Source organism: Lemur catta, chromosome 1 (genome assembly GCF_020740605.2).
Source record: "Lemur catta isolate mLemCat1 chromosome 1, mLemCat1.pri, whole genome shotgun sequence".
Lineage (NCBI taxonomy): Eukaryota > Metazoa > Chordata > Mammalia > Primates > Lemuridae > Lemur > Lemur catta.
Window position 1 is genome coordinate 284,440,906 of NC_059128.1, and position 273,017 is coordinate 284,713,922.

At 60.3% G+C, this 273,017-nt stretch overlaps 12 protein-coding genes and 1 non-coding gene across 33 annotated transcripts in view; 7 read left to right on the plus strand and 6 right to left on the minus strand.

Moving 5' to 3' along the window:
* Nucleotides 1-3,454: 3,454 nt before the first annotated feature.
* Nucleotides 3,455-12,104, minus strand: ICOSLG (inducible T cell costimulator ligand). The gene is made up of 6 exons (XM_045540785.1): nucleotides 11,871-12,104; nucleotides 9,672-9,712; nucleotides 8,612-8,968; nucleotides 7,630-7,920; nucleotides 5,639-5,800; nucleotides 3,455-4,476 (listed from the first exon to the last, which is right to left on the minus strand). Exons 1-6 carry the CDS (start codon nucleotides 11,879-11,881, stop codon nucleotides 4,319-4,321), a joined length of 1,020 nt encoding a protein of 339 aa, XP_045396741.1. The 5' UTR covers nucleotides 11,882-12,104; the 3' UTR covers nucleotides 3,455-4,318.
* A 5,173-nt stretch (nucleotides 12,105-17,277) lies between these two features.
* DNMT3L (DNA methyltransferase 3 like) lies at nucleotides 17,278-29,828 on the minus strand. Its single transcript, XM_045526952.1, has 11 exons — nucleotides 29,333-29,828; nucleotides 28,989-29,033; nucleotides 28,295-28,374; nucleotides 28,096-28,208; nucleotides 27,186-27,357; nucleotides 26,105-26,192; nucleotides 25,103-25,191; nucleotides 23,655-23,730; nucleotides 22,982-23,121; nucleotides 19,549-19,634; nucleotides 17,278-17,700 (listed from the first exon to the last, which is right to left on the minus strand). Exons 1-11 carry the CDS (start codon nucleotides 29,826-29,828, stop codon nucleotides 17,535-17,537), a joined length of 1,551 nt encoding a protein of 516 aa, XP_045382908.1. The 3' UTR covers nucleotides 17,278-17,534.
* Nucleotides 29,829-44,546: 14,718 nt separating this feature from the next.
* Nucleotides 44,547-55,059, plus strand: AIRE (autoimmune regulator). Its single transcript, XM_045558370.1, has 14 exons — nucleotides 44,547-44,672; nucleotides 45,405-45,579; nucleotides 45,772-45,927; nucleotides 46,305-46,379; nucleotides 47,031-47,144; nucleotides 48,214-48,356; nucleotides 48,529-48,609; nucleotides 49,563-49,678; nucleotides 50,620-50,719; nucleotides 51,230-51,412; nucleotides 51,929-52,047; nucleotides 52,131-52,233; nucleotides 53,782-53,844; nucleotides 54,819-55,059. Exons 1-14 carry the CDS (start codon nucleotides 44,547-44,549, stop codon nucleotides 54,897-54,899), a joined length of 1,635 nt encoding a protein of 544 aa, XP_045414326.1. The 3' UTR covers nucleotides 54,900-55,059.
* Nucleotides 55,060-63,882: 8,823 nt separating this feature from the next.
* PFKL (phosphofructokinase, liver type) lies at nucleotides 63,883-89,395 on the plus strand. 4 transcript variants are annotated; one of them, XM_045540787.1, is made up of 22 exons: nucleotides 63,883-64,028; nucleotides 70,135-70,208; nucleotides 74,162-74,239; nucleotides 75,396-75,585; nucleotides 76,224-76,389; nucleotides 76,783-76,827; nucleotides 76,965-77,073; nucleotides 78,615-78,710; nucleotides 79,444-79,536; nucleotides 81,253-81,378; nucleotides 81,948-82,012; nucleotides 82,707-82,770; nucleotides 83,955-84,101; nucleotides 84,419-84,489; nucleotides 85,153-85,240; nucleotides 85,869-86,021; nucleotides 86,872-87,036; nucleotides 87,161-87,222; nucleotides 87,373-87,484; nucleotides 88,229-88,328; nucleotides 88,426-88,531; nucleotides 88,853-89,395. In XM_045540787.1, exons 1-22 carry the CDS (start codon nucleotides 63,944-63,946, stop codon nucleotides 88,998-89,000), a joined length of 2,343 nt encoding a protein of 780 aa, XP_045396743.1. In that variant the 5' UTR covers nucleotides 63,883-63,943; the 3' UTR covers nucleotides 89,001-89,395. The 4 variants fall into 4 exon arrangements, with proteins under 4 accessions (XP_045396743.1, XP_045396744.1, XP_045396746.1 ...); XM_045540788.1 differs by lacking the exon at nucleotides 74,162-74,239 and having other exon boundaries at nucleotides 63,891-64,028; XM_045540790.1 differs by lacking the exon at nucleotides 70,135-70,208 and having other exon boundaries at nucleotides 63,891-64,028.
* Nucleotides 89,396-93,102: 3,707 nt separating this feature from the next.
* Nucleotides 93,103-99,393, minus strand: CFAP410 (cilia and flagella associated protein 410). 3 transcript variants are annotated; one of them, XM_045540792.1, is made up of 8 exons: nucleotides 99,229-99,393; nucleotides 98,113-98,131; nucleotides 96,723-96,769; nucleotides 95,500-95,729; nucleotides 95,330-95,368; nucleotides 94,857-95,016; nucleotides 93,767-93,857; nucleotides 93,103-93,568 (listed from the first exon to the last, which is right to left on the minus strand). In XM_045540792.1, the coding sequence occupies exons 1-8, from the start codon at nucleotides 99,303-99,305 to the stop codon at nucleotides 93,440-93,442; spliced, it is 792 nt and encodes a 263-aa protein (XP_045396748.1). In that variant the 5' UTR covers nucleotides 99,306-99,393; the 3' UTR covers nucleotides 93,103-93,439. The 3 variants fall into 3 exon arrangements, with proteins under 3 accessions (XP_045396748.1, XP_045396747.1, XP_045396749.1); XM_045540791.1 differs by having other exon boundaries at nucleotides 93,767-93,860; XM_045540793.1 differs by lacking the exon at nucleotides 95,330-95,368 and having other exon boundaries at nucleotides 93,767-93,860.
* Nucleotides 99,394-104,203: 4,810 nt separating this feature from the next.
* Nucleotides 104,204-165,038, plus strand: TRPM2 (transient receptor potential cation channel subfamily M member 2). Of its 9 annotated transcripts, XM_045540798.1 has the most exons (34): nucleotides 104,204-104,751; nucleotides 107,100-107,197; nucleotides 108,274-108,511; nucleotides 109,284-109,372; nucleotides 113,372-113,540; nucleotides 115,851-116,031; nucleotides 117,700-117,887; nucleotides 120,868-121,048; nucleotides 121,965-122,026; nucleotides 123,087-123,287; nucleotides 125,987-126,089; nucleotides 126,851-126,972; nucleotides 127,215-127,550; nucleotides 129,614-129,751; nucleotides 130,312-130,441; nucleotides 130,644-130,789; nucleotides 131,442-131,554; nucleotides 132,265-132,478; nucleotides 135,721-135,839; nucleotides 136,422-136,554; nucleotides 137,054-137,225; nucleotides 142,593-142,776; nucleotides 146,916-147,097; nucleotides 147,366-147,498; nucleotides 150,399-150,486; nucleotides 152,313-152,400; nucleotides 153,114-153,271; nucleotides 154,406-154,482; nucleotides 154,668-154,769; nucleotides 160,708-160,794; nucleotides 161,041-161,146; nucleotides 162,124-162,225; nucleotides 163,717-163,833; nucleotides 164,173-165,038. In XM_045540798.1, exons 3-34 carry the CDS (start codon nucleotides 108,347-108,349, stop codon nucleotides 164,296-164,298), a joined length of 4,512 nt encoding a protein of 1,503 aa, XP_045396754.1. In that variant the 5' UTR covers nucleotides 104,204-104,751; nucleotides 107,100-107,197; nucleotides 108,274-108,346; the 3' UTR covers nucleotides 164,299-165,038. The 9 variants fall into 9 exon arrangements, with proteins under 9 accessions (XP_045396754.1, XP_045396752.1, XP_045396753.1 ...); XM_045540796.1 differs by lacking the exon at nucleotides 107,100-107,197; XM_045540797.1 differs by lacking the exon at nucleotides 107,100-107,197 and having other exon boundaries at nucleotides 108,277-108,511.
* Nucleotides 161,100-161,153, plus strand: LOC123630860. Its single transcript, XR_006732801.1, has one exon. It is a non-coding gene; the product is annotated as a Z6 small nucleolar RNA (small nucleolar RNA).
* Nucleotides 165,039-177,043: 12,005 nt separating the features above from the next.
* LRRC3 (leucine rich repeat containing 3) lies at nucleotides 177,044-178,997 on the plus strand. Its single transcript, XM_045558382.1, has one exon. The coding sequence runs from the start codon at nucleotides 177,044-177,046 to the stop codon at nucleotides 177,815-177,817; it is 774 nt and encodes a 257-aa protein (XP_045414338.1). The 3' UTR covers nucleotides 177,818-178,997.
* Nucleotides 178,998-191,990: 12,993 nt separating this feature from the next.
* Nucleotides 191,991-273,017, minus strand: part of TSPEAR (thrombospondin type laminin G domain and EAR repeats) — a 125,727-nt gene continuing 44,700 nt past the window's right edge. The window contains exons 2-12 of the mRNA XM_045540805.1: nucleotides 241,949-242,169; nucleotides 223,001-223,239; nucleotides 220,352-220,442; nucleotides 219,314-219,470; nucleotides 218,434-218,565; nucleotides 217,258-217,484; nucleotides 215,406-215,592; nucleotides 214,065-214,294; nucleotides 200,677-200,864; nucleotides 194,219-194,320; nucleotides 191,991-192,673 (exon numbers count right to left, since the gene is read on the minus strand). Coding sequence (XP_045396761.1) covers nucleotides 192,520-192,673; nucleotides 194,219-194,320; nucleotides 200,677-200,864; nucleotides 214,065-214,294; nucleotides 215,406-215,592; nucleotides 217,258-217,484; nucleotides 218,434-218,565; nucleotides 219,314-219,470; nucleotides 220,352-220,442; nucleotides 223,001-223,239; nucleotides 241,949-242,169 — 1,928 coding nt within the window. The 3' untranslated portion in view covers nucleotides 191,991-192,519. The remainder of the gene's footprint in view (nucleotides 192,674-194,218; nucleotides 194,321-200,676; nucleotides 200,865-214,064; nucleotides 214,295-215,405; nucleotides 215,593-217,257; nucleotides 217,485-218,433; nucleotides 218,566-219,313; nucleotides 219,471-220,351; nucleotides 220,443-223,000; nucleotides 223,240-241,948; nucleotides 242,170-273,017) is intronic.
* LOC123630807 (keratin-associated protein 10-4-like) lies at nucleotides 225,647-237,305 on the minus strand. Of its 5 annotated transcripts, XM_045540807.1 has the most exons (5): nucleotides 236,784-237,305; nucleotides 236,662-236,711; nucleotides 226,343-226,424; nucleotides 226,040-226,294; nucleotides 225,647-225,982 (listed from the first exon to the last, which is right to left on the minus strand). In XM_045540807.1, the coding sequence occupies exons 1-5, from the start codon at nucleotides 237,303-237,305 to the stop codon at nucleotides 225,647-225,649; spliced, it is 1,245 nt and encodes a 414-aa protein (XP_045396763.1). The 5 variants fall into 5 exon arrangements, with proteins under 5 accessions (XP_045396763.1, XP_045396762.1, XP_045396764.1 ...); XM_045540806.1 differs by having other exon boundaries at nucleotides 226,040-226,493; nucleotides 236,626-236,711; XM_045540808.1 differs by lacking the exons at nucleotides 225,647-225,982; nucleotides 226,040-226,294; nucleotides 226,343-226,424 and having other exon boundaries at nucleotides 236,433-236,741; nucleotides 236,799-237,305.
* On the plus strand, nucleotides 250,372-251,226 carry LOC123630812 (keratin-associated protein 10-12-like). Its single transcript, XM_045540821.1, has one exon. It carries the CDS (start codon nucleotides 250,372-250,374, stop codon nucleotides 251,224-251,226), a length of 855 nt encoding a protein of 284 aa, XP_045396777.1.
* LOC123630808 (keratin-associated protein 10-4-like) lies at nucleotides 259,879-261,030 on the minus strand. Its single transcript, XM_045540811.1, has one exon. It carries the CDS (start codon nucleotides 261,028-261,030, stop codon nucleotides 259,879-259,881), a length of 1,152 nt encoding a protein of 383 aa, XP_045396767.1.
* Nucleotides 264,066-264,953, plus strand: LOC123630811 (keratin-associated protein 10-3-like). Of its 4 annotated transcripts, XM_045540820.1 has the most exons (3): nucleotides 264,066-264,374; nucleotides 264,468-264,670; nucleotides 264,815-264,953. In XM_045540820.1, the coding sequence occupies exons 1-3, from the start codon at nucleotides 264,066-264,068 to the stop codon at nucleotides 264,951-264,953; spliced, it is 651 nt and encodes a 216-aa protein (XP_045396776.1). The 4 variants fall into 4 exon arrangements, with proteins under 4 accessions (XP_045396776.1, XP_045396775.1, XP_045396774.1 ...); XM_045540819.1 differs by having other exon boundaries at nucleotides 264,066-264,670; XM_045540818.1 differs by having other exon boundaries at nucleotides 264,066-264,668; nucleotides 264,744-264,953.

Sequence of the window (273,017 nt, forward strand, 5' to 3'; positions counted from 1 at the left end):
AGGGCTGCGAGGGCCAGGGATTAGTGGCCATGCCCCAGGCCTGGGCGGTGGGCAGGACAGTGGAATCACAGTATGGGGAGCAACAGGGTTGGCTGGGCCCGAGCTCCCTGGACTGGCCCCTCCTGCACCTGAACCTGTCATTCTCGTGGGCCCCCTGGGCGAACACTGGCCACTTTCTGTCACACCCTTGTGTTTGCAGCTGGCGTCCGGGGTCAGCTACTTCCTGATGGTCGGGCTCTCCTGTCCAGCCTTCTCCTCCACCCCATGGCTTCCCGGAACCCCGGCCCAGCCCGGCCACCCCGCCGAGAACAAAAGCTTCGTTTCCCACCGCCCTGGGCTGCAGCGGCTGCTACCAGAGTGCACGTCCTTGGTGAGGCCACTGGAGGCCCCGGAAGGGCTCTGACCCAGCGGGGAGGGGACAGGGGCCCAGCCCAGAGCAGGGGGCCCCATGTGGCCTGGAGCTGCCGCTCTCCAGGAAAGCCCTGCTGTCGCTCAGCGCCCTTGCTGGGCGCCAAGCCCGAGTCCTGCCCTGCGAGGCTGGTTCAGGGAGGAGGAAACATGGCCACTGCGTGCAGCTGTGTGGTGTGGGCGGTGCCGAGGCTCCGCGCTGCCTGTGACACGGAGAGGCTCCCACGTGGGAGGACTCCGGAGCCCCAGCGCGTGGATGCACAGCCCGGCAGGGACCCAGCACAGCCTTGGGCCAGGGTCTAACGTCCTGGGCACAGGAGGAGAGGAAGGACAGGGCCACAGACCTGTGTGGGTGACAGCGGGAGGGGGCGGGGGGCACTCCAGGTACCTGTTGGCAGGGGAGTTGGGGCAGGCAGGCCACCTTTGTGAAGAACACAGTGACAAGAAGGTGACCACACAGTGCCGGCCTGGGAAGAGGAGGGGCGGGGAGGGAGGCAGGACGCTGCTGTGTCCTAGGCTTGGCCACCCAGACTCACTCCCAAGGCCAAGCGCTGCCTGCTGGGTGCCAGGCGCTGGAGCCGGCTCCTCAGGGACCTTTGACCCTGGGCAGCGGCCCCTGGACCTGTCAGGGGCCAGCACAGCTGCAGGCACAGCCCAGGGTCGGGGCGGCTGGCGTTGCCCCTGCCGCTGAGCCACACTCCCACGGGACGAGTGTGCTGCACCCTCCCGGCAGGGTCTGTGGCAGGGCAAGTCCCCTCCCCAGCACTCAGGCCACGTCTCCGGCCACGGAAGGCGAGCTGACACGGAGAGGAGGCCCCTGGATTCTTGCTCCCCAAGCCTCGCATCCCCCAGGGTGCCGGGTCCTCCCCCACATCTGGGGGCCACCCTGACCCCCCCTCTCCTCACGAAACCCCCTGGCTTGTTGCTTCTGCTCCAGATTAAGGCAGGATGAACACGTTTTTGAGGAGAGCGTTGACAGTCTACTAGTCACCAGGACTGTCTTCTCACGGGAGTGGCGAGACTGGTGCTTTGGAGACGAAGGCTGCTGTCCGAGGCCCCCGAGTGTTCGGGGACACAGCCAGCAGCAGTGGGACTGGGCGGTGGGATGTCTAACCATCGCCAGGGACACCCAGGTGGGCTGTGGGACCACCGGAAGGCTGCACCCCCCTCCCCTAAAGGTGTCTGGGGTGTGGGAGGAGGGGGCGCCAAGGACAAAACGCCCCCAGTGAGAGCACTGAGAGTTAGAGACGTCCCCTTGAACGGCTGGGCTGGGGCACACGTAGACAGACGTGGCGCTGTTGGGCCACAGACTGGGACCCGCTCAGCCTCCTCCAGTGTCCCCTGGGGGGAAGCCGACGGCCACACGTCCAGGGCCACCCAGGCCCCCACCCCGGCAGGCAGTGGCAGGCTTGCCGGCCTGCTCTGAGGTGTGCAGGCCTGGACTCCTGTCCCAAAGCCACAATTGTCCTCCGAAGGCTGGGGGCCGTGGTCCTAGGAGCATCCAAGCTGCAGGGGTCAGTAGACAGAACCTGGCTCCAGCTGCCGCACTTACAGAGGGGAAACTGGGGCACAGAGCAAAGTGCTGACACGCTCAGGGTCACTCAGCCAACTGTTTCCTTTCTGTCCCCTGCCCTAGTGATGGGCCACCCCCTTTGCCAGCCTGGCTTGACTGTCCCTGACAGATGTTCACTGCACACCTACCAGGTACGGGACGGTGCCACCCTCACGCCCGGCGGAGAGGGAAACTCCCAAGGGCTCAGGGCGGTGGGGCCGGGGGCCTCTGCCCCACCAGGCCACGTGCCCTGGAGTCTTCCCGAGCACGATGAGCCCACCTGACCTGCCACATCACCTGGGCCTGCACCTGTCACCACGAGTCCCCTCTCCTGTGCCACAGACAGCTGAGGCCCAGGCACTGCACGCGAGCTCGCCCACAACCCCATGGGCAGTGGTTTCCCTGAGTCGCGGTATGGACGCAGCTGGGTGGGGGTGTGTAGGGCAGGATTCTTCCTCCGACTAAGGACCTTCAGGTGGGACCCTCTCTGTGGTGGGGCACCCCGGCTTCTACCGAGAGCCAGCGACACTCCCAACTGTGACAGCCCCAAATGTCTCCAGACCTTGCCCCGTGTCCCTGGGGGACAGACCCGCCCTGGGTGAGAACCACTGGTGTGGCGCAGGGTCCCCAGAGCAGCCGCGAGAACGGGGGGCTGTTCCTGTCCAGACCAGGGACAGCGAGCTGGCTGTGCCCAGGGCTCCCTGTGCTGACAAAAGCCACCAGACACGGGCACGGTGTGCACCTCGTGCTCTCTCAGGCTGGGATTCCGGACGTGGCCGCCGCCGCCGTGGGAGCAGCCCAGCTACAGCAGAGCAACCAGCACCGGGAGGCGTCTGCGCTGAGCGGGGCCAGTGCCACAGGGCAAGTCTCACGCATGCTCGGAGCTCGGGGGGCTCCAAGGGGAAGACACAGGTGAGGGGTCCCCGTAGGGACCAACAAGAGATGGTGACCTGCAGAGAGCATGGTGTTGGCCGCCCCCTTGAGCCCAGGGTCCGGACAAACCCTGGACGCTCAGTGCTGAGCGCGGCCGTCTGGGTCTTCCCAGGCCAGGAGCAGAAGCTGCCGCGGGTTTCTGGGGCAGCCGGGCCGTGGGGTCCCGCCTTTTCCCTCCTGAAGGAAAACCGGAGCCAGACTCGGTCTCCCTGCTGGGCTGTCACCATCCTGCCTCTGAGGTCCCTGGGCTGGAGCGTCTCTGGGGGGTGCTGAGGGTCCGCTGAGGACCTCATGGCAGGGGACTTGCATCCCGGTCCTCAGGACTCCTTGGGACACAGCTGCCTGAGCAAGTCCATCCTGGATCACTTCACAGTTGCTGCCAAGGGACACCCCACCCAACTCCCGCACCCCAACCCCCAGCCCCCAACTCCCGCACCCCAACTCCCGCATCCAACTGCCACGCCCAACTCCCGCACCCCAACCTCCACAGCCAGCTCCCACACCCCAAGCAGCTCCTCAAGCTTCCTCGCTCTAGATGACCAATGATGACAATTATTGCTCTTTTACAAACAGCACAAGTCTTCTAATGCTTTCATGTTAAAAGCTTGGGTGTGTCCTTCATCAAACTCATTTACAAGCCCATGGGGGCTTTCCTATAGAAAAACAATGTCTGGTGACAAGTGCTGGGACACTCGGTCTGCCCTCTGGGCCTCCTTCCTGGTTTCTGTTCTGGCTGCAGACACCCAGGGCGCCCCCAGCACCCGGGCCCTGGCAGACGGTGGGCGCTGCTGTCCTCCTCCTCAAACTGGACCTGCCGCCTTGGGCCTCGGGCATGTCCCACAGCGGGTGCGCGGTATCTGGAGGAGCCTGACGCTGAGTCACACGGGCTCTGGGGGCTTCGGGGGCTCTGGTGGGGGGGGCCCACCCCAGAGCCATTCCTGTGGGTGCTCGGCGGCAAAGGTGACGCCCACGCACTCGGGAGCACTGGTCTTCGGTGCTGCCACCGCGTGGCAGGGCCTCGCTCTGGGACTGGCGCGTTCCCCGGGGTCGGCCGTGGTCTCCCCTCTGGGCCGGGCGGCTCCTGCTCTTGCCGGTGGGACGCAGGTGTGCAGATGGCGCTTTGCCTGCCTTGACACCAGGCCGGGCGAGTCCATCTCAAGCTGCCGCCTGGCGTCCCCAGCTGGCTCCTCGCAGTAGCCCTGTCCTCGTCCTGGGCAGTGCACGCCTGTCAAGCGTGGTCTTGGAAGGAAAGTGGGGAGAGAGAGGACATGATACAGTCCTTTCGCCTTGGAGGCAAACAGACCGATGTTCTCAGGACGTGGGTGGTGACAACAAAGGGACAATCCCACACAGTGCTGGTGAGTGCACACAGCGGTGGTCACGTGTCGGGACGTGGGCGGAAACGCCGTGCGCACACTGAGGCTTTCACCGCGTCTCTGGAGACAACAGTGAGGGGAAACTTCTGCCTTCTGAAAGCCTTTTGCAAGTCTGAGGCAGGCAGCGGCCCGGCCCGCCTGGGCCCCGCTGCGCCCGGGAGGCAGACTCACCAGCCAGCTCCAGCACCGGCCGCGCAGCCCGGGCACCTGCGGGACAGACAGAGAGGTCAGGGCGGCAGTGCGGGTGGGGGGCTCTCAAAAGATCCTGGTGGTCTTGAGCTCTCAGCAGCCCCGAACCCCTCTGCCTGGGTGTCTCCCCGAGGCTCCTGCCTGGGGCAGGGAAGGGACTCCCAGATGAGGGGCTCCCAGGCCCCAGGCCGCCTGTTCTCAACACAGAGTCTCGCTCTGTTGCCCGGGCTAGAGTGCCGTGGCGTCAGCCTCGCTCACAGCAACCTCACAGTCCTGGGCTCAAGGGATCCTCTTGCCTCAGCCTCCCGAGTAGCTGGGACTACAGGCATGTGCCACCATGCCCAGCTAATTTTTTCTATTTTTAGTAGAGACGGGGTCTCCCTCTTGCTCAGGCTGGTGTTGAACTCCTGAGCTCAAACCATCCTCCCACCTCTGCCTCCCAGAGCACTGGGATTACAGGCGTCAGCCACTGCACCTGGCTGAGGAAAATGCTTTTTAAGGGATAAGCGTATGGGCTCCGTGTCCTGGCTCAGGGGCCCTTCCGCAGCCTGGTCGGATGGGCAGTGGGGAGTGTTTGGGGGTGACTGGTGTTGGCCACACACTGGAAACCCCAGGGTGGCACTCGGGGGCAGAGAGGAGACTCCGTCACGGGAAGCTCCAGCTGCGAGCTGGCACCTGTCCCGTGGCCACCAGGCTCATCGCACAGCTGTCCCCTGGCCCCTGCCTTCCTGGGGTGTCCAGGAAGAGCCCCACCGCGTCACCTGGACCACCACTGTGGCCGTGTTCAGAGCTCACCCATCCCCCACCATAAGTTCTGCCACTATGTCGTCCATGGCTAAGACACAGACCCCTGGGTCTGCCCCGAGCTGGCCAGATTCACGCCACCCCTGTGACTCCGCCACCCTATCGGCTTCCGCGGAAGCGAACTTCATCCTGACTCTAAATCCAGAATCCGCCACTCCCAGCCGAGCCTGGGGGTCTGGGCTGTGGTCAGGGAGCAGCCGGAGAGAGGCTGGGCATGACGTCCGCTCCTCAGAGTGTGAGCGGCTACTGCCCGTCAACGCTCGCGCCCTCAAAACCGAATTTCGGCAAAATCAACATCAGTTAGAGAAATTTAAAAGGCGAAATGCTCACACCAACAAAATCGGTGTTGAGCATTCACAATCGGGCCTTTTCCCACCTGTGTAGTGTCCGGGGAGACACCTTTTCTTCCTGCACATCCAGCCTACGGCCACTGCCGCCACCACCAGGCAGCCAGCCAGGACGCCGACAATGGCGACTGGTGCATCGTGGGCACGGCCTGGCTGCTCTATGATCTTGCCTCGGGTCCCCGTGAAAGTTTCTAGAAGAAAGAGGAAAATAACCCAAGATTCAAGGGTCTTGGAGGAAAAGGACCTTTTTTCTTCGTCCTGAAGAGGACAGTGTGCAGGGAAGTGTCTTTTCTGAAGAAGAGAGTTTCTCTTACGGGGAGGCCCCTTGTCCGGGGCTGCCACTGTGCCCATCCGGGGACAGGTGCCATCCCAGCCCCACCCAGGGTCAACACAGGAAGGGTGTGACAGGAAGCGCAGGTTCTTCCCAGATTTTTTTTAAATCGAGGTGAAATTCACGTAACATAAAATTAACCATTTTCAATTGAGCAGTTCAGTGGCATCTGGTATATCCACCGGGTGACGCCACCACGACCACTCTAATTCCTGACTCTGCCATCACCCCGAGTGGAGCCAGGTGCCCAGTGGCGTCACTCGCCACTCTTCTCTGCCCCCAGCCCCGGGAGCCTCGACGCTGCCGCTGGCTCTGGGGACTTACGATGCCGGAGACTGGGTGTGAGTGGAATCATACAACACATGGCATTTTCCGACTGGCTTCTGTCACTGAGCGTGACACCCTCAAGGCTCACCCAGGTCCTAGCGTGTCAGTGCAGACTGCTCATGCCTGTTTACGGCTAATGTTCCAGAGCATTCGGTGTGTGGCTGGACCATATCTCCTGCCCACCCCCAAAGGCCACCTGGGTGGTTCCACCCTTTGGCTGCTGTGAACATTCGCGCCCAGGTATTTGTTGGAGTCCCTGTTTTGAATCCTTCGGGTGTGTCCCCAGGTGTGGAACTGCTGGGTCACGTGGCAGTTCTACACGTAACTTTGAGGACCCGCCACTATTTGCCACGGCAGCTGCACCACCCGATGCCCACCTGCAAGGCACGACCTTTGCCTCTCAGAGGGAGGTTCTCTCGGGCCAACAAGCAACAACGTCCCCTGGGAGCTCGTCAAGGAACCACTGTGTCTCCAAGCACACCTGGAGAAACCAGCTGGCCGGCGGCTCAACCTTGAATGTGCCCTGGAGTCATCTGGAAGCTTTAAACACTGTCCTAACACCAGGTGCCAGCCCCGAGGTTCTGGTCCGACGGGTCTGGGCGTGAGGCTTTCGCAGGTGCCCGCTGTATTGCGGGGCTGAAGCTGCAGCCCCGGGAGAACCTTCCCCACACTGCTGGGCAGTGCTGGCCGCAAGGCGGTTGTCCCAGACCGCATCTGGGGATTGCCCTGCTGCAGGCTCAGGGACTGTGAACTCCGAGCTGCACCCTGATTTCAGGAAGGAGGGTGTCTGGCCCTGTGGGGGTCCTGGCAGTCAGGGTGGGCTTCACAAGTGTCCACCTGTGCAGGCTCAGAGGGCAGTGCTTGCTGTCCGTCTGGAATCCCCAGCCATTCCTGAGCAAGGAGCCTGCCTCCCGTCTGCTCCAGGCCCCCGAGATTACCCAGTGGGTCCCTTCCTGCAGCTGGGACACGGAGGGGGCAGGCCCGTGGCCTCTGCGAAGGAGTGTCCGCCTGCACCCCTTCCACAGGGAACGCCTGGGCCAGCACCCAGCTGTGCCCAGAGGCAGAGAGCACGGCGGGGGCTGCACAGTTTGGGCTTCCACCCTGACGGCCAGTCCTGCCTTTCAGAGCCTCAGCCCTCAGCCCTAAAATGGGTCCAGCAAAACAGACTCCACAGGTGGCGCTCCACAGGGGCTCCGATCACATGACACGTGCCTGACTGTCACCTCCTCTCCCTTTCAACCACCTTTCTGATGCTGCCGCTGGCTCACCTTGTAGGGTCTTTGTCCTCTGCCTGAGAGGTCCTCCCGAGCCACGCCCGGCCCCACCCCCGAGGGCTGGGCCAGCGTGCAGCCCGGGCCTTACCTGCCTGGCTGCTGACGGTCAGGTTCTGGTGCAGGAGCACGTTCTCTATGCAGCACCCGACGTTCACGTTGGGGGTCCACCCGATTCTCAGCACGCTGACCACATCGTACAGGCCCCTGGAGTTCAAGGAGATGGTGCTGTTCTGCAGGGCCACGTCCAGCAGGCTGTTGTCCGTCTTGTTGATCCAGTACACGTTTGGTCTGGGGTAGCCGTTCGTGGACGTGCACGTGAACATGAGCTCATCCTGGGAGGGGCTGCTGGGGGTGCTCACGACGGGCATGCTGTAGTTTGCTGCAGGGGAGGGGAGGGGTGAGGAACGCCAGGCTCCGCAGGGCGCACAGTGCCAAGGCCAGCTTGGACGGGAGGCGGCCAGGCGTGTCCTTGACGCTGGTGGAGGGACAGCCCCAGGGCTGAGGTCTGAGCAGCGGGCACAGCCCGCTTCTGGCCAGAGTCATCCCCCAGCTGGCCCCGATGCCAGGCGCCACTGAGCCTGGTCCTCACCAGCCCCCATGCCAGGAGGTCGCCCGCCCAGGCCCTCCCTCACTGGGACCTGGCACTTCTCGCGGGTGACATGGGGAGCTCGCAATTCACCCGAGTGGACGCGGCCTGTCTCCCACTGACCTCCCTGAGCTCCTTGGTGGCCTTAATGTTTTCCTTAAATTCTGATCTCATCCAGTGCTTTACAGCACTCCCTCCTAATTCCACTTAGCAAACCTAGTGTGAGCAGAGCTAGCGAGCTCAGGCACAGAGCAAGGTGAGGGCTCTGCGAAACCAGGAGCCTCCGGCTGCAGAAACTTCCTTCTGAGCTGAACGATTCTTCAACCGCTCGGCTTCACCCACAGTTAGACCGAAGCCCACTGCGCGAGATCACGACTCTCTTCAGGGGAAGAAACAGGTAAATGTGCCAGGAAGGGGGTTTCACTACCACTTCTCCCAGGACGCGCTAGGACGGACTCCGCCGCCTCCACTCCGCCGGGCTTACCTGCCACGTGCAGCGTGACCACGGCTTCCAGAACCTTTTTTAATTCTAAGGACTTCCTGAACACCAGGCAGTTAAACTTCTGCTCATCCTGGGGGGTGATGTTGAACAGATGCAGGGAGAAGTCGCCGCGCTTCATGCTGTCCGGCGACAGCCAGGCGCGGTCCCTGTAGTGGCTGTCCACGTGGGTCCTGGAGCTGTTCTGCGGGAGGTAGTACGTCACCACGGTGTTCCGCTCGCTGATTTGCCAGTAAACGAAAAGGTCGTTCAAGTCGAAACTGCTTTCCTCCGGGCTCACGCAGCCGAGCTCCACGCTGCTGCCCACCATGGCCCTGACTTCTTTTTCTTGAATATCTGCAACTGTCCAAAAAGTACAAAACTTATTTTCTGAGACTGGCGTCCCGCCCGTGAAGTGACTCTGTCGGGCAAACTTCTAGGTTCTTGGCTTTTTGGTCGGCACAAACACCAAGTTTGACTCATTTAAACAAAAAAGGAATTTATCAACATGGTATACACAGGAATGCGATTATACTTTGACAATTCAGACATTGAAAGGAAAACGATTTCTCAGCAAGAACATTATAATGCTGCTCACATCCATCAAGAACGTCACGTGACCTGCACAGGGTGGTTTTATCATGTGTACAACCACCTAAGTGCCCACAGGCAAAGTGGCCGTGTCCCCTGCCCCAGAGTCCTCTGGGCTGGAAGGCTGGGCAAGGCCTCGGGCGGCTGCGGGGCTGTGTCCCTGCAGCTGGTGCCTTCAGGGCTCCGCAGGGCCGCCTGGGGCACAGAGGCCAGGAGAGCCAGGGGCCCTGGCTCAGAGGAGCACATGCTGCCCGCACCAAACACAAAATCCAGCAAGAACCAGAGTCCGGAAAAGCGTTTCCCCTTCTGGACTTCAGTGCTGCACATCAGACTAGCCCTGGGGCGCAGCCTTCTCAGAGGGGCCGCAGCAAAGCGAGCAGGGCCGTGGTGAGGACACTGAGCTGCGGCCGGCGGTCGGTCGCAGGGCTTGGCAGCTGGCGGTGGGGGGGGGGGGGGAAGCGCCATCTGAACTTACCACTGGCTTGCAGGCCGCCGAGCAGCAGGAGGAGCCCGGGACTGGAAAACACAACCAGAAAGGCAGGTGAGATGGCTGCGCTTCCAAACAGTAGCCTGCCGGCTGCCAGGGGGCGGCCATGCCCGTCACAGAGATGTGAACACACCAGCGGGAGCCAGTCCATCCACCACTGTTCCCTACCCTGACTGTTCTCCACAGAATCTCAGGAGAGGAGCCAGGACCACCAGCCCTCTGCCCAGCACAGCAATCCCGAGGGGCGGAAAGCCCCTGGCAACCCGCCAGCCCCTAAGGTAACAAAATTCTCCGAAAACAAGGAGAGTGTGATGATAAAGTGTGGCAAGAGCCACCACCAAGGCCACAAAGGTGGCCTAGCTTCCCTGGGGATGGATGCCAAGAAACTGTATGAAGTCAGAGGGAAAAAAACTTCCAGGGTACGAAGGGCAGGAGCTGCATTTCAACTGCTGGGGAGACAGAGAACATCTGACAGGCCCCAGAGACGGGCAGCCACGTTTCACAACAGGGTTGCGGAGGGACAGGATCACTCTGGCACCAAACCTGGGGGACTCCTCCTGTTTCACACCCTGCAGCAGCCTGGGGCCGGCAAGTCCAAGGCTCCTGGGCACCCTGCATGCTCCCCCTGCAGGTCACCAGGTCACCTCTCGCTGGGCAGGGCCTCTCTGTCTTTGCTCTACAGGGGTCTGGGCCACTTCAGTCACAGCCCCCCAAACTGTCTGTTTCTGAGGCCAACACCCCATGAGCTGGGAGCCTCTTGGAGCAGGGCCCAGGGGCACCTACTTCTCTGATGTCCCTGCACCTACAATGTCTGGGAGACCCTACTGCCTCCTCTCTCGGGCCACTGCCTGGGAAACATCGGGGGTGTCCTAAGTGCAAAAACTTGTCTCATGGGAACCTCCCAGCTGGCGGCGACCATGAGCTCTGGAGACGCAGAGACGCTGCCCTGCCCAGGACGGCTGCCCTCCCAGGACGGCTGCACAGAGGCATGGCCCCGGCTAAGCCTTGCGGCACGTGCACCTCAGCCAGCCCCTGGGCCTCCAGGAACTCCCGGCACCTGCAGATGGTCCCGATCTCCCACTCTCCTGGTTGGGGCCACCATTCTTGGCTGCGGGACAGCTGTGGTGACCTCTGAGGGCCTCCCTGCCTCCAGGCTTGACCACTGGGGACATCTCCCCAGAGCCAGAGCCTCCTTCTCACTACACAGCTGTGGGAACCCCTCTGTGGCCCCCATTTCTCTCCCACGGTGCCCACGGGGGTCTCTCGAGGCCAACTCTGTCTGTCTGGGGTATTTCTGGGGGCTGAAGCGCATGTTCTGGGCTCTTTGGGGGGAGAGCGGTTTGCCCTCCCTGGGTGCTGCCGTGTAAGCTGCCCCCGCACCCTGCCCCAGATCCAGCACAGGCAGGGTCACCTGCCCCAGGCCGTGGGTAGTGGCCAGCTATGACATTGCTGGACTTAATTTTTTGTTTCTTGAGGGTTTGATCTTAACGACAGGTATCTCCAAGTGGGGGTGGACACCAGGCGGTGTGGCCCGGATATGGACAGACTTTTGGGCTGTATGAGTGGGACGCCTAGGGGTGGGGGACACAGGCTGCTGGCCCTACCACGTGCACGGAAGGGGGTTTGACAAAAGCCGGTGCAAAGCTGTCTTGCCCCCTCCGGCTGCCCCTCCTGCCCTTCCCCGGCTGCACCGCCCCCAGGGAATCCGCGTGCAGGGGAGGGCGCGGCAGAGGCGGCGCTCTGGCCTTCAGGTAGCGAAGCCCGGCCACATCCCTCCTTCTCCCGCCTTCTGAGAAGTCAGCCAGGGGCGGGGAAGGGGCGAGGCTGGGCCCGGACACGGGTGCGCGTCCCCTCGCTCCAGCGGCGCTCCTCCCCCGCCCGGCAGGGACCCGCCCCCCACACGCCCCCGCAATGCCGCCCGCGGTGCGCCGGTGCACAGCGTGTCGTCCCCGCGGGCCGTCCCCGCCCCCTGCCGTCCCCGCGCCCGCCGCCAGCGCCCCGAGCCGCTCTTTCCTCGCGAGCCCGGCGAGCCCCGCGTCGCAGCCGACCGGAGGCGGGACACGCGCGCCCGGGCCGCGGCGCCGCCCCCAGGGAGCTCTCGGGCCCCTCCGGGCCGGACACCCCGCTCCGGACTGCGGCGGCTCCTCCTTGTCCCGCATCCGCAGGGTTCGCCCGCAAGCCGCTCACCTCAGCCACATCGTGGGGGCGCGGGGACCGCGGGCCGCGGGACCTCGGGGCGCGGGAGAACTTGGCCCACGGAGACCTCGGGGCGCGGGGACCTCGGAGCGCGGGGACCTCGGGCGGCAGGCACCTTGAGGCGCGGGGACCTCGGGGCACGGTGACCTCGGGGCGCGGAGACCCGGAGCGCCGAGACCGGCTGTAAGTAGCTGTGCTCCCGACTGGAAGCGGTCGTGGTCCCGCCCCCGGCCGTGTCGTCTGCAGCGATCGTGACCGCCCCCGGGGCGGGGCTGGCGGAGCCGGAAGGCCGGACCCTCGCTCGGGAGGCCGCCGCGCTCCCCGGCCCGTGCGCACGTCGGGCGACGCGGGCGAGCCGGGGCTGCCTGTCCGCCTGGACACGGGCTTGGGCGCTGCAGGTGCCCCGGTAGTCGGGGCGGGGCGGGTACAGGACAGGAGGGCGTCTGGGGGCCGCGGGAGGCGAGTGCTGGCCCCGCGCCCGCGGAATGTGCCCGAGCCTCGCCGCTGAGCCCCTCCCGTGTTCCCTTCCCTGGAGGATGAGTCTAGGGCCCTGGCCTAGGCCAGAGGGCAGGTGTCAGCCGCCCCCATCCCCAACCCCTCTGAGGACTGGAGTCTGGAGGTCTCCCCAGGTGTTAGGTGGAAGGAAGGAAGGAGAGAAGGGAGGAAGGGAGGAAGGGGGAGGAAGGGAGGGAGGAGGGGAGGAAGGAGGGAAGGGAGGGAGGAAGGAGGGAAGGAAGGAGGGGAGGAAGGAGGGAAGGAAGGGAGGAAGGAGGGGAGGAAGGAGGGGAGGGAGGAGGGAAGGAGGGGAGGAAGGAGGGAAGGGAGGGAGGAAGGAAGGGAGGAGGTGAGGAAGGAGGGAAGGGAGGGAGGAAGGAGGGGAGGAAGGAGGGAAGGGAGGGAGGGGAGGAAGGAGGGAAGGGAGGGAGGAAGGGAGGGAGGAAGGAAGGGAGGGAGGAAGGGGGAAGGAGGAAATGTAAGAAGGAAGGCAGGCGTGTGAGCTCTACCCAGCCCTAGCCCACCCCCACCTAGCTTTGCTCCCCTGGCCTTACCGAGGTGAAGGGCCACTGGGCACAGCATATTTGCATGTGAAAGGCTCTGAGGAGCCACAGCTTGGAAGCAAGCTGGTCCCAGTGACTGGTCTGGGACCAGGGGGGGAAGGCTGCCCTGAGCAGTGCCCCTCCCACCCCGCACCCAGCCCCTCCACCCTGCGCTGCTGAGTCAGTGCCCCTCCCCTCTCCCTACCTGCCAGGTAGATGGGGTGAGGGGTGGGACCAGGAGGGGACGCCCAGGAAGGTCTGGGGTGAGGCCGATGAAGAGCACTGAGGTGGCAGGTGGCCAGCCTCCTCTGGGCACCACCTTCCCTGTCTAGGGGCTCTGGGCGCCACAGAGCAGGCAGCGTACCCCACGGCCCACCACCCAGCGGAGGGAGAGCAGGCCTGGCCTTGGGGAGCAGGAGGAGGCTGGGGGACCGGGCTCCCTGACCGCAGGCACCCTGAGGCTGTCATTCCTTCAACCAAGATTCAGAGAGCCCCAAGGACAGGAGCTTTGGAGGACATGGCGTCTGGCCGTGAAAGTCAGCGTGGGGCAGACAGACCCTGCAGGGCGAAAGTGAGCAGCAGGGATGGGGTCGGGCAGGGGGTTACCTCCACCCCATGTTCCGGCCAGGCTGGGGGATTGGGAGGGGGCAGCTTCGCCACTCAAGGAGGAGCCACCTTCCCTTCTAGCTGGGAAGCTGTCCAGAGCCAGCAACGTGTCCAGGCCTGAACACTTGCTCTTCCGCCCGATGCCTGGGGGCGGGGGGCAGGCTCAGACCCATCAGGGCCGGAGGGGCTCAGGATGCTGGTGGCCAAGGTTCTTCTCCCCCCTGGGTTGGCAGCAGCTGGCAGAGGACCGTGTCACCTCTGCTCTCTGGCTGGCAAGCAGCTCGGGCCCCACCTCTGGGCCTGTCACTGGGCCCTGGGCCTGTGCTGCACTGGCGCTGACACCTGGGTCACCAGCTCCAGCCTGCAGAGCCCAGCTGACACCCCCTCCATCGGCAGCGTTGGGCATCGAGGAGGGGCGGGTCCCAGATACAGCCTGGGGGTGCTGGAAGAATGGGGGACAGCTGCGGGCCTGGAGTGGAGAAGGGAGGTGCCGCGGCCCTCAGTGCCAGGCCCGGGCGCCGCCCGCGAGGTCGAGGGGCTAACGCAGCAGAGCTGGCTGGTGCTGTGGGTGGGACAGTTTCGATGCCCTCCTCACAGAGCAGTGACGAGGTGATCTGTGTAAGCGAATGCCTGGTTAGTACAAGTTACGAGGACCGAACTGTGATCTTTGCCCAAAAAATTCCTTTCTTAGGGGGCCTGGTGACTCACGCCTACCAATGATAAAATCTCAGTCAACAGGTGTTTATGACTTGGTTTACCCCCACCCTGACTCCGGTAGAGCATCCCATGAAGGACAGGAGACCCTTAGCTCAAGCATCCCTTTCCTCTGACCCCTGGTCTTCGGACAAAGCCTAGCTCTTTCAGCCGGTTGTCTACTAAAGAGTCCCTAAGCCCACCTGTGACCTGCAAGTCCCCGCTTCGAGATGGCCCACCTTTTCGGGCCAAACCAATGTACGCCTTCCACGTATTGATTTATGACTTCGCCTGTAACCCCTGTGTCCCTGAAATGTATAAAACCAGCTGGGACCCAGCCACAGCGAGTCCACTTGCTCAAGGCTTCTTGGGCGTGGCTCTGGGCCGTGGTCTTCAAATTTGGCTCAGAATAAACCTCCTTAAAATTATTTTACAGAGTTTGTCTTATTTCCCATTGACAGTGAATACACACCACCCCAGCACATGGGTTAGAGACACACGGTGGGTTTTAAGATAAATGAAGAAGCATTAATAGAAACCCCCTCGGGAGGTTTCCTGCAGTCGAGGGACAGCTTTAGCTTTCCCCCGTGAGGACGACTCTTTCTTAGGCAGCGGGCTGTGCTTTCGTCCTGGGGGTGTGGAGACAGAGGCCATCCGGGACTGTGTGGGGCCGACTGGGACCAGGTAGGAATTGTCTCTGTGCAAACTGGAGATTCAAAGCGCTCGGCATGAGACACGGACACTGGGAGACCCAGCCCGCCCTGCTCAGCGGTTTCAGAGACGCTGGGCCTTGTGACGGGGCGTCTTGCATCGTGGGACTCCATCTTCGTGCACCTGGAGGCCACAGGCCTCTCGGGGTTGTGCCTTTGATCTCAGGCTCAGTGGACGCTTGGAGCTAGATTCCTGGCCTGAGGAAGCAGATCTTGTCATTAGCGTGCGCAGTCACGCATCACCGAACGACAGGGATGCATTCTGAGAAACGTGCTCACCTCCACGCAGGTGGCGTGGCCAGCTGCGCACCCAGGCCGTGTGGGAGGGCCCATTGCTCCGAGGCTGCAAAGCTGTGATCCTGCTGAACACTGCAGGCGATTGTAACGCAACGGCAAGGATTTGTACGTAAACACGTCTAGTCACAGAAAAGCTAGAGGGACAATGCGGTATTATAATCTCACGGGATCACTGCCGTGTGCACTTGTTGACCAAAGCGATGCATGACTGTGTGTTTCCTGCTGCTGTAACTAACTACCACAAACGTGGTGCTTAAAGCAGCGGCACTCTGTTCTCTGACGGGCCTGGAGGCCGGGGCTGGGAACCTGTGCTTCCTCTGGAGGCTCCAGGGCAGGGTCCTACCTGCCACCTCCAGCTCCCGCGGCCCACGTGGCCCTGGGCCTGTGGCGGCATCTCTCCGGCCTCTGCCTCCCAGCCATGTGGCCTGCCTGTGGTCGCCTGGCTCTGCCTCCCTCTTCTGAGGCCCTTTGTGACGACAGGGCCCCCATAGGATCCAGGGTCCTCTCCCGTCTCTGTTTAATCCCATCAGCAAAGTCCTTTTATGTCCTATAAGGTGACATTCACGGGCTCTGGGGATCAGGACATGGGCACCTTTTGGGGGATCATTATTCCGCTGACCACAGAGGATCACTAAGTGAGGTATTGTGGGTAGCATTTAGATACTTGGAGACTCTCCGGGGACGTGGACCGTTCTGTCTGTACTCTGGTGAGAGCAGGGGAGAGGCAGGCGCAGCTGGGGTGGCGGGAAGCCCATCATGCGGGCCCTGGGCTCCCCTGAACAGACTGGTGCCCCGGGGTAGGGCAGCACACTCAGCCCGCCCGAGTGGAGCCTTTGCCCAGTGCTAGCCTGCACGGGACAGGCTGATGTACGCTGGATGCCCTATCTCTGCTTCCTGCTCTGGGTTTTCTGTGGCTTTTGTAAGCCCGGTGTCATTACAGAGCTTGCTACATTGGCCCCTGGACGTGAGACCCGTGTTGTCAGAGTGCAGCTCTGTTTTCTAAAGACAGACGAGGTCTCCAGTCATATTAACCCAAGTGGAGACTTCTATTCTACTTCCAGATATTTTTCAAAAATTCTTCAAAAGGTCCAATTTTTTTTTTTTTTTTTTTTGAGACAGAGTCTCACTCTGTTGCCAGGGCTAGAGTGCTGTGGCATCAGCCTTGCTCACAGCAACCTCAACCTCCTGGGCTCAAGTGATCCTCCTGCCTCAGCCTCCCAAGTAGCTGGGACTACAGGCATGCGCCACCATGCCTGGCTAATTTTTTCTACATATTTTTAGTTGTCCATATAATTTCTTTCTATTTTTAGTAGAGATGGGGTTTCGCTCTTGCTCAGGCTGGTCTCAAACTCCTGACCTCGAGCAATCCTCCCGCCTCGGCCTCCCAGAGTGCTAGGATTACAGGCGTGAGCCACTGCGCCCGGCCAAAAGGTCCAATTTTAACCCCATCTTGCTTCCACAAAGCATTTTACCTGATGGTCCCAGCACTGACCCCAAAGGTCCCTGGTTGCAGAGCCCAGGACGGTTGGCGTCTAGATCCCTGTGGGGCTGTGTGGCTGGGTGGGCAGCGCCCTGGAGGACACCCCACGTGGATCTGAAGCCCACGGGAGGCGGTGCTTTCTGGTGGGCTCACGCTCACTCAGCGCCATGGCGGGGGGCCGGCAGGACCCTGCTTCCCAGGAGCCACCCGTCAGGGTCAGGAGGGCCACGGGGTTCCGTGCTCTGCAAGCGAACCCGCCTGGGCCCCCGCACCGGCCGTGGCTCGCCAGGTTTCGTGTGCGCACTTTGAGCAGGTTCGGGCGTCTCACGGCGCTACGATCGGAGTGAGCGGTTAGCGTCCAAGCACACAGTGGCGGAGGCCCCAGCCACACGTGCACACGTGCACCACAGGCGCCTATAAAACGCCCCCCGGTCGTCATTCTCCCCACACCCCCAAGCCCTACGGCCTGAAGGAAAGGCCGAGCCCACCTATAAAAACACCAGAAAGTGACCAATAACCGTCTTATAACGAATATATTTTTCAATAACCGTCTTATAACGAATATATTTTTCACTTCTCCACTGGAGCACAGAAGTGTTTTCGGGAAGAACAACACGCACGAAACACGGCGCCTTGCCCGGCCCACGGGCCAGCGTGGCGGGGACCCGGCGGCTCAGAACCGAACAGGAGACAGGTCTGTAGTGACCACAAGACACCCAAAGTTAAGCAAGCAAATAAAATGATAATCCGAAGAGGAAAAGGCAGACAATGTAAGGAAAGTTGTCTTTGTTCTAGGAAAAGTCAGTCTCTTTTTCACAGCACAGTGACTCATTTATAAAGAGGAAGTGAGCTCTGCTGAAAAATACTTGAAATATTCTCTTAGGGGGAGAAAGCAGTTCTTCACCAGCTGGGCGGGCGTCCGGGGGGGCAGCCTTGCCCTCTGCCTGTCCTGAGCCAGCAGGGACAGTTCCTCTTCAGAGATGGGGCCCGAGTGCTTGCTGCCAAGGACAGAGGAGGCCCCTTACCCACCTCAGCGCCCACTGCGGGGCCGGAGGGCTCACGGCATGGGGGGGTGGAGGGAGCCGCCTGGACTCACCCGTCCCGGGGGGCCCAATGTCAACCCCCCAGGAGCTCAAGTGGAAGGACAGGCAGGTCCTGGGCAGCAGGGGACAGCCGGCCCCCACACCCCACACCCCTCAGGAGGCTGGGGTGACAGGCAGGGTCTCCCAGGACCAGACCCTGGGCCCCGCCTGGCGGGTCCCACATTCAGTGTGAGGTGCCAGACGCCGGGCCCTCCCGGGCAGCTCCCACAGAGGAAGGTCAGCCAAACCCTCCTCCCATGTCAAACGTCCCCAGGAAATCCCAGCACAACACAGAGCCGGGGGCTGAGGTCGTCCAGAGCGTGGACCCTGGTGGGGGAGGGCGGGGGACAGGGGCTTTGGGTGCCCGACACCCCTCGTGTTCCCAGGCGCCCACTGGCGTCCCGGAACGTCTGTCCATTTGCTTTAGGGTGAAGGCCACGAATGCAGTGCCAGACACGCAGTGCCCCGCTCCCCAGCACTGTCCCTGCACCCCGCGGGCAGTGTGGGGCTGTCCTTGACTGTCCCAGGGGTGACGGTGGCTGCCTGCCAATTATCTTGGCAAAATGATTTCTACTTTAGCGAGTGTGTCTGTGGCTCCCCTGTTAAGACACACACACACCTGGAAGGGAAAGCCGTGGGAAGGAGCTGCCAGCTTCCTCCTGGGACCCAGGTGACCCCAGGGTTGTGGTCCGGGTGCATCCAGCCCTCAGCACCCCGTGGGGAGCTCTCAGGGGACAGTGGGCAGGAGCCCCCTGGGGCCTGTGGGCCCCGCTCAGAAAGGGGCTGGGCCCAGGAGGAAGGAGCTGTCAGTCCCAGGCAAACCTGGCAGGTGCCCCAGGTGTGACCAACTCTAGGGTGACAGCCAGAGAGGAGGAGAGGTGCCTTTTACAGAGCAGCTCTCTGTGCCTGGCTTGGGCTGCGCCGCCACGTAACAACGTCTAAGTTGTGCTATTGTTACTACTTCTCTGCCAAGCAGCTGCCCCGAGGAGCCTGCCGGGGTCAGGGGCTGGTGAGGGGTGGGGCGGGCGAGGGAGGCCTTCGAGATTGCTGAAAGGCAGATGTTCTGGAAAAGCACTTTGCCTCAGCTCCACCCAAACGCAAATCTTGGGAGTCCAGGGCAGGGGACCCGGCTGGCAGCCTTTGCAGGTGCCAGGCTATAGGACCCTGCCATGGCTGCACACTGGGAAAATGCTGGAACTGGGGAGATGAGTGGGCAGAAGCTTCCAGAAACTCAGTGTCAGGCAGGAGACATGACTTGGCAGTCCCAGAAAGTGCACTCTGCCTTTGCTCACGAGTGCACGTGACCGGCGCCGCCCGGGTGGGTGCAGGAGTGAGGGGACAGGCCCACCTGCCCAGGGCTCAAGGTCTGGAGACAGCCGGTCCCCGAGACACGCTCGGTGAGCACACGCCTTCATGCGAACATGCCGGCAGGGGGAGGCTGTGGGCGGCCGGGGCGTGGTGGGTTTCAGGGACCTGAAGAAGGTTGGTGCAGCCTGGCGTGCACTGTGGGGCGTGTCAGTGTGAGTGAGCACGCGTGAGCCTGTGTGGCACATGTCCAGGACGAGGGACACTGCAGGGTCCTGAGAGGAGACCCCAGAAGCGCCAGGGCAGGGCCGGCGAGGGGCCCGGGGCAGAAAGGGGCCTTCCCGAGCTGCAATGTCTGCAGGGCTGTCGGCGGCCCGGCTGTGCCCCGGGTGGACAGCCCCCGCTTCCTGGGGACCCCGGTTCTGGGTCCGTGTCCCTCCAAGCCTGCCCAGGACATACCTCCTCACGGCCGGGATGTTGCTCCACACTCGCGTGGCATCCTGGAGGGCTCTGCCACACACGTCCTGGATGGTCACAGGCTCCATCTGAGGGGTGGGAGGTTTGGCTGTGGACACGGGGCCGGGACGGTAGCTGCCACCCTCGAGGCCCCTGGGCCTCAGCCCCCATCTGGCCCTGGGACGGCCAGCAGACCTTCTGGGCCACCACAGGGATTGCCCTCAGCAGCAGTGACTACACGCCATGCGCCTTTTTCTTATAAGTCACCTTAGGAGGAAAAAAGCTGATTTGCTACTTTAAACCTTTTGACTGACAGATTCTTCACCCCACAGGCCAAGCGGCCCCGAGACGGCCCAGCCCGCATCGGGGGTGCGTCCTGCCGAGGACACAGAAGCCCTTGGTTTTGGTCCAGGGGTGTGTGTCTCAGGTAGATGAAGCCCTCCCGGCAGAACAGGGCCTTCGAAAGTGGGACACGTCACCCTGCTGGTCAGGGGCCAGGCCACTGCCTCCAACCCTGGGTCGCCATCTCTCTAGAAGCCCCGGAAGGAAAGGAGGAGGGGGTGTGGGGGCAGGTGCCGAACCATCTGCTGCTGGACAAGGGGGCTGAGGAGAGAGGTCACTGGTCCCCAAACCTGCCATTAGGTGGCCTTGAGGCCACCTCCCTGGACACATCAGCCCCCTGCGCCCAGACACCTGGCAGGGGCAGCTGGAGAGGGAGAGACTCACCCTGTGGCCGTCCTGCCCAGAACCACGACACAGGCCCACCCTCGTCGGCCCCGTCTCTGTCAGCAGCCACAGGAGCCAGGCACCACGGCAGGCGAGTTTACAGAAAACGCGGGGAGTTTCCTTTTCTGCCCCTCCTGATTGGGGACCAGGCGATTCCGACCTAGCAGACTGCGCAGCGCCGTCGGAAGCCAGCATCGCTGCTGTCCCCTTGGTCGGTAACTGGAGCCGGGTTTGGAAACTACGCTTTTCGGTGGGCCCCACGATTACTTATCAGCAGGTTTTCGATACACACTGCCGCTCGCAAACCTGACCCCCACCGCCACGTGGCATCATGTCTGTGTTTTAAAAATTCCCAGGTTCCCTAGTAAGGTGACATAACCACCATAACAGAAGAAAATCATGAAAAGAATTTTTAAAGCTGTAAGTGGATCATATTCTGGGAAAACGTAATTTATCAAAACTAACCCCAGAAAAGACAGAAAATCTCAGTAGGTCAGTTTCTGGAGAAGAGCCACTTTGATTTTTAAAACAACAGCAACCACCACCAATCCAGACAGTTTCACAGGAGAAATCACGAATCTTTCAAATATTTTTCGGAAGCAACTGTAACATTGACACCGAAAGCGGACGAATTTCGCACGACGCAGCAGCTCCTTACTGGCCCTTCCGCACTGGGCGGGGGACGTCCCACGCCACGTGCGGCCCCGCAGAACCCAGCAGCAGCTTAGACACGATGCTCCACCACTGGGGACTCTTTCCAGGAATGCAGGGATGGGTTAGTACTAGGAAGTCTATTAGAAAATCCTATCTTAGTAATAGCTCTAAAGAGGAAAATTCTCTAATGTCTCCATAGATACTGAGAAGAACATTTGACAAAATCCAACAACCATCCTTGATAAAAATGCTCTGAAAACTAGGACTCAATGGAAACCTCCCGCCATGGTGAGACATACCGTGTGGTGACCCACGTCAGCCTCAGAGCCCACCTCGGCCTCGCCGGGGACCGCTGGCAACCCGGAGTCAGGGCCAGCCTGACGTCACCGTCACTGCCGGGACCCGACACCACCCTGGAGGTGCCCACCACACACAGACAAGGGAAGGGACTCCGGGCACAGAGCTGTCTGCCAGTTTCTGCTCAAATGCACAGAAAGTCTAGTTGAGTCAGCCGAGAACTCTTGCACCCAGGAGAGAACGCAGCAAGGCGGCGAGGGCCGGCTCCGCGTGCACAGACAGGGGTCTCGTGGACACGTCCCAGACCTGCTGGACAGCGAAACGCCCAGGCCACCTGGCGTACGAGGGCACACAGAAAGGTATATCTCGTGGAACGAACATCACAGGAAGGGCAGGTGAGAGTTCGCGCACGTCCCACGGGGAGGGGAGGGGAGGGGAGGGGCACCTCGTCCCCTCGTGCGGATGTGGACATGGACAACCCCGACAGAGGCCACTGGGGTATCTGTGAAACCCCAATACAGTCACCCTCAACCCGGAACCTCACTCTGGAATTTATCACACGGTGCCCCGTGCGGCTGCTTGTAAGAGCGAGGACAGGAGGCGACCCTGCTCCCCACCCAGAGGGGGGTTAAATGCATTTCCATGTCCCTGCAAAGGGAGACTCAGCAGAAAACAACAAAACACTCAGCAAATTACAAAAAAAAATGAGAAAAGCACTCTGTGCTGGAAGGATTTCCAAGGTGATTTAAGTGACAGACCAGCAGCTGCGATTTTCAGATTTTCAAAAAGATCCCGGCAGGAGGAGGGCGATACCAGGAGGCCAGGAGACTTTGTGCTGTTCATTTTAAAACATTCTTTAGAAGTTCGAGCGCGTGAACGTTGGGGGAGATATCCTGCAGGAGGGAGCAGCCGGCCCGGCCAGGGGCCGCCCTGTGAGGGGGGCTGGCAAGGTCCCGGGGGGTCTACAGCCCCTCAGAGCTCGTGCTTTGGTGCCCCGGCCCTTCTGCCCGCACCCGAGCAGCCGAATCTGCTCCGTGGCAAGCCCAGGCCCGACACTGCGCCCCTCCCGCCTGCGTGGCTCACTCTCCAGCCCTCAGGGGAACCCGGCACGCTCGAGCCCTGACCCTGCCTGGCCCCCAGCGGACGGTGCCAGCTCTCAGGTCCTCGCCCTCCCTGCGCCCGGTGGGCAGGCCCCGCTGGCTGTGACCCTCTCCGGGACCCGAGAGGGTGATGAACTTCCTCCTCCTGGGCCTCGTCCTGTGGCCAAGACTTTGCCACACCATGGACACGCGTGGAACAGCCCTGGGATCGGTCCCTGAGCCCACACGTGGCTGCTCTGACGATAAGGATTTGATGCGTGGAAAGCGAAGCAAGGCTGGGCCGCAGCGGGGGGGTGTGTGCATGTTCACACATGCAGGTGCGTGTGCTGTGAGCACGAGTGCGTGACGGGTGACTGGGCGTGCACGTGTGTGCATGTGTGCAGACTGCAAGGGCAGGGCGGGCGGAGGAGGGACTCCCCGTGGCCGTGTTCTGAGAGCACGGGAGTGCTGTGCAGTGGGCTCCTCCTCCGAGGCTGTCCTTGGGGGCCTGTGTCCCGGCAGGCCATGCTCCGTGCCTCAGTTGCACGGCGGCCCTCGTGGGCCCTGCACACGCCTGGCAGCCAGAGGCCTCAGGGAGCCAGAGCCTGGGGTGTCGGCGGAGCCCCATGCCAAGAGCTCCCGAGCGTGGGCTGGAGGGCCCCGCCCGGCCCCGCACGCACCTCCAGGAATCGAGTCGCCGCGGCCACGTCTTCCTGGGTCAGCACCAGGTTGTCCACGAACATCCAGAAGAAGGGCCTCGGGCTGCCCGGCGGGGGCCTGGCGTACTGCCGGAGCCGGCAGAACTGGAACAGGTACCACCCTGGGCAGGAGGGCAGGGCTGAGGACCTGGGGGTCCACCTGCCCAGCCCCCGTCTGCCCCCAGCAGCAATGGAGCCCCCAAGGGTGCTGGGCTCCCTGTGCCAGGGCCCCGGGGCGTGCACCCCCGGCCTGCCCCACGCAGCAGCGGGAGGGAAGGAGCCCACGGGCACAGCTGCAGCAGGAACGGCGCCTGCCTGGCAGAACCCCAGAGCACTGAGCCCACGACAGTGGCTCCTGCCGTCGGGCGCTGGCAGAGGTGGGAGGGAGGACTGGAGGGTGCAAGGAAGCCTTCGGGGCGATGGGCTCTGTGATGGGCACATGGTGCATGCTTACGCCAATTACACACTTCGAATGTGGACAATTTACGGCGTCAGTGGTGCCTCAGTAACGCTGCTTTTAACAACGCAAACAATTGTAGGTTCTGCTCTGGGAGGGGGCTCGGGTGGCAGGGGCAGGGAGAGAAGAGGGGACGGGCTGGGGACACACTGCTGAGTAACCGGAGCCCAGAGCAGCCCTTTCCTCCAAGCGTCTCACCGGGGGGATGGTAGCAGGTGTGGCCCAGGGGAGGCGTCGCGCCGTACAGGAGATCGAACGGGCCCCATTCTTCCACCTGTGGGACACGGGCATGCCGGGGACGTTTTCATCTTTGCGGGAGAGGCAAATGTCCCCTGCGATCAGGAGACCAGGGGCAGCTCACCTGGAGCTACCTGACGGGGTGGAGCCCGCCCAGCCCTTGGGGCCCCGGGGCCACTAGTCAGGGCCATCCTTACTGACCACCGGCCCTCGGGGACCCATGTGGAGCCCGCGGCTGGGGCTGCACACAGGGTCCCCAAGCACTGAGGTGACTGCGTGTTGTCGGGGAACATACAAGCTGTGGCAGCCTGCTGGCAGCTGGGAGCTACCGTGAGGGTGGGACATTCCCTGCTGGACCTAAATGACCCGACATAACATCAGTGACCAGTCGCTCTGTGGCCGAGCTGGGGGAAAACGAAACGCAGCTGCCCAAGGCCCTGCCTGAACACAGACAGCGGGGATGCTCACAACCACAGAAGTGACCCAGGCCTCCTCTCTGGGGCGACACGAGGGACACTGACTTCGTTAACAATGATGACTCAAGCCCTGTGTCGTCCTCCTTAAATAAAAACTAACCAGGGAACTCAAACATCAGGTGGCCGCCTTCTGCCAGCACCCGTCCAGGGCAGCCCCCTGCCTCCTGGGACCCTCCTCGAGCCCCTTAGTGACGGCCGATGCTACAGTCGGCCCCAGACCCCTGTGGTCCCTCTGGCACGTTGTCCCTGCTGCAGCGAGTGAACACGCCTGACTCTGGCTGCAGGTGGCCCCGGGCCTGGGCTTTCTCAGGGAAAGAGGGGGTGAGCATGGCCGGTGGTCCCAGCGCCTACTAAGGTTGTGCACGCGGGAGGCTGCTCCGGCTTATTCCCGGGCTATTCCCGGGCTCGAGCAGCCGCGGCCAGAGTGGCGGGGGCGGGGGGGGGGGGGGGAGGAGGAGGAGGAGGAGGAGTGGGATTCTAGCCCAAGGAAGGGAACGCAGGCCCAGAACTGCGTCACCTCCTTGCAGGGCGTGGGGATGTCTTTAAGCAACTAAGCTGCTCGGTTGAGGACGGCATCTTTGTTTCAGGGGGTGGAGCCGGTTCGAGCCCCGCTGGGCAGTGCCCATCACTGGGGAGCAAACTGGCCGCTGGGATTTCCAGACGGGGGGCGGGGCGTTTGGCCGGTCACCCTGCTCTGAGCTCTGGGCAGCACAGGCACCACCGACATCCGCTGCGGGGGTGCAGCAGCCTGCGCAGCTGGGGGCCCCCTGGCCTGGCCAGACCCCCGGAGCTGTGCAGTGTGCAGGCCGCCCCTCCCCGCCCACCGACACGCCCCTCCTCTCTTGCGCCTGCGCTGCGAGGCGTCTCCCCCACACCCAGGCACCCGTGGACACCCGCTGTCCCCCAGCGTCCGGCAGGCGCGGCAGTACTCACATCCCTCCTCACCACGTCCGTGACGTCGTCCAGGTACTTCAGCCCTCCGGGGCCAGCGCCGTCCTCCAAAAACCCCAGACTCGTCAGCTCTGGATGGGGCGAGAGGGCGCGGAGGGCCGATGTGGGCTGGCACTCCAGGGAACCCGGAGGACCGATGGCAGATCAGGAGGCTTTGCTGTCACTAACGAGCAACCTCCTCTTTCCAAGGACACGTGGGAGGATGAAGCTAAACAAACAAACCTCGCTGAATATTGTTTTTTGTTTTTGTTTTTTTTTTGAGACAGAGTCTCGCTCTGTTGCCCGGGCTAGCGTGCTGTGGGGTCAGCCTGGCTCACAGCAACCTCAAACTCCTGGGCTCAAGCCATCCTCCTGCCTCAGCCTCCCGAGTAGCTGGGACTACAGGCATGCGCCACCATGATCGGCTAATTTTTTATATATATTTTTTAGTTGTCCAGATAATTTCTTTCTATTTTTTTTTTTTTTTTTTTTTTGGTAGAGACGGGGTCTCGCTCTTGCTCAGGCTGGTCTCAAACTCCTGAGCTCAAACAATCCACCCGCCTCAGCCTCCCAGAGTCCTAGGATTGCAGGCGTGAGCCACCGCGCCCGGCCATGAATATTGTTTTAAGAAAGTCAAGCAGTTTGTTGCGAAACCAGGCATTTCTGGGTTGTGACGTCATCCGCCAAGTTAGGAAGTCTGCGGGCAGCGGGGTCCAGGCTGACGGAGCCCAGCGGGTGGGGCCGTGACAGAGGCCTCCGCTGTGCGTCTCAGCAGGGGCACGAGGTCCCATATGGCCGTTCTGAGGACACCATCGAGCACTAGGCAGGGTGCTCCAAGGGGACCAGAGACCAGACCAGTGTGTCCACGGACGGGTCTGTGTGTGCTGGGCCCAGGAGACGGGGTGTGAGCCCCAAAGGCACCCGCAGGTGTGGCCAGGCGGGCCCAGGGCTCAGGTGTGTGCAGGTGTCTTCCTATGTGAGTCTCCGAGGTATCACCACACTCACCTCTTTTAATGTCCCCGAAGAGGGACAGCACTCGCACTGGCTCTCTCTTCCACACGGGCACGGTTTGGTACATCTCAAGCGGACTCTCCTGTTTGTTTAAAGAAACAGAAGTTGTGCCAGCTACTTGGTTACAGAGCTCTTGAGCTAACACTAAAATTCTTCCTGATACAGCATTCTCCCGGATGAACAGAGGCTCACCTGAGGCTCACCTGAGACTCACCTGCAGAGGCCTGGTGGCCTGTCCTGACTAGTGCTGTGCCCCTCGAAGGCCAGCTCTACCTGACCCCGGCTGTGTGCAGCAAAAAGATGGTGGTGGGCAGGGGGGGAAGGTCCTAACTTTAAAGGAGGATGGTGCCATCCCGACAGGAGACACTCGCCCCTCGTCCCCATGTCCCCGCCCTCCAGCAGCCCCATCCACCCTTCGTGGGCTGGGAATGTCTGAAAGCTGCCTGGCATCCCTGGGAGGGACCCCGCTGCCCGCTGTTTGCCGCCAGTGACCTGGACGAGATGCCCCCAGAGCCCAGCACAGAGGGGCCCCACTGAGGACAAAGGACACGGAATATCTACATCCCATCCGTCGTGTGGGCCGGGGACACACCTGGCCCTCCCGTCCCTCGGGACTCCAGGCCAGACAGCCAGGGGCAGCTCATTTGTAGCATGAGCACCCAAGGTCCCCTGCCCCTGGGTGGTCGCACTCAGGGGTGCCCGGCTGACAGCAAACAGGGGCAGCCCTGGTGGCTCCTGGCCTTGGCCCCCGAGGGCCGGCGTCGGCCACGACGCTCGAGCATGTGCTCCCCAGCGCTGGACGGCGGGGCAGGCTGAGGACGCCCAGCCAGCCTTTCCGGGCCCTCTCCTACCCGCTACAAGTGCCTCGTTCCCAGGCGTGTAAGGAATAAACTGCCACGCCAAGGTGATCGTCTGGGCGCGTCTGCTATTAGAGTGGACAGTGAGGAAGTGCTGGCTCAGGAGCCTGGGACTTCAGGGCATCAGAGTGACAAGCGTTTTGCAGCTGGCCCCAGAGGAGAACCCCCGAGTGCAGGGCCCGCTGTGGCTGGGTGCCGCCCGCCTGGCCGGCCCCTACCGACTCGCGGTCGCAGAAGGCCTTCAGCCTGGCACGCCACTTGTGCCGGCGCTGCAGCAGCCCGCTGCGGGAGAAGGGCAGGCACAGGAAGCACACCCAGTTGCTCATGGCGTGAACTTTCTCCGACGTCCCCGGGCTGACCAGGTTGTCGACACACTCAAAACAGTAGCATCTGGAGTCAGACAGAAAACCATGGTGACGAAACGACAGTCCCCTGGCACGGCGGGACCAGCGGGGCAGAGGCACACCTGTGCCTTGCTCTGGAGTGATCAACAGAAGCCACCCGGCGCTCGTCTGAGACACGAATGGCCCTGTCCCTGTCCGCCTCTGCGAGGCATGGTCGGGGGGCAAGGCCGTGCCCTGGGCAACCGGGACACATCCTTCTTAGCGACCCAGAGGACAGGAGCTGAGGCAGAAGACAGCGACGTGGGTTTCTGGGCAACAATAGATTTCAAAGAAGCTCCTAAGCGCCTGAATTCTAGGCCCTGCACACACAGGTTAAGGATGCCAGCAAGACCAGCGCAGCCCAGCTGGGGAGAGAGTTTGAGGCGCGGGGAGCTGTAGGCACAAGGTGGCCCGGGGGACTGAGGGGGACCTATGGAGGGTGGTGAGCAAGGACAGAGGGACCAACACGCCCTTGGGCAGCCCCGCAGGGCAGGGTTTCCTTCACTCCAATACATGACGATCCTCAGGCAGCAGCAGCCTCTCAGCGACACTAACGCAGAAAACAGAAACCGCAGATGCAAATCTTGGCACTCCACCCCCACGGCAAGGCTCTACGCCAAAGGGAGTATCGGACAGCTTGGGAGGAAACCCCCACACTCCGCAGGAGCAGCCGGGAAGGACGGTGCTCCCTCGGCCAGCGGCTCCTTCCCCTCGGCCCCGTCCTCTGCAGGGCACCCAGCCTCACCGGGTGCAGTCGGGGTTTTCGCAGATGAGCAGCGTCTCCCCCGAGCAGCAGATGGAACAGTAGGACTGGTACCCGTCGTCATCGTACAGGAAGAGGGTGTCCAGGAACTTGTCCTTGGTAAGGAGCAGAGTGACAACGCTGTTTTGCGTCCTCCCTCCTCCGGGGCGGTGAGGACGTCACACCTCGCTTCCCTGCTTACCTTACACGGAGCACACATTCCCCCCTCAAACAGAGGGTGCTGCGTGTGAACCTGGAAGCTTCCACAGCAGAGGCAGATGTCTAAAGTGAACATCCAAGGTGCCATCAGACAGAGCAAAGGCTGAGGAGCACATTGAACAGAGGAGGGCAAGGACTGTGCATTGAAAACTGCAAAACATGGTTGAGGAAACTAAAGATCTAGTGAGATGGGAAGATATCCCATGTTCATGGATCGGAAGACTTAATAATGTTAGAATAGCCAGACTCCGCTGATGGACCTACAGATCCACCAACATTCCAGCTGGCTTTTTTTACAGGAGTGGACGAGCTGATCCTAAAATCCACACAGGATTTCCCGGCTTCCAGGACAGGCGAATCCAGGGGCAAAGAAAGTGGGTGGGTGGCTGCCCCGGGAAGGCAGAGGGAGGCAAGCAGGGAGGAATCCCCAACGACTGCTAAGGGATGTGGGTTTTCTTTCTGGGGTGATGAAATGTTCTAAAGCAAAATGGTGATGACTGTCACACAACTCTGTGAACATACGAGATGACGTTGAACTGCGGACTTTAAACCAAGCTGTGGGGGCCTGGGGTGGGGAGGGGACGCAGGTGGGCACCCGCAGCATCTGCTGCCTTCCTCCAGGACGACTGGGCCTTGCCGAAGCAGGCCTGGTGGCGGGTGAGTGTGCAAACGCTCACCTTCTATGCTTCTCTGGTTCACCCGGACTTCATACGCAATGAGATCTGGAAAACAGGGTAAGAAGCAGCCCCTTCCTTCCTCCTCCCATCTCCTCATTTAAATAGGGCCAAGAAGTGAGCCTCACGCATTTATCTTCTGAAGTCTCAGGAGCCCGAGGGCCCCACCCTGCCTCCCCCACCTGATCCTGGTGTGTTAAACATCCGGGCCTGGGGGAGGCTCTAGGACTCCTGCCCCTGCCAGGCCTCTGAATGACTTGAATATTCCAGAAGCCTGGAACTCCTGACCCCACCCGGCCTGGGGCCAGCACCCCAAGAGACCAGTCCAGTAAGTAGACGAGCCTCACCTCTGCCCCACCCGGGTGATGCTGGGGACGACAGCTCGCTGGAGCCCACCAGGATCACGTCCACGCTGCGCTCAGCCTCTAGGTCTAGGACTGGGGCAGCCGCCAGGCCACGGAAGCCATGCAGGGACACAGGACACGCAGAGGCAGAAGCAAGAGAGCCAGTCCTCAGCCTCTGCCCGGCAGGCCCGGCGCAGGCCCCACAGTGGCACCCACTGTCCCAACCCAAAGAGGAGGTGCAGGGAGAGCGGCAGTAGAGCCCACTCTGAGGGGCTGGGGTCCCCTGTGGCGAGCCCTTCCCTTGCCCCGGCCTGCCAGGGTGTCTCCCCGCAAGGCCGTCTCCACGGCAGCCCTGCCTCCCTCTGCGCCCTGGCCCCCAGCCGGGAAGAAAGGACTCACGGGTCTCGCTGGGCGGGTGGCCCGCCGGGTCCTGGTCAGGGTCGGGGTGCCAGCCGTCCAGGGCCTCCAGGCTCAGGGTGCGGGGGCAGGAGAGGGCCATGGAACCAGGGACAGGGAGGAAAAGGGGCAGTGGAAGGACCCAGGTCCTCGCGGGAGCCGGGAGCTGGGGGCGGAGTCTGGGCGAGAAGCGGGGGCGGCAGGGGCGGGGCAGGGGAGACCCCCAGAGGGGCCTGAGTGGGGGGCTGAGGGGCTCCTGTGGACCCTGGCGGTGGGGGCTGAGCGGGAATTAGCGAGCCCTCAGGGGGGCGGGGCTCAGAGCTTCTGAGCGGAGCGGTGGGGTGCAGGGGACACCCCCCAGGGCCGAGTGAGAGGTGGGGTGGGTGGGGCGCTCAGGGGCAGGGCCTGGAGAGCTCAGTGGGGGATGGGGGTTCAGGGCAGATGGGGGAGGTGAGAAGTGGGGGTGGGGGTGGGCGGGGCCGGGGAGCTCAGGGGACAGCCTGCCCAACACGGGCCAGCTCATGGAAACAGGAGGGAATCTGAGAACCTGCCCCAGCCCAGCGGGGCCAGGGCGGCGGGGACAGTGGGCTCCAGACGCGTGGGGTACAGGGAGGGCGGTCGGGGGAAGGGAGGCCTGGCTCCCAGCGCAGGTGACAGTAGGCAGCCAGGGCCTGGCTGAGGCAGGGTGCAGGCCCGCCGGCCGGCTGGGCTTACGGGACGTCTGCGGCAGCTTCTCAACGGTTCTGTGACTAAAACTATTCTAAAGTTTTCTTTTTAATGAAAAATTGTGGAGGGCAGAAAATGCTGACGATGGCAGTGAAATCATTCAAGCTGTCTTGTTTTCTCCCCTCGCTCCCTTAGGCTTTGCCTTTTAGGGAGAAACGGCCACGAGGAACCAGGTGCAGCCGCCTGTCCGTCCCTGACCCCAGGACCACCCCGACCCTGCTCCTGCCAGCGGAGGTGGAAAGGGGGTCCAGGGGCCTATTCCAACTCTGAGGAAGGGACAGTGTTCTAACTGCTCGACCTTTACTGCAGGGATGGATGTCCTGGTGGGCAGGGAGTTCCTGGCCCTGGAGAAGTTTCCGGAAGGTTCCACCCAGGGTGGATGGACAAGGCACTGCTGGGTCAGACAGGAGGCACCTCGGGGTCCCCGCGTACTGCACTGCAGCTGGGCCTCTTGGTGGCCAGCTTTGTACCCAAGGCCACCAGGATCAGACGCTGAGATGAGCCGGCAGCTCTGCGGGGTAGGGTGGGAAGCTTGCACGGGTGGAGAAAATTTCTCACACGGAGATTAGGATATGAAAGTATAGAATTACTTTTATCTTTTAGAAGCAGAGAGAGAGTCGGAGAGGAAAGGGAAAGAAAGGGAAAGGGGGTTGGGGTGACGCGGCGGAGAAAGGGGCCGCGTGCACCCAGAAAAGGGAAGGGCGGGGCGTGGGGGTCGTGGCCGCAGGGACAGGAGAGGGGACAGAGCAGCGATTGCGTCAGCGGGAACAGAGCGGTGGAGTCATTAGCAGCAGCCGGACGACAGGTTGTCCGTCTGGCCGGCTTTCTCTGCTCCTGCAGACGGGGTTGTCTCCGAAATGCAGTGGGGCTCGTCGCTGGGGATGCCGTCTCGCCCCTGGGACAGGGCTTGGGGCAGGGAGGGGAGACCTGGAGTCTGCACCCCAGGAGCTCCTCAGGACTCTGAAGGCCGGGAGCTGCCGAGTGGAGAGACAGGTTTACGCTTCCTCTCTGTCAAGCTCAGCTGTTGTGAAAATGGAACTGCCGGGTGCCTGTCACCTAGGGAGGGAGTAGAGAGCTCACATTTCTGTCATTTTGCTGGCAAGACTGACCGTCCTTTCATGCAGGCCACTGGCGCTGCACACAGGGGCACCTCTGGCCTCACCCGCAGACACCCCACAGGGGCACCTCTGGCCTCACCCGCAGACGCCTCAGGAAGCCCTGAGACCGCACACGTGGTGCAGTGGGGGCCTGGGGAGGTTGGGGTCGGGCGGCAGACCCTAAAGCCTCCCAGAAGCTGGCAGAACACAGTCCTCGAGGACTCGCTGACGCTCCCTGCTGGAGGCCAGGCACATGCGCTGGCAGGGGCCAGGCTGCAGCTGTGACGGCTTCACCAACAGAGGCCAATGTCCCGCCCCTCTTCCTGACCAGCATGGCCGCAGGGCACCTGTGGGGCAGGCTGAGGGCGTGGTCACAGCAGGGGACGGGGGCCTGGAGGCCCCTTCACCTTCTGGGGCCAAACTGAGTCACATGCCCCGACCGTGGGGGAGTGGTGATGCTTCCAGACGTTTGCTGGGCGAATGAATAAATGGGTGACAAGCATTCATTCTTCTTGGGAAGACAAAGGCTGTGGGAGCTGGCAGTGACATGAGTCCTTGTGTTGCCTGACCCCAAGAGGACCACAGGTGACCGGGGGCCCAGGGTCCTCAGACACTTCTCCATCCCCTGCAGGCAGACCTGTAGCTCTTGGGGCCATGGATGGAGCTGGGGCCTCAATGTGGAGAAAGGAAAAGGCAGGTCCTGCTGGCTGCCTGGGCTCCGGGTGCTCATCGGCTCCGAGTGCCGGCCTCCGCCAAGCCACTCGCGAGCGTGACACAACGAGTGAAGAAAAGGACTGCTTCCACAACAGGCGTTGTCCCAGCTGCTCAGGTTGCTCAGGTGTGAGGATCGCTTGAGCCCAGAAGTTTAAGACCAGACTGGGCAATATAGTGAGACCCTGTCTTAAAAAAAAAGAAGACCACTTCCAAATTGTGTTTTCCACAGACAAAACCAAGGTCATGGAGCCACCCGTGAAAGTGACCCAACATCCCCCTCTCCTGGCTGAAATGGTGACTGCTGCATCTTCCCTGCTCCCGGTGCGGCTCCTTAGACACCCATCAAAGCACCACGGCCTGCCCAGCAGGGTCCAACCCAGAGCCTCTGCGGGGAGCCTGGTCTCGCACACACCGCGCTGAGGCTTTGCAGCTGAGTCGCCGCCTCTGAGAATGCCGCAGCGATGTGTCTGCTTGCTGCTTTGACCCACCCGCCACTTCCCCCAAACCGACTTAGGCAGAAGTTACTCCCTTTATGGTGCATGTATAAATGTGATCTACAAATTATGTCCTGAGAAACACCAGTCTTCTTATCTGTGCCTGGGTTACACATTTTCGTAGCTCACTATTCAAAAGTTGCAAAGTAGAAGCAGTGACATGGTGCTGGATTCCAGCCCCTGATACTGCTGAGCTATGAAATAAATCTCTTACCAAAAATTAAGTCAGTCTTCTCTGTTCCATTTTTTTTTTTTTTGAGACAGAGTCTTGTTCTGTCACCTTGGCTAGGGTACAGCTGTGTCGTCATAGCTCACAGCAACCTCAAACTCCCGGGCTCAAGCGATCCTCCCACCTCAGTCTCCCAAGTTGCTGGGACTCCGGGTGCACGCCCCTGTGCCTGGCTTAATATTAGACTTTTTTTTGATAATAGTTTTTACTTTTCCTAACGTACTTAAAAAAGTTCCTCTGCACCCCAAGATAATATGAGCTCTCACCTTTATTTTCCTTTAGAATTTTATCTCTTGTTTTTTCACCTTTTTGTCATGTAAATCATTTAATATCTTTACTCCAATTGGTACATTTTTGGTGTTTGTCATGATTTTTGCAACTGATTATCCAGCTGTCTCCAGACCACATGTTGGATCCTCCCCCCGTTCTCCCAAGCATTTGAAATGATGCTGGAATCCCTGCATCCTCCGACTGCCAGAGCCCCCTGAGCCGCCCAGCTCACTCGGCCACGCCCCTTCCTGCGTTGGAACCTGCTGCTACTTGCCGTAGCCTGATGCGTCACTTGGCGTGAAGGCTCGTGTTCATCTTCCAAAAGAACATTAGAATCAAGTTCTTTAAAAAGTCCCTCCGGTAATCTGATTGGAATTATATTAGATTTATAGATTAATTAAGGAAAAAACTGACTTTTTTTTTTTGAGACACTCTCGCCTGTTGCCCAGCCTAGAGTGAGTGCCGTGGTGTCAGCCTAGTTCACAGCAACCTCAGACTCCTGGGCTCAGGCGATCCTCCTGCCTCAGCCTCCCGAGTAGCTGGGACTACAGACATGCGCCACCATGCCCGGCTAATATTTTCTATATATATTTTTAGTTGTCCATATAATTTCTTCCCATTTTTAGTAGAGACGGGGTCTCGCTCTTGCTCGGGCTGGTCTCAAACTCCTGAGCTCAAACGATCCTCCCGCCTCAGCCTCCCAGAGTGCTAGGATTACAGGCGTGAGCCACCGTGCCCGGCCGAAACTGACTTTTAAAAATTTAATTAAGAAGTTAAATACAGGAATATGGCATATCTTTCATTTCTTTCCTCTTTTTTAAAAACATGAGTAGGGCTGATCTCTTGTTATACTTATTCCTGGTTATTTGATATTTTGATTGGTATTGTGAATTTTTTCCGTTATATTTTATTTCCCATTTTAACATGGAAACTAATACACGCGTGTGATTACAGTTCAAGCCACGCTTGAGGGTGCACATCCCACGGTGGCGTGACACGCTGCAGGGCGCTGGGAGCATCTGCCTGGCCTCCCCCTGCCTCCGCTGAGGGACATTTGGGTGGTTTCCATTCTCTCACCCTCGCACAGGCCGCAGTCTGCCCTGTCTCACCTCCAAAGCAGGGCAGGGTGGGGACGCGGAGGCCCCACCGGGCACTGGGAGTGGAAGGGACGTCCCCAGAGCACCTGGCCTCAGTGCTGCTTCCACGGCCTGCAGCGGCTCAGGCCCAGCCCTGCAAAGGCCCAGCAGGGCTGAGGAATGCCGGGGTCTGCCTGGGGGGCTCAGGGCCGGGGGCAGACTGAGGACACGAGAACAGTGGTGCCCACAGAGCCCCTTTGGCCTAGAGACGCCCTGCGTGTTTTGTGCACACGCAGCTGCCGGGTGCCCTGTCCCTGTCCTGTCCCTGACGGGTTGGTGCTTTTCCGCAGCGCTAGACCCCAGCGCGTCCTGGGCGGGGGCTGAGAGAGCCCTGCCCCTGCTCTCCGCTGTGCAGCAAGCCCGTCACACCTGCTCCCAGACAGGCCCTGGGTGAGGCTGGGGCAGGGCAAGCGAGTCTCCGGGCAAAGGGGACCGGTGGGGCCGCAGCCGGTGGCTGAGTGGGCAGGGCAGGTTCTTCAGCGCCTGGGCTGGGGGACCCCCCAAGATATAGGGGTGAGGCCTGAGGGGCAAGTCTGCTGGGCAGAGCGAGGCCTCCTCCACGCGGAGAGCAGGGACTGGCCCCCAGGGGAGGCCCCGCAATGGCAGAAGGGCTGAGAGGCCAAGCGGAGCGGGGCCTGGAGGAAGGGCAGGTGCCACGTGGGACCAATAGGGGACAAGGATGTTGTGGCTCCCATTCTGGTGCCTCGGCTGCCCTTTGGGCTGCCAGTGTGGAAGGTGCCTGGAGCCCCTTTGGGTGCAGGCTTGTCCTCGGAGCAGGGGTGTCCTTTCCAGGGACGACGTCTGTGGACTGGTACAGCCCTGAGCACCTGTGTCCCCCCCGATGGCAGGGCTCCAGGTGGGGCCAGTCACCGCAGGGCCGGGGCCGGGGCACCCGGCAGCACAGGCGGCCGTGTGCGGGTGGGGACGTCCTCCTGCCCGTCCTGCACCGGCGCCGGCCCTGTCCAGGATCCTTGGCCTGATGAGACGCCCCCCTTTCCCCGGCTCCTGAGTTCGGGCGCCAGCATGCGCTTCTGGATCCAGTGGGTGCATCCTCGCACCCTCCGTGTCTCCCAGCTCCCACCGGCCGGGTGGGCGCTGACTGCAGGAACGCTTCCCCCACAACCCAGCTGCCTGGGCTTCTCCTCTTCCTTTAGAGCCTGGTGGCGTTCTGGGCTTTTCCAGCTGTGACTGACTGTCCTGGTGGTGCCGGCGGTGTTTGCCGCTTGTTTTTAACCCCTTCCATAACAGGAGGGTCCAACCACAAATCCCGGCACTGCCCAGGCCCACATCCAGGGTGGGGTTCCAGGGGGTGCCTCCTGGGGCCGTGCTGCCAACCCAGTGGCCAACGGGCAGGGGGAGGTGCGGAGGGTGGAAGGGAGGGGGGTCCACTCTTGACAGCCCTCGGAAGCCCCAGGTGGGCATCTCAGCCTTGCTCCGAGGGGCGAGAGGAGCAGAACTCAGAGCCTGTGGGTTCACCCACGTGCTGGGCAGAGGCCTGGCTCGGCTTCAGTCTGGGCCGTGGGCGGGAGTTCCTACTGGGCGGTGGGGTAGGGGGTGATGGGGGGTCTGAGTGTGGAGCCATGAAGAGGTCCCCCCAACCCCCAAAAGCCCTGAGGGGCTCAAGTGTCCCCAAGGGCAGGACTGTAGAAGCCAACAGGGTGATTCTAGACCCCACAGGGAATGCAAAGGACTTGAACGAGCAGGAACTAGTGGGAGCATTGCCACGGCCTGACGCAGGAGACGCTGGTGTACGAAGTCACAGCCACCAGGACAGCCAGGCACAGGTGTGCGGACAGACACATGGACCCACGGGAGGAAACAGAAAGCCAGAAATGGCCCCTCACACGTGGACAGCTGGACTCTGACAAAGGAGCAAAGGCAGCTCCGTGGGAAAGGACAGTCCTTGCAGCAGATGGTGCAACTGGACGTCACATGCAGAGGACGTAAACCTCGACCCCACCTACCTCACGCCATGCACAAAAGTGAGTTCCAGGTGGATCATAAAACTAAGTGTGAAAAGTAAACCATAAAGCAACCAAGGCGTCTCCAGTGGGGGATGTGGGTAAGCAAGCTGTGCTCGCTCCAGATCGTGGAATATTACTCAGCACTGAAAAGAGATGAGGCCACGGGAAGACACACAGGAACCTTAAATGCACTTTATCAAGTGGAAGAAGCCAGTTCGAAAAGGCCACATACTGTAGGATCCCAACTACGTGATGTTCCGGAAGAGGCAAATCTATGGAGAAAGTAAAACGATCAGGGGTTGCCGGGGGCTGGGGGGAGGGAGGGCTGCGTAGGCGGAGCGCACGGGACGTTTGGGGCAGTGACACTGCTCTGTGTGATAGTACAGTGGTGGACACACGTCATTATCATTCGTCTAAACCCACGGAATGTGCAACACCAAGGGTGAGCCCTGATGCAGACTGTGGACTTTGGGTGACCATGAGGTGCCCTGTAGGTCCACGGATTGTGACAAACGTCCACCCTGGGGAGGCTGTGGATTACGGGGGAGGCTGTGCACGTGTGGGGGTGGGGTCTATGGGAACTCTCTGTATCTTCCCCTCAGTTTTGCTGTGAACCTAAAACTGCTCTAAAAAATAGGTTCTTTTTTTTTTTTAAAGTAAATGATAAAGTTTCTAGAACTTTTAGAACATAAGAGAATAGCTGTGTGAACCGGGGGGGTAGGCAAAGATTTTTTAGGGGATGCACAAAAAGCACTAATCCTAAAAGAAAAATTGGTGCCCTGAGCATCATCAGAGTTAAAAGCTTCTTCTCATTGTACGGGAAGAAAAATAATGTTTTTCTCACCTCTCATAAGTTCTTAGTTGGAAAGGACCCCTGTAACAAAAACCATATTAACAAAAGAAACAAGTAGAAATTTGTTAATATGTATAAGTTACATATATGTGGGAGACACCAGAGAATGAATAGTTCTCCAAGAGGTTACTTTGAATTGCAGCTAATATAGCATCTTCCACAAAGCACAGCAGACTTTAGGCAAGGGCTGAGACAAAGGAAAAGGACTTTGAGTGTCTAGGAGGGCAACTTGTGGAAAGGCACATAAATGGCAGATAAAGGCTAGTTTAGTAACGTAGTGCCTCTGGTATCACCTTGAGGTCAATAAGAATCTAATTATTAACCTTTGTTTTCCCTGGTAGTGAGGGGAGGTGGGATATCTTTTGTTTTTGTAAAAAAGAAAAATCACATGATTAAATCAACTGATGCCAAAAGAGCATTTGACAACATTCAACACCCATTCATAATAAAAACTCTCAGAGAAATAGAAATAGACAGGGATTTCCTTAACCCGATTAAGGGTATCTACAAAAGATAAACAATTAACATGAAAGTCTGGATGTTTCCCCCTAAGATCACTAATGAGGCAAGACTGTCCACCCCATGACTCTTATTCAACATAGTGCAGGAAGTTCTGGCCAGGGCAATAAGGCAAGAAAAGGAAATAAAAGACATATAGATTGGAAAGCAAGAAATCAACAATCCCTATTTACAAATGACGTAATTGTCTTTGCTGGCAATCTCAAAGATTTATTAAAAAATACTCTTAGAACTGATAAAACGGTTCAGCAAGGTTGTGGGATACAAGAAGAACATGCAAAAATCATTGTTTTTTACACATACTAACAATGAACATGTAGATACCAAAATTGAAGACACAAAACTGTTTATAATTGCTCAACACAAGATGTGCACAGGGCTGGTGTGCTGAAACTATAAGACATTCATTAAAAAAATAAACGATCTAATAAAATGGAGAGGCATACCATGTTCATGAATCAGAAGACTCAATATCATAAAGATGTTGCATTTCCCCAAATTGATATACAGGTTTAATGCAATTCCTATCAAAATCCCCAGCAAGATTTTTTTAACAGATGGAGACAAAATTATTCTAAAACTTATATGGAAGATCCAAATAAAATAGAATAGCTAAAACAATTTTGAAAATTTTTGAAAAAGTGGGAGGAATTGGTTTCCTGGGTCTCAAGATTTACTACACAGCTGTGGTGATCAAGGCTGTGTGGTACTGGTGGGTGGACAGACACATGGGCCAACGGAACAGGACAGGGAACCCAGAAATAGACCCACACAAGTATGCCCAGCTGACTTTTTAGTTAATTAATTTGCATTGTGATGAATTCACAAACATAAACTTTACCATTTTAACCATTTGAAAGTTAAAATTCAGCGGAAATTAGTACATCACAATGTGCAACCACCAGCACTGTCTAGTTCTAGAACTTTTTCATCCACCCTAAATGGAAACCCCACACCCATTAAACACAGTTCCTCCTCATTTCTGCCTCCTCCCACCCCTGGAAACCACCAATCTGTTTTCTGTTTCTACGGATTTGCCTGACCTGGGCGTGTCATATAAATGAAGTCATACAACATGTGGCTTTTGGTGTCTGCCTTATTGCACTTAGCGTAATGTTCTGAGGGTCCCCGTGCGGTAGTGCGTGTCAGTGCGCCATTTCTTTTTACGGCGGAACGATACTCCCTTGTGAGGCTGGACCACACTGTGCTTGCCCGTTCTACTGTGGGGGGCGTCTGGGCTGTTTCCTCCCCGCAGCTGCTGTGAGCATTCGCGTGCAAGGTTTTGCTTGAACACCCGCTTGCAGTTCTTTAGGGTGTATCCCCAGACGAGAAATTGCTGGAGCATATAGAGATTTTCTACTTAATTTTTTGAGGAACTGACAGGCTGTTTTCTATGGTGGCTGCACCATTTTACATTCCCGTCAGCAATGCGCGGGGTTCCACTTTGCTCACATCCTCACCAACAGCTGGTATTTTGTTTTTTGATAACAGTCATTCTAGTGGGTGGGAAGTGGTATCTCATTTGGTTTTAATTTACATCTTCCTGCTGATTAATGATGCGGAGTATCGTTGTATGTGCTTGTTGGCCACTTGTGTACCTTCTTTGCAGAGATGTCTGTGTAGGTACTTTGCCCAGTTTGATCGGAGTGCCTTTTTGCCATGGAATTGTGAGAGTTCTCTGTGGGTTCCAGACACTAGACCTTTATCAGAATCACGGTTTGCAAGTATTCACTCCCAGGCTGTGGGCTGCCCTTTCACTCACCTGACAGTGTCCCTCAATGAAGTCCAGTTTATTTATTTGTTCTTCAGTTGCTTATGCTTTTGGTGTCAAGTCTTAGAAAACACTAGCAAATCTATGGTCGTGGAAATTTATCTCTGTTTTCTTCTCAGGGTTTTATGGTTTTTACTCTTATGTGTAGGTCTTGCGTCCTTTTTGAGTTGATGCCCAACTAATTTTTGACAAAGGTGTAAAGGAATTTACCGGAGGGAGGACAGCCTTCAACAAATCGCACACCCGTCGGGGGAGAGAGAGCCTCAACCTGGGTCTCACACCTTGCATAAAGATTAACTCAAAATGCATCACAAAGATTTAAATGTAAACAGAAAATTATTAAACATTTAGAAAAAAACAGGAGAAAATCTTCAGGATCTAGGGCTAGGCGAAGAATCCTCAGACTGACACCAAAGGCACAAGCTGTGTAGAAGGAAAAGCTGATCAGCTGGACTTCTCCCACGTAGAAAGGTTGTGCTGGTAACTGCAGCAGCGGCCTGGCCACAGCCGGTGGTGGGTTAACCTGATGGGAGAACGTGTTTATCCAAATGTGACCCGCAGTCCCCAAGGCCATTCTGTGCCCCGTTGGGGTCAGCACCCTGCTATCACTGCTCCCTCCCAATTTTAGGCTCTTTGCTACTTGTACCTGGAGGGAGGGGCTGTTGACCCCATTTGGGATCAAAACAGAAAGCAGGTGGGCCCCTGGGGCGGGGGCGGGGCGGGCAGTCCCAGGTGGGCGTCCTGCCGAGCCCAGCACTGCAGGGAACTCTGCTTAACTCACCCCCTGCAGGTACAGCCAGCAGCTGGGAGAGAGCCTGCCCCAAGTCACCCCTTGCTGCTGCACTGGGCGGGAGGAGAGGCCGGGTGAGCAAAGACGTCAGAGCGAGTCAGGGAGGGCAGACGCCCGCTTCGGGGACGTCGCAGTCACTGTGCTGCCGGAACACAATTCCTCAGACTGGGATTTATGAACAACAGAAACCGCGGGCAGGTCTGAAGCTGGGCGTGCAAGGCCGCAGCGCCAGCAGACTCAGTGTCTGGGCGGGGCCCTCCTGGGTCACGGGGCAGAAAGGCTCTTGCACGGGGCACTGAGCCCATGCGGAGGACGGAGCCCTCATGACCCAATGACCTCCCAGAGGCCCCACCTCCTGACACTGCCACCTTAGCGGGGAGGATTTCAACACAGAAATTTGGGGGGACACAAACATTCAGACCACAGCAGGTGGGCTTCGGTGGGCTGCAGCGCCCCCTGCAGGGGGGGGCCCACAGGCGGGCGAGCGGCCAGTCTACACGGCAGGTGGGCAGCTCTGTCAACACTGCCCCTGGCCCACTGAGAAGACTGATGTTGTTGGGGACCTCAGGGAGTGCTTATGAGGAGGAGTGCCCACGGTGGTGTCCAAGAGGGACTCAGAGGGGACACCAGACCCAGGAAGCTGAGGTCTGGCCAGTGGGGCAGTCTGGGGGCAAGGCGGGCAGGAGGGGAGAGCAGGGACGCTGAGCTCCCTCCCCCCACCCGGACCCCCGTCTGGAATGACAGCCCCACGCTCAGCAAGTGGAAGCAATTTCCTCTCTACAGTGGGGAAACTGAGGCCCAGAGAGGGTCACCCAGCCCGTTGGTGGCCAAGAGGATGCCAGCATCCCAGCAACGTGTCATTAGGAGACCCACAACTTTCCTGCTGCCAGACTGCCCCGCAAGGGCACAGGAGCTGAGGCCTGGCTGGTGCTCCAGGTCCCCTGAGGCCATCCTGACTCGGGCTCCTGGGAAGCTGGCCCTTCGGGGAGCCACAGGGACTGGAGGAGGGGAGAAAGCTGTGGTGTCCGGGCTTGTCCGAGGGGCCAAGGCCGAGCCCCCTCCAGCCCCTGTCCTGCCGCTGGGACCTTGCTCCTCCCGAGCTCTGGGAACGTCACATGGGAAGTGGTTCCCCTCTCTGCAGGCTGCTAACACCTGACGTGACCCGGCCACCCAGGGGCATCCCACAGGCCAAGAGCATGGATTTAGAGCTTGTCTGTCCTTCTGTCTATCAAGGTTCGAATCGTGGCTCTGCCCTTCGATGGCTGCATGACTGTGGTCAGGTCCTGGCCGTGTGGGCCGCGGCCTTCTCACCTGTAGAATGGGCACAGCAACGATGTCGACCCGACAGGACGGCTCTGAAGACACAGCGATGGAGTCGCAGTCAGGACCAGGCCGTGCGAGGCAGGACTGTCGGGTCTGACGGTGCCGCAGTGACGCCAGAGGGAGGGCTGCCCTGACCTCTCGCTCCCGGTGACGACGCCAAGCCTCAGGGCTGGAGCCGCTACTGTCCCAGAGCTGTCGTGCCCAGGGGTGCCTCGCGGAGGCTCACCCCATGAAGGCATGGGCCCAGCTGCAGGCAGGCCAGGCCCCAGGCCCCCGTCACCCCCAGGAGCCTGTGTCACAAGGCCTCCTCCCCTGAGCCGTGGCAGCTCCATCCAGGTCACCTGCGGCAAGGGCCCGTGACGGAAAACCCCACAGCGTGCTGGAAAGTCCAAAATTCTACACGAGCCTCTTCGTTAACCTCCAAGCAAGAGGCAGGGTGACGCCCGCCCACAGCGCTCAGGCCCCAGGCCGACGACACAGGCGCAGCCGCGAGGACTTCAGGGCTTTTGGGAAAGTGAGGTTGCAGACTTGATCTTGCTCTGCAGTTTGTCATTCTCCCCAACAAGTGCCCCTTGTCTGGGGCACCCCTCGCCCACCTGGGGAGGGAACCCACCGGGTCGCAGGGAGTGACTTGGCTGGAAGGGGGGAAGCTGAGCTGCAGGTGGCAGCAGGTACGAAGAAGCCCTGTGCTTGGGTTCCGCGGTGCCACGGAGCCTTTATGCATGAATTCTGGAGCCTTTGGCCCAGGCGCTGCCATTGAGTGTGTTGTTGGGGAGCTCTGCCTTCGGGAGACCCCGGCCCCGTACGAGGGAGGGGCCGGAGCATTCCCGAGAACGGGCAGGAGTCGCACTCCGTGCTGGGTTCAGGGTGACTCCGGATTATGCAAACTTTAACAATTTTACTATAAACACACAGTTGCAGGAGACAGCAGGAAAGACCAGCGGGCAGCTGCCCTCCTGGGCCGGGGGAGAGGATGTGCCTCTCAGAGGGGACAGCCCTGTCCCGGCATGGGGTGGGGGCGGGAGGGAGGGGCATCCCTGTCCGTGTCTGTGGAAGGCACAGCGCGGGCGGGACTGGAACACTGTCCACAGCGTGTGGGTGGGCAGCCCGAGGGCCCTGCTCCCAGCTCAGAGTCCCCGGAACGAGAGGGCAGCGTGTTCACGCCTGCACTCCCTGATGGCGCCTCACACGGGCCCTGGCTCTCCGAGATGCCACCCCGCCTGTCCCACCGCTCCCACCACGTTCCCAGCACCTACCCACGCTGACCACCTCGGCCACCACCCCGTCCCCGATCCCACACACCCACCTCCCTCCACGGGCTTGTTCCCAAGCACCCAGACGCCTGTTCTGGAGCAAGTCAGCACGTGCAGAACTGTCGGGGGTCCCCGGGCCCGGAGGCAGGAGGGGCCAAGCAGACTCCCAGGTCAGGAGGAGGGCCGCACCCCGCTTCCCAGCCTGGACTCCGTGCCCAACCATAAACCGGCAGTGCCCGCCCAGGAGGGGCATCTTGGGGACAACCCCATGGAATCTGCCATCCATCCTGCCTGCCTCCCCTCCCCTGTCCCATCCCATCTCAGCGCTGCTTCCTGCACCCAAGTCCATACTCCACACTCACTGTAGTGGCCAAGTGACCTCCCTGCCACAGGCCCAGCCACCACTTCTGCCAAGTCTGCTGGTGGTTCTCTGCAGCCGGCACACAGGGTCCCCCTGCTGGCTTGACGGCATGGACAGGCCTTCCCACGGAGTGCAGCATTCTTGCAGGCCCCAGGCCTCTGCACCTGCTCATGCTTTGCTGGGGACGCTGTCCCCACGGAGTCTACTGGAACCTCTGCTCTTATCCACTCCATACCCATCCAGGGAGCCTTCCTGGATTCCCTGGAAGCTCCTGTCCTCCAAGCCATGCCCTCCCTCAGCCTCTGTCACCAGTCCTCGGAAAGCCCACTGGGGTGTCCCCTGCCCGGACCGTGAGTAGGGCAAGGACAGGAGCTCCTGGAGCCCAGATCTGGGGTCTCCATCCATGCGCTCAGCTGCCTGCCTTGCAGCTTTATTTTCTAGAGCACCTGGAGGAAGCAGAGGGTGGCTTGGAGCCGGGTCCCCAGACAAATGTGCCCCTTAACGCCGAGGGAACGGAGGCTCATAGACGGAGAGGACCTGCCTGGCACCACTCAGCCAGTTGGGGGGGTGACGCCAGAAGCTGCCCAGGCAATGGCTAGTGCTGAACCCACTCACGCACACTGGTTGTGCCCTGTCTCCTCCATCAGACTGGGACCCCTCCATCTGACCACAGCCACAGCCCTGGACCCTGAGTGGGGACCCCCAGCCAAGTGTGGAGGTCCCCCAGGGACCACTGCCCCCATGCAGCCCCTGTGGAGGTTTCTTGTCCCGCCACTCGGAGGTGCCAGCGCACCTGTGCAGCCGGCTGGAGCCCTGAGACCTCAGCCTTCCTCTGGCTCGGGGCACCTGTCTTGGCTTTGCCCTGTTTGAGCAGGGCCCCGGGCCGGCAGGCAGGACCACATTTTGGGAACCGAGGGGCCTCAGAGCCCTCCCACAGGGCCAGTCTCCTTCCACAGGCCCCAGGTGAGCGAGCCAGGCGGTCCTGAAGCTCGTGCAGAGGGAAGCGAAGCCGCCGGGCAGGTGCGGGAGGCAGGGGAGGCAGGTGTGGAGGCGGCTGCGCGGTGGGGCTTCTCCCTGCTCGGGCGGGAGCGTCCCTCCTGCCTCGTCCCTCGGCGATTGGCTCCCGGCCCAGCGGCCTTTGCTCTTTTCATGGTCGTCGGCGGATATAAGAGCGGGCCGCGCAGGATCCCCGGGGGAGCCGAGTGCTGGCCCAGGTGTCCACGCAGGTGCGCGCCCGGGCAGGGGCCGCGGCCGGGAGGGGCGCACTGCCCGCCCCCGCGGCATCCCCCGAGCCGGCCGGCCGGGACCGGAGCCCACGGTGATGGCGGGAGAGCTGCGCCGCCTCCTGAGGCTGCACCGCACGGAGATCGCCGTGGCCGTGGACAGCGCCTTCCCGCTGCTGCACGCGCTGGCCGACCACGACGTGGTCCCCGAGGACAAGTTCCAGGTGGAGCCCGCGGGCACGCCGGCCGGCCCTCCACTGCCTCTCCCCGCAAGCAGGGCCTACCCCGAAACGGGCTCCAGGCAGCCCCTCATCCAGACCCCCAACCTCCCCTCCACCCCCAAGGAGCCAGGGGATGGTCTCTGGGGACAGGTTGGCCCCTTGCCCCAACCCCCCACCTCACCCTCAGCCAGGGGGATGGTCCCCAGGAAGAGTTCCAGAGGGACCCCCCCTCACCTCTGGGGACCTGGCAGGGTGAGGGGCATGGGGGGATCCTCACCAGCAGGTGTTTGAGTCAGGTAGATGCTGTGGGGGAGGGGAAGGGCTGCCGGGGACCCAGGATGGAAGGAGGACCCTGCCCCAGCGTCTCTGCATGGGGTTCTGCCTGCTTTGGAGGAGAGGGCGGGCCCTGGGGGTCCCCTGCAGAGGGGCCTTCCACCAGACCTGTGGTCCAGGCCACATCCCAGCCCGGCACGCCCAGCGCCCCCAGATGCCCTCTGTCTGCGTGGATGGGTCACGGGGTCATCCTTAGAAAGTTCTGCTTTGCCACTTGGTCCCCCTGGGGCGCCTGCACTCTGTGACCAGGACACGCTCATGCCACCCCCACGACCCCCACCCACAGTGGCAGGGATGGGCACAGAGGCACCCGGTCCCCTGCGGCCTGTCTGGGTGGGCTCCACCCTCTCGCCCGGTGGTGGGAACTGGGAGGCAGCAGGACCCCAACACCTGTTGCCGCAGGAGACGCTGCGCCTGAAGGAGAAGGAGGGCTGCCCCCAGGCCTTCCACGCCCTCCTCTCCTGGCTCCTCACCCAGGACTCGGCCGCCATCCTGGACTTCTGGAGGGTTCTCTTCAAGGACTACAACCTCGAGAGATATGGCCGGCTGCAGCCCATCCTAGACAGCTTCCCCAAAGGTGGGGGGGCCGGACTAGGCTGTAAACCAAGGGGGGTATTGGGGAGCCCTGGGAGGTCCCCCAGGACCTCTTGGATTCTAAGAGGCAGAGGGTGAGGCCTGGCCTGGCTTGCCCCCAGAGTGTCCAGTTCTGGGACCATCCCCCAGGGAAGGGCTCTGAGGCTGAGACCTGCCTCTGTCCCCTAATCTGCAGATGTGGACCTCAGCCAGCCCCGGAAGGGCAGGAAGCCCCCTTCCGGCCCCAAGGCCTCAGTACTGCCCCCCAGGCCCCCCACCAAGAGGAAGGCCCCGGAAGAGCCTCGAGCTGTCCCGCCAGGGGCCCTGACCCCGAGGGGCACCTCCAGCCCAGGTACCCAGTGGGAGGAGCCGGCCGGGTTCATCGATCTTCCCCAGGTGTCCAACACGCCCGACACCGGGCTCCCAACCACCTGGGCATGGCCTGTCTGGGGCTCAGAGGCCCCCCTGGGCACTGAGGACCCCCTGGACCAGCCCACAGCCTCTCGGTCCTTCCTGCCCCAGAGGCTGAGCTCCCCAGGGTCCGGGGAACAGGCAGGCGGGTTTTATTTCTTTTTCACCGATGAGAAAACCAGAGCGCAGGAAAGCGAAAAAACCCACCAGGGTCAGGGAGACCCAGCACTTGACCCCCAGTGCCTGCCCAGCCCACTGGCCCCCCAGCACTTGCCCCCCGAGACAGGAGGGCCACGCTGCCCCAGCTCCCCCCTTCAGGCTCCCAACCGAAGGCCAAGCCCCCCAAGAAGCCGGAGAGCAACACGGAGCCGCAGCGCCTCCCACTGGGGAATGGTGAGCCGGGCGCCCGCCTTAGCTGGGTGAGGGTCAGGGTCAGGGTCAGGGGCGGAGGAGGGCCTGCCCTGGCAGCCAGGACCGCACGGGCCTGGCAGCTCATCCCAGCAGCCTCAGCTGCACAGCCGGACCCAGGAAAGAGGGGCACCTGTGTCCAAAGGGGATCTTGCCAGTCCCCCGCCCTGCCCACACCACAGCCTGGTCTGCAGCCCTCTAGGCACCCACCTCTGCCCGTCCAAGCGCTCCCACCCTTCAGGACCAGCCCAGACACTGCTTCCTCCAGAAAATCATCCTCGGCCCCTCATCTGGGGGCAGCCTGGACTCTGTCCCCTCTCCCTTCCCAGGGCCCTGGACCCCAGAGGCCTCCTGTGCTCCCTGGTGGCTGCACTGAGGGCAGGGCCTGGGGACTGTGTATCCTCCCAGCACAACCCAGGGCCCATGTCCTGGGGGGCCCTGGTCACGCCTACCCACTGTGTCAGCTCTGCTGACAGCACCCCCCACACACATGCACGCACACCCCGCGTGTGTGCACGTGTGGGGCTGCCTGTGTGTGGTGGAGCCGGGTCCCCCACCCCGCCTGCCCTGGTGGGAGGGCCCCGCTTGCTCCCTGTGCGTGACCTTGATGATGGCTGACCTCTGTCCCTTTCCCAGGGATTCAGACCATGTCAGCTTCGGTCCAGAGAGCTGTGGCTGTGTCCTCTGGGGACATGCCGGGGGCCCGAGGGGCCGTGGAGGGGATCCTCATCCAGCAGGTGTTCAAATCAGGTAGATGCTGTGGGGGAGGGGGGCTGCGGGGACCCGGGCCTTGGGGAGGAAGGAGGACCCTGCCCCAGCGCCTCTGCGTGGGCTTCTGCCTGCTTTGGAGCGGAGGGGCAGGCGCTGGGGGTCCCCTGCAGAGGGGCCTGCCACCAGGCCTGTGGTCCAGGCCACATCCCAGCCCGGCAGGCCCAGCGCCCCCAGATCCCCTCGTCCACCTGGGCGGGCCCTACTGGGTCACGGGGTCATCCTCAGAAAGTTCTGCTTTTCTGCCTGGCCCCTGGGGCGCCTGCACTCTCCGACCAGGACAGCCTGCGGCGTCCCCGCCTCTTCCCCACCTCCCCTGCAGCTCCTTCCAGGTGCCTCCTGTGATGGGGCCCAGTCCCCTCCCACCCGGCCAGGGAGAGCCCCGGGCCAACAGCCTACCTGCAGGTGGGCCAGCCGCTGACCACACGCAGCCACCCCGTGCCACCTCACCCCGCCTTGCTGTTGCGTCATTTGCTCCATGGTCCCTGCCATGGTGTCCCCTCTGTGCTGGATGCTGGCTGCAGACACTGAGGACAGCCAGGGCCAGCCTGGGAGCTGATGTGGACCTGGGTCTCACCCCTTCGGGGATGGTCCCAAGTCCCCTGTGTTAGTTTCCTGGGTTCTTATCACAAATTGGCACAGACTAGGTGACTTAAAACAACAGAAGTTCCAAACTCGAGGTGTCGGCATTGCTGGCTCCCTTGGGGCCTCCAGGGAACAGTTCTTCCTGCCTCCTGCGGCTCCTGGTGGCTTCCGGCAACCCAGTCCTTGGACTTGGGGTCCAACATGACCCCATCTTAACTAACTACATCTACAAAGACGCTACTTCCAAACAAGTTTGCATTCTGAGGTTCTGGGTGGATGTGCATGCGGAGGGACACGATTCCCCCAGTGCAGTCCCCTGGCAGAGGATCCCTCTCTGTGCCGGGCACCCTGGCCCAGGCCTACGGGCTGGTGGGGTGGAGGAACAGCGTGGGGGAGACTGAGACCCGGGGGGGGCAGCTCCGGGCCCAGCTCGGGTGTGAGTGGGACCAGTGGCCTCTCCTCCCAGGGGCCTCCAAGGAGTGCATCCAGGTGGGCGGCGAGTTCTACACTCCCAGCAAGTGTGAGGAGCCTGGCGGTGGGAAGAGCAAGACCCGCAGCGGCGGCCTGAAGCCTGTGGTCCGAGCCAAGGGAGCCCAGGGCACCGTCCCTGTAAGCACCACCCGGCTGTCCCAGGGGAGACCCAGTAACGACAGCCTCGGCTCTGGGTCAGGAGCTCTGCTGGGGGCCTGGGGCGGTTCCCCAAGGGGAACCCAGCACCGGCAGGCACGTGGGCCCCTCTCTGCCCAGGCTGCCCCCACACTGGTGACCCTCTTCCCCACAGGGTGGAGGTGACCCGAGGGTAGCCCAGCAGGGCAGGGTCCCCGCCCTTCCGGCCGTCCCCAGCGAGCCCCAGCTGCACCAGGTAACGCCCAGATCCCAAGAGGACCCCCCCCTACACACAGTCCCCGTGGTGTGTCCATCTGCTGCCTTGTCCTGGGCACGCACCCGGGCGGCTGCAGCACCGAGGCCTGAGCCCCTGCTGGCGGGAGCTCTTCCTCCTCTTGTCATTTTCTTTCATGGACAGTTTTCTCTTCTGATAATACACAGTTCATGGGTCAGAGAGTGAGGTCCTCCAGGCTCCAGGTCCAGGCTGTACCGAGCACCCCAGCTGGGCCCGGGGTGGGCTGGGCCTGCTCCGAGCTGGGACAGACATCAGGGTCCACCAGGCACGTCGAGCTAGACCTGGGTCCCCAGCACCGTTTCTTAGTGAGGTAGAAGCGCTGCACGATGGTCTGCCACCGTCACACGGATCCCAACCCCTGGCACGGGCGCCCTGCTGGGCTCTGGGCACAGGGAGACAGGGTCCGGGCCTGCCCTGCAGGCACAGCTGGGCTGCCGGGGGTCCGGGCGGTCGTTACAGTGAAGGTGATCGTGGCTGCGTGGGGCAGCCCCGCCTGGCAGCCTGGGGGCGTCTGCGGGAGGTGGCATGCAGGACCCCTGAGGGTGCAGCAGGCAACATCCAGCAATGGCCACGGAGGGTGGAGGCTCAGGCGGAGGCCCTGGGGAGGATGGATGACACCCCTAGGCCAGTCTCCCCGTCACGAGCGGAGGGTGTGCAGTCTAGGGGGGGCTGGGACACAGCAGCCCGCAAGAGACTGGGCTTTCTGAAGGCCGCTCTTCCCTTGAGGGATGGCCTCGGGAGGTGTGACGCGGGGACCAGAGTCTTAGAAGGACCCGAGGGCAGGCAGTCAGGGCAGAACAGGCACCGCCAGCAGGGACGTGGAGTCCAGGTCCCTGGAGCTGCTGCTGGCAGAGCAGCTCCGGGAAGGAGGGGGCTCTCGGGAAGTCTGCAAGGGCATCTCTTGCCTGTGTCAGAAGAACGAGGACGAGTGTGCCGTGTGCCGGGACGGCGGGGAGCTCATCTGTTGTGACGGCTGTCCCCGGGCCTTCCACCTGGCCTGCCTGTCCCCACCGCTCCGGGAGATCCCCAGGTGAGCCTACACGTGGCCCTTCCACTGTGGAACCCCCACCCCCACCCCGGATTCATGGCCGCCTCCACCCACTGAGCCTGAGTGGGAAGCCACCGGAAGTCTCTCCCATCCACGGATGGGGCCGTGAGGCCACCGAGAGGGGGCTCTGGTGCAGGTCACTGGGCCAGGGTGGGGCCTGGGGTTCTCCCACCTGCCACCTGCCACCCAGCCTGGCCAGCGGGGCCCCTGAGGGCGGCACAGCAGAACAGAGGTCCCAGGCAAAGACGCCACCCTGTCCCAGCTCACTCTGGGTTCCCACAGGCAGCTGCCCCCATCCCGAGCCCCACCCAGACACCTGCCCCCAGGTGGGACGGGGAGCGTGGAGACCACGGGCTGCACCCCAAGGGCTGGTGGGTGTCTGTCCACCAATGTGCGGGGCCCCCTCTGAGGCTGTCCTGGTGTCTGTGGGGGGAAGACCCTGGGGGGAGCCCAGAGCGCCAGGGTCAGGCCTGGGCTGCGCCCCAGCTCCCTGCGTGACCCTGGCCAGGTCCCATCTCACTCAGATGCCTCATGGCTGTGCAGGTCACTGCTCACTCCTGCCGGTGACTGCCTTGCTTCTGTCCTCTCCCCTCCTGCCTGCATGGTCTCCCGCTCCCGTGGAGGTGCGGCTGGGCCGGGGATACACAGTCCAGCTCAGGGGGCCCCAGCAGGCCGCTGTGGGTTAGTGGGTGTGGGGCATTCTTGGGGCTCATTAGAGAACCGCAGGGAGGGGACACCGATGGCACAGGCGAGGGTCCCCCGGGGTACGTACCCCACATCCTGGCTCTCCCTTCACTGTGTCTCTGCCCACTTCCCTGCCTGGGCCTCAGTGTCCCTGTCCTTGGGCCCCCGCCTGTGGGTTGGGAGCCTGCCATGCCTTCTGTCCTGTCCTGCATGCCTCTGACGGCTGACGCCATGACCAGTGGGACCTGGAGGTGTTCCAGCTGTCTCCAGGGAGGAGCCCAGCAGGGCCTGCCCCGCCCACAGGAGCCCCAGCCCCTGGGACCGCCCGCGGAGACCCCGGTATGCCCAGCCATCCTTCCCACCCCTCTGACCCTCGGAGTCCTGTGGGACCGGCCAGCCCCAGCCGCACGGCTGCGCCCCACACCCAAGCCTGGCAGCCCGGCCTTCTGCAGACCTGGGAAGTTGCCCTTACGTGACCCCACCTCTCGGCCCTGACTGGGGCCCCCTTAGTTCTGTGGGCACAGGGGACGAGTTGTGACCACTGATGATATTAATATGCTCCAAAAATGTTTTGAGCTTTCTGCTGCAGCAGGAACGTGAGGGATGCTATTCACAGCCTGGCCATACCCGGGGTCTCCCTGACAGCCCAGGGCCCGGCACCCGCTCTGGCCGGGAAGGGTAAAGGCCTGGCAGGGCGGCAGAGCGGGGCGCTACTCAGTCCCCTGTGGGATTCCTTGCACGACACCCCCGCCCCACTGCCCCGAGTGCCAGGGTCCCGGCAGTCACTGACCCCCAGGTGGTGCTGGGCAGGGCCCCGGTGGCCCCTGAGTGCTCACCCTGGGGTTCCAGGTCCCCCCGGGGCTGAGGCCGGCAGGAGAGCAGGCACAGGGCCTGCCCAGGGAGCCGCCAGCTGGCGTGGACGTTGCTCTCACCTACAAGCTCCCGCTGGCCCCACCGCCCACAGCGCCCCTGCCGGGGCTGGAGCCCCCGGCCCTGTGCCCCCTGCTGTGTGTGGGCCCCGAGAGGCAGCAGGTGAGTGGGGCGCTGGGGCTCGGGGGTCGTCTTCAGGGGGCTCAGGACCTACAGGGCCGGTGGATGAACCGCAAACAGGCGGAGAGGAGGGCAGGTGGGGAGGGCTGCTGGGAGGACCCTGCTGGGGGTTGGGGACAGGAGACCCCAGCTCTGGACCTTGGGCCTGGCCACTGGCCTCCCCCTAACAGCGGCAGGACAGGGGGTGGGGATGGCATGTCCTCGAGCGCCCCCACCATCCCCACCTCATTCCTCCCAGCCCCTCCCTCTTCCTCTGGGGGGGCCCCAAAGGGGATCCGGGCCCACCTAGGGGGAGCAAGCGAGGTCCGGACACCTGGTTTTTGCGGGTGTCCCCTGCCCTCCCGGGGCGGAACTCTGGAACCGCGGGACCCACCGTCCCACCCGCCCGCGTCTCTGTGCCCCGGGACCCGCCGTCCAGCCGGGGTGGTTCGCGGAGAGTGGGAGGGCGCGGGTTCAGCTACGCCCCGCACGCCGGGTCACTCCGCTGTCCTCCCCCAGGGCCCGGCTCCCGCGCGGTGCGGCGTGTGCGGGGACGGTGCGGACGCGCTGCGGTGCGCGCACTGCGCCGCCGCCTTCCACTGGCGCTGCCACTTCCCGGCGGGCGCCGGCCGGCCCGGGTGAGCGAGGGGGCGGGCGGGCGGCCGGGCGGGAGGGGTCGGCCCGTGCCCAGCTTCCGACCACACGGGGTTCCTCGCCCCAGGACCAGCCTGCTCTGCAGATCCTGCGCCGGGGACACGGCCCCCGCCCCCGGGGAGGACGCGCCCGCACCCAGCCCCGCCCGCCCGGCCCCTGGGCCGGCCAAGGTCAGTGGTCGCGCAGTGCAGGCACGGGGCACGGTGGGGGGGTCGGGCACGTCTCAGGGGAGACCCAGGCTGCGGTGTGCACCGTGCCCCCGACCATGTGCTCATGGCTTTTATAAAATATTTAACTTCAAACTGACTCTTTTGTGATAACTTTATTTAAAAAGGAAGCTCACCCTAAGCCATAGTGATTACGAAATTGCTGGCTGGGTGCCGGCTGTCCCCGGAGTAACGGAGTAACGAGGCCCGAGTGCGGGGGCGCAGGCTCCCCTGGGCAGGGTGAGGGGCAAGAGCAAACCCGGTGACTTCAAGGGGCCAACCCCTCCTGAGTGACCGCACCCCAAAGCCTCCCTGTTGCAGCCGAGGGGCCCTCTCAGAGAGGCGTAGTGACCCCAGGTCCCCGCAGTGGCTCCTTGCATCTCGACACGCTCTGGTCAGGGAGACTGTACCTGGGCCCTGTCACAGCAGCTGGGCGGGTCAGGCTTGTCCTGGAGCCAAACCTTCTGCCCAAGACTCACCGTGCAGGAGGCTGGACACGTGCTGGCCTCTTGTCCTGACTGCCCGCAGCAGCACCAGCCTTCCCGACCACATCCCTGCCCCCCAAGAATGCTAGGGACCCCAGGGGTGGCAGTAAGTGCCCCCCACTGGCTCTTCCTGCCTCCCAGCGGTGCCCCACGCTCCCGGTGCACACTGTGTGGGTGACAGACCCCGTGTGCAGGCTCTGGCCAGGCACCCAGACAAGCCTTGGACCCAGCCCCACCCACGGGGCTCGTGTGGAACAGTGGGGTGGCCCCCACCTGCCACAGTCCCTTCCTTCTAGAAGGCTCTCCTCATCCCGCCCATCTGCACTGGAGGTTAGAGTAAAAAGGTGCAGCCCCCCTTTGCCCTTTGCCCCTCCCCCTTCCCCAGGGGTGGTGGCCTGTGGCCCCCAGAGCCTGTCCTGAGGGGTCTCCCTCACACCCTCACAGCATCTAGACCTCGGGACGGCCTCTCCTTTGATCACCCAGGGCTGCTGTGCCCTGAAGGGCCTGTGTTTAGCAGACCGGTGTGTGGAGCAGCTGAGGTCTGGCTGTTTGGAGCTACAAACTAGCGATTTCATGTGGTTCAACTCACTGTGGTCTTCTCTCCCCGCTAGCCCGGAGCCTGGGGCTGTCTCGCTCCCTGCCCTGGCCCCTCATTCTGGGGAATGGCTGGCCTCGACCAGGCACTCTCCTCTCTGGGCTCGGGTCTCCGTCCAGGACGGGGCCCCTCCTTGCTGCTTCCCTGAGTCCTGGGCTCCCCCACAAGGCCACGTGTGCAGTGGCGGCACCTGGGGGCCTTGGGCAGCCAGCTCCTGGGCTTGGCAGGGCCCTGGGCAGGCAGCCCCAGCTCACACAGGCCCACCCTGTCCCGTGCCGGCCACTGCCAGAGGCAGCTGGTGTCAGAATTCTGTTTGCAGTGGGGGAAGGTGCCCCCACGCCCCTGGCCCTGTCGCTCTGCGGGGATCCTGCTTCCATGTCCCCATTGGGGTTGCAAGAATGGTGTTGACCTCTTGCCTTTCCCCGGTTCCAGGACGATTCTGCGGGTCCTGAAGCCGTCCTGCACAGGGAAGACCTGGAGTCCCTCCTGAGCGAGGTGAGGCATGCCTGCAGGGGCGCACCTGCTCCCTCCACCCCCCAGCCCCCACACGGCTGCTCCTGGCTGGCCCTGGGCCCCCCACACCCATGCACGGGCCCCTGAGAGCTGCTGTACCCATGATGAGCCCTTCCCTGGGGGCCCGGGCCCTGGGTGCAGGCGCTGACCCTGGGCAGGAGCACCAGGCCGCGCCAGCATCTGCTGCCCCAGGGCAGCGGGGTGGGTGTGGGGGGTGAGTCCCAGAACCTCTGTCTCTGGAGCATCTCGAACGCCCCCCCAACTCAGGCCTTGCCACCCTGAGATGAATGGGCAGAGTGGATGGGAAGATGTGGTTTTAGGGGCTGCGTCTTCTTCGGACAGGAGGACAGACTCCTCCAGCCCTTCCCAGATGCCAGGTGCCCAACACCAGTCCTCCTCAATGTCTGGCCTGGCACCTTGGGGGTCCCGACTGACCCAGGGCAGGGCCCTGCCCTGTGTGGAGGGCTTGTGTGGCACATCCTAACAGTGGAGGTGTCTAGAGAGACCCCAGTCCTGAGGGAGGGAGAGGGGACCCGGGTGCTGGATGAGGGCGTCTTGGCTCTGGGGGAGCAGGTCCCTGGGTACAGTGGGATGAATGAGGGGCCGATTCACAAGCCCCTTGGGGCAGGTGACCTCACGCTGCTGGCATCTTGGCCTCGTACCTCCCGAGTCCTGCTGGAGGGTCAGAGCCCTGGGCAGATGAGAAGCCTCTGTCCCTACCTCACCCCTGGGGAGAGGACACCCAAGGAGGCAGAGCAGCTCAATGGCTGTGCCCTGGGCTTGCGGGATGCCGTGAAGGAGCATGGGACAGTCCCTCCTGACTGGCATGGCCGGAAGCTGGCCTTGGGCCTCAGTTTCCCCACCTTTGAATTAGAGGGTCAGGTTGGGTGGTGTCCTCTGTGGACGTGGGCAGGGTGGGGCCCACCTGTCTCCCTGCCGTCCGCCCTGTCCCGCAGCACTCCTTCGACGGCATCCTGCAGTGGGCCATCCAGAGCATGTCCCGCCCGCTGGCCGAGGCGCCCCCGTTCCTCTCCTGATGCAGGACGGCCAGCAGGGACAGAGGGGAACACGCTTCCTCACCCCTGGACGCTGGGCCGGTTGGGACCAAGGAGAACGGAAAAGTTCAAGTACTTGCTTTGTACGCCACTCTGCCTTCCGGGGCCATCGTGCGCTGTGAAATTAAATCACTTCTGTGAGCTTGTGTGATGCTTGACAGTGGGGTGTGCTTTTTGGGGGGAGTCTGAGTGGGCAGGCGACGCTGGCTGGGCAGGAGCTCACTGCGTTGGGAAGGGAAATGCCCGTGAGTGCACACCGGGAGGGGACAGAGCTCCGTCCCCTGCTTCCACTGCCCGGAGTGAGGTCCAAGTCCTTACTGTGGCCCCCGAGGCCCTGTGCGGTCTACCCCCACCCCAGCTTCAGCCCCCTCACTGTGCACCCACCCTCCGTCTGCTCCCCAGACATCCCAGCTCATTCCTGCCCCAGGGCCTTTGCACGGCTGTTCCCTCTGCTCGGATTCCCTTCCCTGTGCTTCCCGAGCTTGGCTTCTCATCGTGGAGATCTCGGCTCCAGTGTCGCATCCATGTCCATTCATTCCACAAACCTGTATTGTGGAATGCTGAGCATTTTTCTGGGGTTTAGGAGGTCCCAAAGGGATGCCCCTGTGGGAGGGACAGGTCTCATAAACAGGACCTCAGACTGGGTAACTGCAAGAAACAGGGTGGGGCCAGATCGGGGCAGGCTGTGCTGGGCTTGCCGGGGATCCCCTTGGAGGAGGAAAGGAGCTGGGGGCAGGGTCGGAGCCAGTGGGAAGGCTGGAGCCTTGGGGAGCGAGCTCAGCGTGTCTGCAGGGCACATGCAAGGTCGCGGGACTGGGGTGCCACGGCCACAGTGGGGGGCGATGGGATGGCACCCAGCCTGGCCAGATGACGGCCTGTGCACGGGCTTCCTTCCCAGGTACGCCTGTCTTCCTGCGAGCCGCAGACCACAGAGCTGGCCGGTCTGTGTCTGGAAGCAGATGGCAGGGTGCTCATTCCTCCCCACCCGCGGGGACCCCGGGGCGGAACCACAGATTGGGGTCAGAGGCCTTGGGAGGGAGGGGGTGCCACAGGCCTCGCCATGCACGGGCAGAGCTGGGACACGGGTCCTGTCTCGAGACCCAGGCTTGTCCCCCCGGGAAGGGCTAGGCAGGTTGATAACCAGGAGGAACAAGAAGGACTCGCTGTCCTGGGCCTCTCGGGGGTCTGGTGGTCTCACGCAACCCTCTCCGGAGACCCCTGGGGCCTCTGTGTGGGACACGCAGGCTTCTCGGGCACCGAGCACCGGGTCAGCGTGGAGGCCGCCCTTGTGAGGGACAGGGCAGGCCCACCCGGGACAGCTGGGCTCCACAGCGCCCCCCGCAGGGGACATGCCCCTTGCCTCCTTGCTGAGTTGTTTGAAGAAACGGGCCGGCCAGTGTGGACGCTGACGCTGCTCCGGCATGTGGGCAGCTGTCCCGGGCTGGGCTGCGGCTGTGCGCAGACAGGATGGGGTGGGGTGCGCCCGGGCACCCCAGCCAGAAGCCGTGCCACGTCCCTGGATGGCGGGGGGGGGGGGTGAGAAAGTGGACTCAGAAACATGGTATCTTAGTCAATTTTCTGTAGCTTATAACAGAATACCTGAAACTGGGTAATTTATCAGAAAAGGAATTTATTTCTTACAGTTCTGGAAGCTGAGAAGTCCAGAGTTGAGGGGCCCCATCTGGTGAGAGCCTTCCTCCTGGTGGGACTCTGCAGAGTCCCCAGGGGGCGCAGGGCATGCCCGGTGAGACGGCCGAGCGGGCTGACTTCCTCTAATGCCACCAGCCCCACCCTCATGGTAGCCCCTTAGTCCAGGAACGCGCTAACCCTGAGGTCCAGGCCCCTCTTACCTGGGATTTGGGCCTGCCCACCGGCCGGGTGCTGGGGGCCCTGTCCCCACCGGCCGAGGTTTCCCTGTGGGGTGTGGGGTGGTTACTGACGGGATGCAGGGGCTGGAGCTTGCAGAAGCCACCACTCGTCAGAAGCCACTGGGGGTGACATGGTGGGGACAGTGGCATCAGGGTGTGTCGGGAGCTTTGCAGGGTGAGTGTAGATGCCGTGGACATCCTGCCCATCAGTGTCCCCTCCTCCCCCACGGCCTTCTCCCTCCCCAAATACACCTGGCCAGGAGCTCCTCTGGCCCTGGTTCCCTGGCAGGGCCCGGCCTTCCTCAGCCCAGTGTGGTGCTGGCACCGTGGGGTCTCACCGTGGGGCTTGGGGGACCCAGCTTTGTCAGAGTCCCTCTACAGACAGGTCCACACAGACCCGTCCCCCTCAGTGCCCCGCTCACGGGGGCCTGGCGGATCCTATTGGGCTCACACTTTTGTCCTCAAACTCAGAGCCACTCCTGCGGGGGACTTGAGCCCTGCCCTCCCTTAACCCAGCCACACAGGGGCTCTGGGCGGGCGGGGCTGCTCCGCCAGGCACAGCTGAGTCAGAAACAGCAGGACTCTGCCCTGGGTGTGGGGTGGGAGGTGCAGAGGACGACCAAGACCACAGGCCCTTTGTGGACTTCACGCGTGCACTGCGGCCACCCCTGCTGTGGTAGGCGTCGTTCCTTCTGCAGCTGTGCTCATCTGGCCTCTAACCAAGCAATAACGCAGGGAGGAAGACTGACAGCTCCTAAGGCGGGCCACCGGCCCCACACCCGCGGTCCGCGCTCCCACGCGCTGTGTTCCTCCAGACGCAGCCCTGGCCTGTGCGCGGCTGCCTTTCCTCGGGGTGGAAGTTTGTCCTGTGCCTCCCACACCTGCGACAAGGTGTGCCCACGCAGCAGTGCCCGGCGTTGGCCGACTGCGCACTGAGCACACGCAGGGACGGCCGCTGTTGGCTGCAGCGCTGCCGGGCCACAGGGTGGGCTAGGAAACCTGCTGCCTGGCCAGGGGCTGCGGACAGACCGGGCGGCTGAACAACAGACACTTATTTTGTCCCAGTTCCAGAGGCTGGAAGTCCAAGGTCAGGGTGTGGCAGGGCTGGTTCCTCTGAGGCCTCTGTCCTTGGCGTGTAGTCGGCGTGTTCTCCCTGTGTCCTCACAGGTCATCCCTCTGTGCCTGTCTGTGTCCTCAGCCCCTCTACAGACACCAGTCAGACTGGGTCGGGGCCACCCTGACGCTGCCATTTTATCTTAATCACCCAAAGACCTGTCTCCAAATCCAGTCGCATCGGAGCCACTGGCGTCGGGGATTCAGCTCGTGCGCCCGAGGGAGGACAGGGGCTCTGGACCCTGCTCGAGTCAGGCTCCGAGTCCCCCTCTGGCCTTGGCCTGTCGAGTCCAGTCCTGCCGGGTCAGGCTGGAGAGGAGCCCGCACCTGGCGTCCGACGGCCGTGGAGAGCTGCTCAGAGAGTCCTCGTGCCCCACCTGGGGAGCTCGCACCAGGGTGGGCGAGTGGCAGCAGGAGGAGCGTGGGCTCTGCTCTGTCCCCATGGTGGTCAAGTGCAGGAGGTGGGGACGCATGTCACCACTCTAGACCCACTGCTGTGGTGTGAAGTGTCCCCCAAAGTTCACGTGTTGGCAAGTTCGTCCCCAATGCAGCAGTGTTGAGAGAAGGGGCCTTTAAGAAGTGGCTCAGTCTGCTCTTCACAGACCACCCAGTGCCAGGCATTCTGCTACCGCAGCGCAGGACGGACCGAGACGCCAGCCATCACTGCCCCTGGCCCTGCAGTGGCCGGACCCCCGGACCCCCACCTCCAGACACTGCCCTCCCCTCCACCCTCCCCAGAGGGGTCTTCCTGCACATGGCACACTGTCCCGCACCGAGCCCTTCAAAAGTGCTGGGCGAGGGGGACATGGGGCCATTTCGCTGCTCGCTCTGCTTAAGTTCTTGCCTGGAATTCTCCACAGCAAAAGGAAAAGCAGCCCAAACAACACACCTTCAGGGCCTCCCCATGTCTCGTGGACGCTCCGATCCCTGGTGCCATGCACAGCCATGTCTCGCCCTGCCCACCTTCCCAGAGGGGGCTGAGCACTGGCCCCCACCCTCCCCAGGAGAGCCCCCTCCTTCTCTGTCCGACTCCGTATCTCCTTGCAGCACCTGTGTCTCCAGATGACCCCAAACAGACCACCAGCCAGGAGTAGGTGACAAGACGTAGGGTGAGAGCCCAGGAAAGGGGACTTCCTTGCTGAGGACATGCAGGCATCTGGGGGGCTTCCCCAGCTGGTGCAGATAGCCAGACTGCTCCAGGGCAGGCAGCCGAGGGTCTCCCCAGATGTCTGCAACCTCGGAGACCCCCAAGCTCCAGTCGTCGGAGAACCCTAGGATTCAGCGTGGCCCCTTCCTCCCAAGCACCGAGTAGCTCTGAGGCTGTGGCAGATGGGCCTGGTGGGGACCCCACCTTGGTGGTGGAGGCTTCGGGGACTTGGAGGAGGGGTGGCAGCTAGAAGGAAGGCTGTGTGCGCGTGGAGCCCCAGATTCCTCCCTCCGCAGCAGAAGTCAGGAGTTTCCTCTCTAGAGGAGCAAAGCAGAGTTTCCGGACCTCAAATGCCACAGACGGTTGCGGGCAGGGGCCTCACAAGGGCAAGTCACTACAGGCAAACAGGACGCTGAGTGCAGGGACACACCCGAGTCACCATTCAGCTCCCAGAATGTCCGGGCCACTAGATGGGAAGATCCTGCTCTTGAATCTGACCAGCCCAAACGGACAACAGTCACAGGGGGTTCCCCAGCATTAACCGCCAGCAAGCTCATCCTACACTAAGACTCAAAGACCGTGTGCCCCCATCCCATTCAAGGGGTCTGTCTCTCAATCACAGACAGCGGAAAACTCCGAGACATTAACGAAGGCCTCTAACATGGCAGAGACTGAGAGAAACAGAAAGAAATAAAGCAATGCGAGTGAAAAAGAGGCTTGGAAAGGAGGAAGAAACATTAAAAAATAAAATAATACTAGCAATAGCCTTAGATAGATCCTGTATTCATGAAACAAGAACAGGGCACTATTGAAGGAGCATTCAGAAGAGAACAACAGCAACAACGACAGCTGTTGGAGATCAAAACCATGACAAGCAGAAGCGAAAATTACGCAGGTTGGAACATCAAGTTAAGGATATCTCTCTGAAGACAGAGCAAAAATGAGTTAGAAAATAAGAAAGAAAAGCCAAGAAATATAGAATATCAGCCCAGGAAGTCCAAGGTGTAAACTCTAAGAGTTCCAGAAAGGGCAGAGGGAAGGTCAGGGAAGAAGAAGTCATCATAAGTCGAGGACCTGTCCCATTAAAGACTACCTAGGCCTACAGGGAAAAAAACTCAAAAAACAAAAAACAAAAAAACCGAACAACTTGTCCCAGGCAGAAAACATGAACGGCTTGCCAGGAAGGACCCGGCACGAGCCCCGTGCAGTGGTGGGAAGGTGGGAGGTAAACCCACCCACACAAGCACTTCAGGGTGGGACTTCACAACACCTGGGGAAAGACAATTCTACAACCTCTAGAAAGAGAATCTCAGGTCGTCGTGTGCAAAAGACCAGGAATCAGAGTGACCTTGACTTGATGCAGCGCTGGAAACAAGGAGCAAGGAATAGGCCCGGTTTTCTACCCAGTGTCGGGGAGAGCCACTCAGGGTCTCAGGGACACGCCCTCCCGTGGCCCTTTCCCAGGAAGCTGCCGGCGGATGCGCCTGCCCAAGCCATGAGGGGCCGGGTCCATGAGCTCCACCTGGGAAATGGAGGGGGGTGGGATCCCAGGGTGCCAGCTGTGCCACACGGGCAGCACCTCAAGGCACAATGGCCCCAGGGCTGTCTCCCCAAGACCCCCGGCCTGGCTCCGTCCTCTTGGTCAGCAAGTGGTCCAGACTCTCATCTGTGTCTGACTGTCCAACCACTGGCGGATGAAGCTCCGCTCTCCCCTCCTTGCCCTGCTGTGGGACGAGGACACGAGGACGTGCTCCGTAGCCCGGAGGCTGGCTCTGACCTCTGGGAGCCGGAGCTGGTCTCAGTGTGCGCAGAAGCAGGAAACGCAGGACGACCCACTCCCCAGCCACGTGCCGCCTGGCGTGCGGGACCTGGCCACACCACAGCCCTGCCCGGCGCCTCAGCCACGATGTCCTTCCCCCGAAGGGCTGGTGGTGGCTTTAAAACACCCACTGATGCTTTGATACCCGTCTCTTCAAGAGGTGGAGTTTCACTCCTCTCTCCTTGAGTGGGGGCTGAACTTAGCAACCTGCTTCTAACGTCAGGGCAGGTTTGCTCGTTCCGGATCCCGAGGGAGGACTCCCACCGTGCGGGGGATGGCACGGTTGTCACTATGCCAACCACCCTGAACAGGCGTCCGACACTTCTGCCCACCACACGGTGGGCTGCAGTTCCGCCAACTGCAGAGCCAGTGAGACAGAACACACCCACGGCAACAAGTCACATGCAGTGGCTCATGCCTCTGACGGGGATGGAGGCAGCCTGGGACCCAGGCTCCCAGGGCTGCGGAGTCCCCACTGCGTGTGCCCACTTGCACTGCAGCTGAGGACCCGGCATGCTGTCGTTTAGGCCTCTGAGTGTTGGGGTGACTGGCTACCCACCAGCGGCTGTCTCCTGCTGTCAGCCCGCAGGGACAGGGTTCACCGTCAGAGATGGTGCCACTTCTCTGCTTGGGGAGCTGCCACCCCACAGTGGCTGTGGTGGACTCTTCAAGGCCTGGTGACCATGGTGTCTCCCACTCAGCTTTTCATAGCTGAACCTTTTTTTGTTTGGTCAACTTTTTCTTTTATTATTGTCAGTGACATACAGGTAACATCAATGTATCATCTCAGCAGTTTTTATTTAAGTGCACTGCTCAGCGGCACTAAGCACATTCGCACTGCTGCGCAGCCATCACCACCGTCACCTCCAGAACCTTCTCCTCTTGCCCAGCTGAAGCTCCGTCCCCACTACACACGGACTCCCCGGCCTCTCCCCCCCGGCCCCTGGCGCCCACTGTTCTCCCTTCTGTCTCTGTGATTTCTACTACGCCACAAAACTCACACAGGTGGGATCACATGGCATTTGTCCTTTGGTGTCTGACTTACTTCATGGAGCACAATGTCTGCCAGGGTCACCCAGGTGGGAGTATGTGTCAGAGTCTGAATAATGTTCCACAGTTTATTCTTTTTTTGGTTTTTTGGAGATAGGGTCTCACTCTGTAGCCTGGGCTACAGTGCAGTGACGTCGTCATAGCTCACTGCAACCTCGAACTCCTGGCTCAAGCAATCTTCCTGCCTCAGCCTCTTGAGTAGCTGGGACTACAGGCATGAGCCACCACACCCGGCTAATTTTCTGAAATCTTTATAGAGATGGAGTCTTGCTATTTTGCCCAGGCTGGTCTCAAACTCCTGGCCTCAAGCAATCCACCTGCCTTGGCCGGCCAGAGCACTGGGATTACAGGTGTGAGCCACTGTGCCTGCCACGGTTTATTATTTGAGTGTTTAAGTGTAGGGGAAGGTGACTTAATCCTCACCTGGTGTGGCCTCAGGCCCTGTTTATAATTGACTATGTCATTGCCATAGAGACTGTTCTGTCAGTCTTATGAGCTCTATTCTAACATTCACGCTGGCCCGTTGTGTCTAAACCCCAGAAGGGAGGGGGTATAATGAAGTATGTCTGACCTCTCCCCCACTCATGGCTGGGAGCTCAATTTTTCAGGTTTCTCTGGGGTCCCCGTGGCCAAGAGGGGGTCTGTTCAGTCAGTGGGGGGCTTAGGAATTTATTTTTTGTTTACATGCTAGAACTCCTCGCCTGCACATGCTGCCTGTCAGGCAAGAGTTTTCCAAGGGTCCTGCAAATTCACTGAAGGAATAAATAAGTGGATGTGGCTGGTGTCCACCAGCGACACCACTTCAGCCCAGGCATCAGCCAGCGCAGGAAGGCTGTCACCAAGTCACTGAATGGGAGGGAGGAGCAATCTCGGCTGACTGCAAAGAACTTCTTCAAAAACAAAGTTAATTAGACTTGGGTCTATAATTGCAAATTCCGCGCAGTCGCTTTTAGCTGGCAGGCACCTTACCAACTTCCGGGTTCTTGATCCCTGAGTCAACAGGAATTGGCACGAGAGGGAAAAAGGAATTTATACAGGCCAGGCTTTGGGGGGCAGTTTGCTTGAACAAAAGGCAGACAGTGCGGGTTAACGGGGGACCAGGCTGTCTCTCCCAACAAAGGGCTGGGGAGCTTTCAAAGGGCAGAGAGAGCAAGTTTGATGCCAGCGTTGAAAGCACAGTACGCAGAGCCCGCGTGTTGGCGGCTGCCCGCCCCAGATCACGCTTCCTCGCGCACCGCGCGTCTCCACCCTTGGCCTGATCTTTAGACTTGAAATGAGACAAAAGGTCTCCGTCAACTTCGGGCTTCGCTTGGCAGTAGCCAGTGGTGCGGGCTTCGGGCAGCCGCTCCAGGGGCTGTCACCTGCCGTTGGAGGAGGCCGAGCTGCCTTCCGCGAAGGCGCTACGTTTCCAGCCTGCGCTCGCTGGCGCTGAAAGCCGACCTGAGCCGGCTCAAGGCCGGGGCAGCAGGCCCAGGACAGCAGGCCCGGGGCAGGCAGAGCCGACAGGGCCCGGCCCAGGGACGCGTGTGCGGTCACGCCTCGGCCGGCCTCGCTTAGCTCCAGCCACCGCAAGGCCAGGTCGTTTTAGAATTTCGCGGAAGGTCTGGCCACAGGTTTCACCAACAGCACCTGGGCAGTGATGAAATGCACCCTCCACAAACGTGATGCATTTGATAAACTCAACAGCTTTAGAAAGTTAAGCGAAAAAGACGACCACGGTGGGGCCAAGGTCGCAGATTCCCCACGAGCGGGCGACGGCGACCCCGCTGGTGGCCGGCGGGCAGGTCCTTGGCAATCCGGATCGGAGCCTCCGCGCGCACTTCCGGAAGAGACGCGCCCGGCCCCTCCGCGTGTCCCCGCGGCTCCTCCCCCGCGGCGGTCGGCCAAGCTGGGGGCCGGGCCGGGGCGGGGCCGGACGGGCTGGGGCGGGGACCGGCGCGGTGGCGCGGACGGCGCGGGGCGGGGACCGGCGACAGCGGCGGGCGCGGAGCGGCGGCAGGAGAGCGCGCGCCCCGGTCCCGACCTCGCCATGGCCACCGTGGACCTGGAGAAGCTGCGGGTGGCGGCGGCCGGCAAGGCCATCGGGGTGCTCACCAGCGGCGGCGACGCGCAAGGTGGGCGACACGCGGGCGGGGGGCGCGGGCGGGGGTGGTCTGCCCGGCCGACCCCTCTGGGCGCCGCCAGCCCTCGCCTGGGGAAGGGCCGCGGGACCCCCACTCCCGTACCCCGGCGCTGCGCCTCCGGTCCCGTCCCCCGACTCCGCCCCCGCGCCCGGGTCACCGGCGTACGTGCGGCCCGCCACGGCCTCGCCCCGCCCGGCCCGGCCCGGCCCGGCCCGCGGGGGTGTGTCTGCGCAGCGGCGCCCCGCTGCATGCTCTCTGCTGCCGGCTCTCTGCTGCCCCGGGCTCTCGAGTGACACGTGTCAGGGCCCCTGTTTCCCGCAGGCCATGCTCAGCGGTGGTCGCTAAGAGCGCGCCGGGCAGGTCCCGCCGGCCCGGAGCCCTGTCCTTCCCGGTCCTGAGCCCTCCTGGGGACCCCGAGCCTCCCCAACCTCCGCCGGGAGGGCCCGCCCCTGCCCGCCTGCTTCCGGGACCCTGTGCCCTCTGGGGCGGGCTTAGCAGCACAGCTCCGACGCCTGGGCCCTCCCATTGCTTTAGCTTTGAGGGCTGGGTGAAGGGAGGGAAGACGAGCCCTCGGGGAGGGCTTTTTCTAGCAAAGCCCCGTTCTTACCGGCCTTGTGCAGGGGAGGCCCCGGATGGTGGTGGCCTGCCCAGAGGGTCTTGCTGCTGAGACCTAGGCAGAGCTGGGTGGGTGTCCGGCCTGTGGCTCCATCCTCCCCACAGCCCTGCTCCTGGTGGCCTGGTCCTGCCCTGACTGCTGGTCCCCAGAGCCTCTGGCTGGAGGTGGCCAGTGTGGCACCTGTTGCACATGACTCCACCCACCCAGACCCTGGGGAGGAGAGAGAGGCCTTAAGGAGACCAGGAAACCGGGTGGCCTAAGAGGGGGCCCAGCTGGCACCCTCAGGCTGTGCGGCTGGTCCTAGTCTATTTTCTTCTAGAGAGTTCAGAAAACTGCTAAGAAAATGCAGACACACACCTGCCCCCAGCCTCAGGCACCTGGCTGTCCTCTGCCTACCTGGCAGTGGGGAGAGGGAGGAGGAAGGGGCTTTCCCCGGGCGCAGGCCCAGGAGGGCAGGAGGCGCTGGCAGCCTGCAGGGAGGCCTCCCTCGGGCCCGGCTGCGCCCGCTGGGCCTGGCGTGTGCTGGGCGGGTGGGCTCGGGGAAGCACCGTCCGTGAGACTGGCCCACGGAAACGTCTCAGGAGGGCTGACCCTCCTCCCCAACAGAGGGGCGCTTCCTCGGTGAGGTCAGCGAGGCCGGAACCCCACCTCGCACCTTGTGGCTCCCTGAAGCACAGAAGGGCCACACCCAGGTTCCTTATCTGCAGCAGGAGACAGTAGCACTGTGGGTCGGAGGTTAACCGATGTGCACTCAGATAGGGGGGCAGGCCCCTGGGGCGACATGTCCCTGCTGCCCCCCACACTAAACAGAGAACGGGGCCTGATGAGGGTGACCGAAGGGCCAGACTGGCAGGTGTTTCTGGGACCCCAACCCCGGGGAGGACGCTGGGAGTGCAGGCAGGAGGGCCTGGAGGGGCCAAAGCCTGTGCGAGCTGGGGGTCCCCACCAGCCAGCCTGGCCCTGGTCCTCACACGGAGTGGGCAGCACTTCCTGGCCGTGGCGGGGAGTGTGTCCCTCAGCGCACCGCTGGCTGGTGCCACCCCTGGCTATTCTCTGTCCTCACTTCCCGGGGCCCCGGCAGCGTCAGCGTCTCCTGCGTGTGGCTCTCTGCCTGGTAGGCGTGGGAGGTGGGGGTTTCTGCCAGGGAGGAGGACTCCGCAGCTTCCCCGGTTCAGGGCTGGGGCTGATGCGGGAGGAGGATTCAGGGGCAGTTGTCATGGTACGCGGGGGAGGAGCTGGCATTCCGGGCAGAATGGAGCCTTTCTGTCTTTCAAGCTCTGAACCGTCTGTGGGTGCACTCCCGGGCCAGCACCGCCCCGTGGCCCGGCTCCAGGCAGTGGGCGCCCTCTTTCCCTTCTGGGCTCCCCACTGCCTTGTCAGGACCTGGGGAGGACACACAGCCCCATGTGTGCCCTCTGGTGCCAGCTGGGCTTGACAGCAGCATGGGTTGGGGACACAGAGGGCACCGTCCCCCCCCCATGTAAAGTGCATTTGTTGGAATGTGTGAAAACCAACCAGCCTCATGAGTGGAGCCTCACCCCAGCCCCGGTCCTGGTGGGGCCGATGTTGACCAGCCCTGGGACTTGAGGCAAGCACTTCTCTCAGGCCTCAGTTTCCCCTTCTGTAAGAAGCGGGGAGAGGACAAGATAGGCCTCCTCGCAGGCTCCTCCAGCCAGCTGGGAAGTCCCGTCCTCTGCGGCTCTGGCCCTCCCCTGCCTGTGGCCACGAGTGCGTGTTGTTGAGTTGGGGGAAGGCAGCCGTGGTTCGAGGATGTCTATTTTATCAGCATAATTTGTGCAGTGTCACCACAACACTTAAAAACAGCCTGGCCCACCCGTCTCCACCCCTCAGTCTCACCCCTGGCGTGGGCACTTTTGGTTCTCTTGGACATTGCTTCTTGCACCTGCCCCGTCCCTGTCCTGGTGTTGCAGGTGAGGACTCCGTGTCCCCTCCTCCGCACACCTTCATGGCCGTGTTGGGCCGGGCTCCGTGCTCACACGGTCAGCTGGTCACTGCGCTCTGCAGCTGCGAGGTCATCTCGTGACGACTGCTTTCTGGCACGCGCTGACTGTGAGGAGGGTCTCACAGGAGCCCACGCGTCACCCTCGGACATCAGTCTCCTTGCGTCCCTTATGTCCGGGAACCAGCACTGCTGGCCCCAGGAAGGGGTCTGTCCTCAGCTGACGGCAGCAGCCGGGCCCCTCCCCGGCCTGCTCTTCCACCCGGCGGGGCTGGTGGCTGCTCCCAGGTTACTTGGAGGGAGGAAAGCAGGTGAAAGGGCAGTTGAAAAGGCCTTTTGAGGAATGCGGCTCCCGAGGAGGTTGACGGAAACCCGCTCCTCAGGCTCAGGTCTCATGGTGACACAGGCCTGCTCTGTGGTAAAACCCAGGCTTTTGTGTAACTCGGCCACTCTGGTTTTGGGGGGGCATGACACAAAGCGGGGTCTTGGTGGCTTTGTTGTCTCTGGGTGCCAGAGCAGGTTTTATTTTGTAGAGCATCCTGAAGTCATTGGGAGGCCAGGGGTGTCGCACCAGCATGACCCTAACCCTGGGATCCGTGTGCCGTTCCCGGGGCCCCTGACAAGACCCCCAGGCCCGCTGGCGGGGTGGCTGTGACCTCGCCCGCCTCGCAGCACAGGGACTGCCCAGAGCAGGGGTTACCAGAGAGACCTGCAGGTTGGACGCTGGGCCTGGGTCCCCCCTCCTGCCCTGTCCCGAGCTGCCTGCTCCTCCTTCCTGCCAGAGGTTTGACAGGGCCCCCGGAGGGGAGGGAGGGAGGGAGAGGCTTAGCTGCCTGGCTCTAGCTGAGCGGATCTCCCTCACCGCCCCCACTCCGGGAGGACTGGGAAGACTGGGAGCAGCGGCAAGCACAGGGAGGGTGGGGGAGCAAGGGGGAGCAGCCACAAGCACAGGGGAGAATGGGGGGAGCAAGGGGGAGCAGCCACAAGCTTAGGGAGGATGGGGGAGCAAAGGGGAGCAGCCGCAAGCTCAGGGAGGATGGGGGAGCAAGGGGGAGCAGCCGCAAGCACAGCCTCAAGTGCCTGACTTCAGGCAGCAGGTTACTTGGAGGGAGGAAAGCAGGTGAAAGGGCAGTTGAAAAGGCCTTTTGAGGAATGCGGCTCCCGAGGAGGTTGACGGAAACCCGCTCCTCAGGCTCAGGTCTCATGGCGACACAGGCTCCGAGCTCCTTAGACAGCCCTGGGGTGTCTGGGTGTGTGTGCAGGGATGCTCGCTGGGTTCCCATCCCCTAACTTCAGCCCTAGCACCCCCACTTCCATCTGCTTGGGGAATGTGAGACGTGCTGTTTCTTTAGAAATGGGGCTTTGCTTCCCAAAGTCGAGCGAGTGAGCTGAGAGCCTGGACAGCGCCAGGTCTCTGTGGAGCTGAGTGCCACCCGCCCCGATGTCTGGGCGCCCCCTCCTCCTGGACACCTGTGCTGGGGAGCCCAGGCTGCTGGGTGGGGAGGGGGCCACTCGCTAAGCCTGCGGAGGGGTCTGGTGAACCCCTACCTGCCCTTCCTGCGGGGCTCCAGCAGGTCCCTCACCCTGGCTAGGACCTCGGTTGTGGGTGGTAATGTGGGGATAGTGGCCACCGCCCGTCTGCCGCGTGGCCCCTGTGCAGGGCGCCGGCCCTGCGGGGCTCCTCCTCAAGGCTTGGGGGCATCACCCCAGCCCCAGGCCCCAGCCCCAGACCCCGGGAGACTCTGGGGTAACCAGGGTCAAGGTCACTCGTCTTCTCCTTGGGGTCCCCACGGGGTTAACAAAAGTTCTCTGAGAAGGAGTTTGGAGGAAAGACTACTCCAGTGAACGTTTGCAGACTGGAGAGCTGCAGCCTGGGGTAAACCAGAGGTGCGTTCGGAGGACAAATGCAAGGAGAGACTCAGGTTTTACAGGGAAAATTCCCACCCAGGTTCTTAGTGAAATCCATTTATGCAGGAGAGGGATTGGAACTCGCTCAGTTCTGATTGGTCGGTGCAGCTGAGCTCTGATTGGTTGGTTCAGGTGAGCTCTGGAGTCCCAGAGTTAAGAAGATTTGAGTTTTCCGGGCACTTGGAGTAGCTCTGTGACCCCTAGTTGGCACATGGCTGCTCGGCTCTGTTTCAAATTTAGGCCCAGTCGGCCTCTCGGGACCTTCGTGAGGGACAGGCGCTGTGAGGTCACATCTGTCCACAGTGTCACCACGCACCCTTGCGGGACCTGCCAACTGCCGGCCTCCCGAGCTTGGGGGCAGGGGGGCAGAGGTTCCTGGGCACGGCCTCCTCCCTGGCACGGCTTTCTCTAGGCTTAGGGACAGACGCAGGACGTGAGTGCCACGGGCTCCAGTCTAGGCGGGAGGCGGGCAGGAGGGCCGGGCTGCTCGGGGGCGAGAGCAGGCTCAGGTCTGTCTGCGACCAGCCCAGGCCCGGCCCAGGGGGTGGGGTCTTCCTTGCTCTCTGGGGTCGGGGCGGTCCCGCCTGCCCCTCCCGTGTCAGACCACGGCTGTGTTCGGAGACGTGGGCTCTGGGAAGGTCGAGGCAAAGCACCGCCGGCACCTCCTGCCTGCGGCAGCATCAGTCCCCTCCAGGGACCTGCTCTGCAGGGCACTGCCACCACGAACAGGCTCCTTCTGCAACCACAGTCCTGGGAGCCCCGTCTAGGGGACAGGGAAGAGGAGGCGACCCACCCAAGCCTGGTGACATCAGTGTCACCTTCGGGCTGGAGGGTGGGAATTCCATGCAGCTGCCCTGCCGGAGGCCCTGGGAAGGGCAGGGCTGTCCCCTGGAGAGCTGGGCCAGAAGGGCCTGTCCTTAGTGCCCTTGTCTCAGTGCCAGGCAGGGGCGCGGGGCCCCAGGTCCAGGGGGCACTTTCCTCAGCGCCAGAGCTGCTCCCTGAGTGGCTCCCCCCACCAGACGCTCCCTTCCATCTGCCCTGCTTCCCACCTTGGGGCCGAGCCCCCGACTTCCTCAGATCCTCCGAGCTCAGGGCCTGGCGCTGGGATATGTGAGGGGGACAGCGTGGGAGTGGAGCCGGGACGTTGGCACACCCCTGCCTCCACGCTGCCTGCCGGGTGCTCCTGCTTTAACCCTGGGGCACCTTTCCCAGTGCTCAGAGCTGAAACCGGGAACTGTGAGGTCACCCTGGGGCTCCACGTGGTCACCCACGGCTGGTCCTTGCACGTCCTGGCCCGGAGCCTCCTGAGACGGGGAGGGGGCTCCAGGGGCCCCAACCCCCTGTGATGGGGAGGCCCCCAGGCCCCAACCCCCCCTGTGATGGGGAGGGCCCCAGGCCCCCACGCCCCCTGTGATGGGGAGACCCCCAGGCCCCCACGCCCCCTGTGATGGGGAGGGCCCCAGGCCCCCACGCCCCCTGTGATGGGGAGGGCCCCCAGACCCCCACTCCCCCTGTGATGGGGAGACCCCCAGGCCCCCACGCACCCTGTGATGGGGAGGGCCCCAGGCCCCCACGCCCCACCTGCACTGACCAGTGTGCCCGCCTCCCCACAGGCATGAATGCTGCTGTCAGGGCTGTGACGCGCATGGGCATTTACGTGGGCGCCAAAGTCTTCCTCATCTATGAGGTAAGGCCGCCGTGGGCTGTGTGCCTCCGTGGGCTGTTCTACGTGGGTCACCTGAAAGCCTTTGGGTGGCCCTTGTGTCCAGTTGCAGGGTGCGCATGGTCGGGGGAGTGACACCTGCTGCCCAGGGAACTGCCCACTCTGCGGCCGGGCCGGGGTGGGGGAGGGGAGAAAGTGGGGACAGAGGGGACGGGGAGCCCTGGCCCCAGCAACCTTGGTCAGCGTCCAACCCCAGAGGCTGGGTCTGAGAGGGGAGAGTTACCCCGAGGCTGGTCAGGACATGACAGTGCAAGGGGCCAGGCCCTGCCCACAGCACCCTGCCAGGCCTTCCGCCTGGTCCTTGTCCCCACTGAGGCCTCTGTGCGCTGGGCCCAGGGACCTGGCTGCCTCCACCATGGTCCTCTGACCTCAGCCCTCCCATACCTCCTCACCCACACTCTGTTCGAATGACCCAGGGGGCACAGCTAGAGTGTCCTCCTTCTAGTTTGTTCTGTTACTGCTGCGTGGGATACCCTTTTGCCTCACCCCAATCCCCATTGCGGATTTGGGGCTGACCCTCCAGCCAGCGCATCCACACCCATACACATGCACACACACGTGTGCACACGCATGCACACACACACTTGCACACACACATATGCACACACACTTGCACATACATGCACACATGCACACACAGGCATACATGCACAGATGCACACACATGCACACACACACATGCACACGCACACACATATGCACACACACTTGCACATACATGCACACACGCACACACACAGGCACACATGCACACACGCACACAGGTGCACGTACATAGGCACACTTGCTCACATCCAGGCAGGGGAGTTCCTTGCTCTGCCTTGTGATTTTCTGGCGGCCATTTGTTATTTTGTTTTCACTCTTTACATAAAATGTGGCAGCTCTGGCTCCTGCTCTCTGGCTTCTGCCTCTCCCTTCTCAGGGGTGGAGGGGGCACCAGCCTGGGCTCCACAGGGGGTCTGTCCGCATGAACGCGTGAGGCAGCAGTCTGTGCAGGCTCCTCCGCCCTGTGACCCGCATGGGCGGGCTGGGCCTGGCGTTCCCGCAGGCAGGTTCAGGGAGCTGCTCTGCGTCCCACAGGCAGGCAGCGTGGCCCTGGGGACCAGAGGCATCTGCACAGGGGCCTGGGTCCCCGTCCTGCTCCCTGAGGCCGTGCTGCAGTCTCTCCACCTCCTCCACCCTCAGTTTCTTCTGTCACATGGTGACAGGGAGGAATTATGATTTTCCTCGACCCTCCCAAGTTGGTGGTTGGGACAGATTCCTGCAGTGACGGGCGAGGAATGAGAGAAAGCAGCACGTTTGTTCACGTGTGCGGGCATCGCAGGGCCCGGGGGCCACTGGGCAGCGTGGAGTGCAACTTACGTAAGATGTCGGCACAGCCTGGGCGCTTTAGGGAGACGAGGGACACAGGCGGGCAGCGTGAGGCTCCCCAGGCGGGAGGGTGCGGGAAGGTTAATGACAGAGTGTGCTCAGCTGCCCCAGCTTTGCTGCTGTGCGGGGCATTTCCATTAGGCGGGAGGGGGAGCGGGGAAGGACCTTTGTCTTCGAGATTCTCTGTCCCGCCTTCAGGCACACAGAGGACGGCAGGGAGCTCCCTGCACTGCTGCTTAGTGGCCCCTTAGCTACAAAACTGTCAAAGAGATGTGTTTTGAGGTGACACATTCTGGTGCGGAGGCAAAACATCCCTTTTGCCCTCTGGAGGTTGCTGAAAAATCAGCCCACAGAAGGCAGATTAATAGGAGAAAAGGCAAATTTATCTGTCTGCTGAGGACCAGAGTGACTGCCCCCCACGCATGCGCGCCTCCTTCTAGGGCAGGGGAGGGGACTGTGGGTGACTTGGGGTAGTGAATGCTTTTCAGGGGAGTTCAGTGGGCTTGAAGAACATACAGTGGCCTGGGACAAAGTCTCCTGGCTGAAGGGCAGACAATGGTTTATGACAAAGTCCATCCAGGCGTGGTGACAGATGCCAGTCTTTCTTAGGAGACATGAATTCAGTTAATGAAAGCTCAGGGAGGGGACCCAGGGTCAGTGTTTTCTTCTTTGGCGGTCAGGACTCCAGGCAGATAAGGGGACAGCTCCCCCTGGGCTGGGGGGAGACGCGGGGGCTTCCTTAGGTCGGTGTGGCAAAGCGCCGAATTTTGGGGTGCAAGTCTCCTCCAGCGGGGACACGGATGTTAGGGCACAAACGCTGATGTGACCTTGCAGGTACAAGCACTTTGCCCGGTCCTGGCCGCAGTAACTGGGGATGCTTCTGTTCTGCCAAGAGCCAGCCAGCCCGGGCTCGCGGGCTCTGGGGACAACACAGGAGGAGGCAGCTGGGGCCGGCCGGGGCCGGGTGGGGGTTGGGGGGTGGGGGCTGAGTGGGCCTGGGAGGAGAGGCCACGCAAGGTGGGGGAGGTGTGCAGGGGCGTTCCATACTAGAAGGTTCCCAGGGCAGGAAGGAGGGTTGTGTCTGTGAGACAGATTCCGGCAGACCCGGCGCCTTGGGAACGTGCTGTTCTTCGGGACAGGATGCCGGGCTGACCTTGTCGCTTGCTCCTCCACCCGGGCGGGGGCGGGGGTGGGGGCGGGGCCAGGCAGGTACCAGGTTCTAGGCGAGAAGCTGGGCTTTGCAGACAGGTCTGTGTGTTTTGTAGCCACTCGCTCACTCAGGCAGCACAGTGGGTTTTGGAATCGTTTTCCTGTTCTTCTCATGCCTGGCTGGGCTGGAACGACAGGGGCGGGGGTGGTGGTGCAGGGCTGGCCTGAGCCGGGGGCAGCAGCTCTGTCTGTTCTCCTGCGGGGGCGGGGGGGGGCACCTGCCAGTAACCCAGCTGGTGCAGGAGGCTCCGTGTGGGTGTCAGGCTGTGCCCTGCCGTGTCCTGAGCCAGCCCCTCACCGTGCGCAGGGTGTGTACAGCCCCTGCCTACCCCAGACCTCCTGCCCAGCTGGGGAGGAGGTGGAGGGAGGAGGCCGGGCTGAGCTGGGGTGTGCCCCAGGCTGGGGATACCCCGAGGGCCTGGGGGCTGCATGGGGGAGGCCGCCCTTCCCTCCTTCCTGTGTCTCCACCCTCCGTGAACCCCACACGCCTGTGTCCAGACTGCACGCGAGCTCCCTCGGACAGCAGGAAAAGGGGTGGCCGTGTGGTAGGAGGCAGGCAGGTGGCACCAAGGCTGTCCAGGTGGCCAGTGGCAGACGTCAGCAGGGAGATTCAGGTCAGAGCCGCCACAAGGACTGACCCACGGCGCCAGGACAGAGGACCAGCGCTGCCCAGCACTGTGGGGATGTGGAGTGGGTGAGGAACTCGCCACCCGCACTTCGGGGTGCTGTGGGCAGTGCCAGCCATGGCCGCTCTCACGTCACTGGGCCCAGGAGTCCTCTCGGCATGCCCCTGTAGGGACACGTGTGTGTGCTTGGCAGCCCAATTTCTGACCTCCCCAAATTGGAGACCTCCCTGGTGTCCGTCGGTGGTGGGGCAGAGGGTGACCCGTGGGTGCTCACGCGGCACCGGCACGCAGCAGAGAGCACAGCGACGCACAGCTGCACACGGGAGGGCGGGGCTGGCACAGACGCCCCTGGTCACGTCACTTCCACCGTGCTGGAAACAGGCGATCTAAGCGTGCTGCGTTGTCGCGAGGCCGGACAGCCGCTTCCTCTGGGGCCTCTGGGTGCTGGTCTTGGCTGCGTCTGACCCAGGCGTGGTGCTGGCGCTCAGAGGCCCCTGGCGGGCCCTGGCTGCGTGGTCATGCCGAGGTGCACAGACGTGCGGCCGTATGGGGTGCCCGTGTGGGCCGCCCAGGCCGGGGCCTCGCAGTCAGAACCCCCGCGCCTGCCTCCTGCCGCTGGGGCTTTGGCCGCGGCCTGAGCTTCCCGCTCCCAGACGACGGTGCAGTCGGCGCTGCAGGGCCGCCGGTCTCAGGCCTGCCCTCCGCTTCCAGGGCTACGAGGGCCTGGTGGAAGGAGGGGAGAACATCAAGCAAGCCAACTGGCTCAGCGTCTCCAACATCATCCAGCTGGTGAGGCCCCTTCGCGCCGCGTGGGTGGGCGGGTGTGCCCAGGATGGGGACACACACCAGGGAAACACACAGACACACACAGACACGACACACACGCTCAGAGATGGACACACACACACCACACACACGTATAAAGACAAATGTGGACACGCAGACACAGACATGTACACATAGACATGTACACACACAGCACACACATGCAAGGACAGTCACGGATGCACAGACACACACGCCCTGTCCCTTGGGGGCTCAGCTGTAGGCCAACCGTGTCATGTGGCTGCCGTGGGGTCAGGGCCGGGGGTAGGAGGGCCGAGGGAGCCCGCGCAGGGTCCAGGCCTGGGACAGCGTGGTCTGGACCGGGCAGCCTGTGGTGGGGACGGGAGGCTCTGCCTCTGGGCCGTGTCTCCAGGGTCACAAGGAGCAGGTCCCAGGATGGCACAGACCCAGCTTGGCGGGGCGCAGGGGCAGCGGGGGCTGTGGGTGCTTGTCCCCCGAGAGCCCTGGGCCTGCGAGTGCTGTGTCGGGGTCCTCGGGGAGCCAGGGCTGGAGCTGATCCTGGGGGCTGCGTGGACACAACCCAGGGCTGCCGCCACTCACCCTTGGGGACCCTCCCTGCGTCGATGCACAGCCCGTGTGAGTGAGTGTGTGGGCGTGTGTGCATGTGTGTGCGCATGCGAGTGTGAGAGTACGTGTGTGTGTTAGTGAATACATATGTATGGGCACATGTGTGTTAGTGTGTTAGGGAGTGTGCATGTGTGTTAGAGTGTGCATGGGTGGGCGTATGTGTGGATGTACACGTGAGTGTGCATGGGTGTGTGTGAGCATGTGCGTGCATGTATGAGTGCATGTGTGGGTGTGTGTGGGTGTGCATGCGTGTATGGGTGTGCGTGGTGCTTCGCAGCTTCCCCAGCCTTCCTGCTCCGTCACTTGTTGGAACTGCCCAGGCCTGGTGGCGGATGTCCCCTCCTCATCCTCTATCGGAGGAGGAAGGCCCAGGAGGAGGGGACACCTGCCCCAGTTTGGGGAACAGCTGGACTTCTCCCTCTGATTCTGTGGGGTCCACCAGGTCTCTTGCTGCCAGCACTGGGGTCTCTCTGGTGCCCCAGGGGCCTTCTGCCCCGTCACCCTGTGTGAAGGCTCTGGTGTCTCCACGCAGGGCGGCACTGTCATTGGCAGCGCCCGCTGCAAAGCCTTCATGACGCGGGAGGGACGCCTGGCGGCGGCCTACAACCTAGTCCAACACGGCATCACCAACCTGTGCGTCATCGGCGGGGATGGCAGCCTCACGGGCGCCAACATCTTCCGCAGCGAGTGGGGCGGCCTGCTGGAGCAGCTGGTGGCTGACGGTGGGTCTGCGCGGGAGGCCCCAGCGCCCTGCGGGATGGGGGCAGGGGCCCGGGGTGCCCGGGGCAGGCGAGGTGCGGTCCCGCCACTGGCCCGGAGGAGTGGCCCTCGCCAGGGCGAGCCGAGGCTCCGGGGGACGTAGGCGTTGGCCAGGCCGAGCAGGTTGCATCTGAGCCCCCAGGGCCCGGGGCAGGGAGGCCAGGCTGTGCCGGGGCTGCCACCCAGCTCCCCTCCCGGCTCCCTGATGCCGTGCGGGCAAGTCCTGTTTGTAACTGATGCCCGAGAGATTTTGGACACAGTACAGACTGTGCCAGCTCGCAGAAATGTCGTTAAAATTCGGGTAACATATGACACAAAGTCCCGAGGTTGCTGCTCAGAAAGTGACCTCTTGCAGCTTTGTTTGTTCCATGCCACTCGTGTGGGGGACCCTGAGATGAGGCCACAGCTGCTCTCCAAGGCCCCCTGGGGTCTCCCCGTTGGGGTGATGAGTCTACTCGGCACCCGTGGGGAGCTGGGCAGGGGGCGGCCGAGCCTGGCACCCTGGGCCCTGCCCAGGCCGCAGGCCGGCGGGCGGGGTGGCGGGAGCAGGTCTCTCGCCCTGCGTGGCGGCTCAGCCAGGCCTTCCCGCTGCTCCTGCCAGGTAAGATCTCGGAGACCACGGCTCAGACCTACTCACACCTGAACATCGCCGGGCTGGTGGGCTCCATCGACAACGACTTCTGTGGCACCGACATGACCATCGGCACGGACTCGGCCCTGCACCGCATCATGGAGGTCATCGACGCCATCACCACCACCGCCCAGAGGTGAGCGAGGGGACTCTGCAGGGCCGTGGACGCTGGTGGCAGTGGCGCTGTCGGCGTCGCTCCATCTCTCAGCTGCTTGGCCCTCGGCCGCGGGCTGGGGAGGCGCAGGCAGGGTCAGCTCCACCCTCCTGCTGCGGCTGTCACGGCTGCGCTGCAGCACGCCCTGCAGGGGGCCCAGGACGGCCAGGCCTGGGGTCCACGCGTGGGCCTCACCCTCGGGGCAGATCCGTCAGCACCGGCCCAGGGACTCGGCAGGCCCTGGCGTGGGGAGAGGGGGCCGTCCTCTGCGGGCGCCTCCGGCCGCTGTGTCACTGGGGCAGGGCGGGCACAGCCACGTGGCGGCAGGAGGCCCGTGGAAGCCTCGGCTCTGAGCCGCCTGTTCCGTCTCCGCAGCCACCAGAGGACCTTCGTGCTGGAGGTGATGGGCCGGCACTGCGGGTGAGCGGCTGCCCGGCTGCTGCGGCGGGGACGGCGTGGGGCGTGAGGGCCTGGGGCTGCAGGCGGGGGAGGGACGGGGGAGGGGCAGGCGGAGTGGGCCCCGCAGGGGTCCTGAGCAGGTGGCCCTGGCCCCCCAGGTACCTGGCGCTGGTGTCTGCGCTGGCCTCGGGGGCCGACTGGCTGTTCATCCCTGAGGCGCCGCCCGAGGACGGCTGGGAGAACCTCATGTGCGAGAGGCTCGGGGAGGTGAGTGGCCGTCCCAGGCCTGCTGCGAGCCGCGGTGTCCTGGGGACGTTGGAAGCGTCCTGGCATTCTGTGGCTAAACCATCGCCCCTGGCGCAGCAGCGGCGGTCGGTGTTCCCGGGCAGCACACAGCAGTGGCGGGAGGGCGCCAGGGCTGGCCGTGTGGCCCTGCCCCGGTGGCAGAGGAGGCAGAGGGGGACACTCAGGCCTCTTCCAGGCTCAGCTCTGGGGGGTCCGTGTGGGGAACACGGTGACGCTGGCTTCCTGGGGTGGCAGCCGTGAGCCGGAGCCGGTGCTGTCCTGGTGAGGACGAGCGGCCAGGGCTGGGGGCGGTGGCCCGGCGGGAGGGGCAGCCCCTGCCAGGCCCAGACTGCAGGGCAGGGGGCCGGTGGGGCCGGGCTGCTCGCCCCTCGCGAGAAGGGTCTGTGCTCCCCTGGGGCAGCCGGGGGCCCCGGCAGTGGGTTTTCAGCTGGGAGGACAAGTGGTCACAAGTGCCCACACCACAGTGGACAGTGGCCCTGGGGGGAGGAGAGGACAGGGGAGGCCTCCCTGGGAGAAACGGGGGTGCCTGGAGCGGCTGGGGGTCCCTGTGGGGAGGTGCCTTGGGCTGGAGTTGGGGGGCTCTGGCATAGAAGAGGCTGACGCTCTGCCCTGTGGACCCTGAGACCCCCTGACTAGGACAGCTTGGCTCCTCAACCAGGCCGGGGCTCGGGTGGACGGGGTGCCACGGAGCCCACGATGCAGGGTGACCCCGCGGCCCCCAGTGGCTCTGGCTCTGGTCTGGTCTGGTCTGGTCTGTCTGGGGGCAGCCGCGGGGCTGGGCTGGCGGAGCGTCCCTGTCCCGTGTGAAGCCAGACAAGACACCAGCTCCACTTTCCTGTAGCTGTGTGGCCCTGTCAGGGGTGCGAGGGGCCGAGGGTCATGACCTGGCTTCTGGAACCTTCCCCCGTGCAGCGAGGTGCAGGGCTGCCCAGAGGCCCTGGGCCTGTGAGGGCCTTGCTCGCCCCAGGGGCCCAGGCTGCGATAAGCAGGCAGAGCCGGGCTGGTGGTGGCGGCGGCCTGGCTGACCTTGGCCTTGACCTTGGCCTTGGCCTTGGCTTACCTGCTGTGAATCAGGCTCGGGCCTTCCCGGAGGCAGCCTGGACGCAAGGTGGGCACACCTGGCTCTTTCCTGCTCTGTGTAAGGTACTCAGGCCTGTCCCGTGAGAGCCTCAGTTTCCCCTGTAACATGCAGGTGTTGCCCCCCACCTCACCCGCCACCCGGGTTGCGTCGGGAGTGAGGTGCCCGCTCTCCTGCCCACCTGCAGCACAGTCTCAGTGTCCTGTGTCTGGACAGGAACACTCCTGCGTCTCCAGGCCCCACGGGCTGGACCTGGTAGGCCCTGCCCTGGGCTTGGCCCAGCACTGGAGGTGCCTCATCTGCAGCAGCGCCGCCTCCTCCAGGCAGCCCTCCACTCCCACCACCTCCCCCAGCACCTGGTGGCCATATCCAGGGCAGGTGTCCCTGGCCTGGCAGCTGAGCCCTGTGGTGTATCTTTGACCAGACTCGGAGCCGAGGGTCCCGGCTGAACATCATCATCATTGCCGAGGGCGCCATCGACCGCAACGGGAAGCCCATCTCCTCCAGCTACGTGAAGGACGTGAGTGTGGGCCAGGGGCGCCCAGGCCACGTGGGCGGGGGCTGGGTCAGGGTGGACACTCCTGTGTCCAGGCCTCACGGGGCTGGTCCTGGGCTCAGCCCAGCACTGGAGGTGCCACCTCGTCCCAGGGCCGGCCGGCCCCTCCGTGCTGGGAGTCCTGCCCTCTGCCCTCAGCCTCCGTGCAGGACACGCTGTCTGAGGGCCTGGCCCCGGCAGCATCCCAGTGACTGCCCGGTCGGGCCAGCCCTCAGGAACGGCGCCCACTGATGGGCCGTGTTCACTGCCAAGCAGCTCGCAGTGCGAGGAGCCCGTCCTCCCCTAACCTCTGTCCCCCACCCCCTCCGGGATCTGCCCCCCAGCCCGGGTTCCTCGGCTCCAGCAGGGAGCACAGCCCCAGGCCCACTGCGCCCTGCCTTTGTCCCCCACCGTGAGTGCGTCCCCACCCCTCGCCTAGGAGCCGACTGTCTCTGAATCCTCAGTCCACGGTGGCCCCAGAACCGCAGGGGCAGGTGGAGACTGCGCAGAGGGGTGGACCACGGGAAACACCCCCACGCACGCGCACACCTGCACACGCGCACGTACACACTGTGCAAGGTGCCTGGGCTGGCCCTGGGGTCCCTGGGACTGACACCTGAGGCGGAGCGGTGAGGGGACTTAGCGCTAGGTTAGGGCCCTGTGCGGGGCCATGGGGGGGCGACAGCCCCTGACCCGCTTCCGACTCTCTCCCGAGCAGCTGGTGGTGCAGAGGCTGGGCTACGACACGCGTGTGACTGTGCTGGGCCACGTGCAGAGAGGGGGGACCCCCTCGGCCTTCGACCGAGTCCTGGTAGGTGGGGCGTCGTGCGTGCGTGTGGGCGTGTGCGAGGATGTTTCTGCGGGTATGCGTGGGCTCTCAGTCCTCGTGCACATGACGGGCCCGGGCCCCTCCCCCTCCCCGCGAGTGTAGGAAACTCAGACCTGGGGACCCTGTGCCTCCTGGCAGTCCCAGCCCAGGCTGCGGCAGTCGGGGCTGCAGACAGACCCTCCCGGTGGCCAGCCTGCGTGGGCCGTGCACACGCGTCGGGGGCCTGGGAGACCAGGCGTGGCGAGGGAGAGCGCTGGGTTCCCGCCTGTTGCCACTGAGTCTCACCTGGTCCTCTGGAATCGTGTTGGAGCCAGAGGGAGACAGGTCTGCGCCAGGAAACGCCCGTGGTGGCAAAGCGCCTGTGTGTGACAGCTGGTCACGGGGGGCGGGGCCCGTGCTGCGGTGAGACCCGGCGGGCTACGCTCGGCCCTATGGCGCCAAACGCGGCTGTGCTGTGCCGAGCCCTTAGGAGGCCCTAGAGTGTGTGGTGTCCCCAGATGTGCTGGGAGCTGGCCGGGGCTCTGCCCTGCGGTGGGGACACTGACCCTCAGAGGGCCCGGCTGACCTGTCCAGGCACCCGCCACACCCTGTGCGAGGCCTCAGGTGCGCTCCAAGGAGCCTCTCCAGGGCCAGGGACATGTGGCCAAGCCACCCCCACCACGCCTGGGGCAGAGATGCAGCTGCCACGAGCTGGGACGGCCCGAGATCTGCCTGCAGCTGGCAGCGTGGCCTGGCGGTTCTGTGGCTGCTGGTGGAAGACACGAAACACCTGGGTCCGAGGCCAAGGGCGGTTCATTCCTCATAGCCATAGCTGTCAGCAGAGTGCTGGCCTGCTCTTGCTGTCCCCAGCACACGTTCCAACAGAGTGACGTGAAGAGGGCCACGTGACACAGGCATGCAGTGGGGACCCGAATCCTCGCTAACGGGCCATTGGCTTGCCTGCACGGTACTCCTGAGGGAGCCGCAATCCTTCTGCCAAGTCTGCTCCCAGACAGACGTCCTGGACAATGTGGTCCGGAGCAGAGGGCAGGCGGTGCCTCGCTCCAGAGACGTGCAGGGACCCGCGGGGACCGTGGACTGTATGCCAGCTGGCGTGCGGGGATGTCCAGGAAGCAGGAGACCCGCCAGCTGGTGGTCGTGGGACAGCAGGCAGCCACCACAGGCATTGCCTTCTTGTACGCTTGCCTGTTCCCTCGGCTGTGCCACACCTGCGCTGTGGTTTGTCCCCAGTGGGGGCGATTCCTGGATGCAAGACCTGGCCAGCCCCGCAGCTGTGCCCAGTGGTGACACACCCCAGGGAAGTCCATGTGAGGAAGCTGATCGTCGCAGAAAGAACCAGAGACCCGGCTCCAGCCCCCGCCCTACGCACTCAGGCCAGAGGAGCAGGTGGCTGCGTGACCACGATTCTCAGTGCAGGGGCTGGACCTCCTAGCAGGGAATGGGGACCCCCAGAAATGGTGCCCACCAGGTGTCATGAATGCTGGCCAGACTGTCTCTGTCCCTGATGCCCCCTGTCCTGGAAGCTTCAGCCAGCGTGTGCGTGTGCATGTGCATATGTGTGTGTGTGCGTGCACACACGTGTGTGTGAGGGCTTTGAAAGCGAGGTTTGTGCAAAGGCACGTTGGGCACGTGGTTGGCGGTGGACGGCCGTGTGGGGGGATGGGCTGCGTAGGCCTCAGCCCCGCCCCCTCCCCGCAGAGCAGCAAGATGGGCGTGGAGGCCGTGATGGCGCTGCTGGAGGCCACGCCCGACACGCCGGCCTGCGTGGCCAGCCTCTCAGGGAACCAGTCTGTGCGGCTGCCCCTCATGGAGTGTGTGCAGATGGTGAGCACGGCCCCCGCCGCTGCTCTAGGGGGCGGGCTCCCGCGGTGGCTCCCCAGCGTGGTGGGCTCCCCAGCACGGCGGGCCCCGTGGGAGGTGGGATGTGGGACAGGCCCTGAGGGGTGACCAAGCTGCGGGGAGCCAGCGCAGCAGGTCATGTGGCCTCCCTGGGTGGGAGGGGGAGGAGGGCAGGGAGGAATGGGGACCCCAGGCATGGGGACGCTGGCCTCTAGCCAGGGCCCAGTGCAGGCAGGCTGGGCTTGATCGTGGGTCTGGGGGCCAAGCAGGCCCTGCCCTCTGTTCCTAAGGCCCCATGGGGCCCCCGGGGTGTGAGGCCCAGAGTGGTGTGAGGCCCTGGGGTGTCCCTGCCAGGGAGGATGTGGTGGCTGGGACCAGGTGGGGCCTGCTTGGCCCCTGCCAGCCCTGGGAGCTGGCCTTGGCAGTGACCACTGCCCCTGGCGAGAGGCTGCTGGGTCTGGGCAGGATCAGATGTTGGCCAGACCTGCCCCCTTGGGCCACCCAGCGGGCCAGGCCCCCCCACCAGCAGGTGCTCTCGGCTTCTCTTTTCCAAGACGAAGGAGGTGCAGAAAGCCATGGACAACAAGAAGTTTGACGAGGCCATCCAGCTCCGCGGCAGGTGAGGCCCGTCCCTGGGGCACATCTCTTCTACTCGGGGACGTGTGGGGGCCTCGGGGGCCTGGCACCTGGATGTGCACGTGCTACGGAGATGGCAGGTGCTGCTCTGCGCCCCCACTGGCTCCAGAGCACTGTTTGAAGGGGTCTCAGAGGAGGGACGGGCCCTGTGGGTGAGGGGCAGGGGGCGGGCGGTGGGGGGACACCAGCTGCTGGTGGGCAGGGGACCCAGCACGGCCAGCGCCCAGTGCACAGGATTTGGGCATGGAGGGGGTGGCAGGAGGCCACGGGGGCCAGTGGGGGACAGGAAGGCCAGCTGTTTGGGTGTCAGTCCTTGGGTGGCATGGGGCACTACCCTCCCGCAGCTGCACCCACGGGCAGGCTGGCGCAGGCTGCTCTGATGCCGAGTTTCCTGTCTCTGTGCTCCGGCCACTGCCGGGCCGCATGCTTTGCTGTGTGGGGTGACACGGCCCCGTGTCACGTGGGGTGTGGTGACGGTGGGGGGCTGGCTGCACGGTGCCCACTCCTTAGTGGCTGATCTTGTGGCCACATGCCGAGCCACCTGCAGAGTTCCGGGGCCGCGTGCTCCGTGCCGCGCTGGGGCTGTGCCGAGGCTGACCGAGGCCCCGCGCGGAGCCGTGCGGCTGCGTGCTGTGGGGCTGCAGGGCTGCACGTGGCACGACCGGCTTCCTTTCCAGGAGCTTCGAGAACAACTGGAACATCTACAAGCTGCTCGCCCACCAGAAGGTGTCCAAGGAGAAGGTGAGGCGGTGGGCAGCACACGCGCTCTGTCACTCTGCAGGGCCTGCCACCGACCCCGCCCCCCCGTCTGGGTGGGAGGCTCAGGCCCCGCGTGGCCCCGTCTGAGGAGCTGCGGCCACACGGTCGGCCGGTGCTTTCCAAGCGGCTGACGGGACCACAGTCAGGCCCAGCGTTAACGCGGGAGAGCAGGGGCCAGTGTTTATGAAACGTCCGAGACAGCTGAGAACCTCAGGAGACGGGGTCCCTCCAAGAGAAGGGTGGTGAAAGTGCCGGGGGACAGGGCTGTCACAGCCAGGGGCGTCCTGGCTCTGAGGCCCCTCAGGCCACACCACAGGGGTGACCGAGGAGGTGTGGAAGCTTCACTGGGGCCAGGGCTTCGGGGCCTGGCGGGAGACAGCACGCCAGCCTGGGTGCTTGTCACCTGGTCGGTCACTGAGTGTCTCTGTTTATCTCCAGGGCTTGCTGTGGGGTGGCAGCATCCTCCGGGGAGGGCAAAGTGGTCTCCATGAACCACCCAGAGCCCGGCTGGGGCGCGGCTGACTCATGGGCGGCAGGGCTGGCTGGTCTCCAGGACCCGACAGAGCCACGTGGCCTGGGGGCCACCAGCCGCACGTGGCCACTCCAGAGCGAGTGTGCTGTGCATGCCTGACACACGGCAGCCTGCAGAGCCCCGGGGTGGAAAGTGACGGTGAAATGCCGCCAGTGACGTTTTATGTGGGTGGATTCCACGTTGATGTGCTGGGTACAGTTAACCCTAGTCCTAAGAGGAATGTCACTGTTGCTTTGTACTTTCTTAACGTGGCTACCAGGAAACAGGACAGCCAGGGCTCCCCCCCTCTCTGTGGCGGTGCCACTCCCTGGCCCCTGAGGACAGGTGACGCTGACCCTCCAGCAGGCACTGACGCTGGCTCAGAGCCACGAAATGCCCCACGAGCCTGGCTTGACGACAGCGACCACTGCCTCTGCCTGGGGACGTGGCCCTTTGTGTGCCAGGCTCGCACCATGGCTCACTTGGTCTTCACCGGAACCTTCCGGCATCAGTAGGGCAGATACTGGTTATTCCCAGGGCAGCTGGCAGGAGAACTGGCCCCTTTTCCAGAAGCGGCCGCCTGCTGGCCTCCTGTGCCTGCCGGCGGGTCCTTCCGCGGCCCGCGTCTCACGCTCTCTGCCGCCTCCCCCTGCAGACCAACTTCTCCCTGGCCATCCTGAACGTGGGCGCCCCGGCGGCCGGCATGAACGCGGCCGTGCGCTCGGCGGTGCGCACCGGCATTTCCCAGGGCCACACGGTATACGTCGTGCACGACGGCTTTGAAGGCCTGGCCAAGGGTCAGGTGGGTGTGGCTGTGACGGGGGCGCCTGTGGTGGCTGGAGCTTGCGGTTGTCTGGTTCATTCGTAGCGTGGCTGCAAACTGTCACAAACGCACAAGGACTCGGGGCTTACAATGTGCAGTCTCCGAGTGGCGCCCTGGAAGGGACCAGCTGCCTGGCAGTGGAGGCCAAGGGCTGCATCCGTGTGGCAGTGCCCACCTGGGCCCGGGGACTCAGCTCTCCCTGTGGCCAGGTGGCAGCACCGTCACGGCCCCTGCCTGCAAGCACAGGCCGGTCCCCACCTGGAAGGAATTGGTGACACCATGCCTCCCCCCAACAGGTGCAGGAAGTGGGCTGGCACCATGTGGCTGGCTGGCTGGGGCGTGGTGGCTCCATGCTGGGGACCAAGAGGTGAGCTGGTGGGCGCAGGCAGCTGGGGGCGGGAGGGTCTGGTGCAGTATCCAGGGGTGGCGAGGGGAGACCAGCCCCGGGGCCCTGGGCTCGGCCCCTCTTCTGGCTGGTGGCCTGCCCAGAGCAGGCTTCACACCGTCCTGCCGGGACTTCCCGGTCCCCTGCGCAGGGAGGGTGCTCTGTGGCAGGGAGGTGGGGGCAGGGGCTGGTTGTCACTCTGGCTGTGGGTCCGTCGGGCGGTTTTCATCCCAGGGCCCGGTGGTCTGTGGGTGGGCCTGAGACCCCGTGGGCTGGGCGTGGGGAGGGCACAGTCACCCTGTGTGACTCTGGGGGACGCTGCCCTGCTCCAAGCCTGCGAGGCTGCAGGGGCTGGGGCGTGTCCCCTCCTGCTGCTGTGTGTGGGGAGAGGAAGCCTCGGGCAGGCAGAGATGCCCACAGCAGCCCAGCGGGAGGGGAGGGTCTCCGTGTCCGGTGAGGACGCCAGGGGTGCCCGGGCTGCGCACAGCCTGTGCCTCTGTGTCCCTCTCTGCATGGCTCCTGGGGCATCTCGGTGACTGGTTAATGGCCCTGGAGTGGCCACGGCATGTGTTTCCATGACCAGCTGCGATTTGGACATGTGTCCTTGGATGCTGTGCGTTCACACAGACGTGTCTCTGCCTGCAGGACGCTGCCCAAGGGCCACATGGAGTCCATCGTGGAAAACATCCGCACCTACAACATCCACGCCCTGCTGGTCGTCGGCGGGTTTGAGGTGAGGGGCTGCCCGCCGGGGACAAAGAGACCTGAGATGTCTCCCTTGCCCCGGGGCCACTGAGGAGGCCCTTCATGAAAACCCCCGGGTCCGCTGGCCTCAGGCAGGGGCCATGGGGATGAGTGTTTTCAAGTGTGGTGTTTTGGCTTGGGCGTGTGTTGTACCTTCTCCTGAAAGCTTCACGAGGTTCAAATTACCCTGGGTGCTGGGGAGGAGGGGGAGGAAGGGGAAGAGGAAGGGGGGGAGGAAGAGAAGGAGGAAGGGGGAGAGGAAGGAGGGAGGAGGAGGAAGGGGAGGAGGAAGAGGAGGAAGGAGGAGAGGGGAGGAGGAGGGAGGGGAGAGGAGCAGCAGGAGGCGGAGGCAGAGCTCTAAGTCTTGGAGGACGTCACCTCAGTGACTCTGTGGCTGGCCAGCCAGTGCCCGGTGCCGTAGGATGTCCGGGCAGCGCGCACTGCATGGGCTGATCTGGGGTGGCGGCAGGTGGGGGCTCCCCTGGCCCTTGTCAGGGTCCAGTCTCCCTGGAAGGGTCCTTAGACACAGGCCGGCAGGGCCCTGGCCCCGGCCGGTGCGGGCACGTGGGTGGCGGGTGGCGGCGGCAGGGAGAGAGCGCAGCCTGTGCCGCCTGCAGGCCTACGAGGGGGTGCTGCAGCTGGTGGAGGCGCGCGGACGCTACGAGGAGCTGTGCATCGTCATGTGCGTCATCCCGGCCACCATCAGCAACAATGTGCCCGGCACCGACTTCAGCCTGGGCTCCGACACCGCCGTCAACGCGGCCATGGAGGTACGGGCAGCACGAGCGGGCAGCGGGCCGTGGGGCACAGCGTGGCCCTGCCCCGGCCAGGTGGGGCCCGTCTGGCCTCTGCTCCTGCGATGGGGAAGGTGGGGCCCGTTTCCACGGCAGCTGCACGTGGTTCTGCACATCCGTGGCCCTGCGTGTGTCGTGTGGAGACTGTCTTTGTCCAGCGCTTGCCCGTCTCGGCGTTTGCGTTTCCGACCGCGGGCGGGTGCTGCCGGCGCTCCTCCCCCGCCCCGTCTGCGGCTGCGTCTCAGCCCTGGGGTTCGCGGCCCGCAACCTGCCCAGCTTGCTCTGTTTCCCTTTTCTGACTGTGTCTTCAACGTCCGGTTTCCTTTTCACACTCTGAACCGTGCAGTTAGAGCCGTCACGCGTCACGTCATTACCGGCATCTGCAGGGCAGCTTTCACTTATGCGTGTGCCCCCTTGGTGACCCGAGGGTGGCAGGGCCGCCCCTGGTCACAGATGAGGCCTGGATGCTCAGGGTGCACCTGGCCCACGGCGGGGACAGCCCGTCAGCGGCACCCCTGCCTCTGCCCCCAGGTTCCGGGCACCCGGCCCTGTCGTGACACCGAGTGTCTCCGGGCAGGTCCACTGTCCCTGGGGGTGGGATCGCCCGTGGTGGAGAACCCCAGATTCTGTGTGGCCTGGGGGGAGGTGGCCCACGCCTGGCGCTGCCAGTTCCGTCTGCACATGGGGCAGGAGAGCCGCCACCGCCCGACCCTCAGTCGACCCCGAGGCTGGCCTGGAGAGACACAGGTCCCGGCAGGGTGGCAGTGTCCTGTGACCTGCTGGGGAGGGCGGGCACAGGGAGGACCCTGACCCTCTTGGTCCCCAGAGCTGTGACCGCATCAAGCAGTCGGCCTCGGGGACCAAGCGCCGTGTGTTCATTGTGGAGACCATGGGGGGCTACTGCGGCTACCTGGCCACGGTGACGGGCATCGCCGTGGGGGCCGACGCTGCCTACGTCTTTGAGGACCCTTTCAACATCCATGACTTAAAGGTGAGCCCGGCCCCTCCTGAGACACACGGGACCTGGGGGGCGGGGCTGGCGGCTGGGCGCCCCGGCTGTCCTGTCCACCCTTCAGGCCCCCTCAGCGTCCCTGGCACCTGTGTCCCCCCTCCAGACCAACGTGGAGCACATGACAGAGAAGATGAAGACGGACATCCAGAGGGGCCTGGTGCTCCGGTGAGGCTGGGGGCGGGGCCGCTGAGGGCAGCTGGGCAGGAAAAGGCCGGGCCTTTGAAAGGGTGGGTGGGGGTCCCGGTTTCCTGGGAGCTGCCGCCTGGTGGCCTGGCCCGTGGGACGCCCCCAGCCAGGCCCCGGTGCCCTGTGCAGGAACGAGAAGTGCCACGAGCACTACACCACGGACTTCCTGTACAACCTGTACTCGTCGGAGGGCAAGGGCGTCTTCGACTGCAGGACCAACGTGCTGGGCCACCTGCAGCAGGTACAGGTGGGGGGTGCGGATCTGGAAGGTGGGTCCTTGGTACCCGCCACATCTTTGCCCGCGGCCAGGACGGCCCTTGCTGACCACGCACACACGTGCACTCACACCAGTTCACACACGTGCACTCACACCAGTTCACACACGTGCACTCACACCAGTTCACACACGTGCACTCACACCAGTTCACACATGTGCATTCACACCAGGTGTCCTCGTGGCCGTTCAGCTCTCACATGGACGGCGTGTGGCTGAGGCCTCACCTCTAGGAAGGGGCGGGTGGGGCCCAGACCAGGGCATTCGGGCCCCCGAGCCGAGCTCCCCACCCCCACCAGGCAGCCCAGTCTCCCACGTTCCCCCGCACCCACCCCTGCCTCCTGGCGCCCGCTGGCAGCCTGCGTCGTGGGGTTTCTGAGCCAGGGAGGGGCAGCCAGGGTTGCCTGACACGAGGTCTGTGGTGGGACCACGGCCTCCCAGATGCAGGGGCCCAGGGGCCACCCCACTGGTGACAAGACAACTGAGGTGGCCTCTGTTGGCCTCTGGAAGTGGCGTCCAGGCTGGGGCCTCCAGGCATGGACGGGGGGATGTGTGTCCAGAGGCTGCCCGGAGGCTCCCCGCGTGGGCCTGGCATGGCACTCTGCGGCTCGCGTGCCGGCCTGGGTGCCCCGTCTGCGTCAGGGCCGGGCCTCCTCCTCCCCTCGGCCTGGCAGCCCGGCCGGCACCGGAACGTGGGTTGCTTGTTTCCAGGGCGGTGCTCCAACCCCCTTTGACCGGAACTATGGCACCAAGCTGGGGGTGAAGGCCATGCTCTGGATGTCGGAGAAGCTGCGGGCGGTCTACCGCAAGGGTATGTCGGGGGAGGGTGGCCCCGAGGCCCCACTGTGCCCTCCGAGGGCCCTGGGGTGGGGCCAGCCTCGGGGGCCAGCACATGCCTGTGTCCGCAGGGCGGGTGTTTGCCAACTCCCCCGACTCGGCCTGTGTGATCGGCCTGCAGAAGAAGGCTGTGGCCTTCAGCCCTGTCACGGAGCTCAAGAATGACACCGACTTCGAGTGAGTGCCACCAAAGTCACTTGGAGGGCTGGAGGCTGAGGGGCTGGCAGACCTTGCAGGGGCCGGGGCCAGGCCCCATGCAAACCCCGACCCCATGTGGCCCCCCAGCCCCCACGCCCGGAGTCCACGCCAGGGTGTGGAGGGCAGGGGTCTGGCCCTGGTGTGGCCAAAGCAGGGCAGGCAGAACTGGTCACGTCTGGCCTGACCCCTCCTCTGTGCCCTTGACACGTCCCGGACGCCCCCACTGCCGACGCGCTCAGAGGGTGGGTGCACAGGCTGGGGGTGGCCGAGGAGCTGCCTGACCCTGGCCCCGCCCCGCAGGCACCGCATGCCGCGGGAGCAGTGGTGGCTGAGCCTGCGGCTCATGCTGAAGATGCTGGCGCACTACCGCATCAGCCTGGCCGCCTACGTGTCCGGGGAGCTGGAGCACGTCACCCGCAGCACCCTGAGCATCGAGAAGGGCTTCTGAGGCCGCCGGCCGTGCCCTCACCCCGCGCCCACCGCCTCTGGCCTCCCCGGTGCCCCCGTGCCAGCCCCTGTCCCTGGCACCGAGGCCGCCTGCTGTGAGGCCAGCCTGCCGTGGCCTGAGCACAGAGCCCCCGCGGCACCCACCTTCCTGCCCGGGGGACGTGGGCTGTTGGTGCGTGGACGCCGCTGCCCCCGCCTTGGCACCCCGTGGGGCCCTCGTCTCCCCCCACACCAGCGGCCCCACCCTCCCTGGCCCACAGGCTGCCAGGACCCAGGTCTCCATGCCGAGAAGGGGCCGTGCCCCTTAGTCCTCACTGACCTTCTCCTGCCACCACTGCCACCGTGGCTGAGCAGTGTTTGTCACCTTTTCTAGAATAAACACACCCTGACCGTAGAGCTCAACAGCCCCTGGAAGCATGGCTGCGGAACCAGGGTGGGAGGCTGGGCGGGAGCCCCCAGGCTGTGGGGTCCTCTGTCCCCAGGGCTGGCCTGGCCCCAGGCACACAAGCCCTGGGCCACTCTCTAGGACCAGCCAGAGCATGATCCTCTGCAGGTCACCAGGGTGACCTGAGCCCTCCCTGGCCCTGCCCCATGGGGCGGAGGCTGCAGCCTCAGTCCTCCAGATCGCTGGGGTTTCTGAGCCTGGTTCCCAGGCCCGTGTCTGGCCCCAGATGCTCCCAGACACGCCCGGGGGTTCTCAGAGCCGTGGGCTGGTGCTGACCTGAGTCGGCCGCCCAGGAGACCCCCAGGGTGAGGGCAGGGGGGAACGGGCAGGAAGGCGGCCAGGAAGCTACGTCCCCACTGGGGGCAGCAGGCCGAGTTCCACCAGGTGGTGCACACCCGCTGGGAATGCAAAACCTCGGCACCCCTGCACCCCAAGCCAGGACCCCATTCACCGCATGCCTGGGAGTTCACGGAGCTCTGTGTGCTGCCCAGTCCATGCTCCCTCCCACCACCCAGGAAGCCGGGCACTTACTGACCAGGGCAGCTCCCTGTCCCTCAGCTTCAAGTGGAGCCTCAGGACGTGGTTTGGGGACCCAGGAGCTTTCTCGGGGGAGACCCCGGCCTTGAGGGGCGTACAGGCCACGCTGGAGGCCCCTGGGTCATGGGTCTCCTGGGTGGGCCTGGGCTGGCTGGGCGGCTCTAGGGAGCAAGTGGGGGCTGGGACCCTCTTTCCTGAGCCTGAAGCCTCCTGGCTGCTTGTGTCTGGGGCCCTCTGGTCCATCCTGCCTGCCATGAGCGGGACAGGCCGGGGACAGGCCAGTCATCCAAGGAGAGAATGCCGACGATCTGGACCTCTGTCCTAAGAGACTGGAGAGACAAGTCCATGAGGCCCAGAGGCCCGTGTGTGCACGTGTGTGCGTGAGTGCTGGAAGGGTGGGACTCAGGTGTGCAAACACCTCGGGGGAGACCCTGGCTAGTGTTGAGTGTTGAGAGACGGGGCGGGAGCACATCCACCTGCAGAGTCCCGTGTGCCCTCACCTCCCCCCCATGTCCACACTCAGACCCTCCTCCAAGCTGTCAGGCCAACTAGCGCAGCACCCCGCATCCCAGTACCCAGTGCCCGTGCCCAGCATCCCAGTACCCAGTGCCCAGTGCCCCAGCATCCCAGTGCCCCAGCATCCCAGTACCCCAGCACCCAGCATCCCAGGACCTAGTACCCTGTACCCCAACACCCACCGTCCCACTATCTCCAGCATTCCAGCACCCCTAGTACCCAGAACCGAGCACAGTGGGAGCAGGGCCCTTGATTGTGGGTGAGGTCTCTTGTAGGAGTGCAGGTGTGGGTGAGGGCTCGTGCAGGGGTGCGGGTGTGGGTGAGGGCTCGTGTGGGGGTGCGGGTGTGGGTGAGGGCTCGTGCAGGGGTGCGGGTGCGGGTGAGGGCTCGTGTGGGGGTGCAGGTGTGGGTGCAGGCCAGCAGGAGAATGTGTGTGTCACCCTGTGGGGCTGCTTGGAGCCCCAGCTCTCTCCCCGCTGGGGAAAGGAATTCAGCCAACGCCACATGGGGCACCCTCTCCACCCCCCAGGCTGTTCCCCTGCCCTGGCTCGTGCCCCTCGGAAGCCAAGGGCCCCCAGGAAGGGGGTGCTGGGTGGGTGCGCCTGGGGAATCCTGGAGCCCGTGTCCGTCTCTAGAGTTGGGGCCCTCCAAGGACACAGCCGCAGAGGCCCTGCTGCCTCTCTAATGTCCACCTGCCTGGACTCGAGTCCCCACCCCAGTGTGCCACAGGCTCCCTCTGGGGCAGAAGCCACGCGAGTGCTTCCACGAGGACAGCCACCACGGGGAACCACAGTGTCCTCCCGCGGACCAAGGGCAGCCTGGGTGTGGGCACAGAATCAGAGACACCCGACCACCTGGAGAAACCCCTCCCTTCCTGCCACCCCGGAAGACCCCCAGTCAGCAGAACAAGAGCAGCCAGGGGCCCCAGGACCCGGGGGCTCTCTCCAGCCCCGGCACACGCGGTGGGAAGCAGCAGGGTCTGCTCCGCAAACTCAGGCTGCGGGAGGGCACTGAGGCCAGAGAGCGTGCGGGGAGGGCCCAGGCCACCTGACAGTGGGGACCCTGGGGTGCTGCCCACAGGGAGGGCCGAGAGGCTGCAGTGGGGGACACCCGCTTCCCCCGCCCTGGTCGCATAGCCAGGGGGGGTCAAGCTGGCAGGCTGCGGCGGGGTTCAGTCTGCGCCACACTCAGGGGTCAGGACTCAGTTCTGGGGGGACCCCTCAGCTCGTCCTGCCGTTTTGGTGCTGGAACTGCCCAGCTGCCCACCAGCCACTGGCCTTGGTGATGCCAGGTGAGCACCCCTAGGTGACGCCTGTGGCACAGACTGGCCGCCCTCCTTCCTGGGAGGACAGGTGTGTCAGGCCCACTTCTGGCCGCACGGGGTCAGCGTTTCTGGCCAAGGGCCGTGTCCTCCTGGGCCTCAGTCTGTCCTCTGTGGACAGGGCTAACAGGACACACACGGGGCCCACACCCACCTGGGGCTCCTTGGAGAGGAGTCGGGGTGGGGACTGTGGAGGGACGTCAAAGCCAGAATGATGTGGGTCCCGGGGAGGGTGGGCAGGCAGGTGCACAGCCTGAGGGTGTCAGAAGGGTGCTGAGTGGGAGCGGCCGGGGCTGCTAATTCGGGTGGAGGGGGCAGTGGAGGGGCGGTTTGGGGCCGAGGGCAGGCTGCTCACCTGCGGGTCCAACACAACAGCCCCCAACTACAGTGGGAAGGTGTGGGGTGGGACTGGGGCCAGCGCGGGCCCCATGGCACCCGGGGACCTGTGCTGGGGGGAGGGGAGGGCGGCCCCCAATGCATAGCAGCCCCACTCATTCCCAAAGACAGCGCTTGACTGACGAGGAAGCACAGACGCAGGCCTGTGACCTTCCATCTAGGTGTCCCCAGCGTGGTAACTCCTTGCTTCCCACCGCTGAGATCACAGCCCTGACCTGAAATAACCCGCAGGTGGATCACCACCTTCACCCTGGGCTCGCCCAGGGCCAGCGTCCAGTGGCCACCGTTTTGAAAGTGGCTCGTACCACGAGTGTAGCTTCATCTTCAAACAGCAGCTTAGGAGAGCGAGGGGCCTTCCAAACGCTGTCACTCTGTCACTGCTCCGTGGTGTGTGCAGCCACACACAACCCGACGTGCTCTCAGCTTGTGCATGGCCGCGGCCGTGTGAGAGACTGGGCCCTGACCCCACGTGGGAGGAAGGGCTGAGGAAGGTCACCGCTGTCCTGCCCCAGTCCCCACCTAGCACAGCCAGAGCTGGGTCTTCTCCACGAAGGTGCGAAGGCTGCACTCCCCTCCTTTCACGTGAACACATGCTTGGCTTCCGGGGGCACCGCCTGCATCCCGGTGTCCTCTGCCAGAGGAAAGCGTCTGGACCACCCCACCTGGGCCCCCACGGCCCTGCTCAGGGGGGGCTGCCTCACCGCTGCGGGGTCCCCGCAGCCTGCCGAGGAGGACCCCGGGCAGCTTGTTGTTCTGGGGTCTCCCTGGTCGACAAACCCATCCAACGACTAAGGACTGGCGTGGGCAGAACCACTCACGGCCACGTCCCCGATCCTGCCGAGAAACGGCGCTGACCTTTAGGAAGAACGTCAAGGCCAGGCCTGCCACTTGGAGAACGTCTGCTTCCAGTTCAGACTTAGGAATACTTTATTAGGGAGGATGCCCCGAAAAGCCTCCCATGGAGGACAGCCCTGACGCTCCCCACCACAGGAGGGTCCCAGGATGCCCTGGTGTGGGGTGTGGGCAGGTGTCTCCGCCAGCCCGGGCCCAGGCTCCTTCTCAGCCCAGCCAGCACTGGACACCGACGCCCTCCTCCCCTCAGCCCTGGCAAACCGAGGCCGGCTTTCCTGTGTGGGGCTGAGGCCGTGGCCCTCCAGCTCCCAGGTGCTGGGGGAAGACACTGGGGTCTGTGTGGAGGCCCAGCGGCTCTGGGCCCTGGTGACAGTCACTCCGCCTGCTCCGGCAGCTCCCGTTCCTGCAGGGCCCGCAGCCGGCTGCCTGCGGTCTGCTGCACGGCCTCCAGCCCCTCCACGTCCAGCTCCTGCAGCAGCAGCAGCACGGCAGTCAGGACGTTCTGGGGGCAGAGAGCGCCACTAAGCCCCGGCAGCACAGGGCTGCTGCGCACCAGGGGGCCCAGCCCAACCTGGGGAGGGAACAGCCTCAGGGATGGGCCTCCAGGCAGCCAGCTGCGCAGGAACCACGGACGGGACACGGAGGAAAGTCTGGGGCAGAGGGAGCAGCAGCACCTGGCAGGGTGGCCCCTGCCACTCACCCTATTCTTGTGACTGTTCGAAACGTCCCTCTGAGAGAAGGAAGGAAACCGGTCCTGGGAAGGGGCCTTCAGGCGGAGCTGGCCCTGGACGCTGCTGGTGAGGGGGGACAACGAAGGCGGGCACGGGTCAAAGGGGCTGGGGACCAGTCACCTTTGCAGACCACGCCTGCAGCTCACGGCCGGTGGGGGGGAGACTCCGAGTCACACCAGTGGGCTTCCCCGACCCCAGCACGTGGGGGACGCGCAGGGAGGCCGACTCCAGTGGGCGGGGACGTTCCAGCTGGCACCGGGGCAGCTCGGGGAGCCCAAGCACATGGGATGGTGGCCCCGGCACCTACTTATCTTTCCTCCCTGGGGCAACCTCCTTGCACCCGGGGGTCCCCACTAACTGTAACACCTTCTGCCCAGGTCTCAGGGGCAGGGGCACCGAGACACACAAACGAGAGCCCCGAAACGTGGGCACTGGCACTCCCGCACACGAGGGCTGCGTGGGCCAGTGGGGGAGGTGCCACGCCAGTGCTGCCCACGGGGCCGAAGCCTGTGTGTTAGACAGCAGCTGCCCACCTCAGAGGTCACACCCCACGGCCCCCCACACTGCAGGGAAACACTCAGCGCTGGGGTGGCTCCGAAGAACGTCTCTACAACACGCCCCACGTGTTTCTGCTCCAACTACCCGCAGAGTGCCAGGCCACGCTCCAGGCGCTGTGGGTCGGCTCCACAGGCCCTGCCCTCGGGCCCGAGGCAGCGCGGCGGCCACACCAAGGGGCACACTCGGGCTCTCACGCACCCCACTAACCACAGTACTGGGAATGGCCTCCAGGCTGCGGCCCCCACTGGGGCCCTCCCTGCTCCTGCACAAACTCCCCCCAGGGCTAAGGAGCTGGCTGGCAGCCTCTCCCCTGCACAACTGCAGCCGACAAGACACAGAAATGCCACTGAAATCACTAGTGCAGGGCGACTGGGGTGGCTCCCGGGGAGCACAGAGAAGGAACAGCCGTCCTAGACAACCCTCTCCCCAACTCCTGGAGATGCAGACCACAGGAAGCCCCCTCTGACCCTCTGTGGGAGGCCCCGCCGCCCCCAGCCTCACTCTGCCTCCTCCTCGCAGCAGCTCAGCGGGTCCCGGCCGGTCTCAGCGGTGGAGCTGCTGGAGCTCAGCACATAGGACAGGTGCTCAGGGCCCTCTCTGCCGGGGGCGGTGATCTCCTCTCCCTCCATCAAGGCGCGGGACAGCTCCTCCTCCGTCACAGCTTGGGGGAGGGCAGAGGAAGGACATCAGAGCGGCCTTGGCGCGTGCCAGCTACATGCACCGCTGTGCGATGGCACCGGCGCCCCAGGTTCGCGGCCCATGGAGCTGAGCCCGCCTGGTCCCTGTGGGCCAGCGTGACGCTGCTGGGCAGGCCAGACACGCACGTCCTCGCTGGGCACAGCGCACAGTGTGCAGAGCAGCACTGCGGTTCAGAGGGTGACAGGAGAGACACAGCACGAAGCTGCGCCTGCTCACGCTGAGCACTGCGTGCAGGTGCCGACTGTACTGCCGCTTCCGGAAGGAGAAGCACAAACCTGGAACAGCTCCTCCAGGAGACTCTCTACAGGGGACAGCTGTTCTCGAAAGACCAGGAATTTGCAGAGAAGAAGAGGAGAGAGGGACAGGGAATGTCGGCGTCAGGCCTGTGCCCACAGTGCAGGTGGGTGGGTGTGCCGGCGTGACCCTGCGGGCCGTGGACACCTACCCTGATTGTCCAGTTTCTGGAGGTTGGGCAGGTTGCGCAGCACGGTCATGCGGTAGCGGTGCGGGTTGGCGCCGCAGCACGGGTTCTCGGCCAGCCACAGCACCCTGAGGTGCGGCAGGTCCTTCAGGTGGAAGAGCTCGGCCAGGCTGGGGATGCAGTTCCTCCTCAGGTACAGCTCGCTCAGGCGCTGGCACCGGCTCACGGGCTCCAGGCTGGACACGCTGTTGACGCTGCGTGGAGACCCAAACAGTTGGCGGCTGGCGGGGCTTGGGCTTCCAAGGTCCCCTCCCAATCATAAATGCCAGAAAAAGACCTCACGGGGCCTGTGCCCACCTGCCCGTCTTTCACGGGTGAGGAAACCAAGGCCTCCCAAGGGACGCTTTGCCCCGAAGCAGGCAGAGGCCAGAACACACAGCAAAGAATATAAGCAAGCTCCACGTCACACAGGACCGAGCGCTGAACTTCCAGAATCCCATGTTACACAGAAACAAAGGATATGGGTTTAATTTCCGTGCTGCAGAAATGTACACACATCAAAGAAACAGCAAAGCGCAAGGAAGCACGCGGCAGAGCCCTAAGGTGTAAACCAGCAGGCTGCGGGGACCTGTCCCCTCCACAAGCAGGCGGAGCCACTCACGGCGCGAGGCTCAAAGGCGGCTCCCAAGGGCCAGGGACCCTGTGCTGTGCCATCTACCTGCAGCGTCCCTCGGGAGGGCTGCGCTGTCTGCCACACACCTTCAGGGGTCCTCGTTCTCCCCTTGGGGATGCACCACCACGCTCAACACTCACTTGTTAACAAGGTCCTTGGTGCCACGTGCTGAGCTCAGCATTTCACACAAGTTATTTCACTCAGCATCTCAGTATGAGGCCGAGAGAAAAGGTTCCTTTCCACTAGGAGCCTGCCCGAGCCCTGCGCCTTGACTGCTCCCGCCCACGGGCACTAGGACCAAAGCCCCTGACGTCATCACGGAGGACTGCCACCCGGCCTTACACGGCAATTCTCTGGGGCCTTCTCCGTCCCAGGGCCAGCCTCTGCTCAGCCTTAAGAGGGCCCTGCCCACTGCAGAGATGACCGAGGACTGTCAGGGATGCCCAGTGAGGCCCTGAGGAGGAGGGCGGAACGCAGGGCCCACGGTGGCCAGGCTCTGTCTCTCCCGGACTATGCGGGGGTCTGCAGGTCACCGCACAGCACTGGGCCCCAGGGAGGGACGTGAGCTGGGTACCTGAGGGTGACCACCTCCAGGCTGGGCATCTCCCGGCATATGGAAATCTAGGAGGGAAGAAAACGTGACTGGAACACCGCTCAGCACTGGAGTTGCGATGACACTTCTGTCAGGCCAGCACAGAACTGTGTCTGAGTCACGCTCAGCTCCGTGCCAGGGGCCAAGGGGAGTGGCCTTGCTCAACCAGGGCTCGGGTGGACACCTGTGAGAACGCTGGGCTCTGCGCCACCCGCCACTGCGCAGCCAGGCCGTCCCTCAGACTGAAGGAGCAGCGTGTGTGCTCACCGTGGCTCGCACGCCACGTAAAATTTACACAGCACCATTGCTACCCAGTGCCAGCTATGACAGAGCACTCACCACTTCAGGTGCCCTCAAAGGACACCAGGCAGGGGACCTCAACGCCTCGTGCTGGGACAGCCTTTCTTCTTGCTGTCCCTGAGGTATAAGGAAAAGACAGAAGTTCCCTTTTTGCCAACAGAGCTGGGCCAAAACGGAGACGGCTTGAAACTGGACCTCAGACCATGTTTGTCCTACTACCTCAGTGGGACCGAGCCGCTGGGTGCTCGGGTTGGTCCAGAAAGCCTCGGTGACCTGTAAGCTTTGGTGAACGGCACATTCCCCGACTATGTGAGAGCCCGCCAGTGCTGGGCAGGGAGGCCCCTGACCTCGCCAAGCTCACAGGACGGTCAGAAGGCTTCACGTGTGCTTTTGCTGCTAAATATGCAACATTTCAGCCACAGCACGAGGTAGAGATGTCCAGGTGCTCTGGGTCCAGGCTTTTCTGGACTAGCCTAGTACTGACTCAGCCACATTTAGTTTTATTGTAAGGAGAGGTAGAGTTTAGGTTATAAAACAAAAGTATATTAAAAAGTAAAAGATTGGCACAAAATCCCTGTGTAAGTTGGGGATATTCGTTCTAGGATTGAGAAAGAAAGAAAGAGAAAAAGAAAAATCTCTTTACAGACCCACATGCGCAAGTCCCCGACCCCAGGAGGCTCAGTCTCTGCCTGCCTTGGAGGTGGCGGGGGCTGGGGGTCGCATCAGACGGAGAAGTGAGCTGCAGTGAGGATGCTCCAGGGAGGCCTTCTTCTCCTTAAGGAAGAAAGACCAACCCTCCTGGGACCCCCTCCAGGTCAGAACTTCGACTCTGCTGCCCTCTGGGAGCGAGACCAGCAAGTGACAAGCGCTTCATTTACAGGAATGTTTACAGGAACTTCAAGATACTCTTGGGCACCACAGAATTTTTTCATTAGTGGTTTTGTGTTACAAAAACTGCTAAGGCAGGGATGGAACTGATGGGTGCGGCTTTGTGGGTTTTACAGTCCTCTAGGGGAAGCAGTTACAACTTTTGGGACTGGGGCCATTTGGAGAGGATCAGTGCGGCACTTACGTCTGTGAGACAGCTACCCCTGCGGGAAGAAAAGACACACATACTGTAATTTTGTATATTAAAGACAAAAATTCCAAACATTAATTATGACCATCTACAAACCTTAAGATTCTATGATTTTAATGACACAGTCAGAAAGGAAGGTTGCCCGGATAACTGGCAAAAATGTCAAAAACTGTTTTTTGGTTGATTTTCGACAAAACTACATGTTTGATGCTTGGAGGGTACTTTTCACACGAAGGAGCAGTAGGGGTTGCTCCATTTGTAGGACACAAAATGATTTACTCATTCTCGGCAGAAGGTTAATTTCCCCCACGGACGCAAACAAGGGAGTCTTTATAGGAGGTCAAGTTCAAAGGCTAAACACGCAACTTATGAAGCAAACTTTAAAAGCCTGCAATAGGGCTGTTGTTTCTCTCTGTCTAGAGAAGTACTGGCCACCCATGCCAAACAAAGACGTACATTATTGAAAGCAAATGAGTCAGGGAAATTGTGGCCAAAACACCACGTGTGCCAGGGCAGAGAGAAAGACTTGAATCAACACAGAGCGACACCCTCCTGCCTGGCGCTGACACCGCGGCCAGCTCACAGGACGCCTCAGCCCCTCGGCCAGGACCTCCAGGAAGCACCTGGACTCCAGACCGTCGCCCCTGGAAGCTCTGTCTTCCTCCGCTCAGCGCGACCCGCCCACCCGCCGGCGAGACCGCTGGGGCGGGGCGCAGCACCCAGGCCCTTCCCGTCGCCTGCCGGCAGGGACGCCAGTCCCGCACCGACGCCCCGCGGCCCCGGGGGCTCGGCCGCCTTTCCCCGGCCTCCCGCCGCCGGCGCCGGCGCCACGACCCCGCGAGTCTCCGGGAAACCGCAGCTGTGCTGGGCTCGCGCGCAGGGGCCCGTGTCCGGAGCGCCGCCCTCGGGGGCAAGCACCGCAGGGACCGCGCCAGAGGCCCTGGGCCCGCGGCGACACTCCCAGAGGCTGGCCCGAGGCGGCCCCGCCCCCGGAGTCCCCCCAACCCGGCCCCGGCGCCCCGTTCTCCCCGGGCCCCCAGGATCCCCCGATCCCGCCCCCGGGCCCGGCGCCCCGCCCTCCAGCCCCGCTCCCCCGGGCCCGGCGCTCACCAGCAGTTGAGCTTGCGCACTCTGTGCAGCTCCGAGGCCTTGGCCCGGGCCAGGACCATCTTCCGCGTCAGCTTCATGGCGGCCGCGCCGCGCGGCCCCCCGGCCGGGCCGCAGTTTCCCTGCTCCCCTAGCCCGGGACCGCTGCGCTGCGCGCGTCTCTAGGGGGCGGGGACTGCGTCGTCAGGGGTGGATCCTGCGAGCCCATTGGCCCCGGACGAGGAGGCGGGGCTGCGCGAGCGCGGTGGGGCTGTCTGGGCACCGCCCCTCCCGCCCAGCCCCTCGGACCTGGTCCTGCGCATGCGCGGCTTGGGCGCCCGGGTTTGACGCGATTCTGGCGCGACCCGGGACGCGCGCGCCGAGCTGCGGCTGGTGGGGTGCGGGCGTGGGCGCCGGGCGGGCTGCGCTCCCGGTGTCGGCCCCGCGCGCGTCCGCGGCCGTGAGCCCGGGCCTGTGTGAACCCGGGCCAAACGCGGACGGGGAGGGATGCGTCTCTGCCCGCCTCACAGCGATTCGCTCTGGGAGGAAGGTCCAGGGCAGCCCTGGGCCGTGAGGTCGCCGCCCTCGGCCTCCCTCCCAGAGTGTGCGGAAGAGCCGCAGGTGCCCAGGGCATGGGCAGGCCCAGCAGGGACCTCACGAGGGTCTCAGCCTTTTAGGACTCAGAGGTGACCGCGTAAATATCATTACTCGGCCTAAGCTGCGTGGAGGCAGGCGGTGGGGACCGCAAACCTACAGGGGACGGAGACGCCGCCCCCCCACCCGACCCAGCTTTAGCCGGGCTCCTCCAAGCCCTCTTTTCCACTCGGCCTGCCCAGCCCAGTCTCAGCAAAGACTCCTGCTAAGTCATCCCCCACCCTGGACACTGGATACCTGATCACGCCCCACGCTGATGAAGTTCTCATTGCCTGCCCTTGGTTTCTGAGCATCTTGGCCTGACTTTACCAAGAATCCCCCCACATTGAGTTTTGCCAACCTAAAGAAAGACACTAAATTATCTCCAAATATGTTGAGTTTACTTGGGAGTAAGAAGTATGGATTATAATCTGGAAAGCACGGAATGGCAAACCACCAGTGCATCCTGCAAGGGAAGGGTAAAGCGACGCTTTTGTTAGCCAAAAGGGAGAAGGTCACGTAAGCTGCTTGGAAACAGTTATTTAGTTCCAGAGGCTGAAAGTCAGAGTTGTGAGTTTATTGGTGGAGACACCATTACTGGGCAAATGTTCTTCCAAGAGCATCTTATCTCAGTTACTGCAGTCCTGAAGGATGACTAGTGACAAACCTTGTCAAAGCAGGAGATGCATGAGCGTGTGAAAGGGTTTCTTGTGGGGCTTTTAGAAAGTTCTTGAAAACAGTTCTTAGACATGTAAGCATGAGCCTCCTCTCCTTCAGGCCTTCCCAGCTCTGTTTTTTCTGTGTCTGACAAAAGCGATTTCATCCTGGTATCTGCAGCTTTCATACTTGGAAGATCATAATAGGCTTTATTTGTGATTCTAGCGTCAGGCAGCACTGCATTCTGTAATACAGAGTGAGCATTCCAATGAGCTGGGCACAGCAGGTTGGTTTTATGGACAGAAAATGGCTTAAGAAAAGAACCAAAAGTGGACTGGTCCTTTCAGAGTTACTTGTAAGGTGGGAACATGGAAACAGAACAATAGCAAAATATAAGAACTAGTTAACATGAGGTTACTTTTTGTTGTAGGGATTAAAGGCAGGGGGAACTTCATCATCATGCCAATTGAAACTGACTTGTTTGGGAAATTTGGCTGTTTCTCTCCTGATTTCTGGAAAGGCCAGATCTTTAGCATGAGTGACTTCCTCTTGTTTTTCAGTCTGGTCTGAATAGGAGTTTAGTCCAAAAAAGTGGTCTCCTATAATTTTTATTTAACACCTCTTAAAGTAGTTTAGAAGGAATCTCCCTATCCTTGGTTGTCTCTTCTTAATAATTTTCTGTCCACTGACCCGCTCACACTGCTCCTTGGCTATAAATCCCCACCTGTCCCGGGTGTAGTTGGAGTTGAGCCCAGTCTTTGTCCCCCACCTCTATAGTCTTGAATAAAGTCTGCCTTACATCACAAGTATCAGAATAATTTTTTTCTTTAACGTAGGTCCAAGGTTGCTCTCCGTGGATGTCACAGCAACATCTGAAGAACAGTGTCCCTGAGACCAGTGGAGGACCTGCCTGGACGAGGGACCTGTGGCACGATGGGGCTTGTGATCCAGCGGCAGAGCACAGCTTCACCTCCTCACAGTGGAATTATGGACAATCCAGGGAGTTCTCAGGGAAGTAAAACATTCTCACGGTTGTTTAACAGCCACTGCTGTGTTTTGTCCCACTTGTACTTTGCCGGGCCGTGGGCTGCTGTGGGCGTTTATCAGTCAGATTCTTGGCCTGAGCCTCTCACTGACGCCTGGGTGAGGCAGCCCTGAGGAAATGATGCATGAGCCTCCCTAGGCAACAGAGAGATTGCGTGTTGCTTTTGGAGAAGGACGGTCAGCTCACAAGCATGTGGTAGAGCTGGTCAGAGCTCCCAAGCAGATGCTGGCTTCAGTTGTAGCCGACTCGGTACCTATTAGGGTCCTGGGTTTTAGGGCAGAAGAGGGTGGCTCTCATGCTGAAGCCCATGGTCACTGAAAGCAGGGGTTTGGTGGTGGCCTGCAGGTGTATTCTGGGTCGGTCACATGGAGGAAACATTCCAGGAGCAGAGTGTGGCCCAGGGGCTGAGGGAGGAGGAAGGTGCTGTGCTCAGGCTGGCGTGGTGGCTGTTGGGTTAGTGTAAGACTTGGGAGAATGGAGGCCTCAGAGTAGCACACTATGACATCGTTGCCACCAAGCAGGCAGAGAACAGTCTGTACTAACGAGGCTTGAGCTAAGAGAAATGCAGACACTGGAGCTCGGCCCCAGCAAGAGTGGTGGGAAGCTCCAGCAGGCTCAGGCTGCCCGAGCTCGCAGGGGACCTCTGGCCATCCCGGTTGCGGGCCACGTCGGGGGCTGCTAGGAACCATAGAGCAGGCTGTGGCTGGCAGCTGGCCGTGAGAGCCAATAGAGGGTGCACAAGTCCCCACAGAGAGACTGCACGAGGGTGGGTAAGGCCACCTTGGGAGAATGGAAGGGAGCCAAGCCTTGGCAAGCTCCCCCTTTTTGTTCTGGGGAGACTAGGCGAGCCTGTGGTGGTGGGTTGTGAGAGACGCCAGCAGGGCTGCTGGGGAGAGGGCTTTGGAGTTGCCGGCCCTGTTCCTCCTGGCTTTGACCCAGCTGGCCTTGGTGGCCCCTCCTGCTTCTGCCTAGATCATGTGGCCAAGGTGAAGGGCCAGTCCAGGTGGAGGGTGAGCCATGCCAGGTGGTGTCTGGCCCTTGCCTGTGATGGGGCCCTGTGGGGTGAGGCTGCCTGCAGGAGGGCTGTACCTGGAGGGTTTGTAGGTGATGGGGCTGAGGAAAGAGCCCCCAAAAGTCTGACTGGAGCAGGTGGAGGCCCTGGCACTTCGGGGCATGTGGATCTTGCTGCTCTGAGGAATCACTTCGGAGCAGTGACCAGTCCTGAGGCCGATAGTCCTGGACCGATTGGTGGGAGGCAGGAGCACGTGGCCATGTGGTGTTCCAGCCCATGGGTGCTTCTAGAACCCTGCATGCCTCGGCGGCTGCTCGAGAGGGTGCTTAGGGTGTGGGTTGGTTGAAGGTCCCGGCAACTTCAAGGATGTTGTAAAGCAAGGATGCTTCGAGTGATAAGTAGAGGTGTGGTGGGAGTGGGATGTTGCCGTGGCGAAGCTGTGTTTCCCTGAGCTCCCTGCCCCACGTGGCTCCAGGCTAGACTTGAGCCTGGGAGAAACTGGCGTCAGATCTGGAGGGTGGGGGAGGAGCGGCCTCCACCCAGGAGGGCCGAGCTGGTCAGAGATGGGGAGGGGGTGCAGACGCGGGCAGAGTCTTCCTCGCTGTGCTGCCAGGCCCTCCCCCCCCACCCCCGCTGCGAGCCCGCAGAGGCTGAAGTGTTCCGCAGCACCTTCACGGGCCCGCGGTGGGCCCGTGTCCAGAGCTGGATGTGTCGAGGTCTCCGTCCCCCGACCCGGGAGGGCTGCTGAGGGACCTGCCCCCATCTCCAACCTGTCCTGGATTTCTGCTTCCCTCATCCCCTCGCAGTTGTGTAAATTGAATTCCTGTAATAAATTCCTCATTTTGTAGCACTCCTCAGGGGTTTGCTTCCCCGAATGAACCCTAACACAAGCAGAAATGCAACCGCAACCCAAACTTGCTCAAACCAGAGACGTTGGCTCACATTACTGAGGAGCCCAGGGCGGGGCCTCGGGCGCGGTCAGCAGGGCCTGGTGCCTGCCCAGCCCTCTCCTTGCCTCCACGCCCACCCATGCGCTCTCCCAGGTGAACTGCTTCGGGTGGGCAGGAAGAATGCCTCCTGTCAGTCACTCAGGTCCAAGTCACAGGCTGTCCCCCAGGCCGGCTGTTGCTGTGGCAGATGATCTGTTGTCTCCAGAGATGAAGGAAAACAAGGATGTCACCCTGGACCAAAGCCCACTTCTCTAGACCGAGGGTCAGCAAACTATAGCCCACTGGCCAAATCTGGCCTGCTGCTGTTTTTGTAAATAAAGTTTTATTGGCACACAGCCACATCCATCCATTTATGTACAGTTGACCCTTAAACAAAGCAGGGGTTACGGGTGCCTACTCCCTGTGCAGTTGAAAATGTAAGTATAACTTTTGACTTTCCCAAAACTTAACTACTAATAGCCTACTGTTGATTAAAGCCTTACCAGTAGTATAAACACATATTTTGTATGTGTATTATGCACTGTATTCTTACAATAAAGTAAGCTAGAGAAAAGAAGGTATTATCAAGAAATACTGGGCGAGGTGGCTCATGCCTGTAATCCTAGCACTCTGGGAGGCCGAGGCAGGAGGATGATTTGAGGCCAGGAGTTAGAGACCACCCTGAGCAAGAGCAAGCTCCTGTCTCTACAAAAAACAGAAAAATAAGCTAAGTGTGGTGTTGTAGCCTGTAGCCCCAGCTGCGTCCTCAGACCTGCCCTCCTCCCTCCCCTCCTGGACTTAGCGTGCCCGCGCACAGCGTCGGATCACGGTCCTTCTCTCCCGCTGCGGTTTCCTCCTTGCTGCCAGAGCAGGGGCTTTTTATCTCGGGCACGATGCCCGTGCTGTGAAAAACTCTTTGTGCTACACATTTCCCTTGTCTCAACTTGAAACGACTCTCAACCCGGGTCTGTGCGTGTTTTACAGCCAAATGCCCCTCTGTTTTTATGGGAAGGATATTTCGTAATTGCTCCTGCAGCAGCGTCCTGGCGGACGGGACGTGGCCTTCTTGCGAAGCGTGTGGTTCTTCTCTAGGAAGGCAGGAGCCGCTCGGGGGCAACGTGGGCTCAGATGTGTCGTCAGAGATGGTCGGCGCAGTAACTGCTTCGCCTTAAATGACATCCCCCCGCGGCCCTGGAGTACTTGGAAACAAACACCAGCCCGCCCTGGACGGCTCTGCATTTTCACTCTTATGAAATATTAACTGCGCTGCGGTATGTTTTTGGTTAACGAGAGGCTCTTGGGCCAGAAGGCACCCAGGGGAGGAGCACCAGACAGGTCTCCGCTGACATGTGTGTGGGGGTGTCGCTCTGCTTCCTCTGCCTGTCACCAAGGGTCTGAGACAGCTCTCGGGGAGGCAGCAGGTTGTGTAGAACGTAACTCCTGCAGCGGGCACTCCCCGGGTGCTCCCTAGCTGCCAGGGTCTGAGGACACCGCAGTGGCCTGGCCAGGGGGCCATGCCACCCCCTGCAGGGTGCATCCAACAGGGCAGAGCGGCTGCGTAGACCGTGCCTGGCATGTCTGCCGGCCTGTGGAGCTGACTGCTCATGTTCGTGTACATCCAAGTGTCTCGAAAAAACAATGAAGTGCTGCCCTGTGCAGGGGGCCCGACCCTCCCCAGCGGGCTGGGAGATGGGGGGTGTCCTCCTGCCGGTGGCCCCCGCACTGGTGCTGGCCCATCTCCAGGGGCCTCCCAGAAGTGCGAGCTCGGGCAGGGGACTGGACAGGCCAGTGCAGCCAGAGGGGAGCGGAGGGGGTGGCCGCTGGGGCGGGAAACGGGGCAGCTCCACACCCTGGGATCCAGGCCACAGGGCCCCTTCATTTCCTGGCACACTGAGGGCAGCCGGGCCCAGGACGGCATTGCTGGCTGGCAGCGGGAAGGAGAGGGCAGAGTGGCTTTGTGGAGCGAAAGAATGGTGGCCGGTGGTCTGGGCGGTTTGGGAAAGTTGCAGTCACCTTCTCAGGAGTCAGAATGCAGTTGCCATCATGCCCCAAGCCAGAGAATGGAAAGTGCCACCAGGGTGGGGTTGAGACATCTGTGGGTCCCTGGCCAGGACCTGTGTGGTGGGCACCCCAGGTTTGATCTTTCCCGCTCTTCCTGTCCCTCTCTGGTGTGACAGGTCTGGAGAGCAGCCTGAGCCTGCCAGTGGGGTCCTGCCTCACTCGCTGGGAATGGTCCCTTGCTCTGGGTCACCTCCAGAGGGCTGCGTGAGGGTGGCCACAGGGCAGAGGTCTTTGAGCAGGGATGGTCCCACGTCTCATAGGGGAGGGACTCACCCAGGCCCTGGTCCCCCCTGGACTCCCACCCTGCCTGTCCCCTTGCTGAGGCGGTTCAGGGTTTGACACTTGCTACCAACTTTGGGGAACGCAAACATCCCCCTCGGTGTCTGGTCCCAGGTCTCTGGGGACTCCAGACCCTGTGAAGCGCGTCACCGCCCGGCTGGCTCCCCGCTCCTGCCCTGCTCGTCCTTGGCTGCTGCGTGTGGGGCGGACGCGACGGGCGGGAGGCGCTCTCCGCCGGTGACGCAGAGCGCGCTGCGGGACTCGCTGCGCCCGGCACGCGGCACACGCGCGGCCAGACCTGCGGGCGGCGGTGCTGCGCGGCGGCGGGAGTGACCCCGGGACGCGGGGCGGCTCCGAGCAGGTGCGGGGCGGTGGCCCGGGGACGCGAGCCCTAGCGCGGGGGTGGGGACCCAGGCGGCCGGCTCAGGCGCTGGTGCGGGAGCGCGGGCGGGGGAGGGCGCAGCGGTGTGCGGGAGCGCAGGTGCGGGCAGCTCAGTGGTGTGCGGGAGCGCAGGTGCGGGCGGGGGAGGGCGCAGCAGTGTGCAGGGAGCGCAGGTGCGGGCGGGCTCAGCGGTGTGCGGGAGCGCGGCAGGGGGCAGGGCGCCGGCCAGCGTGTGCAGGAGCGTGGGGTGCGGCATGGGCTGGGGTGGACCCACCATCTGCCCCGGGACGCCCTGCGGTTTGGGCGACCCGGTCCGGCTGGGGCGAGGGGGCCAGATGAGGGACTCAGCCCTTCTCCGTCTCTGGCTCTGCCCATACTTCCTTGGGTCCCCTCACCTGCCTCTGGCTGTAGGGTCTGCAGAGGGTGCCCTGCAACCTAGGGAGGGGTGGGGGCGGAGGCGGTTTACCCAGGGAAGTAGAGAGGGGCGTCCTGGGGCCAGTGTGCGCAGGCTGGCCCCACATACGAAGTCCACTCTGTCTCCTGGTGAATCGTCTGGGCTGGGGTGGTGGGGCGCCGGCCGGCACACCTGGGTCCTGTGAGTGGGGTCCTGGGCCCCTGTGGCAGCTGTAAAAAGCCGTGCCTAGGAGACCTACTCTGTTTGGCCTTGGCGTCTCTGCCTGGGCGGGGGTCTTTCAGCCGCCAGCCCTGCAACCGGGAGGGGGTGGGGAACACTGCCCTGTGGCTGACAGGGAAGGGGGCGGATGCCCCTCCTGGCATGCGTGGGCCCCAGGGCACCCCTCTCCCACCAGACCCACTGGTGCAGAGCTCAGATTCGGAAACTCGCCTGTACCCGGCCTTGCTGCTGTTCTGACCGGCTTAACCCACCTGTCTTCTTAGAAGTTCGTTGACTTCTAGAGTGTTCTCAACACACACAGCTGTGCCAGTTGCTTTGGAGCATGTTAGCTGCAAATCAGGGCGGCCCAAACTGCTTTTAGGTGAGCTGTGAAGAAAGGGATGGAGCGTGTAACTCTGGCTGCAGGGACCCCAGAGGAGGTGGGCTGGGCCCTTTCTCAGGTCATTGTCAGCCGAGGTTTCAGGGCGCCCCCACCCCCGGCCTAGACTGAGGCGGCCCCTCCTGCTGGGCAGGGGGCGGAGGGAGGGTTGAGCCAGTGTCCCCCACGCAGGGGCTCCGGGCAGGGGGAGGAGGGAGGGTTGAGCCAGTGTCCCCCACGCACGGGCTCCGGCTCTATCCTGGGAGGCCTGGGGTGCGGCGGGGAGCGGGCTGGGTTTGACGAGCTCCCAGGGGCCTCTTTGCAGCTGGGGTTTGAGCAAACTGCGTGAGACCCGCTGGCTGTGCTGCGACGGGGGGTGGTCTGGGCCAGGGGAACGTGAGCCAGGACTCGGGCTCCTGAGACAGACGGAGCCCTTGGCCGCGTGTGTGCATCGCGGGTGCCGTGGGCTCGGGAAGCCCTGCAGGACTCTCATGCATTTATTTTTCTCATCTGTAAAATGATGAAAATCGTCAGTGGTTTTCTGTGGCTTCAGTGACGAAGACCACGGCAGAACCACGGAGGGTTGGAGAAAATGAGATTTGTCCTAATTAGCGGCCATGTCTCTTGGAGTGGAGAGATGTGACACTCCCCCAAACTTCCTGTGTGGGCAGTGGGGGCTCTTTTTCCTTTCTGGAAAATGACAGAAGCAAACAGATGTTTGGAAAGAGGAGATGCGCGGAGCCGCACAGTTGCGGACCCACAGACACACACGGCAGCATGTGAAGCGCCACGGCGATTTCTCTCCTGCCGTGGCCCTGGCGCTCTGGGCGTCGTCGGGCGGGGTGGGGCTCTCCCTCCAGCCCTGCACAAGGACCTGAGGTTGTCACCCTTATGAATGGGTGCCGGGGCCCTCGATGTGTACATGCTTCCAGTCTGCCCAGGGGCCCCACAGGGGACAGAGTTCAGGCAGCCAGGAAATTGTGCAGACGGACAAATGAGGAACAGAAGGGGGCTCCGCAAGAGGAAGCACATGACTGGGGCTTCTCAGAACATCGGTCTCATTTTCCTTTCTGTTTCAGCAGCTGCCCGCCGTTCCCAGACCCTTCACCCAGCAAGGGGAGGCCCTGCTGAAGCTGGCATGGGGCAGGTGGGATGGAGCCCCACCCCCTGAGGAAAGTGGGCTCTGAGCAGGAGGAGGGCTTCGGGGTGCAGCCCAGGAGGATGGCTGATCTGGGGACGGTCTCCAATCTCCGGCGAAGCAACAGCAGCCTCGGCAAGAGCCACAGGCTGCAGGGTCCCTTTGGTAGCAGTGAAAAGGTAGGTTTGGCTGGCCAGCCTGCAGCCGGGCCCCTGGTAGTAGAGGTCACCGTTGGCCAGGTCAGCTGAGCCCTTGTGGGGCACAGTCGGCGACCCCCGGCGTGGGCCGAGGGTCCGCTGGGCCGTTCAGGAGAGGCGACCCGGGAGAGTGCTGTGTGGCTGGTCCGCTGGCGCCCTGGGGTGGCACGCCCGTTTCCCAAGCTGAGTCCGACTGGAAGTCGCTGGGTGGACGTGGCAGTCCTGCGTTGGGCACGTGGAAAGCTATCACCCCCCATTCCCCTTGCACAGCGAGTTGCGTCCTTTATCTGACTGGGGCGCCCCGGGCTGGCTTCCCCCAGGGCCTCTGCACAAACACGCGGGAAGCACGTTGAATTCTGCAGTCCCCTTGCCAGGCGGGCAGGGTGGCGTCTGCCCTTCCCTTGATGGTGCAGAAGCCAGGTCCCCGCTGCTCAGCCCCCGTGTTTCCACCACACCACGTTCTTCCCGAGGACGGAGGCGCCGACACATAACTGTAAAGCGCTGTGCACATGCAAGTGGGGCCTGATAGGAAATGGTTTCATAGCTTCATTCCTCCCTCTGGGGTCTGCCCCTGAGAGCCGTCCGCAAGGTGCTCCTGCCCTTGGACAGGTGCGAGCTCGGTCAGGACTCCCTCTCCAGAGCGTGGCTGAGGCTCGGTGGGAGCACAGGTGTGTCCGGAGAGGGCGGGGTGGGGTCATCTGAGAGCCGCCGACCGGACGGCCTGGGCGTCTCAAAGTGCCCTCTCTCCCCTCAGCACGAAAATCTGAGTTCGTGGATTCCCGAAAACATCAAGAAGAAAGAATGTGTGTATTTCGTGGAAAGCTCCAAACTGTCCGATGCTGGGTAAGTGAGGCGGTTTGTGTTTCGGGACTAACTCCTTTCTTCCCACGCCGCGTGGGTGGCTGATCTGACCAGGCCAGCCTGGGCCTCACAGGTGGTCCGTGAGAACCATCCTGTGTCCACACAGAGCATCCTGCGTCCTTAGAGCGTTTCCGTTTTACCCCAAGCCTCTGTGGGGAACAGGTTGACCCTCACCCTGCTTTACCAGAGACAGGTCCAGTCATCTTGTGGCTGCTGCATGGCGACGCTTGGATGCCAGTCTGTCCACGTCCCCATGGAGCCTCCCTGCAGTGCTTGCGGCAGCCGGTGTCCTTTGGGCACAGAGTGTAGGTCCATGTTTGCGCTCTCTCCTCGGCCACACCCGTTTCATGCTGTTCCACAAATGGGCCACATGCGTTCTTCTTTTATGCCCTCTTCACCTCCTGGTGAACTCCTACTCATCCTTCAAGGCCTATTGCAGGTGCTGCCTCTGCCAGGGAGCCCTCCCTGACCACATACCAGAAAGTGACCTCCCCTCCACCGCACCATAGTTCTCTTTTCCCCCAGTGTCTGTTGTGCTGTGCTTGTGTGGTTTTGTGCATCTTTCTCGCTATCGGCTGAGCTGGTTCAGGGCTGGGACCAGGGCAGAGTAGTTTTATTACTTCCTGTGCCGGCAAATGGTTGGCATCCGGCTCATGTTTGCCGAGTGGTACAGGGAAGGAGGTGCGTCCTATGTGTGGGGAATGAAGAGGATTGTGATATGAAATCAGATGTGAATGGTCAGAAAAGATGACGTCCCTCCTGGGGTCCTGAGACCTGCCCGGGCCCTGTCACTAAAATGCCCTGTGGGTGTTTTGGCTTCACGCTCCAGCCTGGCTCCTGTCCAGGTAGAGCCTCGTTTCTCACGGGCAGTGACAGGGCAGAGCCTGGGTGGACAAAGCTGCCACCAGGCCCCGGCTGACAGCTTTGTGGCTGGTCCCCTCGGCATACTTGACACGAATCCAGAGTTCCCGGCTCACCACGCCAATTCTGACAACACACCCTTGTCCCTCGGCGTCCGTGGGGAGTGGGTTCGAGGACCTCTGACAGACGCCCAAACCCGCGGACGCTCAAGTCCCCGCTATGCAGTGGTGCAGTCTTTGCGTGTGACGTACACGTGCTGCCCGTCACCTGCGGGTCACCTGCCACACCTAATCTTGTGCAGTGTGGGTGCTGTGCAGATAAACAGCTGCTGCACTGCAGTAAGAAATTTTGTGCTGTTATTGTTGCACCGTTATTTTTTATCGTTTTTTCCTGAGTAGTTTTAACCCGCCGTGGGTTGAGTCCTCGGATGCAGGGCTCTTTCTGAGGGCCAGGAGCCCCACGTGGGAAGAGGGGCCCGGCGAGCAGCGTGTGTCTGGCCCCGTGGAGCACCTGTGTGTGTCCTGACAGCCCCCGTGGGCGCGGTGGGCGGAGCCGCTGCTGCGTGGGAGCAAGCAGGGCCGGGTGCTCCGGGGGCAGGCAGGTCCCGGGGTGGGGGGGAGGAGGGCCTGCAGCTTTGTCAGATGCGGGTGGTGCAGACCCACTTCCGGGGGTCTCCAAGGCCACCCCCAGTTTCAGTGACTCGCTAAGACTTGTGGGACTGAGGGTACGTGTGGTGGTGCCCACGGCTAAGGTTTATGACAGCAAAGGCGTTCACGACAGGCTTGGCGGGGCCTGGGAGGACCCGCGCAGGGGCTGCCGCCCTCCTTCCTGCAGGGCACCTTGAGTGTGCCCCCATCCCGGCAGTGCCAGCTGCAGTGGCCTGTGGCAGCGCTTCCGTCCTGGAAAGCCCCTGTGAGACTCAGCCCGGGACGCACCGGGGGCTGCTCGCTGGGCACTCCCTGCCTGGCAGCCCCCCACCCCAGACTCCCGGGAGGGAGCAGGTGTTCAGCGTAAATCACTCGGCTCAGACACACAGTCCGGCCCAGCGAAGCGCTCTGACCCGTGAGGGCCGGCAGGAGCCCCCCGTGAGCCCAGTGCCCAGCTGGACGCAGCCCCTCTGACCGCACGGCCCCAGGCCCCACGGGCCCCGCCCTGCACGGACCCTGCTGTGGGAGGCAGGAGCAGGTGGAGGGGGCAGGGTGTTCTTCCTCGGGGCTCCTGCCCCCGGACTGGGGCGAGCGGTGAGCATCATCCCCACCACAGCGCAGCTTTGAAACAGATGTATTTATGCGCCGTAAACATTTTCATCAAACGGGTGAGGACCTTCCCACCCTGCTGGTCCAGACTGGGGACCCCCAGCCTCCCTGCCCCTGCCACTGTCCTGCGGCCTCCCCAGCTCTGCACGGCCCTGGCATGTGCTGGCCCCGCCACTGCCACCCGGGGCAGCCCTTTCCCCTTGAATTTGCCATCATTTATCTCGGGACTTTGGGCATGTCGCTGCTCCCCAGCCACCAAACCCTCAACGCGGGGACCATGGTGGCTGCTGCAGAGCTTTCCTCGGGACTGGGGCACGTGTGCGTGCACAGTGTGACCACATGGTCACCTCGCGGGGCAGGAGGGACCCGGGCTGGACAGGGTGTGCTTCCGAGGGCTCTTGCCCCCCTCAGGGTGCTGCTGTGGCGTCCCCGTTTGGGGCCACTGGTCTCAGTGCAGCCCCCGCGCCTGTCGGCTTGGGGACGCCGTGCAGGTGTGAGACCTGTGCTCATCGGAGGCGGTGGCTCGAAGGGCAGAGGACGGGAGGAAGCTGGGTGTCGGCTGGAAGGAAAATGCATTTACCCATATTTTCACTTTTTCTATGGCTTCTCTCCCTTTCTGATATTCCAGAATTCCTTCTTCTCTCCTCTCCTTATTTCCTTCCTGTTTGGAGAACTCCATTAGCTGCTCTTTTAGGACAGGTCTGCTGGTGACAGATTCCTTGGTGGCCCTTCAGCTGAGAAGCTTTGACTTCCCCTTGTCCCGAATGGTGGTTTTCTGGATGTAGGAGCCTGGATTGGCGGTTTTTACCTTTCTGCGTTTGCGAGACAGCGTGCCACTTCTTCCTGGCCTCCGTGGTGGTGTTTGACTGTTTTCCGTCTGTCGTGAGGTGTCGTTTTTGTCTTGCTGCTTTTACGGTTTTTCCCTTTGTCTTTAGCTTTTGGAAGTTTGGCTGTTTTGCATCGTGGCATGTGTCCCTTTGAGCTGCTCCTGCGTGGTGTTCACTGGGTGCTTGACCCTGAAGGTCGGGGCCTTTTCCATCACGCATGGAGAGATTCACGCGTGATCTCTCCACGTGCCTTTGCGGGCTCACACGCTCTCTCTTCCTTCTGCAAGTCTGGTGACATGAGGGTTCAATCCTTGGCGACAGTCCTGCAGGTCCCAGGGACTCTGTCTGTCTGTCTGTCTGGTGTGTTTTCTCTGTGTGGTCCTGTTGGGTCATTTCCACGGTTCTGCTTCCTGCCTGTGGGCTCCTTCCTCGGTTTCCCACGCTGCTGGGCGTCCGTGCACTGGGGGTTTCAGTTCCAAATGTTCCGTTTGGTGTGTGTTCTCTTTCTTTGCTAAAACTGTGTATTGTTTGTTCTGAGCATGTTCGCAATTGCTTGTTGAAGCACTTTTGATGCGGCTGCTTTAAAATCCATGTCAGGTAATTCCAGCCCCTGTGTCATCCTGGTGTTGGTGGCTGTAGACTGTCTGTTCTCATCCTGGTGGAGATTTTCCTGGTTCTCGGGATAATTAGTGATTTTTTTATTGAAAACTTGATAGTTTAGGTTTTACGTTAAGAGACTCTGGATCTTGCGTTTTAGCTGCCCCGTGACGTGTCTATGGTGGGGAGAGGAGCCCCACCGCCTCATGGCCACGTGGGGGTAGAAGTCCCGGCCCCCCCTGCAGCCCCAATTGCTGCTCCTGGGGAGGGACTTCTTGTCACTGCTGGGGTGGGACGGGCCCCGGCTCCCCACAAGGCCTCTGCGGCTTTCACCGTGGCTGGGAGGGACCACCCCGTTACTACTGGGTGGTCTCCCCGATGCCCCGCAGGGAGCAGGACAGGCACCTCACCCCCCGGTGACCTGTGCCATGTCTCCGCAGGAAGGTGGTGTGTGAGTGTGGCTACACGCGTGAGCAGCACTTGAAGGAGGCCACCAAGCCCCACGACTCCCGGGACACAGAGTGGGACCCGAAGAAGCATGTCCAGGAGATGCCGACGGATGCGTTTGGTGACATCGTCTTCACAGGGCTGGGCCAGAAGGTGGGAAAGGTTGGTTTCCATGCTCTGCCCTGAATTGTGGCTGGAGCCACGGGGACACATGTGGCCGGGATTTCCAGGGCGAGAGTGGGGGCTGGAGGCGATCCAGGGCCCAGGGCCCGGCGCCTGCTGAGGGAGGGCCGGCGGGGCTGCAAGGCGAGAGACGCACTACGCTCCCCGACTCTGCGGAGCAGGGCTCACGGTGAGCTTCCTCAGGAGGTGCAGGCCGGGGGGTGCGAGAGGACTCTGGCTGGGTGGCCCCTGCCGGCATTTCGGCGCGAGCTGGGTGGGAATAGGGAGGAAGGAGAGAGACACAGGACGTGGCCACACTCGTGACGTGCTTATGGAGTGGCCGCAATAGCGTGGGGTGGGAGGCAGAGCCGCAGGTGGGGGCCGGGGATGGGGGAAGCTCCAGGGTGGGAAGCGTCAACGTCCCCAGTGGCAGAGGCGAGGGCCCTGGGGCAGGGGTGGGGGGTCTGAGCAGGGAAGGCTGCAAGAGAGCCTGGGAGGGTGGAGGCTGCGCAGGGGGGCCCAGGCGGGGCTGGTTCTTCTGTCTCCACCTTGAAGGGGCCCTGGCCCTGCAGCAGTGCCCCCCCCAGCCCCGTCGAATCGGGGCTCAGCCTCCCAGGGGCTCTGATGCGGTGTCGGCACCACGGTCCTGGGGCTGGGGGTGGCACCACTCACTTCTGTGCTGGGGTCTGGAGCCCCTGAGCCCCTCAACAGCTGAGTGTGACCGTGTCACTCAACTCGCCCAGGCACCCCTCACTGCGATGTCCACTTGGCCCAAGGGGTGGAGCAGGGAGCATTCCAGGACAGGGTCTCGGGGCCCCAGTGCCACCTGCACCACACTGTCACCTGCTGGGGGCACTCCAGGCCTGGGGCTCTTCTGTCATGTGGTCACCAGGGCAGGTGTCCTGCTGTTGGGTTCAGACCAGGGAATGAGGCTCTTGGCCTTTGCTCAGGGTGCTGGTGGCAGCGGCAGTGGCAGGTGTGAGCCCAGCAAGCCCGAGCTCGGGGTCCCAGCCCCCACACTTCCCTGGCTCCAGCCACCTCCCCACAGCTGCCCACAGGGGACAGTTGCCGACCAGGGACAGCCAGTGTTAGGGGAAAACGCCGTGGTCAGCATGGGAGAGAAACCTGGGAGCCAAGACCCGCGGTGCAGTGTGGGCTCGGCCAGGCCTGGCAGCTGGCTGAGTGGCTGTCACTCAGCTCCCGTAGCCGCTTCCACGTGGCTTGTGTTCCTGGCAGGACAACAGAGGTGCCCCTACACTGGCCAGCCCTGGGCCCACCTGCTCTGACAGCTGACACTTCAGTCTTTAATTCCGGGGCTCCCCCGTGTGTGTGAGCCCCACAGCCATTCCCGGACTCTGCCCCAGGGACGCCCTGTCTCTGGTGAGCTGGTGTCGGGAGTTCCAGGCTAGGCCAGGGCTCTTCCAGAACAGCCCACTCCACCAACCAGGAAAAGTGCTGAGGACTCATGAGGATCTGGAAGAGCAAGAGTGGCCCGGGGCCATGACAGGCCCCGGAGCACAGAGTCCATGAGAGGCAGAGGAGGCAAAGCCACTGAGCCCACATGACAGGCCAGGGCACAGGCCATAGGGCAGAGGGGCACAAGGCAGAGGGACCCAGGGCAGAGGACCGTGGGAGAGATGGACACAGGACAGAGGGACCTGGGACAGAGAGACCCACGAAAAGGGACCTGGGGCAGAGGGACACAGGGCAGAGGGACACAGGGCAGAGGGACCTGGGACAGAGAGACCCACGAAAAGGGACCTGGGGTAGAGGGACATGGGGCAGAGGGACACAGGACAGAGGGACACAGGGCAGAGGGACACGGGGCAGAGGGACCTGGGGCAGAGGGACCTGGGGCAGAGGGACCTGGGGCAGCGGGACACGGGACAGAGGGATCTGCGGCAGAGGGACATGGGACAGAGGGACCTGGGGCAGCGGGACACGGGGCAGAGGGACCTGGGGCAGAGAGGCCGGGGCAGGGGGTGCAGGAGAGGGAGGCATGCTGGGTGCAGGAGGAGGGACGTGCAGCAGCGCCACAGCTGGGCACACCCGCAGGAGATGACACAGGTCCCAGCTGTGGCAGGAAGTGGACCCTGGGGGGTGGACCATGTCTGGGCGCCCCCACACAGAGGGGAGAGGAGCCGGGGACGTGGCGGGAGCTGGGGCAGGAGAGGTTTGCCGGGGGAGGTGCTGCTCTCCAGGGTGGGCACGCCTGTCCCCTCTGCCACACTGTGGGGCCTCGGCCTGGGGCACGTGGGCACTGCTGCCCATGACACGGGGTCCCCTCGACTGGCTTTGGTCTCCCTGCAGTATGTCCGAGTCTCCCAGGACACGCCCTCCAGTGTGATCTACCACCTCATGACCCAGCACTGGGGCCTGGACGTCCCCAACCTGCTGATCTCGGTGACCGGCGGGGCCAAGAACTTCAACATGAAGCCGAGGCTGAAGAGCATCTTCCGGAGAGGCCTGGTCAAGGTGGCTCAGACCACAGGTGAGGACACGAGGCCCCGTGTGCAGCAGGGCAGGCGGTGCCCCGGGGTCAGGGCCGCCAGGACCAGGGAGGCCCTTGAGGGTCGCCAAGTCCAGGACCGAGCCCCCTGCCCCAGTGCCTCCCTCAGCGTCCTGATGCCGCTCGCTCGCTCGCTCCCATCCGGAACCCGTTGGCGCCTGCGCCCTGTCGCGAGAGCATCCTCAGTGGCCAGCGTGGCGGGGCTGGCGTGGCGTGGCGTGTTCTGTTAGTGAGCCGTGTCATCTGGTCTCTCTGCCAGCATGGAGGGTGCTGTTGTTTCCATCTTTACACTTGAGGCCCTGCCTCGCCAGAGTCACGTCACTTCCCGGGGTCAGCCGCCAGCGAGAGCAAAGCAGGAGCCCAGGCCCACGCAGACGGCGTGAGGCCCTTGGTGCTGTGACCTTGTGCCCTGCCACAGCCCGAGCTCCACGGGCAGGTGGGCCACGTGTCCTCCAGGCCCCTTGGGGTTCCCTGGAAGGGACGGTTGGTGCGTGGACCACGCGGGCCGGGCTGACCCAGGGAGGCGGCGCGGTGGGGCACAGCAGAGGCGGGAGTCCCCCAGCCCTCCCCGGGATCTGGTTTTAATAGGAAGTGTGAGGGCCACGCCCTGGGCTCGGTCTTTGCCACGCGACAGTGTCCGTCTGAGTCCTGACTGGCCTGTGGTGCTCAAAACACCCGCAATCTTGTCTCCTGGTTGGCAGCGAGGAGCCCTTGGTCCTTCTAGGCTGCAGCCCCAGGTTTCCGGGACACTTCCCTCCCCCATCACTGCTTATAAATCAACCAAACCTTCTCTAGCCTGGTCTCGGGGGGCTCGTTTTAGTGCAGCTGACCCCTCCTCCCGCCAGCACACACATGACCTGTGCGACCTCTCACCTGCCCCCAGGTAATCACAGGCGATGGTTTTAGCGCCTGTCTTGACATTGCCTCTTCGTAGCTGTCAGTATCCGGGTCCTGGCCACCCATGTCCCGGCTTAAGGCCAGTGCCACGTGTTTAGAGTGTTCTTTTTGTGGCAGCACCACGGCCAGCTGCTGGGCAGCAGGGGTGAAGTCGGGTCAGCATGTGCAGGGAACAGACGTCCCGGATGAGCAAACGTGACTCCGAGCTTATGTGTCCGGGGGTGGTCCCAGCCCGTGTGCCTCTGCACCCTGGGACAGGCCAGATGAGCTGACCCCGCCGCTGCTTGGTGGCAAAGCCGGTGTGAGCTCGCAGTTCTCAGCCCTGGCGTCGATGACCAAAGCAGGCCACCCGGCTGGGCTGGGCAGTGGGCGGGAGGTGGGGCAGTGGGCGGGCGTGCGGTCCCGCCCAGGGATCCGGCCCCAGTGGTTGGGGACAAGGATGAGCTCTGTGTGCTGCACTGGGGTCCCAGAAGCAGAGGGCAGGGGTGACAGTGCAGAGACAGGGCTGGGACGCTGTGCCCTGAGCCTGGCACGGCAGGCAGGGGTGAGGGTGAGGGTGAGGTCTGCACGTGGGCTCCCGCCCCTGCCTGGTCTGGGCGGATGCCCCGCGGCGATGTCTGAGGGCCTGAGCCAGGTTGCTGTGCTGTCTGGCAGCGAGTGTCATCGGGCCCAGGGGGCTCCAGCGCCAGGCTTTTGTGTGGTGGGCGCACGTCAGGACCGCTCAGCCCCTGCCTGCCTGCGCTCCTCCCCCAGGGGCCTGGATTATCACCGGGGGGTCCCACGCCGGCGTCATGAAGCAGGTGGGCGAGGCGGTGCGAGACTTCAGCCTGGGCGGCAGCTACAAGGAAGGAGAGGTCATCACCATCGGAGTGGCCACCTGGGGCACCATCCACCGCCGGGAGGGGCTGGTCCACCCCACGGTGAGCGCGGCCGGCACCGAGGTGGGCCCGGGTCACAGGAGGGGTGGGCCGGGCGCAGTGTGATCGCAGCTGGACACGGCGCTGGGCGGGCGCCAGGCTGCGGGGGGTGGGGCAGGGTCGCTGGAGGATTCGGGACGCGCAGGCTCAAGCCCCCTGCAGGTGAGCTGCTCTGAGAAGTGAGCGGAAACAGACTTAGTTGGGGGAAGAAGTCACTTGGCCGCGATCACACGGCCCGGGGGCACCTGAGTTGGGTTGAGCCCCGGGACCCCAGACCTGGGCGTGGAGTCTCTGCACTCCGAGGTCTCCAGCCCGGAGTTCCACGGAGCCGATGCGGTCAGTAGCCCCCGCGCGTTCCTGCCGCTGGCTGGCCGGCCGCAGCCGCGAGAGGCAGTTGCTTAAATACAGACGCCGCGCTGGGAAAGCTGGTCGGATCCGCGCAACAAGAGTTAATAAGAACACATCAGGTCTGGCGTAACGAGGACACGTACACTCAATTCGCTGTCGGGAGGTTCCCTTGAGCTGCCCCCAGGGGTGACTTGTGAACACAGCTCCTCCTCTTCCCTGGTGAAGGCCGGGGGGGGGGGGGGGGGGCAGAGCCTCTCTGGGACTCTGAGACTCCCTTTGTCACTTACGGATGCTCCTGGGGGCACACTGGGCTCCTGGCCGGCTCCCACCGGCCTGGCCTTCCCTTTGCGCTGGAATCACAGACGCGCCCCGGGGGGTAGGCCTGGGCGGCCGTGCCGTTTGCGGGCTGGTTCTGCGGAGCGAGAGCGGAGGCTGGGAGAGGCTGGGGGCGTCCAAGATCACTGTTTGCTTTACTCCCCCTGCCGAGTTCGGGAGACGCCCCTCATCCCACAGTCCCGTCCTCTGTGGACCACACAGCATGCGTGTCTGGTCCCGCGGCCGTCCTCCCCCAGTGTCCTGTGGCTGCTGTAACAAGTGGTCACAAACCTGGTGGCTTAAAGCAACAGGAATTTCTCCACTCTCAGTCTAGAGGTCAGAAGTCTAGCATCAGTGTCACTCGGCCGCAGTCGAGTGTAGAGGGGCTGTGCTCCCCCCAGAGGCTCCAGGGAGGGTCCTTGCCCGACCCTCCCAGCTCCTGGTGCTGCTGGCATTCCTTGGCTAGTGGCCACCTCACTCCGGTCTCTGCCTCCATGTCACACTGGCTGCTCTGTGTGTGTCACATCTTCCTCTGCATCTTCTATAAGGACACTTGTGATGGCATTTAGGGCCCACTCAGATAATCTAGGGTAAACAACTCCTGTCTCGATCCTTGACTTAGGTCTGCAAAGATGCGTTTCCGAATAAGGTAGAATTTGCAAGTTCCAGGGGTCAGGACTTGGTGTCTTTGGGTGGCAATTATCCGCCTGCTGGTCCGCGAAGATTCACAGCCACCCCACATTCCAAGATCCCCAAATGATCAACCCATGATGGTGTAAACGCAAACGTCAAAATCTCACGTCAATATCATCCTCTCAAGGGGCCTAACTTGTCTAAATCACCTGGCTCAGGGTCCCTGAGACACCGGGTAGGATCCATCCTGGGAAGAATTTCTCACTTGCGCACCTGTGACTCCAGAAACGGAGTTATCTGCTTCCAAAATACAGAGGAGAAGCAGGCGTAATGTAATGATTGCGGGTGTTCTCGTCCCCAAAGGGGGAGCATGGAAGGGACAAAGGGATCCCCAGCCCCAGCAGGAAATCCATTCGGTTGCACAACAGGGATCAATCCTCTGTGGCTGAGGCTCCACCCTCCGCGCCCTCAGCCTGGGCTCTGCCCTTGGTGACCCTTCCTGTTCTTTGAAGGGCATCTGCCTACTTTCTGCTTGGAGAATTTTGGGAATCTGACAGCCTTCTTTCACGCTGTCCCATCTCTGTCCCCTTCAGTCCAGGTTTGCAGGTTGCTGTTGGTAGAACGTTTGCAAAAGCCTGTGGGTCTCCCATGCGAGTCGCAGGGTCGTAAGCCAGCAGGCAGGAGGGCCTCCACAGGTCTCCTGGACAATGCCACCTCTGCTCCTGGCTTCGCGGAGAGGGTCGCGTGAGCCCACAGTCACACGCCCAGTGTCTTCCCCACTGGCAGGTGGGCCCTGGGCCCCGTCTCTGCCGCAAGCTCTTCCAGCAGTGACCTCTCGACTCGTAGCATCACACGCAATCTTCACAGGCTCAACATTTCCCACGTGGTCAAGTCCTGGTCACTTTTTGCCACAAGTCCTTCCCTCAACTTACCACGTTCCTTTTGCATTTTACTACAAAGCAGCAAGAAAACACCAGGCCACAACTTCAGCACTTTGCTTGCAAGTCCCTGAGCTCAATGTTCACCATTTGCAATTCTGCTTCCCGCAGAGCCGTGAGCCTGCCCAGCTCCGCCTTCCTCTCTCCTCCAGCTCCAGGAGCGCGTCTCTCTCCTTCCAAGCCTCGCCGGCAGCGACTTTGCTCCCGCATTTCTGCCGTAGTCTGTTCGAGGTCATTGAGACGTTTCTATCTTGTGCCTCAAGATTTTTCCATCTTCTCCCCAGTTCCAAAGCCACTGCCACGTGTTCAGGTCTCTGTTACGGCAGCCTCCCCTCCCCGACACCTGGGGCTGCCGCAACACACTGTCACCAACCCTGGTCACATGCCTGGAGAGCAGAACTCTGAAATCAAGTCATCCAGCCAGAACCAGGGTGTTGCCACAGGGAGGATGTGTCTCCTCCCGCCTCCAGTTCCTTCTTTGGCTCGTGGCTGCATCACTCCAGTCTCTGCCCCTGGCCACGTGGCCTCTCCCGTGTCTCTCCCACTACTTCTCTCCTGTAAGGACACTAGTGAGGGTATTTTGGGCCCGCTTGGGTAATCTCGTGTTAAGATCCTTGACTTAATCACATCTGCAAAAACCTTCTCCAGATAGGGCACCAGTCACAGGCTCTGGGGATTAGGGTGCGGTATCTCCGGGGGATTTATTCAGCCACCTAGCGTTGAGGGTGCCAACTTCCTGCTGTCCGGTCTGACCCTGCCCCGCCCCCCAGGGCGGCTTCCCCGCCGAGTACACCCTGGACGAGGAGGGCCAGGGCAGCCTGACCTGCCTGGACAGCAACCACTCCCACTTCATCCTCGTGGACGACGGGACCCACGGCCAGTACGGGGTTGAGATTCCTCTGAGGACCAAGCTGGAGAAGTTTATCTCAGAGCAGACGAAGGAGCGAGGAGGTAGGCGGCGCTCTCGGGGTAGAGGGAGCAGCGGGGGCCACAGCGTCAGGGACATGGCCGGCCACGACCGGACGTCCAGCAGGTGTGGCACTTGTGGCGTGCGTAGACGGCTCCTTACACTTTGTCCAGTGGGGCCGTCTGCTCTTGCTGCCTTGAGCCAGGGGAAGGTCACTCAGGTGGGCCAGACACTCGTCTGTCACTCCCCGCTCACGGGCCAAACCACAGACGCGGTCTCAGGTCCCAAGTCAGAATGTGCGACAGTCCAGTCTCAGAATTTGACATTTTTCCTGTCCAGGTGGGGTGGGGTGGGCAGGGGACCCTGGGAGTCACATGCAGGGCTGAGCACATGATTTGAAGAGACACGGAAGAAGGGCTTGAGATAACGGGAGGGCTCTAACCCCGCCCGGGTTGGGGGGATCCTTCCGAGCTTCCTGGTGCGTAGACTCCCCTGGGGGTGTCACCAGGGTGCTGGGCCCCCCCTGGGGGTCTCTGCCTCAGCAGGCCTGGCTGGGCTGAGGACCTGCATTTCCAGTAAGTGCCCAGGCACACGCTGAGTCCCCTGCTTTGACGAGGAGAAACCAGGGGGCTTTTGGGGGGCGGGTGAGTGTGAGGGGCCCAGTGATGGCACTGGGAGAGCGGTCTGCTGCCGGGGACAGGGAGGCGAAAGGCCACGTTCCTCTTGCTGCTGGGCTGGGCGAAAGCCCAGGGTGGGGCTCGGAGGGTAGAGGAGGGAGGTCCCTGTGCCCGGTTCCCTCCATGCACTGTGGTGTGTCCAGGGCTTGAGGCCCTGCCCTGCCTGGAGTGAGGCACTGAGAAGGTTCCAGGAAAGGCAGGCAGGTCGTTGGGGCCTGCGGGAGGGGAGGAGTCCCCGCCGTGGAGGGCGAGCCCCGTCCTCACTGCGCGGTGCCTTGTCCAGGCGTTGCCATCAAGATCCCCATCGTCTGCGTGGTGCTGGAGGGCGGTCCCGGCACGCTGCACGTGAGTCCTGGCCGGCGGGTGGGCCGCGTGGGGTCGGGGCCTGTGGCAGGTGGGTGACTGGCCGGGGGCGCCTTTACCGGCACCGGCGGGTTGTTGGCGAGAGAGTGCGATGAGCGTGTCCGCCAGGAGGTGCAGAGATTCCACCATGTGCCGGGGACGCTTCCCGGGCGTGAGGAGCGGCCTGCAGGATGGGCCCTGGGGCGGCACGGGTGGGCCGGGCCCGTTAGGAAGGGGTGGGCCCCGCGGGGCCCGGAGCGAGGAGGGGGCTGGTGCCCTTTGCCCCCGAGACCCCAGGGGAAGCCAGGTGGTTTCTGCAGCGCTGCCACCCGGCCTCCTCAGGGAGCCTTCAAAGTACGGCCCCAGACCCGCAGGGCCAGCGGCCGCATCGGAGCAGGTTTGTCGGTTCCGTGCGCTGCTCCAGGGGCCTCCTCCCCGAGCCCGGCCGCCCACGCGTGAGAGCAGACCGACCCCTCTGATACTGGGTGCTGCATGGTGAGGCCACGGCCCACCGCTCTGGGGCAAGAGTTTGGGCGTTTTTTTGTGGGATCACAGGAAATGTCCCTGTTTGCATTTTATGATCACAGAAGCCAGAACAGAGCCTTGGGGTCTCGTGGCTGGACGGGAATCCGCAGCGTACCGGGACCCCACTCCCTGGGAGCGCAGGGGGCCCTGTGGGTGCCACACTCGCTCCCTCACCCAGGCTGGCGCCTCCTTCCTGCTGGATGGCTTGGGGCAAGTCCCCTCCTGGGCCCAGGGCCATGGTCACGGTCTTCCCTCTGTGAGACCGGTGACCCCAGGTCCTCGCAGCTCCCTTGTGGAGAGGTGCTCGCGCCCGCGGGGTGTGTCAAAGACTGGAGAAACCCTCCTGTTGCGGCAGTGCTGGGATCTGACACCACAGGGTGCCGGGATCCGCTCCCTCCCCGTGAGCCGCGGACACGGCGCTGCTGCCCCCGTGACTGCTTCCCACGGACTCAGCAGCAGCGTCCCCCGGGGCGCCGGGGGTTCTCCCCCTCAGGGGCGCAGAGTGGGACCCACCCGTCACGCCACCCCTGCCTTGCAGACCATCTACAACGCCATCACCCACGGCACCCCCTGCGTGGTGGTGGAGGGCTCGGGCCGCGTGGCCGACGTCATTGCCCAGGTGGCCAGCCTGCCCATCTCGGAGATCACCATCTCCCTGATCCAGCAGAAGCTGGGCGTGTTCTTCCAGGAGATGTTCGAGACCTTCACCGAGGGCAGCGTCGTCGAGTGGACCAAGAAGGTGAGGCAGACGGGCCGCCGCTCCCCCGCGTGTGGCCGCCCGACGCCGTCAGCCTGGCGGGCAGGACCAGGACATGCCCCTAAATGGAAACCCTGCCGGGCCTGGGCAGGTGCGGAGGCAGTTTGCGGAGACAGTTTGCGGAGGTTGGGGGCACAGGCAGGAACCCTCCCGGTGGGGTAGGGCAGACACTACAGGCTCAGTGAGGCTGTCAGAGCCTGCTGGATCGGAGGGCAGGGGAGGCGGGTGCTGGGGAGGCTGCAGAGGGGGACCGGCCCTGAGAACCCGGGTGGGCCTTGCCCAGGTTCCAGCAGCTGTCAGGTGCTGGCAGCGGGTGGCAGGGTCCCGTCCAGCATCACAGCCTAACAGGTGGATTAATGGGGGCACGTGAGGAGGGCCTCAGAAGGGAATATCGCCCCAGTCCAGACATTAGATTTGGGGTGGCCCCATGGGCTCTGCAGGACACCACAGCCCCACTGTGACCCCTGCCTCCAAAAGGGGTTGGTGTGTAGGCTCGGGGGTCAGCCCTCCCCACCCTGCAATGCACTGGCCGGGCCCAAGAGCCTCTCCCTGCCTCACCTGCCCGCTGGTTCTGGCCACCTCTGAACCCCGCCTGCTCACGGTCACCTGACCTCTGCTTCCCAGCAGGGTTCTCTGTGGGGGGACGGGGGCCTCTCCATCCTGCGTTTCCCCAACAGCAAGCTGGGGCGGGCCAAGCAGCCCGTGTGCGTGTTCCGTGTAGCTCCTGGAATCCGCACACTCTGCTGGGTGTGATTTGGATTCTGTGGGCCGTCGGGTCCCACCAGCTGCAGACCGCAGGGCACAGCGCGGTTGGCCAAGGCAGATGGCACACGGGACCACAGGGTGTCAGAGGACCTGCCACAGGACGTGGGCCCTGGGTGGCCAATTGGGAAGCAGGGGTTCCATGCCTGGGTGATTTAGGGGTGGCACGGCGACCTTGGTTTTGCTTGTGCTTTGTCACGGTCTCAGAGTGCCTGCATTTGGTACGGACGTCCTGTGAGATTGCTCCTGTCTGAGAATAAGGCGGTGTAGCCGCGAGTGTCAGGTCAGTTTGTAGCGGCAGCAGGTCTGGCTGTGAGCTCAGCCCGCGCGACTCCCGGGCTGCACTTCCCTCTTCTTCGGCGCCTCTGGGAGCGGCAAGGCAGGCCCTGGGCCCTTCTCAGCTGGCTGATGAACTATTCAGGCAGTGCTCAGAGCCGAAGCTGACAGGCTGCTATGGCGCGGCCCTGCACCAGCCTCCGCGAGGGGCTGTCCGCCCCGTTCTCGCGCAGCGGGGAGGTCCCCTGCATGGTCAGGACCAGTCCTTCCCGCGGCAAACCTCCGCGGAGTGTCCACGCTGCACAGGGGCAGGGAGGGCCGCTGCCTCAGATGTTGCGGCAGGTGTGTGGCCCCCTGCGAGGGGTCGAGCCACAGCCACATCGCAGCTGTGAAACAGGGACATGCACACATGAGCTCAGACCGTGAAACGAGCTCACCTCGGCCCCATGAGGTGCTCGGTGCTGCGTTGGCACAACCGTGCTAAAAATGGCAGCTGCTTTATTACGTGAGTCAAGGGCTAGATTAAATTCCGGAGACACCTACTTGGCTGGTGGATGGGTGGGGTTGGCGAGGGGGCCCAGGTTGTGTTTGCAGTTGCCACGAAAGCTGGCCCCCAGGATGGGGAGCTGTCGGGGTCTTAGAGATGGACATGTGGCACATGAGCCCCCCCAAGTGTGGGCAGAGTCTGCACAGAGACATGGGCCACGTGGCCAGGCCGGGGCGGAGAGGGAAGGCCGCGGGCTGGGTGTGGCTGGCCTGGGGAGCCAGAGGAGTGAGTCTGGGGCTCCCTGTGGGAGCCGGGGGACCCTGTGCTTAGTACATTTGTGGAGTGCCCGCCCTGGCCACAGGGTGCAGGAAGTTGGTGGAGGAGCAGCTGGCAGCACACACAGCTGCTAGGAGATGACTTGACTGACAGATGATGGGAGAGTGTGTGTGGCTGGGTGGATGGACAGACAGACAGATGCACGGACAGATGGGTAAATGCAGGGATGGACAGACAGATGAAAGGGAGACAGACAGACACCTGTGTAGACAGGTGGACACATGGATGGGTGGATGGACAGACAGACAGATAGACACATGGATGGATGAATAGACAGACACCTGTGTAGACAGGTGGACACATGGATGGGACAGACAGGTGGGCAGGCGGGTGGGGGGAAGGATGGATAGACAGAGGGATAGGCCCGTAGGCAGGTGGGTGGGGCTGGCGAGGGAGCCCAGGATGTGTCTGCAGTTGCCACGGAAGCTGTGCCCCGGGGATGGGGAGCTGTCAGGGTCTCAGAGACAGAGGTGTGGCTCCTGAGGACCCCCCAGGTGTGGGCAGAGTCTGCACAGGACCCTGTGAGGAATGGCCAGGGCGCTGGCAGGAGGGCCAGGTGGAGAACCCTTGCACTAAGTCGCACCATTGTCAAGGTGAAGGTCTTTACTCTCGAGTTGAGTTCCCCCGACAGACCACTCACAACCGTGGCATGCTTGGTCCTCGTGCACCCTCGCCGTCTGAGGCAGGGCGGTGTCCCTACCTACAAGGCAGACAGGACCCGGGCTCTGGCTGTGTCCAGGGCCTCAGTCCCAGGTGTCCTCAGAGGAGGCAGGGGCTTCCCGGGTCACTGCATACCTGACTTGGAAGACGTTTGTTGCAGATCCAAGACATCGTCCGGAGGCGGCAGCTGCTCACCGTCTTCCGGGAAGGCAAGGATGGGCAGCAGGACGTGGACGTGGCCATCCTGCAGGCCTTGCTGAAAGGTGAGGGTCGGGGAGGGCGGGGCGATGGAGGGGCAGACGCAGGCTTTCCAATGCTGCACCAAACGCTCCCCTTCGGTCAGACGCACTGGCAGACGGCAGCAGGTGGTGGCCGTGCACGGGTGGGGGACCTGCCTGGCACCTGAGGTTAGGAGCGCGAGCTGCCTTCTTTACCCCGTCTTCTTAGCTGAAATCCGAGTGCAGCCTGTGCTGATTTACACCTTTGTGGTCCTCATAACTTCTCATACAGTTTCAGGGTAGAGAGAGCCTTGGAAGTCACCTCTCCTGACTTCCCACGTTGTCCCACGCGTGGACTCTTTTGCCTCAGATGCGCGAAAGCATTCAAAGGCAGAGCAGACGCGCGGGCGATGAGGGAATCTCCCGTTGTGATTACTCTGGTTAACTGCTGCTCCGCGTCCTCCCGCTGCCGGGGGCTGTGCTCCGCTGTCTGGCTGCTCCCCCAACGCACAGCCACAGACAGACGTGCGGCCACTGCCCTCCACCTCCTGTCCTGCTGAGGACACCTCCAGGGGGTTTAACGGGCTGGCGGCCTTCCCTTCGCCCTTCATTTTTCTTTTTCGCTTTGGAAGCTAGACGTTAACAACTAGGACACGCAAAAACAGCTGCATATTCAGGGAAGATTAGACAGTGGCCATGTGGGCTCGCGACCACTCCCGACTCTGACTTCCTACGCCAGGGGGCGCCGAGGGGACACGGCTCCGAGCCCCCGATCCAGGCCCCCGTGTGCACGTTTTCACCCGCAGCCTCTCGGAGCCAAGACCACTTTGGCCACGAGAACTGGGACCACCAGCTGAAGCTGGCAGTGGCATGGAACCGTGTGGACATCGCCCGCAGTGAGATCTTCACAGACGAGTGGCAGTGGAAGGTAAGTCTTCTCGGGTGCCCCGCAGAGGGACTTGCTGGGCCCACGTGCCTCGTGCCACGGAGGCAAGGGCGGGCCTGGGGTGGCCTTGGTCTGGACCCAGCCCTCCTGTGGTGGCGGGTGCCCCGGGCAGGCTTCATCCCCCCAGTTTGGAGACGCGGCAGCCCGGCCCGCAGGGTGTCCGAGATCCGGCTGACGTGGGGCGATGGCCGCATGCAGCGGTCACCCCACGGTCCTCCTCTCAGCCCTCAGATCTGCACCCCACGATGACCGCCGCCCTCATCTCCAACAAGCCTGAGTTCGTGAAGCTCTTCCTGGAGAACGGGGTGCGGCTGAAGGAGTTCGTGACCTGGGACACCTTGCTCTACCTGTATGAGAACCTGGAGCCGTCCTGCCTGTTCCACAGCAAGCTGCAGAAGGTGCTGGCGGAGGAGCCCGAGCGCCCGGCCTGCCTGCAGATGCACCACGTGGCCCAGGTGCTGCGGGAGCTGCTGGGGGACTTCACGCAGCCGCTGTACCCGCGGCCCCGCCACAGCGACCGGCCGCGGCTCTCGCTGCCCGTGCCTCACATCAAACTCAACGTGCGTGCGGGTAACGCGCCGTGGCCGCCTGGGCTGGGCTGTGCTCTTAGCGCTTCGCTTTTAAAGTTGGCTTTGATTTCACCAGACAGGAGACGGCTCTGTCGCAGGCTGGCGGGGCTGCTGCGGCCGCGCATCCCGGACGGGGCGGGGCTCACCCGGCAGAAACTGGTTCCCTCTCGGTCGGAGGTTGCAGTTTGGGGGAGGTGCCCGCAGGGTGGTCTCTGGCCAGGGCTGTCTTCCTGGCATGTGGATGGCGCCGTGTCTGCACGGGGCAGGAGGCGGGGGTCTTGCTGTCTCTTCTGTACTTACAAGGACACCAGTCCTGTGGGGTCGGGGACCGCCCTCTGACCTCAGTTAACTGTAATCACCGCCTTGCGGCCATCTCCACCTCCTACAGTCATGCAGGGGTTAGGGCTCCAGCGCATGAATTTCAGTCCCAGGCACTCCCCTTCTGGAAATTCCAAACGGTACAAAAGGTTCCGCGGGAGAGCGACCCCTGCCCTGAAGCCCCTCCCCCGCTCGCCTGGGGTCCCCGCTCTTTGTGTGGCGGGGTCAGCAGCACCCCGCGCGTTTGTGGGACACGCAGCCCGGACTGCAGCCTGGGGACAGGTGCACATCTGGGTCCGGATCCGCTGGGCCTCCCGTGGGTCTCACGTGGGGGCTTCCCTGCCCTGGTTCTCTGCGGTTTTACACAGCAAAGCTCAGCGCCGGGTTCCGGCAGATGCCTTTGGGGAGGACTGAGCCACTTTTCTTCTTTGACTTACAAATTTGGTGAATTAATAGATTTCTTGGTAATGAGACGTGCTTTCCTTCCTGTCTGGAGTCTGAACGTGACTGTAGGGTAGTGTATGTTTGACAAGACGCTAGAGTCTGTTGCCGGCACTTTTTAGCATCAGAACATCTAGGCCTTGGATTGTTCTTTTATCTGGGGGCCGCGTTTGTCCGGCTCTGGCATCAGTTCATTCAGTTTTGTAAAAGCCTTGGGGAGGCCCTCCCTGCTCTGGGGTGGTTTGTGTGGCCCATGGTAACTGGCCCTGACACCCGGGCACGTCCCCTGTGGCACCATCTGCCCCCAGTGCTTTTATGTTTAGTAGTTCTAATGACTTTCTCCGTTTCTTTCCTGGGTATTCTCTCTTTAGGTCCTCTATTTCTTCTAAGATCACAATTGGTTTTGGTTTCTTTCTGCTAGAAAGTTACCCATTCCAACCTGTCTGTCGTCCTGGGCGAGCCACGCCTGGCCCCTGAGAAGGACACAGCTGTGGCCTGGTTGTTTGCAGTCACAGTTCTGCTCCGCTTGGCGGCTCCGGGTGTTTATTTAAGACACCCCGTTGCAATGTGCTTAGGAAGGTCCAACACAGAAGCTCACGCTTACCTGCGTCTGTAGTTTAAGAAGGTACACTGACTTCTTCGCAAAGATAAGCCTTCAGGACATTTCTAGAGTCACTTGGAGAAAGTGCGTTTTTGTCCTGTGTGATGTGGGACACGAGTTCTCCCCGTCTGGGAGTTGTTTCCCGACCCTCCGAGCTTGTGTTTCCCGGTCGGCCGGGGAGCCTGGGTTCCCGGGTCCGCCTGCTGCCGTGTAGGGCGAGTGTCTGGGCTGGATGCTCCCGTCCGCCTGTGGCCGCGTGGGCCTCGCTGCCAGGTCAGCAGGTCCGCCTCAGTGGCTTCTCTGCAGGGGACACTGCGTTAGGTTCCCTGAGGAGCTCACAGCCACAGATATACTGAGAGACTGTTGTGCTGGGATTTTGCTTAACTGGAAAAGGCTTTGATGCTGCAGAACAAGACTAAGGAACCCTGAAGTGCCTGACGTGTTCCAAGAGTCTAAAATGTTGGTGAGGAGTTCAGTGGGTATTCCACTTTGTAGATGTTTCTAGTTGTCTCCAGAACAATGTTTTTAAAAACTGGAGTGTGCACATGAGCGTTCTAGGGTGTTTGAAAGAGCAGGATGTGGGCTCAGTCTTCCGAGACGGTGGTCCTGGGAAAGCAGTGGGGACCCCACGCCCAGCAGGCTCCCCGGGGACACTGAGCCGGCCAGGCGGGTGCTGACTGTCCTCTGCCCCCAGGTGCAGGGGGTGAGCCTCCGGTCCCTCTACAAGCGCTCCTCAGGCCACATGACCTTCACCATGGACCCAGTCCGGGACCTTCTCATCTGGGCCATCGTCCAGAACCGTCGGGAGCTGGCAGGAATCATCTGGGCTCAGGTGAAAAGACCTGCTGCTTGGCAGACAGGGCCACGTAGGGCCAGCGGCCGGCCGGGTGCGTGGCTGCAGCGGCCAAGGCTGAGAGCAAGCCCGGGCTGTGGAGCGAGGGCCGTGGGCATCCTCACCGCAGAAGGGACTCGGGTGCCCAGGGCAGGACAAGGAACATAGCTCTAGGCAGGAAGGGGATTCTTTTTAGAAAAAAGCTCTGCCAAACAAACTCCTCCCGTGCTGTGCACAGGGCCCAGGCTCACCGGGCCCCCGCAGGCCAGGTGGCGCTGTGCTTGTGGCCCACACGGGCTCTGGTGGGCCGGCGCTGGTGCCGTGCACGCTCTGTTAGAGGGACCTCGCCCACAGCCAGCGCAGAGCCTGGGCCATCAGAAAGGGGCTACGTGTCGGTTTGGGACAACTCAGATGGTTTATGCAGACGGGGACACAGAAAGCACTTAGTGTCCCGCACTGTCCTGGGTGGCCCGCACGGTCCCAGGGCTGCTGTCTCTGTCCCCCTGGCTGTGTGTTGGGTCCCCCAGTGGGGCGGGCCCTCACTCTGGCTCCCGGCCCAGAGCCAGGACTGCACGGCCGCGGCGCTGGCCTGCAGCAGGATCCTGAAGGAGCTGTCCAAGGAGGAGGAGGACACAGACACCTCGGAGGAGATGCTGGCGCTGGCGGACGAGTACGAGCTCAGAGCCATCGGTGAGCTCCGGGGCTGTGCCCTCACCCTGGGGTCCTTGTCCCGGAGCCTGGGTATTTGGGGCCATCAACCCCGCATTTTCCCTGCCTTGCCCCGTGCCCTACCCGTGTCCTGGCGGGGCGCTCAGGGGGCTGCTCTCAGACCCTGTCCCGGGGCTCGGCCGTCGTCCCCTGCTGCTCTGACGCGGGCTTCCCCGTCTGCCAGGGGTCTTCACCGAGTGCTACCGCAAGGACGAGGAGAGGGCGCAGAAGCTGCTCACCCGCGTGTCTGAGGCCTGGGGCAAGACCACCTGCCTGCAGCTGGCGCTGGAGGCCAAGGACATGAAGTTCGTGTCTCACGGGGGCATCCAGGTGACCTTCCGAGGGCTTCTGGAAACACCCCATTGGCAGCATGTTCACACACGCCTGGGGCCCGAGGGAGCCACGGGCTCCGGCCCGGAAGGCTGTTCCGTCCGTCTGCGGACGAGGAGACCAGGCTGAGCGAGAGCAGGGGCTGGCTGGGGCGAAGGCAGCTGCTCACCTCCACACACGTCCCCGTGTGGCCCCGGGCCAGCTCCAGCCCTCCCTCCCTGGGGGCCTCAGGAGGGACGGGGTGGGGGACGTCCTTCCTGGAGCAGCCTCACGCTGTCACCAGGTCCACCAGGCGCCCACCCTGTCCTGGGCTCCGTTGGGCCCGGGAGGGTCCCATCCCACTCTGCAGTGCTTAGGGAGGCCAGCTCGAGAGAACCCGTGACCGCAGGGCCTGGGGACCCGCAGACGTGGGTCCTGAGGCTCCAGGTGGGAGGAGGGTGGGCCTGGGCGTCCACAGCCCCAGCGAGGGCCCTGGCTGTCCGCCACTCGGGCTGTGACACCGCGGCCGGCTCTGCCCCCCTGGAGCCCCGAGCCCTCTGCTGAGAGATGCCGGGCACCTTAGGGCGCAGGGCGTGTCACAGCTGTGGCCGTGGACGTCACTCACGCTAGGGTCAGGCCGGGCGAGCCCTGTCCTGAGACTGCCCCTCCGCAGGCCTTCCTGACCAAGGTGTGGTGGGGCCAGCTCTGCGTGGACAACGGGCTGTGGCGCGTGGCCCTGTGCATGCTGGCCTTCCCGCTGCTCTTCACGGGCCTCATCTCCTTCAGGTGCCGCGGGGCGCGGGCATGGGTGTGGGTGTGGGAGTGGCCCCCGGGGTGGGACCGTCACCAGACGTCCTCACGGTTGCGCTGGGACCTAGAATGTCAACATGATGAGGGCGGGACATGGAACAGGGACCCCCGTGCTTGAAGTCCCGCCCCACGAGTGCCCTCCCTGCGGGACCGGCTGTCATGGCCCCGCTGTGCTGGTGACCACAGAGGAGTGGCTTGCTTTTCTAGCGCCCTCCCGAGGGTGGCAGAGCCACGTCTGCTGACAGAGCTGCCCCTGCTGCCCTTCCCCCCACTGTCCTGGAACAAGGACAGTGAGGAGGCTCTGCCGTCCTGGCCAGCCCTGCCCCTCGTGAGGGACGGCGAGGAAGGCCTGTCCCCATTCCCAGGGCGCCTGAGGGCCCACTCAGCACCGCAGGCGGGACCCGGCCCCAGGCCAGGCTCAGAGCCACAGAGGTCACGCCGTGGGCAGGAAGTCAGGGGCCGTCTTTAGGTCCTCGCCTTGCTGGGCCGTCTGGTCCGGGCCCTGCTGTGGCCGTGTGCAGGGGAGCCCTCTCCTCCCGTAACTGCCGTGGGGCCCTGGGCCCCTGAGCACGTTCGCCCCCGACTCGCATTCCCCTCAGGGGCATGAGGGGTCCCCGGGTGGCCGGAGTCTGTGGGACGTTAGGACACCAGTCCCCAGGTCACCTTCCCCACCCGCCGCTGCGCAGGGAGAAGAGGCTGCAGGCGGTGCGTGGCCCGGCCCGCGCCCGCGCCTTCTTCAACGCGCCTGTGGTCATCTTCCACCTGAACATCCTGTCCTACTTCGCCTTCCTGTGCCTGTTCGCCTACGTGCTCATGGTGGACTTCCAGCCCACGCCGTCCTGGTGCGAGTGCGCCATCTACCTCTGGCTCTTCTCCCTGGTGTGCGAGGAGACGCGGCAGGTAGGACCCGGCCCGCTTCCTGGGTCCTCGGGCCCTGTAGCCCCATGCTGGCTCCGGCCACCGGGGACACCCCCAGCCCGGGAGCCACCAGCTCGGTCACTTTCCCTCGGTGGACCCTGGGCCTAGTGACCATCCCCACCGAGCCTCACCCCGTGCCCTGCGAGCTGGGCAGGACCCTGAGGCAGGGGCACTACCCTCGCCAATGGGTGCCTTGCGGCCTGCAGTCCTCACTGCCCTGAGCAGGCGGGCGAGCCCTCGCGCCCCGCTCCTCTGCTGTCCCTCCCAACCCCCTCGGGCCTTGTCTGATCACCCTGTGACCTCATGGACCTTAGGTGGGTGTGCCCCCCCTTCCCCCGTGACGGGCAGTGCAAGCTCTGGGCCCAAGGTCACCCTCAGGTCCAACAACAAGGCTCAGACTCGCTGAGAGCAGCGACGCTCACAGTCACAGCTGATGAAGCGAAAGCCTCCGGCTCGCGCCAGCCAAGGGGGAAGGCGCGGAGCCTCCAGGATGGTTGCAAACCCAGAGCTTCCAGGTCCCTCCGCAAGGAGGTGTGGACGGCACTTCCTCCTCCCAGCAACTGTGTGTGACAAGACGCTCGGGCCACTGCCCCCTGGGAGGCTCACCCAGGCCTTGGGGCCCAGGGTTTTTATGGGAGGTCAGCCACAGAGGTGTGAGCAACCCCCAGCCCCAGGCCCTCCATGGTTGAGTTGACACTGCCCAAGGCCCCCCCACCACCACACCGCGGGGCTGTCTGGCGTGGTCTAGGCCCCCCCCACACCACACCGTGGGGCTGTCTGGCGTGGTCTAGGCCCCCCCCACACCACACCGTGGGGCTGTCTGGCATGGTCTAGGCCCCCCCACCACACCGTGGGACTGTCTGGCGTGGCCCAGGCCCCCCCCACCACACCGTGGGGCTGTCTGGCGTGGTCTAGGCCCCCCCCACCACACCGTGGGGCTGTCTGGCGAGGCCCAGACCCCCCCCACCACACCGTGGGGCTGTCTGGCGTGGCCTAGGCCCCCCCCACCACACCGTGGGACTGTCTGGCGTGGCCCAGGCCCCCCCCCACCACACCGTGGGACTGTCTGGCGTGGCCCAGGCCCCCCCCACACCACACCGCGGGGCTGTCTGGCGTGGCCCAGGCCCCCCCCACACCACACCAAGGGGCTGTCTGGCGTGGCCCAGGCCCCCCCCCACCACACCGCGGGGCTGTCTGGCGTGGCCCAGGCCCCCCCCACACCACACCGCGGGGCTGTCTGGCGTGGCCCAGGCCCTCCCACACCACACCAAGGGGCTGTCTGGCGTGGCCCAGGCCCCCCCCACACCACACCAAGGGGCTGTCTGGCGTGGCCCAGGCCCCCCCCACACCACACCGCGGGGCTGTCTGGCGTGGCCCAGGCCCCCCCTACACCACACCGCGGGGCTGTCTGGCGAGGCCCAGGCCCCCCCTACACCACACCGTGGGGCTGTCCGGCGTGGCCTAGGCCCCCCTACACCACACCGTGGGGCTGTCCGGCGTGGCCTAGGCCCCCCTACACCACACTGTGGGGCTCTCTGGGGTGGCCCAGGCCCCCCTACACCACACCGTGGGGCTCTCTGGGGTGGCCCAGGCCCCGGGGAAAACAAAGACACTCCCATCAGACAGGACTTTCCCAGCATTCAGAGTTGACCTCCCAGAGGCTGGGACAAGGCCAAAGCACTCTTTGGGCAAGCTTAATCCCTTGCTGTGTGGGATCCCCACTCTGTTCCCATGGTGCCAGCACCAGGTGGCAGCCAGTGACTGTGAAATGGGTGATTGGGACCCTTAGGGCTCAGGTGGAGCAGGGGCGGCCCACTGGGAAATGGCCCTGGCGTAGACCCACCTCTGCCCTCTGGACTCAGTAGACCGCCAGGCCCCGGCTGGAACGCAGCTCACCCTGCGCACACACCTGCCTGTTGGGGGAGCCTGGGGAGGAAGTGCAGGGCCGGGCGGGGGATCTGGGAGAGATGCCATGGCCTTGGCTCTGCTGGCCTCGCCATGCTCCCCTCTGCCACACGGCTTCTGCAGCCAGACCCTGTGCAGGTGTACCCGCCCCAACCCAGCCTCATGGGTGACAGCCCCAGAACAAAGAGGACATGCCCTTCTCCCGGGCCAGGGAAGGGACCTGGTTGGTCCTGCTGGGTCACCTGACCCACCCACCCAGCTGCTGGGGCCGGGGACTTCGTACCATGGGAGGGTGTGGGGCCTCCTGCCAGGCAGGCCACGGGGGTCTCCCATGGCCCTTACCGGGGCTTTGCCCTCCTTTGGGGCTGCTTCAGGAAGCAGCGTGGTTCCCTGTGAGAACAAAGCTCCTAGTGGGGGGCAGCTGGTGCCTGGCAGTGAGCGGGGGGCTTCTCCAGCACACGCACCTGCTCGTCCCGGCTGGAGCTGCTGCCCAGCTCCGCTCAGCGTCGACCCTCCCATCCGCCTCCCTCCCTCACTAACCGAGCTCCCTCCATACAGAGCCAGCAGTGTACTTGCTGGCCACGGTGACAGTGACAATAGTGAATATGATAGTGATGACGGTGAATATGGTGATGGTAGTGATGGTGATAGTAGTGATGGCGATGGCGATGATGGTGATAGTGATGGTGATGGTGATGGTAGTGATGGTGGTGATGGTGATGGTGGTGATGGTGGTGATGGTGATGGTGGTGGTGGTGATGGTGGTGGTGGTGATGGTGGTGATGGTGATAGTGATGGTGATGGTGATGGTGGTGATGGTGATGATGGTGATGGTGATGATGATAGTGGTGATGGTGATGGTGATGATGGTGGTGATGGTGATGATGATAGTGGTGGTGGTGATGGTGGTGATGGTGGTGGTGGTGATGGTGATGGTGGTGATGGTGATGGTGATGGTGGTGGTGGTGATGGTGGTGATGGTGGTGGTGGTGATGGTGATGATGATAGTGGTGATGATGATAGTGGTGGTGGTGATGATGGTGATGGTGGTGATGGTGATGGTGGTGATGGTGATAGTGGTGATGGTGATGATGGTGACCGTGAAGGTGACGATAGTGATAACATTAATGATAGTGATATAATGAACACGATCATAATGATGGTGGTGACATGCTAATGGTAATAGTAGCAATAGTGTTAACAGTAACGATGGTCATAATGACATCAGTGACAGTGACAATGGCAGTGACAGCAAGAGCAGTAATGGATACAGTGACGATGATGGGTGTCTGTCTCCCCATGCGCCCTCTTCCCAGTAGCTCTTCTACGACCCTGATGAGTGCGGGCTGATGAAGAAGGCGGCCTTGTACTTTAGTGACTTCTGGAACAAGCTGGACGTCGGCGCCATCCTGCTCTTCATAGCAGGGCTGACCTGCAGGTGGGTGGACGTCCCCTGGCCTCAGCCTGGGCGAGACTCCGCTCCTTGCTGGACCCCAGAGTGTCACCCGCCTGGCAGGGGCAGGACGTGGCCTCATGCCTGCCCTTGGGTTGCCAGAGGAGAGGGGAGCTCGGCAGAGCTCCCTGCACACGGATTGCTGCACACGCAAGGGCTGTCGGTAGCTGTCGCCAGAACTGTCCCAGCTCTGCAGACGCGGCTGCCTCTTCTCTCCCTCTGCCTCCCTCCTGTGGGTCAGTCACTGCCCATTAGGGCCTCACGTAGCTGCGAGGCCATGGCCCCTTCCTCCGCGAGGCAAGAGGGACCTGGCCAAGCCCGCATGTTGCCCAGGTGTCCCACAGCCTGGCCACCTGCGGGCTGGCCTTATGGGCCTTTCTGGAGAGAAGCCAGGGGCTCTGCCCCTCGACCTCACACCCAGCTTTCTGCACATGGGTCCCGGGCTCCTCCAGAGCCCTTTCCTGCAAGGGCCACGCCTGGGCTGGGGCAGGCAGCTGGGGACAGCTCTGGGGCCACTGCGGCCACCGGGGCAGAGAGCTGAGGCGGGGCTGCTTCCGCCGCCTGTAGGCTCATCCCAGCAACGCTGTACGCCGGGCGCGTCGTCCTGTCTCTGGATTTCATCATGTTCTGCCTCCGGCTGATGCACATCTTCACCGTCAGTAAGACGCTGGGGCCCAAGATAATCATCGTGAAGCGCATGGTAAGGGGCTGCAGCCGGGAGGGCGCCACCGTGCCGCGAACCAGCGACCAGCGCGCATGAGCTTGCTCCTGCGTTCTTAGTTCTGTCCCGTCGATCCGTATTTCTGTCCTTGTGCCATTGCAAGGGAGGCTGGCCAGTGCTTCAGCACACGTAGGTCCCCATGTCCCCGCTTTGTCCCTGGGCTCCCACTCCCGGATGCCTTTCTCGCACCTTTGCCAGTATGTCGGGCTTCCAGGAAGCCCTCCCTGGTTGCCCTCTCTGGTCTCTACAGCTCATTTCTGATCTCTGATTTCACCCCCGGGTGCCCAGCACAAAGGTGTGGGTCCCCCCAGGAGGTCATAGCGGCAGCCCCAGGGCTGCTCCCAAGGAGCCTCACTGCGTCCTGGGTGGCGGTGGCTTTTCCATCGTTGCCAGGTGTGGCAGGCAGAGCCCACCTCTGCTCAGGGAGGGCGTTGGGGGCGGGGGAGGGTGCAGCCCTGGTGCCTCACTGTCTCTGCAGATGAAGGACGTCTTCTTCTTCCTCTTCCTGTTGGCGGTGTGGGTGGTGTCCTTCGGGGTGGCCAAGCAGGCCATCCTCATCCACAACGAGCGCCGGGTGGACTGGATCTTCCGCGGGGTCGTCTACCACTCCTACCTCACCATCTTTGGGCAGATCCCGGCCTACATCGATGGTAGGAGCCCGGGCAGGCCGGAGCTGGGGGTGCTGAGGCGGCGGCAGGATAGTGGGAGGGGGGAAGCGACGCAGGGGTGTGTGACTGGGGTCGCTGTGGCTCTGGGGTTCCGCCAGCTCATGGACGGCGGTTGGGCTGGAGCAGTTCCCGCTGCTCAGCAGGCCCCGGGGGCACTGGCGCCCGAGTACCCGCGGCAGAGAGCAGAGGTGCCTTGCCCAGCTGGGGTTGGAGGGTGTCGGCCGGGGCGGGGCCGGGCTGTGCCACACGGAGGTCAGAGGTGGGCCGAGGGGTGGTCTGGGGCATGGGGGCATCGGCTGACAGCCCCCCAACCTTAAATGCCACCCCATTTCCCCTCTCCCCTCCCCAGTCAGAAATAACTTCCTCCTCCTTTGAATGAACGCTTTTTATAGACTGAATTTTTTAAAATAGCTCCATCGAGATATAATTCACCTGCCATAAAGTTCACTGGGTAAAGTGTGCACTTTAGTGGCTTTTAGCATATCTACAGAATGTAATTTTATAGCATTTGCACCACCCTAAAAAGACACTCTGTACCCATTAGTAGTCCCTCCGCACCCCACGGACAACTGCTAATCCACTTTCTGTCGTCGTAGATTTGCCTTTTCTGGGCTTTTCATATGAAGTGGTTAATGTCATACAGAGTGTTCTGTGTCTGGCTTCCTTCGCGTGACGTTGTGCTTTGAAGGCTCCTTGTGCTGTCGCGTGTCGGCATCTGATCCCTGTGCATGGCGGAGCGGTGTCTGCCGTGTGGGTGCAGCGCGTTCTGTGCCCCGCTCCTCCTCTGGAGCCCGGTAGCCTCCTCCGAGTGCCCGGAGCAGGCCGCACGGACGGCTGTCTGAGTTTCCGTGGGGTGCACAGCCTCATTTCTCTCTGATACGCCCCGAGGAGTGGACCTGCTGGGTCGTATGACATCGGTTATTCAGCAGGAAACGTCCAATTTCCTAAAGTGCTAAGTTAGTTGGTATCTCTGACATTTCACTTTGACACTTCTTGTTTTATTTTTATTGTGAAGGTACATCCTCATTCTTCCAAACACACAGTTTGGCTTGTGATTATCTTTACAGTTTTTTTTAGAGACATTTTTGTGAAACCATGGGTAAGTCAAAAATTCGTGTTATTTTCCAATATGAGTTCTATCGTGGAACCAATGAAATATCAACCAAGTGTTTGGGAAGGATGTGAGTAATGACCACACAGTGCGTCAGTGGTTTGAGAAGTTCCATTCTCATGACTTTAATCTTAAAAGTAAGCCATGTGGGCGACCTGAAACTAAGGTGGATAATGATGAGCTGAAAGCTGTAGTGGAAGCGAATCCCTCCCAACCTCCACGTGAATTAGCAGCAAGGTTTGACGTTACTATTCCAATGATATTGGACCATTTAGAACAAATGGGCAAGGTGAAGAAGCTGGGTAGATGTGTACCGCGTGAATTAAATGAGCATCAGAAGAGAAATCGTCTTGAAGCTTGCCTTTCTTTGCTGTCACAACATGAAGGTGAGCCGTTTCTATACCATATTGTTACGTGTGATGAAAAATGGATTCTTTTTGACAATCACAAGCGTTTGGCACAATGGATGGATAAAGATGAAGTACTGAAACACAGTCCAAAACTGAATATTCATCAAAAAAAGCTAATGGTGTCTGTTTGGTGGTTCAGTGCTGGTATTATCCACTACAGCTTCATGGAACCCGGTCAATCCATTACAGCAGATGTCTACTGCAACCAACTGGATGAAATGATGAGGATGCCTGTGACTAAGCAGCCAAGACTGGTCAACAGAGACAGGCCAATCCTCTTGCAAGACAATGGTAGACCACATGTCACACAAACAGCGCTGCTCAAACTACAGAGGCTGCACTTGGAAACTCTGTCATCCACCGTATTCACCAGACCTCACACCAACTGACTACCACTTCCTCCAGGCTTTGGACCACTTCTTGCAAGGGAAAACATTCCATTCTCAACAAGCTGTGGGAAACACCTTTCACGATTTCATCACCACTCGCTCTCCAGGCTTCTCTGCTGCTGGCATGAACAAGCTGCCGTTAAGATTTTGATTATGTAGAACTACATTATTCATTGTTATTAATGACAATCACTTTAACTAGTAAAAACGTAGATTGTTTATAGCTTTAAAAAAAATAAGATGGCAGAACCGTGTCGATAGTTCAGGCGCACACTTTGATTAATTGCACTGCTTCTTGTTTGAGATTTAATAAACTACACTTTTGATTTGAAATTGGACATTTCATATTTAATGACCTAATAACTCTAGGTTTCAATTTTTGAGGAACTGCCAAACTGTTTCCCGAAGAGCAGGGAGCATTCCCACCAGCAACGTATGAGGTTTCTCTCAACAGTGTTTTGTAGTTTTCAGTGTGTAAGTCTTATGCTTCTGTTAAATTTATTCCTAAGTATTTTATTCTTTTTTAAACTACTTTAAATAGAATTATTTCATTAATTTCATTTTTGAACTTTTAACTACTAGTGTATAGAAATACACCATATTTTGTATACTGATCTTGTATGCTGAAATCTTGCCAAACATCTTTATTAGTTCTAATAGTTGTTTAGAGCTGTGGTCCCCAACCCCAGGGCTGCGGACTGGTGCTGGTCTGTGGCCTGTTAGGGACCAGGCTGCAGGGCTCTGCCCCCCACCCCCATCCCCTGGTCTGGGGAAAAATCGTCTTCCATGAAACTCGGGAACCGGGGCGGGGGGCACGCAGCAGGAGGGGAGCAGCGGGTGCGCGAGCGAGCAAAGCTTCATCACTACAGCCGCCCCCATCGCCCCCATCGCTCGCATGGCTCTGCCTCCCACCGCTGCCCCCACCCCCCACCCCAGTCCGTGAAAACACTGTCTTCCATGAGACCAGTCCCTGGTGCCAAAAATATTGGGGACCACTGGTTTAGAGGATTTGTTGGGATTTGTTACATGCAAGATCATGTCACCTACAAGTAGAGACAGTTTTACTTGTTCTTTTCCAATCTTGACGGCGTTTCTTTCTTTTCCTTGCCCACCAGCCCTGGCTAGAACCTCCAGTTCCTCCTTGAATAGAAGTATTTATAGCGAGTGTGGACTTCTTTACCCTGCTCCTGAGCAGTCTTTCGCCACTGAGTGTGATGCCAGCTGGGTTTTTGTAAATGTCCTTTATCAGGTTGAAGCGATCCCTTCTCTTCCTGGTTTCCTGAGAGTTCTAATACGAAAGGTGGTAGATTTCGCCAAGTGCTTTTCCTGCCCCTATCGAAGTATGCGTGTGGTTTTTGTTCTCTGTGCTATTTGCGGTGTGTACCTTAATCGACTTCCAGATGTTGAACCAGCTGTGCATTCCTGGGATGCATGCCACTTGGTCATGGTTTTATAATCCTTTTTATGTGTTCCTGGATTCAGCTTGCCAGCATTTTTCCAGGATTTTTGCATCTATATTTATAAACAGTATTGGTTTGTAGTTTTCTTGTAGTGAGTTTGCCTGGTTTTGGCATCAGGGTAATACTGGCTGCACAGAATGACTTAGGAAGTGTTCCCTCCTCTTTTATGTTGTGGCGGAGTTTGTGAAGGACTGGCTTTAAGTCTTCCTTAAACATTTGGTGGAGCTCACCAGTGAACCCCTCTGAGCTTGGACTTGCCTTTGTGCGACGTTTTTAGCTTCCTGACTCAGTCTGTTCCCTTGTTACAGGTCTGTTTATATTTTCTGTCTCTTCCTCAGTTGCTCCTGGTATTGTCTGTCTAGGAATTTGTCCATTTATCTACTTTCTTAGCATATAATTGTTAGGGTGTGAAGTCCATACGTGGGTGAGAAAGAGTTCTCAGTGATTAGGATATACAGAGGTAAAACTTTATGTATTTCTCCAAGAAAGATAGATAGATAGAGAGAGCGAGTGAGTGAGTGGCCACGACACGCAGAGAAAGAAAGGACTGAGGAAAAGCGGCTGGTGTTTTAAAGGGTGAAATGGTTTTCCTTCCCTCTGCTTCAGCAGCCCGACAGCAGGGGCAGCCGCAGAGGGGTGGTGTTTGCTTTCTTCATTTTTTTCCTTTTCTCTGTGAAGCCGGCTTACCTGAGTCTTTGGAATCTGTGCGCAGGAGGTGAGGCAGAGCTGGAGCCGAGAGCTCGCACCCCTGCTGTCCACGGTGGGCTCCTCAGGGCTGAGAGAAGGAGACTCTCAAGATGAGTTGGGCCACAGGGGTTTTTTAATTAAACAAAACAAAGGGGGTAGCTGTGTTGTGAGTTTTCTCTGCAAAAGAGGCAACTAACTATGTGTTAGGAGTTTATTTCCTTTGCTTTCTGCTTGATAGTTTATTTTTTTCTGTCAGGTAGGTTATTAAGACTACCTGTCAATAATTTCCTCTAGGATTTACTTATAGTTCTTTTTATTTGTGTAAGGTTGGTGGAACGTCCTGTCTTCCATTTCTGACTGGAGTAATTTGAGCCGTCTTTCTTTTTTCTGGATCAGTCTAGCTGAAAGGTTGCAATTTTGTTGATATTTTCCAAGAACCGGACCTTGGTTTTGTTGATATTCTTTGTTGCTTTCGTTTTCTATGTCTCATTTGTTTACGTCCAACTCTATCATTTCCTCCTTTCAGCTTTGGGTCTAGTTCCCTGTTCTTCTTCTAGTTTACTAATGTGGAAAGTTATGTTAATGATTTCAGATATTTCTTCTTTTTTAATACAGGGATTTACAGCCATCAAAGTGAGTTTCTATCTTAGAAAGTTAGTGACATTTTCAAAAAATGTATTTGATTACCTGATAGTGCATGCTCATTGTTGAAAATTTTAAAATTCAAGGTAAATATGAAGAAAAATGTTACCCATAACCCACCTCCCAGAGCTGACCTCTGTTAACAACTTGGCATGTTTCCTTGGAGATTTTTAAATGCAAAAGTTGACAATATTATTTAAGTTATGTTGTATTATTTCCTTTTCTACGAATGCAGGGTGATGTTTTGTTCCATACTCCCCTCTTTCACTCTCAGCATGGTGCCCTGCAGCACTCTTCCCTTCGTGTGCCTGTCTTCTCCCCGTGACCGCGGTTCATTGTTTTCCTTTGAAATTCGTTCCCTCCAGATTGAACTCCCCAGGGTTGGGACCTGTGTCCACTGGTGCCCCAGCCCCAGCTGCCACTGGCTGTGCCCCAGTGCGTGGCTGGGTCCTGGGCTGCCGCTCTGCCCCTGGGCTTCCCTTGCACCCAGACCTCCTGCTGCAGGGTGTGTTGGCTGGAGCACCTGCCTCCTTCTCGATTTTGTCTGGGCCCAGAGCTGAGCTGACCCAAGGCCCTGGGAGTCCCTTCTGGCCAGGCACCCTGGTGACTCTGTGTTGTCTTCCTGCTTACCCACCCGCTCCCGATGACAGGCGTGAACTTCAACCCGGACCAGTGCAGCCCCAACGGCACAGACCCCTACAAGCCCAAGTGCCCCGAGAGTGACATGGCGCGGCACGAGCCTGCCTTCCCCGAGTGGCTGACGGTGCTCCTGCTCTGCCTCTACCTGCTCTTCGCCAACATCCTGCTGCTCAACCTCCTCATCGCCATGTTCAAGTGAGCGCTCGTGGCATGGGTTGACAGGAGGGTGGGTGGGTGTCCCAGTGTCCTCCCGGGGTCCCGGGGACAGAGCGGACAGTGCTGGCACATGGAGGCGTCTCACTAGCATCCTGTGGAGCATGCGTGTCCACTCTCCCCGGTCACTGTCTGCCTCTTGAGCCGGCGGCTGGTCTGTCCTTGTCGTGGCCGCTGGGGACCTACAGCACGTGGGCTCAGGTAGGCTCTGCTCGTGGCGTCCGCGGTGTGTGCTGCCACGGACACGCGGTGCAGCCTGAAGTCCCCTTCTTCCCTGCAAGGAAGGGCCGTTAGGATCAACCAAAATGAGGCTGTCGAGGCAGAAATAATTTAATAAAAGTTTGTTGAAAGCCAAATGTGAAGATTGACCCAGGAAGACACACAAATATATAAACATAAAGATTTTACAGCTTTTGTTTTAGAATTTTAGTCCTAAGATAGTAAAACAAACTCCTCGGTTTATAAAAGACAGTTGGATCCAAATTATTTTTGACAAAATGGGGCCATTCACATGGCTAAACCTTCTTTGCCCAAAGGGTAATCCACTCAAGGCTGTGGACCAAAATTTTGGGCAAAGCAGTTTTAATGGTACTGTAATTTAAAAATCTCTTTTGCCGTTTTTTCCAGTTTTAAATGAGTTTAGGATTAGATTTTTAATGTTTAGCTAGAACTGTCTGAATTGTATAAGAAAAATAAAGTCTCCAAGTAGCTAGGAATCAGTGATACCATAACCAGGGAGTTTTATTTTAATGCCAGTAGAAAAGTGAGCAGATTTAAGGTAATACGTAGAGAAACAGGCAGCACCCTTGGAAGCCTCCATGTTAATTCTGTAGTCGTAGGGTTTTCAAATAATCACTGTTTGAGCTCCGGATTTTTTCACATATAATTTGCCGATGGGTTTAACACGTGCACGAGAACGTGCCGTGACTCGTGGCTGGCGCAGCCCAGCAGCCTGTGGCCTCATGCTGTGGGAACCTGTTTGTCTCCTTTTCACGTCCCAGTTTCTGAAAGACGTGCTGGATCTGGGTTTTATCTTCATCGTTTTATTTTCATTCTGCACTTGCTCCTTTGCTCCTTTGCTCCTCTTGTTCTAAGTTTAAATATATTTCCCCCTTTCGAGAGAAGGGCAAGCGCTGTGAAATTGCAAAGTCCTCTGCCGCAGAGAAGGGGGGAGCAGGGGAGGAGCTGGCGCCGCGGGGAGGAGGGAGGGACGGAAGCTTTTCCTACCCAGAGTAGTTTTAAACATCCTTGCCTTTACCTCGTAGACGGAGGCTGTTTTCCTCTCAGAACTTCCTTTTAGAAGTTTCTCAGTTCTAGCCAGAACCGAGACACTAAAGGGAGAAGCACTCTGTTGTGGCCAGGGCTGCTTACAGCCATCCCGGGCTAGGTGGGCCCGCTTACATACACGTGACACCAGCCGGTGGGTGTCCCTCCAGCCTGGAGGGCCCGTTCCCGCCCTGGGTGCGTGGGGCGGCAGCGGCTATGCGGCGGAGCAGGGTGCCCTCCCGTGATTGAACCGGAGAAGCTAAGGGAACAGCTCGCTGCAGACCTCCAGGGAAACAGTTGACAGAGCTCCCGTTTTATCCCGCCCTGGAATTTAACAAAAGCCTTTTCCTTGCACTGGTAGCCGCAGCTCTCGTTCTAAGAGCGTCAGGAGGACCCCAGCGTTAATACACCAGAGCTTGGACGGGGCAGGAAGTGTGCCGATTCCAGGGGGAGCCTGCCGGCAGCTCCCAACAGGAGCACCAAGCTCGGGAGCGCGTTGGCTTCCTTGCTGGTACCTGCTCCGAGGCTGGAAGCCGGCTGGGGGCTCCAGGGATGTCACTTTGAAACCCTGCTGACTGCACCACTTTTTTTTTTTTTTACTGCAATTAGGCTGTTGAGGTAGAGATAATTTAATAAAGGTTTATTGGAGGCCACATGCAAGGCGTGGCCTGGGAAGACACACCAGTGAGGCAGGCGTGTTGCAGAGTCTGCTCTGCGGGATGCTGTCGTGGGAGAGGGTCGGGGACGGCCCTCCGCTGGGGCAGCACAGGCATCCGCCGAGCCTGCGACGTGCGGGCCGCAGCGTCCACCTGCAGGACAGTCAGTAAACCTCGCGATTCAGAAACAAATCCGTGTCTGCTCAGTGGCGTGGCCGTGCAGTCACCCGTGTGTTAACCCACGGAGTGAAGCACTCCTGGTCGGACCCTGTGCTCGGGTGCGGGACGCGGGCCAGGAGCACAGCCCCTCCCAGGCTGCTCACCTGGAAGCCAGACTGACGCGTAGTGACACCGACCTTGACCTTGAGCAGCTGCAGGAGGCAGCACTGTGCGACCAGGTGCCCCCTGCTCCGCCTGGGGGACGTGCTGGGGGCGCCGGCTGCTGCGGCTCTGCCCCTCAGCGCCCTGGGCGCTCGGCTATGTCCCCCGGGGCGTGTTCCTGCTGCCCCTGCTGCGTGCCCCCGACGTGCTGGCCAGGCTCTGGGGCTTGTTTCCGGAGTTCTGTGCCACTGTGGGCGGCTCTGTCTGGCTCGCCCACACCGTCAGGGGCTTGTTCGTCTGCAGTCTTCACGGGTTATGTTTGGCGGGATTTGTGCTGTGTGCGCCACCCCGAGCCACTGCCCAGCGTCTGCGCGGCACCCGCAGCAGAGCCATGGGCCTCGCCCCCCGTAGATATCCGAGGCACCTGGGTGAGGCCCCCAAAAACGCCCACCTTCTGACCCACAGCACTGTGGATACAGTGCCTCATGTGGCCAGAGGGACTGCAGGGGTGGGGGTAGGGGGCTTGAGACGGGTGACCATCCAGGATTGCCCGGGTCCGTGTAAGCGGGAGGCAGGTCTCTGAGTCAGGGAAGGAGCGTGGCGACGGAAGTGGAGGTGGGAGCCATGTGAGGCCGGGAAGGTGTGAGGCAGGAAATATAGGGAACGCAGCTGCCTTGGGCCTCCAGGAGGGCTCAGCCCCGTCTGCACCCTGGGCTTAGCCTAGTGCGACTTCTGACCTCTGGAACTATGAAGGAATCAACCTGATTGTTTAAGCCACTAAGTTTATGGTGATGTGTTGTAGCAGCAATAGGAAGCTATCGATAATATGGTAGCTATTTCTTCTCTCTGGAAATTTCTATCAAAGGTTTTCCTTAAATCCTTGGTATTTTGAAACATTCAATCTCATCATAGAACTTTTAGAATATTTGCCATTTTGTCTGTGATCCACCCTCCTGGCTCCAGCTGGAGGTCGTCATCTCCAGCCTTCGGACGGTCCCTCTAGTGTCTTGTCACTGTCACGGATTCTCTGTAGCAGCCGGTGGGCCCCAGGCTTTGGGGGCCCCGTTATGCTCCTGCAGGCTTTAAACTTGGGACGAAGACAGTGCTGACGACCTCACAGCAGAGGCAGCCTGGACAGGAGGGGGACAGGGGACAGGAGACCACACAGAATGAAAACCCCAGCGTTTGGGCCGGGTCCCAGCAGGCCCCTGAGCTGGTTCTGGGGGCTCCATGGCCCACTCCTGGCCCTGGGAGTGGCACTCAGGAGACCGAGGGCCCGGCCACAGCTGCGGGGATGTCCTGGCCCAGGGAAGGGTCAGTGTCTCCAAGCCGCCTCCGTAACCCAGAAAGCCCTGCCAGCCTTCAGAGCCCCCAGCCTCCGCAGACAGGCCCTGCGCTGCCTGTGACCCTTGCAAAACCTTTTCTTCCTGGTGTTGTCTGGCACCGTCCTCTGCCTCTTTCAGCAGCTAAATTGCTGGAGTTGCCGCTTTGTTCTAGCATGTGCTCTGAACCTCGAGAGGGCCTGAGCACGCCTAGAGGCTGAGAGCGAGTACTGGCCCGTGCCATGGGAGCTCGCCTGCGAGATGCAGCCCTGTGCTCGCAGAATCGCGGATAAACTCCTCTTAGAGTTCAATGCCAAACAACATCTGTCTCTCGACGAAGGTGCACTTTGTGTTATTCGTTAGCGAGGTTTATAAAATCTAAAATTCACACGTGCTTTTCTTTTTTCTCACTTCGGCTTCCGGAGCTCGGCGTTCTGAGGCTGGTGGGCCGCGTTCTGCCTGCAGCCCCCGCGCCTCCCTGAGCCGCGGCTCTGCTCCCCGTGGCCGTCTCTCTGGCAAACACCGACCGCGTGGCATCCTTCTCTCCTCCCGACAGCTACACCTTCCAGCAGGTCCAGGAGCACACGGACCAGATCTGGAAGTTCCAGCGCCATGACCTGATCGAGGAGTACCACGGGCGGCCCCCCGCCCCGCCGCCCTTCATCCTGCTCAGCCACCTGCAGCTCTTCATCCGGAGGGTGGTCCTGAAGATCCCCGCCAGGCGGCACCGGCAGCTCAGTATGCGCCTCCTGTCACCTGAACGTCACCTGAGCGTGGGGCAGGCGGGGGTGGGGCAGCTCCTTCTAGAGCCCTGGCCGTGCAGAGGGCAGGCGGAGCTCTCAAGCCACTGATCTCCCCGGCCTGGAGCAGATGCCGGGGACTGAGCCCAGCGCCCACTTGGAGCAGGTGTTGGGGGCCCCCTCCCTCAAGGCCCCAGTAGGTCAGGTCCTCAGGTGCCCTCCCACGAGGGTTTGAGGTCCCCTGAGTCTGTCCCCTGCCCCGACAGAGAACAAGCTTGAGAAGAACGAGGAGGCGGCCCTGCTGTCCTGGGAGATCTACCTGAAGGAGAACTACCTGCAGAGCCAGCAGTTCCAGCAGAGGCAGCGGCTGGAGCAGAAGATCGGCCACATCAGCGATAAGTACGGGAGGCCGGGGCGGACACGCTGGGCAGCCCCCGCCATTCTAGAGGCGTGAGGCACACCCTGCCCAGGCAGGGAAGCTCCCTGCAGTTCCACAGGCACCCGGGCCTGTGCCAGCCGCTGGCCCACGGCCCTCCAGGTCCTAGGGAAGGCTGGGCCCCCAGGGCGAGGGTCTGAGGCAGGGAGGGGAAGCCCTGCTGGGCTGGAGGAGGGCGGGGTGGCTGCAGAGGGCCAGCGGGAGGCCTGGGAGGGTGCCCACATGGGAATTCAGGACTGTCTAGGGATGGTTTGCCCTGTTGGTGCATGGCCTCCTGGCAGCTTCTGCAGGGCCTCAGGAGCACAGTGCTCAGCACCGCCCCCCTCGCAGCCTCCTGCCGGCTTCCTTCCCGGCTGCAGGGTCAGTGCTGGGGAAAGGTATTTCTGCTCCCTCCCTCGCTCCAGCCCTCAGCCCTGGCAGGCGCCAGCATGGCCTGACTGCCCAGCAGCAGGCAGCTGGGAGGGCCTGGCCCAGGGTCCTGCTGCCAGTGTGCATCCTACTGTGTCCAGGCCCTGCCCCTGCCCGGCCCCAGGCTCCTCATCACCTGAGGGGAGGAGAAGCAGGAGGGACATGCTGCCACGCTGCAGGGAGATGCCTGCAGGCCATGAAGAGGGTGTCCTGGAGCTGCAGGGAGTGGCCAAGAGCATGGGCTCCAGATAGACCAGGCCGAGTGGCCCCTTCTTAGTGATGCGCATGTGCCTCTGTCTCTCTGAGCCTCCCTTGCCTCCTCTGTAAGGTGGAGACCATGACAGCACCTGTCACCTGGAGTTGTTTCCAGAATGCAGCGGGATCATGGCTGTAAAGCCTTGAGCACGTATATGCTTGAGCCGTAACCAGTGCTCTGCGAGCATGGGGTGTTGCAGGTGCATGAGTGATGATGATGGTGGTGGTGGTGATGGTGGTGATGGTGTTTGTAGTGGTGGTGGTGGTGGTGATGGTGATGATGGTGATGATGGTGGTGGTGGTGGTGGTGATGGTCGTGGTGGTGGTGATGATGGTGGTGATGGTGATGGTGGTAGTGGTGGTGGTGGTGATGGTGGTGGTGGTGATGGTGGTGGTGGTTGTGGTGATGGTGATGGTGGTGGTGGTGATGGTGGTAGTGGTGGTGGTGGTGGTGATGGTGGTGGTGGTGGTAGTGATGATGATGATGCTGATGGTGGTGGTGGTGATGGTGGTAGTGGTGGTGATGGTGGTGGTGGTGGTAGTGATGATGATGATGCTGATGGTGGTGGTGGTGGTCATGGTGGTCATGGTGATGATAGTGATGATAATGAATGGTGGTGACAATGGTGAGTACCTCAGTGGGCTACCTGATGCTCAATGCCTCTGCTAGCTTCCATGCTAGATGCCCTGTTTGCTTGAGTCTTGGTGCAGTGACTTCCAGTTGAGCCCTTGGCATGCCCTCTGCTTGGGAGAGTCTTCTCCCGGAGATAGGCAGGACTTGCTGTGTCACTTCATTTGGATGTCACTTCACTGGAAGGCCTTTCCTGCCCTCCACCCACTCTGTCCCCATTCTGTCTTTAATATTCTGAATGTTGGTTAGTGGCCTTGTGGGTGGATTGGTTGGTGGGTTGTGTTAATGTCCACCTGCCCCCTTTATGGAGATGTGTAAGCTCTCTGAGGACAGGGACAGAGTCCCTCATGTCCCCACAGTATCCTGGGACCTAGAGCAGCCTCGGTGCTTGGCAGGTACTGAACAAATCCTGTGTGATCCGGAGCTGCTGCAGGTCCGGCGGGATTGCAGGAGTCTGGAGTGTGGTCTCCAGGCCTGCTCAGCACTGACGTTCCGCTCTGATCCTCCAGTTAAAGAGGAGGTACCTTGTGGGGTCCATGCAGGGCTCCGAGCACCTTCTATGTGCTCTGGCCAGGAATGGCTTCGACTGATGGCCTTGTCTGGTGACGTTCGACTCTGGACAGTGGCTATGCCCAGGGCCCAGACACTGAGGCAGGGTGCTCGGGAGCACTGCGGGACGTCCTGCGGCCTCCACATGCCAGGACGCTCCACACACACCCCGAAGCTGGAAGGCCATGGCAGCGCTGACGGGCAGTACAGTCAGGGCTGGATACCAATGGCCACGCGTGTCAGGGCTCCCTGTGGGCCAGGGCTTCCCCTGGGTCCCCTCACTCCGTCCTCCTGCAGAGGGAGGTGGTGTTTATTCCACTTTTACCAGCGGGGAAGAGGAAACGGATGTGCAGGAAAGTCAGGAAGTCGGGCAGCCCAGTGTCCACCGCTGGGGACTGCTGCAGCTGGGATCGAGTGCAGCCCAGCCACCCGCAGCGTCCCGCCCTCAGGAGCCAGGCTGGGCCCACCGCAGTCAGCCCAGACTCTGACAGCAGCAGGGACCTCAGAGGTGCCCAACTCCCAGCCTGGGGACGCTGAGGAAGCCGGGCTCCTGCTGTTACCTCCTGAGGCTGAAAGAGCTTAATTGAATATAAACTTTCCGAGCAGAGCTGACAGAACGTGTTTCAGCTGAGGCGGTGGCCGGTGTGCTGAGCTGTCGCTCACATTGCTCAGAGTTCTGGTTTGTGACAAAAATCCATGTACGTCCACAGACAGAGTCTTGCAGACCACAGGCACCAGGAGGGTGATGAGAGCCCTGGGCCCTTACCAAGGCCCCCTGGCCGGGCCACCTTCTCCCCGAGGGCCTGTGGCTTGTGGTGTGCCGTGACCTCACAGCACCGAGCTGAGCCAACCCAGCGCCTCCCCACACGGCAGTGCCGGAGAGCTGGGGTCTCTGACATGCTCGGCTGCAAATCTAGACGGTTCCTGCGCCGCACAGTGACTGGGTCACGGGATCCAAAGGTGCCTTAAACGTCCTGGCCCCCAGGCCTGGCCATTGGGCTCAGCTGTGTCATCTTCCAGGGTGGACACCATGGTGGACCTGCTGGACAGGGACCGTCTGAAGAGGTCGAGCTCCGTGGAGCAGAGACTGGCCTCCCTGGAGGAGCAGGTGGGTTTGAGTCAGGGCCTCTGTCCGTGGGGCGCGCGGCCTGCAGGGTCCCTCCGTGGGGTGGTAGCACTGAGCATAAGCATCCTGGGAAATGATGCTGAGGACGAGGTCGGAATGTCGGGAAATCGTCCCCAACTGGCAGAGGCGCCGTCTCTGTCCTCCAGAAAACTCCACCCAGACGCACATGCGGTCGAGCCCCACCCGCCTGCTGCCCTCCCTGCCCGGCCAGGCGGCTGCGGACCCTGTGCCTGCACCTGGGCGAGGGCTGCAGCCAAGCAGGGGAGGGAGGGACAGCCACGGTAACCAGGGACAGTTGCTTCTGAACTTCCATGTGCTCGGTGGCTCGGAAGCAGTGTCAGTGAGGAGCATGCAGATGGAGCCTGTCACTCACAGAGGCTGTGCGGGAGGCCGGCCACTGGCTTCAGTGACGAGTAGGGACCCTCAGCCTGGCCCTGCTGGGCCGTGAGAGTGTCCTGGGGCTGCCCTAACAAGTGACCACCCAGGGGCTTGCACAACAGGACTTCGTCCTCACAGTCCAGGGCCAGAGGTCCGACCCAAGGCGTGTAGAGGGCCGGCTCCCTCCGGAGGCCCCAGGGGAATCCGCCCTGCCTCCTCTGGCCTCTGGTAGCCCCAGGCACGGTCCCATGGCCGTCCTCCCAATGTGCCTCAGCTGCGTCCTCTCCTCTCCTTACGGGGACACGGGTCACTGGAATGGGGCCACCCCAATGGCACGCCGTGTCCCTCACCGGTTATACTGCAGAGGCCGTGTTTCCAAGCGAGGGCGTGTTCCGAGGCTCCGGGCGGCGAGCGTACTTGGGGCTGCTGTTACGCACGTGCTCTGGGAGCGTGGCCTGGGCAGGGCCCGGCCGGGAGGGAAGACGGGCTGAGCGGAGGGCGGCTGAGGGGTGAGAGGGAGGCCGTGCCAGGGTCACGCTGGCCAGGCAGCATCAGGCGCCCCGGATGGAGGGTGGCACAGCCGCAGGCACAGAGGGGCGGGGTGGGGCCCGGGGCTGGCGGAGCCTTGGCTGCCACTGCCCAGGACAGGCCCTGTCCTCGTTCGGGCACGGGGGGACTCAGCAGGGCAGCTCTGCAGGCCGCACTGCCGGGTACCAGGACTGCCACCAGCTTCGCCCCAGGCTGAGTTCGTGTCCTGACCGAGGGGGGCAGGTCCAGCCCCTGCCTCTGAGCGTCCTTCCGCCTCCACCCCTTTCCGTGCCCACTGCCCGGGCCCCTGCTGCCCACGGTGGCCCCGGCGGCCAGCGCTGAGCCCCTGGTGGCGGCTCCATGGCCATTCCCGCATCGTGCCATCTCCTGTGGGTCTCTGGCCTTACTGACACCCTGGCGTGGCTGCAGCAGTGCCACGCGTCGTCCCCTGGGCCACCTTAGTCACAGCCTCCCCACCGCCCCTGCGGTCGAGCACACCGGGCTCTGGAGAGAGCCATGGAGGCCACGTCCTTCGATGCCGTGCTGCCCTCTCCCCGCGGTCCACTCTTGTCTTACTGGGGGCTTCACGTTGGTTCCTTTGCCTCTGGTGTGACCTGTCCCGGTGGCTGTTGTGTCCCTCGGCAGCCGGCTCCCTCTGGGAAGCAGGGTGGGCGTGCGTCCTGCCGGCTTGGCTTGGCCGTGGCCTGGGGAGCAGGCTTGGTTTTAGCTTTCGAGGGGCGCAGCGTGCTGGGGAGGGGGCGGGCTTCCAGCTGGCTGCTGGGGTCGCCAGGGGCCAGGGCTGCGAGCGGGGGACACCAGCCTTGCTGTCGAGCAGGCAGAGGGCCGCACACCAAGCCTGGGCGGCGGGTGCTAATTCTGTCCTCCTGGGACGTGCCTTCCAGGTGGCCCAGACGGCCACAGCCCTGCACTGGATCGTGAGGACCCTGAGGGACAGTGGCTTTGGCTCGGAGACGGGCGTCCCCATCCTAGGTGAGTGGGTGGCCGTGCCAGCAGCTGGTCTCCCCAGCCTGTGTCCTTTGAGTTGTGGGGTCAGCTGGGCGGAGACATCTGAGCGTGGTGCGGCTGGGCCCGCGGGAGGCCGGCTGCGGGCAGTCCCCAGCGGCGGGGCGGCGCTCTCCCGCATGGCCCGGCCGCCGACGCAGGCACCGAGGCTCCGCTGCCCCCCGACCTGCCCGGGCTCCCAAGCCCCTAGGGGAGGCCTGGCCTGCTGTGCCCTGAGCTCCTGATGCACGTCACACTGCAAAGGTGGGGTGCAGGGAGGACAGCTCCAGGTGACATCTGTGCCCGGTCACATGGCCGGGACTATGAAAGCGAAGTCTGCTTTCCTAAACTTGTAGCCAGCCAGGAAAGGGGCGTGAGTCACCTTCTTCAGGCCTTGCTGGCCCCACGAGCAAGTCTGGCCTCCTGAGCTGGACAGGCCTCTGGCCTTGGGCTCAGCTCACTGCTGGGAGCTCTGGTGGCTGCACAGGGGCAGGTGCCGGCAGTCACTGCCCTACCGCCCATGGCTGTCCTTCCAGGGCCAGGGTCCCTGGGAGAGGCTCCCACTCGGGGCTGGCGTGCAGCCTGCATGGCCGCTGGGCTTGGGGAGGCAGGGGCAGCCCAGATGTTTGGGGAGGGTCACAGAGGAGCCCCTGTCCTGTGGGCCGGGCCTGGCTCTGCGTCACGGCCCCAACTGTTCCCAGCCTCCCAGAAGGCCGCTGAGGAGCAGGACCTGGAGCTGGGCGGCAGGAAGAAGGTGGAGGAGCCGGGGGACGGCTACCATGTGGATGCGCGGCACCTCCTCTACCCCAGCCGCCGTGTCACGCGCTTCCCTGTGCCCAACGAGAAGGTGCCCTGGGAGGTGAGTGACCAGGCAGGAGGTGGCGGGCTCTGGGGCGGGCAGGGCGGTCCTGCTCCCACCCTCCAATCTGAGTGTCTGGGGCCCCAATGCCATTGGCCCAGGCACCCCAACAGCACCCCATGTCACCCCCACATCATCCCACATCACCCCATGTCATGCCATATCATCCCATGTCACCAGCACGTCACCCCCACATTACCCCACGTCATCCCCATGTTACTCCATATCACCCCATGTCACCCCACGTCACCCCACATCACCCTATATCACCCCCATATCATCCTGTCACTCCCACAGCACCCCCACATCACCCGTCACCCCATGTCACCCCCTTGTCACCCCCATGCCACCCACATTACCCCATGTCACCAGCACATCACCCCCACATTACTCCACATCATCCCCATGTCACCCCACGTCATCCCCACATCACCCCCAGGTCACCACCCTATGTCACTCCCACGTCACGCCATGTCACCCCCACGCACATTTGACAGATGAGGAAACTGAGGCACACAGAGGTCAAGTTCCCCAAGCCACACAGCTGGGGGGAGGGGCCTGGTGGGCACAGCTCACGCCCAGGGCTGCTCCTGAAACTGCCATCTGCCCTGGCACCACCCATGTCACCCCACACCACTCTCATGCTATGCCCCCACGTCACCCCACGTCACCCCCTCTGTCACCCCTGGCCTAGATGCCTCGGCCCCAGAGAGGGCCCTGCCCCCTTCCTGAGTGGAGAGACACAGAGACACACAGGACAGAGGGGTGGGTCATGACACTGGGGAGGCCCTTCTGGAATATTCCAGGCAGTTGCCTTGCTGCCGTCACCTCAGTCTGTGCCATGTGGAGTCCTTGTCACCTCTGGGGTCCAGCCTAGCCCCCAGCCCATGCTGGGAAGACCCCCAAGGCCCCAGTCCTGGCCACCCACCCCTGGGTGGGTCCCGGGATGTGGGGTCCCCCACGTGCGCCCCCTCAGCTGTGCCGTGTCTTGGGGCTGTGCACCTGCACTTGGGGTTGGTTTCGGTCCAGGCCGAGCCACCGTGGCTGTGAGCCGCCCTCTGGCCCTTCCTGGTTCCCCGGGCCCGACCGTGCTCCGGGAGCACAAATCCCGCAGAAACCCCCGTTTTGCTGCAGACGGAGTTTCTGATCTACAACCCCCCCTTCTACTCGGCCGAGAGGAAGGATGCAGCCGCTACGGACCCCATGGGAGAGTAAGTGTGAGCCTCCCTTGGCCCCGAGCCCTGCCCCGGCCGAGCGTCCCCCTGGGGAGCCACCAAGAGCCCCTCAGATGAGGCCCAGGCGGGAAGGGGAGGTCCCCGGGGACGCCACGCGGACGGTGGGCACGGCTGCTCTGGTGGCGGGGCCCTCACGGGGATGTGTCGTCGTTTGCTCCCAGTGTCCCCGAGCTGCTGTCTGAGATCAGCTTCAACGCGGTGGATGGACAGACGGACCGCCGGAGCTTCCACGGGCCCTACGCGGTGCGGGGTGGGCTCCCCCTGTGAGTGTGGCCTGCCCGGGGCCACCGGGCCGCCCCGACACCTGCCCGTGGGGTCTGCTTTGGGGGCAGCTTTCCTCTCTTGCCAGAGGAGACGTTTTCTGACAAAAGCAAACAGGCGACAGGAGGGAGGAGGAAGCGCCGGCTGACGGTGCTTCCTCAGCGCCCAGGACAGCGCACGGGAGGGCCACAGCCTGTGCCTGTCCCTCGGTCCCGGATGCACCTTTGGGGGCTGGGGTTCCGCTGCGTCCTGTGGGAGTGTGGGTGAGGGGAAGGCACTCCGCTCTGCCGCGGGGCAGGTGGCTGGTGGTGCACCTGGCCGGGGTGGTGACCCTCGGTGGCGTCGAGTCCCCATAGGAGTGGCGCTTTGCCCCAGCATGTGGGTGAGGAGACCCAGTGCAAAGGTGCCGGGTGACTGATGCCCACTGTGTGCCAAGGCAGGGAGAGCCCCGCACTGCCCTGGGGTGGCAGAAGGTGCTATGGGAGGGTCTGGAGGGAGGGACAGGTTGCCAGGCTGTGGGTGGCAGGAGCCTCGTGGAGCCTGGGGTCTGAAGGGAGAGGGAGGAGGTGGGTGGTGATTCTCTTGCGGAATGTTCTGGAATAGGGCACGAGTTACTCTGCCTGGCGCCAGAGGTCCTGCGAGGAGGTGCTGGGAGACAGGTGGGGCCTCAGAACAGAGACCACGAGCTGCAGCCCGTGTGTCCACTCTGGTGACCTGGTGTGTGGGCCAGAGCCAGGCGGCACCTAGGGAGGAGCCTGTGGCTGCTGTGGGAGGAGGGAGCAGGAGGGAGCAGGTGGCGCCTGGCATGGCCGTGGTGGGGCAGCAGCTCCTGCTTCCACTGACGGTTGTGCAGAACCACAAGTGCGTCAGGGAGGACTCGGCAGGACTCAGTGGCCACACAACTTCAGTATGACAGAAAGTAACTTTTACGTGAGCGCCACGCTCACGCTGTGCACTGAATTACGTGTTTGTTACACTTTCTCAGGTATGCTTCGTGACATCGTACAGACACCTTTCTATTTTCTTCTAACAAACTGTACAGTTTTTGTCATTTGGGTCTTTAATACAGTTGGAGGCTCTTTGCTTCGGTGTGAGGAGGGTGTGATTTTACTGTGTGGATTCACGTGGAGAGTGGGCGGCCCTCACGCCACTTCCTCCTGGGGTCTGGCTCCTCCCTGGGGTCTGGCTCCTCCCCTGAGGCCTGGCTCCTCCCTGGGGTCTGGCTCCTCCCTGGGGTCTGGCTCCTCCCTGAGGCCTGGCTCCTCCCTGGGGTCTGGCTCCTCCCTGGGGTCTGGGTCCTCCCTGGGGTCTGGCTCCTCCCTGAGGCCTGGCTCCTCCCTGGGGTCTGGCTCCTCCCCTGAGGCCTGGCTCCTCCCTGGGGTCTGCCTTCTCCCTGGGGTCTGGCTCCTCCCTGAGGCCTGGCTCCTCCCTGGGGTCTGGCTCCTCCCTGGGGTCTGGGTCCTCCCTGAGGCCTGGCTCCTCCATGGGGTCTGGCTCCTCCCTGAGGTCTGGCTCCTCCCCTGAGGCCTGGCTCCTCCCTGGGGTCTGGCTCCTCCCCTGAGGCCTGGCTCCTCCCTGAGGTCTGGGTCCTCCCTGAGGCCTGGCTCCTCCCTGAGGTCTGCTTCCTCCCTGGGGTCTGGCTCCTCCCTGGGGTCTGGCTCCTCCCCTGAGGCCTGGCTCCTCCCTGGGGTCTGGCTCCTCCCCTGAGGCCTGGCTCCTCCCTGAGGTCTGCTTCCTCCCTGGGGTCTGGCTCCTCCCTGGGGTCTGGCTCCTCCCCTGAGGCCTGACTCCTCCCTGAGGTCTGGCTCCTCCCCGGGTTCTGGTTCCTCCCCTGAGGTCTGCTTCCTCCCTGGAGTCTGGCTCCTCCCCTGAGGTCTGGGTCCTCCCCTGGGGTCTGGCTCCTCCCCTGAGGTCTGGGTCCTCCCCTGAGGTCTGGTTCCTCCCTGAGGTCTGCCTCCTCCCTGGGGTCTGGCTCCTCCCCCAGGTCTGGCTCCTCCCCCAGGTCTGGCTCCTCATCTGGAGTGAGGCCCTGACTGTGCTGGCCTCTGTCCCCGGCACAGAATGCTGGCTTGTGTCCCACTCGTCTCTGTGGAGGGTCGCGCCACCATGTGCCACGGCTCTGCGGCAGGTCTGACTCTGGCGTGGGCGCGTCTTCACACTTGGCTTTGCTAATCTTGAGGCTTTGGCTTCCTGTGGGTTTAAAAATCAGTGTGTTTAGTGCTGTGACAAATCCTGATGGGGTATTGATAGGAATTGAATTTATACAAAAAATTAGGACAACAGATACTGTTACAATAATGAATCTTCTATATGTTTGCCAACATTATTCATGTCTTCTCTTTGTTTTATGATTTTCTTTGTAAAGAACTTAACTTTTAAAAAATTACTTATTCTTGCTGAGTATGGTAGCTCACGCCTGTAATCCTAGCACTCTGGGAGGCTGAGGTGGGAGAATGGCTTAAGGCCAGGAGTTCAAGTTCAGCCTAAGCAAGAGTGAGATCCCATCTCTACAAAAAATACAAAAATTAGCCGGGTGTGGTGTTGTGTGCCTGAGTTGCAGCTACTCAGGAGGCTGAGGCAGGAGGATCCCTTGAGCCCAGGAGTTTGAGGTTACAGTGAGCTAGGATGACACCATGGCACTCCAGCCTGGGTGACAGAATAAGACCCTATGTCAAAAAAACATAAGATTTATTCCTAGATACTTGATAATTTTATTATTTTTAGGAATGGTACATTTTTTCTATTATATTGTCCAATTGGTTTTTGTAAATATATAGGAAGTGTGTACGCTGACTTTGTAACCAGCAACTATGCTAAACTTCCTTATTGTTATATAAATTTGTGGATTTTCTTGGATTTTCTATGTAAATCAATATTCTGCAAATAATGACATTACCTTTCTCCTAACGATCAGCGCATGCCCCCTCCCTTTTCTTGCCTGCTGTGTCAGTGATGCTGTGGCGTGGTGTGGAACACACATACCACGCGTGTTAGCATCCTCGTCGTGTGTCTGACTTACTGCCAGAGCTTGCCCGCTTCACCACTGGGCACTGTATCTACTGAAGGAATTTTACACCTACCTTCATCAGATTAGGAGTGTTCCTTCTGGTCTCAGGTTGTCTGGAGTTTGCATCCTGTGGAATGTTTTCAAATGGTTTTTCTGCCCTCAGTTGAGGTGATTATAAGGTATGTTTGCCTTTTACCCACCTAGTATGCGAACTATTGTTATAGCTTGCTCAATGTTGAGCCATCCTTGCATTCCTGGGGTAAACTCTTCTGTTCTTACATTTAACATACAGGATTTTTAAAAAAATCTACGTTCACGGTGGACTTTGCCTAGACTTTATGTTTCCTTACACTGTGTTGTTCTGGTTTTGGTGTGAGGTTGTGCCCATCTTGGAGGATTACCAGGGCAGCCTTCCCTTTTCCAGTCTTTGGCACTGTCTGGATGGGCAGAAACAACGACCTGCTCCCAGACGGTTAGTGATGCTCACCTGTCAGACAGGCAGGTCCAACACCTCCTCAGCACGTGGATTTTTAACTCCTTCGTTTTCCTTAATCGTTACTGGAACCGTATTTTTCTGTTTCTTAGGTCACTTTTAGTAACTGTAATTTTCATCCAACTTTTCAAATGTATTGTGTTCATGATATTCTTTTGTGATTTTTAAAATTCTTTAAACATAAAGTAATTATTCCCCCTTTGAATATTGGTACTTACTATATTTTTCTCTTTTTTTTTGTCTTCCTTGATTATTCTTGCCAGAGGTTAATTTTATTATCTTTTTACAGAACTAGCTGTTGGGTTTGTTGATTATCTTAATTTTTCCTGTCTCATCCGTTTTTGCTTTTATTGTTGTCCTTCCTTCCTTTCCACTTCTTTGAGTTTGCTCATGTTAGAGCTCATTTACATTCAGTTTTCCTGGTTTCCCGACAAGGGCACGCAGGTCTGTAGGTTCTCTGTGAGGCTGGTGGGCTGGTCCCATCCAGTTGGCATGAGAGCTCTCACTTTTCACATCAGAAATTTCATCATAATCCTCGTTTGAGCCTTCCAGTGAGTTAGAGATGGAGTTTCAGTTTCCAGGCCACTCTCGGCTACTGCCCTGGGTTCACTGTGTTCTTCTTGGCCTGTGGTCGGCATCAGGCTGGGTCTTGGGACGGACCGAGTGTCCTCAGTGGCCCTGACTCTGCCCTGGTGGCCTCAGCCCCACCCTGTCGCCCACCCGCAAGGGCAGGAGCTTGTGTGACGCAAGCCACCGGGCGCTGGGATGCTGCTGCAGGAGAGGCTGTGTCTGTCCCCCCTGGGGCCGCCCTCCCCTCAGCATTCGGGTCCTGGCGCTGCCGTAACAAGGGGTCAGAGTTCCGCCAGCTGAGGGGCTTACAGGACAGAGACCCCTCCTCCTGCAGTTCTGGAGGCCTGAAGGCTGGGATCGGGGTCTGCAGGGCCGTGCTCCCCCTGAAGCTTCCGGGGGGCCCTTCCTGCTGCCTCCAGCTCCCAGTGTCACCAGCACCCTTTGTGTTCCTTGGCTGGTGGCTGCGTCAGCCAGGTCTCTGCCTCCCTTGTCACACGGCCTCCCCACTGCGCGTGTCCGTGTCTCTGCTGCCCTTCCTCTGAGAATTAGAGAGCGTGTGGGTTTAGGGCCGACCCTGTTCCATCGTGGCCTCATGTAACTAACTGCACTGCGGGGACGCTGTTTCTAAGTAAGGTCGCGTTCGGAGGCTCTGAAAGGACATGAGTTTGGGGACACTGTCCACCTCCGTGCCCCTGCACGCGGACCGTCTCAGGTCCCCTCCCCAGGACCTCAGCCCAGGAGCATCCTGCTGCTCCCGCGGCACAGTGGGGCACAGACTTTACATGGCCCTTCCCAGCCCCCGTCACGCCCCCACCCGGGCGGCAGCGGGGAGCAGGGGCCAGGAAGTGAGGTGCGTGGAAGGGAGAAGGGAGGCAGGGGCTTCAGCCAGCGCCGGGAGAGCTGGCGGGCGGGGCGTGTGCGGGCCGGGAGGCCAAGCGGGAGGCGGAGGGTGGCGAGGGTGGTGAAGTGGCAGCAATGTGACAAAGTGGCAGCAGTGGTGCTGGGGGCTGCCCAGCCCCACCGTCAGTGGGGAGGGGCTGCTCAGGCCACGTGCTGGCGGGAGGGGCTGTCCCTGCGGGGGGCTGGGAGCAGCTGGGCGGGGGCGAGTGCGTGGACCTCTGCTGAGGGCGGGGGAGGTGGGACCCTCGGGCGATCCCACTGGGAGGCAGGGTGGGTGTGAGGAGGGCCCTGAGGGGCGGGTCAGTGGCTGCAGTGGGGGCCGGGGCCGGCACGGTGGCCCCCAGGGACAGTCTGTCCCACATGGAGGCCGCGCCCACCACACCACCGTGCTGGTGCGTTTCTTCCTCCTGCGTCTCTGGAACTTGCTGTTTCCGGCAGTGCCTGGGGTGACAGGGCAGGGCCTGGCCGACGGGGAGGTGTCTGGGGCACAGTCAGCACCCCGTGCTTGGGGCTGTCCACGTGTCCTGGTGACCCATCATCTGTGGCCACAGCCGTGGACACGGGGCCCCTGGGAGTTTGGCCTGGGCCCACGTACCCCTCGCCAGGCCGCGGGGGCAGGGGCAGCGCTCTGTGCTGGGGCTTCGGAGATGGGCAAGTTCAGTCCGGAACACTCAGGGGGTCCCCTGCTCTGTGGGAGACGGTGGCCATCTCAACACCTCGGTGGCCTGCAGGCGGCCGCACCCCTGCTCCCAGGATGCCCTTCTCTTGCCCAGTGGCCCCGGGGCCACCTGAGTCCCTGGCTTCACCCCTAGGGGATCCCCGAGGGACCCCCCTCCCTGGCCCAGGCAGGTCCCGCAGAGCAGCACACTGTCCCCACGAGCGCGGCTGCTGGTGCCCCCAGCCCCTCCCCGCTGCCCTCCGAGCTCGTCCCGTGCCGGGCAGTGGGCTGAGCCGACCCCTCTGCACCCAGGAACCCCATGGGCCGCACGGGCCTTCGCGGGCGCGGGAGCCTCAGCTGCTTCGGACCCAACCATGCGCTGCACCCCGTGGTCACCCGGTGAGTTCCACGCCCCGCCAGGCGTGAGCACCTTGGCCACACAGTCACGCACATGCGTGTAAGGACTCCTGGGCCGCTCCCGTGTGCTCAGAGCACGGAGAGGACAGCCGCGGCGCTTGGCGCCAGTGTGGGCGTGGGGGGCTCTGCGGACAGCGCGAGTACCCGCGGGCTGAGCTGGCCGTGCCGCCCCCACCGCAGGGCCAGCCCTGACCCCCGGCGCGGGGCTGAGAGCCGCTCCCTTCGCAGGTGGAGGCGGAATGAGGATGGCGCCATCTGCAGGAAGAGCATAAAGAAGATGCTGGAAGTGCTGGTGGTGAAGGTGCCGCCCTCGGAGCTCTGGGCCCTGCCGGGGGTGAGCACCGTGGCCCGAGCACTGCGTGCCGTCCGTCCCGCCCCCGGGCAGCCATGGCTCTGGGCTCCAGCCCGTGAATGACAGTTAATGCTGGGACTCTGTTTTTAGAAGAAGTTCCCCCTCCTGTGTCCTCATTTTGCAGTTGTGAAAACTGAGATTCACGTTCTCTTTGGTGCATAAACACTAACTGAGCACCACTGTGTGCCGGGCGTGGGGCGCAGGGCCAGGGCTGCCTTGGAGGCTGACCGGGGTCCCCTTGCAGAGCTTGGGGTGTGGGGGGCAGAGACGGCCTCGCAGCAGCCCCAGACACGACCCTGCCCCTCACCGCCTGGGCCGGGCTGGGCCCTAACGGCAGGACAGCGTCGCCTAGGGAGGGGGGTGGAGGTGTGCCCAGGCCCGCAGCTTGGGGGCAGCAGTATCACGAGGGACCGAGGCCTGCACAGGCTTCCCGGGAAACCCGTGAGTGTCTCTGTGGCCTTGGAGTGACATGCAGCTCTGGAGAGGTGGGTGCGGGGCAGGAGGTGCAGGTGCAGGTTGTGTGTCCAGCAGGCGGGTGGCGCTGGGGCCGGCGAGGGCCCCACGTGCTCGGCACAGGTGGGAGTCTGGCCGGAGAGACGGGACTGCAGACGCCAGGACGCGGCTGCCAGGGCAGGGGAGGATGGTGAAGGGGCTCCCGTCACCCCACAGAGAGGCTGAGGCAAGGCTGGTGGTTGGGGTCTCGGGCAGTCCCTGCCCCTCAGAGGTCGTGCCTTTGGCCCGCTACACCCCGCCCAGGCCGCGCTGGGTCCTGCGTCTGCCGTGGGCAGCGGGTCCTGGGCAGTGTCACTCCAGCCCTGAGGCTGCCAGACGCTCGCCTGCCTCTGGCTGCCGGGGCCTGGCTGGCTGCCCGTGCCGGGCGTGTGGCCAGTGGACGGCGCCAGGGCGGCCTGTGGTCTGGCGTGGGTGCCTCGCTGACCCGCCCGCACCCCTCTGCCCAGGGCTCCCCGGAGCCTGGAGAGACGCTGCCCCGGAAGCTGAAGCAGATCCTCCGAGAAGAGTCCTGGCCATGTTTTGAGAATTTGCTGAAGCACAGCACGGAGGTAGGGTGGCCCTTCGCTCTGCTCCCGCCTTGTGCCCCGAGGGCTGCAGGATGAGCACATGTGACACTGGGGACCAGTCCCAGCCCTGGTGACAGCAGTCCCACTCAACTTCACGCTGTCCCTGTCCCCACCTCCCTCAGCTCCTGGAGGAATGAGGAAAGAGCTGGGACGTGGCCACGGCTCTGGGCACTGCAGGCACCTTGCTCTCTCTCTCCGCCCTGACATTTCTCCTCTCTGCGTCTAGGGGGTCGGGCAGAGGTCCCCTGCCACCTTCCGGGTGGGACAGGCTGCCTGGAGCCTGGTGTCGCCCTCCTTCCCGCACCCACCCTGCCCGGGGCACAGCTGGGCCCGAGGGTGCCAGGAGCCAGCTCTCCCGCAGGCCCAAACTCCCGCGCTCTGAGGGGCCCCCGGGACAGGCCCTCGCGCCTTTGTCGGGCTTGTTTTCTTCACTGACTTTTCTTAATTACGAAAGCTGTGCACGTCTAAGTGCAAGGTGTGACCTAGAAAGTGATGCCCCCCCACGCCCCCGCACAGGGACCCCCAGCCGGGCTGCTCCGTTGCCTGGTTGGAAACCTCGCCCTTCCCCCCGGGGCCCCGCCCCAGCCTCCTCGTGCGAGGGACACAGACACGCTCTTGACAAACATGGGCCCTCGGCGCACTTTCCCGCAGCCGGGACGGTCCTGTGGGTCACAGTTGCACACTGACCTCAGGCTGTTGCTGGACCCCCTGGCATTTCGTCACCCGCATGGCCCAGGGGTTATCTGAACTGCACTCGGGGTGGGCAGCCAGGTGTCACCAGGCCTGTGGCCCGTCTCAGGTGGGCTCGAGTGCACCTGCCGGCAGCCTGACCTCCCCCCAGCGGCTTCCCAGGCTTGGCCGGCACGGCCCTCGGGGTGCCAGGCCGCCTCTGTGTTTACCGTCTCAAGCGTTTATTTCCCTGAGTTAAGGTCACCGAATGCTCTCCGTTCCAAAGCGAGCGATTCCGTGGCCTTCGGCACGTCCACGCTGCAGCACCGCCCACCCGTCCAGCCGCAGAGCCTCCCTCCCTGCACGCAGCACCCCCGCGACAGCCCCCGGCCCCTGGGTCTCATTCTGGGCGTTCATGGCATGGCCCCTATGGCAGGCGGCTCTGTGTCTGCCTGGTGCCACGAGCCCTGTCCCAGAGGCCCTCCGCCCCCCCTCGTGAACCCTGCCCAGGTCCGGGGTCGTGTCCGAGGGCCGCGGTGCCAGGCCAAGACTGCTGTGAGCCGGGAGTGGGACGAGGGCCGGGAGCCCTTGAGACTTGCGGTCAAGGCTGAAGCCCGTCGGGCAGCCACAGTTGGCGGGGCGGGGCAGGGCCAGGGCGGGCAGCTTGGGCAGCGGAAGCGTGTTCAGGCCTGGGACAGAGGCGGGGCCGGCCAGGCATGTCCGTCTGATGCGGGGGTGGGGGGTCCGTGGGCCCTTCGCTGGGCAGCCCTGGGTGGCAGCGGGCTTAGCCTGCTCTCCCTCCAGGTGTACAAAGGGTACATGGACGACCCGAGGAACACGGACAACGCCTGGATCGAGACGGTGGCCGTCAGCATCCACTTCCAGGACCAGAATGACGTGGAGCTAAAGCGGCTGAACTCTGTAGGGGCCCGGGCTCCGAGGAGGGGGCCGGACACGGGTGCTCTGGCCATGCCCGGGGCTCCCAGGGCCCCAGGGCCAGAGCGTGGGGGCTGCAGGGGGCAGAGCCTTGTCCAGAGGGTACCACCCGGGAGAGGCCAGAGGGCCCCAGCAGGTGGCTGGACAGGTGACCACGAGGGTCCTGTGCAGCCTTGGGACCCGGGACCTCTGGGGAGGCCGTTAGGGGGTGTCCAGGGTGAGGCTGCCGGGGCCTCCCTGCTGCTGTACAGCCTTTCCCAGGGACGTGGCCCCTGTTCTTAGACCATGTCTGCGTGTTCCTAAGCCAGAGCTTTGTCCTTCCAGAACCTGCACACCCGCGACCAGGACGTGTCCATCCGGTGGCAGGTGGTGGACAAGCGCATCCCCGTGTACGCGAACCACAAGACCCTCCTGCAGAAGGTGGCCACGCTGTTCGGGGCTCACTACTGACCGCGGCTTTGGGCCCCGCAGCACCAGCTGTGGTCGCCCTCGGGGACGCGGACTTCTCTCTCCTGTGCCCACATGGGACGTGGGCTGACACTGGGCGCCACATGGTGTGGCTTGGGTGGGCCTGGTGCCCCTCGTGGCCACCTCCAGTTGGCTGCCAGACAAGCTCTTGAACTGGACAGTGTCAAGGTGCCCCGAGGGGAGAGCTCAAGGCAGGGGACAAGCCACCCAAAGGTGAGGGGCCAGCGCTGCCAGCCTGGAGCCTGGTCTCAGCCGGGGCCCGTTCCCTCCTTGGTCACATCTGCCATGGTGCGTGGGACCCAGGCTGAGTTTCCTGGAGTCAGGGTCCCTGGTGGCCTCCTCGGGCCCATCCTGTGAGGACTTGGGGTGGGCGACCTGCCATGCCCCCCAGATGGCCTCCGCGTGCCGATGTGACCTAACTCGACCTTTGACTGGCCTGGACTAGGCTGGGGACAGGCTGCGGAGGCACAGGGGACCCAGCTCTCCCTCTGGCCCTCCTGGGAGCCATGTGCCAGCCATGCCCAGGTAGGAGGAGGGGCCGGCAGGGGGCTGGGGATGCCAGGGACCACCTGATTTGGTGTCACGACTCACGGAAGGATAAGCTATCGGGAGCCATCAAGACGGGACGCCGTGAAAAGCCAAGACGTCAAATCTCTGTCCCAGGCCGCCTGGCTGCCCCGTCTCCGCTCTCCACAAATAAAGTTACTGACGTGCAGTGGTCAGGGCGCTGCGTCTGGGCGGCTGAGCTCCCCCCGACCCACGGGCAAGCTTCCTGCGGCCGTGGGCGCCTGCCCCACTGTCTCCCGTGGGCACCCGCAGGCACTCGGGCCCACACTCAGCTTTCTGCTGTGACCCGGCGGCTCCCTCTCCATCTCCCCAAACCCAGGCCCCAGCCGGGACTCGGGCACCACGCACCCTCCCCCTTGGCATCCCCTGCTTGGTGGCACTGACACGCCCCTGCAGGAGCGGCCACGGAGCCCAAGTACTGCTTGGTCACAGAGCAAGGCCCTGGGTGACGTCCACCCTCCCTGAGCAGGCCTCTGCACCTGAACTAAGCTGGCCACCTCCCTGTCCCCAGCCCCCTCGCCCAGCAATGCCGACCCCTGCTCCCTGCGCAGAAGCTCTCCCTCCGTCGGCTTTCGGGGACAGTCACGCCGGGAGCTGGTGTGGGGCTCTGGGCAGCTGCTGGGTGGCCCTGGACCCGTCCCGTCACCAGCACCTTAGCCCAGGGGGCTCCGAAGCAGCGAGTTTGAAACCACCAGTGCAGCCACCGGACTGGGCTCACGTCACCATCCTCCATCCACACCCCCCACGTGTTCCCAGTCACGCGTGTCCGTCCACATGCTGGCGGCAAAGTCTGCTGGTTTGTCCGTGACTCAGCCAAGCCTGTGCCCGGCGCTGGCCTGCTCTTGCTCCCGGCTGCAGCTCCGGCTGAACTTCCCTGTCAAGAGCAGGTGTTGTCCCCCTGTCTACAGGTTCCAGAAACATCTGTGCTGACAGCGGCACCCAGGGAAGGGGTGGCAGCTGTGCCCGGGGGTCAGACCAGGTCCCACCAAGGGGACATCCACTCTGCTCCCTTAAAACACATGACATGAACGTCCCCATCCTCACTGATTTTAAGTGCACGGTTCTCCCCCACGGCTCTGCACACCCCAGGGCTGCCGCCTGGCCGGTGGGCAGCGGGTGGGGCTGTTCCAGCAGTAGCGCCCAAGGGGGCCCAGCTGAGCCCGTCTGTGGGCGCGTGCTCGGGCCCAGCCACACGCCAGCAGTAGCCCATGTCAGGGGGGTTTTGCCCCTTTGTAGACGCGGGACCTGGAGCCCAGAGAGGGTGGTGCCTTGCTCAGCCCCTCGGCGGTCACTGGCGAGGCCAGGACTGGACCCGCCGTCCGTGGCTGCACCAGGCTGTGCCACAGAAGCCAGCTGGCGTCAGAACCCGATGGGGGGGCGTGAAGCGGATCACTGGCCACTTATGTTTTGAGACAGGCAGGCATGACGCCTTCTGATCACTCATTCATTCATTCATTTGTGCCTGGCTGCTGAGCACCGTCTGTGCCCTGGGGCCCTGGCTTGAGGGGCACAATTCTGGGTGAGACCCCGTCCTGCCCGAGGGCCTCGAGGTCCGGAAGTGAGATGAGAAGGACGCTCAGGGTAGCAGACGTGCTGAGCTGTGGCTGGGGTCAGGTGGCAGAGGAGTGAGCGTTCTGTGGGGGAATTGGGGGTGTCTTGGAGGAGGTGGCACGAGAGCTGAGACTCCCAGGGCAGAGGGAACAGTAACCGGGAGCCCAGCAGGGGCACAGACGTGGGCAAGGTGGCCTCTTCCAGGCTGGTGGCACCAGGGACATGAGAGAGCTGTCAGGGGTGGTCTCGGGCCACTTTCCCCCAGGGAAGGACTCAGAGAGCAGGCTCCGGCTGGGGCTGGTGGGAGGGTGGATGCAGACGAGATGGCCGGAGCACTGGGCGCTATCGGGCCACGAAGATGAGGGCCACGCCGGCTGTGGTGGAGGTAGAAGGCTCCTCAGGGGGCTGCCGTGGGACGTCCTGCGTCCTTACCGTGGGGCTTTTCCTTCTGTGACAGAGGAGCACACTGCTACGTTAGAGCCACTGTCATTCTGGATGCCAACCGATGTTACCCTCAAGGTGGCTAAACGTGCAGCCAACCGGTTCTGACTGAGTCTCAGACAGCCTGGGACCAGCGAGTGTTTGAGGAAACCAGTAACTGCCAAAAAGGCGTCACAGTGTCAAGGAAGCGGCGCAAGCAGGACCTCTAGGAAAGGGGAATAAACGTCATACGTGCCGGAGGAGACACAGCCGTCCCCAACCAAACAGGAAATACAAAAATGAAAAAACGTGAACATCCAAAAAAAGTTACAAAGTGGCGGGTGAGTATCGAGTGTGAGAGGCCGGAGGACGGACCTGCGCCTGGCAGAGCCGCCGGGTCTCCCCTCGGGCGCTGGCTTTCCCCGCGCCGTCCCCTATTGACGTCGGAGAGACCCCACCGCTCTGTGCGCACAGAGAAAGATAAAGAGGGAAAACGAGAGAGAAACCCGACACTCGGGACAAATCCAGACGTCCCTCCAAGAGCTGCGGAGAACAGGACTGACGGGAGGAGACAGCGACACGGGGGCCTCGAGCACCCCAGGAGCAGCTGGTGTCCCCGTGCCCAGAGCGGCAGCTGCCACAGGACAGACTCCGTGAATGGAACGCTCACAGGAACTGCAGAAGGAACACATCCCGTCTGATGAAGCTCAATGAAAACAAAATCCGGCCGGGCGCGGTGGCTCACACCTGTAGTCCCAGCACTCTGGGAGGCCGAGGCAGGAGGATCATTTGAGCTCAGGAGTTCAAGACCAGCCTGAGCAAGAGCGAGACCCCGTCTCTACTAAAAATAGAAAGAAATTATCTGGACAACTAAAAATATATAGAAAAAATTAGCTGGGCATGGTGGCGCATGCTTGTGGTCCCAGCTACTCGGGAGGCTGAGGCAGGAGGATCGCTTGAGCCCACGAGTTTGAGGTTGCTGTGAGCTAGGCTGACGCCACGGCACTCACTCTAGCCCGGGCAACAGAGCAAGACTCAAAAAAAAAAAAAAAACAAAACACATGTGTTCATAACATTTTAGGCCCATGAGAAAAAAGAGAATCTTAAAAACCAACATGATTAAAAAAAAAAAAAAAAGGCAAACCAAAAAGCTGGCTCCAGGCTTCCCGCCGCAATGACAGAGACACGAGAACAGTGACAACTCTTGACATCCACCCGCTCAGCAAATTTCAAGTACACGACACGGTTGTTAGCAGCACGTCGGCCAAAGGCACTTAAGTTTCAGGTACCGGATTTTGTTGCTACATTGTGCCCTGACAGTTGTAAGACTTGGCCACACGTGTGGGCGAGGTGTTTGCTGCCCGCAGAGTTCTCACCGCACAAAGAGGAAAGAAAGAAGAGAAAGTGCTGACTGGGGGGGGGTCACTGGACGCTGCGTGGCCGTTTGCGGTGCTCACGTGCATCAGCACACGCCGTGCACTTGAATACAGACGGTTCCTGTTTGTGATTATACCTCAGTGAAGTCGGAAAATATTCTTAAAAATCCAACAGCAGCCTAGAACTAAAATCCCAGATGGCTTCACCCGGCGGGGGCAGAGCGGGGCTGTGGGGCAGCTGGAGTGGGGCGAGGGTCTCGTCTGGCTCGGGAAGAAGCAGCAGCCGCGGACCAGGCGTGAGCCCTGGGAGGAAAACACAGCCTTAGAAACGCGGAAGCAAAACTTTAGGGTCCCACTGGCAGGACGGAAATAGAGGAAGAACTTTGACCACGAGAGGAATTAAACGGAACAACGAAAAAATCAATGATAGAAAAATATCAATAAAGAATAATTAATATGAAATAAAAAAGTAGAGAAGAGTCTAAACGTATCAGTAATCACAGTGCATTTAAGTGCAGATTCTCATATTGGGGTTAAAAAAATAACACAACAAATTTCTGCTATTTTGCATATACAAAGACTCACCCAAAACAAAGTGACATTTAATGCCCCAAAACGGAGTCTGTGCCGGGCGGGAGCCTCAAGGAGCAGCGCGGAGACTCGTCTCAGACAGCAGAGCTCAGGGCCACACGCTCGTCCCTTTAGGGACCAAGAGGACGTTTCACTGGAGAAGGCACGAGCCCCCTGAGAAGGTGTCATCAGGACTCTTGCCCAACACCAGAGCTTCTAAACATACAAGGCAAAACCGGCAGGAATTTGGGGAGGAACTGGCGAATTCACAGTGACGGTCGAGATCTCAGGTTCCTCTCAGAAATCAGGACCCAGGAAGCAAAAGGCCACAGGGCCGGGTTTGAGTGACAGTGCACAGGCCCGGGCCGTTCTGTGGGTGTGCACGTGTGTGCGGATGTCTACATACACGTGTGTATCTTTATATAGCATCACGTTACACCTGTGAGTCAAGTATAATGTATGTGGACACACATCCACAGTCATGCATATTGCACATGTGAAGGACATACGAGCAGCACTCGATAGCGTGTCCGCACGACTCTGAACCCACCCAGCACAGCCACCGGCCACAGGGAGGGGCGGGGGAGGCACGGCACGTCCAGACACACACGGATGTTCAGGGAAACCAAGTAGGCACCGCGCCAGAGAGCAGATCCTGCGGGTTTCCTAGGGCACCTCCACGCTGTTGGCCACGGCCCCAGGACAGTGACGCTGGGACCGGGGACGTGTGCGGGGAGAGGACGGAGGTGCACATGGAGGGTCAGTTGCACGCATTTTATCGGCAGACGTTTCGCTAGACAGTGAGCGGCGTACCCCGGCCAGCTCGGGGAGGACACAGCTGCCCAGCCTCTGGGCTCTCTGTGCCCGGGGGCTGCCGTCCTCGCCCGCCAGGGCAGCCTCGTGTACGGGCAGCGTCACTGCTGTTCCCCGGCAGGGAGATCACGGCCACGCAGGCCTCTACCGGGAGAGCAGACGCTGCCCCAGCGCGGGTCACAGGGACGGGGACAGCAGGCGAGGACGCTGAGCCGGGCACCGTCCTCCCTCACACCGCCCGGCCCGCAGTGGGGAGAACTGGGCGTGAAAGACGATTTGTGGCCGGGCGCAGTGGCTCACGCCTGTAATCCTAGCACTCTGGGAGGCCGAGGCGGGAGGATCGCTTGAGGTCAGGAGTTCGAGACCAGCCTGAGCAAGAGCGAGACCCCGTCTCTACTAAAAAGTAGAAAGAAATGATCTGGACAACTGAAAATATATAGAAAAAATTAGCCGGGCATGGTGGCGCATGCCTGTAGTCCCAGCTACTCGGGAGGCTGAGGCAGGAGGATGGCTTGAGCCCAGGAGTTTGAGGTTGCTGTGAGCTAGGCTGACTCCATGGCACCCTAACCCGGGCAACAGAGTGAGACTCTGTCTCAAAAAAAAAAAAAAAAAAAAAAGAAGATTTGCGGAGCGGGTTTTCAGAGGAACATTTATAACCTTAAATGCACTTGTTTGAAAGTAAAAGTATGGAAATAGATGGTGTAAGTTTATGACTCGAGGCTCAAAAAATAGCTACAAAATGAATCCAGAGGCGAAGGCTAGGACAACATCAGAATTTAATGAAATAGGAAGAAATAAAGAATTGGCATGATAAATATATTCAAAAAGCAGTTCTTGGAAAATGTCAACAAAATAGACCAAACTTGGACAACATGGAACAGGAAGAAGCCTGAGAGGCCTGGGGTGGGGGTGGGGGGAGGGCTGAACTCGAGGTTCCCTGGGCGGCTGGGCCGCGGATCCTGAAAACTGGGGGGGCGGCCGCTGGGGGGCTCTGCGGAAGGACAGGCCGGCTGCACAGGCCCCGCTCGGAGGCCCTGGGGGTGTCAACAGGAAAGAACCCAAACTCTGTAGAATAATTTAAAGAGGTTTATTCTGAGCTGAATATGTGTGTCCGTGGCCCCGAGAGCCACGCCCAAGAAGTCTTGAGCAGGTGGACTCGCCGTGGCTGGGTCACAGTTTGGTTTTGTGCATTTAGGGAGACAGGGGTTACACGTAAAGTCATAAATCAATACGTGGAAGGTACACACTGGCCTGAAAATGTGGGCCGTCTCAAAGGGAGGGAGCTCACAGGTTATAGGTGGTTTAAAGAGTCTTTGATTTGCACTTGTTTAAAGAAATGAACTTTGTCTAAAGGCTTGCAATGTTTTCAGTTAGATAAGGAAGTCTGCTCGTGGAGACGAGCCGCCAGACACACACTGGGCTCGCGTGGTCGGCTAAGCACGCTGAGGGCCGTGGGTGCGCTTTAACCTTTGCCCTGCACGGCCTAGGCCTGTTAATGATTTCGCCTCTTATCATTGCAAAGAGTGACTCCACACGGGAGGCATGACCAGGCGTGTCTGACCTCCCTGCTCCTCATGGCCGGCAACTCAGTTTTTCTGGGGCACCCTTGGCCAGGACGGGATCCACTCAGCTGGCTGGTGGAGGGGGTTAGATTTTATTTCAGTTCACAGAGGGAACCATCGTCCGGCCTGCTTTCTGGTTTTCCAGTCCCGGTTTTCAAAATTAGGCAGAGAAATCCAGGAATCCAGGGAGATCCAGGAATTCAGGGAGCAGCTGCCCAAAGCCGCCGGGGACCAATCTGCTGAGAGGTGGCGGCCGCTGTGGAGCTCTCCGGAGAGCGCGGCTGCCCTGGCGGCTGGCCCTCATTGTGTGCCCCCTCTCAGCCCGCAGGCCTGGGATCTGTGTGAGCGTCCCCAGGCTGGGTGAGGGGCAGGGGCCGGTCGTGGGACCATGTGGAGGCGGGTGGCAGAGGGCCCGGAGGACAGCAGGGCAGCCAGCACACTCCCGGATGGCCCCTGTGGCCCTGGCTTCCCCGGGGACGTCTTAGTCATTTCCCTGATTTCATCTGGCCTTGTGGATGCTGCCAGCCCAGCTGCGCCACGCTGGTCCCCAGAGAGCCCGACAGACTCATACCTCACGGCCACACAGCCTTCCTGGCGGGGACCCATTAGCCAGCCGGAGCCGCTGCGTTTTATCCAGACCATGCAGCTTGGGTGCCGGGAGGATAAGTGAGGAAGATGATTAGCCCTGAGCCAGAGACAGCCAGAAGGGAGGCCACAGCGGTCAGACCGCGGGGCCAGGGGGCATGAGGTGGCTTCTGGCGTTTCTGGGAGCGCAGGGTGAGTCCCCGAGTGGGTGGCGAGCCAGGCCTTCCCTGGGAGACCCCGCAGCATCCTGAGAGGGCAGGCCCGCGAGCAGAGCCAAGGGGATCCAAAATCAACGCTCACCAAGCGACTTCACACGAGTGTGCGACACAACTGACGCACACGCTGTTAACCCCTGTAACCCAAAATCGTCTGTGACTCGCAAACATGCTGCCCGTCACTGTTTTTTTACCGAGGCGTAACCGGCACTTGGTCACGTGCACAGAACTTGCGTGTAAGCAGCGACGATGTTACACTTAGGTTAGCCAGCTCCCGGACCATGCAGAGAACACTCCCAACCCCACGGCCGGCCCCCACCTCCCTGTGCACGAGTCCCGCCTGCTCTAGAACTTCCTAAAATGGGACTCTCAGCCCGTGCTCTGAGAGTCTGGCCTCTGTCACTGCGTAATGTTGGTGACTTCATCCACGTCTGCCTTGTAGTATTAGGTGGTAACTGCATCAATTTGTTTAATGTAAATATTGAAAATATTCCCTAATGTTTGGGCTGGGCTTTGGCATCTCTTCAATGTTTAACATATCAGCTTCCCAGCTCGTATTATTTTAATCTTTTTAAAAGATAATTGAATGTTTAAAGCAAAAGTAATGATACCGTGTTGTGGGGTTTACTACACACGTATGAGTACAAGGTGTGACAGTGACAGCGTGAGGTCAGGACGGAGGTCGTGTCCCGCCACAGGGTGCTCCTGCCACACCTGCCGTACCGTGCTGGGGGAAAGGAATGAAGGGCCAGATGGGAAGAAAGGGAAGAAATTGCAAGAGGACATACTCGAGCCCGAGCGGAGCAATCACCACTTCCAGCGTGAGTGGTCAAAGCCAGGAAGTCACCGTCAGTCACATGACCTCAACTGCCAGCCTGAATCAGGCTCACCAGTCCCCACTAACGTTCTGGGTTCCAGGATCAGGCAGTGCACTTAGCTGTCATTTCTCCTCAGTCTCTTCCAATCTGTAACAGTCACTCAGCCTTGTCTCGCTCTCACGCTCTTTTTGCTTTGGTAAGCACTGCCCAGCCGCTTTGGAAGCTTCCAGTTCGGGGTGTCCGTGTGCACCAACGAGGTGAGGGACGCTTGCGGGAATGGCACAGAGAGGACGTGTCCTTCCCAGTGTCCCATGTCATGGGTACACAATGTCCATCAGTCTAATCACACATGGTCCTAACCCCGTCACACAGACGGTGGTTTCTCCGCTGAAAAGCCATCCGCTTTCCCTTGGGAGCTGATACACACATTGAGGGCGACTTTGACACCGTGGAATCCCGGAGGGAGGGAACTGCTTTAGGTAGTTTTAACGCACTAGGTTGAAAGTGAAAGGATGGAAGAGGATGTTGACGCTGACCTCGTCAACAGAAAGCTGGAGTGGCTATGTTCACGTCAGGTACCGCAGACATCAAGTCACAGCATCTCGGGGAAAAGAGGGTCATTTGCTGATGATAAACGAGTCAGTTAGCCAAGAGCGCCTGGTAATCTGGATGCAGGGTCTCAACATGCAGGACGCAAAAACTGATAGAGCTGTGGGCACAGACAGCCCACAGCTGCAGCCAGAGATTGCAACACTCCCTCTCAATAAGTAATAGAGCAAGTAGACACAGTCTGTAATAACACAGTAGACAAATAACACGATCGGCCACCTTGACCTCACTGGACATTTATAGCACACTCCTCTGAGAGACAGAACACACATTCAAGTTCACATGCAGCAATCATCAACCCTATTCTGGGCCAGAAAATGACTATCGATAAATTTTAAAGGATCTAAAACATGTAGAATATGTCATCTGACAACAATGGATTTAGATTAATAACTAAAACCAGAAAAACCTCTGGAAAAATCTCCAAATATCTTCAAATGAAATAACATACTTCTGAACTTAGGAGTCGAAAAAGAAATCAAAAGGGAAATTACAAATTATTTTAAACTTAATGAAAACGAAATTACATGTCAAAATTTCTGGGATGCAGTTAAAGCTGGACTTAGAAATTAAAGTACTAAGACGCCTGTACTAACAAGAAAAAGGTTGCAGATCAGTGGCCCCAGCTTCCACTTTAAGAAACCAAAAGAGAGAAAGTGAAACCCAATCTAAGCAAAAGAAAGAATAGAGATCAGAGTGGAACTCATCAATTAAAAAAAAGTGAAACAATGAAACCAAAAACTGTTTCTTTCAGAAAGTCAATAAAATTAATAACGTTCTAACCTGACTTACTAGTGAAAGAAAAGAAAAAGACATTACCAATATCAGGAATGAGAGACGCGATATCACTTCGTGCTCTATAGACATTAAAAGGATAATGAGGGAATATTATGAACTTTATGCTGATAAATTCAACAACTTGAATGAAATGGGTATTTTCTTGAATGATACAAACTATCAACATTCAGTAAAAAACATAATCTCAGCAGTTGAACATTGATTAAATAATTCACCACTTATAAAAATGATAATACATCATGACCAAGTGGGATTTAGCCCAAGAACACAGGCTGATTTAACACTTGAAAGTTAATCAATATAAGCTACCATGTTAACAGGCAAAAAAAAAAAAAAAAAAAAGAAGAGATTCTCAATAGATGTGGAGAAAACAAAATCCAACTTATATTCCTGATAAAAACTCCTGGCAAACTGGAGAAAGGACAGCCTTTCAATGAACAGCTCTAAAAAACTGATTATCCAAATACACAGAAGTAAACTGAGTCATACCTCACACCACATGCCCAAATTACTCAAAATGGATAATGGACCCAAATGTAAACCTGTGACTTTGGGTTAGGCAAAGATTTCTTACATTTAACACCAAAAACACAATCCATCAAAGAAAAAACTCAAAAAATTGGACTTCCTCAAAATTAAAAACTTCTGCTCTTTGAAAAACTGTTAAGAGAATGAAAAGACAACTCACAGACTCAGAGAAAATATTTACAAATCACATATCTGATAAAGGAAGCATATCTAGCATACACAAAGAACTCTCAAAACTCAATAGTAAGAAAACAACCCAGTTAAAAGTGGGTAAAAGCTTTTGACAGAACACTGCCTTCCGGAAGATGACAAGTAAACAGACAAAAGATGCACAACATAATTAGCCACCAGGAAAACGCAAATCACAACTACAATTCCATCTAACACTACCACTTAGAGAACGTGTAAAATTAAAAAGACGGACCACACCAAGTGTTGGTGAGGATACAGAGCGTACGCTATTGGTGGGAATGTAAAATGGTACAGTCACTTTGTCAGTTTCTTAACAGCTTAACTACAGCCACCATATGGTCCAGCCACTCCACTCTAGGGAAATAGAAGCAGTTGTCCAGAGACTTGTGCACATGTTCACATCAGCTTTATTTCTAGGAGCCCCAAACCGGAAACAACCCAAACGCGGATAATCAGGTAAATGATGTACAGACTGTGGCGTTTCTGTGCAGTCAGCACTACGCAGCACTAAAAGGAATGCCTACTGGTAAACCCATCAGCACGGGTGAGCCCCAATATATTAACTAATTATGCTGAAAGAAGTAGACCAGAAGGTACATACTGTATAATCCCATTCATTTATATAAAACAGGAAATGCACGCTAATCTGTAGTGGCAGAAAGCAGATGGGTGCTTGCCTGGTGAGGGGAGGGAGGGCAGGGAGGACAAGAGGGAAACTTGGGGGCATGTACTGTCCTGACTGCCGCGATGGTTTCACAGGTGTATGCAAATGTGCAAACGTGTCCAATTTAAATATGTGGTTCATTGTCTATCAATTAATCCACATAAGGCTACTTTAAAGGACCCTGAAGAGGCTCGAGTTCAGCTCAAATGCCCCCACCTGGCATTCCCTGCCCTCCTCAGGATGCCCACACGCACCGACTTCCGACAGGGCTGCCGGGCGTGGCCGTGGGCGGGAAGGGGCCCCGGGAACCCAGGGACCCAGATGGGCGGCCCCGCCCCGCCCGCAGCTCCGCCCACAGCCCCGCCCCGCCCACGACCCCGCCCGCCGCTCGCACGGCCCTGTGGCGTGCCACACGCCTGCCCCGCCCCCTCGGGCCCCGCCCATTCTCGCCCTCAGGCCCCGCCCCGCTCCAGGGCCCGCCCAGGGCCTCGCCCCAGCCTTCCCGCAGACCCCGCTCAGGTCTCCCCACACGCCCCGCCCCTGGCCCCGCCCCTCAGCATCAGGCCCCGCCCCGCGGCCCTCCCGCCCCGCCCCGCGGCCGCACAGGCTGAGCGCGGCCTCCCAGCGAGCGGGCGCGGGCGCGGCGCGGACGGCGGGGTCGCGGGGGCGCGGGCAGCCGCGCGGCGAGTCGCCGGGGCGCACGGGCTCCGAGAGGCCGAGAGCAGCGCGCAGAGCAGCGTCGGCCGCGCAGGTACAGCCCCTCCCGCCCCGGAGCGCGGACCCTACCCCTGGCCCCCACCCCCGAGTGCGGTCCCGGTCCCGGTCCGGGTCCGAGTCCGAGCCCCGCCGGCCCCGCGCGCGGCCCCGCCACTCCACGCCCAGCGCGGCCGCGCGCACGGGGCTGGGTCTCCCGTTCTCCTCGCGGCTCACACAGCCGGGCTGAAAGGCGGGCCGGTGCGCGGCTGTCCTTTTAGGGACCGGAGCAGAGCTTGATCTGTCGTGATGGCCAAGGGTTGGGGAGCAGACGGGCACAGTGGCCCCCGGCGCCGCGCCCACGCGACCCAGCGCCCAGGGTCTCCAGCCCTGAGGAGCTGGGGGGTCCCGGCCGCCCAGCCCTGGCCCAGCCCCTGCAAGGGGTCCTCTGGCCGCTTAGCGCCTGTCCTCCGCCAGCGGGCAGCTGTCCTCATCGTGAGATGCTCCTGTGGCCGCAGGGGCGTCTCCAGAAATAGGTTCCAGGGCAGGTGTGTTGAGGAGGTGTGAAGCGCCCCAGGCCCTTCCGTGTGCATGCGAGGCCCCCAGGGTCGCAGCGTGCGGGTGCTAGCCGGGCGCGCCCGATGGACAATGCTGACCCCTCCTGCCCTGTCCACTCTCTTCCTGCTCCCTTTCAGAGCCCAGGGCAGAGACAGCTTCTCCGGGACAGAGGGAAGGGGAGTGCCCTCTGTGCCCAGGCTGCGTCGGGATGGCCACGGTGGGCAAGCAGAGCCCCTCGCCCCTGCTGGTCTCCGCCCGAGGGTCTTGCCTCTTCCTCCTCTTCTGCCTGCGCTTGGGCGCCTCCTGCCCGCAGCCCTGCCGGTGTCCCGACCACGCTGGGGCTGTGGCTGTCCTCTGCAGCGCTAGGGGCCTCCAGGAGGTCCCCAAGGATGTCCCCACAGAGGCTGTGCTCCTGAAACTGGACGCCAACAAAATCTCCCACGTCCCCAACGGAGCCTTCCAGCACCTGACCCAGCTGAGAGAGCTGGACCTGTCGCAGAACCTCATTGAGACCATCGGGCCCGCTGCCTTCTCGGGCCTGGCCGGGGCTCTGCGGCTGCTGGACCTGTCCCACAATCGCATCCGGAGGATCCCGAAGGACGCCCTGGGCAAGCTCAGTGCCAAGATACGCCTGTCCCACAACCCTCTGCACTGCGAGTGCGCCCTGCAGGAGGCCCTGTGGGAGCTGAAGCTGGACCCCGACTCGGTGGACGAGATCGCCTGCCACACGGCCGTGCAGGAGGAGTTCGTGGGGAAGCCTCTGGTCCAAGCGCTGGACTCGGGCGTCAGCTTCTGCAGCGTCCACCACAAGACCACCGACGTGGCCATGCTGGTCACCATGTTCGGCTGGTTCGCCATGGTCATTGCCTACGTGGTGTACTACGTGCGCCACAACCAGGAGGATGCCAGGCGGCACCTGGAGTACCTCAAGTCCCTGCCCAGTGCCCCCGTCCCCAAGGACCCCATCAGCCCGGTACCCTAGCGCCTGCTCCAGGCAGACCCCGGCCCCGTGGCCGCCGTGGCTGTGGGAGCAGGTGGAGTCTGACTGAGGCTTCCGCTCCCCCTCTAGGCGGGTGGTCGTGGCCACTTTGTACAGCGCTTTCACGTGTTGCGTTTCCTCACGGCAGCGTCCTCAAGCCAGGTAGCTTCACCACGGGACCCTGGGCAGACAAGGAGACGGAAGCTTAGAGAAATGGACTGACTTGCCCACAACAGCACAGTCAGGAAAGGAGCCCACTGGGACTGCAGCCCTGTGGGCCCATCGTGACAATCCGTGTTCCTTCCGCGGTGCGGCCTGCCCCACGTGGAGCCCGTGGGACTCAGATGCAGTGAGAGAGGAGGGTGTGCGCTCCCCGAGTGAGAGCCCACGCGGAGGCTTGGACGCGGATTCACCTGCCAAAGGCGCCAGGGCCCTGCCGGGGCACTGGCTTCCTTTGTTTACCCTGTACTTCCCGAGAGCATCTGAACACAAGCCCTTTTCCCGGAGCAAAGCCACAGAGAGCAGGTTTTCTAGAGAGCTAGGTGGAATGTACGGCTCAAACTGATAGCTCAACATCTCTTCTATTCTCAGATCGTTGGTTTAGAGTAATCCTCGCGCCAAAATTTCAGTCTAGCGTGAGGGAGAAAAACCTGGAAGGAAACCTGGGAAAGGTCCAGCGTAGACCCCCGAGGGGCAGTGTCGGCAGCCAGACGGACGTGGTCCCACCCACTTCCTGCCTCCCCTGCTGATCCTGTCTCAGAAGGCCATCCCCTGGGGTCGCCACTGTGCCTTGCTTTTCTACTCTCTGATACCTAAAGCGGCTCCTTTTCTAAGGATGGGAGGACTGATGTTCGACGTTTCAAGGCCAACCAACGGGATGCTTCCTCTGCTCCAGCACCAGAAACTCTCTTTTCACCTTTGCTGCCACGAATCTCAGAGAAAATTTAGTGCTCGACTTTCTTACCCGTATTACTTCGCACTCTGGGTGGACATCACCTCCACCCGTATGATTCTGATTTCTAATTTCATTTCTTACTGCCTTTTTGTATGAGTGTTTATTTTTAAATTTCTTTCAATATATTTTGGGGGGGCAAATAAGTGATAAGGGTAAATTGTTTATGCACTTAAAATGTAAGATACAGATGCTTCATTGAGCAGATGCTTAAAAATGATTACAAATCAAGGGTGATCTGTGTTTGGAAAGTGTCATGTGTCTTGAAGCCAGAACGTGAGCTTGTGCCTGGGGCACACGTGCCCCGTCCTCGTGGCCTGCTGTGTCCTGACAGCTCAGCCACACGCTGGTTCATAGATGTAGCACACGGGGTCTGACCTGTCAGCTGTGCTGCCGCAGAGACTGGAAAAGCTCATCAGAACAAAGTCCTCATTTTTCAGTCATGGTGCATTAAAAGGAAACAGCCAACAGATTCCAAATACCGTCCCACACCGCCCCGCACCTCTGTCCACGGGAGGTGGCATGTGCGGGCAACTGTCCAGGGCCAGCACGAGCAGCGTGCGTTGAGCGGCATGTGTGGTGTAGAGCGTTTGGTGGGCATCGCTCTGCCCACCGTCCAGACGAGGAGCCGGCCTGGGTGACGCGGCACTTGCAGGACACTGACCCACACAGAAACTGGCGGGAATGATTGCACTTCCAGTGAGAACTAGAGCCAAGTGGCACCCCAGGGTGCGGGGGTGCTGGCATGGCGCCAGTGTGGCCCACGTGGCACAGATGGGATCAGCACGTGGGGGGCGTCCAGGTCCAATGTCCAGAGGAAACAGGAGCGGACAGAGCGGATGCCCTGGGCTGGGGGGTTTCTGCAAAGAGCCCCGAAAGCTCACGCTAAGGATGTGTGGGTGGGGGCCAGGCGCGTCACTGGCTCTCTGTGGGGCACAAAGGGACACAGACTCCTTTGATAAGTGCAGGAGATTGCTGCCTGGCGCGTTTGCCTGGCAGACGTGAACTTAGGTCCGGGGCAGAGTGTGGACCAAGGCCGGGCATGGAGGGCAGGGTTCTGCCCCTGCCCCTGTGTTCTGGGGGTGCCACCAGGCTCACCTGGCACTTTGGGGGCCCCTCCCCTGCTGCCAGGGACTTTTCATTTGCTCCTTCCCCAGAGTCAGCCCAGAGCCTGGCTCCCACCCTAACAGGGCTCTTCAGGTGGGGCCCGGGCAGTGTGGGGGGCTCCTTCCCCTGCCCGCCGGACTCCCGCTCGGCTCCTGCTGCCAGAAGGGCGGGGAGGACCCAGATGCCGCCAGAAGGCTCCTCTCCCTCTCCCCAGCCAGGGCCCTAAGCCGCCACCTTCCTGGCCTTCCTGGGTTCCCCCAGGACCCAGGGGAAACTGCCTCCCCTCTAAGGAGGACCACAGAGCCCTCAACACTCCGGGACCCCGAAGCTCCTTCCTGCCCATTGGTGCCCCCTCTCTGGTGTCTGGAATCCTCAGGGATAGCCTCCTGGGTGCATCTGTCCCCTCCCTGCCCCGAACTCTCCCCCGAGACTTGCTGAGGAGGGCAGTGGGGCCCCCCTGCCTGGGCCCAGCCCCGCCCTTCCTCGCAGCCCACACGGGAGCAGGGACGCCCTGGACACGCCGCCCCCCCCCCCCACCCCGTGGATCCTCGGGCTGACTCAGCCCCTGCTCCCCACCCTGCACTGCCTGACAGGGGCTTCTAGATCTTCAGCGGCCATTGGGACAGCCCCGCCCCAGCTTGGCGTGCAGCCCGGTGACAAGCACGAGACAAAGGGGATGTTTCAGTGGAGGTCCCAACCTCATGGGACGTGGGTGACCCTAGGCTCGTTGTCATTCAGGTAAGGGGCCCTCATAGGAGCTTCAGGAGCATGGAGGGTCAGCGCACGACCAGGCCTGACCCCATCTGCAAAGGCCCTTTGCCATGGAGGGCCGCAAGTCACAGGTCTGGGACGAGGGCGGGGTGCCCCGTGAGGAGGGGGAGGCTGCGGATGGACCCTGGGGCAGCCCCCACCCAGGGCCTGTGGCTGGATCCCCCCCACTTCCCAAGAGTGGAGATAGGGAGGGGTCATGTTTCTGGGGAGGCTTCAGGCAATTTCAAGGCCAGAGGGAGGTGAGGGGCGGTGAGAGGCTCCTGGTACCCTCTGGGCCACTGGGCAGCCATCTCCCCCACCCTATGGCCGGCCCCAGGCTCAGCTTCCTGCTGCGCAAGTTCTGCAGCCTCACCTCTGGGTGCTCCACAAGCATCAGGGGACCCACAGCCCCAACCCAACCCTAACCACAACCCCACACTCAACCCCAGTGCCAAACATAACCCTGACCCCAACCGCAACACCAGGACTGTCCGGATGTCCAGGGGCTGTCCCTGGGCTGGGAGACCATGGAGGGCAGGGAGGACAAGGAGGCTCCCAGCTCTCTCCCTGGGGGAGCACCAGGGGCCTCCCTGCAGGTCCCTGAGCCGGCTGGCAGCGGGAGGGGCACAGGCTGGAGGCTGCCAGGGCCGTTGTGTGGAGGGGCTGGGGAGCGGTGTGCTGGCAGCGTGGGGGGTGAAGTGGCTCCTCTCAGGGAAGGGCCCTGGTGGCGGGAATCTGGGCCTAAGGTACCGCCAGCCTCCTCTGCAGGGGCGTGGGCAGGAGGGAAGCGAGGACCTGCTCCTGCCACAGAGCCGGAGCCCACAGTGGGCCTGGGGAGGGCGGGTGACAGTTCTCACTGGACGTGAGAGTGGGCATGAGCCCGGGTGTGTTTTCCTTCCCTGAAGGCGCCAGGAGGCTCCGGCTCCGCCCAGGTCACCGGGCGGGAGATGGGACGGGTCTGGGCTGAAGGCAGGGAGGGCCTGGCCGGCGCCGGCCTCTCGGGTCCAGCTCCACGTCTGGCTCCCTTCACCCTGGGGGCTGGGAAACGTGTGGTGCGCGTGGGGCCGGCCACCTTGGACAGCTCCCGGCAGTCCGCCAGGGGCTGGGGCCCCCACAGCCCGGGGAAGGAAGTGCGGGGAGGCCGCCCTGGGCGTGCAGAGCAGGCGGCATCACCGGGAGCTGAGATGCAGGTGGCTCCGCTGCACCCTGAGCGCGGTGGGCCGGGGCCTGGGCACTGCCGGCCCACCCTCGTGGTGGGCGTGGGGGCTGGCACGGCCGCATCTGGCTCACGTCCTGTTCGCGGGACTGTGGGCTCAGCACCCTGTTCCCTGCTCCTGCGCTAGTTCTCGTGTGATCTCTGCCCCAGCCAGGCGCCTTGGCACGAGACTTGGTTCTGAACCCAGTTACCGGGGGAGTGAGGCAGCTGTGCCACTGGCCCAGACTGTGACAGAGGCGGAATATTCCAGACTCGTGGCAGCTCCCCAGCCGGTGTCTGGTGTTGTCTCTCCTGGGAGCTCTGTCTAAAGTCCGATCCTGTTGTCCTCTCGGCCATTCTGTGAACACCGAATAAATCTTTCGCTCCGCTCAGCAGGTGCGATTCTGTTGTCTGCAGCTCTGCAGCTCGTCCCAAACCTCGAACCCGCCCCGTCCCTGCAGACCTCACGGCGCGGCGCGGCAGACGGCCCTGCGAGTCCACAGCCGCTGCAGCCCCCGAGAGCTGCAGGGACCCATCCTGAGCAACCCCACAGGGGCGCAGAGCCGGCTTGTACTGGCTCCAGCCGGCTCATGACAACTGTTAAATTTTTAGGAATTTTTGAGCCAGTTGACACCATGATGGTAGCTTGAAGTTGACCATGGCGGGAGTCTTCACACCGAATGCTGCCAACTGGGACTCCCACCCTCCTGCCCCCGGAGGCCATTGGTGTTCACCCGCGCACCACTGCGGGGGGCTCTCCGTGTGGCCGCCTCCCCGTCCCAGGCGAGGGTCTCCTGAGACCAGTGCTGTGCAGGCTCTTGGTCGGTCGCAGAGTCTGCGCCCACATGGGGGGGCGAGGGGGGACGCATTCTCCGTGTGACTCGCTGCCCGGACGGAATCTCCTCCTCCAGGGCTGCGGCTCACTAGACCCACCTCCCTCCGTGCCTGGTGCCCCCACAACCCGGCCCCACCCCCAGGCCCCCGCACCCCCTCCCCCTCCCCCTCCCCTGCTGTTCTCCTGACCCCCGCTGCCCTTGGCTGCCCGGCCCGGCCCCCTGTGCCCTCGGGAAGGCCTGGGTGCTCCCACCTGCCGGCCCCGCCCGCTCCTGGGGCGGGGGAGGGGAGAGCTCACCTCCACCCGCAGCGACTCCCACCTGCCGCGGAGCTCCTGTGGCGTCGCCAGGCCCTGCCGTCCCCGAGCGGACAGAGTGCCGTGGACAGCCTGGCCGGCCTCTCGGGAAGGGCCTTGCTCCCCTCTTGCCGGCCCAGGGGGCCTCTCTGCGTGGCGGGGGGGCAGCTTTATCCCAGCAGAACGCGTGGTTCAGTCTTACCTGCTTCTGGAAAATTCACAGCACTTGTCTCATGGGGGTGATACTCCGTTGCACAGGGACACCAGTTTGTTTACTGGTGACCTTTCACCAACGTCTGCATCGTAACGTTGATGGCAGAAGGTTCTGCACGTTCCGAGGAGGAGGAGGGGCTGCTGGGCCCACTGCACCCACCCCAGTGTCCAGCTCTGTGCAGCCGCGTCCCGTCCCCGACACGGGACGCAGATAGCTTCGGGCAAATCCTGGACCGCACAAAATCTCATCTGTAAATGTATCAACAGGAGCCTTTAACATACAGGGACTCTTATATATACGTGTGAAATATAAACACCAAACCAAACCACCGTGGCACCTGAAACTCCGCCCGGTGGCTCCTCAGCATCATCCGTTTGGTGCCCCGTCCCCCGCGTGTCCCACCACGTTGCAGCTCACTGGTTCGAATCGCACCATCCCTGGGGCTCAGATGACACAATCGGTCGCTGTGTCTCTCAAACCCCCTACGTCACGGGCTCCCCGAGGGCTGTCGGCCCCCCTTGCCACGTTCTGTTGAAGAAACCCGCAGTTGCTCCTGGTTTCTGCCCCTGCGGGGGAGGGCCAGGCGGGGGTAGGGTCCTCTGGAAGCGGGACAGGCAGGGACCGATGGCCCCTGAGCCCCCAGCGGGCACCGGCCCTGCCAGCACCTTGGGTTTAGCCCCGTGAGACCCATGTCTGGCTTCTGACCTCAGAATTCTGAACTAATAAGCGTGTGTTGTTTAGGCCACCAAGTGTGTGACAGTTTGTTACAGCAGCCAAAGGACACTGACACGTCTCCCCCTGTGCGAGCCACAGTGGTCAGAGCAGGCGGCCCCCGCGCTCCGGGTGTCCTCAACACCGTCACTGAGTCTCCGTTCTCGGGGCCCGGTGACCTGGGGGCTCACATCGCCTCTGAGGCCTCTCTCCCTTTCCTGCGGGATGGGAGTGTCCCCCCGAGAGGACCCTCGGGAGGGCGGCCTGGGCAGGCAGGGGCCGAGGTGCAGGGGCCTGCGGTGCCACTGGCCTCTGGGACCCTCACTCGCACTCAGGTATGTGCCAGGCACATGCGCACACACACGTGTCCACTGTCACTGCACACACGCCAGGCGCATGTCACCCCACTCGTACCTGCTGGGGAGGCTCTAAGTGGGCGAGACTTGGACCCCGCTGCACCAGGAGTGGGAATCACAGCAGTGACCCATGGGGGCTGGGGCGGGGCTGCCCACCCGAGGGTCGGCGTGGCGGTGCCGCGTGGCCAGCCTTGCTCCCGAGGGCACCTGTCCACTGTGGTGACGACGGCCTGGTGCAGTCGCCTGTTTCTACCTTCACATGAGACGCCTGAGACTCCGAGGTCCAGGGGGAGCAGGCAGCTCAGAGGGGGCCGGCCTGGGGCAGGGCTGGGCGGGGTCCCGGCTCCGAGGCCAGGCCCGGGGAGCCTCGCTCTGAGCCTGGGCCCTGGAGGCTGTCGCAACAAAGAGCCGCGTCCCCGTTTGAGCGCCAGACGGAGGAACGGCCTGTGCGTGTGGCAGAGCAGGGCTCTGCGTCTGTGACCATGGCAACAACACTGCCCGGAGGGAGCAGGCGCCAGGCACCCAGGACACCATCAGAAGTGCCACGTGTGGCTTTGGGTCCAGCTGCAGGTCAGCAGGGCCGGCCGGCTGCTCCCCGGGGCTCGTGCGGAGGGCGGCAGCACGGCCCACCCAGGCGGGCCTTCCCGAGGGGCCGGCTGCTCCGGGACAGGAGGGGCGTTGGAGGGAGGCCACACACACAGGGCAGGGGAACAGCCCGGGGCCAGACGGACAGTGGCCACGGGGTCCACACGCAGCCCGGTCAGGACGCTGATTCCAGGGACAATGTTGGCAGCCAGCCCTTGTGGAGGGGACTGAGCCTGGGGTGGTTAGGTCACTTCCCAGTGAGCAGGGAAGAACCCAGCTGGGGTCGGGACTGGAGGAGGCAGAGGGGTTGGCTACCCAGGAGCCTCACAGCCACAGCGTCAAAGGACAAGCCAGGAAGGTCCCCAAGGGGGAAGAGCTGCTGTTAGTGACGTGTGACTGTACATTCACCCGAGCTGTGCTGTGGCGGGCGCTGACTGAGACACCCTGCTGGCAGTCCTAACGCTGCGCCAGGCCACTGGGACTCCGAGCGCCCAGCCTGGCCCAGGCCTGCCCCTCCCCCTTCGCCCGCCTCCCCCACCACCACATACACCTGCAGCCTTTCAGGTCAGCGACAGCCCCCGTAGGCCTCTGTGCAGAGTCACCGGGCTCGGGACTTGCCCCGGGTCCTCGGGTTCAGGGCTCTGGGCGCTGCGTGGGCCCGGGCGTGGGCTCCCAGCACAGCTGCCGGCACTGCCCCACCAGGCCCTGCAGGGAGCCCGTCCTCGCGGGAGCAGCTGGCGTGCTGGGCACCGGCCAGGGTGGCAGGATGGGGGCTGCATGGGGCGCGGGTGCTGCCAGCAGGCGGCTCTGCCTCGGTCAGCTGGACTCAGTCCCCGCAGGCTCCGGCAGTGGTGGGTGGGCTTCGCTGTAGCCACTGGCAGGGCTGACGGGATCAAAGGCTGGGGACGGAGCCTCCAATCTCCACACCTGCTGGGGCCTGTGCACCTTCACCGAGGAGTCACTGATTCACAGCCTGTCACTCTGGGAGTAGCGGCAACTGGGACGAGGACTGAGGTTTTCTGAGCGAGCCATTTACCTTCTATCACCAGAGAGATGTTCTGCTCTGTCTCAAGGCACAGCAGCCCCAGGGACAAGGACCGGGGAGGGGACACTCTTATTGCCAAGCGTGGCCCCGGGGATGCAGCAGGACTCTGTTGCTGGTGTCACATTCGCTCGATGGCCATGGCATCACTTCCTGAGGTTATGTGTATTTCCAACGCCTGGGCTCTGCTGAGGGCTGTCTGTGGTGCCCTGTGCCGCCATCGGGGGCTGTGCAGCGTTGGGGGCTGTGCCAGTGTTGGGGGCTGTGCAGTGTTGGGGGCTGTGTGGTGTGGGGGGCTGTGTGGTGTGGGGGGGCTGTGACGGCGTCGGGGGCTGTGCGGTGTCAGGGGCTGTGCGGTGTCGGGGGCTGTGTGGTGTGGGGGGGCTGTGACGGCGTTGGGGGCTGTGCGGTGTGGGGGGCTGTGCGGTGTGGGGGGGCTGTGCGGCGTCGGGGGCTGTGCGGTGTGGGGGGCTGTGCGGTGTGGGGGGGCTGTGCGGCGTCGGGGGCTGTGCGGCGTCGGGGGCTGTGCGGTGTCGGGGGCTGTGCGGTGTGGGGGGGCTGTGCGGTGTCGGGGGCTGTGCGGCGTCGGGGGCTGTGCGGCGTCGGGGGCTGTGCGGTGTGGGGGGGCTGTGCGGTGTCGGGGGCTGTGCGGTGTCGGGGGCTGTGCGGCGTCAGGGGCTGTGCGGCGTGGGGGGCTGTGTGGTGTGGGGGGGCTGTGCGGCGTCGGGGGCTGTGCGGCGTCGGGGGCTGTGCGGTGTGGGGGGGCTGTGCGGCGTCGGGGGCTGTGCGGTGTCGGGGGCTGTGCCGGCGTCGGGGGCTGTGCGGTGTCGGGGGCTGTGCGGTGTCGGGGGCTGTGCCGGCGTCGGCGGCTGTGCGGTGTCGGGGGCTGTGCCAGTGTCGGGAGCTGTGCGGCGTCGGGGGCTGTGACGGTGTCGGGGGCTGTGCGGCGTCGGGGGCTGTGCGGCGTCGGGGGCTGTGCGGTGTCGGGGGCTGTGCGGTGTGGGGGGGCTGTGCGGCGTCGGGGGCTGTGCGGCGTCGGGGGCTGTGCGGTGTGGGGGGGCTGTGCGGTGTGGGGGGGCTGTGCGGTGTCGGGGGCTGTGCGGTGTGGGGGGGCTGTGCGGTGTCGGGGGCTGTGCGGCGTCGGGGGCTGTGACGGCGTCGGGGGCTGTGCCGGTGTCGGGGGCTGTGCGGTGTCGGGGGCTGTGTGGTGTGGGGGGCTGTGCGGTGTCGGGGGCTGTGCCGGTGTCGGGGGCTGTGCGGTGTGGGGGGCTGTACGGTGTCGGGGGCTGTGTGGTGTGGGGGGCTGTGACGGTGTCGGGGGCTGTGTGGTGTGGGGGGGCTGTGCGGTGTGGGGGGGCTGTGCGGTGTCGGGGACTGTGCGGTGTGGGGGGGGCTGTGCGGTGTGGGGGGGCTGTGCGGTGTCGGGGGCTGTGCGGTGTCGGGGGCTGTGACGGTGTCGGGGGCTGTGCGGTGTCGGGGGCTGTGCGGTGTGGGGGGCTGTGCGGTGTCGGGGACTGTGCGGTGTGGGGGGGCTGTGCCGGTGTCGGGGGCTGTGACGGTGTCGGGGGCTGTGCGGTGTGGGGGGGCTGTGCGGTGTGGGGGGGCTGTGCCGGTGTCGGGGGCTGTGACGGTGTCGGGGGCTGTGCGGTGTGGGGGGGCTGTGCGGTGTGGGGGGGGCTGTGCGGTGTCGGGGGCTGTGCCGGTGTTGGGGGCTGTGCGGTGTGGGGGGGCTGTGCCGGCGTCGGGGGCTGTGCGGTGTCGGGGGCTGTGCGGTGGGGGGGGCTGTGCGGTGTGAGGGGGCTGTGTGGTGTGGGGGGGCTGTGCGGTGTCGGGGGCTGTGCGGTGTTGGGGGCACGTCCGCATGGCTGGAGCACTGACCCCAGGAGCGAATGAAGGCCTGGACATGCCAGGAGCGCCACCGATTTGTGCTGGTTTTTCAACTTTACTTAATTTGTAATGCCGTGAGGCTGTGTGTTTCACAAATATAGCCACTAAGTGCCCTCCTTTTCCACTTATTTCCATGGTTTTTACCTTTAAAAAGTTTTTCCCCCAAAGAGAAAATTCTACTCTAGAATCTTATTTCCAACCTTGGTAACGTTAATGTTTCCAAGAATTATGCCATCGCAGGCTGATTTGTTGGTGAGCCTTTCACTAGAATTTATACCCGGAGGCCACGTGCTCCTTGTTTTTTACAAAGTGGCTTCACCTGTTAACCCTCCCAGCGGCCCCTGCGAACCGCGCATGCGCTGAAAAGGGCCGCATCGGATTTCGACTGGAATCGCATAAAAGCTGCGTGTTAACGCGGGAAGTTCCGACACCGTTCGGATACCAGTCAAGACCCGCTTAAGTCCTGCAGCTGACTTTGTGGCGTCCCAGAGTTGACTTCTGGGGAGCCAGGTGGCTTTGACTGGGTGCCTTCCCCACACGAGGACTGGTGAGCTCTGCAGACGGCACCGCGCAGCAGCACGGACGGCAAACACCGAACACCGCGGTGCCGATGAAGGGGACACGGGACAGCAGGTACCGAATGACACTTGCCCAGGACAGAAATCAGGCGGGTGGGCTTGGGAAGCGACTCGAATGGGGCACAAGGGAGTTTTCTGGGGGATGAAAGTGCTCCTCACCCTGCGGGAGGGACAGCTGTGGGGTGTGCGCAGTTGGCAAGCTCACTCGGCTCACTGAAGGACCTGTGCATTTCATTGTATATAAAGTAAATCAAAATTAAGTTAAATAAGCAAAGATAAGGGCCCCCCATTAAAAATAATACTTTAAAATCACAAAATAATTGGCAGGCCTTGCTGAGATGCCCTTGCTCTCATTCCCAGTTTGGTAGGACCACGGCACAGGTGTAACAGATTTAGCCAAGGGCTCTCCTGATACCAGACCATCTCTCCATTAACGGAGCAACTCTCGCTGGGCATCGATAGACTGCCCTGTGTCCCCCAGAGTGATGTGTTGAACCCTGAAAACCCACCGTGAGGGCAATGCCATCCGCCAGCCGGTAAGAGGCCTCCCCAGGAACCACATCAAGATCTGGGAGAAATGAGTGTCTGCTGCGGAAGCCCCAGGTGGTGTTCGGTTGTGACAGCTGGGCTGTTTCACGCAGCAATTGTTGTTGACAGATCCAATTTGCTCCTGGGTGGGGCGAGGTGCCCCATCAACACAAGGAAGACACAGGTGCACCTGGAACACGTGTTGTGTCTGTGCATGTGTGTACATGTATGTTTATGCACACACGCGTTTGTGTGTACATGTGTATGTGTACATGCATGTGTGCACATGTTGCACATATGAATCTGTGTATGTGTGCATTTGTATATGTATACACACGTGTGCATGTGTTTGTGTATACATGTGTGCATATGTGCATGTTTGTGTATGCATGCATGTGCACGTGTACTCATGCATGTGTGTGCATGTGTTTGTGTGTGTACTCATGCATGTGTTTGTGTGCACATGTATTCATGCATGTGTTTGTGTGTGCACATGTACTCATGCATGTGTGTGCACGTGTTTGTGTGTGCATGTGTACTCATGCATGTATGTGTGTGCATGTGTACTCATGCATGCATGTGTGGATGTGTGGATATGTGTGTGTGTGTGCATGTGTGTAGCTGGGGGCAAGGTGCGTGCTGGCCGTGGGGAGCTTAAGGGAAAATGCAGCAGTCTCAGCACTGGTGAGCAATGAGCTCAGTGAAAATAAATAAAATTATTTTGTCGGCAATTGTCCACTGAGGGCCCTAGCAGGACGGTGACCAGGGAGGCGCAGGACCGGGCGGGGCTATGCCCGGGCTCTGCGCTCGCCAGGCTGCAGGAGGGAGGCCTGGGAGCAGGGACAGAGGCAGAAACAGAGGCCAGGGCGAGTCGAGTCCAGGAAGACGGGCTCAATGGAGCACGTCATGGCGGCTGTGAGTGCAGGGTCCTCACGGTGCTCACTGTGGTGAAGACCCTGACGGGGCTTCCCAGGGACTCACAGAAGATGCCCGGCCCAGCGAACTCCGAAGTGTTCCGTGAGGAGGTCACCAGCAATCCTGAGCATGTTGCCCTGGCGCCTCACATGTAAACTGACAAGGAACAGCACGCCGCTTGTAAACACGTGTCAACAGAGACAAAAGCCAGAAGCACGATCTTGGGAAGAGGTAAATATTTTGAAGTTCTGTACATTTCACCCTCTGGTTTGCATTCAGGATTTTAAAAAATCTCGATGACAGGTTTTGGTTTCTCCTGTGTGTGTCCGGCCAGCAGCAGGCGTCCTTCCATGGCGAACAGAGCTGAGAGGGTGAGCAGGGAGGTGGGGGTTCGCCTCCGAGGTGCCCGCTGTGCGGGTGACTCAGCTCCCTGGGCAACTGGACACCCGGCAACACCCCAGCACATCGAGGTCACTCCACAGAGTGAAGCTGTGTGGGGTCAGGGCTCCAGGAGGGCGGGACGCAGCGGGATTCCGGAAAGCTCCCAATTCACCCCTCCCCCGGGGGCGACAGAGGTTCAGAGGCAGAGACTTGGTAAGTGGGACTGATCCCAAGGCCCCCGGACTCCTGCCCTTGGCCTGTTTGGGCCTGTGTCCCGCAGGGCCCTCCAGGAAGCACAGTGTGAAGAGGGAGGAGCTCACCGTGCGGACCGGCGTGCGGGACGGTGGAGGCTGCGGGGCTGAAGCCCGCGGTGTGGGCGGCTCACAGCCCAGGAGCACAGGTGAAGGCCACAGGACACCTGCGGGAGTCCCTCTTGCCTGGGCAGGCCAGGCTCTTTGTTCTCTTCAGGCCTTCGACAGACTGGACGAGGCCCGCCCTCAGCGTTACCCGGAGTCCACAGGTGTAAAAACTAATCTCATCCAAACACGCCCTCCCGACTGACACAGGCAGGCCGGACGCTCTGGGGCCCCACCGTGCTCCCAGCCTGGGTGGCCTTCCGTTACCTGGTGTGGCCTCCCTGCCCCCGAGGCCACTTCTGGGTGTCCCACCAGTGGAGTGACCCCCAAGATGACCAGCCACTGCCCCCTGGGGCTGCCTCCCCAATGGGCCACTCTGGGCCCGACTCTCCCACTTTCCTCCCCAGGCCCTGTGCTGTGGCCGCACGGGCCCTCCTGCACCCCAGTAAAGCCCGGAACCCCAAGCGGACCCCAAGAGAGGTGGCTTGTCCTCCACACCCCTCAGGTAGGGTGGGGAGACTGAGCTGACAAAAGCCCAGGCCAGCCAGTTGCCACTGAGCTTCCAACGGTGACACTCTGCCAGTCTAAGTACATCCCATGTGATGCTGGGGATACACTGACACTTAAGAGTAGCACTCACTGGTTTTCTGAAATTCAAATCTAAGTGGGCACCTTGTATTTTTACCTGGTATCCTGGGCCCACCCTCCTGGGGCAGCAGACCCAGGGCTGTCACCATAGTCGGCCCAGAGACACCGGGACAGCGAGGCTGGGGGGCAGGGTCCAGGCGGGGATGTCAGACAGCCCTTGAGTAGTCAGGGACCTTCCGAGACGCGTCCTGGACTCCGCAGAGCCGGCATCACTGCAGCCCCCGAGCAGAGTGTGCAGGGTACGCCCGGGGGTCCCCGAGATGTGCTGTCCTCTGTCCCACACCACAGGTTTCCTAGTGGCCCACGCTGGTCTAGGCCACCCTGGGAACCAGCGTTAGAAGCCAGTGTCAGCCTGCCCCACGCCCAGTGCTGCCGATGACACTGAGGTAGGATGCGGGCTGGAGGGACAAGTGTCGGCAAGGACAGGTACATCCCAGGACAGCAGGGACAGCTGCTCTACAACAAACCCTGCCCTAGTCCAGCCCAGCCTCCCTCTCCTTTCCCCACTGCCGATGCCGACTTCCCCGCACCGCAGGGTCCCCCACGAGGCCAGCTGCAGGGACCAGGAGGTGGCCGCCTGGAGCGTGGCCAGGGAGGTAGGCCTGGGCCCAAGGTCAGAGGTCCCTGTGAGTAGGGGCTGGGGGAGGGACACATGCCAGGCCCAGGCTTCTGATTCCTGACCTGACCCGCCCCTAGTGCACTGTGGGTAAACTGAAGCTGGGAGGGAAGAGGCCCCCGTGGGGAGGTGGGTGCGGGGAGGTGGGCTCGCTGGCTGGCTGGTGACAAGGGCTGCGCTCACGAGTCACTGCTGAGTCCCCACAAGAAACAAAGGAGCCGTGGGCTTTTGTAAAGAGCACATAAATATATTTCCGTGTAGATGCAGCACAATAAATAGGCGGCGGTGGGCACGTCGCGTGGCAGCACGCCTGCTTGCACGCCTGCTCTCGCACCTGGCGCCACAGCAGGAGCGGCTGGGCGAGGCTGACGCTGCAGGACGTGTGCCCGAGCTCCATGTTTCTGAGGTAAAACTTTATGGAAACTCTTCCCTTGGGGCGAGATCCCTGCTGGACGCCGGCTGGCCGGGCTGGCGGGCTCTGACTTCAGCCTGAAGGACGCAGAGCCACCAAGTGCGGCAGCTGGGTGGTCACCAGGCCTGCAGCTCGGCACAGCCACCTGCCAGGGCGGGAGAACCCGACTTGGAGAGGACGCCGTCCCCGCAGGAGCAGGGGCCACAGACAGCCCTGCCTGGACCCCACCTGCTGCCCACCAGCTGGCCCAGGCTCGGCCCGCCCGGACGTCCAAGGCCACTCAGGTAGGGAGTATTGGGGTCCTGCTAGCCTGGTGGCCCGGTTCCCAGCAGCCTGTGGCCCCTCAGCGCGTCCTCAGCCGCAGGACCCTGGACAGGGGCTCCTTGGCGCTGGAGTAGATGAGGTAGGAGCCGGCCGAGGTGTTGAAGGCCTCCCAGTCCCTGCAGCCGAAGGTGGGGAGGCTGTGCACTGCCACGAAGCCCTCGTAGCCCTGCCACCTGCGGGACACAGCACCCACGGCCTTCAGTTCCACTGGCACGTTTGCTCATTTTGGGCAAAACTCATGCCCCTTATTACATGCTGGCCGGGCCCCCCTTCCCCAGTCCTCCTTTTCAAACATTTCTTGGCCATCTTTGAAAATATATCTTTTCACATGCATTTTGAAATTATTTATTTTGTCATGTTGAAAAGTCTACAGCAATAAATGTCAAAGTCTAAAAGAAAATTGATGATTTTTCTAGTAAAATTTAGATGACCAAAACTGCCCCCAAAGCGATGGAAACCTGCATCTCCCGTAGCCGTGGGAGAGACTGGAAACACCGTGCACGAGATGCTGGAACCAGGCCTGGCCGGGTGCGGCGGCGCCTGCGGTCCCAGCACTCTGGGAGGCTGAGGCAGGAGGATCACTTGAGGCCAGGAGTTTGAGGTCACAGTGGGCTGTGATGACGCCACTGCACTCCAGCCAGGGTGACAGAGTGAGACTCTGTCTCAAAAACTATATAAAAATAAAATAGAAATAAGTAAATAAAAAGGTACCAGGCCCAGATGGTTTTATAATGGTTTCTCATCAAAAAAGAGAGAGAGAAGCCTGTTGTTCAGCCTGTGCCGGTGCACAGATGCAGTTAGGAAGCTGCAGCGGCGTTTACGAAGTCAGGCTTCATCTCACACTGGATGAGGCAGCTCCCCGAAAGAAAGCCACGGGGCAATTTCACTTCCTGGTAGCGGGTGAAAATGTTCAGGATAAGCAGCCGGGAGCCGGTGGCATATTAAACGGTTACACATCGTCACCAAGTGGCATCGGTTCCAATACAAGGAAATCTCTCATCGTAAATCACCACATCGACAGCCGTGAAAGAGCCACACACGCGCCAGTAAGTGCCAGCGGAGGCTGTCACCTGGCACAGGACACGCTGGCGTGGCCCAGGGCAGTGTCGTGTCAACAGCGAGGCTCAGACACGCCCATGAAGCCTCAGCATGGCAGAGTGCCGGCCACCGCTGCTGCGACCCATGGCTGCTCTGGGACTTCTAGCCAGTTAAGCAAACCAAATAAGCAATGAGAACATAAAAATTAAGGGGCAGAGTTGCCTCTATTCTCAGATGTGATTATGCTCCTAAAGCCCATGAGACGCTTCTCAAGAAAAACAATTAGGATTGATAGGATAATTTGGTTAGGTGGCAACACACAGAAATTGATTGTCATGGTAAGCCACCACAAATGAAAACTTAAAACCCTATTCATTATACTTATAACATTTGAACAACTAGAAATAAATGTAACAAGAATGCCACAGTGTCTATATCAGGAGAGTTAAGCGTCAATAACTCTCAAGTCACTGTGTCCACATAACCGCATCTGCGCCACAGCCCGCGGTTGCCAGAGTCAGCGCCAGGACTCCGCTGGCTCAGCCCAGGGCGCGGCCTCGGGAAACTACCATGGCCCCACGGCCTGCGACTCACTGAGCCTGTGGTCACCTGCAAGGGAGGGGGAGCCCCAAAGGGGCCCAGGTGGTGAGGGAGGATGCCGGCCCTCGGCCGCCCTTTACCTGTAAATAATACTGTTCACCAAGAAGGTATTTCCGTCGAAGGAGTTCGCGACCACCAGGAAGTAATCTTCTCCCACCGAGAAAAACTCCCAGTCCAGTGCGCTGTGGGAACAAGCGAGGGATGTCAGGGCACAGAGCTGGGGCGTGGCTGGGAGCGGGGGCTGCGCTGGAGCCCACTCTGCTGGGTCCAGAAGTCGGGGCCGGGTCCCCCCTCCGAGAGTCACAGAGCAGGAGCTGGGCCCGGGGCGGGAGGGTCTTCTCAGTTACACAGCAAGCGGTCTGTTCTGGACAATGCAGATTGGCTGTTGGCTTAAAAATACTTTTTAAAAAAATTTGATTATGGTAAAACACACATAACATTTAGCATTTCAATCATTTTACATGCACACTAAGTACATTCCCAGTGTTGTGCAACCTTCACCACCGTCCACCTCCAGAACTCGACATCTTGCAAAAGCGAAACCCTGTCCCTGTCAAACATTAACTCCCCTCCGCAGCCCCACACCCGCCGCGCCACTGTCTCCGTGAATCAGGGGCCTCAGACACGCGGATCCACACAGTGTTTGTCCTTCTGTGACTGGCTCTTTCGCCGAGTGCCCTCCATGTTGTAGAAGGTGCAGAATTCCTGTCCTTCTTCAGGCTGGACAATACCCCGCCGCGTGCACGTTTTGCTGGTCCACTCGTCCGGCGATGACACTTGGGCTGTTCCCACCTCTTGGCCGGGCGCACGGCCCTGCTGGCCACTGGGCTGCAAAGTCCACTTTTAAGAGGTTGAAATAATCAGAGAAAAAGTTCTGGGCTCACAGTGCCCTCTGAAGGCAAGAGCTTGAGGTCACAGCCATGCGGTCACCGACCTGGAACCCTGACGGCCCCCAGGATCAGGGCCCAAGGCCCTGCCGACACACAGGTGTTCTCCTGCCCCTGGAGGCTGTTTCTTGCCGCAGACCGGCCTGCTGGGTTCTGTGTTGGGCAAGAGCAGGGTGGGGACTTTTTCACGGTGGAAGCCGCATTAATTCTGCTGTCGTAAGGCCACATTCAAGAAACTTCAGTTAGATACACTTAAAAACGTACATTATTTTGTAAAAATCTAGCTACTTTGTACTTAATAATTTCAAAAAGTGAAAACTATTTGCTAAGTTTAAAGTGATCTAACCTTTTAATGACTCTGTTGTGTCCGCCTGCTGTTGGAAAGCGTTTGCATATGTGGCTGCAGCGTGGAGGCTGCAGTTCAGTTGCCCCTCTAGATGGGCACCGGTCACTTGTCACCTGAGGGGCGTCCCGATGGGGGTCAGGCAGGAGAATGTACGTTCGCAGCAGTAAGTGGTCGAAAAGCAAGACAGCACTTTGGGGGCATGTTGCGGAAGGCGTGGGTATCTACTGCATTTTTCCACATTTCAATTGCATCTTTCTTAACATCAAACAATGACTTTAAAATGTCATCTCCTGAGAGCTCAATCAATCCCATCTGCAGTTCTGTAGGTGCCTTGGTGATACCAACTAGCTGAGGCTGAAATGCTAATTTGAGTGTGATGTCATGATTCTCAAAGTCAGTGACCCTTCCATTGTGTTCTCCAACTAACAGTCTATAACAGCTGCACACTGTTCAAATGATTTGCATACATCATCCTGCTCATCAGTGACCTTTGCTAAGTGGGGAAAATGTCCATCCAAAATTTCCTTTTGAAGAAGTGTTTTGAACAAAGACAGCTTTTTTCTAAACGCTTGGATTTTTTTTTTTTTTGCCACATATCATCTATAGACTTAGTTTTACCTTGCAAAGAAATATTCAAGTCATTTTGATTTGACCTGATGTCACACAAAAATGCCATATTCCGGTAGAAATCTTCTTTCAATAATTCACATTACTGATTCTGTTCTTCATAAAATTTATCCACTCTTACAGAGATAAAATTTTGGCTAACACCTGTCCCTGCGATAGCCAATGCACTTTAGAATGATATGGCAAATCCACACTGGATACCTCTTCCTTCAACTTTAGCATGTTAGGAACCGACAATGTCAATGCCGTGTTGCATTTGCACGAATATAGTTAACAATGCTTACAACTTGTTGCAAAGTGTCACTTAAAATAGTAGCTTTAGCACAGAGATTTTGCTGATGCAAGATACAATGAAAAGAAATGAGAGCACCTGGAACTGTTAAACTTGAAAGTTGTGGAAGATATCTATTCCCCGTGTTCTGTTCGCAAGAGTGCCCAAAGCAAGTAACTCTTCTATAGCAAAGAAAATCTTCTGTTATGACCCGAATGAAGTATACAAACTGCACTGACTCAGTAGTATCTGTTGATACATCCAAAGCGATTAAATAGTATATATTTCCCTTTTGAAGTATTGCATGAAGTTGTTCTGTTAAGTTGAAGGCTAATTCATGCTGCAGATCAGTTATGGTTCTCCTTGAAAGAGGCAGTTCTTTGTACTTTGAAACGCTGTTGGGGTCTAAGCATCCTACAACTTCCACAATGCATTCTTTCACAGTTTCTACATCACTGAATGGCTTTCCGTTTTTCTCCGAGTATATACGCTACTTTATAAGGTGCTTCGGTGGCATTATTTCCAGGTCCTATGGCTGCTTGAAAGAATTGTCTTTGCTTTTGCTTTTCATCTTTTAATTTCTGCAATACAACCTTTCGCACCTCTCTCTCTAATTTAAAATATTTGGTCCTTACGAGTGTGTTATAATGCTGATGAGCACTGGGTTTCTTTAATGTGATATTGCAGCAAAAGCAAGCAAATCATCTTATTTTTATCACAAAGCATCTTATCACAAAGCAAGCAAATCATCTTATTTTTAGCAGAAACTAGATAATATTGCAATTCCCAATCCTCATCAAAAAATCTGTTTTCTTCCTTTAGCGTTCTCTTGGTCTTCTTTGACATGATGGGCTGTTAAGCAGATAGAATTAAAAAATACTGTCGAGCTGGGCAACTGTTCACAAATTCCACTTAACACAGAACACACTGCACTGTTGTCAAAAGCTGATAACAGACTGGCGAACGTGACCCCCATAAACTGTCACCAGCCAGCCGCGTGTGGCAGTGGCGCCAGTCAGATGGGGAAGTTAGAACTAAATCATGAGCGTAGCAGCCGTCACTTTAGCCCTGTGGCTGACTAATGTTCTAGCTGTGCCAGTCAATCTGGGAGGATTATTTCATTGAAACTTATGTTATTCTTTGGTATTTTAAATATGTTCATTTAAAAAATAAAATATAAATATAAAAGATGAACAAGAATGTATTAATAAAAATGAAAACATTTGTTCTGTAAAATTTGGATTCACTCAAGGACCCAGAAGGCACAAGTGGCCTTAAGGCTCCAGGTTCCCCTGGGCGAGAGCCTGGCCCGTGTTTGCCGAGGGGGCGTCTGTGCTCAGGGCCACGCGGTCCCCGGGACCTGGCAGGCAGCTGCCCCAGACCCTGCCGCCCCAGGAGGCCCTCTGGGCCGTCAGCCATCGGGCCCACATCTCACCTCTGCCTGACGCCTCTCTGATCACTGCAGGTCCCATGCCCACTCCAGAGATGAGGAAACTGAGGCAGAAGCCATGCAGCGGGCAGGGGCCAGTCTGAGGGGAGGCCAGGCAGTGCCTCCTCGTGTGGCGGCCTCCGGCTGTGGCCAGTCGAGGCAGCAGAGGCCCCTCATGGTCAGGGCTCATCTCTGGGTGCTTCCCGGTGGGACAGCACAGGGGCGATGGGCAGGTCCCGGCCTCCAGCAGGTGCTCACACAGGACCTGGGAGGGGAGGGACGTCAGGGAGGACAGGGGTGGGGTGGCGGGGCAGGGGCTGGAGGCCCTTCTTCCGTTGGTCAGGACCCCCAGGCCTCCACCGTGGTGGGCAGTGACTCGGCCCCGCGGTGGTGCCCACACTGGCTCACTGGGGGCCTCGACTGCACCCCCACCCGTGACCTGGTCTGGGGTGTGGCGGGGCAGCGCGTCAGCACGATCCACACGCAAATTCCTCGCTGGGAATCAAGTTCTGAGCCCGCGGAAGACAAACGCACGGCAACATTTTCCTGCGGGACGGCCCAAGTGACTGTCGGCTGCACTGCGGCGCGGTCAGCAGTGGGCTCCGGTTCGAGGCCGAGGGAAGGACGGCACCCGGCAGGGGTTTCCTGTTTCTGCCTCCATCCACACTGCATATTCGGTTAGCTGACTACGCCAACGGAAATCTGAAGTATATTCTTCTTCTTCAGAATTACCCTTTGGTCGTAAGGTGGAAACAACACAGACACTCGTCAAAGGACAAAGGGAAAGTCAAAGTGACACCCACATGACGTCGCATCGCTCAGCCACAGTGAGGACAGAGGTGCAGGCGCAGCTTCCAGCGCGGATGAGCCTGGACAACAGGACGCTGAGGACAGGAGCCAGACACAAAAGGCCACCTAGTGCATGATGTCACACAGAACGTCCAGGACGAGGAGGGCATGTGCAGGGACGGAAAGTGGCTGCTGGCTGCAAGGGCTGGAGACAGGCGGTAGGGAGGGCAGGTAAGGGCGTGGGGTTGAGAACATTCTAGAATATCTAGAACATCTGTGGATTTACTAAAACCCCTAAATTGTAACAAACACACGAACACATCGCACCGTGTGAGGGCAGTTAGAGCCAGGATTACACACAGCCACGAAATCAGCCAGCTGCCCCAAGAAGGTTTCTGTGGTGCCGCAGGGTGAGGCCACGTCACGGCTGCCTGGACGGAGGAGGGAGGAGGACACGTCCCACGAGAGGCAGAGGTGCTGGGGACTGTGCTTCCGCACAGTGTCCCACTTTGGAGCCTCCTGATGTGATCACAGCAAGAGTTTGACGGTGATTATTAAACACGGATTTACTGTTTGCGAACTTCATCAGTGAATTGTTCCCGCCGTCCGCCAGCGGCCGCTGGCTGCAGATGGCACAGGTGCGTCCACGTTTCCGCAGCTCCCGCAGGTTCCAATTCCAAAGGCATCTGCCTCGTCAGTTTCCTAGGCCGGCGTAGTCTCCATAGGTATATTTCTCTCTACAGTTAACCATAGCTCATTCTCAAACGTCTTTGTTCTAAACTTCATTCTGAAGTGCCTAAACTACCTGCTGTTCTCACAGCCACTCTGGGCCGGAGCTGACCCCTGAGGACGTGGCTGCCGAGAGGGAACCGAGGCTGGTGTCTGCCTCTCCCGCCGGCAGGTGACCAGGGCCCCGGGCAGCTCGGCCTGAGCCCCCAGACCTCCGAGCCGGGCACCGCTGCTCACTCTTTTGCTGCTTCTCTGAGGGTCATTTTCTCTTCTTTAATTTTAAAAAATTATATGAGTGGCTTATTAGTACGTTAACACTGTATACATTTGCAAATCTGGCGGTTCAGAAGTCGTAGGGTATAAATGCGAAGTCCTTCCTGACCTGTGCGCTCCCCGGCACCCACCTGTCCCTGGGCGGCACTGCTGACTAGGGTGTGCCCCCGACCCGTGCGGACACGCAGCTACACACGCAGGCACCCTGCCTGTCCTCCCGCACTGGGCCGTGTCACGTCGCTGGTCCTCACTTCGTTTCTTGCGGTTCATCCTGGAGATTTTCTCCCTCAAGGCGTCTAAACCTAAATCTATTCATCTTTGCTTCTTGGGCTGACGCAAGGCCGGGTGCTTGGGAGGGTCGTGAGCAGTTACCGAGTGGAATAAGGAGCGTGAGAAACCAGGGGGACCTGGGGATGCCGCCGCTGCGCCCGGGGCTGGCACAAGCGCTGGGCTCCCGCTCTGAGCCATCGGGCCCTGGCTCTGTGGTCCGAGTAGTGCACACTGCATTGCACTTTCCCTCACAGACCCCAGAAGCCCCACCCCAGAGGGAGCCCTGTGCAGGCTGGGACGGCCTTGGGTCCTCAGCACCCAGTGTCCCACACGCGGAGCCCGCACGACCCTCAGTGGTCCCGCAGAGCCGGCCCCACCTGGCACATACTGACCCAGCCTCCCTCCTCCCTGCACACGCGTCTGTGTCCTGGCGTTGGGAGGAGGCCGACTCGGGGGAAAGGGAGTAACTGTGTCTGGAGGTGACCAGAGTGGGCAGGCTGTGGACACACGGTCAGGACACCTGTCTGAAGCCCTGGACCTCACACTTGGCCATGACACGCAGACAGCCGCAGCTCCTTGAGCCTTGGTTGCCCCCTCCAGCCCGCACTGCCGGACAAAAGGAAGCATGTGCACAACATGCTAAGTTCTGCGCACGGTGCACGGCGCCCGGCTCTGGGAACCAGACATGACGAGGCTCAGGGCGGCGCCGCCTGCTCTGGGCCAGTCTGTGCACGGGGACAGTGGGGAGCATGGTCCCCAACAGGGCGGTCTGTGCATGGGGACAGTGGGGAGCATGGTCCCCAACAGGGCGGTCTGTGCACGGGGACAGTGGGGAGCATGGTCCCCAACAGGGCGAGTGACAGGGTGGGGCCCTGAGCCAGCTCCGCCCTTCCCGCCAGCCCAGCCGCGACCAGTACCTGCAGGTGGGGATGTCCTGGAACTTGACGAAGGTCTGTGCGGTCACGTTCAGCTCGTAGATGACAGAGTTGATGACGTAGGAGTCGTTCTGCACTTGCACTTCCGTGTCGTAGCTGTGGCTGTTAGCGACGGCCAGAAAGATCCTCTCCCCGATGTGGAAGACCTCCCAGTCCGCGGCGCCGAACGTCTGCACAGGAGGAGCACGGGGAGGCCTGAGCGAACGGAGCTCCTCACACGCACCCTGCGCAGTCGCCGGGAAGACGCGGCTCCCCAGCATGGCCGAGCGCCCGCCGAGCTCCAGGCGCCAGACTCACTGTCCCCACCGGCATCCTCCGGGCCACCATTCCCTTCATGACTGTTAGTGCCAACTGGGCCCGTTCCCGGAGACTGACTGTGCCAAGTGCTTCTTAGCACTCCGTAACCCCCCCACCCAGTGGCCCAGTGCTACAGCCCCATCTGTTCTGCCACCTCCTCCAGGGAGCCCACCCTGACGTCTCCAGTCCTGGCTAGAAACACAGAAGCACCATCGAGGCCCCTCCGTGTTTCCTACCACACGTTTTCCCCGGCTTTGACCCCACAGACAGAGCGCCCTCCCTGGGCTCCTGTTCTTCCATAAGTCACTCATCACCCACGGGGCTCGGGGCTGCATTCTCACCCCAGTGGTGACCTGCGGTGAAAGTGTTGTCACCCCCTGGGGCTGCACAGGCTGATGTGCACGTGGGGCCCACGAGGTGGAAGTTTGTGTCCAGCACCTCGGGGACGAGGGTGGCGGGGATTCAGCCCCGGGCTGAGCACAGAAGAGACAGGACCCGGGGCAGGAACGCAGGACACGCTTTCCAGGGAAACGCGGGCGGTGGGGAGAGGGCCCGGCAGGCTGAGCGGTGGCCAACACTCTCGGGGAGCCCCAAGAGTACCAGGGCTCAGCCCCCCTCAGCAGAAAGCCCAGCGCTGTCTGCTCCCGCCGCTGGTGGGGCCACGAACTCAGGGCACATTCGCCTTCTTCACTTTCAGCTTCTGTCACTGGGGGAGAAACTTACCTTCGACCGACCTTCCTGCCGATGACAGTTCTAAACTCCGGGGGCAACCCTTAGGAAATACACTCAACTGCTTCAGGGCCACGCAGGCAAAAGGGGAGGGGGTGCGGCCCCGAAGGAAGAGAACCGCGCTGCGTGAGACCCACGTTTTCTGACTTTCCCTCTCAGAGCGCTCCCAGCCCACGCGGCACTCGGGGACCGCAGCGGTCGGCTTGGCCAGAGGACTCAGAGCAGAGTCTGGGCCTCAGGAGTGGCCATAAATGTTTTTTCTTTGAGACACAGTCTCACTCTGTCACCTGGGCTAGAGTACCGTGGCGTCAGCCTAGGTCACAGCAACCTCAAACTCCTGGGCTCAAGCGATCCTACTGCCTCAGCCTCCCGAGTAGCTGGGACTACAGGCATGCGCCACCATGCCCGGCTAATTTTTTCTATTTTTAGTTGTTTGGCTAATTTCTTTCTATTTTTGGTAGAGATGGGGTCTTGCTCTTGCTCAGGCTGGTCTTGAACTCCCGACCTCAAGCAATCCTCCCGCCTCGGCCTCCCAGAGTGCTAGGATTACAGGCGTGAGCCACCGCACCCGGCCAGGAGTGGCCAAAAATTGAAGGGGAACATCCTAGAAAGGAGCCATAAGAGGGAATTCCTAACATTCCATATTAACGCCTCTCAAATGCTTGTCTAACTCTTCAATTATATACACGGTTACGACTCCAAGGAACCAAAGACAAACAATAGCTGAGAGGCTCAAAGAACTGACCAGAGGTTCAAACAGCTGCCCAGTGCTGGGGAGTCTGGGTCACACCAAGGTAGAGGGATTTGGAAAACACTATGGGATGTCCACTGAAACCACAGCAGGGCTACACCCTAGGATTAAGGACCATGGCCCAGAACTGAGGGTTATTTCATAGAACTAAAAGCAAAACTAAATTAGACACATCACAACAAAATCTAAAACCAAGCTTTCAGAGGGTAAGGTGAGGCACCAATAACTTAAACTTTTTCTAGAACAATACTCAACACTCCTCAGAGGAAGAGAGCAGGATATATGGGCTCCACGGTGCGTAACCATAATGTCCAGCGTACAACAGAAAGCCACTAACACGGAGTAAAGCAGGCAAGTGTGACCCACGATCAGGGAGAAAACAGCCAATGGAAGCAGACTGGCAGAGCAGACAGCGGAATCAGCTGAAACTTTACCGTGACCAGGACAAGAATCCACGGACGTACATGACGAGTGATGAGACGGGAAGTAGGGAGCTAAGAAAACTCTGAAAAGAACCAAGTGGAAATCCTATAACTGAACAGTGCAATATCTACATTCATAAGTTTAGTGCATGGAATTTAGAACTGCTTGGACAATCCAGAAGGATCGGTTTCAAGAGAAATGACCTACACTGAAACACACAAAGAAGAAAAAGCAGATTACAATCACAATGAACAGAGCCCCGGCGACCCGTGGGACAATATTACGCACCTAATATTATGTAACTGGCATCGCAGAAGGAAAGAAAAAGCAAATGAGGCAGAAAAAACCATTTAAATAAATTATGGCTAAAATTTTTTTCCAAATTTGATTAAAAGCTTCAAACCACAGATCCGAGAAGATTCAACACCCTAAGGAGAATAAATACAAAAGAGTCACACCCAGACATGTCACGTTCAAATAGCTGAAAATAAAGAGAAAATCTTAGAAGCAGCCAGAGGAAAAAAGACACATTTGATACAGAGAAACAGTAATACAAATGACAATTGATTTTTCATCAGAAATAAGGAAGCTCAAAGTCAACAGAAAAACATCTTTAAAGTTACTGAAAGAAAAAAAAATGTGAACCTACCATACTATAGCCAGTGAAAATGTCCTTTTAAAATGAAGGTAAAATAAAGTCCTTTTCAGATAAAAGTGACAGAATTAATTGCCATGAGACCTGCTTTATAAGCAACACTGAAAGGAGCTACTGCAGTTGAAGGACAATCGTACCAGATGGGAATTCGGGTCTGTAGCAAAGATTGAAGGACTCTAGATGGTAAGTACGCAGGTGTAGGGACACCTGGCTATTTAAAGCGACGATGGTGGCACCTGTGACCTAAGTAGAGATATGATTTTACGTACGCAGCTGACAGCACGGTGGATGGGTGGAGACAAACGAAATCATATGATTGTAAGGTTACCCCACCTGAAGTAGTGTAACACTAATTCGGAATAGACTTTACTAAGTCAAACATGGGCATTGTCACTCCCGGAGCAACACATGATATTATCCACAATACAGAAAAGAGGAGCTAGAATGGAAGACTGCGTACGTGACAAAGGACTTTGATCTGGAACGCAGAAAGGACTCCTGCACACCAACAAGGAAATGGCACCAAACAAAAATCCTTAAAGTGTAGGCACAAAAGACTCGAACAGGCGTTTCACAAATGAAAACACACAAAGCCAATAAGCACATGAAGAGGTCTCAAAAATCACAAGTCATCAGGGAACTGAAACTTAGAAACCACATGGCGACGTCACTTCACCCCAGGGTCTAAAGTGAAAACCACCGACGAGACCCAATGCCGAGGGAAGGCGTGGCGGCTGGACGCTCACACACCGTGGTGCATGGGAAACGCTGCGACTTTGACAAACTATTTGGTGATTTATTCAAAAGTTAAACCTGCCCCTGTCCTATGCCCCAGAATTCCACTCATAGGTTTTTACCCAAGAGAAATAACAATGTATGTCCACAGAAAGCCGTGTGTGAGAATGGACTTAACAGCTTTACTCATAATCATCAAAATCTGGAAATAGCTTAGGCATCCGTCAGCAGGAGAAAAAAAAGAAACAAATACATATATTCAAAAAGGTATGGCACATACGGTATGATTCTGTGTATTAGGGTGTTATGATAGGGAAAAGTGTCAGCGGCGGCTGCCTGGTGGGGCCAGGGAGGAGGAGCCGTGACCTGCCAAGGGGCATGAGGAACTTTCCGGAGTGAGGACGACATCCAGGGTTTGGTGTTGGCTCCATGGGTATGCACACTTGCTAGGATAACAAAACTGTAGGATCTTAGATCCAAACATCTCACTGTGCACACACAGAAGAGAGTTCTAGAAAAACACTTAGCCCCTTGCCCGGTGGAAAAGGAGCCCTTGGGGACAGGGGCTGTTTCTCCTTGTCTTATACCCTCCGAGCTGGCCAGGCTGTGCCTGGAGTAGGTGCTCAACGTACTCAGGTTGGAAGAAGTGACAGACTCGCTCGTTGGAGGCTCCGGGGCCTCCAGTCTGCAGCAGGCAGATTGTGGGACTTCTCAGCCCTGCACCCGTGTGCACCAGCCCTATGACAAGTCTCCTTGTGTGCATCTCTGTAAATGCCAACGACTCGCTTCTCTGGGGAACCCCGAGCAACGCAAACGCTGACTTTCAGGCTGCCCAGCTGCTAGGAATGTTGGGAGCGGGTGACCAGGTCTGAGAGCCATGCTCCACAGCTGCTTCCCAGCAAGAAAACTGCATGTTTTCGGCATTTTAGGTCAGCACTGCGGGTCACGGCCCCTGGCTCTGCGGGGAGCCGAGGTCAGGAATCGGCCTCCTCTCCCTGCGAGGGCATCCACCCAGGGCCACCGTGCCCCCTGCGGGAACAGGGTTAGGTTGTGCCTCCCCCACCTGACTGTCTCGGGACAACGCCTGGGGCTGGGTTCCACCCAGATCCCCGTGGTGTGGACAGGGACTGAGCCCCGGGGTACAGGGATGCCTGAAGCCACATGGCAGAGCCCCTCGGGATCTGGCTGCGCCCCGCAGAGGCCAAGGCAGGCCATGCCTGCACCATCCCCGGTCGTCCTAGCTGAGGACAGAGCAGGTCACGCTGTGGGGTCGCGGCTGGGATGGGCCAATGTGTCTCTTGCTGGTTTCACCCCACGCCCAGAGACAGCCTCCTGCTCGAGAGCACCTCGCGTCACCGACGACGTGGGAAGCGGCTCTGAGAGCCACACATGGCAGCAACCACAGGGGATATTTTCTGTTTGCGCAAAGAGGCAAAGGCCCGGCTCAGACACCCCAGGACTGCTGTGACCTGCCCTTCCGAGGTAGGTCAGTTAAGCTTCTTCCCTTGTAAATTTGAGGCGGGGCTGCCCAAGTGTCCTTGGCCTTCCTGCCTGTCACTGTGCCCGGCTGGTGGCCCGTGGGCACTCAGTGAACAAGAACAAAGCTCTGGGCCAACAGAAAGGCGTTTTCTCCACGTCCAGCAGAGGGCGCTGTTGTCTGCCTGAGCCCAGAGCACCTGGGCTGCAGGTGAGGACGCGGCTCTGCGGTCACTGAGCAAGGTCCCAGGCCACGGTGGTCCCGGGGAGCACACATAGGTGGGCTTAATGCAAACAAATAAGACCCACCAGGACAAGGACAAGGACAAGGGGACCAGGACAGCCCGTGGTCACTGGACCCCCTGCGGGCATTGCTGGATTAGCACATCCCCTCCTCACGCAGGTGCGACTCTCTGTCTGCTGGGGAGCAGCACCCAGGGCCCCCCACGTCCTCCAAGGGGCCTGTGGGACCTTCCACACCCTCCCCGTGTGGCGGCTGTGCAGAGTGCGATTGTTAGACACCCACACGGGTGTGTGCGCTACACACGTGCAAGTCCCCTGACTCAGCAGGAAAGGAAGAGGAGCCGTCAAACGGTTCAATCATGGCTCTTCCCACGTGCCGAGGAAACCCCCCAGTAGGCAATCACGCGTGTGCACCCCCCTGTACACATGCCTGCACACACATACACAAACATGAACGTGCACTGTGTATGCATCTGCACATATACATATACATTCTCACATGCCTGCACACGTGAATACACACAAACATGAACGTGCACTGTGTATGCATCTGCACATATACATATACATTCTCACATGCCTGCACACGTGAATACACATGTCCACACCTGCAAGGACATGCGTGCACACATGCACACCTTCACACTGCCCATGTGTACATGTATACACACCTGCATACATGCATGTACACAGGCACACACATGTCCCCACCTGCATGACCACACTGCACAGCAGGTCCCCCCCCAGATGGCCAGGGCTTCCTTCCCGCTGTCAGCTGTTCGTGCCTCAGTTACTCGCTCACCACTCACGGTGCTCACGCAGGCCTGGGGTGGCTCTCAGAGCCTGCAGCTGGCTCTCCAGGGAAAGCCGCGTGTGCCTGCCCTGTTGCCGGCTCGCCTGGCTCTGGGCCGTGAAGGCCGACCGCGTGTGGCGTCCAGCCAGGCACTGCGCCTTGACGATGGGTGAGGTGCCCTCCCTGCCCCAAGGGGACCCAGAGTGGAGGGCCCTGCAGAGGAGGCCATGGAGGGGCTGTGTGGAACTTGGGGAGCACAGGAGGAGAGGATGCATGGAGGAGGGGTGAGGCGGGGAGGGCGTCCAGGCACAAGGAGCCACAGCGCAAACGCAGAGGGTCGAGGGAGTAGGGAGAAGGGCGGTGTGGGCAGGGCCTGGGGCGCCACCCAGAGGGCCTGGGGGGCTGCAGGCGGCTTCTGAGCAGGGGCACAAGGTGGTCAGATGTACCTGGATGGCTCTGAGACCCACAGGAGCTGGAAGGTGTCAGGAGAGAGGTGAGTAAGTGCCGTGTCGGGTGGCGTGTCCCAACCCCAAGGCGGAAGGGGCCAGGTGCCTGGAGACAGGGCTCCAGGGGCCCCTCAGAGGACCTGGCACTTCCCAAGGGCGTGGGAGGCTCAGGCCGTGTGAGCGGGGGGATGGCGAGCTCCCCTGGAACAGAGATTCCAGGTCCTGCGTCTCCTGTGGCCGAGTCTCGCTTGCCCCGCAGAACTCCAGGGCAGGGGGCCGGGCCCACTTCTGGGGCTAGCAGGAGGCAGGCGTCAGCTGCATTTCGACTGTACCCGAGGTTGCCCTGTCTGCTCTGTGAGGACCGCGAGTTGGCTGCAGCTGCAGCAGGGCGGGGGGTGGGGCCTGCCCAGGGCAGGTTGGCAGGTCCGGGCTGGAGGGAGCGGGTGGCACAGGACTGGGGGGCCTGGCGGGTGGCCGGAGCTGGCTGGCAGGCGGCTCACATCCCTCTTCTGTTCCCCGACTTAGCAAATACAGGGTGCCCGTGCAATCTGAATTTCAGCTAACAATGAATGGTTTTTTGGTCTGTGTGAATCCATGCGATGCTTGAGTCATACTTTTATAAAACAACTACTCCTTACTTATCTGAAGCTGGCTGGAGGCTGGCAGAGACCCACGCGGGTGACACCAGCTCATGGTCCCAGCTCCTAGCTGGCCAGGTCCACGGCTGGCCGGTCATAGGCTGCAAGGATCCCCCCTCCCCACACCAGGCTGTCAGAAGCCCGTCACAGGGTGGGGAGACCCTTGCTGAAGCCACCAGGGCTGCACCGGCCCAGGCAGCAGGTGTGTGGCCTGAGCCACCGTCAGGCCACTCCTGGACTCTTGGTGCGTTGGGGACTCATGCAGGAGGGAAAAGCACACACCCTGCCAAGCCTGCCTGCACCAGAGCCGAGGTGGCAGGCACCTGCTGGGCCGGGCAGGGCCCTCCCTCCGACGGAGTTCCCCTGGAGCCCTGCCCTGCTGCCCTGGCACGGCGCCCGGCAGGCTCTCGAGCACCCCACTGGGGCAATGGCACTTCAGGGACTTGGCAGCCGGGAGCACCTGGAGCCCCAACAGCTCCCTGGAGTGTGGGTGGGCACCCGGTAATCGGCGGATTAGCTGCTGGGCAGAGTGGCCCCTGAGTTCCGGCTTGATGGGGCGAGGAAGGAGGAGCCTCTGCGGTCGGGGCCGCCTGGGGGAGGCGGGAGGCGGGAGGCACCAGCAGGGGAAGGCAGGCGGCCCCGAAGGGCCCTGCCTCACCACGGGCAGCCCCAGGGGCTCAGTGCACTGCCCAGCAGACCCTCCACACCTGGCACCTCACCAACTGTCTGGGCCACCGCCAGCTCCAAGTCATGGAGCACAGTGTGGCCTTTACGGGGCCCCTGCCCAGGCTCCACCAAGGCCCCCAAGGGATGCTCTCACGCCACACCCATGCCACAGCTCTGGAGACTGAGACTCAGAGGCATGTGCGGCCAGCTCTCATGGCAGCGGTGGGCTCCGGCCTGTCTGACCACCTGGCCGCTGCTTGTCCCCAAGACTGCACCCACCGAGGCTCTGCCCAGGGCCCCTCTACCCCTGCCACCGTCACGAAAGCAAGTGTGCACATGCATGTATGCGTGTGCATTTGTGTATACGTGTGCATGTGCTGGGGAAGCGTGTGGCACTGTGTTGGGGGCACAGCTGTGAGAAGCAGGCCCTGCTCATGCGGCCGCTACTGTCCTTGTCACCACCCCACAAGCCCTCAGCCACGATTACACAACCGCAAAGATTTGAGAGCTACAAGACTTTCCGAAGTTTGCAGCAAACTCACTCAGAAGCGAAATCCATTTTGAAACTGCCATTTCACAACCATGAACATCTCCACACCTGCCAGGGGGCAGGGACCTCGGCACCTGGAGGCTGGGTTTCTGGGAGGACAGAGCTTGATCCTCCCTTGGACCAAGCTGGGGAGGCCCAGTCATTGGAGACTCGGTCTCTCCCCTGGAGGCAGGTTCTAAGATCCTGGTGGGACGGGCAGAAGCTTCGGGGGCAGGGCAGAAGAATGGGCGCCAACACTGCCTCCCCAGGGTGGGCGGCCAGACCCACTCACACAGGCCCCGGGCTGCCGAATCCCGGCAAGCCCACTTGGTCGGCGCTCCTGGGAGCAAGGGAGGCCTGTGTGCACGGCCACGCAGCCGCCCGCCCCCACCCCTCAGCCCTTCCAGAAGGGCCTCTCCACGGCGCACACGCGTGTTCAAAGCATCTCGGGTTTGCCTGCTTCAAAGCTCACGCTCGTGAAAGATGTTGCAAAACTCAAAGCAAACGGTAAACAAATGAAGACATCCCCAGGCCCTAAAAGGATTTAAACACAGTGTGAAAAATGTTGGCAAAACATGAAAGTGCACTTCTGTGGGTTTGGGGGAATTACTGAAAAAAAGGCAGCCGCCGTCGCAGGTTCGGGGGGAGCCCACTGCTGCGTGCAAGGTCCCAGCCGCCGGCCCGGGTCCTGCTGCAGGTCCTCCCAGGACACAGGCGACAGCGGTGCTCTCTGTCCTCTGTGTCCTACTCTGACCCCAATCTTCTGGATGTCTCCTTCAGGCGGCATCACCCACCCCGTGGGCCTGCTCCCCCTGGGCTGCACAGACTAGACCTCCCCTACCTGTCCCTTTGCTGCCGGCCCCCTTCTGAGGACGCCCGAGCGCGTCCAGGACCTGAGCCCGGGGCAGACACAGACTGGAACCACCCGTCTCCACCAGTGTCACCCAGGACAGAAGCCCTGTTTATCCAGCAACCGTGTTCCGCACATGCGTCCCGACTGCCTTCCAGAACACACTAAGAGCAGCAGAGCTCAGCGGCTTGTCCCCCTGTCACTTCAGGAGAACAGTAGTCTGGTGACGGGCCACATCAGCGGGTACGGGACACCTCCCTGGAAATTCAGGCTCCACCCCGTGGTGCAGGCGAGCGGCAGGCGCTAGTGTGAACACAAGGACACCCAGGGACAAGCTCACTCTGTGCTTCCCACCGTGCCCTCGGCCAGGACCCTCCACTTCTGAGCCTCAGTTTTCGCATGTGCGAAATGGGTCTGAAGTGGAATCACCAACCATCTGGGATCATGTGGCCACAGACCTTCCAGAAACCTCTGAAAGGCTTTTCAAACAGGAAGACCAGAAAGCTGCCATCGGAAATTCCAGGGGTTCTGGAAGGAGGCTGTCGGGGATGGAAAAAGCCCTGCCCCAAGCACAAGGCAGGGCCGGGGCTGCCGGGCCTTGCTCGCTGGGAGCCCCGGCCTGCCTGCACCCGGCCCGGTGGGAGCCGAGGGCGACTGTCCCCGCAGGAGGCGCCCTAACCCCTGGCGGGCTGTCCGAGCCTCTCCGCGCCCCACCGTGCGAGTCTGGGGCGAAGATGGGCCCCACCTCCGCGCCCGCCGAGCGCGGGGCCCCAGACCGACCGCGGCTTCGGCCCTGGTGACCCAGCGAGCCCCCGCCAGCACCTGTGTCGTCCGGGCTTTCTTGGGGTCACTGCACAGGGCCAAGGGCCAAGGCCCAGGCCGTGAGCGCGGTTTCAAGGTCAGGAAGACATGGTGCCACCCGGGACGCCGCGTGGCCGGTGAACAGCCTCCCCTCCCGGGATTAAAGTCACAGCAGCACCCGCTGCCTTCCCCGGGGACCCGCGACCCAGCGCCCGGGTTTGCGACACGTTCGTGACTCTACCTTCCGCATCCCGGGAGGACGCCGCCACGGCTCTGCACGTAGGAGCGTAAGAACAAGAGAACGCCAGGACGTAAGGACGTAAGAACGTAAAAACGTGAGAGCGTCTGAACGCGGGAACGCAAGAGCTCCTCCCAGCCCTGCCAGCTTCCCGGCCGGGCTGCGTCTGCGCCCTGGGCGCCTCCTCCCCGCCCACCCCCACCCCTACCCCTACCCCCCGGACCCCCCCACCCCCACCCCCACCCCCGGAGCCCTCCCCCACCCCCGGACCCCCCCCCCACCCCCACCCCTACCCCCCGGACCCCTCCCCCACGCGGTGGTTGCCCCGCCCCCCACCGCCGCCTCACCTGTGCCCTCCGCTCGCCCTGACACGGCTCCTCCCGGGCCCTCCCCGCCCCGCACGGCTGCTCTCTGGGACAGACGTTGGTTCTCATTCTGGAACTTTCCTGCCGCCATCTTCTGGAGCCGCTACTTCCTTTCCCGTGGCTCGGGTGGGATTTAGGATGCGGCCCCACGTGAGGGACCGTGCTCTGTCCCGGGCACAGCCCGCTGCCCGCCGCGCCGCAGGTGCTTGGAGGGACCGGTCTCCTTTCAGAACAGAGCCCGGCCCTGCAGCTGCTCCCCGGCGACACGGCACCCCCAACCCGCCCGGCCGAGCACACCCGCTGTGCCGCGCCCAGGTGCGGGAGCCCGAGCCAGCAGAGCACACGTTCACGCTGGGGCTCCGGGACCCCGAGGGCGCGCGGTGGACGTGGAGCCCCGCGTCCCCACCTGCCCTGCCGTCAGCCTGACCCCGCGCCCCGCCTCCCGCCCCCCGCCCCGCGCGTCCCCAGGTCGAGGCCTGCCCGGGATCCTGCCTCGCACAGGTGTGCTGCGGCCCGGCGGCCTCACAGGCCGGAGTCTAGCTCCAGGTCAGCGATTCGGGCGTCAGGTGGGCAGCGCCCCTGAGCCCCTTGGCCAGGTGACCCATGCCAGACACGCCCGCACCTTCTTTCCAATCAGCGTCTGCCCACGGCCGCATTGCTGCCAGCCAAGACGCCCGTGTCCTTCCCCAGAGGCTCAGCGTCCACTGGCATCACGGCCAGAGGACGTGCATGGATGGGGACGTCAGGAACTTGCGTGCCACTCCAGCCTGTGCCTCGCCAGCCAAGCCCAGGGCGGTGCCACCTGGCCCAAATCCCAGCTCCGACAGGAGCAAGTTGCTGACCCTCCCTCGTGTGTCCTCATGTGTCACAGAGCCTAGTGGCAGCGCTTGCTTCACAGGGCGGCTGTGAGGGTGAAGCGGAAGGAAGAGGGCAGAGCTCTCTGCTGGCCCTGCCACCTCCCGAGGCTGTTACAAATGAAGGACTCTCGCTGCCCCCACCTCACCGACCTCCCTGTGCCAGGTGCTCAGGGTCACCCTGCCTCCCGCGGCTCACGGGCATGCTCACCCGCTCCGTACCATGCTCAAGGGCTCCCTGTGTGTCCCGGCCCGGCAGCCTCCTCTCCTGGGCACCTGCGCTCACCCGGTGGACAGCGGCCGCCTCAGGGCCCCTCTCTGCTGCCCACCAGCCCATCCTTAAAGCCACTAAAATGCGGCCCTGTGGGTCCCACACTGGTGGCATCACGTTTCCCTTGCACCCTTTGGCTCTGGGCAGTGGCTCCCCCTTCTCTGGGACCTGCTCTCCTGTGTCCTGAAGGTCACCTAATGCTGCGTCCCCACCGCTGCCTGCGGCCCTAAGGGCAGGTGGTGGTCCCGGGTGCTGCTGTGCCCCCAGCCTCCCCGCGGCCATGCATGCGTGGGGCGGAGCAGTTCTGGGAATGCGGGAGAGGATGGGTGATGCCGAGCACCCTCTGCCAGGATGGAGGGTGCCCCAGGAACCTGCGATGCCAGAACCCCTTCCTCCCTGTGTTTGGCAACTCACCCCCCTGCCACCTGCAGGCCTGCTCTGATGAGATGCGCCTGTGGAATGTTCTAGAAAGTCATTCCAGGCACAGAGCCCCACCCACCCCTCCGCAGAGCCTCTCCTCTGAACGCAGGGCGGCTCAGCAGAGCCCTGGCTGCTCTTCCCGTTTTCCCAGAGACTCTGACAGGAGGTTTGGGCATCAGCCTCCATGGCTGCCCCCCAGCGCTGTGTCCTCCCAGGGGTGGCGTCCCTGCCCCTGCATGAGCCTCTCAGGCACAGTTCACTCAGCAAGAGTGGCCTGGGTACATCTCCCTGCCCCAGGGCACAGAGGGCCCTGAGGACATTTCTGCCAGCCAACGAGGCCCCAGGTCAGTGACCACAGAAGGTTCCAGAAGGACACAAGGGAGGACTGAGTCTCGTGTGAGCAGCAATGTCTCTACTTTGAGAGGTGCTCACTTCGAGCACACAGAGAGGGAACGTTGCCCCGAGTCCCCCCAACAGGCCAGTGTTGTGCACGGTGTCCTGGACATGCCCTGCCCACCCTGAGCCCCACCTTCTCACCTCCCACCCCAGCCCCTCGCAGGTCCCCCAGGCAAAGGCCTCTAGCTGTCCCCTCCGGGAACCCAGGCTCTCGCCTGGCCCCCGGCAGAGGTCCTCCTGCCGTGCCCTGCCCAGCACCTCTGCATCCCCCTCCCAGTCCCTGTCACACTGGCCTGGGGCCACCTGGTTCACTGTCCTGCCCTCAGCAAAGGCCGGGTCAATAGGCTGCTGCCTCCATGCAGAGTCTCATAGGCCCACGTGACTGGGCCCTGAGGGTCCCTCTAGGCGCCCGGCCCCCACACTGCCCAGGTCAGAGCCACCCGAGGTGGGATCAGACCGCGGAGCTCGTTGGGGCACCACGAGGCCCAGAGCTGCTGGGTGTGGAAAAGTCTACGGCAGGGCAGGGGCAGAGCCAGCGCACCCTGCCCTTGTTCCTGGGCACCCAGGCTGTCCCCGGAGAATACTGGTGGCTGTAGCAGGCAGCTGGGCTCCTCCAGCCTGGGAGAGCCGCGGCTACGCCGTCCAGGTGGGACTGGAACTTGGTCTCAGGCTGGAGAATCCAGAGCCACGCCAGCTGCTGGCTATGCCCCCTGCCTGCACCACCTGTCCCAGCTGGCGCTCACTGCAGACGGGAGACAGTGGGGACAGAGGACAGGGGCTGTGTGCTTCCTTACCGGGAATGACTGGAAGAGCTGGAAGGAGCCCAGCAGCCAGACGTACAGGCGCGAGTGCACCCGGGTGGACGTGCCGTTGAAGGTGTTGGCCACCGCCAGGAACGAGTAGGGCCCCACGGTGAAGAACTCCCAGTCGTAGGCACCGGACGTGGGGATGGTCTGGTTGGTCTCAAAGAGGCGGGTTGTCGGGTTCCACTTGTAGATGACGCTGTCGATGTTGTGGTTGTCACCTAGAACCCAGGGCTGCGTTGGGGAGGGGATACGGACTTCCTCGGCCCCACCATGACCCCGAGGAACCAGAGCCCACTCCACAGCCCTGCCCCGAGTCCCCCCTCAGACCAGTGACGTGCACACCACTAAGGACATGCCCTGCCCACCCTGAGCTCCACCTTCTGACCTCCCATCCCCATCCCCCATGGGACCCCCCAACCCTGGGCCTTCATAGCGCCCTCCTGAGTGAACTCTCACACTCCCAGCGCCTTCCGGATGGCTCCACACCCCCACTGTGGCCGGCTGGTGTGGTGGAGGTGGGACCCCACCATGTCCCCAGCCATACTGCCACCCTCCCAGGTCCCCTTCCCTCTCACCCTCTCCCCAGGTCAGACCCGCCCACATGCTGTTCCCATGGTGATCTGCTGAGACCCTCCCTGCAGGGGGCCTGGCTGGGGACTGTACACGCAGGCCAGGGCTGAGCCGTGGAGCCTGGGGACGCCTGAGTCAGAGGTGTCCTTGCGGGGGGACTGCCACCTCAGACCCAGTCTTGCCCCCCGGGCTCCAGGACAGGAAGGACTGGCTGGTGGCCACTCAGGGCAGTGGTCTGACCCAGGAACCAGGCTTCCAGCCCTTCTGGGCCCGCACCCCTCTGCCTGCTGGCGTGCTGAGCTCCTGTTCAGAACGGCTGAGCCTGTTCTCAAGGGAACAAGGTCATTGTCGACTTCTCCAGACCCACGTCCTCTGCTCACCAGTGCCCATCCATGCCGGCACCCCTGTGACTGCCCCGCCGGCTACTCAGATACCCGACCTTGCAGTGTGAGCCAGACTCCCACACAGGCAGGGGGGACGCCAGCGGGCAGAGTCTGCCAGGACTCGGGCCCAGTCTCCGTGGCGGCTCCCCCGCAGGCAGGCCCTGCACAGGACAAGCTGCCGCCGCCCTCCCCAGACAGGTGATGGGGCAGGGTGCCATGCCACCTGCGCTGTCCCTTGCACACAGCTGCCCACTGAGCCCCAGGGAGCGGGCTGGGTGTGACTCGTTATTTTTAACGAGACGGAAATTCACCCTGCACGAAGGCCTACTCCACCCTGGAATGGTTCCTTCCGGGTTGAAGGCCGCACCTGCCCTACCTTCCCGGTGGTTGGCCACCGCCAGGAAGTGCTCCCCGTGCACCTCGAAGGCCTCCCAGTCCCGGGCACTGTGGGTGGCAATCCTCTGGTACGGCGCGAACTTCAGCTTTCTGTGGCTCCACTTGTAAATGACAGAGAACTCCTGACCCTTCTTGTTTGGTTCAAAGTTAGCCACAGCCAGGAAGATCTGAAAGAGAGTGACCAGGGCAGCTCGCTCTGGGGTTGGGGCCGGGCGCTGGCGTGTGATTGTGAACGTCAGTGTCTCCCTGCAAGTCCACACTCCGACTCGGTGGTGCAGGGACCCAGCCAAGCCCACCCTCCGGCACTGACTGCTGCGGGGGGTGGGGGCTGGGGAGCCGGTGGCAGCTGATGGTGACCAGATCTGGCCGTGAAGTCCTTTAAAAACGTCCCTATATGTCAGCCCATTATTTCCACTTCTGTCACTATCTAAAGGCACAAAACGATAGAAAACAAAAAACTCCCAAACTCAGGAAAAGCTTTATGCACAAAAATGTTCTCATAGTGTGATCAGTAGGAAAAAATCCCTTGACGACCTGCTCTCCTTGTCGTGCCAAGGCAGGCCAAGGTGCCACGTGTGGGAACTATGTAACCGTGCACCCGTGTGACATGACCAGGGCTCACTGTGGCAGTTGCGTGATTACAGCAGGACAGCGCGGTGTCTAGTTCACGCACAGTGTGCACAGGCAAGTGTGCCAAATGAAGCCATGTATTTTCTTAGGTGAAGAAACAAATATTTTCTTTCTTGTTTTTCCGAATTTCCCAATTTTTCTTTGATGTAAAGTTAGCATTTTTTATAATGAAAAAATAGAAACTGGCCAGGCACAGTGGCTCATGCCTATAATCCCAACACTTTGGGAGGCCAAGGCAGGAGGATTACTTGAGCCTAGGAGTTCAAGACCAGCCTGGACAACATAGCAAGACTCCATCTCAACAAAAGCATAACAAAAATATTAGCCCGGCTTGGTGGCACGCACCTGTACTCCCAGCTACTCGGGAGGCTGAGGCAGGAGAATCCCTCAAGCCCAGGAGTTTGAGGTTGCAGTGAGCTAGAACGATGCCACTGCACTCTAGCCAGGGCAACAGAGCAAGACCCTGTCTTCAAAAAAATAAAAAATAAAATAAAAACTTTAAAATGTCAACAATCCCCCCCCAACAAAAAAAAAGCTGTTCATTCCCCACACTGGACGTGGACGCAGCAGGGGCCATGGTGGGCTGTGAGCGGCAGGAGCGTGAGGGTCGTGTGTAGAGTTGAGTGAGAGCCTGGCTGTGCTCTGCACACCTTGGAGGAGGGAATATTTGCGAGATGTTCACGAGGCGTCTCTAGGCCTCTGCCGTCCGGAGTCCAGGCTGCAGAGGAATCTCCTTCCCAGGGCAACGCTGACGCCTCTCTCAGACCCAGCCCTGCCGCCCCATGCTCAGCCCCGCCCAACTGGAAGGGGCGGAATTCCCGCTCGGCCCTGCCCCGGCCGGCTGTCTGGACATGGTGTGTCCTGAGTGTTTGTGAAATGAGCAAAGGAAGGATCTGGAATGTAGATCTATTTTCATTCTGAAATGCTTTCTGCATTGTTGATTGGCTCAAGTAACTGTGATCCGCAGGTTTTAAATTTGCTAGGGATGGGTCTGCACAGAACAGTCTGCAGCTTGGAAATGTCCCGGTCTTCTACTTGGTGGGGCCTGCAGACCTCCTCAGCGTTACACTCTGGGGGTAGAGTTGTAGCTGACGCATGAGACTCTGAGAGCCTTTTACAACCCGAACACGGGCTTGGAGCCACGAGAAACATTCGACCTGCAGGAGGAGCCCCAGCCGGGAAGTCCCGGAACGCAGACTTGCCTTTCTCCCGATGGTGAAGTGTCGCCAGGACTGTGCCTGGTGTGTGCGGAGGCTCTGGAACGAGGCAAACTTGCCATCTGTCCACTTGTAGATGGCGGACGTGGCCTTGCGATTGGCCGTGGCGGCGAAGAGCCCCACCCCGGGGATGCGGAACACCTCGATGCCCAGGGTCTCCGAGCTGGTGAACAGGTCCTGGTGCTGCTGCACGTAGTCCAGTCTCTCTCTGGCTGTGACAGACACAGTGTGACTCGTTACCACGGCCAGGAGCGGAAGCCCAACCCATCGATCGCTGGGAGCGCGACCCCCAAAGCCTCAGCCTCAGGTGTGGGTTTTCACGACGGTGGTTTGCCTGGAGCCTCCTTTCTCCCTCCCAGAACAGTCTGTCAGGGGGGCTGCCCGTGTCTGCGGGGGCTTCATGGTCATGGTCTGTCCCCCCATGACACTAACAGCGTGAAAGTCAGACATCCCGTCCTCATGACAGCGTCCCCAGGGCTCACTGCTCTGCGACAAGTGCGCCCTGGATAAAGCAAAACAGAGCAGAGCCAACGGCTTGCAGGTGCTCAGCTGGACCTGTCCCATCCTGTCCTCTGCGGACCCCAGGCTGGAGCATCCCCCACAACCTGTGCCCACCTTCCAGCACATGGGGACGGACCGTGGAAAGGACGTGCTGGAAAACATGACACTCCCAGATTCTCGTGTCTCGTCCCTGGTCTCGGGCGGGGAGGAAGGCCACAGGAGGCCTGTGCACCTGCCACGCCCACGACCCCTCCCTGTGGGTGGGCAGAGGTCCTGAGAGATTTCCGCCCTGCCGCCGTGTCCTGACCAGGAGGCTTTGCCTTTCCAAATTGCACACGCTCACGGCTGCTTAGGGGTCGCTTCCTGTCCCGCGTCACACCGGCTCTCAGGACGGGCCATGGCGGAAGACACTGGGTCCAGGGAGGACAGTGTCCTGGCTGCCGCCGTCCTGCCTGCCGCTTGCTCCCAGGTGTCATGACCCACGGTCCCTCTCAGTCTCAGAAGTGCCCCCACCTGGACGACCAAGCATGTGGTCATCTAGAGGTGGCTGTGGCCGTTTGACCTTTCATAATCCCCTCCCCTAGGCGTGACAGGACAGCGCTGCCCATGTGTTCGGCGTCATGGAGCGCCAGTGTCCCAAGACCCCAGGCCCCGCCTCACCTGCTAACACGGAGACCCACTCGTTGCCGACACACAGATACAGCCCCTTCCTGCTGGCGTCAAACCAGAACTGGGCGTCTTCCACCTTCGTACATGGCGGCCGGGACCCCAGCGTCACTTTCAGGTCAGTTTCTGAGGGGAGACGGGGAAGTGAGTGTCCGGGGTCAGTGCCCGGGGGAAGATGGCACAGCCCCGCCTGTGTCTCTGCATGCCAGCCCCAAGGGACCCTGCAGACATCTGGGCACAGGGGACAGCCCTCTCGTACTGACTGCGCGTGACATCGTGAGGGCTGGTGTGCTTGAGGTGGGGGCTCCCCTCATTGTTCCCACACATGGAGAGGCTCGGGGGGCTCTGCTGTCCCCCCACCTCACCTCCTTCAGCGCGGCCGCAGAGCAGTGGGGGTGCGGAGGCAGGGGACAGATTCCGCACGGCAGGGGTGTGGTTTAAACAAGCAGCCTGGACTCCACACTGAGAGGAAGCAAACCTGGCTGGTGGGGTCATGGAAAACAGGTGTGCGTCCAGGGCCGGCCGCCTGGGCGGCTGACATGTGCATGACTGCGGCGGGGGCAGCCCCGAGCTGCCCTGGGAGGCAACACCGGGCAGTGGTGGACATCAGAGAAGGCTCGGGGGAAGGGAGGCTTCCCAAAGCTGCCGGGGCCCAGCACGGGGCTGGACGGCGGCTGCGGGAGTGCTCGGAGGGAAGGGTGGACGGGGCTGGCCTGTCCGATGGCGCTGCCTGCCTCCCGGGTTGGGCCCCGAGTGTCCTCTGCCGTTGTGCAGCCGCAAGAGGAGCGACTGCACAGTGCAGGGGACAGGAGAGGGAGCCTTGTTTGTCGCCCGCGTCTGCCCTCCGTGTGGGGCAGTGGCCTCGCCTACTAACCATAGGGATATGGCAGCACCTCGTTATCTTCCGGCTTCCCCGGGAGGAGCTGCAGAACCCGTGGGATGGACAGCACAGCCAGCTGGGCGTTCCTGCTGGGACACAGCCTTGGGGTGGCGTCTGAGCCTGGCAGCAGGACCAGCTGCCTCACCAGGCCCTGCAGAGAGAGGGACAGCTCCTCAGACCCGCTGCAGGAGGGCATGGGAGGGAGGGGTGGATGAGTCAAACCTCTGCCGAGCCAGGAGAGCAGCATCTACATGTTGGGTACGGGGGGCCCTGGGCACAATGGTGGAGAACCGACACCTTCTGTGGTAATTAAACCAGGGAGTTTCATGTGGGCTGACTTAAAGTGACTGGCTACAGTGCTCATCCACCCCTCTCCCTCCATCCACCTGCCCATCTGTCCATCAACTATCCGTCTGTCCATCCATCCATCTGCCCACCTGTCCATCCATCCATCCATCCATCTGTCTGTCAGTCCATCTACCTGCCCATCTGTGCATCCATCTGTCCATCAACCATACATCTATATGTCTGTCCATCCATTCATCCATGTGTCCATCAACCATCCCTCCCTCTCTCTGCCACCATCTGTCCAAGCATGCCATCAGTAAATACTCACAGGGCACCCACCATGTGTCAGGCATGGTTCCAGCCACTGTGGACACAGCAGCACAAGGAGCAGAAGCTGCACCCTCATGGAATGAGGTCCCCCCACACTCGAGTGGGGAGACAGGCACGGGCAGACACTGGTCAGTGCTACTGCGAAGCCAATACAGGGGAAGGGGCCCCAGGGCTGGTGCAGCAGCATCTCGGAGTGGTGGGGCAGGCCTCAAAGTAGAGGACACTTGGGGAGGGCCTGAAGGTGTCAGGGAAGGGGCTGCCAGGAGCAGGAAACAGCAAGTGCAAAGGCCCAGTGGCAGAGACCCCACAGCCCTCGTGCCCGTCATTCCCAGTTAGCACCTATGAGGCTCTGTTACACTGGAGCATTGAGGTGATGGGCTGGGGGACAGCCGCGCCCTGCCAGCGCTGACTCACCGTGAACAGGCCTTTGCTTCTCCTCCGGCTGCCAACGAAGAACCGAGCTCCTCCCACCGACAGAGTGGCCGGGAAGGGCACGTCAGCCGTTCTGAAACATGGGGGGACAGTTTTAGGGCCACAGGAGAGAAGGCCGTACCCTGTTTACCTACGGAAGGCAAGGGGGTGAGCCCCTTGTGAGAGGTGCTTGGCCTCCTGGGGCTGCTGTGACAAAGCACCACACAGGGGGGGTCTGAACTGCAAAAATTTATCCTCTCACACTGTTGGGGGCCAGGACTCAGAGCAACGAGTGGCAGGGCCACACGTCCACTGACGGCTCTACAGGAGGGTTCTGCAGCTCCTGGTGGCTTCAGGTGTTCCTTGTGGCTGTGTCACTCCAGTCTCTGCCTCTGTCTGCTCGGCCTGCTCCCCGTGTCTCCTTACAGGGATGTATCCACAGGTACCAGGGGGCCGGCAGTGGGGGAGCAATTCACCCCAGGACAAGGGTCCTTTGCAAACGCGTGTGGTGAGATGCTGGTGGCTCTCCTGCGTCCCAGGGCACAGCTGCAGACCCTTCCAGCTGCACAGGTCCTCCAGGCCCTCCACTGAGCTCCGGCCCGTCACCCGGCCTGGGGACATGGACAGACGGCTTCAGGGCAGGAGGTCACTGGTGACCCATGAGGAGGAGTGATCTTGATGTGCGAGTGGGCGAACTCTGGAGGTGGGGCAGGGTGGGCACCCGAGGGAGGGGATGGGGTGGCTGGACCCCCTGGGCAGAAAAGCAAGGGTGCCCTCAGGGCTCGCCTCTTGGCCACAATGCCACTGTCCTCTTGTAAAGCACCTGCTCCTTCTAGAGCTTTCCACCTGGCTGCAGCTGGCCATGGTGAGGTCGGCTCCTGCCCCGCTGTCCCAGAAGGCCTGTCCTTTGCACACAGCTCAGCCTCTGGTAGGCTCCAGGCTTCTGGCCCCCCGAGCCCTGGCCCCACCCTCCGTGGCAGCCTGCAGGGCCCCTGAAACCCGTGTGCCTAAATCCTTCCTTGGCGACAATCAGCCCCGGCCCCCGGCTGCTGCCTCCCTCGGCCTGGCCTCCTGCGCCTCCCACAGCACAGAGCTGTGGCGGCTGACCCTCCGTCGGAGGCTTTCTCCAGGGAGCCTCGGGTGGTGCCAGGGCTGAGTCTGACTGGCCAGCCAAGGGGCAGAGTGAGCCTAGGGATGTAGGTACATCTGTCCCTGCAGGGCCGGGAGCGCGGAGCTGCCATCAGCCAGGCCTCAGCCCATGGGTCCACAGCCCTGCCCCTGTCCCACTCCTCCTGGAGAACCAAGTGCCACAGTTCAATGCGTCCAGAAAGCCTCACTCCCTTCTGTCCAGGAAGTCACTCTTGAAACCATCTGGGGACACTCCTAATCGTCATGCTCTGGGTCCTAAATGCTCCCTTTCTTGTGATGGGCCAGGCCAAGGTTTGTATGGGCCACAGGTGCTGCCGGTCGTCCTTCCTCGATTCTTGGGTCAACCCAGAAGCCAGCGATGTTGGCGTCCGGCCAGACCCACCTTCCTCATGCTGGTGGGGGGCTCTTGTGGACTCAGCTTCCTTGTGCGCAGCACAGCGTCCCCCCGCGAGGCCCCTGCGGCCCAAGGGCAGCCAGTGCAGCAGGGCTCATGACCCTCCGCCCTCGTAAGCGCCCTGAGTACTCTGGGCTGCGCTGGCAGGGGCTGTGACGGAAGTGTTTAAGGGTATCAAGGTTTAGGTTCTTTTTATCATGAAATAGGCATCATAACAACTTAACAGAGAAGGATTCTGAGTTTGAGAAGTAGTATTTGGGATAATAATAGATTTAATATGAACTGAATCATTTGTGGTTGCAAAGAATGAATCTCCAGCCCCACTGGGCAACAGGAGGTGGTCCGGCATGGTGACTGCCAGCTGGCAGGGTGGTGGCCCGGATTCTGCGGTCCAGCGGACCTGCCGTCAGGCTGCGGACATCAGGTGTGGCAAGGATGGGAGTGAGCCAGGCCCCTGGTTGTGTCCACCGAGAGAATAAGGATTTTGCACGCTCCTTTGGGTTTTTGTGAATGTTTACCCATTTTCCTTCTCGTCTCGTGTCAGCTCGTTCCCCACACCCCCAATTCTTTGCGATCCTGGCTCCCGCGGTGGCTCCGGTGAAGCGGAGGGCGCCAAGCAGTGCGGCACCAGCCAGGTCCCGGTCTCCTGCTGCTTCTAGCAGTTGGCAGCCTGCTTGGCATCGTTACCCTTGCGGGGCTCTAAGCCACTGATGCTCAGAGTGTGGCAGGTATTGTCTTAGGTGTGCAGGAAAATCACAGTCTCGACCATGGCACGTGCGTGGCATGTGTGTTACCCACACGGGCAGGAGGATCTCTTAGCCACTGGCCCGGATGGCCTTGCAGCCCGGACCCCAGGTGGCACTGTCCCCTCTGAGTTCTGCCCCGAGTCCACTCCAGCTCACACCACGTGGCCTGCCCTGGCTGCACCAGGTCCCTGAGCCTCGCCCCAGCCCACGGCGGCCCTCGGAGGACAGCAGAGGCGTCTGACCCTGCCGTGGCCAGCCCGAGCCGGACCCGCGCGGTGACAGCCAACCCCCTGGGCCCATGGCCACGCGAGGCGAGCAGCCCGGCCATGGCACCCAGCCCTCCCTCCCGGCCCAGGTACGTACAGGTGCAGCGGGACGCCGCAGTCCACGCTGAGCGAGAAGGACGCTCCGGACACGGCGAGGACCAGCGTGTGCCACCGGCCATCCGTGGGGGTCGCGCTGCGGAAGGACACGCGCGTCTGCCAGGCGCCCGCCGCGTCCTCGCGGAGGAACAGCAGGTGCAGCTGCGTGGGCGAGTAGCGCAGGCCGAGCAGCAGCGCGTCGCTCTCCTCTGCCACCAGCGTCAGCAGGTACTCGTTCTTCTGCGGGGCAGACAGCAAGGCTCAGGGGCGACGGGGCGGGGCCGATAGGTGGGCGGGGCCGATGAGGGGCGGGGCTAACAGAGGGGGCGGTGAGGGTGGGGCAGGTGAGGGGCGGACCTAATAGGGTCGGGGCTGACAGAGGGGCGGGACCAATAGAGGGGTGGTGAGGTGGGCGGGGCTAACAGAGGGGGTAAGGAGGGCTGGGCAGGTGAGGGGCGGGGCTGCCGTGAGGGGTGGGGCTAGGTATGGGGTGGGGCTGATAGGAGGGGCGGGGTTAACAGAGAAGGGCAGGGCTGATGTGAGGGGCAGGGCCAACAGAGGAGGGCTGGGAAGGTGGGGGGCCGGCTGTGGGCGGGGCCGGTTGTGGGCGGGGCGGTGGGAAGCTCAGGCCCCGGTGACACCGCCGGCAGCAGGCGGGCCACCACGGAACAGAAGGTCAGGTGTTGGCCAGGGTGCGGAGAAGCCGGGTGGGAATGTCAATCGTGCGGCCGCCCTGCAAACCAGTGCGGCAGGTCCTCAAAAAATGAAACACACAGTTAACAAGCGATGGGAACTCCGCCCTAGGTGTGCTCTGGAAGGGACGCGGCGGGTCCCCACCCCCGGCCCAGCGGGTGTCACGCACGGAGGCGGCGGGTCTCCCTGCTGCGCCGCGTGAACCGCGAGGACGCTGCACCGCGGGGAAGAGACAGACACAGCAGGACGCGTCCTTCCCGATCCCCTTGAGCGAGAGCCCTGGAGGGTCAGCGGCATGGCAACAGCCGTGTGACAGCCACAGTGTGACGGCGACAGCTGTGTGGGGCGGGGACTCAGCGTCTATGCGGACAGGGCCCGGTTTGAGAAGGGGGTGAAGTGGAGGCGCACAGTGCTGAGCGCACAGCACCGTAGATGTGCTCGGAGCCCCGGGCCGCGCACCTGCACATGGTACAGATGGTAAATTCTATGTAAGGTCTACTTTACCGTAATTTTAAAAAACAAAAATAAATACAAACACATTGTCCACTGAGACCTGAACATCCTGTGCCTACCTTTCCAACTCGAGTTATGTGGAAAAATGTACACTTGACTATACTTATTGGCAATTTAGAATCCACTCTTTCCTAGCCTAACCCAGGCAAGGCTAAAGAATTGAAAGGCACCAAGCCTGAAAGGTACAGCGAATATGAGTAGTTACACAGCACAGTCACGTGCCACAACGCCTGGGGTCAGTGCCGCACTGCCTGCTTGATGGTGGGCCATAGGGCCATAATACCACGTGTCCTGTACCTTTGCTATGTGTAGAGACACAAATACGTGCATGTGTCACAACAGGCCCCGGCGTTCAGCACAGTCACATGCTGCACAGGTGTGTAACCGAGGAGCGACAGGCCGCACCACTCAGCCCAGGTGTGTAGCAGGCTGTGCCGTTGAGGTGTGTGTGAGTGCACCGGTGATGTTTGCCTGACGTTGCATTGCTCAGTGACAAACAGTGTGTGTGTGTGTGTGTGTGTGTGTGTGTGTGTGTGTGTGTGTGTGTGTGTGTGGAAGTCTTTGCCCACATAAAACTGTAGGCCAAATTCTTTACAACCATTTTTCTAAAGAAGTCAAAGCCTCCTATGGTTTGCACACTTATTTTAATGTCAAGTTCAGCAAAATCCAGTTGTCCCAATTAGGGTCACATGCCCCTGGCTGTTCTGGGAGCAGAGGTGACGACCCAGCCCTTTGGTTTCCATGGTGGGAGGCAGCTGCCTGAATTTACCTTGCACAGCAGGGACGCTCCCACCTGGGCACTTTCAGAAAGGGGGTGTGACGCGTGGATGCCAACACAAAGTGAAGACAAATTCCTTCCCCTGCCAGAGACATGAGGGAGCCCAGCCCTGGAGGGCGGGGACTCAGCAGAGAAGGAGCTGATCCACAGCTGGCAGGCTGGCAGAGAGGGCGTCTGCACCCCCACCACGTCCACAACCAGGGCTGCGCCTCCCTGGGTGAGGCTGGGAGTCCCCCCGTGACCCCACAGGAGAGAGGACACTGCCCTGTGGTTTCTGGGTTGAGTCACTGGTTCCTAGAAATGTCCCTGGCAGGAAGAGGCCACTGTCTGCTCAAGTCCCTGCCCCCCCCCCCACGAGCATCACAGGAGAAGAGAATCAGGGTCACAGCAAGTTTATTGGGAGCTGAGAGGTGCTGACAGGTTCAAGTTGAGACCACGTGACCCACAGCAGAGACACTGGGAGGGAGGACGGGGGCCAGAGGGCAGGTGGGGCAGCCTCTGGGGGGCAGGAAAGGGAGGTCAGGGCAGCAAAGGGGGGACGTGGGGGCCCCTCCCCAGGTGGGGGCATCCGCCTAACCTGGGCCAGGACCAGACTGAGGGGGCTGTGAGAGGCACAGCCATGGATGGGGGAACCTGAGCCCCCTGGCCCTAGGGAAGTGCCCCTCAGCAGCTGGACTTCTGGCCCAAAGAGAGGCCACAGCAGGCTGGGCGCGGGCAGGATGGACGGCAGAGGAGGGACACACAGGAGGCTGGGCGGAGGCAGGCTGGGCGGCAGAGGAGGGACACAGAGGAGGCCGGGCAGCAGCAGCTGGGCTGGCAGGAGGAGGCAGGGGCACAGCAGGCAGGTCTGCACACGGGACGGCAGAGGAGGGACACGCAGGAGGCTGGGCGGCAGCAGGACTGCTGGCAGGGGGAGGAGGTGCAGCAAGCCGGCTGGCAGCTAGACTGCTGGCAGCATGAAGAGGAAGCCCCAGAGCACACAGGCTCACAGCACACGGGCTTGCAGCACATGGGCACACAGCACACGGGCTTGCAGCACACGGGCTCACAGCACACGGGCTTGCAGCACACGGGCACACAGCAGGACTGCTGGCATGGGGAGGAGGTGCAGCAAGCTGGCTGGCAGCTAGACTGCTGGCAGCATGAAGAGGAGGCCTCAGAGCACACGGGCACACAGCACACGGGCTTGCAGCACACGGGCACACAGCACACGGGCTTGCAGCACATGGGCACACAGCAGGACTGCTGGCAGGGGGAGGAGGTGCAGCAAGCTGGCTGGCAGCTAGACTGCTGGCAGCATGAACAGGAGGCCTCAGGGCACACGGGCTCACAGCACACGGGCTTGCAGCACACGGGCACACAGCAGGACTGCTGGCAGGGGGAGGAGGTGCAGGTGCTGGTGCAGACTGGTCGGCAGGGGCTGGACACGCAGCTCACTGGGCTGCACACCAGGGTCAGGCAGGGGGCCGGGGCGCAGCAGCTGGGAGCGCAGCAGGGGGGCTCGCAGCAGCTCTCTGGGCAGTCGTCCACCTGCCAGGAGTCGGGGCAGGCGTCGCAGGAACCGGGCAGGCAGACCCGGCTGCCGTAGCTCAGGTCGCTGGAGCAGACGGACACGGCGGACGCGGCCATGCTGGGGTGGAGCCGGGCAGGTGAGCTGGGAGGAGGGTGTGGGTGGGTGAGGAGTGAGGTCCTCCAGGCAGTCGGGCTTTTATATCAGGCCCGGGTGCGTGTTGTTGTGGCTGGAGGCTCAGCAACTTCCCTTTCCTTGTTGGTGTTTTGAGGTCCTGGAAGCCCTCGTTAACCCTAGTTTATTTACACAGAAGAGTTTGCTCCGCTGTGGAATGTGAGGCTGTGGCTGAGGGCGGGGTTGGCGCCCTGACCTGTCTGGTCCTCTCGGCAGACCCTGCAGGAGACACACGTGGTGCCGGAGCCCCTGCGGGAGCCCTCTGTCCAGGCTGTCGTCCTGCTGCGGCGGGGGCCTGATCCCCGAGTGCGCGGGGGTCGCGGAGCCCAGGGCCCCTCGGTGAGCCCGCTCCGTGGAGCAGCCGCCGCCGCGCCCACGGGCAGCAGGCGCAGAGCAGGGGACAGACCCGCGGCAGAGAGACCAAGAAGCGTCCACACAGCGCAGAATGGCGAGACGGAAAACTCCGGAAACGAAAACTCAGGAAAGACATGATTCTTCCAGAAGATCCAACGTTCAAGTAGGATTTCCGGAAAGAGAGCAGCAAATGGGAGAAACAGGACGAAACGTCCCAGCGCTGAAGGGAAACATGGGTGTCCAGACCCGAAATTTTGACCAAATAGGACCCAAATTGAACGGCGAATGGTACAGGTCTGGACGGGCTGGAGAAACTTCTCACACCAAAGAAAAGCTCTAAAAGCTTCCAGAGAGAACGGTGTCCCAGCTCAACTTAGAAAATCCGGATGCCCGAACACAGTTGAACCAAATCTTCAAAGGGACATAGAGTCCTGATTGCATCGATCGTCTGTCTGGTGCGAGGGGTGGCAGCGTTTCGGATGACGCGACGGTGAACGCACCCGCAGAGCTCACTGTCCGCTGAGCAGAAAGCAGATTGGCAGGGAAGTAGAACACAAAAGTGAGCAAAACCGTCGGCGAACAGCAGTTAAGGTTCTTCAGGGAGCGGAAGCGCACCTGCTCACCTTGACCGCGCGGAGCCAGGGGACCGCTGACACCAGCAACCGGCCTCCCTCCCCGCCCTGGCTTCTCCCCTAACTCACTTTGTGGTGTGCGGTGCTGGGAGCTCTGACACACGCAACAGTCCCGTCCCCGCCACCACAGTCCCATGCACAGGACTCCAGCACCCTCGAAAGCTCCACGTTGCTGGCTCACTGTGGCCACCCTCCCTCATTCAAGTCCTTCTAGAAGGTCGTATCACTTGGATGTTCGATAGGTAGAATACGGAATAGAATCCTGCAGCACGTGGCCTTTCCCTTAGCAAACGCACTCGGGACGTACCCCGGCTGTGTGCATCAATAGCTGATTCCTTTTCATTGCTTTTCATTCCGCTGTATGGATTCACCACAGTTTGCCTGTTCAACGGTTGAAGGATATTTTGATTATATCCTGTTTTTGATGACTATGAGCAAAGCTTGCATCAATATAAACATTGCTTGTGTACAGATTTTTGCACGATAATGAGTTTTCATTTCTCTAGAGTAAATATCTAGGAGTGGACTTGCTGGGCCATGTGGTCAGTGTATATTTGACATTATAAGAAAGGGCCAAACTGTTTGCAAAGTTTTGCACTTCCACTGGCAAAGCAAGAGTCCTGGTTGCTATGCGTCCTTGCCAGCCCTGATATTGCAAGTTTAAAAAAAATTGCCAGCCATCCTAATAAGTGTGCAGTGATATCTTATCATTCTTTTAATTTGTGTTGCCATGGTGATTGAAGATGTGTTGGGCATATCTAACGTGCTCGTTTGCCAGGCCGCTCTCCAGGGGGGTTACAGTAGGTTACATTTCTGCCAACGCTGTACGAGAGTTCCAGCTCCTCCACCTCCTTGCCGACACTTGGCATGAGCAGCCTTTTAGTTTTAGCCATTCCGGTAGGTGTGTAGGGTAGTATCTCACTGTGGCTTTCGTTTGCATTTCCCTTATGAGTAATGACATTGAGCATCTTTTTATGTGCCATCCATGCATCTTTCTGGGTAAAATGTTTTTTCAAATCTTTAGGCCCCTATTTTAATTAGGCTTCCTTGATATTGAATTTTGAGAGTTCTTTATATATTTTTGGATACAAGTACTTTGGTCAGTTGTGTAATTTGCAAATATCTTCCACCAGTCTATGCTTTGTCTTTTCATTCTCTTAACAGCATCTTTTCAAGAACAAAAATGTTTAATACTGATAAAGTCTGACTTATCAAATACTTTCTTTTATAGATTATGCTTTTAGTGTTGAATCTAAGAACTTTTTGCCTAACACAAGATCAGATTTTCCTGTTTTTTCCTAAAAGTTAAACATTTTTACATTTGACACTTAGGTCTATGATCAATTTTGATTTAATTTTTACATTAAGTATGACAGTGGTCCCCAACCTTTTTGGCCCCAGGGACCAGTTTCATGGGAGACAATTTTTCCACACATGGTGGCAGGGGGTGGTTTGCTCAGAGCTCAGGAGGTGCAGCGTGGCCCGGTTCCTAACAGGCCACGGACCAGCACTGGGCTGTGGCCCGGGGACTGGGAACTTCAGAAGTGTGAGACATTGGTCAAGGGTCACCTTTTTTCACATACAGACATCCAGTTGTTTCAATACTGTCCTAGCTCATTAAGTTGCCTTTGCACTTTTGTCAAAAATCAGTTGACTTTATTGTATGGCTCTACTTCTCTATTCTCTTTCACTGATCTGGGTGTCTGTCTTTTTGCCAATAACACATTGTCTTGATTACTGTGGCTTTATACTACAGTAACTCTTGAAATCTGGTAAAGTGAGTACTCAACTTCAGTATTCTTTTTCAAATTGTTTTGGCTATTTTAGTTCATTTGCCTCACCAAATAAATTTTAGAGTCAACTTGTTGATAGCAACAAAAAATCCTGCCAGGATTTTGATTGGGACTGTCCTGAATCCACAGGTCAGTTTGGCATAACTGACGTCATAACACTGTTGAGCATCCACCCATGAACATGGTACACCTGGTGCACGTCTCCACGTATTTCTGTCTTGCTTGTTTTGTTCATCAGTGTTTTTATTGTTTTTATTAGGTACATATTTTGTTACATTATACCACATGTTCACTTTTTATTCTATTCTAAATCATACTTTTAAACAGTATTTTTGAGTTCCAAGTGTTTATTGCTACGATAAGTAAATGTAATTAAATTTTATTACTTTTACTACTGTAAGCTTGCATTCTTCAACCTTGCTAGACTCTCTTATAGTTCTAGGAGTCTTTTTGTAGATTCTTGAGGGTTTTTCTGTGTAGACTGTCCATGTTATTTCTTCCTTTCCAATACGTATGCCTTTTATTTCTTTTTCTTACCTTAGTGCTCTGGGGGGACTTTTAGTGTGATGTGGGAAGGAGAGTGAGGGAGGACTTCTGTGTCCCCTCCTGTTCTGAGGGGAAGACCATGCAGCCTTTTACCACTGAGTGTGGTGTTGGCTGCACATTTTCATAAATGCCCCTTATTGGGTTAAAAAGTGAACATTTGTCTATTCCTAGTTCATTGAGAGCTTTTGAAAAAAATCATGAATTGATGTTGAATTTTGTAAATTTCCCCCCGTAGCGACTGAGACTACCATATTGTTTTTCTTCTTTCATCTGTTAATATGGTGAATCACATTCATTGATTTTTGATTGGTGAGCTAGCCTTGCATTTCTGGGATGAACCCAACCTGGTTGTAATGTATTAGCCTTTTCATGTGTTGATATATTTGACTTGCTAATATTTTGTTGAGGATTTTTGTGTCTATATTTGTCAGGGATATTGGTCTGTAGTTTTCTTTTTATGTTATGTCTTTCATCTGTTTTTGGATATCAAAGTAACACTGACCTCTTTAAACACATAGTGAAGTGTTCTGTCTTCTATTTTATGGAAGAGATTATGTAGAACTGTCATTTTTTTTGTTCTTTAGACATTTTGATAGAATTCACCAGTGAACAATCTGGGCATGATGTTTTCTTTATTGGAATGATTCAAAATTGATATAGGAAATAAAAATAATGAGAAGACAAACCACAGACTGGGAGAAAATATTTGCAAAAGATATATCTGATTAAGACAGTTATCCAAAATATAAAAAGAACTCTTAAAACTCAACAATAAGAAAATGAACCTGATTTTAAAATGGGCAAAAGACCTCAACAGACGCTCACCAAAGAAGATATAGATGGCAAATAAGCACCCGAAAGGATGCTCAACATCGCATGTCTTTAGAGAATGGCAAATTAAAATAATGGTGAGATACCCCTACCCACCTACAAGAGTGGCCCAAATCCCCCACACTGACAACGCCAAGTGCTGGTGAGGAGGTGGAGCAACGGGAGCTCCCTCACGCATTGCTGGTGGGGATGCAAAGTGGCGCAGCCTCTTTGGAAGACAGTTTGGTGGTTTCTTACAAAACGAAAACTACTCTTTGTGATCCAGCAATCATGCTCCTTGGTATTTACCCAAATGGCTCAAAAAGGTATGTCTACAAAAAAACTGTACAAGGATGTTTATAGCAGCTTTATTCATTATTGTCCAAAGATGAAAGCAACCAAGATGTCCTTCAATAGGAGAATGGATAAATAAATTGCAGTACATTGAGACGATGGGATATTATTCACAGCTGAAATGAAATAAGCTATCAATCCGTGAAAAGATATAGAAAAACCTTAAATGCATATTATTACTAAGTGAAAGAACCAAATCTGAAAAGGCTACCTACTGTTTGGTTCTAACTATACGACATTCTGGAAAAGGCAAGACTTTGGAGACAGCAAAGGGACCAGTGGCCGTTGGGGGTTGAGGGAGGGAGGGAAGCACAGGCAGCGCCCAGGAGACCCAGGGCTGTGAAACTGTTCCGCAGGATACTACGGAGCTGGGGACATGTCATTTTCCATTTGTCAAAACTCACAGAATGCAGAGCACCAAGAGCGAGGCAAAATGTAAACCACAGGTTCTGCGTGATGATGACGTGTCAGTGCCAGTTCCTGGACTGTGACAGATGTGCCCCCTGGGGACGCTGATCACAGGGGAGGCTGTGCGTGTGTGGGGGAGGGTGTGTGCGAACTCTCTGTACTTTCGCTCAATTTTGCTGTGAACCTAAAACTTCTCTAAAAAGTAAAGTTTATTAAAAATTGACATAGGACAATTACGGTTATGTATTTTTCTTAAGTGACTTTTGATAGTTTGTGTCTTCAAGGAATAGGCCCATTTCATCTTAATTATCCAATTTATGGACACAAAAGTGTTTGTTGTATTCCCTCTTTATTACTTTTAATGCCTGTGGAGTATGCGGTACTGCCTTTTCTTCCATTCCTCATGCTGATCATTTTTGTCTTCTTTGCCTTTTCCCCAATTTAGCTAGGTTTATCAAGTTTATCTTTTCAAAGAACAGCTTTGGTTTCATTGATTATCACATTGTTTTACTACTTTCCACTTAATTGATTTCTGCTTTCGTCTTTGTCATTTCATACCTTATACCTGCTTTGGGCTTAATTTAGTCGTATTTTTCCATTTAAAAAATTTAACCTGTTTATGTCATCATTTTTAAAGTGTACTTCTTGCAGAAAGCATAGTTGGGATTTGCCTTTTTAGCCAATCTAAATCTCTTTTCTGTTCCTCCTTCTCTCTCTTCTTTGGGGACTCTGATTACACATATATGAGGCTACTTGAAGTTTCCCACAGTTCACCTATGCTTTGTTTGTTTCTTTTTCTTCTCTGTGTTTCCTTTTAGACAGTTTCTTATGCTATGTCTTCAAGGTCACTTGACTTTTCTTCTGCAGTGTCTATTCTGTTATGAATCTCACCCAGTGTAGTTTTCACCTCAGACAGTGTAGGTTCCCTCTCTAGATGTTCTATTTGTGTCTTTAAAAAAAGATCTTCCTCCTATTACTTAATATGCTTAATTTTTTCTCTAACTTCTTGAACATATGGAATATAGTTAATGTCCCCTAACGTCCTTGATTACTAAATTCTGTGATCTGTGACATTTCCCTTTTGGTTTAAATTGATTTTATCCTGATATGTGATACATTTTCCCACCTCTTTATGTGTCTAGTGATTTTTGAATGGATGCCTGACATTGTGAATTTTGCCCTGTTGGGTGCTGGATGTTGTGTATTCCCTTGAGTGTTCTTGAGCTTTGTTCTAGGGTGTAGTTAAGTTACTGGCAAAGATTATTCTTTTGAGGCTTATGTAAGTTTTCTTAGGCAGGACCCAACTAGTGGTTACTCTAAGGCTACTTTTGCCCCTACTGCTGTGGCAGTAGCCTGCTGAGTAATCTCCCCGATGTCCTGAGAATTACGAGGGTTTCTCTCGGGCAGGCAGGAGTAAGTGCTGTTTCTGGCTCTGCTTGATCTCTGGGAATTATTCCACCTTATTTTACTGGTCCCCCAAGTTTCAGCCTCACACACATTTGCTGATCATCACTCAGCTGAATACCTGGCGGAAGCCTCTGGAATGTTGGGAGTTCTCCCTCAGTGCAGCACCTCTGTGGTGCCCTGTCCTGGGAACACCAGCTGCCTTGGCCTCCCCCAACTCCCAAATCCGTCTCTGAAACTTGGGCTCCCCCGTCCAACTGTGACCTGGAAAGATTCTCCAGGCAGCGAGGGGGACAGTGGTGAGACTCTGTGTGTTCCCCCTCTGAGCTGCACCTGCGCTGCGTGGCCGCACGTCAGTCCCCAGAATCGTTGTTCTAGCATGTGGGAATTGCTCCAGCGGGCAGGAAGGCCCAGTCCCACGGCCTCGGTCTCAGCCGGAAGGGAACTTTCCGTTCTGCCCAACTGCGTTTCCACTCCCTGCTCTTTCTCCTCAGGCTGGAGACGTGGACTCTGTCCTGGAAGGAAGCCGTGGAGGTCAGTGTCCAGAGTCCGCCACGGCCGGGGCTCCGCCCGTCGTACCTTTCCCCGCCGGCCGCTGGGGAGGGGGGCTGCCAGGCCAGTCCCGGGCTCCCCTGTCCCCGGCCATCACTCAGCGCCCCTCGGCTTCCTCCTGCACAGACACCAGCTTCTGGCCACTGGTCCCCAACCACATGCATTTTGGGCCTTTGGGTGATATCTTGTCATTAAATTTTGTCCTAAATGGAACCAATGGGTGTTTCTTTTTCCATCTGGTAATTCTGCTTTTATTTGGGATTTAGGGAGATTAAAAAATATGCCTCAGACACCACCATATCTAGAATCTCTCCCAATGTTTGTTCCTTCTTGATTCTAGTAAATGAAAACTCTTAGCAAAATGGAAATAAAAATTGTCTCCCTAACCCACAGCAAACAGCAAGTGTGGTGGTGAACCGCGAATTCTCGCAGCAGTCAGGAGTAATCATGGGCGCTCTTAATCTGGGTGTTTGAAGTCATGTTGCTACAGGAAAAAGAAATAGCAATGGGAGTTATACAGATTGGAAATAAAAAGTTCAATTCTCATTATTTTTAGATGAGGAGCTCACCTACACAAAAAAATCCAATAAAATCAACTCACACACTGTAAGAACTAGTGAAAGAATTTGCAAAGAAGTTAAATACATGGTTTTGTTTGTTTGTTTGTTTGTTTGTTTTGAGACAGAGTCTCACTCTGTTGCCCAGGCTAGAGTGAGTGCTGTGGCGTCAGCCTAGCTCACAGCAACCTCAAACTCCTGGGCTTAAGCGATCCTACTGCCTCAGCCTCCCGAGTAGCTGGGACTACAGGCATGTGCCACCATGCCCGGCTAATTTTTTTCTATATATATTTTAGTTGTCCAGATAATTTTTATTTCTATTTTTAGTAGAGACGGGGTCTTTCTCAGGCTGCTCTCAAACTCCTGACCTCCAGTGATCCACCCACCTCGGCCTCCCAGAGGGCTAGGATTACAGGCGTGAGCCACCGCACCCGGCAATACATGGTTTTATACCTAGACAATTTGTATATATAATTTCTATAGATACATACGATTTCTATACTAAGATAATGTAATAGGAAAACTTTTCCCGTTCACACTGGCAGAACATCCCATGAAACACATAAGAGTCAGTCCCAGTAGGACCACGTAAGACCAATAGAAGCAAATGGCAAGTTCTAAATGGACATGTGCTACTATGTAACTGAGAGGCAATATTTAAAATTATAGATTCCTCCTAAATATTTAAAAGTTCAATGCAATTCCAGTAAAAATTCTAGTACTTTAAAAAATAACTTGAAAAACATTCTAAAATTAATTGGGAAAAGAATGTCTACAAGATATAACCAAACTGTCTGGAACATGAGAAGGTGATGCCTTTCTTATCAACTGTTAAAACAGGTCACACAGCTGAAACGGATAAAACATCTTGGAAATGGAGCAAGGACAGGTCAGGAGATTAATGGAACAAAACAGAGATCTCAGAAATTGACAAAAGAATTTTTATAAGGTAAAAGAAATATTTGGGATAGGCCTGGGAAATGGACCCTTTTAAAGAAGCCAGTTGGCTATTGACAGGGAGGGATTCCTATCCTGTGCCTCCCAAGTCACAGCGACCGCCAAAAATACCCTCAGGACACAGGAACAGCATAAACAGCTGGAGGAGAACCAAGCTGGAGCCAGGGCGGGCCACCTGGGGAGGGCCCGAGGCCATCCGTGCTGGGTCTGTCCTCCTGGGGGGCTGGCCGCCGTCCCGGCTGCTGTCCCCGGTGCCAACCTTTCCTACCAAGGACATCTGGGAGGCTCGGGCTCCTGGTGCAGACCAAGCCTCCAGGAGTCCAGCTGTCCACAGACCTTGTGGGGACGAGCGCGGGGACCGTCACGTGCAGCCATGACCCCCGTGTCCCACCTGCACGCAGACCCTGATGGTCCCAGAGGAGGACGCCGGGCAGCCCCAGTTTCCACCCGCGTGACAACGTCTTTCCTCCCACTCATGTCTTTGTCTCCCATGAGCCCGTGTGCTGCAAGCCCGTGTGCTGTGAGCCTGTCTGCTCTGAGGCCTCTTCATGCTGCCAGCAGTCTAGCTGCCAGCCGGCTTGCTGCACCTCCTCGTCCTCCTGCCAGCCGTCCTGCTGCAGACCCTCCTCCTGCATGTCCCTCCTCTGCCGTCGCGTGTGCAGACCTGCCTGCTGTGCCCCCGCCTCCTCCTGCGGCTCCTCTCTCTCCTGCACCGGGGTCCACTGCGTGGGCGGCGCCCATGAGCGGGACACCCAGGGAGGGAGACCCGGGCCCAGACCCAGCCTGGACCCGCAGGCGGCGTCCCCGGGGCGACTCTGGAGGGTGCGGCTGCCCAGGTGGGATGTGGCTGGGACTGTCCAGGGGGCCTGGATAACCCCCTGCTGGGGCCTCTGGGGTGACCAGCCTCGGGGAGCCGGGGCAGGGGCCGGGCAGGGACTGCGCCTTCCTGGAGTCCCCCTTGGCCCCACAGGAGAGAGGACACTGCCCTGCGATTACCCGGTTGAGTCACTCGATCCTAGAAATGTCCCTGGCAGGAAGAGGCCACTGTCTGCTCAAGTCCCTGCCCCCCCCCCCACGAGCATCACAGGAGAAGAGAATCAGGGTCACAGCGAGTTTATTGGGAGCCGAGAGGAGCTGACAGGGTCAAGTTGAGACCACGTGACCCACAGCAGAGACACTGGGAGGGAGGACGGGGGCCAGAGGGCAGGTGGGGCAGCCTCTGGGGGGCAGGAGGGGGAGGTCAGGGCAGCACAGGGGGGACGTGGGGACATGCGGACGTGGGGATGTGGAGGCCCCGCCCCAGGTGGAGGCATCCGCCTAACCTGGGCCAGGACCAGACTGAATGGGCTGTGAGGGGCACAGGGTGGACCTGAGCCCACTGGCCCAGGGACGAGCCCCTCAGCAGCTGGACCCCTGGCCCGAGGAGAGGCAACAGCAGGCCGGGCGGGGACACGCAGGGCGGCAGAGGAGGGACACAGAGGAGGCCGGGCGGCAGTAGCTGGGCTGGCAGGAGGAGGCGGGGGCACAGCAGGCAGGTCTGCACACGGGGCGGCAGAGGAGGGACACGCAGGAGGAGGGTCTACAGCAGGACGGCTGGCAGGGGGAGGAGGAGGTGCAGCAAGCCGGCTGGCAGCTAGACTGCTGGCAGCATGAAGAGGAAGCTCCGGAGCAGATAGGCTCATAGCACACGGGCTCACAGCACACGGGCTTGCAGCACACGGGCTTGCAGCACACGGACTCACAGCACACGGGCTTACAGCACACGGACACACAGCAGGACTGCTGGCAGGGGGAGGAGTTGCAGCAAGTTGGCTCGCAGCTAGACTGCTGGCAGCATGAAGAGGAGGCCCCAGAGCACACGGGCACACAGCACACGGGCTTGCAGCACACGGGCTCACAGCACACGGGCTTGCAGCACACGGGCACACAGCACACGGGCTTGCAGCACACGGGCACACAGCAGGACTGCTGGCAGGGGGAGGAGGTGCAGCAAGCCGGCTGGCAGCTAGACTGCTGGCAGCACGAGGGCGTGCAGGTGCTGGTGCAGACTGGCTGGCAGGGGCTGGACACGCAGCACACTGGGCTGCACACCAGGGTCAGGCAGGGGGCCGGGGCGCAGCAGCTGGGGGCGCAGCAGGGGGGCTCGCAGCAGCTCTCTGGGCAGTCGTCCACCTGCCAGGAGTCGGGGCAGGCGTCGCAGGAACCGGGCAGGCAGACCCGGCTGCCGTAGCTCAGGTCGCTGGAGCAGACGGACACGGCGGACGCGGCCATGCTGGGGTGGAGCCGGGCAGGGTGCGGGTGAGTGTGTGGTGGGTGGGTGGGTGAGTGGGTGTGTGGGGCGCTCGGCGCTGGCAGCCTTTATACCCCTCCCGCCCTGGCTGTCCCGGCCCCACAGCTGCCCCTTCCTTGTTGGCAGCGCCGGGGCCAGCCTGTCATTAGGGTGTTTGTTTGCCTGTGATGTTGTCCAGCTCGTAAACGTCCTGCCACGTCTGGGCTGTAGCCCGTCCCATGTGGTCCCCTGGGGGCAGGGGTGCGGTGGGGGTGCTCCCAGCAGGGTTGTGGGCATGGGGGACACAGGGTCGGGTGGGGGGCACGTGCCTTGGGCTGTCCCTGGTGAGCTGGGGCCCTGTCCTGTCGCTGGCCCGGCAGCCCCAGAACACTGGCTCTCCCTGCTGGGAGCCGGCAGGTAGGAGGGGCTTCCCGTGGTGCAAACACCCCTCCAGTGAGGCCCCCCCTCCCGGGATGCAGGACTGTCACCACGCGGTGACAGACAGCCCAGATTGGGGGGTGACCTGGGCAGGGCCATGTGGCTGTGAGGGGCTGTGACTGGACCCAGAGCCCTTGGCCCGAGCTCTGGATGGCGGCTCAGCCCACGGCCTCTGCGCCCCTGCGCTGTGTCTGCTGCTCGCCTTGTCCTTGGCTGGGAGGTGACAGGACTGCGCATCGTGGGACAAGGATGAGGGCTCGGCCCCTGCCCGCTCAGGCTTGACAGCAGCCTCCTGGGCCCTGAACCCACAGGGCGTCCCTGCCTCACCGAGGACAGCCACCGGCCCTTGTCCCCCAGGCCCCCGTGTGCCCTGTGCTGGTCCCTGTCCTGAGCCGGCACCTCCCCTGACCAGCCCCGCCCAGGGCCCCGCCGCAGCCCCCAGCTCCGCTCAGGCATCTCGATGCGTCATGATCTCTGGTCTCACGCGTGGTCCCCACGTGGCAGAGACAAAGTGCAGGAGCCCCTGTCCCTGTGTACCGCCCCGGTCCCCAGGGCATCCTCCCCCGTCAGCCAGTCCCAATGCTGACTGTGCCTGCACGTTTTTGCATCAAAGCAAAGCGCACGCGCACAGTTCCTCCTAAAACAAGGCCTGCGTTACGGGGTGTGAAGTGGAACGTGCCGTGTGCCCCGAAGCCGGCCACGCTGGACACTCCCTCGTGTTCCAGTGCTGGGGCCTGGTCAGACCTGTCCCACGGGGCTTCCTAATACGACAGACGCCGACCACCTACGGCCCGCTGCCCCCGCCACCGTCCTGCCCAGGGGGTGGGAAGGGGCTGTGGAGGTGGCTGTCCCCTCAGCCCACGCAGCGAGTGGCGTCCAGGGAGAGCCTCCCACTCTGCCCACGGGCCGTCTGCTCCCCACGGCGGGTCCCCCGGGGGGCTGGTCAGAGAGGCTGCAGCAGTGGCCACGGAGCCCACAGTGCTGGCCCCGCCACGCCTCCTCCCTGTGCCACCCCTGCAGGGATCAGAGCCCAACCGAGGCAGAAGAAGGGCCAGGAGACAGGTCACGCCCCGGCCATGGTGTCCCTGAGCCCACTAGACTGCACGTGGGGGGCTGGGGATGGGACTGGGCTCAGATCCCAGAGGAGAGTCTGGAACCCCTGTGTGTGGGGCTGTGGTTTTGCTCTGCTCCTGAGACCAGAGCTTTCTGCTGCGCTTCAGTGACAGACGCTCAGTCCCGCCGCCGACGTGTCTGCAGCGTGTCCTGGCTGCTCCTGCTCGTTGTCTGGTGTTCTCTGCTCTGATCTCAAAGGCCGACTTGGCGTGAGCAGGGCAGTGTGTGCCTGGCTGCCCGTGTGTCGCCAGAGATCTAATGGTGCCTGGCACGGGGAAGGTCGTTAACAAATATTGGCTGAAAAACAAACATTTTCAGAGAAATCACTGAATAACAATTTCAAGTTCTGAAAATGGTTCCATCATGCCACCTTTTTCTTATCTGCGCAAAGCGCTCTGTCATCTTCTGTTCCACGTGCGGGGAGTTGACTCGCGTCAGACCAGTCGTCCAGCTGAGAAAAATCAGGAAACCTGGTTCCGGGAGCTGCCAAGACAGCTGAGGCCTGAGTGATGGAATCCCCATCGCAGGGAAGGTGCACAGACATTGTTCTGCTGGTCACCGTGGGTTTGCTTAAGGCACTTGCCAATCACGGGTCACAGCCAAGGGGCTGAGAGGCTGAGCGGAGGTTTCAGTCGTCTCGTGGAATTGGAAGACACGCAGCCCCTGGCCAGCCAGAGGATTCTGGGAAGGAGCCCAGGTTCCGGCTGGAAACACTGAGGTAAGCGAAGGGCCGCTCCCTAGGGTGGAGGGCAAACCGGAGTCAAACCTGGGCCCACCCGGCATCCGCTCCAGTGGAACCAGACGGTCTGCCCAGGACCTATGTCTGCCGGGAACAGAAGTGGGTCTCTGGAGCCAGGTCCCATCAACAGAGACTCGAGTCATCTTACAGTTTTCACGTGCAAAGTCAGACACTCAGTCAAAACTGCTAGGCACACTAGGAGACAAGACCAATTGGCAAAGGACCAAGAGAAAAAGCCAACACTAGAAACAGCCCTGCAGGAGATCTAGATATCAGAAACGGCAAACATGGATTTAAAGTAACTGTGATTAATTTCTTCAAGAAAATAGAGGGCAAGGTGGGAAATTTCAGTGGCAAACTGCATTTATGAACCAGAATCCAAGAGAAATTCCAGACTTGAAGAGCACAGGAACTGAAGTTATCCTAATAGATTAGCTTAACAGCATATTAGGCAAAACCAAAAGCAGACTAGTGAAGGAACAGAGATGGGGAAATATCAAGACTGAGCACAGCAAGGGGGAGAACAGCTAGATACCTACATGCAAAAGAATAAATTTGAACCCCCTACCTCACACCATATATAAAAATTAACTCAAATAAATTGAAGACTTAAATGTAAGTGCTAAAACAATAATACTCTTAGAAGAAAACTCAGGGTGATTCTTAACCACAGATTTGGCAATGGATTCTTAGACATGACACCAAAAGTATAAACAATGATAGAAAAAGTAGATAAATTGAACATTATCAAAATTAACAAGTTTTGTTCTTCAAAGGACTCTATCAAGAAAGCAAAAGACAATTCTCAGAGTGGCAGCAAATAGTTGCAAATCACATATCTGATAAAGGACTTTTACCAAACACAAAAAGAACTCTTTACCACTAAGCAACTAAAAGGCAATTAGCCCAATGAAAACTGGCAAAGGATTTTAGTAGACATTTCTCCAAAGAAGATCCACAAATGGCCCATACACACATGAAAAATATTCACCATCATTATTCATCAGGGAAACACAACTCAAAACTGTCCTTAGACGCCACTTCATGCTTGTGAGGTTGGCTTGAAACAGAAAGTCAGACAACAACAAGTGTTGGCAAAGGTGTGGAGAATTCACAACCCCACACCCTGCTGACCGGAGTACAAGATGGGGCGGCTGCCTTGGAAAACAGTCCGGCAGTCCCTCAAAAAGTTAACCATTTGACCCGGGAGTTCCACTCCTAAGTATGTACTCATGAGAAATGAAAACACGTGTCCACACAAAAACGTGCACAGGAATGTTTCTAGCGGCATTATTCATAACAGCCAAATGTGGAAACAATCCAAATGTCCGTCACGGATGGGTGGATAATCGAAATGCAGAATATCCACGCCACGGAATATCATTCCACCATAAACAGGAATGACACGCTGCTACACACCACACGCCACACATGCATACATCTTGGAAGCGCTATGCTCAGCAGAAGCAGCCAGTCGCGGAGGACTGTGCATTACACGATTCCGTTTACACGGAACGCAGACGGGGCAAATCCACAGAGACGGGCGGCCGGGGTCACACGCTGGAGTTGTCCACACAGTGGAGCCACTGGAGCCAAACGCCGGAGTCGTACTCCAGCAATAACTGAAGAGAATTTAACCTGAAAGGTAGAGTTTATACAAAAAAGAATAAAAGGGAAATTATAGAATGTGAACATGCTGGGATTGAAACTCAGCAGTCGGGTCTTACTGCAGATTCGGAGGAGCGGGAGGAGAGGGTCTGTGAGCTCGGGCAGGAAGCTTCCTCCAAGTCTCAGTGCAGGGACAAACCCGCAGCTGAGCCGCCACCCGCAGGAAGGGGGTGACGCCTTCCTTAGCTGGTGATTCTGAACTGGAAACGCAAGTTCATCTGGATTAACGTCAGAGGGACCGTTGCACACGTGTGATGTGCATTGTTCCGGAAACCAGGGGCGACAGGGAAAAGGGTCGGTCCCCACCTTCCAAACTAGAGTGGGCACGTTTGTTGGATCAGGGATCGGTCAGACTACAAATTACGGGTAAACGGGTCCACAACGCGCACGTTTTTATGTGATCTTATTGCCAGCAATTCCTGCCAGAGGACGTCAAGACAAAGCTCTAAGGGCTGCACCTACACCTGTAGGGATGAGCCGCACGCGCCCGAGCGGGGGTCACGCAGACGGCCCGCTGCCAGGGCGGAGGCCCACTCCACGAGCAGGGCGAGCGCGCTGGAGCCCAAGGAAACCCCAGGGCCGTGGCAAAGGCCTCCCGCAAGCTGCAGCCCTCGCCGGCGCTGGAGTTGGGAGCCGCAAAGGGGAACGTCAGGTTATTCTAACACGAAGAGCAAAAAGCGCACTGACCTTGGGTGGAAGATTGGGGACTTTCAAGGTTACAACGATGGAAAATTCTTGAGGGAAGAGATCACATCGGAAGAAAATCCGGGAGGCAGGGAAGCTCATGGCCTGGGCGGCCGCTGCCGAGAGCTGGAGGCCCCGCACGCCGAGCGCCTGCAGCGTCCTGACTCCACTCGGGGCGCCGGCCGGAGGGACGACCTCCGCCAGGATGTCCAGGGGCCGCAAGTCTGTCAGAGAAATCACAGGAGGTCAGGCCAGGACGCCGCCCTGCAAGGTGACACCTCGACAGCCAACACACACGGGCACCGGTGTGGAGGGCTCTGGGCTTGGCGTGTTGCACAATTCTCACAGCAGCCCCTACGACTGCACGTTGTGATCACTCCTGTTCTACCAGTGAGGAAACTGAGGCCCCGAGGAATAAGGGCGGCCCCTGGGCCTGCCCCCGGGCCCCTTCCCCCTCCCGCCCCTGTCGGACTTTGCACGGCGACCTCAGAGCTGCGGACACACGGTCCACGTGCCGCTGTTTGCGGGCCGCAGCCAGGCACTGTGCAGGCTCTGCCGAGCGGGACAGAGGAGGGAGCGCCCGGGGCCCCATCGCAGACACAGGGACGTTGGGGACCGAGGCAGGGCGAGCACAGGAGTCCCCACTGGGCCTCTCCTGCACCTGTGTTCCCGGCAGAGGCTCGGTGGCCTGGCTGGAGGCTGCGGGGTCCCACACGGGCCTGGAAGCAGCATGGCGCTGGCTGTGCCTCCCCTGCACACTCGCAGGCACATGGCGGGCAGACGGGTCCAGGGCAGCCTCGGGCACGCAGCTCACAGTCCACAGCCGGGCTGGCCTGGCCTCGCCTGAGGGCAGACGCTGGGGAAGGAACTTGGACATGCAGAGGGTGCTCCTGGCTAGGAAGAGGGTTTCGCCCCACCCCCACCCCTTGGGCCCAGGCCATTGCCCGGCAGCAGAGCCCGAGGCCGGTGCCTGGACCACCCTGACCCAGCTGCTGCGGCAGCTGTGGCTTGGGGTCAATGACAGGCCGTGTGACCAGAGCAGCCACCTCCGGAGCTGTCTCCCTTGGGCCAGCGTCCTTGCCACGGGCCCCGCCTGGGTCTGACACGGCGTGTGGGTCAGTGCATATGGCGCTCCGTCCTCCAGCTTAGCCGCCCCCACGTCCCCGCCCTGACGCTGCAAAGAGGCCGTAACTGGGTCCCCATGACCTTTCTGGGCCTTGGTCAGAGCTGCAGGGTGGAGGGGCTCCTGCCCCGCACGGCCACCTGAGCCGCGGGGACACTTGGACACTTGGGTCAGCCCGAGGGGACCGGGGCAGACGAGTGCCCTGCTGATCTCAGGCAGCTCACGGAATGACCCAGAAATCTGGGATCGCCCTCCTTTAGGGGCCAAGCCAGTGATCCTCCTTGACGCAGTAAGGGCTGCTGCCCAGGAGGGCGGTGGGGTTCACGTCCAGGCTGTGACGTGCCTGGGTGAGGCCCCACGAGGACAGCGGCCAAACCCCCTTTCGTAAGAAGCGCATCAGGCCCATGGGGGCCGTGGGCGCCCGCAGGGCTCTGCCCGCCCGCCCGGCCTGGCCCCACTCATGGCCTCCCCACGGCCAGGCGGCCCCTTTGGGGTCCATCCGGGATGAGCCAGCAGGCCCGGGGCTTCTGCCCAGCTCCACGTGAAGGTGCCGTGCCTGGCGGGAGGCGGAGGAAGGGGACGGTCGGCACCGCGTGTCGCGCTGAGAGACTGAACGCAAACGGCCAACGGCCAGGCCGCACCGGACAGGAGAGCTCCGGCCCAGCCCTGCAGCCACCAGCCCGGGAGGCTTCCCCAGTGTCTGTCCCCACGTCCAGCTTGGGCCCACCCCTCACAGACCCCGGGGGGCCGCCTCCTGCTCCCCACACGACACACCTCCCCGGGCCCCTCCCCTGCCTGCCCCTGTGTCTCTGCCACACACAGTGACGGTGGCCAAGCCCTCACTGCAGCCGGCTCGGAGACAGCCGTGCGTGTTCCCAGGGGCCGTCTTGGTCTATTCCAAACTGGCTTCTGGCAACGGTGGTTTCAGACACAAACAGTAGTTGCCTTGAGGGGGCTTACAATTTGGCAGAGGGGACGTGACAGCCACAGCAGATCAACTCAAAGCTGCTACATGCAGGGTCCTAGGCTGGACTCCGATCTAAAGACCTGGCCCATGACTCACTCACCCTCACCGAGCCTCAGTTTCCTCATCTGCAAAGTGGGACAATGGTGGCATCTCCTGTCGGGAGCTGAGCTGAGCTGCCAGGTGTCAGGGATCAAGCAAGCCCAGATGAGAGCAGGGAAAACCTACTCACTCACTGCCCGGTATAGACAACTGGCTGGAGCCAGAGGACGTGTCCACTGGGGGACTGTCCCTGCTCCACTGCCCCTGCGGGAGGGCGTGCTGTGGGGTCCTGCCGGTTTATAAGGGGGAAGGGCTAGGAGGGGACGCGTTCTGGGCACAGACAGGGACGTGTCTTCCTTTAGGCTTCCCCGACAGGAGGCCCCTGCACAGGTACCCGGGCTGGGGACCTAGGTGCGTGAGGACGTGGCCGGCCGGGGGCTCGAGCCGTGACTCCTGCAGGGGCTGCGGTGCCCAGAGCTGCACCGAGCCTGGCATGGGGGCAGCTCCGGGAGGCCTGTGCGGCAAAGCCCCCATAACCGCGGTGCTGGGAGGACAGACAGTGCAGAGGGAAGGCCAGCGGCCAGCTCCACACCCCACAACTGTTCCCTGGGGATGGGCTCTGGCTGGGGCCCTGGAGACTGAGCTGCTCGGAGGACACGGCTCGGCGTGCAGGTGTGAGCCACAGGCCTCTCCCCAGGGGACACCTGGCCACGCTCGGACGGGCTCTGGGAAGGGGTCGGAGGGAGCGGGAGCGCAGTGGCCTTCACTCCGGGAGTCTGTTGATTTAAATGGGGGCTCAGGTGCCGGGAGCTGACCTCCCGACTGGGTCAGGGGACGGTGTGGGCTGCCCCCGGATGGCAAGGCGCACCATGCAGCCTAGTAACGAAGCCATCGGGTCGGCCCAAGAAGAGACAGCCGGAGCCCAGAGGGAGCCCCTGGGTTGGCAGCCGCCCCAGAGTGAGAGGGGAGAGGGTGGCCCGGGCGGCGGTGGGGCTGGGGAAGCCGGGCTCTGCGGGAGGACGCTCCGCGGAATCCAGCGGGACACGGGGACAGGACACATGAAAGGTGAGACCCAGAGTCTGTCGGGCAGCCGGGGCCCAGGAAGGTCTCAGACTCGCACCATCAGGAGGGGGGGAGCAGATCTGCTTCTGTCCCACCGGGGTCCCCAAGGAAGGACACCACGTCCCCGCGGGAAACCCGCCCGCGACGCTCAAGACCCACGAGGGGCCCTGAGAACCCACAAGGGAAACACAGGACGCGCCTCAGGAGGAAAACAACACGAGCAACTTTAGAAAGGAAGGAAGCCAGAGGGCGACAGCGTGATGGACGCGTCAGGCTGAGAGTCACAGGCGTCCCTGCCCCCGTTATGCTGGTTAAAAAAAGAAACGGGGAAAGTGAAGACTGGGCCGGACTGGGGATGTGACCCGGGACCTCCTGCTCCTCTGAGGCTATGTTTAGGGACGTCAAGGGACGTGGACCGAGGCAGGACCCCTGGCTCTAGGGCTGGGCGCAGCTGCCGCAGAGAAACCCGCGTAGGCACAGCGAACCCACGGCCGCCCCCGGGCAGGTGGGCGTTCGGGAGGCGGATTCCGGCGCCTGCCCTAGGCAGACACGCCCGCTGGCAGGGGTGAAGGGGTTTGACCCCAGCTCTCCCGGGACAGGATGCACGGCTGCCAGAGGGCCCCACCCACAGAGCAGGCTCGGATCCAAGTCTCCTCCTGGGCGGCGCTGCCAGGGCCCAGGCGGGGGAGGCAGGATGAAGGGGCAGGCCCTGCCCTCGGGCTCCCTCCCTCCAGGCGAGGATCCCTGCAGTCCCACCAGCCTCCCTGCGCCCTGCCCCGGGACGTGGAAACCTGAACACGCACGAGTGCCCGACAGGGCCGCAGGCCCCCCAGGTGGAGCCTCCGAGGCCGACCTGCCCTCCCTTCCAGGTTGCGTGCGAGGCCTCTGGACTCCCACTGCTGCAAACGTGGGCACAGAAACCGGGAATGATGGCGCAGCCTCTCCCGGGAGGGCCCCGGAGATCACACGCACAGCCCCGGGCACGGGCGGGACAGTGGGCGGCAGAGGATTTGTGGGCGCAGCCAAGGCAGAGGGAGGCGCGCCCAGCTGCACTGGGACAGACAAAGGTATCGACCCAGCCGCCCCTACCGACCTTCAGCCCCAGGAACCGAGGCGGGAGCGGACGGAGCCCACAGCAGGAGGAAGGACTCGGCCAGGGCAGGAGTCAAGGACACGAGGTGGAAGGAAGCGGGAGGAAGGAGCTGCCCCAGGCGGCTCTCGGAGAGGATCACACTGACCAGCTCTAGCCAGGCTGACTGCGAAGAAACGGGGTGGAGAAACCAGGTGCCAATGTCCAGAGCAAAAAGGTGTATTACTAGACCATTTTCAGAAATTAAAAGGATAATAAGGGAATTCTGCAAACAACACGGGGTCCGCATATCCAAAACCTTAGATGAAACGGACCGATTCCCTATCAGGCGCAAACACCAGAACTTGCTAAAGAAGAAGCAGAAAAGTGGGAAATCCTCGATCTGTAAAAGACAATCTTCCGGCAAAGAAAACGCTGGTTTCTTGGAAAATCTACCCATCATTTAAGGAAGAGAAAATTGCCAATTCTGCATAATCTCTCCCAGAAAGTAGCAGAGGAAACACGGGCCGTGGCCTCTTGTGAGGGCGGCATGCCCAAAACCAGATGGGGACGCCACCGTCAAAACGACAGATCAACATCACTCAAGAACACACGTGAAAATCATCCATAAAACACTAGCGAGTGGGACCCAGCCACACACAGAAAGGGGGACATGTAACTGCAGCGGGTGTCCGGGGGTCGAGGCGGGTTTGCCACTGAAAGACCAGGTTCCGCGGGTCCTGCTGGTGGACGTGGACTTGTTGGCGTGGCACAGACGTGGCGTCCGGGGGAGGCCGTGCGGGGCTCTCAAGCTCGTGCGCCCGACAGAGACCGTCAGAGAAGACGGCAGAAGCCACAGCCTGGCACAAAGGCCACTGTGACTTTCGGAGAAACTGCTTCTACAAGGACGTCTGCCCACAGCAGCCCATCCAGCATGGACTTGTCACCCGCGACTGACCCTTTAGTCCAGGACAACTGTCAGACCGGCCGTGCGAGCCTCCCCGCCCTTCCTTTGAAAGCTTGACCTCTGTGAAAACCACATGGTTACTACGGCCACCCTCTACTCCCAAATCGAAATCTTTTCTTTTGGAGAACCTCTGTTTTTAGGTTGATATGTGGGACAAAAATTGCAGGAGCCCGTTGTTCGGGACGGACCTCCTGCCCTGGGCCCCGACAGACCAAAAGTCAACGAGTCTCTGTGCTCGCTGCGCCGAAACTGAGCTACTCCGTGGCCTGAGAAACCAGGACGGAGACACACGGGCCGGTTTTCACCTTCAGTCGGCGTCACGGCGACGTTCCCGCTGTCTCAGCCTCACGGTAAAAGGCGACTGAGGCTGCTGGCACCAACCCCAGACTGTGCTGCTGTCTGTTCCCCGTTTCCACCTCGCAGGGAACGTGCCTTCCGGACGCACGACCAGCCGCTTTCGTCCCTGCTCCTGTGTCCTCCAGCCCTTTCTGTGACAGCAGCCTCGCTGGGACGAGTGTTCTGCTCTGTGGACTGCAGCGCCGCCTGCGTCTGGGTCATAGCCAAGCCCATGAGACCCTCACACTTGACTTGTGATTCTGTCTTTGGACAGAACACAGGACCTCTCTGTACTGTCTTTACAATTTCTTGTGAATCCATAATTATTTCAAAATAAAAAGGTTTAAGAATCAATGAATGTAATTCACCATAGCGACAGGCTAAAAAAGAAAACTACATGATCGTCTCAATGTTGCGTGAAAGCATTTCTACAAATCCGACATCCGTTCACGATAAAATCTCTCGGCCACAGAAGGGAAGATTTTAAACCAGATAACGCTACCCTAGAGAACTAGAGCCGACGTGATTCCCCCGCCGCGACCAGGCACGTCAGCACTGACACATGCCCCCGCCCCGTCCCCCAGGGGCCTGGGAGAAGTGGCGCCCCGTGCAGGGTTGGACCCGGGAAGGCATGAGAGGGGCCTGGGCCAGGAAGTAGCGAAAGGCAGGAGGGTGGCACGTGGAAAGGCACGAGCCCTGAAATGAATATTCTCTAGTCCACAGTAAAATCAATAACTAAAGGAGCACACGATAAACAGAGGAGAAGGGACAGCTCTTCCTTACAGAGGAATCTCAATTAGCAAATGTCGGTGAAACGGGGCAGAAAGTCCCGACGAGAACCCCGCGGTGGGAACAGCCGGGCAGGTCCCCAAACGGTGCCAACACTCTTGCGCAATGCTGCACAGAAGCAGGATATTTGCAAAGGCTCAAAGAATCGCCCCAACACATTTACTAACAGAGGGAAGAATAGTGACATCTCCTGTGACAGCACATCAACGCCACCTCGTGGGACTCCACCCCAGGTACAGCCCCAGCTCCGAGCACCGGGAGGTGCCGGGCAAGCCCACGGCGAGGGGCGTTCTGCAAAACCCCTGGCCAGCACTCTTTGTAAGCGTCACGGTCACAAAGGACAAGGACAGCCTGCGCAGGCGTCACGTGCGAGAGACTGGGGAACCCTCAGCAGGTGCAGAGTGGGCTCCGAGCAGAGCACACAGTGGAAGCTGGTGGGTCCGACCAGTGTGTCTTTGAGTGGCGAGGGCCGTGCCAGCGTCAGTGGCCAAGGCCAGTCACCACACTGTGGTTATGGACGACGCTAACACGCGAGGACGCTGCTGAGGGGCCCACGCGAACTCTCTGCACTCCTGCAGCGACTGTTCCCACCCCGTGAGCTCAAGTGTGTCCAGACGAGCGAGGGCTGCCGCGCGCCTCTGTCCCGCCCCAGAGCAGTACCGCGGGGCTGCCCCGCGTCCCCCAGAGAAGACGCCGACGTCCTAACCTTAGTGTCAGCGAGCACGACCGTATGTGGGGGTGGGGTCCTTGCCGATGGTCACATTGAGGGGGTTCGGGGGGCCCTGGTGCAACGTGACTCACATAAACGGGGGATCCGGAGACAGATGTGCGCAGGGAGAGATCGGGGAGGTGTTTTACAACACCAGGGACGCCAGAGATGGCAGAAAATGACCAGAAACTGGGGACAGGCCTTTCTGGGACTGTCCCTCACAGCCCTGAAGGAGCCAGCCCTGCCCGCACCTTGAGTCAGACGTCTGGCTGAGAGCTGAGACAAAGAATCTCTGTTGTGTAACCACGTGGTTTGTGCCACTTTGTCACAGCAGCCAAGGACACTGATACCTTCCTGCAGAAAAGTCGCAACTCACAGGATCTTTAATCAGAAACCAAGAAAACCTCTCTCTCACCTTCCAACCTTGTTCAGCAGCCTCAGAACGCAGGGGCAGCCGTGCAGGCTGCAGGTGCTGCGCTCAGCACTGCCCAGCACACACTACAGATGTGCGTGCCCCGCCCTCCCCGGGACCCAGAACATACTACAGATGTGTGTGCCCAAGCCTCCCCAGGACCCAGAACACGCTACAGATGTGCGTGCCCCGCCCTCCCCGGGACCCAGAACATACTACAGATGTGTGTGCCCAAGCCTCCCCAGGACCCAGAACACGCTACAGATGTGCGTGCCCCGCCCTCCCCGGGACCCAGAACATGCTACAGATGTGTGTGCCCAAGCCTCCCTAGGACCCAGAACACGCTACAGATGTGCATGCCCTGCCCTCCCTGGGACCCAGAACACGCTACAAACATGGGTACCCCGCCCTCCCCAGGACCCAGAACATGCTACAGACATGGGTACCCCGCCCTCCCCGGGACCCAGAACATGCTACAGACGTGCATGCCCCGCCCTCCCCGGGACCCAGAACACACTACAGACATGGGTACCCCGCCCTCCCCGGGACCCAGAACACACTACAGACGTGCATGCCCCACCCTCCCCGGGACCCAGCACAGCCACAGACGTGCCCCGCCCTCCCGCTGAGCCTGGTTAGGGAAGCAGCGTGACCCGTGTTCCACCTCAGCTTTTCCTTCTGAGTGTGAAACCAGTAAACACGGCCCAAGCCAACGTCAAGAGTTTGTAAGCTGAGCAAGAGCTCTCGGGAAACGGAAACGCAGCTACTGTTTACTCTGCAGGCGCTGGCTCCGCGCACAAGCAAGGAAGGCAGGGCAGGGCCCAGCCTGTCACTGTGACAGCATGTGCCAGGGAGGGGTATAAAAGCCACAGCCTGGAGCACTCACTCACACACTTACACACCCACCCACCCACCCACACACTCACCCGCACCCTGCCCGGCTCCACCCCGGCATGGCCGCGTCCGCCGTGTCCGTCTGCTCCAGCGACCTGAGCTACGGCAGCCGGATCTGCCTGCCCGGTTCCTGCGACGCCTGCCCCGACTCCTGGCAGGTGGACGACTGCCCAGAGAGCTGCTGCGAGCCCCCCTGCTGCGCCCCCAGCTGCTGCGCCCCAGCCCCCTGCCTGACCCTGGTGTGCCGCCCAGTGAGCTGCGTGTCCAGCCCCTGCCGACCAGTCTGCACCAGCACCTGCACGCCCTCGTGCTGCCAGCAGTCTAGCTGCCAGCCGGCTTGCTGCACCCCCTCCCCCTGCCAGCAGTCCTGCTGTGTGCCCGTGTGCTGCAAGCCCGTGTGCTGTGAGCCCGTGTGCTGCAAGCCCGTGTGCTGTGAGCCTGTGTGCTCTGAGGCCTCCTCTTCATGCTGCCAGCAGTCTAGCTGCCAGCCGGCTTGCTGCACCTCCTCCCCCTGCCAGCAGTCCTGCTGTGTGCCCGTGTGCTGCAAGCCCGTGTGCTGTGTGCCCGTGTGCTGCAAGCCCGTGTGCTGTGAGCCCGTGTGCTCTGGGGCCTCCTCTTCATGCTGCCAGCAGTCTAGCTGCCAGCCGGCTTGCTGCACCTCCTCCCCATGCCAGTCGTCCTGCTGCAGACCTTCCTCCTGCGTGTCCCTCCTCTGCCGTCCCGTGTGCAGACCTGCCTGCTGTGCCCCCGCCTCCTCCTGCCAGCCCAGCTGCTGCCGCCCGGCCTCCTCTGTGTCCCTCCTGTGCCGTCCTGCGTGTCCCCGCCCGGCCTCCTGTGTATCCCTCCTGTGCCGCCCAGCCTGCCCCCGCCCGGCCTGCTGTGGCCTCTCCTTGGGCCAGGGGTCCAGCTGCTGAGGGGCTCGTCCCCAGGGCCAGTGGGCTCAGGGCTCACCTGGAGCTGAATGTCACGTCCTGACTTGTCCAGCACTTTGATTGTTTCCGGAAGTCGTCCGGCCCAGTCTGCCATTGAGCTGGACGATGGCTGAGAGCTACATGTCCACACTCGACGCTGCCACCCTCTGGGGTGGGGGCTCCTAGAAAGTCCCCTGGCACAGGGTCTTCTCCGTGTCTCCCACCCCTCATAAGGTCCGGCTCAGCCTGCTCCCTGGTGTCTCCTCTACCCCCTACTCTGTCACCTCCCGCCTGCTCCGAGTGCCCTTGAGTGAACCAACAATAAAGCCCCATGACTCTGCACTCGCTGGCGTCCGTGTGTCTTGATCCAGATCCCTGGCTGCATCTCGGGGCCACGGGTTTCTCCCGTGCACACGACCCCCTGCGGTTCCTGAGCACGGGGGCACATGGTCCCAGGGGTCCAGCCTGGGCAGCCAGGGCAGGGTGGGCTTTGCAGCCCGTGGGCCATTTCGGCCACCGTGGCTTTGTCCCTAACCCTCCGTGCTGTTACTCACTTAATAGATCTTTTTGTTGGTTTGCCTTTGTACCTTCTCCTCTCTGTGCACAAGACCCATCAAATCAAGAACAGTATCTTCTAGACCCATGTTTTTCCAGAGCATGGTCAAATGCCCTCTTGGCTTCAAAATCAGAAATTGTCATCTAAATTGCCTAAAATCCTGCCGCGCGCCCTGCTGACCTCACTGGCTTCGGTGGCAGGAACACACGCTGCTGACTCAGTCAGGTCCCTGCACCCCACACCCTGTGGGAGCCAAACACTCTCCTCCACCCCCTGGGCCTGCGTGAGGCCAGAGTAAGAAGACTGATTTGTTAAGGGATGTGAATGGGTCAGCAGGGACAACAGAGGGCAGGCGCCGTGTGGCCACAGTGCACACACGAGGCCAGCGGAACGGCCAGGACAAAAAGACATTGAGATGATTTGGGGCTATTTTAAGAGATCTTAAACAATTGTGTTTGGCAGAAAGATGTCTTGGAGCCGCTGGAGGAAGCACCGACTCTATTGCACTGACTAGAAACTCGGAAATACTTCAATGCAAGTGCCGGAGCTTTGCCAAGGACGCAACAGCAGCAGAGGCCGAAGCCGTCGGGGATGGCCCCGCACACCTGTTCCAGGTGAGTGGGAAAGCTCCCCACACAGGTGTCTGCGCTCGGTGTTCAGCGACACGACCCGCTGTGCTGGCTCCGCAGCTGGGACCGGAGGTAGAGAGTCAACAGGGCACGAGGCTCTGCGGGGACAGCCTCCACCAAATGAGGTGTTGCTCCCCCTACGTGAGCCGACAGGGGACGGCCGCCCCCGGCCAAGGCCCTTGGTGTGTTTAGCAAACCCCACTCTGCGACCGGAGAGCTCTTTGCTAGGATGTGTACGGGGACCCTCGAACCTCGAACCTCGACCCACCGTCTCCACCGGCGGTGTGGCTTGAGGCCTCGCCACATGAAGACTTTTCACAAAAATGAAACTTTCTTATTGGTCTTTCATCTAATAAAAACTATTATCCCAGTTTCTACTTTAGTTAGTGAGAATACAAAGGTTTTGACTCAAGAGACAAAGTGGTCTCTGTGCAGAGGCCCCACCTGCCCCCTGAACAGCGGGCGGCGTCGGCGGCACGGGCAGGACAGGGGCCCAGAGACCACCCTGGGACCTCCGCCCGCCTGCTGCCCAGGGCCTGGGCGGGCCAGTGCCCCTCAGCCCTGCCGACGCCTCTTCCTAGGCCTGACTCGGATCTTGGAGCCCACTACCGCCAAGACCAGCCCTCACCCAGCTTGTTCTGAGACTCCGTGTGCCCCACTTTGTTGCTACGGACAAGGCTTCATTCAGCGCGTTTAACCTGGAGAGCTCGTCAGGTCTGTAACTGAGCACGGCTTCAGCCACTCACAGGGCAGCTCCAGGCTCGTTAAACCTGCTCCATTTCTCCCGAAAATGCCCCCTCACCACTCACTAGGACTCACAGCAATGGGGGATTCCAAGTCCAGGCACCTCCTTTGGCCTCCCTCACCCACAAAATTCTGAGCTCTGCCTCCAGATTTTGTCTGAGTCACCCACAGATGGGCCCCTTAATTGGGACTTGGCATATTTGCCTTGGGGTCTGTGTAGACAGGATACCGCTGAACTTGGGTGGAATGGGGGTTGGTGGCAGTTCTCCTGGAGTCCAGAGCTCCCAGGAAGCGAGGTGATGTTGCTTGTGTCCCCAGGGCCACTGTGGGGTTCCCCACGAGGAGGATGCTGCCGGTGGGCCAGTCCCTGGGCAATGGCTATGTGTCAGGTTGGGTCTGAGTTCAGCTGGAGCATCTCCCAGAATGGAAAGAGGCGGACCCAGTCTAAGAGTCAGGGAAAGATCTTAAACAGTCAAAGAGGAAAGCAAGGATTGGGCTGGAAAAGAAACAGAAGTCCTCAAAGACAAGGAGCGAGACTGCACTTTGGGCCGTGGTGGACCTGACTTGTCCTATCACCTTACATAACTAGAAAATGGGACAAAAGACATGAAACAGCTGGTTTTACACATTAGATGACTGACAGTGAGGAACGGGCATCGCTGAGAGAAGGAAGGAAATGAGATGAGCCCACAGTTGCCCCCGGATTGCTGCCTGGGAGCCCCAGGCTGCAGCACAGGAAGTGGAACCCCAAAAGCATGGTGGTCTTACTGAGCTGAGCAGAGAAATCAGAGTTCAAGGAGGCTGAGGCAGCTGGCATGTGTGTGGGAGAACACAGGAGGGGGGAAGCCATGCAGGGATAGCTCCCTGGGGTTCACTCGCGTGCACTCTGAGTGCTGCCATTCGTACGGACCCCAGAACTCCGTGAGGCTGGGCAAAAAGCAGTGAGGGAACGGTAGCGTGGACATTTCCACAGTTTGCAAAAGGTTGGGAGACATCTGAGTTCCAAACACCGAGAGCAGAGAAAACTCACTGAACACCAGAAGCATTTGGTACAGACCCCACACCTAAATACTGGTGCTGGACTTGCCCTAGAGCAAAGGCTTCTCCAGGTCTGTCCTACAGAACGGAAGAGCAAGGATCGAGCTGATGCACAGGCAAAGACTCCAGCCAGAACCCAGCCCAACACTCTTTGAGAGAAATAAACAAAGTGCAACATTCAAAAACATTCACAAAACATACCATTCAATCACAAGCTCCTAGACCTATGAAAAAAAGGAAAATGTAACTCATAGCCAAGAGATGAAACAGTCTATAGAAACAAACCCAGAAATGACAAAGTCGATGGAATTAGCAGACAAAGGATATTAAAACAATTACTATAAATATTCCCAAGGATCTACAAGAAAACATAAACATAATGAGGGGAGGAAAGGGTGATATAAAAGAGAACCAAATGAAACTCTAAGAGCTAAAAAAATATAACATCAGCAATGAAAACCTCAAAATTCAAAGGATGAGCTTTAAAAAGATTAGACAATGCAGAATGACATATCTGTGAACTTGAAGATATAGTTGTAGAAACTATCCAAAACTATTCCAACCAAATGGTGAGAAAGTTTATTTATTTATTTTTAATTTTTGAGATGGGATCTCACTCTGTCACCTAGGCTGGAGTTCAGTGGTGGGTTTCATAGTTCACTGTAACCTGGAACTCCTGGGCTCAAGCAATCTTCCTGGCTCAGCCTCCCAATTAGTTGTAACTATAGGTGTGTACCGCCACATCCAGATAATCTTTTTTTTTTTTTTTTTTTTTTGTAGAGATGGGATCTCACTATGTTGCCCAAAAAGCTGGTCTCAAACTCCTGCCCTCAAGCAATCCTTCCACCTCAGCCTCCCAAAGTGCTGGGATTACAATGTAAGCCACTGTGCTTGGCCAAGAAAAATATTTTGTAAAAAATTAACAGAGCCTCAGTGAACTAGGAAACAATATTAAGTGATCTAACATACAGACAATTGGAGTAACAGGCAAATAAAGGAGGAGAGAAAAAAATATTTCAAGAAAAAATGGCTAAGTATTTTTCAAATTTAATAAAATTGCCAAGTATATTAAATATTTGAAAAAAAATCACTATGATTTAGTGGACATTTATACAATATCCCATCCAACAAGAGTAGAATGCACATTTTTAAAAAGCACATGTGAGGCCGGGCACAGTGGCTCACGCCTGTAATCCTAGCACTCTGGGAGGCCGAGGCGGGTGGATTTTTGCTCGAGGTCAGGAGTTCAAGACCAGCCTGAGCAAGAGTGAGACCCCGTCTCTACTAAAAAAATAGAAAGAAATTATCTGGCCAACTAAAAATATATATACAAAAAATTAGCCGGGCATGGTGGTGCATGCCTGTAGTCCCAGCTACTCAGGAGGCTGAGGCAGAAGGATCGCTTAAGCCCAGGAGTTTGAGGTTGCTGTGAGCTAGGCTGATGCCACGGCACTCACTCTAGTCCGGGCAACAGAGCGAGACTCTGTCTCAAAAAAAATAAAAAAAAAAAAAGCACATGTGAAACATGCACAAAAATAAACCATATGCCAGGCCCTAAAACAAGTCTTTTTTTTTTCTTTTTTTTTTTTGAGATAGAGTCTCACTCTGTTGCCTGGGCTAGAGTGCCATGGCATCAGCCTAGCTCACAGCAACCTCAAACTCCTGGGCTCAAGCGATCCTCCTGCCTCAGCCTCCCGAGTAGCTGGGACTACAGGCATGCGTCACCATGCCTGGCTAATTTTTCTCTATATATTTTTAGCTATCCATATAATTTCTGTCTATTTTTAGTAGAGATGGGGTCTCGCCCCTGCTCAGGCTGGTCTTGAACTCCTGAGCTCAAACAATCCACCCGCCTCGGCCTCCCAGAGTGCTAGGATTAGAGGCGTGAGCCCCCACACCCGGCCACAAGTCTTAATATATTTAGGAATATTGAAATAATTAACAGAAAGATATTTGGAAAATTGACAAATATTTGGAAATTAAATAACACACTTTAAAAATATAATCCATGAGTTGAAGAAGAAATTATCATGGAAACTAGGAAATATTTTAAATAAAATGAAAATGAAGTCACCACATATCAAAATTTGTGGGGCACAGCTAGCACAGCACATAGAGGAAAATGCATAGCCAATTGTTTCTGTTAGAATAGAAGGAAGCCCAACGTCAATCATCTAAGCTCCCAGCTTAAGAAGCTAGAAAAAGAAGCACAAATTGAACCCAGAAATAAGTAGAGGGAATGAAAAAATCAGAAATTATAGAAATCTACCAAGTAGAAAATGGACAAACAAAAGAAAATAAATGAAATCAGATCTAGTTTTTTGACAAGATCAATGAAACTGACACATTTCTAACTTTACTTGTCAGGAGAAAACAAGAGAAGAAATAAATTACCAATATTCAAAATGAAAAAAGGTTTATCATGACAGATTCTATAGATATTAAGACAAAAGTAAATAAATAATGCAAATAATCTTATGCCACTACATTCAGCAGCTTAGATGGAATAAGCAAATAACAGGAAAGATGTAAATCATAAAAACTAATACAAGAAGAAATAGAAAATGTCAGCCCTCTATCAACTGAAGAGATTAGATTCATAATTAAAACCTCTCCCACAAAGAAAATGACAATCCCAAACGGCTTCACTGCCAAGTATTGAAGAAAGGATTAACATCAACCCCACTCAAACTTTTCCAGAAAATAGTAGAGGAAGGAACACATCTCAGCTTACTTTATAAAAGCAGCAAAACACCAACACCAAAGCCCAACAAGTACATTAAAATAAAACTACAGATGTATACACCTTATGAACATAGATACAAAAATTCTTAACAAAGAGTTAGCCAATTGAATTGAGCAACATATAAAAAGAGCAATACTTCACGGTTAAATGGGTTTTATCCTCCAGAAAGTGAGGTTGGTGTAACATTCAAAAGTTAATCACTATGTTTTCCCATGTTAGCAGATAAAGGGACACAACTGTGTGATCATTTCAATAGATGCAAAAAGTAAAAATAAAAAACCAAAAACAGACAAACAAACAAACACCTCCCAGCCAGGTAGGAATGAAAGGGACCCTGTGTAGACTGGGCGCTTCCCCGGGACCAGGGACAAGGCAGTGACGTCGGCCCTCACCACTTGTACCCAGCATCGCACCCAAAGTGCTCAATGCACCATAAGGTAAGAAAGGAAACGAAAGACCCACAGACGGGGAAGACGAAGTGCACCTGTCTTTATTCACAGACAACATAATCACCTACTCAGGAAACCCTAAGGAATATACAAAAAATCTATTAGCGTTCCTAACTGAATTCGCAAGGTCACAGGATACAAGATCAATATATAACACCAAAGCAATTGTATTTCTCCAGAGCAGCGACCCACACTTGGAAATAAAGTACACATACCATTAACCAAAACATTAAAAAAGGAAAAAATAGATAAATTTAACAAAATATGTACAAAGGTCTATACACTAATAAAGACAAAATATTACAGAAAAGGTTAAAGAAATCCTAAACGACCAGACAGACATATTATGTTTATGGATTGAAAGATTCAATTATGTTAAATGTCAATTCTTTCCATGTACTATAATCCCAATCAAAATCCGAGCCGGCTTCTCTGTAGAAATCAATGAGCTGGCTCTAAAATCTACATGGAAACGTAAAAGACCCAGAATAGCCAACCAATTTTAAAAAAGAGAAGCAGAAGTCGAGAACGTACACTGCCTGATTTCAAGATCGCGTTCGCGGCGGGATCGCCAGGGACGGTGCCTGGTGGGAAGGCGGCGGAACCGGGAGACACGGCCAGCGGGCTCCGGCAAAGGCCACTGCACGGACATGGGACAGTCCTTCCACAAGTGACGCAGGCGCAACCGGCAGCGTGTTTCAAGATTAACTTGAAGCGCATTATAAAAGTTAAAACCATGAAATATGCAGAAGCAGGCACAGGAGAAAACTTGCGTGACCTTGTGTTTAGGTGAAGATTTCTGAGGACCATTGAAGAAAAAAATCATAAATTGGGTTTAATCAAAATAAAAAATTCAGCTTTTAAAAAACGCTGTTAAGAAAACGCAACAGTCAGCCACAGATGGAGATGTGTGACAAAAATTGGCATCTGGAATCCCCAAAACATGTTTACAACTCAGTGGTGCGACCAGAATCAACCAGATCTAGGAAAAACGGGCGGAGGTTCCAACAGCCACCTCGCCGCAGAGGACGTGGGAGGTGAGAGAAAAGCTGAATCTGGTGACGAGGCGGCCGTGGCTGTCTGGGGCTCACGGGGTGGAGTGGGGGGGGGATGGAAATGCTGTCGGAGGGACGGAAATGCCGTCGGGGGGATGGAAACGGTGTGTCTCTGGGCCTGGGTCGAGGCTACAGGACAGAGGTCTCTGTCAAAGCCCTTCCAGCCGCACAACCAAGAAGGCACACACGTTGCTGCTGGCCCGACAGCCGGCTGTACACGCGTGTGGGAGGTGCAGGCCGGGTGGGGAGGGCTGGGGGCCGGGCCGCAGGCGGGGGAGGAAACCTGGGGGCTGCAGGGGTGCACTTTCCGGGTCCTGGGCAAGGACACAGGCCGCAGGGTGAGTGAGGGACTCTCTCCTGGTCCATGTGCTGGGCTGGGGGAGCGTGGGGAGGGGGCGCTGGCCATCCTTTGCTGTTCACCTGTTGGGGACAGTGGTCCTTTTACTGAAACGGTTCTGGCCACCACCGTGGCCCCAGTGCATCCTCCTCCCTGTTGTCATCAGGGTCCCTGTCCACCTGTGCCCCGCAGTGTTGTCCTGGCCCCAGAGCGGCTGCTGTCCATGGCCCTGTGCTGCGTCCGGGCCCGAGCAGTCCTGCAGGTGGATTCCGTGTCCCTTCCACCCCCATCCCCAGGCTCCCAGAGGAGGACGCCGGGCAGCCCCAGTTTCCACCTGCGTGACAGTGTCTTTCCTCCCACTCACGTCTTCGTCCCCTTGAGCGGGGAGCAGCTCCTCTCTCTCCTGCACCGGGGTCCACTGCGTGGGCGGTGCCCGTGAGCGGGACACCCAGGGAGGGAGACCCGGGCCCAGATCCTGCCTGGACCCGCAGGCGGCGTCCCCAGGGCGACTCTGGAGGGTGCGGCTGCCCAGGTGGGACGTGGCTGGGACTGTCCAGGGGGCCTGAAGAACCCCCTGCCGGGGCCTCTGGGGTGACCAGCCTCGGGGAGCCGGGGCAGGGGCCGGGCAGGGACTGCGCCTTCCTGGAGTCCCCCTTGACCCCACAGGAGAGAGGACACTGCCCTGCGATTACTCGGTTGAGTCACTCGATCCTAGAAATGTCCCTGGCAGGAAGAGGCCACTGTCTGCTCAAGTCCCTGCCCCCCCCCACGAGCATCACAGGAGAAGAGAATCAGGGTCACAGCGAGTTTATTGGGAGCCGAGAGGAGCTGACAGGTTCAAGTTGAGACCACGTGACCCACAGCAGAGACACTGGGAGGGAGGACGGGGGCCAGAGGGCAGGTGGGGCAGCCTCTGGGGGGCAGGAGGGAGAGGTCAGGGCAGCACAGGGGGGACGTGGGGACATGGGGATATGGGGATGTGGGGGCCCCACCCCAGGTGGGAGCAGCCACCTAACCTGGGCCACGACTGGACCAAGGTGGCTGTGAGAGGCACAGCCATGGATGGGGGAACCTGAGCCCACTGGCCCAGGGACGAGCCCCTCAGCAGCTGGACCCCTGGCCCGAGGAGAGGCCACAGCAGGCCGGGCGGGGACAGGATGGGCGGCAGAGGAGGGACACACAGGAGGCCGGGCGGGGACACGCAGGACGGCACAGGAGGGACACAGAGGAGGCCGGGCGGCAGCAACTGGACTGGCAGGAGGAGGCGGGGGCACAGCAGGCAGGTCTGCACACGGGGCGGCAGAGGAGGGACACGCAGGAGGAAGGTCTGCAGCAGGACGGCTGGCAGGGGGAGGAGGTGCAGCAAGCCGGCTGGCAGCTAGACTGCTGGCAGCATGAAGAGGAAGCCCTGGAGCACACGGGCTCACAGCAAACAGGCTTGCAGCACACGGGCACACAGCAGGACTGCTGGCATGGGGAGGAGGTGCAGCAAGCCGGCTGGCAGCTAGACTGCTGGCAGCATGAAGAGGAGGCCTCAGAGCACACGGGCACACAGCACACGGGCTTGCAGCACACGGGCACACAGCACACGGGCTTGCAGCACAGGGACACACAGCAGGACTGCTGGCAGGGGGAGGGGGTGCAGCAAGCCAGCTGGCAGCTAGACTGCTGGCAGCATGAAGAGGAAGCCCCGGAGCACACGGGCTCACAGCAAACAGGCTTGCAGCACATGGGCTCACAGCACACGGGCTTGCAGCACAGGGACACACAGCAGGACGGCTGGCAGGGGGAGGGGGTGCAGCAAGCCGGCTGGCAGCTAGACTGCTGGCAGCATGAAGAGGAGGCTTCAGAGCACACGGGCTCACAGCACACGGGCTTGCAGCACACGGGCTTGCAGCACACAGACACACAGCACACGGGCTTGCAGCACACGGGCTCACAGCAGGACTGCTGGCAGGGGGAGGGGGTGCAGCAAGCTGGCTGGCAGCTAGACTGCTGGCAGCACGAGGGCGTGCAGGTGCTGGTGCAGACTGGCCGGCAGGGGCTGGACACGCAGCTCACTGGGCTGCACACCAGGGTCAGGCAGGGGGCCGGGACACAGCAGCTGGGGGCGCAGCAGGGGGGCTGGCAGCAGCTCTCTGGGCAGTCGTCCACCTGCCAGGAGTCGGGGCAGGCGTCGCAGGAACCGGGCAGGCAGACCCGGCTGCCGTAGCTCAGGTTGCTGGAGCAGACAGACACGGCGGACGCAGCCATGCTGGGGTGGAGCCGGGCAGGGTGCGGGTGAGTGTGTGGTGGGTGGGTGGGTGAGTGGGTGTGTGGGGCGCTCGGCGCTGGCAGCCTTTATACCCCTCCCGCCCTGGCTGTCCCGGCCCCACAGCCGCCCCTTCCTTGTTGGCAGCGCCGGGGCCAGCCCGTCATTAGGGTGTTTGTTTGCCTGTGATGTTGTCCAGCTCGTAAATGTCCTGCCACGTCTGGGCTGTAGCCCGTCCCATGTGGTCCCCTGGGGGCAGGGGTGCGGTGGGGGTGCTCCCAGCAGGGTTGTGGGCATGGGGGACACAGGGTCGGGGGGGGCCGTGCCTTGGGCTGTCCCTGGTGAGCTGGGGCCCTGTCCTGTCCCTGTCCCGGCAGCCCCAGGACACTGGCTCTCCCAGCTGGGAGCCGGCAGGTAGGAGGGGCTTCCCGTGGTGCAAACACCCCTCCAGTGAGGCCCCCCTCCCGGCATGCAGGACTGTCACCACCTGGTGACAGACAGCCCGAACTGGGGGGTGACCTGGGCAGGGCCATGTGGCTGTGAGGGGCTGTGACTGGACCCAGAGCCCTTGGCCCGAGCTCTGGACGGCGGCTCAGCCCACGGCCTCTGTGCCCCTGCGCTGTGTCTGCTGCTCGCCTTGTCCTTGGCTGGGAGGTGACAGGACTGCGCATCGTGGGACAAGGACGAGGGCTCGGCTCCTGCCCGCTCAGGCACGACGGCAGCCTCCTGGGCCCTGAACCCACAGGGTGTCCCTGCCTCACCGAGGGCAGCCACCGGCCCTTGTCCCCCAGGCCCTCGTGTGCCCTCCTCCTCTGGGCAGCCGGCAGCCCTGGCCAGCCCATCGGTGGTCCCCAGCCCCGTCTCCCACACACAGCACTGGGCGCCACAGCGTGTCACTGCCTTAACGGTAACTGGCACATGTGCTCAGAGCCCAGCAGGGAAGGCGCGAGACACCCGTGGAGAGAGGGTCTCTCTGGGGCCCTCCCAGCACCGCCCCGGTCTCTCTCGGGGCAGCTGCTTTGCCCGGTCACCCTCACGCGCTCGCTGTCTCCCCCGTCCTCGTCCCCCTTCCATGTACACACGCACACCCATCCCATTACTGGGACTCAGCCTGCGTGACACACACCCAACACGCTTGTTTTCCGTGTGAGACACATCGCGGCCCCTCGTGCTGGGACAGCCGTGTGCTGGGACATTGGGAGCAGCGGGGCCGCAGTGCGGTGGAGGGAGAGAGGCCTAGAGACCCGCAGAGGCTCCTGCTCCCGGCGCGAGCGGGAACACGGCAGTAGCGGGCCCAGCGCAGCCCCTTCGGGGATGGCACGTCGGAGGCTCAGATGTGCCCTGCTCTGCGAGTGGCCACGGTGACCACAAACGCACCACGAGTGTTGACTTAGAGGCTGCAGATACGCGGTAGGGTAAAAACTCGCAAGCACGGAATTCAGGAATGATGAGTGTTGGCCGTGTCTGCCCGTCCCTCCGTCCGTCCGTCTTCTATGTATGTGCAGAAATTTTTAAAATACAAATTGTATCATACGCTCCCCACTTTTTAAAAACTTCATGCAAAATGGAGTTTCTTTCCTATGAGTTTCTTGTCTAAAGCTGCACAGAATTCCGCATCAGTCTGTGTGGTCATTTTCTACTGATGTGTCACATGCATGGTGGCTTCAAATCACACACGTCTGTCACCCGTGCTGGGCTCTTGGCAGGGCTGCGTCCTGGTTTCTCCTCCGAGGTCGGACTGGGGAGGGGCCGTGTCCACGCGTGTGCAGTGCTCGCCAGCAGCTGGCTCCTCGCGGGCCGTGGGGCTGGGCCCCGGCTCTCACTGGCCACCAGCAGAAGGCCACCGTGTTCCCCCAGCACCTCACAGCCAGCGGGGAGGGTGCACGTGCCCAACACGGGCATCACAGTCCTAGGCACTGTGAGCACACACACCCGTCACCCTTGCTACACGCTTTGTGGGTACATGCATGTCACAGGCCCGGTCTGCACTCGAGGTGTGGGGACCCCCAGTGTTCGGCACCAGGAGGCGGGCCCGGACCACCGCGAGCTGGGCCACCTCACCGCTGTGACGCCTGCCCAGCAGTGCGGACGGGCAGGCGCCTGGCCATGCGGGCCGGAAGGCACAGGTGCTGCGTGTTGAGCCCCAGCCGCAAACTGCCCGCCAGAGCCGTGTGGCGCCCAGCGGGTGCGCGGAGGGTTTGTCACACCGGCCCGCCCCGTCCCCAGCGCTTCCAGCCGTCCCATGTGGCGTGTGAGAAATGAGGTCACACGCTCATTAAATTTGTCTCTTCCCTTGTTTTGACGGGGGCTGAGCACGCTCGCGCTCTTAAGACCCGTGTGTTTTCTTCCCATCGTCTCCGCAGCCCGGCTCGTTTCCCGCTGCCGTGGCCTCAGCCGCGGGGGAAGCTCCGCGCACACCGGGTCCCTCGGCCCTCCTCTGTGACGCTCGAGGCAAGTGCGTTTCCCACATGCTGCTGGTCTTTTGAGTTGGCTTACGGTGTTTTATCTCATGCAACTTTAAAATGTATATAATTAGATTTATCAGTCTTTTTTTAAATGGCTTTAGTGTTTCACTCCAAACTTAGAACTGCCCTTCTCGCTCAGAGACGGTTTTTGTCTCTTTCCATCAGTTATTGAGAGAGGCGGATTCACGTCCCCGACATGATTGTTCCTTTCTCTGTTCCTACTTTTAGCTCTGTCAGTTTTTTAGTTAGGTTTTCTACTTTTTATCCAGACCTATTGATCTTTTTTACGTTCTGCCGCCAAAGGTAGGTGAGGATGCGTCAACAGACGGAAAAGTACACACAGGACTTTTACAAGTTGAGCAACAACTCACAGAACTAAACATGAAACGGCACTAATGAGGCGTCTCCAGGCTCTAAACACCAACAAGGAAGGGGACGGCACTGCCGAGCTTCCGAGCGGGACAGCACGTGTGCGGGACGGGTATAAAAGCCAGCAGCACTGAGCACCTCACACACCCACCCGCTCACACTCGCTCACGCTCTCCTCCCAGCGCACCTGCACCCACCCCAGCATGGCCGCGTCCACCACGTCCGTCTGCCCCGACTCCTGGCAGGTGGACGACTGCCCAGAGAGCTGCTGCGAGCCCCCCTGCTGTGCCCCCAGCTGCTGCGCCCCGGCCCCCTGCCTGACCCTGGTGTGCCGCCCAGTGAGCTGCGTGTCCAGCCCCTGCCGACCAGTCTGCACCAGCACCTGCACGCCCTCGTGCTGCCAGCAGTCTAGCTGCCAGCCGGCTTGCTGCACCTCCTCCCCCTGCCAGCAGTCCTGCTGTGAGCCCGTGTGCTGCAAGCCCGTGTGCTGTGTGCCCGTGTGCTGCAAGCCCGTGTGCTGTGAGCCCGTGTGCTCTGAGGCCTCTTCATGCTGCCAGCAGTCCAGCTGCCAGCCAGCTTGCTGCACCCCGTCCTCTTGCCAGCAGTCCTGCTATGTGCCCGTGTGCTGCAAGCCCGTGTGCTGTGAGCCCGTGTGCTCTGGGGCTTCCTCTTCATGCTGCCAGCAGTCTAGCTGTCAGCCAGCTTGCTGCACCTCCTCCCCCTGCCAGCCGTCCTGCTGTGTGTCTGTGTGCTGCAAGCCCGTGTGCTGTGTGCCCGTGTGCTGCAAGCCCGTGTGCTGTGAGCCCGTGTGCTACAAGCCCGTGTGCTGTGAGCCCGTGTGCTCTGGGGTCACCTCCTGCCCAGCCCCCTCGTGCTGCCAGCCCAGCCCCTGCCTCTCCTCCTGCTGCAGACCCTCCTCCTGCGTGTCCCTCCTCTGCCGCCCCGTGTGCAGGCCTGCCTGCTGTGCCCCCGCCTCCTCCTGCCAGCCCAGCTGCTGCCGCCCGGCCTCCTCTGTGTCCCTCCTCTGCCGCCCAGCCTGCCCCCGCCCGGCCTGCTGTGGCCTCTCCTCGGGCCAGAAGTCCAGCTGCTGACAGGCACGTCCCCAGGGCCAGTGGGCTCAGGTCCCCCCTCCCTGCCAGTCCTGGCCTTCCAGCCCCTGCCCAGACGGCTCCACTGCGGAGAAGAACAGCCCCACCCACAGCAGCCCAGCCTGGTCCGGCCTGAGAGGCTCACTCCTTCCTCCCCTCCTGCCCTCGGCCCAAGGGAGCCAGGCGGCTCCAGGCAGCACTTTCTTGCCAGGCCACGTCCCTCCTTGCTCAGGGCTGGGCCCTGTCTGACCTTGGTCTTCCACCCAAAACAGTTGCTCTCCGCCTCTGAGCTCCAATAAAACCCGTGCCGCCCACTCTGACCTCTGTGCTGACTGTGGCTCACCCGGCGGGAGGGGGCACAGGGAGGCCGGTCCTGCTCTGGGGGCTGGGCCTCGGGCCCTCTTTACATTCCAGCTGTGAGGGACTCGGGGACTCTCGCACAGGACACCTGGAAGCCCCTGTCCACCTCAGGGCATTGCTCTGGTGTTGGGCCACCCCCAGGTCCTGCGGGGTCCCCCTGTGCTCACTGGCCAAGTCCCTGGGGCACCACCTGGGCTCAGGCCAGAGCCCCCCACTGTGGGTAGAAGCAGCTCCTTCCAGGCACAGGTGGGCTGTCCCCCAGCTGTGCTGGGATGTGGGAGACCGGGGGAGACGCGGCATCAGCTGGCCCAGCGCCCAGGAGTTCCACTCAGGATGCTTTGGGTGTCCTGGGCTCCTGCACTCACGGATGCCCAGGGACGCCTCTGCTCCCGCACGGGCCGCCGCTGGGACACAGAGAGAGAACTGAGACCTGCTGGACGGGGGAGGGGTGGGGGGTGGTGGCAGGCGGGGAAGGGAAGGTCGGAGTGGTGACAGTAGAGAACACCCAGGATAGTGTGAGAACGTGTGCAGACCAGAGGGCAGGAGGGAGGCCTCCTGGGGGTGTCTTAGCTCCAGGCCACACTGTCCCTCCTGTCCTCCTCCACACCCTCCCTGCACCCCTGACCTGGGCAGCGATGCCTCCCACGCTTCTTGGTCTCAGGGACCGAGGGACAATCAGCAATAACAAATTATAAGGAGGGGAGAGAATCTGACATTGAGAATTATCACATTACAATATGTATAATGTCCAGTTTTGAACAAAAATCACGTGGCATGCAAAGAAGCAGGAAAGCATGGCCCGTTCACAGGGGAAGAAAGCAGTTAATGGAAAATGTCCTTGAAGAAGCCCAGGGTTGAACTGACTAGACACAGTATTTCAATTAACTCCTACATGTCCTCAAAGAGCTAAAGGAAACCATGGACAAAGAACTAAGAGAAACCAGGAGAACAATCTCTCAACAAATACTGAATATCATAAAGACAGAGAAATTATAAAAAGAGACCAAATAGAAGTTATGGAGTGGAAAAGCATAATAACTGACATGAAAAAGATCACTGAGGGGTTCAACAGCCAGTTTGACCCGGCGTAAGGAAAATTAGAGAACAGAAAGACAGGTCCATTGAAATCTCCCAGTCTGGAAGGCGGGAAAACAAAAAGAACAAAGAAAAAAATGACAGCGTTTAGCTGACCCGTAGGACACCAGCAAGCATAGTGACACATGCCTAACAGGAGTCCCAGAAAGAGAGGAGAGAGAGGAAGGAGCAAAAAAATGTTTGAAGAGAAATGTTACAGCCCAGAGTAGAAGGCTGGCTGCCAGGGAAGGGGGAGGAAGTGAGGGAATGGGTGCTCAGTGGGGATGGAGTTTCAGCGTCGCAAGGTGAAGAGTCGTGGAGATGATGGTGGTGACTGTTGCACATTGTGAGTGTGTTAAGTCCCACCGAACCGTACACTTAAAAATGGGATGGTAAAGTTTATGTTACGTGCATTTTAATACAATGAATTTTTTCAATATTTGAAGAAAATAGTGGCCCCAAACTCCCCAAATATGATGAAGCACATCCAAGAAGTTCAATAAACTCCAAGTGGAATAAACTCAAAAAGATCCACACAGAGAGACACCGTGGAATCCCCGAAAGCCCAGGAAGAGACTCTGGACAGCCGCGGGAGGGACATTGACAGCACGTTTCTCCTCCGCAGCCGGAAGTCGGAGGCAGCGGACGAGCCGCTCAAAGCGCAGAGGGAAAAGCCTGCCCACCCGACGTCTGTGTCTAGTGAAACCACCCTTCAAAACTGAAGGGAAATCTGAGACCCTTTCCGATACATAAACGCTGACGGAGTTCCCCGCTTGCAGACCTGCCCTGCGAGACACGCTAGCTCAGGATGGAACACAGGGCGCCAGGCAGCACCTCGAAGCCCTGCGAGGAAATGCGGCCGCCGGGAAGGTGCTGGCAGTCAGCGTGCTGCGGGGCTCGTCCCACACGCCCGGCTGTCCAGCTCGCCGGTGCACGTTCTCCGCAGCACCGTCCTGCCGTCCTCTGTGCTGACGTGGGGCCAGTGGTGACGCCTCCATTCAACTTCTGGTTTCAGTAATCGCAGCTGCTCTTTTTTCCCCAGTCAGCCAAGCTGAAGCTTTGTCAATTTTACTGCTCTCTTCAAAAAACTAACTTTTGGGGTGTATACATGCATAATGAGTGCGGTGCGCACCGTCTAGGGGATGGACACGCTTGAAGCTCTGACTCAGGGGCAGGCCAAGGGCAATATACATAACCTAAACTTTTGTACCTCCATAATATGCTGAAATTAAAAAAAAAACAAACCCTAACTTTTGGTTTCATTGATTTTCTCTATTTTTCTATTCTCAATTTCTTCATTTCCTCCTTTTATTCCAGTATCTAATCTTCATCTCCTTCCTTCTGCCAGCTTTGAGTTTAGTTTGCACTTCTGTTTTCTAGCTCCTTAAGGAGCGTCTCGGTCTGTCTGTGCAATTACTCCCTGCTGTAAAGGAGTGTTTGCCGCTGGGTAATTTACAGAGAAAAGCAGTTCATGGGGTGCACAGCTCTGCTGGCCGCATGAGAGCCTGGCACCTGCGTCTGCCGCTGGCCAGGGCCCCAGGTGCATCCTCTCACGGTGCGGGGTGACGAGGAGCTGGTGGGTGCAGAGGCCGCATGACAGGAGCAGAAGTGACAGCAAGACAGGGGAGGTGCCAGGCTCTTCCACAGCTAGCTCTGGTGGGAACCAAGCGGGAGCTCACCCACTGCCCTGAGGATGGCACCATCCGGAGGAATCCGCACCCACAACCCAAACACCTGCCCCCGGCCCCACCTCCAACACTGGGACCAAACGTCAACAGGAGACAAAGCACACCCAAACCATAGCAAGTGCAAAGGTGGGTTACTGAATTGAGATCTTTCGTGTGTTTACCATGAGAATGCACAGCACCAGGCTCCTCTGCACACTGTTTGTGCCAGATGCCACGAGCCCTGGTTTGCGGTATTTTCACACATTGTGTTTTCTCACTGTCCTTTTGGTTACTTCTTTGACCCACTGGCTGTTCAAGTGTGTGTTTAATCTCCACATAGCGAATTTTCCCATTTTCCTTCTGTTACTGATTTCTAGTTTCTTTCAATCGCTTTGGATGAGTCAACTGAAGCTACTGACTCGGCGTGGGTTGTATACTTCATCTGGGACATAACAGAAAAGTTTCTTTGCTAGGAAGAGTTACTCGCTTTGGGAACTCTTGTGAACACAACATGGGCAACAGATATCTTCAACAATTTTCAAGATAAACGTCATGAAGTTGGACTGAATTTGGTAAATTAGTGAGTGTCTGCACAGACGGTGCACCTTCCATGACAGGAAAACATGAAGGGTTTATTTCACAGATTTTAAAAAAAGGTATTAACAGATCCAGAAGCTCTCATTTTTTTTCATTATATCTTGCCTCAACAAAATCTCTGTTCTAAAGCTACTGTTGTAAGTGACACTTTGCAACAAGTTGTAAGTACTGTTAACTATATTCATGCAAATGCAACACCACATCATTAGCTTTGTAACGTGCTAAAGTTGAACCGTGAGGCAAATCAGTGTGAATTTGCCTTATCATTCTAAAGTGCATTGGCTATTGCAGGGACAGGTATTAGCCTAAATTTTATCTCTGTGAGAACAGATAGTGAAATTTAATGGAGAACAGATTCAGTGATGTGTATTATTAAGAGAAGATTTCTAGAGGAATGCAGCATTTCTGTGTGACATCAGGTCAAATCAAAACAACTTGAATATTTCTTTGCAATGTAAAACTAAGTCTATAGATGATATGTGGCAAAAAAATCCAAGCATTTCTAAAAAGGCTACCTTTTTTAAAAACACCTCTTCAAAAGGAAATTTCAGATGAACATTTTCCCCCGTTAGCAAAGGTCATTGATGAGCAGAATGATATATGCGAATCATTTGAAGAATATGCACCTGTTATACACCATTATTATTAATTGGAGAATACAATGAAAGGTTCACTGATGTTGAGAATCATGACATCACACTCAAATTAGCACTTCAACCTCACTGAGTTGATCTCACCAAGGCACCTAAAGAACTACAGATGGGATTGATTGAGCTCTCAGTAGATGACATTTTAAAGTCATAGTTGAGGCTGAGAAAGATCCAATTGAAATATGGAAAAATGCAGTAGAATACCCATGCCTTTGGCAACGTGCCCAAAAAATGCTTTCTTGCTTTTCACTACTTACTGCTGCGAATCTACATTCTCCTGCCTGACCCCCATCAAGATGCCCTTAAGGTCACAAATGACCGATGCCCATCTAGAGGGTCAACTGAAACTACAACCTCCACACTGCAGCCACATATGCAAACACTTTCCAACAAATAGCGGACACAACGGAGTCATTAAAAGGTTAGATAACTTTAAAATTAACAGATAGTTGTCATTTTTTTTAATTATTAAGTACAGGGTAGTTAGATTTTTACAAAATAACGTACAGTTTTAAGTGTATCTAACTGCAGTGTATTGAATGTGGCCTTATGTGATTACAGCTACATTAATGCAGCTTCCACCGTGGAAAGGCCCCCATCCTGGACAAGCCTCAGGGCCGCTGCCGACAGCTGCACACGCAGAGCACGTGTGTCCTGCAGCCCAGATGTTTCGTCAGCAAGCACAGCACGGTCCAGACCGTCACTGACACGCAGGGACAGCAGGCGAGGGTCTTCGAACAAGGACATCGTGAGCGTGGAACAGAAGCAAACCCTGAGCAGACGACGGTGCAGACGCCGAGGAAACACGGAGGCGTCTTCGCAAAGAACAGGACGCTGATTTTACAAGAGGAGGAGGAGGAGGAAAAGGAATGACCCAGAGTCCCCGGAAACCAAAGGCGTGGCCGACAGGTGACAGGCTGCCAGAGCGCGGAGCTGTTGAGGAAGTGCCATGGGGAGCCAGCGACTGACCCGCGCGGCCAGCGGACTGAGATGAAGACCTGCGGAGGAAGGACCCGGAGCCCGCTGGGGCCTGGGGAGCGCATGACCTACAAGGAGAAAACGTCACCACGGGGAGAATCGGTCACACAATGCAGCCGCAGGGCTGTTCCAGCAACAGGAATCTGGAAGGTTTGCTGCCCACGAGCCCCTCCGACACTGTTACTCAGCGGTCTCCCACCAAAGGAACCACGACCCCTCCTTGCAATCGTGCAGGAGACTCTCCCAGATGCGCAGCGCCGCCGCGGGAAGGCGGAGCCCTAAACCCGCCGGCGGGACCCACGCGGGGCATCCACGGAGGGTCTGCGTGAACCGCTTCGGCCGCTTGCAAACTCGCAGAGCCGTTTCTACCGCTTTGGTTTCGTAGTGAAATTAAAATGGGCAACTTAGACTATTTAGACGTGAGTAACACTGCCAACAGTCCACGCCTAAAGCAGTCAGGGAGAGGATACGGAGAAGCGTTGCTAACAGAAACTCAGCTGCAAAAGTGTGGGATGCAAAGTGAAGTGTAAGCATTCAACTCAAGGAGCTAGAGAAATATGTTAAAAATAAATGTAAAAGGGTAGGAGAAAGGAATATTAAAATATTTAAAGTTAAAATGAATGAAATATGAAACAAAGACTTTTTAAAAGTATCACTAAAGTGTTTAAAGCTCTGGCAAAGGCAATGAAAATAAACACATTAAAATGGAAACAGAAATATGCTCACAGATTTAGAGATTTTTGTTTCCAAGTAACAAGAAAGTGGCCGGGCGCAGTGGCTCACGCCTGTAATCCCAGCACTCTGAGAGGCCGAGGAGGGTGGATCGCTCGAGGTCAGGAGTTTGAGACCAGCCTCAGCAAGAGCAAGACCCCGTCTCTGCTAAAAAATAGAAAGAAATTATCTGGCCAACTAAAATATATATACAGAAAAAAATTAGTGGGGCATGGTGGCGCATGCCTGTAGTCCCAGCTACTTGGGAGGCTGAGGCAGTAGGATCGCTTAAGCCCAGGAGTTTGAGGTTGCTGTGAGCTAGGCTGATGCCACGGCACTCACTCTAGCCGGGCAACAGAGCAAGACTCTGTCTCAAAAAAAAAAAAAAAAAAAAAAGAAAGAAAGTAGTACAGGTGTATTTATCCTAAACTTTGAAAATATAAATAAAATGTGCCATATTCTAAACAATGTAAATTACCCACACTCACAAAATGAAAAATTTAATACAGTGACATCCAAGGAAACATTGAAAAGGTGTTGAAAGGTCCGAGTCTTCCAAAGGCACCGATGCAGGTGCCTGCCCAGGTGTGCCCCTCCCGCCTTCGACGGAAAGGCCTTTCCCGCGCTCCAATCATTAGAGCAAGCCAGAGCCCTGCTGCCCAGACCAGCCACACGGGGTGTGTGTGTGTGTGCGTGTGCGTGTGTGTGTGTGTGTGTGTGTGTGTGTGTAGGAGACAGAGACTGGCTGTAGATCAATCTCATTTAAAAATATAAAGTAAAAAAAAGAAAAAGAAAAAAAGGTGGGGGAGGAAATAAAAATAAAAATATAAAGATTCTAAATAAAATGTTAGCAAATGTAATATGGAACTACACGAAAAGGAAAATAAGCCCTTATGTACAGCCATGTGGAAAACAGCACAAAAGTTCCTCAAAATTAAAAACAGAACGAGTGTGTGGTCTGGTGCTGCACTTCCGGGTATTTATCCAAAGAAAACGAGGTTAGAATCCCATGGAGACGTGGCACTCCCGTGTTGCCCACAGTGCTGGTCACAACGGCCGGGGTCTGGGGTCAACCTAAGAGTCTAACGGATGGCAGGACAGAGTCCGTGTGGTGTGTGCACCCGGGAATAGCTTTCAGCCTTAACAAGGAGTGAAGCCTGCCACAGCGTGGATGAACGGGGGGACTCCGGGCTCAGGGAACAAACCAGCCACGGAAAGGCAAGTACCGTGTGACTCACACGTGGCATCTACAAAAGTCGCTCATAAAGGCAGAGCAGGAGGGCAGTTCGAGGGGCTGGCGGGGGGAAATGGGAGCTGTTGACGAAAGGACACGAAGTCTCACCCATGCAGGACGAGCAAGCTCTGGAAACCTGCCGTGTGCTGGTGACAGCTGACTGCGGTTGCCCGGATCCGAGCCCGGGCGCTTTCGCATCACGAAGCTTGCTGTCGGGGCTGGCAGGGCAGTCCGTGGAGGAGCAAATGATCAAATAATTTGTAAAAATAAGCAAAACCTCTCTGGGTGTTCCGGCGAGAGTAGAAGTGAGGTGACTCACTGGCCCTGGTGGGGCAGGTGGGGGTGCTGGGCGGTGGCAGACGGCGTGTCCTCCGCGAGTGACGCACGTTTTATTCCTCCCTCTCCTAAATGAAGACTTCTTTTCATTTTACTCCTTCACGCCATGGCGTGGGGACGACACGGGCGCGCCGCAGACCCTGGGCTCGTTTCCGGAGGTGACAGAGGCGCCTCCTGCCACTTGTCACAAAGGTGCGGTTTCCCGGCCGCAGCACAGTGGTGATCTCAGTGCACTTACTTTCCACTCTAGTGCTCCACGCATGTTGCCGTGGGCTTTAGGTAAAGGGTGAGTTCATCCCTGAGAATTCTGACGGCTTTTCTGCTTCCGTTGTTAGTCGTCAGAGATGTCATTTCTGACCTACACTCTGAGACACCCACCCACCCACGGTGCTGCATCACCTCTGTCCCCTGCGTCACTGAGGTGTAACTGACACATAAACATTATACGGATTTAAGGCGG

Coding starts and splice junctions, on each gene's coding strand:
- LOC123630808 (XM_045540811.1), bottom strand. CDS start 261,030: ATGGCTGCGTCCGCCGTGTCTGTCTGCTCCAGCAACCTGAGCTACGGC.
- LRRC3 (XM_045558382.1), top strand. CDS start 177,044: ATGGCCACGGTGGGCAAGCAGAGCCCCTCGCCCCTGCTGGTCTCCGCC.
- DNMT3L (XM_045526952.1), bottom strand. CDS start 29,828: ATGGCCCTCTCCTGCCCCCGCACCCTGAGCCTGGAGGCCCTGGACGGC. Junction 27,358..28,095: donor GAAAACCCCGACTGCACCCG/GTGAGGCTGGGT, acceptor GTCTGACTCCAG/ATGCTACTGTTTTGAGTGTG. Junction 17,701..19,548: donor AACATCCCGGCCGTGAGGAG/GTATGTCCTGGG, acceptor TGTCCTTGGCAG/CAAGCACTCGGGCCCCATCT.
- ICOSLG (XM_045540785.1), bottom strand. Junction 8,969..9,671: donor CGGCGGCCTGCAAGCCAGTG/GTAAGTTCAGAT, acceptor CTTTTTGGACAG/TTGCAGATATTCAAGAAAAA. Junction 7,921..8,611: donor GGTCACGCTGCACGTGGCAG/GTAAGCCCGGCG, acceptor CCTCCCCTGCAG/CAAACTACAGCATGCCCGTC.
- LOC123630811 (XM_045540817.1), top strand. CDS start 264,066: ATGGCCGCGTCCACCACGTCCGTCTGCCCCGACTCCTGGCAGGTGGAC.
- AIRE (XM_045558370.1), top strand. CDS start 44,547: ATGGCGGGAGAGCTGCGCCGCCTCCTGAGGCTGCACCGCACGGAGATC. Junction 44,673..45,404: donor TCCCCGAGGACAAGTTCCAG/GTGGAGCCCGCG, acceptor CTGTTGCCGCAG/GAGACGCTGCGCCTGAAGGA. Junction 46,380..47,030: donor GCGCCTCCCACTGGGGAATG/GTGAGCCGGGCG, acceptor TCCCTTTCCCAG/GGATTCAGACCATGTCAGCT.
- TRPM2 (XM_045540798.1), top strand. CDS start 108,347: ATGGAGCCCCACCCCCTGAGGAAAGTGGGCTCTGAGCAGGAGGAGGGC. Junction 137,226..142,592: donor GATCCCGGCCTACATCGATG/GTAGGAGCCCGG, acceptor TCCCGATGACAG/GCGTGAACTTCAACCCGGAC. Junction 154,770..160,707: donor GTGCGGGGTGGGCTCCCCCT/GTGAGTGTGGCC, acceptor CTCTGCACCCAG/GAACCCCATGGGCCGCACGG.
- CFAP410 (XM_045540791.1), bottom strand. CDS start 99,305: ATGAAGCTGACGCGGAAGATGGTCCTGGCCCGGGCCAAGGCCTCGGAG. Junction 95,730..96,722: donor CTGGAGGTGGTCACCCTCAG/GTACCCAGCTCA, acceptor GTCTCCACGCAG/CGTCAACAGCGTGTCCAGCC. Junction 93,569..93,766: donor CGAACAGTCACAAGAATAGG/GTGAGTGGCAGG, acceptor CTCTGCCCCCAG/AACGTCCTGACTGCCGTGCT.
- LOC123630807 (XM_045540806.1), bottom strand. CDS start 237,305: ATGGCCGCGTCCGCCGTGTCCGTCTGCTCCAGCGACCTGAGCTACGGC. Junction 236,712..236,783: donor TGTCCGTGTGCTGTAAGCCC/GTGTGCTGTGAG, acceptor GTGTGCTATGAG/CCTATCTGCTCCGGAGCTTC. Junction 226,494..236,625: donor TCCTCCTCCCCCTGCCAGCC/GTCCTGCTGTAG, acceptor CTGCCCAGAGAG/CTGCTGCGAGCCCCCCTGCT.
- PFKL (XM_045540787.1), top strand. CDS start 63,944: ATGGCCACCGTGGACCTGGAGAAGCTGCGGGTGGCGGCGGCCGGCAAG. Junction 77,074..78,614: donor TGTGCGAGAGGCTCGGGGAG/GTGAGTGGCCGT, acceptor ATCTTTGACCAG/ACTCGGAGCCGAGGGTCCCG. Junction 82,013..82,706: donor GCCATCCAGCTCCGCGGCAG/GTGAGGCCCGTC, acceptor CTTCCTTTCCAG/GAGCTTCGAGAACAACTGGA.
- LOC123630812 (XM_045540821.1), top strand. CDS start 250,372: ATGGCCGCGTCCGCCGTGTCCGTCTGCTCCAGCGACCTGAGCTACGGC.